Source organism: Homo sapiens, chromosome 13 (assembly GCF_000001405.40).
Source record: "Homo sapiens chromosome 13, GRCh38.p14 Primary Assembly".
Lineage (NCBI taxonomy): Eukaryota > Metazoa > Chordata > Mammalia > Primates > Hominidae > Homo > Homo sapiens.
Window position 1 is genome coordinate 45,392,771 of NC_000013.11, and position 278,259 is coordinate 45,671,029.

Genomic DNA, 278,259 nt, shown 5'->3' on the forward strand with positions numbered 1-278,259 from the left:
TGAACTCAAGTGATCTACCGTACCCGGCCCCCAATGTTAGTTTTTAAATAAACGACTATGTTTAATTCACATGCTAACAGGCACCTAGAGAATACTTTCAAGTAAAAAGATTAATGAACCCACTTCGCATTGAGTTAGCTGGTTGTTTTCTGCCAACCAGGTGTCCCTGCCTGGTCCACAGTTGACCAAGGATCCCTGCATCTGCCTCTAGCAACACCCAACACTGTATGAAGGGCTGAGGGGGTCTGACAGTTCACGTCACTGACATCCTCTCACTGGTATTTCGAATGCCAAGCCAGCCCTCAAATCAAGTTCACTGGCCTCGACTGAGCTGCCAAGTATTTCATACATGGGGAGGGGGGTTGGGGGGGGGGAGGGTAGGGGGATCACACAGGTGCCAGGCAATGAGTAAGATTATCCCAGCAACTTCTCCATGCAGAGAGAAATGTCTGCAGCTGCAACACTATTTCTACTCCAGCCTTCTAGACTCCATGTAGTTTGCCTTTGTTTGAATGTTTCTATTTATCTGAAATAACCAGAAATCATTTTTATTATTATATATTACTCCAGTTTATTAAATAAATGAAACAAGGCTTATGCCACATATTCCAACAATGTTTAAATAAAGAGCTTGAAATATAAAGGCTTATGAAAACTTCATACTCTTTATATAATGCATACTATTTCTAGCACATGAATAAATATAAAGGACAGGAGCCACTTTTTATATTATGAATCCACAACATTAAGCATCAATGATTACACAAATCCATAAGCACACAAACAAAAAAACCCATTGGTTATAAAAACTAGAATTCCTTTTGGCATATTTAAGAAAACCCAAAGGTGGGGAGGTACTTATAGCCAGAACCCTGACAACGAGGGGACCAAGTCTCCCAATTCCTTAAGTTGTTTCTTGGTTAGAAGCTTCAACAATTGCATTAACTCTTTCAAAAAAACAGAAAAAGCAGGTTAAGATCCTGTTCAATAAGGCACTTAATAAGTCTACACTGAAGAAATACTATGCTTTTATCTTAAATCGTGCTTAAGTTTTACCATGAGGTTTGAATTTCTTTCCACCTTGGTAGGAACATGTATGTAATTTGAATAAACTGGTAATAATACTGTCTGACATTCGCTCTTTACATGGTCATTAAAATGAATTTGCTTCTACTGTTTTAAAAATTGTATGCATATTTGAAAAAGTAAAATTTTTCTACATTAAAAAAAGAGCATTTCAAGAAAAGCAATCTTTAAACTCAAAGAACTCAAAAGTGAAAGCCTCTCTATAGAAAGTCTTTATAAAATCAATGGAATGTTTTGGAAAGAAGAAAAAATCCTAAGGTGTAGTTTAGAACAAGCAGCAAGGCCTGAATGAGCTCTGGGGTCCTCTGCTGCCCTCTAGGGTTGCCCAGGGAGAGCTGGACTTTCATCTGAGTCTCAGCAATTAACAGGTAACCCTACCCCACTGCACCCCGCCCCCGCCCCCACCTTCTGTTATCCTCTCTTTTTGATGACTTTGTCTTAGCTCTCACTTTTGGAAATAATATTCAAAGGGACCATTCATGCATAAGGAAGGCAAGGGAAAAATGCCTGCGAGGAAAAATTATCTCATCCTCCAAAAAAACCTGCAGTCCTTCTATTCAGTCTCAACAAAGAGACTGGCCAGACTGGGAATTTGGCCGCACTACTGTGGAAGGAGAATGCCCTGGAGCCCCAGCTAACATGTATTTAATGTTGTTCTCAAAGGGGGAACTGAAGAGACCCAAATAAATATGTTCCCTGTCCTGTGGCTGCCTCCCAGAAGTGGAAGTTCTTGGGGTTCTCACAGTCATCTTTTATTTTGAAAAGACTAAGATGAAGACAAGAAGGAAGAGGGCTCTTTCTCTGAAGCAGGTTAGAGTAAAGAATAAGAAAATAGAAAAAGAAAAAAAGAAGAGGGAGAATGACTTATTGTGTCTACAGAAGGAAAGAAAAAGGGAAAATATTACATACCACCTATCAGAAACTAGCTAAATAGATGCACTAAAGAAATCATTTTTAAAATTTCAAGCAGGTATTTTCCATCCAAACTAAACAGAAAGTCCAAGACAGGCACAACATAAACTAAAGTAAAAACTGGAAACCTGGAAAAATCAACTCTTTGATTCACTACCAACATTTTGCTAAGGAAAATGTACTAAAGCCTGAACTTATACAGTGTTCTTTCTTCAACAAGACCTTAACAAAGGGCTTCATTCACAATTACCATGAGAAGCCCATGAGAACATGCCCCTCTTCTACATAGACTGTTTAGAGCTGTTCCACAGCATGATGTAAACACATTTACCTTTCCAGTCAAGTAGCAGCAGCTACTATTTGTTCTTCATTTGACCCTCTACATCAATAGACGTTATTATCCCCATTTTACTCATTGAGAAATACATATGCTTTGCTAAAAATCATAAAGCTAATTACTAACATGACCTAAGACAGAACCTAAGCTGCTTGAAAACACCCCCCACCAATACAGACCTTGCAACCTTCAAAGCCAACACATAACACCACCACGAATTTAGAGATTATTACTTTGTAACAATTTCTCACAAATGTCAAGTCTTCAAAGCTTAAAATCACTTATTATAAGTGGAAGATCCTGCCAAAATAGGAAATGATAAAGCAGTGTGATATTCCTAGGATCCATTTCCTGCACCGTTTATACCTGGGGTTGAACAGTCCAGGTCTCCATACATGAAATTTCTTCAGTTGACAAGGAGCAAAATCTCCCAGAAATTCAGAAACCATAACACCTTCTCGGAGGCTCCATTCCATGGTTCCAGTGAGCTTTTCTAGAGCAGTCTGATTCTCAGTCATGAGCTGAGATGCATCAGGAGCTACTCTCCCTGAATAAAACAATACATCGCTCCTGATTTTCTTGCAAGTTTTCTTTAGCAAGAAACATGCATTTCACATATTATCTTTGATGTTGAAGGGCACTTCAGTGGTAAAGACTAGTGTTTGGATGTTAGTTTATGCCATTAAACGTTTGATGAAGAGCATCCAATGCCAACACACAGCAATCTCAACTAACCCAGTCTTCATCTGTTGCTCACATCCCAGAATCTGTGATGAGCCAAGCAGTGAGAAGCAGAGTGAAACACAGGAAGCTTTGCTGTTTCAGAAGTTACCATTTTCAGAAAGATGTCTCATGCAGCCTTGGCTTGTCACAAATCCAATTTCTTCAACTGCTCGTATGTCACAAAGAACTGTGGTTATGGGTTAAGGATGACACAGAAAATGCCATCTTCACAACTCCAGTGCATAACAACAGACTTACAAATGGCACACTTAATAACAAATAGGTACAGGCAGACCCACGCTATGGACACGATTAAATAAAAGGGGTTCCACCCTTAACCACATCAAACTATCTTCCAAGGTCAGCTTGGAGCAGAAAGATCACAGCTGAGATATGTAAATCCCCTGGTATCAGCCTCTTCTGAGATGGCATCTACGCTGATAAGCTTTTGTGGCTTTGCTGTGGTGGAAAAACTTTCCAGCACTGTAAGCTTTTGAGAGAGAGAGAGAGAGAGAGAGTTAGCAAGCCCTGGGAAGCTCTCCTCAAAGGCTTCCACTATGCATCCTTCCTTGGGAGGCAGGAGCTGATGAAGAGCAACAAGAGGACAGCAAAAGCCAGCATTCCTGCTTCATCACTCTGCCCTTCAGTGTCTAATTAACTGCCTCACGGGCGCGGTGGCTCACGCCTGTAATCCCAGCACTTTGGGAGGCCAAGGGGCAGGTCACTTGAGGTCAGGAGTTTGAGACCAGCCTGGCTGACATGGTGAAACCCCATCTCTACTAAAAACACAAAAATTAGCCAGGCGTGGTTTTATGTGCCTGTAATCCCAACTACTCAGGAGGCCAAGGCAAGAGAATTGCTAGAACCCAGGAGGCGGAGGTGGCAGTGACCCGAGATCACGCCACTGTACTCCAGCCTGGGCGACAGAGTAAAGACTCAGTCTCAAAAACAAAAAAAAAGTTAACTGCCTTTCCTTTCCTGCCTCCCACTGTGGCACATAGGAAGCGTGCTGGCCTGCCAAACAATTCCGGAGCTAATTCCTGTTTATCTTCAGGCACTTTCTAAGATAAGCATTCTAAGACACTGTTGCCAACCACATCCTTCCCAAGGTGGCTAGGGCTATAAAGCCAATCCTCCTCTCTCTCTCTCTGAAATCGTAAATACCCTCAGCTTCTAGAACAGAGTCTAACTAAACCTTTTTAGTAGTATCACTACTTTTGAATAATACCACCATCAAAGCAAGATTCAGTGTCTAGCACGGAGACTTTACACTTCCTAAAAAAGAAACTAAGTAGTGACTTCTTAGCATCAGAGGAACTCAAAATAATCAGAACCTACTTCTAAATTATAATTAATAACATGAGAGTTTATACAAATAGTATTCTTTAGCTGTATCTTTTTTCAGATCTATTGCAACAGAAAAGGATACAATGATATTCCAAGGACCAAGTCTCAACCAATTTGGCCAAAAGCCTTTATAGAGAGCAAAAAACCCTTCATTCTTCCATGTCTGTTAAAAGAAGAAAAAAAAGTTAACTTCCAACTTTCTAATTATGCCAAATGCATTAATAATTAGTGGCCAGGCCAGGCGCGGTGGCTCACGCCTTTAATCCCAGCACTTTGGGAGGCCGAGGCGGGTGGATCACCAGGTCAGGAGATCAAGACCATCCTGGCTAATGCAGTGAAACCCTGTCTCTACTAAAAATACAAAAAAAAAATTAGCCGGGCATGGTGGCAGGCGCCTGTAGTCCCAGCTACTCGGGAGGCTGAGGCAGGAGAATGGCATGAACCCGGGAGGCGGAGCTTGCAGTGAGCCAAGATCACGCCACTGCACTCCAGCCTGGGCGACAAAGCGAGACTCCATCTCAAAAAATAATAATAATAATTAGTGGCCAGACTGATTTATTTTTCTTAAAAATAAAATCCTGTTTGGAAGGACTGCCTAAGAAATCTTTGCTCTTTAGAGGCTTGTGTGGGTGGAAGACTAAGGCTCCATGCCCAACAACCCCACACGAAGGATTGAATGAACTCCACACAAAGGAGATAAACACTGTTGAGTGAGGAAAAAATTAGATTTAATTCCAATTACGGTCTGTTGCTTCCGTGCCATGTGGGCTCCTGAACAGGTCACAAATAAAGAAGCAATAGTGGTAGAGATATCATTCAGAGTACCACTATTTCCCAAGATGTCAGGTGGATGAATACGATAAGTGTCTTTGCTTCATTAAGGCAACACCTGAAGAATAAAATGTGCTAGTGTCATGTTGGAAAACAGGAACCACAAAAGTGGCCCCTGTAGCCATAAAAAAGAAATCACGTTCTTTGCAGCAACATGGATGGAGCTGGAGGCCATTATCCTGAGCAAACTAACGCAGAAACAGAAGATCAAAAACCACATGTTCTCATTTTTAAGTGGGAGCTAAACAATGGGTACACACGGACATAAAGATAGAAGTAACAGACACTGGGGACTCCTAAAGGGGAGAGGCTAGAGTTGAAAAATTATCTGTCTGGTGTAATGCTCACTATTTGGGTAATGGGTACATTAGAAGCCCAATCTCCACCACTACGCATGTGCCTATGTAACACACCTGCACATGTACCCCCTGAATCTAAAATACATTAAAACTTGAAAATAAATAAATAAATATCACCTTAAAAAAAAAAAAAAAGTGACTCCTAATCCTACTACTGGCAATCTAGTGGCAGAGACAGGTGAAACCTTTCACCCACTCATAAAACAGGAGGCCCAATTATTTAAACTGAGAATTAAAGTAAGATTGATGTGTTCCTTTAACAGAGATGTCTGAATGAGGGATATTCATACTAGTTTGACCCAACAGGAAGAAAGTACATTTTGGAAGGAGACCCAGTTCTTTTATAATCACAGGAAATATTTCCTCACCTTTCACAGCAGATGGAGGTATAAAGAAAACAACATTGTATTTATAAAAGCTAAGCACAGTGTGGCAAAAATGGTCTCACACATGTACATCTCTGGGCTTTAAAGCATCATTCATCTTAGTTTTAGTAGCTTTCATAATTTAGTTACTTCTTAGATCAAAAAAATATATAATTCACAACCCTGCAGAGACAGACATCTGCTCTTACCTGTAACAAGCAATCCAGGGTTCCTGTGTAGCCAGAACATCTGCCATCTCGAAGCACTCTCTGATTCATCATACGTGTCCTCACAACATCAACAGGGTTTGAGGCCAGGGCCCCTGCCAGACCACAGGTGAAGCTTGAGCTATAAAGACACCATTGGAAAAAAAAAAAAAAGTTAACCATCACTGAGCTACAACCACCATCAAAGGCAGAAAACAGCTTCTGCCCAAACTATGGGGTTTTCTTGTTTGTGGTTTTCGTGTTTTGTTTTGTTTTGTTTTGTTTTTGAGACGAAGTCTTGCTCTGTTGCCCAGGCTGGAGTGCAATGGTGTGACCTTGGCTCACTGCAACCTCTGCCTCCCAAGTTCAAGCGATTCTCCTGCCTCAGCCTCCCAAGTAGCTGGGATTTCAGGTGTACTCTACCACATCCAGCTAATTTTTTTTGTATTTTTATTAGAGACGGGGTTTCGCCATGTTGGCCAGGCTGATCTCAGACTCTTGACCTCAAGTGATCTGCCCACCTCGGCCTCCCAAAGTGCTGGGATTACAGGCATGAGCCACCATGCCCAGCCCCAAAACTATGTTGAACTAACATGTATCAACATGAAACATGTCAAGAAGAGCCATATCTAGAGAGCTTGATAAACTGCTTACATATTAGCACCGATTATACTAGCTGATAAATCCCAGCGACAGCTAAGAATACCTGACATTCTAGAATGTCAAAGGATCATAAAACATAAAGGAAATCCTCCAAGGATGATCTTTTCCATCTATTTACCTGTAAGTGGACATCAGAGTAATTCTAGCCATATCATAATTATATCATTTCCTAGATATCAAAGAAAAAGATCTCCTTACTATAATGCCCCGCAAAGGTCTTAGGTTCTGCTATATTTTCAGTCCCACAAGACTACCACAGACCATACTTTATATCAATTAACCCAGAGCAAAGTTTCTCAACCTCAGCACTAGCTATATCCCTGGCCTGGCCCCACTAGATGTCAGTAGTATTCCCCCCTGGTTGTGACAATCAGAACAGTCTCCACACATTGCCCACCAATGGATTATGTATGATTATATATATATATATATATACACACACACACACACACACACACACACACACATATGAATGATAATATATATGTATGATATATCCATACAATGTGATAATCTGCAGCTATTAAAAATAAATGAAGGCCAGGCCGGCAATGGCTGACACCTGTAATCCCAGCACTTTGGGAGGCTGAGGCGGGTGGATCACTTAAGTCTAGGAGTTCAAGACCAGCCTGGGTGACATGGCAAAACCTCAGCTCTACAAAAAATACAAAAATTAACCGGGTGTGGTGGCATGCGCCGGCAGTCCCAGCTACTTGGAAGGCTGAGGCAGGAGGATCACTTGAGCCCAGGAGGTAGAGGTTGCAGTGAGCCGAGATCACACCACTGCACTCCAGCCTGGGTAACAGTGAGACCCCGTCTCACATAAATAAATAAATAAAGTCCGTAAGTACTGACACGAAGTCTGTAAGCACTCAAAGATATTTGGAATATGTTGTTAAATCGCATTTTATTTTAGAGACAGGGTCTTTCTCTGTTGCCCAGGCTAGGGTTCCGTCGCCCAGTCAAGGCTCACTGCAGCCTCACCTTCCTGAGCTCAGGCAATCCTCCTGCCTCAGTCTCCCATGTTGCTGGGACCATAGCCATGCACCACCATGCCCAGCTAATTTTTTAATTTTTTGTAGAAATGGGGCCTCATTTTGTTGCCCAAGCTGGTCTTGAATTCCTAGGCTCAAGTGATCCTCCTGCCTCGGCCTTCCAAAGTCCTAAGATTACAGGCGTGAACTACTGTGCCCAGCCTGTTGTTACATTCTAAAAAGCAAATAAAAGAATGTAAAACATGATCTTATTTGTGTAATAAAGTTCATATAATACACTTTTGTAGACATATTTGCATACACGTAGAAAACGCCTGGAAGATACATATCAAACTGTTAACAACAGCTGCCTATGTAGAGGAATAAGGACTTCTACCTGGTCCTGCTTCACTTCTGCATTGCAACTTTTCAAATATAAGAATATAATACTTTTATAATAAACTTTCTTTAGAATTTCTATAATTTTTTAAAAAAAGCCATGAACATACAGGAAGTGGGTATACACAGTGTCTCCCATCAGGCCTGAGAGAATAAGATGCTTCTTGGTGATGTCATAGACCGGCAGCTCCACACCAACAACAATAGCAGCCCTCTGCGCAGTAAGGGACACACCCTGGGTAAAAATATTAACAATAAAAATGATTCTGATATGCCTCTGTAGAACAAGCCTTGCAAATGTGCAAAGGTTCTAATCCATAAACTATGATCAAGGTTTATCTTTTCCTCTGGGGAGGCAGAAATGTAGAGTGACAGAGCGGAAAAGATCACAGAGCAAGAACTCAAAAACTCTGAAGTCTAATTCTGATGCTGGCATTAACTATATGACCTTGGGCCAGACTTTGGCCAGGACAAGTCACCTCTCAGAGCCTCCAGTTTCCTTCTATGAACTGAGAGATCACACTGGATGATCTTTAGGGGCTATTCTATGAACTGACAAGTCATTAGAATACTAGGAAATAACACTCTACACCACATGCTTGCCTAATAACACAGACTTCAGTTACAAGCCATGAAATTGTATGGATCAAAACACCCAATGGAACTGTAACCTAAAATCCTTCTCCATAAGAATTTAAAAAAAAAAAAAGAGCAAAAGACCAAACAACAACAAAAAAAGTGCTTATCCTTCACACAATATCTTATACATAAATTATTCAAAAGCAACTTTAAAAATCATGACATAGGCCAGGCGCAATGCCTCACAACTGTAATCCCGGCACTTTGGGAGGCCGAGGCAGGCAGATCACCTGAGGTCAGGAGTTCGAGACCAGCCTGACCAACATGGTGAAACCCCATCTCTACTAAAAATACAAAAATTAGCGGGGTGTGGTGGCGCACGCCTGTAATCCCAGTTACTCAGGAGGCTGAGGCAGGAGAATCACTTGAACTCAGGAGGTGGAGGTTGCAGTGAGCCAAGATCGTGCCATTGCACTCCAGCCTGAGCAACAGGGCAAGACTCCATCTCAAAAAAAAAAAAAAAAAAAAAAATCATGACATATTCCTTATATTCCCATTTTATAGATAGGGAAATAAAGAAAGATATTTTCATGGGCAGAAGATGCCACTCCTCTTCCCTTACTCCATTACGACACTTGGATTAAAATTAAGTGATAGAACAAGTAAATTCAAAAAAGGAAAAAAGAACTAAATAAATCAGTTCGATCCATCCTTCTGGCTTACCTTCCACAGTCCTCTTGTCCCCTCTTGCTGGTAAATGTTCATGAAGTTGCCTATCATTCCTCCTTGAATGGTGTTGCTTTGCGCTTGCATCCGAATCTAGAGATTATTTTAAAGACCAACATCAGAAAGAAACTACCACAATCCCACCCACAACCAATGTATACCTCTGACAGTCAGTCCGTCAGTCAGTTGCTTAATAACCATTAGCAAGGAAAAAACTGTCATATAAATACTGCTATGATGCTACCTTAAAATGACTAAAACGTATAAAAATTTATTCTTAGGAACTCTGAGATCTCCAAAAAGCATCTAAGAGAGTCCAGAGTCCTACGTACAGCAGTTCATTAAATGTCAAAAGGAGAAACTGATTTTTGTGAAAAAAGTCTTTCTAGGATAGAAAACAGCATACTTCCCTACTACTATATAGGTGAGAGAAAAGTTAATTTCAAAGGTTTAATCTAATTAATGAGTTATCCAGTGTACCTGGCAGCACGAAGCACAGGCAAGCATAGTTCTTAAATTAGCTGCTCCAAGCCACTACAGTCTCCAGCCAGCTGAACCAAAAGGTATGCAGGCGAGCTAGCCAAGTGACAGCCACATGATACCTGTTACACTCTGTTACACTTTAATTAGTGGAATCCACATGACCAAGATTCCAACATAAAAAGAATGTTTGATGTAGCTCTTTGCATTTTTAAGAATGAAGAAAGATTTTTTACTACAAAATGTGTACCTTATTTTTGTTTAGGGAGCAAATACGTTACCACTAACTTCTAAAAGAACTGTTATTGCCACACGAACGTGGGAAAATAAACCAAGATACAGGAACTGCCTTCCCATAAGGCCTAAGATATAATTAAGAAATTAATGAGAGTACGAATATTTTTCTCTAGCTCTCTTACCCCAACACTGGTAAACTTATGGCAAAGGTACCTTGTATTTCTTCCTTACCCACGAGGTCCCTTTGCTACAATGCATATATAACTGTAGTGTACCCAGAATACTGCAGATGGCTGTAATGCTTGTCAGAATCCCCTATTAGATTGAAGGCTCTCTGAGGGCAGGGTCCTTGTCTTACTCATATTTGGATTCTAACCATGGCGTATACCAACTGGTACAAGATAGAAGCATAGAATACTAGTTAAATAGTGGGGCAGAAAAAGAAAAGAGGGGAAGTAGGAAAGGAATACTCTGTGGGGTTCAAAAAGTAAGTCATTCCTAATTTTTATTTTATTTAATTAGTTGCTTCCAAAAAAGGATTTAAAGATGCTCTATCCCTAGTATTTTCAATAAGGTCTCCTAATGTGTTATGTAATCTAATTGTAGTAATTAAATTTTTTCATCTGTATTTCCTGAAATAAAATTTAACAAAGAAGATGCAGGCCAGGCACGGTGGCTCACACCTGTAATCCCAGCACTTTGGGAGGCCAAGGCGGGTGGATCATGAGGTCAGGAGTTCAAGACCAGCCTGGCCAAGATGGTGAAACCCCATCTCTACTAAAAATACAAAAATTAGCTAGGCACGGTGGCAGGTGCCTGTAATCCCAGCTACTCAGGAGGCTAAGGCAGGAGAATCGCTTGAACCCAGCAGGGTGGAGGTTGCAGTGAGTTGACATCGTGCCACTGCACTCCAGCCTGGGCGACAGAGTGAGACTCCATCTCAAAAAAAAAAAAAAAAAAGATGGATTCAAAAATAGTCATTAATGAGCAGCCTAGATCTGTGCAAAACTTGCAGTCCATCTATATTTAATGAACCAATAAAACAAGGAACATTTTCCGTGAAAAACGAAAATGAAATGCAGTCCAAGCCTAAATAATTTTTTCTCCTCAATCACCGAAATCTTTGTCTCCAAAATGAGCTCTGCTTTTGAGCTCATCTGTATAAGTGGAAAACCCACCTCATGGACCTTTAAAAGTTAGTCTTCATGGCACTTAAATTATAAACAGATTCACATATACACAGATGTTACATTCACAGATTCCATTACCCGAATGTTGTTCTCAATAAGAAAATGTGGAATGTGCCTATAAGATATAGATAGCACAGCTTACTTTCAAAACATCAGTTGGATTAGCAATGGTTGAAGATATGACTCCAGACAGAATTCCACATATCACATTTATCGGTAGAGTTTCATCTGTAAACAATGACACATTATTTGACTCTACATATTTAGAGTTCTTCCCGTGAGAAACTCAACTATAGGTCTAACTTATTTACACATTACTTGTTCACCTTAAGATGTAAAAACATATGCTTCAGGCCGGGCATGGTAGCTCACATCTGTAATCCCAGCACTTTGGGATACCAAGGTGGGGAGATCACTTGAGGTCAGGAGTTTGAGACCAGCCTGGCCAACATGGTGAAACCCCGTCTCTACTAAAAATACAAAAATTAGCTGGACATGGTGGCAGCTGCCTGTAATCCCAGCTACTTGGAGGCTGAGGCAGGAGAATCACTTGAACACAGAAGGTGCAGGTTGCAGTGAACCAAGACCACGCCACTGTACTCCAGCCTGGGCAACAGACCAAGACGCCATCTCAAAAAAATAAAAGTATGTTTCATGAATCAAGTAATTTTAAAAGGATTAGAAATTTCACTAATGAAGGAATTTTGCTTTGCAAAATTTATTGATATCTAAATGTGATTTTATTTTTTTTCTCTTGAGATAGGGTCTCACTCTGTTACCTAGGCTGGAGTGCAGTGGCACAATCACAGCTCACTGCAGCCTCGACCTCCTGGACTCAGGTGATCCTCCCATCTCAGCCTCCCCAGTAGCTGGGACTATAGGCGTGCACCTCCACGCCTGGCTAATATTTTGTATTTTTTGTAGAGATGGTGTTTCACCATGTTGCCGAGGCTGGTCTGGAGCTTCTGGGCTCAAGTGATCTGCCCGCCTCAGCCTCCCCAAAGCACTGGGATTACAGGCACGCGCCACCGCACCCAGCCCCAGTTCACATTTATGTATAAATTCAGACCATCATAATTAAGATGAGCTATATCTGTTAGGACAATAATTCCTATGAGATAACATGACGACTTATTTGGCACAGAAAGTTTTTAAAGCACATCGTATGTATTTAGTTTGAAATATCCTGAAGTATTTCCAAAGCATCTTAGCTCTTGTTCACCACTCTTACATAATAGTGTCTGGTACTCATCCCATTGTGAAAAGAGATGAAGATGGACAGTTCTATGGATCAAAACAAAGCCACAGAACCAAAAAGCCAGAGTATTAGCATTCAGTGTTGTTAATATTAAGAAATGTATTCACTGTTTTCCTGAAAAATAGATGACAATTCATATGATTTTAGCAAATTTTAAGTTGGATGGAATAGTAACAACACATCCCCTGGTCTAGGCATTTTGGAGATGGGGACAACTAATTAAAATGTTTGCAGAGATGGTTCCTTTTCATTATTTCTCCCCTCAATTGAGTTGATAACCAACTTGCTTTCAGCACAATTAACTAAGACTTTACACCCAGAGTTCTTGTAGCAGTAGGAAAGTCACAAATAAGCTGAAGAAAACCTGCTCCAAAACCACTTGAATAAAAAGACAGACAACCAACCTCCTGTCCACAGTGGAAAACAGATTCCCCACTCACCTTCTGGGCGTTCAATGAATAGTCGCTTCAAGCTCTGGTAAGTGCCTATCTTGATGGTGCCATAGGATGCCTGGCGTAACATCGCGGGGGCAATCCTGTTAAACCAATGTACAAAGGGACAAAAGCAATCTAAAAATCACTTAACATCGGCTAGGCAACCCACATGCAGAGTGCCATCCATAATCAAACTACATTCTCTAAAACAATTTTTTTTTTTTGAGACGGAGTTTCGCTCTGTCACCCAGGCTGGAGTGCAATGGCTTGATCTCAGCTCACTGCAACCTCTGCCTCCCGGGTTCAAGCGATTCTTCTGCCTCAGCCTCCCGAGTAGCTGGGAATACGGGCACCCGCCACCACACCTGGCTAATTTTTGTATTTTTAGTAGAGACGGGGTTTCGCCATGTTGGTCAGGCTGGTCTTGAACTCCTGACCTCAGGCCTCGGCCTCCCAAAGTGCTGGGATTACAGGCATGAGCCACTGCACCCGGCCTCTAAAACGATTTCGTAAAATTCAAAATCCAACAAAAACACAGGTGGGTCCAGATGTGCAAATTATTAGCTCACTAAGTGAAAGCCTAGCCCCTCATATTTATTCTCAATGAAAATGTAAGTGAAGAAGTTCAAGACAGAATCAGGAAAAACAAGCCTACTTTCCTCCATCCGATATGCCTGTCCTATTATCCTCTCCAAACCACAACCACGTTGTGGCATGGACACTCCCCGGGTGTCTTTCTGCATTTCCCCACTTCCTTCTTGAATTGCAATCAGGGTTTCTGCTGCCCTCACCCTCAAAACTCCCCTCTTCAAGGTGACCAACTGACATCTTTGTTGCTAAGTTAAATGAGGCTTTTCAAGTAGGATCTTGTATAAGCTCTTTGCAGTGTGTGCCACTGTTTACCCTTTGTCCTACTTGTAGCTGTCTCCTCCCTGTTCTGCTGTAGCATCACCCCCTCTGACTTCTTTTCTTTTCTCTACAGCATCCTACCTGTGTCTGCTGGGGTTCCCCAGAAATCTATCCTATGCTTCTTCTCTCCTTACTGTACATGTTCCCTGTGTGAGCTCACCTACTCCCAAGGCTTCAACTGCCATCTAAAGGCTGGCCAGGCACGGTGGCTCATGCCTGTAATCCCAGCACTTTGGGAAGCCAGGGCAGGCAGATCACTGCACCTCAGGAGTTTGAGACCAGCCTGGACAACATGGCAAAACCCCATCTCTATAAAAAATATAAAAGTAGCGCCAGACACGGTGGCTCACACCTGTAATCCCAGCACTTTGGGAGGCCGAGACGGGTGGATCACTTGAGGTCAGGAGTTTAAGACCAGCCTAGACAACATGGTAAAACCCCGTCTCTACTAAAAATACAAAAAACTGGCCGGTTGTCATAGCTGGTGCCTGTAATCCCAGCTACTCGGGAGGCTGAGGCAGGAGAATTGCTTGAACCTGGGAGGCAGAGGTTGCAGTGAGCCTGGGCAACCGAGTGAAACGCCATCTAAAAAAAAAAATTGTGTGTGTGTGTTTGTGTGTGTGCAGCTAGGTGCAGTGGCTTGTTGTGCCTATAGTTCCAGCTATGTAGGGGGCTGCAATGAGAGGATCACTTGAGCCTGGGAGGTAGAGGCTGCTGTAAGCCATTTTGTGCCACTGCACTCCAGCCTGGGTGACAAAGCAAGACCCTGTCTCAAAATAAATAAATGAAAAATAAAATAAAAGACTGATGACTCCAAATCCATGCTTCCAACATGGATCCAAAGACACATTTCCAATCTTCCAAGATTCTCCATTTAGATGTCCTGTGTATACCTTCAGATAGGGTCCCACACTGAACTACTTCTCTTCCTTCTCCAAACAGTCATCTCTCCTCTTGTGTTTCCTAAACCAGGACATGGAAGCTCCAGCTACACACTGGCAAAAACCACCAATTGAGACATTAGTCTTGGCTCCTCCTTCCCTTCTACCCGCTTCATGTATGGAAACCTCATATTAGGTCACGTAGTGCTATCAGTCCTACACCCTAAATAGTTTTCTAGCCTGTCTTCTTTTTCCTCATCCCCAAAACCAATTCAGATCCTCATCTAGTCTTCCTACATGACAGCCCTGCTTCTAGTGCTCCCTGTCTCTTAATTCTTTCTCTCCATGGCAGGCAGGTGATGTTTACAATGTAAAGCTGATCAGGTCCATCCTCCTACTTAAACACTTTCAGTGGCTTCTGTCTGCCATAGATATAGCAAACTCAAATGCTGACAGGTACCAAGAAAGCAGATGCCATGAGTGAATGATCCAGGCTGGGTCGAACTGCACACACATATACTATGTGAGTGACAGAGGTTTTGTAAACCAGAGACAGTATCCTTCACCCCAGCTACTACTGTCATAACTGAATGAATGTGGGCCTAATGTTGATTTCTCTCAAGAAGATGGAGTCCCAGATTTTTATGTGCAATTTCTCATTTTTAAAATATTGGCTCAATTAAAAAAACAAAAACCTCTGGGGATTGGTGGATCCATGGCAGGGCTGTGGGTCACCAGTTTGTGCTGTGGTGTACTGGAGAAAATCAAGATGCTTAGCGTGACATGAGGCTGTCCACGTTCTGTTCCTGCAGGTATTCTGATATAGGTCTCACTCACTATCCAGTGCCTACAGAATACTGTTCATTAAATACTGAAAGACTGGAAAGTAGTTCACTGCAACTCTTATCAACATCATATAATTTTCATTATGGCAAAAACCTCCTTAATTCAGAATATCTAAGAAAAAGAGCTATTTTCAAAGCATGAAAAACCGAACAGAATGTTTTTAAACAAACATAATTTTTTATTGTTGTCTGTCTGTACTTGAATATAGTAAAACAGTTTCACCAAAACATCTGCTGCATAATATATATACTTAGAAATTAGAGTTGAAATTAAAAGTGAAAAATCTGTCATGCTATTTGTTCTTTTCAAACACACCTCAAACTTTTTACTTGTGATCTGTGCAGTCTTGGTCTGAAGTCTATACCCATGTGAAACAGTGAACAGTGACACAGAAATGCATGAAGGCCTACTCACCCCGAGTAGAGTGCTTTCAGCCCTTCTTCTCTGCCTATCCTCACTAATGCGTGCAACATTCCTCGGTATCTAATTTCCTTAAATTTTGCATCATTCGTCTGGCCTTGAATCTGGAGCCGTGTCTTGGTTAAATCAATTGGAAATGTACCTTAAAATTTAAAAAGAAATTCACTTAATAAAAAGAAATTCCACTAAATAAAGGATACGTAGTGATATATTACTGAGGAAACATTCAGACTACAATATAAACTAAGAAAGTGATTAAGAAATGGCACTTTGCAATCTTGTTTATATTTTTAAAAATTGAGGAATCAAAAGATTAATAAAACCCAAAAAATGCATAGATATATTTTCCTTTCTTTATCTTTTTATTTATACCTCATCTTATTCTACACAGGATTTGGGTAGGCTGCATTGTTGTAGAAAGCAAATACGTGGTATGATTTACCTAAACAGGAAATCCATTGAAAAACATAAGTTACTATTCTGTATATAAATGAAGGTTAAAATGGGGTTGAATGTGAACAAAGAGGTAAAAAAAGTTCATTTTCTAAAGTGGTTTTCCACTTGGGAGAGTGTTTTATAGTCTAAAATTAATCTGGCTAGGCACAGTGGCTCATGCCTGTAATCCCAGCACTTTGGGAGGCTGAGGTGGGCGGATCACCTGAGGTTAGGAGTTCCAAACCAACCTGGCCAACATGGTGAAACCCCGTCTCTACTAAAAATACAAAAATTAGCTGGGCGTGGTGGCAGGCACCTGTAACCCCAGCTACTCAGGAGGCTGAGGCAGGAGAATTGCTTGAACCCAGGAGGCAGAGGTTGCAGTGAGCCGAGATCACGTCACCATACTCCAGACAGGGTGACAGAGTGAGACTCTGTCTCCAAAATAAAATAAAATAAATCTGATAATGCAGATAAATATGTTAAATACTGTACCTAACAAATAGTCCACCCAAATATATAAAACCCATCCTCAGACAGTAACCTTGATTCACTGTGTCAATGGGAAAGCCCACCAGCACAGAGAGCCTAAGCTGGTGAGTGGGTGGTTACCACGGCTCATCCAGCTTACCCACCTTGGCCTCAATTCTCCCCAGTCCCACAGGGGCAGTATTCTATCCTTGGACAGCAGTGACTGAGCCCTGGAAGCAATGATGTGTCCCCAACCCAGCACAGGGCATTCAACAGCTGCTCAATCAGTGTTTGCTGAATGAATGACTCCAGAGAATAAACAAACAGGATCTGATGTGGAACCCAACCGATGAGGAAGTCACAAATGGGAACTGGATAATGTGCATCATCAGAAAGTGACTAGATAACTACAGTCCATCTCATCTGGCTCAGGGAACACCCTTGAGCTTCTCAAACCTCTTTACAGCCAAACAGGTTAACAGTGGCAAAGCTGGGGGAAAGGACAAGGAAAACGGACAGACACAATCCAAAAATGATTCATAAAACTTGTGTTTGAGGCTGAGCATGGTAATAATCCCAGTACTTTGGGAGGCCAAGGGAGGTGGATCTCTTGAGCTTGGGAGTCGAGACCAGCCTGGGCAACATGGCAAAACTCCATCTCTAATAAAAATATAAGAATTAGCCGGGCGTGGTCGTGCACATCTGTAGTCTCACCTATAATCCCAGCACTCTGGGAGGCCGAGGCAAGTGGATCTCTTGAGCTTGGGAGTCGAGACCAGCCTGGGCAACATGGCAAAACTCCATCTCTAATAAAAATACAAGAATTAGCCGGGCATGGTGGTGCACATCTGTAGTCTCACCTACTTGGGAGACCCGGGTGGGAGGACCGCTTGAGCACGGGAGGCGGAGGCTGGAGTGAGCCGAGATCAGACGACTGCACTCCAGCCTCAGCAACAGAACCAGACCCTGTCTCAAAACAAAAAATTTTAAAAAACTTGTGTTTGGTCAATAGGATCAACTTTCTCTCCACTAAACTTCGAACCCTAAACTGCTAATAGCAGCCAAAATGACTATTTTGTCTTAAAAAGCATTACCAAAAGAAAACTTTCTTTTTTTTGAGACTGGGTCTCACTCTGTCACCCAGGCTGGAGAGTGCAGTGGTTCACACATGGCTCACTGCAGCCTCGACCTCCTGGACTCAAGCAATCCTCCCACCTCTGCCTCCCGAGTAGCGGGGACTACAGGCCTGTGCCACCACACCTGGCTAATTTTTTTTTTTTTAATAGAGGTGAGGTTTCACTCTGTTGCCCAGGCTGGTGTCGAACTCCTGGACTCAAGAGATTCCCCTTCCTCAGCCTACTAAAGTGCTGAGATTATAGGCGTGAGCCACCACACCCAGCTAACAGACATTTTGAATTCTGAGACAAACATTTCATCATCTCACATTCTACACTTGAACTACATTCACATCAAACACCATCACATACAGCAGGCTACGTGATCCACCACCCTCAGGTCCTTACCGCACTCAGCAGTGATGGAGGCCAGCCCCCCGTACACAAACGGCTTCCAGTTGAGGGCTGACATTCTCACACTGTCTCTTCTTTGATTTATAGAAACATTGCCTCCAGTGCTGTTTTTCCTGGACACAACAATAAGATATTATCAAGCTGTAACTTCTCACACAGGCAGTTTCTTCTCCAAACTCTTCCCCTAGGTTTTATTTGGAGAGTGCTATCACCAAAACCCCTGCAGCAATTCCCAAGGGGAGCCTCCCCTTAATAAAGCAAAGCACCCCTATTTCCTCAACCTCAAATCAACAATTTCCAATCTTACTTTATCAGTGATCTTAATTTTTACTGTGACCTCAAGAAGTAATCAGCTACTTTGATACCTTGGTATGCGTGTATGTATTCAGTGTAGTGCAGCGGAAGCTGTTCTCTGGGAAGTCTATTTTATCTTAAATCTATTCTTCATGCAATAAGTATTTGCAGCAGCCATGATGGCTCACGCCTGTAATCCCAGCATTTTGAGAGGCCAAGGTAGGAGAATTGTTTCAACCCAGGATTTCAAGACCAGCCTGGGCAACACAGTAACACCCTGTGTCAAAAAAAAAAAAAAAAAAGTATTTGCTATTCGTTCACTGCTATCTTAGTGAGTCCTTACTGGGGGTGGGGGGGTGGGGTGGGGATCACATCCCTCAGGTGCACTGCAGCAGACAAATGTTGCAAACTTGTGTCATAAGGTAAAATGACAATTACTTAAAATTACAAGCTACTTCTTTTTTTGTTTTTTTTTTAAGACAGGGTCTCACCCTGTCACAAAGACTAGAGCGTAGTGGCACAAACATGGCTCACCGTAGCCTCAACCTCCTGGGCTCATGTGATCCTCCCACCTCAGCTTCCCAACTACCTGGGACCACAGGCACACACCACCATGCCAGCCTAATTGTTTTATTTTTTGTAGACTGGTCTCTAACTCCTGGACTCAAGTAATCTTCCAGCCCTAGCCTCCCAAAGTGCTGGGAAAAGAGGTGAGAGCCACTATGCCCAGCCACCACAGGCTACTTGTAGTCTACATTCTATAAATATCGGCTCACTTCTCTTAGCCTTATTACGTTACCAGCTGTGAGGCAGTTTGGCATGAGGAAAGAGGCTGACTCTGGGGTCAGAGCCACCCCACACCCTTCCTAGAGAAGTTCCTGCTAACCTGAGTCTCGGTTTTCTTCTTCGCCAACACCATCATCACCACAGCAGGCAACACAACCAATTAGGGGGACATCCATACTTTTATTCACTAAGTTAAATAAATGTCAAGCTGTAGGCCTATTGTGGGCATTAAGCCATATATATTTTAAAGACACTCACAAATATTGCCCTCCATCTTCCTTTTCCATAATAAGACCTTGCTCACTGTGACATGTACTTATGTGCCACAGCTAAGGCCTTTCACATTCATGACATGTTCTGCAGTTGTATGTAATTAGAGCTGGTAAATGTGGCCTCACACCCCTTAACAGGAGACTCATATGACTAATACTTTTGTATATATACTATCAACTATAGCTACTGTTGGTTTAAAATAAAATTTCTAACTTTTCAGTCATTATTGGCAAGCAATATGCCAACATGTTTACTTTGCCTGTGTTTAGGAATTTCCCAAGTCTCCTTTTCCCAGGAGAGGACTACCACAAGTCACCACTGCCCAGAATATCAGTTTCCAACACTAGGACCCCCCATCGGGCACCTTGAATAAATCTATTAATCATTATTCCTTGTTTATGGATATTAACCAAATTCATAGCAGTTACAAATGAGTAAAATAGAAGGTTCTGTAAGAATGAAACATGAAAACCACTGTATGTTTTTAGGTATTTCAGTACTAAGGAGCAAGCCCTCTCCCAAAAGACTCCTCTCATCTCCCTATTATCTTTGAAAATATTTAATAACTGCACTTAAGTAATTCTTAGCCTTATTAAATTCATAACTCATATAATAGTTAAGATTGTAAGAGACTGTAAGAACCTATTAATAATAAATCCAATAATTCATTTACCACCCAGTACTAACTTCCTTAACCCATTCTTAGACCTAGCTGATTGCAGATTAAAAAGCAAAACAAAGCCAGGTGTAGTGGCACGCATCTGTAGTTCCTGAAAGGATGGCTTGAGCCTAGGAGTTCAAGACCAGCCTAGCCAACAGAGTCAGACTCCATCTCTTTTTTTTTTTTTTTTGAGACAAAGTCCCACTCTTGTCCCCCAGGCTGGAATGCAATGGCTCAATCTCAGCTCACTGCAACCTCCACCTCCCAGGTTCAAGTGATTCCCCTGCCTCAGCCTCCCAAGTAGCTGGGATCACAGGCATGGGCCACCATACCCAGCTAATTTTGTATTTTAATAGAGACAGGATTTCGCCATGTTGGCCAGGCTGGTCTTGAACTCCTGACCTCAGGTAATCCACCTGCCTTGGCCTCCCAAAGTGCTGGGATTATAGGCCTGAGCCACCGTGCCTGGCCAGCTAGTTAAGTTTTAATGAGATTTGGCTACTTTTTCCTCTGTCGGTTTTGATATTAAGTTTTCAGTTGGTTAGGTTAAAATCCAGAGGCTCTGGGTTAATACTAATATGCAAATACTTAACTAGAGCTAAAAATGTGATGGAATTGCTTCTTCATAGTTTTCAATCACATGGGATGAATCACATGCCCATTCATTCAGAAGTACCACCAATAAAACTTTTCTACAAATTAGTGTCCACTCCTGGATCAGCATCCTATAAGCAAGTACTTCTATTCAATTACGATTTTTAAAAGTTAGCTAGTCAGGAGGTAAAAACAACTTTTTGGCCTTTCTCTTCCTTTCCAAAAGGTAGGACTAGATCCCTAAGCAGTTAATATTACTGGAACTTATCAAGTTAATGTTTGCTGAGTAAAAGAATAATTTGGCTTAAATATGAACTAGAGAGCCGCAGTACATGGGCAAACATCCAAATAAGGAAAAGGGGGCGGGCGCAGTGGCTCATGTCAGTAATCCCAGCACTTTGGGAGGCCGAGGTGGGCGGATCACCTGAGGTCAGGAGTTCAAGACCACCTGGCCAACATGGCAAAACCCAGTCTCTGCTAAAAATACAAAACTCAGCCAGGCATGGTGGCGGGTGCCTGTAATTCCAGCTACTCAGGAGGCGGAGGCAGAAGAATCGCTTGAAACCGGGAGGCGGAAGTTGCAGTGAGCCAAGATCTTGACACTGCATTCCAGCCTGGGCAACAAAAGCGAAACTTTGTCTCAAACACACACACACACATACACACACACACACACACACACACACACACACACACGAAAACGGTTCTAGTTAGGACTGGAATAAGTAAGTAGATGTCCACTAAGCTGTACTGGCCACAGCAAGCTGTGACAGGGCTATAAGTATCTTAGGCTGAAATCTCTGTTCAGTAAACTAACCCATTTCTTTGTTTTGGAGCTCTTTCTGAAGGGAAGTCTCGTGAAACACTTCCTTGAATTCCAAACACAGTTGTTTGGAAAAATCCCAACTGGATCTACAGAAGTCCCAAGGCTGACAAGCCAAGACAGTTAGAGAGATTAATGTGTCCTTAGCAGTCAATAGTGTCTGGGCAGCATCTCGGGGAAGGAATTACAACTTTGCAGAAATTCCAGTGTCGGGCAGTGGCTGTAGATCACTTCTGATTTGACAGTCCTCTTACAGCCATGTTCTCTAAGCCATGCTAAAACCCAGTAATTCCTTACTTCTCCTTGCTGCGTTATGAACATAATACTAACACTAGCAGTCATCCCTGAATACCTGCTGTTAGGCATTGCTATACATTTTCTTCACAGTCCTATGAAAGAGGTATCATTATCCACATCTCACAACTAAGCAAACAGCCTCAGAGAAGAAAAGTAACTTTCCCTGGTCAAAGCTACCAAATATTCAAACTAAGGTTTCTCTGAAGGATCACATGACCCTTCCTCTAGATAGTACTTTGCAGACACTATCTTCCAAGGGCTGTTAAAAAAATATTGGTGGGGGGCAGGGCAGGGAATTCTATACATTCAGAATAAATATAGAATTTTCCAGCAGAGGAAATAAAAAATTTTATTTTTAAAAATGTTAGCTGTTGGCCGGGTGTGGTGGCTCAAGCCTGTAATCCCAACACTTTGGAAGGTGGAGGAGGGTGGATCACTTGAGGTCAGGAGTTCGAGACCAGCCAGGCCAACATGGTGAAACCCGGTCTCTACTAAAAATACAAAAATTAGCTGGGCATGGTGGCAGATGCCTGTAATCCCAGTTACTCGGGACGCTGAGGCAGGAGAATAGCTTTGAACCCGGGAGGCAGAGGTTGCAGTGAGCCAAGATGGCGCCACTGCACTGTGGCCTGGGTGACAGAGCGAGACTCCATCACAAAAAAAAAAAAAAGAAAGAAAGCTGTTGGTGCCTGGCTGAATAATTTTTTTTTTTTTTTTTTTTTGAGACTGAGTCTCGCTCTTTCACCCAGGCTGGAGTGCGGTGGTGCTATCTCAGCTCACTGCAACCTCTGCCTCCCAGGTTCAAGCAATTCTCCTGCCTCATCCTCCTGAGTAACTGGGATTACAGGCACGTGCCACCACGTCCAGCTAATTTTTGTATTTTTGGTAGAGATGGGGTTTCACCATGTTGGTTAGGCTGGTCTCGAACTCCTGACCTTGTGATCTGCCTGCCTCCGACTCCCAAAGTGCTGGGATTATAGGCATGAACCACGGCGCCCGGTCCAAATTTTTTAAAGTTAAAAACAAAACAGGCCGGGCACGGTGGCTCATGCCTGTAATCCTAGCACTTTGGGAGGCCGAGGCGGGTGGATCACCTGACGTCAGGAGTTCGAGACCAGCCTGGCCAACACGGTGAAATCCTGTCTCTATTAAAAATACAAAAATTAGCCAGGCATAGTGGTGGGCGCCTGTAATTCTAGCTATTCGGGAGGCTGAGGCAAGAGAACTGCCTGAACCTGGGAAGCGGAGGTTGCAGTAAGCTGAGACCGCACCACTGCACCCCGGCCTGGGCAACAAAAGCAAAACTCCATCTCAAATAAATAAATAAATATATAAATAAATACAAAAAAAAGTGAAAAATACAAAGTAAAAAAACAACAACAAAAATGTTAGCTGGGCTAGTCACACATACCTGTAATCCCAGCTACTTGGGAGGCTGAGGCTGGAGAATAGCTTGAGGCCAGGGGTTCAAGACCAGCCTGGGCAACAGAATGAGACGACCACCTATACTAAAAAAATCCAAAACATTATCTAGGTATGGTGGTACGCGACTCTAGTCCCAGCTACTCCGCAGGCTGAGGTGGAAGGGGCACATAAGCCCAGGACTTCAAGGCTGCAGTGAGCTAAGACCATGACACTGCACTCTAGCAGCCTGGGTGACAGAGCAAGACCCTGTCCCAAATAATAAATAAAGGTTAAAAACAAGTTTTCTGAATGAAATTGTCTATACAAATTAAGAATTTCAAAGGATTCTCCCTACACTTAGGATATATGCTAAGTTACACATCCTGTCTACATTTTCTCTTACATGGTTGCTTAGTATTTATTTTCACCCACCTGACCTCATGTGTACAGCTGTAAAGGGAGGTAATTAAATATAATACTAGCTGTTCGTACTTTTGAACGCTTTCCAAGTTTCTCTTATTTATTTATTTAGAGGCGGAGTTTTGTTCTTATTGCCCAGGCTGGAGTACAATAGCATGATCTCGGCTCACTGCAACCTCCGTCTCCTGGATTCAAGCGATTCTCCTGTCTCAACCTCCCGAGTAGCTAGAATTAGACATCCGTCACCACGCCCGGCTAATTTTGTATTTTTAGTAGAGACGGAGTTTCTCCATGTTGGCCAGGCTGGTCTCGAACTCCTGACCTCAGGTGATCCGCCCGCCTCGGCCTCCCAAAGTGCTGGGATTACAGGCCTGAGCCACCGCTCCCAGCCGTTTCTCTTATTTAATTCTTGGTAAGTTCTTTCAGTTTTACTTCCTGTTCCCTTTTTAGTCTTAAGTCTTAAAACTGTAATTGCACAGCCTTTAATGTGCTCTCATACATTTATTGTTCCTTGCTGGACCGACTGCCCTTTCAATAATGCCCTTTCATGAACTTTTCCTATTTCCTATTCTTTTTAAAGGTGCAGAAGGAAAACTAAGCTCATCACAGACTTACAAAAAGCCGGGTTTAAAAGAAATCTTCGAAATTATCATCTCGTTTCACGTTAATTAACTGAGCCCGCGGTCACAAAGCTTCGCAACGGCAAAGCCAAAAGCAAGATTCATGCCTTTCAACTTTCTCACTACCCAAGTAGCACCGCAAGCCGAATCCGCAGGGCAGTGCCAACATTGTTTGCTACTCTTGCGCAGAACAAAAATGCTAATCACTGCAACTGCTTTACATGAAAGTGCACCTAGAAAGACTTCAAAACCCAGAGGTACATTAACTTTCCAGGCAAGTTCCTCCCAGCCTGTGTGCCACGAGCGATTCCGAATGTGGTGTGCCCTCTCCCACAGTGCGAAGCTCGCGGGCGCTCAGGCTGCCGTTTGAATGAACGCACGAGTGGGAGGGACGCACAAGCAGGGTTGCAAGCCCGGGGCTCGTTAGCAGACGCGGAGATGCCAGGACGGGCTTCGCACTCGGATCTGAATGACCCTGGAACAGGAATCACCCCACGCCAACAGCGATGGGGGCCCCGCGGCACCGGCCCGACCCAAGGAGGCAGCAGCCCGAGAAGCAGAGCCCTGTCCCCAGTCCCCGGAACCTCGCGCCCCGCCGAGCCCGGCCCGGCCTGCGAAGTGGAGAGCACAGGCAGCCCCGAGCACGCCCGGTTGCAAAGGAGGCTCCTCGGAAATCGCAGCCCAACCTTACCCCAGGCCCGGGTTCCAGGAGCCGCAGAGAAAGCGGGGCCGGCAGGAGGAGGCACGGGCCAGGACTTACCTGGCGGCAGCGGCCCCACACCTCCTCCAACCCGGACTCAGTTGTAACAAGAACCTGAGGCCGCTGGAGAAAAGGAAAAAATGCCGTCGCGGGCGGGGCAGACCCACGAGCCTGCACGCAGCCCCGCGCCGCCCCGCCCCGTCCGCGCAAACACGCGACCTCCTCAGCTCCCATTGGTTTCTGCCAGCACTAGCCACACCCCTGACAGCCCCAGATGGGGACACGGAGGGGCGGGGCCCGTCCCAAGTGCCCCTCAGGATCTTCCCCTGCCGCTGCCTGAGGGAGCTGCCCGGGACTCGGTGACACCTGATGTGGCCTCCGATATCGACTGGGAGGTGGAAGAGAAATTTGGGGAACGCATCGAGAACCGTGGAAAAGCAACCTTCGCAGGGGGCAACCTTCTCACGGTGCCCCCGTGAACCTTCACAGTTGGATGGAAGTAAACTTGCCCTTATTTTTTTATACCCCAGCTTTTAGCTTGAAAATATACAGATTAGCCGGGCATAGCGGCGGGCGCTATAATCCCAGCTACTTGGGTGGCTGAGGCAGAAGAATCGCTTGAACCTGGGAGGCGGAGATTGCAGTGAGCAGAGAGCGTACCACTGCACTCCAGCCTGGGCAACAAAGCGAGACTTCGTCTCAAAAAAAAAAAAAAAAAAAAAAAAAAAAAAAAAAAAAAAAAAAAGCCAGACCTGGTGGCGGGTGCCTGTAATCCCAGCCACTCGGGAGGCTGAAACAGGAGAATCGCTTGAACCCGGGAGGCGGAGGTTGCAGTGAGCCAAGATCGCGCCACTGCACTCCAGCCTGGGCGACAAAGTGATACTCCCTCTTAAAAAAAAAAAAAAAAAAAAAGAAAGAAAATGTCCAAACAGAACAAAAAATTAAAAGAACCGTACTATGAGTAGAAATCTTTACATATATATCTAATATACATATATGTAAATATTTATTTATATATTAATATATAACATTTTTAACGGTATGGCAGTGTTTGTGTTCAAGCATACCCAGGTATATTTTTGTTTTGTTTTGTTTTTAGACAGAGCCTCACTCTTGTTGCCCAGGCTGGAGTGCAATGGCACCATCTCAGCTCACTGCAACCTCCGCCTCCCAGGTTCAAGTGATTCTGCTGCCTCAGCCTCCCGAGTAGCTGGGATTACAGGTGCCCATCACCACGTCCGGCTAATTGTTGTATTTTTAGTAGAGATGGGGTTTCTCCATATTGGTGAGGCTGGTCTCGAACTCCCGACCTCAGGTGATCCGCCTGCCTCGGCCTCCCAAAGTGCTGCCATTACAGGTGTGAGCCACGGCACCCGGCTGTGAACTCATGATTTAAACATATAACTGGGGCCGGGCTCAGTGGCTTATGCCTGTAATCCCAGCATTTTGGGAGGCCGAGACGGGCAGATCACCTGAGGTCGGGAGTTCGAGACCAGCCTGACCAATATGGAGAAAACCCATCTCTACTAAAAGTACAAAAATTAGCCGGACGTGGTGATGGACACCTGTAATCCCAGCTACTCGGGAGGCTGAGGCAGGAAAATCAGTTGAAGCTGGGAGGTGGAGGTTGAGGTGAGCCGAGATCACGCCGCTGCACTCTAGCTGCTGCACTCTAGCTGCTGCACTCTAGCCTGGGTGACAGCGCGAGAGAAAGAAAAGGAAAGGAAAGGGAGGGGAGGCGAAGGGAAGGGGAAGGGGAAGAAAGGAAAGGGGAAAGGAGAAAGAGGGAGGAAGGAAGGGAGGAAGGAAAATGCATATGTATAAAACTTGCATCTGTTGATGCAAAGTGCTACTCCAGGAATCTTTACATCCCTTGGTTCATTCAAGACAAAGAAATGTTATTTCCATTTTACAGATGACAGAACAGAGGTTTCATGAGATAACTGCCCTGTTACAGAACCAGGGCCCAGGGCCATCTCTCTCTCATTTCCTTCTCTTGTGTCTCCAGCTCAGGCCCCAGGTTGAGCTTAAACAATCTCTTTTCTGTGCTCCAACTTGGACTCTAGGTGAGTACCTGGATTTTTGGCCACACAATGTTTTGAAATCAATAAAATTTGGACCCCTTTGAAGTATCCCCTGAATTCTGGCCATAAAAACAAATACAATCCCCAGCCTGTGGGGGAAAGTCATTGGAATGCTTGCCTTTCTAGGGCAGGGAAATAAGTACATGACCCTTTCTACCTCTCTCTCACCTCACCAAGTCCTTTCCAGACTCATGACTGTGTGGTACTACATACAAAGCACTGGATTCCTCCCTTTCCTGTAGAGCTTTTGGACACCCAAACTCTACCATTACCCTAAGCCCCACCAGCCCATGCTAATACTCAGATAATACTTAGAAATACACAGGAATGGCCAGCCTTCAAGTATGAAGATCCCTTTGTGGGTTTTTTTGTGCTTTTGTTTTGTTTTGTTTTTCAAGACAGGGTCTCGCTCTGTCACCCAGGCTGGAGTGCAGTGGCCCAGTCACAGCTCACTGCAGCCTCGAACTCCTATACTCAAGCAATCCTCCTGCCTCGGCCTCCCAAAGTGCTGGGAGTACAGGCATGAGCCACCATGCCTGGCCAAAGATCTTTTTGAAAGAAAACTGAATTTTTTAAAAATTTTGAGTCCCTATAAAATAGATGGTAGTATTTTCAGTGTCCATTATGAAAATGCATATGGAATTTGTGGGGCCCCTGCAGTAACCTTGGGTTCCTCCAAGGGTCTTGGCCCAGGGATTGGAAACTATTTCTCTAGGGAATAGTAACTTGGTTGCAGCAGCATAACCAGTTTAGAAACAAGAATAACAAAAAAAGGCCAGGCGTGGTGGCTCACGTCTATAATCCCAATACTTTGGGAGGCCGAAGCAGGTGGATCACCTGAGGTCAGGAGTACAAGACTAGCCTGGCCAACATGGCGAAACTCCATCTCCACTAAAAACACAAAAATTAGCCGGGCATGGTGCTGCCTGCCTATAGTTCCAGCTGCTTGGGAGGCTAAGGCAGGAGAATTGCTGGAACCTGGGAAGCAGAGGTTGCAGTGAGTTGAGATCGTGCTACTGCACTCCAGCCTGGGCAACAGAGCAAGACTCCATCTCCAAAAAAAAAAAAAAAAAAAAAGAATTAAAAAAAAGTGGTAAGTCCAGAAATATATCTACGAACTATTCAGTGCCAGTCCCTGTTGGAAGCAACTTCTTTTTCATCTATTCTTTGCCTTCAACTTTCCCCCTATTTGGCTCTTTGTGCATGTTTTTTATCTGACTACAGTTAACACACCCAGGTAGCAATATGGAAATGAAGACCTAGGTTCTACTCAATCCTGGCCACAGCTTTATTAGCTCTCTGGCCTTGAGTTAATTAAAGTCCTCAGTTGCAAAATGGAAACAATACCCTCCCTACAGAATGTTAAATGAGGCGACGTGTGCAAAAACATACTTTGTAAAATGTAAGTGCTGTAGAAATATCTTTGAATTCATCTGGCCATGGCACTCACCAGCTTAAAATTCTTCATTGGCTCCCCAGTGTCCTCAAGATTAAGGCCCCTGACCACGTGGTCCTTAGAGCCCTCCAGCCATAAGAATCCAGTTCCCTATCCTCCTCACCCATGCACTTGCCCCTCAATCCTACATTCTAAAGTCTGGCCATATAGGCACTTCTCAAGTAGCTGGGCTTTTATTGCCATTTAGGCCTTTTATTAGCAAACTGTTAGAACAGTAACATCCACACAGCCAAAAGCCCTCACTACACTCCCTTAGGTGGATGATGCCAATCTCTATGAGGAGCTGGGCAGCAGGAACCATTTTTTACCCACATCATGGTTTTCATCATCTTGGCAATTGTGTGTGCACTATATAGTGGCAATAAATAACAAATGCTTTGGAATCAACTACAATTTGATAAATGTTTGTTTAATTACATTAAACTACAGGAATGATGCAGATAATATGGACCTGCGTCTTGTCAAGAATGAGTCTCACAGGTTTTTCTGGATGGTTGGTGCTTGCAGAATGAAAGGGCTTAGTCAGACCTTTTAGGGGTAACATTTGGTGGTTGGCGAAAGGAGGAGGTTGTATCTGACTGAGACATCTGGTCACCTCCTCTCCTTGGCAAAATGCAGAAGCAATGAGCCATTGCTACTCCTAAGAAGAACACCTGGATAGGCCAGTGTTCCTAGCTGGTGTACTGGGAATGAGCCCATAAAATTCTTTATCATTATATTTTATTGCAGCGGTTCTCAATCTGAATCAGATTTTGCCCTCCAGGAGAAATTCACAATGTCTGGAGTTTTTCGGTTGCCTCAACTAGATGCTTGCTACTGGCAAGTTGGTAGGGACCTAGGTTGCTGCTAAACGTTCAACAATGCCCAGGAAGGTGGCAATAGTACTGAAGTTTTAGAAATCCTGTTTTATAGGAATGTTGCTTTGGGCATTTGTTTTTCTTGGTTACAGGTGCTTTGTTGAGAATGCATCTTTTGTGTAAGTCACTGAATGGCTGTATAAAATACTCACAGCTCCCCAAACACAGGGATACTCCCTTTTACCTCTGCAACTTGGCACACACTGCATTGCACCTGCTGAGTTATTTCTCTTGCTAAGCCCTTCTCATCCATCAGGCCTCAGTTTGGACACCATGTCCTCCAGGAAGTCTCTCCTAATCACTAAAAACTGGGTGAAATGGGTGCCTGCCCTCTTTGTGCATCCATGCTGCTATGAGAACAGTTACCGCACTTCAAAAGAATGAGCAGTTTTCTCGACAGTCTTCCCATGAAACAGTAAGCTCGTTGGGGTAGGGACCCAGTCTTGCTCACTACTGTATTCTTAGTGCTCAGCATAGCACCTGGCACTGTGGGTCCCCAATAAATATAAGCACATTTGGAGAGTCTCTATAATTTGAGAGTTGGCAGGAAGACAGAGGTCAGGATGGAGGCTTTGTCAAATTGTCTGTCCCTTCCCATTGATATTACCACAGTTGTAAGTCCTGCTAAAAAGTACTTCTGCTTCCTTAGATGTGTTCCACTAGACACAATAGTAAGAACAACAGTGCAGGGAAACTCATGTGAAGTCTGGTGAGCTGTACTTAGAAATCTGGTTTATTTAATTTTACGTTACTCTCTGCATTTACTTATTTTGGTATCTTTTTAATTTTTATGCCCAAGGGTTAGCAAATTATGGTCCATGGACCAATTTATCCAGTAGCCTGTCTCGGTATAGCCCCAGAATTAAGAATAGTTTATATATATATACAAATATATATACAAATATATATAAATACATAAAAAAAATATATAAATATATATAAAAATATATATAAATATATATATATATAAATATATATAAAATATATATATATAAATATATATAAAATACATATTTATATAAATATATATAAAATACATATTTATATAAATATATATAAATATATAAATATATAAACATATATAAATATATATAAATATATATAAATATATAAATATATATAAATATATAAAAATATATAAATATATAAATATATAAATATATATTTATATATATAAAAATATAAATATATATTTATATATATAAATATGTAAATATATATATAAATATATATAAAATATATAAAAATATATATATAAATATATATAAGAATATATAAAAATATATATAAACATATATAAATATATAAAAAAATATATGAATATATATAAACATATAACAATATATATTTATATAAATATATATAAAAATATATATAAATCTGTAAAAATATATATTTATATAAATATATATAAATCTATAAAAATATATATATTTATATAAATATATATAAATCTATAAATATATAAAAATATATATAAATATATATAAATATATAAATATATAAATATAAGTATATATATAGAAATATATCAATATATATAAATATTTATGAATATAAATATACATATATGTGTAAATATATAAATATATGTAAATATATATAAATATATAAATATATGTAAATATATATAAATATATAAATATATATATAAATATATAAATATATAAAAATATATATAAATATATAAAAATATATATAAATATATGAATATATAGATACATGAAAATATATATAAATATATAGATATATAAATATATAAATATATAAAAATATATATAAATATATGAATATATATATAAATATATAAAAATATATAAACATATAAAAATATATAAATATATGTATATAAATATATAAATATATAAAAATATATATAAATATATAAAAATATATATAAATATATAAATATATAAATATATATAAATGTATAAATATATAAATATATATAAATATATATAAATATATATAAATATATATAAATATATATAAATATGTATATAAACATAAATATATATAAATATATAGAAATATATATAGTTATATATAGATATATATAAAGATATATAAATACATATATAAATATATATAAATATGTATAAATATTATATCTATTTATATAAATATATAAATATATATATATAAATATATAAAAGAATATAAATATATAAAAAAATATAAATATATAAAAATATATATATAAAAATATATATAAATATATATATAAAAATATATATAAATATATAAATATATATTTAAATATATATAAATATATATAAATATATATAAATATATAAATATTTAAATAAATATATAAATAAATATATAAATATATATAAGTATATAAAAATATATATAAATATATAAATATATATAAATATACATATATAAATATATAAGTATATATAAATATATAAATATATAAGTATATATACATATATATAAATATATAAATATATTTATAAATATATAAATATATTTATAAATATATAAGTATATAAATATATATAAATATATTGATAAATATATATAAGTATATAAATATATATACATATATAAATATATGTAAGTATATATATACGTATGTATATAAATATTTATACATATATAAATATATATACGTATATATACGTATACATATAAATATATGTACGTATATATACGTATATATAAATATATATGTATATGTAACTATATATAAGTATATATAACTATATGTAAGTATATGTATAAAAATATATAAGTATATATGAAAATATATATGTATATATATAAATATATAAGTATATATAAATATATGTATATATAAATATATAAGTGTATATATAAATATATATAAGCATATATAAATATATATAAGTATATAGAAATATATATAAGCATATATATAAATATGTATAAGTATATATATATAAGTATATATATAAATATATATAAGTATATATATAAATATATATATACATATATATATACATATATAAATATATATATAAGTATATATAAATATATATATAAGTATATATAAATATATATATAAGTATATATAAATATATATACACACATATATATTTTTTGGGACTGAGTCTCGCTGTATCCCCCAGGCTGGAGGGCAGTGGTGGGAACTCGGCTCACTGCCGTCTCCACCTCCTGAATTCAAGCAATTCTTGTGCCTCAGCCTCCAGAGTAGCTGGGATTACAGGTGCCCGCCAGCATGCCCAGGTAATTTTTGTATTTTTAGTGGAGACAGGGTTTCATCATGTTGGCCAGGCTGGTCTTGAACTCCTGACCTCGAGTGATCCACCTGCCTCAGCCTCCCAAAGTGCTGGGATTACAGGCATGAGCCACTTCGCCTGGTCAGTTTATATGTATTATATATATACATATAAAATATATAAAGTATATATTTTTATATATACATTTTAAATATATATATACATTTAAATATATTTTTAAATGTATATATTTTTTTGAGTTGGAGTCTTACTCTGTCACCAGTCTGGAGTGCAGTGGCGCCATCTCGGCTCACTGCAACCTCCGCCTCCCAGGTTCAAGCAATTCTCCTGCCTCAGCCTCCTGAGTGGCTGGGACTACAGGCGTGCGCCACCACGCCCAGCTAATTTTTGTGTTTTTAGTAGAGACGGGGTTTCACCATGTTGGCTAGGATGGTCTCAATCTCTTGACCTCGTGATCCACCCGCCCTGGCCTTCCAAAGTGCTGGGATTACAGGCATGAGCCACCGCCCCCGGCCCAGTTTTTATATTTTTTAAGTGGCTACATTTTAAATCGTTATGTAAGTATCTACATAATCTCAATTTTTCCTCCCGGGCCCTAAAGAGTAAAATCTTCACAATGTAGTTCTTTACAAAAAATGTTTGCTGATCCCTACGTGAACCTTTAGCAAAATTTGCATTTAAATATTGCAGTCTGGTCTCAGCTGTGCCTTATCGTTTCCTGAGCCTGTTGGGGTTCATTTGGTAAAAGGGGAAATGGCACAGCCTATAACAGCCATTTGTAGCAGAAGCAACTGTCATGAGACCTTCAGGAAGACCTCCTGACAGCCTTAGCGGACACTCTTGTAACAAGATTCTCTTAATACAATCAGTACAATGTATACACTTTATCAAATTCTCTTACACCTTCAATTTAAAGTCACAAGTATAAAATCAATTGCACATTTTAAATTGAAATTGCAAGGTAATCTGTGAGGTTCCCTACGAGGATAATTTCTTTCTTTACTATTAAACTTCGCATGAATAGCAGACACACACAGATTGTCTTACACTTAATGGTTAGTACTAAAAATATTAGTACTATGGGTTTGATTTAGCTCGTCGTTTCTATATTTAACTCTAAACCTTCCAGAGTTACATGATCATATAACAACAGATTTACCAGCTCAGATGAGCTTGGTAATTGGATGATGAAAAAAAATCAGGACATTAATGAGATCATTTATCTTGAAGAGATCTGAGACTGGGACCCAGGACTAGGGAGCTATACTAGGCTGGGTCCCAAAACTGATATCCCAAAACACGGTGCTTTGACATGCTGAACTGAAGAAGAGGCCACATCTCTCTGACTTTCCTCCCATCTTCCTGTCTCTCAATCCTCTGTCTCTCCCGAAGCATAGGATAAAGTTGTTCTCTGAAGGTCCTTTGTCTGCCTAAAGTCTGGATCCACCAAAAAAGAAAACAATTACCTCTGGTCCTTTCCTTAAGTTTTCATTAACTGAACTCATTGCAAGAAGAAAGACTGAACTTGGTCCATACACCTGGATAGACTTTTGTCACAAACCACTGTTTGCTCATTGGGCCCAACAGAGTTTGTCCCAGGCCATTGTATATTTCAATTCCATTGACTTCCCCTGAAAATCATTTACTACCTTCCTAAATCATCCACGTTTCCCCATCTCCCTTTCACTCAAGAAGAGGATATATAATCATCTGTACCCTACTGCATGGTGAGGAAATCACTCTGTGATTTTCCCCCATGCACATTAATAAATTTGCCTGGCATTTCTCCTATTAATCTGCCGTTTGTGAATTTATTTTCAGCGTGGCTTCAGACAGCAAAAGGGAAGTTTTCCCTTGGCCCCCTACAATTTTTCTTTTCTTTTCTTTTCTTTTTGAGACAGATCTCATTCTGTCGCCCAGGCGGAGTGCAGTGGTGCCATCTCGGCTCACTGCAACCTCCGCCTCACAGGTTCAAGCGATTCTCCTGCCTCAGCCTCCTGAGGAGCTGCAACTACAGGCATGCGTCACCACTCCGGATAATTTTGTATTTTTAGTAGAAACGGGGGTTTCACCATGTTGGCCAGGCTGGTCTTGAACTCCTGACCTCAAGTGATCCACCCGCCTCGGCCTCCCAAAGTGCTGGGATTACAGGCATGAGCCACCATGCCGGCCCCCTACAATTATTATATGTCCCATTTTTATAGAGAAGTTGTGTCTGATCCATCAGCAGGGACTTTGAGGAGGGTCTGTTGTAATTGAGTTTTGCTACCTTCATCCCTGGGCATTTTTTCTGCCATTTATACCCTTCTCCAATTTGTTCATGTTCTTTCTTTCTTTCTTTTTTTATTTTTATTTTTTTTTGAGACAGAGTCTCACTCTGTCGCCCAGGAGTGCAGTGGTGCAATCTCGGCTCACTGCAACCTCTGCCTCCCAGGTTCAAGTGATTCTCCTGCCTCAGCCTCCTGAGCAGCTGGGACTACAGGCGCATGCCACCACACCCGGCTAATTTTTGTATTTTTAGTAGAGACGGGGTTTCACCATACTGGCCAGGCTGATCTCGATCTCTTGACCTCGTGATCTGCCCACCTCGGCCTCCCAAAGTGCTGGGATTACAGGCATGAGCCACCAAGCCCAGCCTTCTTTTTAACTTTTTTTTTTTTTTTTTTTTTTTGAGACGGAGTCCAGCTCTGTCACCCAGGCTGGAGTGCAGTGGCGTGATCTCTGCTTACTGCAACTTCTGCCTCCCAGGTTCAAGCGATTCTCCTGCCTCAGCCTCCTGAGTAGCTGGGATTACAGGTACGCACCACCATGCCTGACTAATGTTTGTATTTTTAGTAGAGACAGGGTTTCACCATGTTGGTCAGGCTGGTCTTGAACTCCTGACCTCATGATCTGCCCACCTCAGCCTCCCAAAGTGCAGGGATTACAGGTGTGAGCCACTGCACCTGGCCTCTTTTTAACTTTTAAAGCCTAATTTGGGTGGAGAGAGAGAGACAAAAAAAGAGAAACAAATCACAGCTAAAGGATTAAGAATAATGATAACTTAAAACTTCTCAATAGCAATGCTGGAAACTAGAATATGATGGAGCAATGACTTAAATTTGAGGGGAAATTATTACCAAACTATAATATCCACCTAACCAAACCAGCAATGGGAAGAATTGAAAAGTTACATATGTGCAAGCTCTTTTTTTTTTTTTTTTTTTTTTTTTTTTTTGAGATGGAGTCTTGCTCTGTAACCCTGTCTGGAGTGCAATGGCGCAGTCTCAGTTCACTGCAACCTCCACCTCCTGGGTTCCAGCGATTCTCAGGCCTCAGCCTCCCTAGGAGCTGCAACTACAGGCATGTGTCACCACACCTGGCTAATTTTTGTATTTTTAGTAGAGACGGGGTTTCACCATGTTGGCCAGGCTGGTCTCGAACTCCTGACCTCAGGTTATCTGCCTGCTTCAGCCTCCCAAAGTGCTAGGATTACAGGCATGAGCCACCACACCCGACAGGTGCAAGCTCTTAAAGAATTGACCTCTTTCATGTATGTGTCCCCTAGAAAGCTAATGGAGGATATTCTTCCCCAGAACTAAGGAAGAAACTGAAAAATGGGGTTCAGGAAATAAGCGACCAGCAAAGGAGGATGGGGAAAGGAATTCTCAAGATGACACTGAAAAGAATTCTCATGACAGCTGGGCACAGTGGCTCATGGCTGTAATCCCAGCACTTGGGAGGCTGAGGCAGGAGGATTGCATTTAAGCTCATGAGTTCAAAACCAGTCTGGGCAACATGGAGAGACCCTGTCTCTACAAAAAAAAATTTTTTTAATTAGCTGGGCATGGTGGGAAGTGCCTATAGTCCCAGCTACTCAGGAGGCTGAGGCAGGAAGATCACTTGAGCCCAGGAAGTTGAGGCTACAGTGAGCTGTGATTGCCCCACTGCACTCCAGCCTAGGCAACAGAGCAAGACCTTGTCTCAGAAAAAAAAAAACAAAAACAAAAAAACAGAAAGAAATCTCAGGACAACAGCAACCAGGCCAGATTGGAGCAGGAGTACAAAGAGATCCTGGAAATATATTGCCAAGAAAAAAAAATGAAACTGATACATCACCTGATGTTGGTGAAAATATTGATACTTTATACTTCTAATGGAGAATTTTGAAGTGAATTAGAAATAGGTACCTAGAAAATGAAGCTAAATTTTTTTTTAATGAAGGCAACTGTCAATTCCAGGAAAAAACAGAGAGTTATATTTTTAAAAACAAATATAATCATAGTATACTATACGGCTCAGTTATCAATAACATTTACAAAGTCAGAGTAATTAATACCATATATTGATTTAACAAAATATGTGATGTAATTATAATGAAATGATAGTGAGAAACTGTGTTTGCGTGAATATGTGCAAGTGTGTGTGAGGATGAGTGATAGGAGTAAAGAGTAAGTCTTTACTTAAAGAGGATGTCTCTATAGAGACATGATATCTCTATAGAGATGGCAAAAGAAGAAAAGAAATAACAAATGAAAACACAGAAGAAGCAACTGAAAGAGTTTAAAGTAGTTGCCTCTGGGCATCGGGATTGAGTAATGGAGAAGGATGAAGCAGATAACTGTTCTTTTCATTGCAAAAGCCCTGTAGAACAATTTTATTTTTAAGAATATGGGGCCTGGCATGGTGGCTCATGCCTGTAATCCCAGCACTCTAAGAGGCCGAGGCAGGTGGATCACTTGAGCTCAGGAGTTTGAAACCAGCCTGGGCAACATGGTGGAACTCCATCTGTACCAAAAAAAATACAAAAATTAGCCAGACATGGTGGTGTGCCTGTAGTCCCAGCCACTTGGGAGGCTGAGGTGGGAGCATCACTTGAGCCCAGGAGGTAGAGGTTGCAGTGAGCCCAGATCATGCCACTGCACTTCAGTCTGGGTAACACAGTGAGACTATGAATGTGTATAACTTTGATTTTTTAAAATTTAGTTTTATTAATGAAAGAAATATGCCTTAATGTTTCTCCTTGGCCACTGTCACTGGCTAGCCCTTCTCATTCTCTCTATGAATCTCTAAATATTAGGATGCCTCAGGGCTCTATCATGAGTCCTTTCCCTTCTCAAAGCATATACTCTACCCAATGGTCCCACCTAGTTCTAGGGCTGTAAACACCACCCGACAATTGCACGCTTCTTTTGTTTTTGTTTTTGTTTTTGTTTGAGATGGAGTTTCGCTCTTGTTGCCCAGGCTGGAGTGCAATGGCGTGATCTTGGCTCACCGCAACCTCTGCCTCCAGGATTCAAGCGATTCTCCTGCCTCAGCCTCCCGAGTAGCTGGGATTACAAGCATGTACCACCACACCCGGCTAATTTTGTATTTTCAGTAGAGACAGGGTTTCACCATGTTGCCTAGGCTGGTCTCGAACTCCTAGCCTCAAGTGATCTGCCTGCCTTGGCTTCCCAAAGTGCTGGGATTGCACTCAAAACAAAACAAAACAAAAACACAAAGAAAAAAAAACAAAGAGTATGGTTTGATTGAATTTTTTTTTTTTTTTTGAGATGGATTTTCACTCTTGTTGCCCAGGTTGGAGTGCAATGGTGTGATCTTGGCTCACTGCAACCTCTGCTTCACAGGTTCAAGCAATTCTCCTGCCTCAGCCTCCCGAGTATCTGGGATTACAGCCACGTGCCACCATGCCTGGCTAGTTTTTTGTATTTTTATTAGAGATGGGTTTCACCATCTTGGCCAGGCTATTCTCAAACTCCTGACCTCAGGTGATCTGCCCACCTCGGCCTCCCAAAGTGCTGGGATTACAGGCGTGAGCCACCGCACCCAGCCAACGATTGCACACTTCTATCTCTAGCCCTGCTCTGTTTGCTACTCCAGACTCACATATCCAGTGGCCTATTTGACACCTTCTCTTAGATGTAACTAGGCAACTCAAACTTAGTACACCTAATAGAGCCTCCTACTTTTGTCCCCGAAGCCTGTTCCTTTTCTAGTCTTTCTCATAGTAAATGTCACCATCAGCTATTTGAGCTCAAACCAAAAACCAAGGTGTCATCTTTAATTTTTCCTTTGTTCTTATCATCAATATCCACCCCATATGTCCTGCTGTCTCTGCCTTTAAAATACATCTCAGGGCCGGGTGCAGTGGCTCATACCTGTAATCCTGGCACTTTGGAAGGCCAAGGTGGGTGGACTACTTGAGGTCAGGAGTATGACACCAGCATGGCTAACATAGTGAAACCCCGTCTCTACTAAAAATACAAAAACAAACCGGGCATGGTAGTGCGCACCTGTAATCCCAGGTACTCGGGAGGCTGAGGCAGGAGAATCATTTGACTCTGGGAGGTGAAGATTGCAGTGAGCCGAGATCATATCACTGCACTGTGGCCTGGGCAACAGAGCAAGACTCTGTTTCAAAAAAAAAAAAAAAACAGTGTTACTTATCCTCTTTATAATTCTCATATTCTCATTTTCCTTAGAAGTAAAATAAATAGACATACTTGTTTCAGATGGCTTTTTTAGCAAGAATTAAAGGAAATAAATGGAATAATTTACAGAGTGCCCTGTGCATAATAAACATTGCTATCATTATTATTACCATCATCAGGATTATCATTATTCCACACATCTCTTTCATCTTCTAAAGATCCACCACATGTAGGCAAAACCAGTATCACTAAATAGTTGGGTATAAAATTAAAACCTTTAATATTTCTCAGTAGTTTTGTCCTGAGGTTTACACTCAGTACTTTCAATTAATTTGTATTGAACAATACAATTTCAAAAATATGATATTAAAAGCAACCTAAATGGCTACTTACTAATTATTATGGCCAGGTATATCTATAGGACACTAAAAAAAAAAAACAATCAATTCAGCATGTTAAAAAAAAAAATCAAGGCCAGGTGTGGTGGTTTGCACCTGTAATCCCAGCAGGCCAAGGCAGGCAGATCGCTTGAGCTCAGGAGTTCAAGACCAGACTTGGCAAGATGGCAAAACACAGTCTCTACCAAAAAAAAAACAAAAAAAAATTAGCTGGGCATTATGGCACACGCCTGTAGTCCTCAGCTACTCAGGAGGCTGAAGTGGGAGGATCACCTGAACCCGGGAAGGTTGAGGCTGCAGTGAGCCGTATCGTGCCATTGCACCCCTGGGCAACAGAATGAGACTCTTTCTCAAAAAAAAAAAAAAAAAATTCAATCTGAACCTTAACTGGAATTGCCTGTATTATTTTTTTTAGCCCATCATTTGGCTAAATATTTCACTCTCTAACTTTCTGAGTTGCTTTCACACAGGTACTGCCAAAGCAAACTATCAGACTTAAGTTTATCACAGGCAAAGTTTAAAGGGCAAATTGTGACCTCCAAGAGATGAAATAAATGGCTCTTTTCATGAAAAAGAATTTGGGGAACTGTAAGTGATCTGGGGCACTTCATGCTGAGAGGTTCAAGTATAAAGGGTACTAAACAGGTGGCTCCCAGAGGTAATTTTAGCCAGAGTGTTCTAAAGTGTGGCTTTTCGGAGCGTCAGGGAGGACAGTGCCCCAGCCTGTCACTGCAGAAACTCCCTCGAACATTCAAGTACATTCACAGAATAACCAAGGAGAGCAAAGCCAGAACTGACACTGGTTTAGGAATTGGAAAATTGAAAGTTGTATTACCCTGTGAGGGCTGTGTTCTCAGTTCTTGGAACTTGCCCTGAGAACAGACTGTCATGCTCCATTTTTGCCTCTGATAAAGAGCATACATGAGTTTAGCACGAGGACTCTGAACATAACCATGACATTTCCATCTGGTAATAGTGGAAGAGTCAGGGAAGCTGGCCGAGGCCTGAGGCTGGTGAAAAAAGTCTGAGCTGTTCTGACGGGGCCACAGCCATTTATGTCCATGGCTTTCAAACTCGTTAAACTGTAACCCACATTAAGAAATGCATTTTACATAATAATCCAGTACACACATATACACACAAACACACTACTGAGACAAACATTTCCGGAAGGAATACTTACTGTATCTGTAATGCACTGTATTCTTTATTATTCTATTTTTTGTTCACACTGTTCATAACCAACTAAAATGAAAATCCAGTTTGAAAAAAATACTGATTATAAAATTCCAATCAGGCTGGGCGCAATGGTTCATGCCTGTAATCCCAGCACTTTGGGAGGCCGAGGCGGGCAGATCACCTGAGGTCAGGAGTTTGAGACCAGCCTGGCCAAGATGGTGAAACCCATCTCTAATAAAAATACAAAAAACTAGCCAGGCATGGTGGCACGTGGCTGTAATCCCAGATACTCGGGAGGCTGAGGCAGGAGAATTGCTTGAACCTGTGAAGCAGAGGTTGCAGTGAGCCAAGATCACACCATTGCACTCCAACCTGGGCAACAAGAGTGAAAATCCATCTCAAAAAAAAAAAAAAAATTCAATCAAACCATACTCTTTGTTTTTTTTTCTTTGTGTTTTTGTTTTGTTTTGTTTTGAGTGCAATCCCAGCACTTTGGGAAGCCAAGGCAGGCAGATCACTTGAGGCTAGGAGTTCGAGACCAGCCTAGGCAACATGGTGAAACCCTGTCTCTACTAAAATTACAAAAATTAGCTGGGTGTGGTGGTGTGTGCCTGTAATCCCAGCTACTCAGTAGGCTGAGGCAGGAAAATGGCTTGAACCTGGGAGGCGGAGGTTCCAGTGAGCCAAGATCGTGCCATTGCACTTCAGCCTGAGTTACAGAACAAGACTCTGTCTCAAAAAGCAATAAATAAATAAATAGGTGTTCAGGTTGAGCAGCAGCTGACCCTCTGACAACTCATCTTGAGGCCTTATGCTGCTGAAAAATTCCTCTCCCAATGAGTGAATCGAAGGAGAGCTTCTGTTTTTATGTCAGACACAGCCACCTGTGACCTTGACAGTGACTCGGTTTGGTCATCATTTGTTTGTTTTTGTGTAATTTTAACTGCTATCTAAATAGCCATAAAATGGTTAAACAATAAACCCTCAGTGAACACACAGGGTCTCAATGCAAATTCTGCAGCTGAGGGATGGCAGACCATGGAAGAGCAAGGAGTTTCTGAGAATTGGGAGAGTTTCCCTGAGATATTTGGTCAGGAAGATACTTTTTCCTTATGCAAAGTCAAGAAAGGTGTTTAGGTCCATAAACCTATAGCACCTGGGGCCAGTCTGGCAGGCAGCGTTGACAGAGTCTTTTCAATACAGGAGACAAGATCATCCCCAACACTCATGCACACTTGTTCAAAAATGTATCTTTTGAAACCAGGTAAAGGTGATGGTTGCACAACACTGTAAACACACTAAATGTCACCATGTTGTACACTTTAAAACCCATAAATGGGTTGGGCACAGTGGCTCACGCCTATAATTCTAACACTTTGGGCGGCCATGGTGAGCAGATCGCTTGAGCTCAGGAATTGGAGACAAGCCTGGGCAACACAGCAAAACCCCATCTCGACAAAAAATACAAAAATTAGCTGGGCATGGTGGCACGTGCCTGTAGTCCCAGCTACTCTGGACGCTGAGGTAGGAGGATCGCTTGAGCCCAGGAGGTCAATGCTGCAGTGAGCTGTGATGGCACCACTGCACTCCAGCCTGACTGACAGAAGAAGAGCCTGTCTCAACAAAACAAAACAGTTAAATGTTATGCAAATTTCACCTCTCTCTCTCTTCATATATATATATATATATATATATATATATATATATATATATATATAAATAAATACAAATACATATATATATATATTTTTTTTTTGGAGACAGTCTCACTGTGTCATTCAAGCTGGAGTGCAATGGCACGATCTCGGCTCACTGAAATCTCTGCCTCCCAGGTTCAAGTGATTCTCCTACCTCAGCCTCTAGAGTAGCTGGGTTTACAGGCATGCGCCACCACACCAGGCTAATTTTTTGTATTTTTAGTAGAGACGGGTTTTACCATGTTGGACAGTCTGGTCTCGAACTTCTGACCTCAAGCAATCTGCCAGCCTCGGCCTCCAAAAGTGCTGAGATTACAAGCATGAGCCACCACGCCCCGCCTATCAATATTTTTTATTAAAAAAAAATATATATATATACATATATATATATAAACACACCCACCAAAGCAATACAAATGTGACCTTTTTGGTTATTATTTGTTCTGGTTTTCTGGCACCTTGCATAGTCAAGACAGAAAGGTTTTAGGGATTTAATTTCAAGAAAATGAAGATAGAAAGATGAATGATTGTATAAATAGTGAAATAGCTGCAATTTTTTTTTAAATGGGCTTTGCAGATGCTGCTGCCACCAGGAGCCTTGTACTATCAGCCACAGTCAACCCCAAGGGGTTCTGCAACATTGCCATCGACGGCGAGCCCTTGGGCTGAGTCTCCTTCAAGCTGTTTGCAGACAAGTTTCCAAAGAGAGGAGAAAACTTTTGCGCTCTGAGCACCAGGGAGAAAGAATTTGGTTATAAGGGTCCCTGCTTTCACGGCATTATTCCAGGGTTTGTGTGTCAGGGTGGTGACTTCACACGCCATAATCACACAGGTGGAAGTCCATCTACGAGGAGAAATTTGATGATGACAACTTCATTCTAAAGCATACAGGTCCTGGCATCTTGTCCATGGCAAATGCTGGACCCAACACAAACGGTTCCCAGTTTTTCATCTGCGCTGCCAAGACTGAGTGGTTGGATGGCACGCATGTGGTCTTTGGCAAGGAGAAAGAAGGCCTGATTATTGTGAAGGCCGTGGAGCGCTTTGGGTCCAGGAATGGCAAGACCAGCAAGGAGATCACAATTGCCGACTGTGTTTTATCTTAACCACCAGACCATTCCTTCTATAGCTCAGGAGAGTGCCCCTCCGCACCATTTGCTCACAGTATCCTAGAATCTTTGTGCTCTCGCTCAGTTCCCTTTGGGTTCCATGTTTTCCCTGTTCCCTTCCATGCCTAGCTGGATTGCAGAGTTAAGTTTATGATTATGAAATAAAAACTAACAACCAAAAAAAAAAAAAAAGGCTAGTTTGATACAGCTTAGCAGATGGCTTAGAGCCAGGGTCCAGGACTAGCCATTGTTTCATTACCTCCTCCAAAGCCCTGGGGAACCCACCTCACCCACAGTCCCCTCTGAGTGTGATCAACAGTGGTTACACATGATCCATCACCCAGTCACACAGATAGGCCAAGGGAGACATGGATAGAGGTCTGAGGTGGCCTTGAGAACTCTGCCCTGTAGTGGCCCCTCTGCTGGATGGTGAAGGCTGTCCCACAGGAACTCTTGGGACATTTGACATAAGGCACGAGTGAAAATCCGCTGATACAGACAAAAGCAGTAGAGTCAGAGGCAAAATATCTGAGTCCCTGTCATGGTGGAGACCCAGAGCAGGAATCCATAGTTGCCCAGTTCTGAAGAGTCACTTGCCAGGTATTGTGACGGTGCCACCAGAGTTGCTATCAGAGCAATGGGGCTACAAGTACATCCCAGACTACGTCCTATATGGCCTAACCACATGGCCGGAGACAACTTCCTGTGTCCTTTATTTCCCTATGTAGCCTTATAATTGGCCTTCATTCATGGAAATAACCTGAGGATGTGCCTGCTCCTTGAAACCCTGAAAAATCTAATTTACATCTAAATGCCACAAAAGGAAGCCACTGAAAGGATTCTGGTCACATCTTCCTTCCTTAATGAAGGATTGGTGGGGACTCTCCAGAAGCCATTGGTAGAGCAGCTTATTTCTAATCCTCCTCTGTTGTGCCACCCTCCACTATGGAAGCTGAAAATGTTAAATACTTCTTTCCCGGCTGGGCGCGGTGGCTCACACCTGTAATCCCAGCACTTTGGGAGGCCGAGGCGGGAGGATCACGAGGTCAGGAGATGGAGACCATCCTGGACAACATGGTGAAACCCCATCTCTACTAAAAATACAAAAATTAGCTGGGCGTGGTGGCATGTGCCTGTAATCCCAGTTACTCGGGAGGCTGAGGCAGGAGAATCACTTGAACTAGGGAGTCAGAGGTTGCGGTGAGCCAAGATCGCACCACTGCACTCCAGCCTGGCAACAGAGTGAGACTCCATCTCAAAAACAAAACAAAACAAAACAAAACAAAACAAAACAAAAAAACTTCTTTCCCAGCCTTTCTTGCAGCTAAGCATGGCCAAGTGACAAGTTCTGTCCAACGAGACAAACATGAAACTCTTGGGCAGCATAAGGAGGAGTGTTTGAGAAAGGCTTTACTTCTGTACAAAGAGAACAGGCCCAGGAGCAGTGGTCACTGGCACTGCCCCTTCCCCATTCTCGTGCCTTGAATACAAACATGGTACGTGCAGCTGTGGCCACAGTCTCACTCTCACAAAGTGACAAGCATGTTAACAAAAGGCCCACATGCTAAGAAAGGCAGGACCGAAAGAGAGAAAGAGTCAGGGTCTTATTGACATTGTCAGGCAGCTAAACCAACTTTCTACCCCCAGGCTTCTTGTTTCTTGAGAAAAAGACCACTTTAACTTGGTATCACTGCTTATGGTTTTCCTAACTGATAACACTGCATATGTAAAACTAATCACAAAATGTGCATCATAGACTGGGTGCAGTGGCTCACACCTGTAATCCCAGCACTTTGGGAGGCCGAGGCAGGTGGATCACTTCAGGCAAGAAGTTCGAGACCAGCCTGATCATCATGGTGAAACCCCGTCTCTACTAAAAATACAAAAATTAGCCAGGCATGGTGGTGGGTGCCTGTAATCCCAGCTACTCAGCTACTCAAAAAAAAAAAAAAAAAAAAAAAACACACACAAACAAAAAAAAACACGGGAGACACCTCCTGAGATGGAAGCCACTGCACTCCAGCCTGGGCTACATAAAAAAAAAAATGTATCATAGATTTATAACTTATTTAAGTAAACTTTTAAGCAAATCACACGTTAGTGATTCCACAGCAGGATTCAGTCACTCCGACTATTTCTTGTACAACCTCAAGTGGTTTTCTTTGGTGTTTTTTTTTGTTTTTTGAGACGGAGTCTCGCTCTGTCGCCCAGGCTGGAGTGCAGTGGTGCAATCTCAGCTCACTGCAACCTCTGCCTCCCAAGTTCAAGCGATTCTCCTGCCTCAGCCTCCTGAATAGCTGGGATTACAGGCATGCGCCACCACGCCCAGCTAGTTTTTGTATTTTTAGTAGAGACAGGGTTTCGCCGTTTTGGCCAGGATGGTATCAAACTCCTGACCTCAGATTATCCACCCACCTCAGCCTCCCAAAGGGCTGGGATTACAGGCATGAGCCACCACGCCCAACCACAAGTTTTAAAACCACTTTGGGTTTTAAGGTGAGTCCTGTGAGGGCCTCTGCATATGCCAGTGTCCAGGCTCTGCAGACATGCCGGAAAGAGAATGCTTTCTGTTTGACTGTGCCTCCTCTTACACAGACACTACTCATGTGCATTGTTGTGGATGGCTGCATGCAGTAAGAGTATAAAGACCTCACTCAAATACACAATTAAGCACACTTTATATTGCTCATGTGAAAGGGAGCTACTATAGAATCAAGGCAGCCCTGCATGAAATTGTTAGGGGATGATTTGCGACAATACGGACGGACCTAAAGGACATTATGCTAGGTGAAATGAGTCAGTCACAGAAGCTTACATGAGGACTTTAAAATAATCAAACTTAGAGAAGCAGAAAATACAATGGAGGTTGCCAGAGGATGGAGGAAATGGGGAGTTTTTCAATGGGTATGAAGCTACAGTTATATAAGATGATTAAGATCTAGACATCTGCTGTATAACATAGTGCCTATTGTTAACAATATACCATGTTGTACACTTAAAAATGTGTTAAGAGGGTAGATTTCATGTTAAGTGTTCTTCCTCGCATACACACACACAAAAAGGCAGACAAAGGGGCACAACGAAACTTTTGGAGATGATGAACTTATTTGTTACCTTGATTGTGGCAATGATATCATAGGTATATGTGCATTATAACCAAAGTCATCAAATTTTATACATTTAAATATGTGCAATTTTTTGTATATCATTTATACTTCAATAAAGCTATCAAAAAATTAAAGCATTGTAAGTTAAAGAAAAAGAAAAGAAAAGGCTGGGCATGGTGACTCACACTGTAAAACTGTAATCCTAGCACCTTGGGGGTTCAAGGCGGGTGGATTGTTTGAGCCCAGGAGTCGGAGACCAGCCTGGGCAACATGGTGAAACCCTGTCTCTACAAAAAAAAAAAAAAAAACATACAAAAATTAGCTGGGCATGGTGGCACACACCCTGTGGTCTCAGCTACTCAGGAGACTGAGGTAGGAGGATCACTTGAGGCCAGGAGGTTGAGGCTACAGTGAGCTGAGATCACACCACTGTACTCCCCCTGAAAAAAAAAAAAGGAAGAAAGACAGGAAGGAAGGAAGGACGGAAGAAGGAAAGAAGGAAGGAAGGAAGGAAGGATGGAAGGAACCCTGTACAGAATCTAATATGGACAACATACATCATGTAAAAAAAATTAGGGGATGGTTGTTAGAGAAATACATAGCCACACATATATTAAATGTCTTCCCAAAATGCTCAATGTATTTATGACCTAAAGAGCTGATACTTAGCTAACCCACATAACAGGAGCTCTAAATAGAACAGACACTCAGCCAGTGCCGGTTAACTAACAAATTCCTCTGCAGAACGGCAGCTCAAGAAGCAGATGCATTTCACCCTCGTGCTTATGTTGGCACTGATAACAATGTCCTGCTGGGTTTCTCTCCTCATCATGTCCTTCCCCACAGGTCAAGGCCAGTTCTCAGTTAATGGTTTGAGTCACAAGGACATGCAGTCCTCTTAGAGTGGACAAATGCCAAACTTGCTCTATCAACACCACAGAAGGATTTTTCAATGGCTAGAGGTCTCTATATGACCAGGAACTCCTAGCCTTAATATAGACTTTCCAATAGCCTAGGAAAAATTCTACAACCAGAGATGCAAGTACTCACATTACCACCATCACCCTTTCACCTACTTACCTAAAAAGGGATAACTAGACCTTGGCTGGGGCTTATTGATATAGGCCACAGAGTACCCTCTGTACCTTGACAGTCTATTTCCCAGATGTAATGCAATGTCCACATAAATAAACAGAATAACTCTGTCCCCAAATATGTTTCCTTTAATCAAAGTTCACTGAAAAACAAAAACTAAGGATGATTTAACAAAATAGTTTGTATGTGTTCATTGTCCTCTTTCCATTTATACTAAAAAGATAAGAAGGCTGAGTGCAGTGGCTCACGCTTGTAATCCCAGCACTTTGTGGGGGCTAAGGCAGGTGGATCACCAGAGGTCAGAAGTTTGAGACCAGCCTGGTCAACATGGTGAAACCCTGTCTCTACTAAAAATACAAAAATTAGCCGGGTGTGGTGGTGGGCACCTGTAGTCCCAGCTACTCTGGAGGCTGAGGCAGAAGAATCTCTTGAACCCAGGAGGCAGAGGTTGCAGTGAGCCGAGATTGCGCCATCGCACTCCAGCCTGGGCAACAAAAGTGAAACTCTCTCTCAAAAAAAAAAAAAAAGAAAAAGAAAAGAAAAGAAAAGGAAAAAAGAAAAGAAACTTGATAGAATGGTCAGATGGCTTTTTCAGTTGTTACTTTCAACAACTTTCAGTTGTTCAGTTTTTCAGTTGTTACTCTATCATACACATCATAGCATGATATGAGTGCTAAATAAATATTAGGCAAGTTATCATCAGTAAAGCCAATCTGGAAATTTACAAGATTCAGCTGAAAATTGTTTCTTGTCTCGGTTTCTATGAGAATACCAGGGGAACACTACCAGGGCTTGTCCAGGATGAATGTCTCCAACTTTACACCTTATTACTTGCTCTCATGCACTAGTGCTTCACCTTAAAATGAATCATAACAGCAAGTTATCCAGCAAGAACACGACAGGAGGTGATCTGTCTGGCTGTGGTGCTTCCACAGCCAGCCACAGGAGGGGTGTAAAAAGATTCTCTTGCCTAGGACAATGGCATTTCTGATTGCTAATTTTGTCTGACTGTGGTTTACAAATTCAACTTCCTTTGAAGATACGCATTCACTTAATTCTCTGGCCCAGCAAACCAGAACAGAATTTCTAGCTACCAATGTGAATCCTGAATATTTGTTTCCTTTTGGGTTTAGTAAAGTAGAAAATGAAACAATCACAAGAGGAAATGTGCCTAGAAAAAAAACCTGATTAAATCTGTGGAGAGTGGTTGGTAAAAATGGAAACATTTCACATTTCACCAAAAATCTCACATGTTGCTGTGGAAAATAAATGTATTTTTTACTTAAATGCATGCATTTAACAATCACCGATTGATTGCCATGCTGGGTACAAAAGGTGGGGAAATGCCTTTGCATTTAGAGATTTACAGTCTGATGGAAGAGGAAAAAAAAATCCAAAATTATATAATGGCCTGGAAGGGTGCTTAGAAGTCTTCTTGGGAGAGGCCGGGTGCAGTGGCTCACGCCTGTAATCCCAGCACTTTGGGAGGCTGAGGCGAGTGGATCACGAGGTCAGTAGTTCAAGACCAGCCTGGCCAGGATGGTGAAACTCTGTTTCTACTAAAAATACAAAAAAAATTAGCCGGGCCTGGTGGCGGGCACCTGTAATCCCAGCTACTCGGGAGGCTGAGGCAGGAGAATCGCTTGAACCCAGGAGGTGGAGGTTGCAGTGAGCCGATATCACACCATTGCATTCCAGCCTGGGCAACAGAGCAAGAAAAAAGAAGTCTTCCTGGGAGAGATGACACTTAAAAAAAAAAAAATAGGGCAAGGCGTGGTGGCTCATACCTGTAATCCCAGCACTTTGGGAGGCCAAGGCGGGTAGATCACCTGAGGTTAAGAGTTTGAGACCAGCCTGGCCAATGTGGTAAAACCCCATCTCTACTAAAAATAAAAAAATTAGCTGGGCATGGTGGCGTGTACCTGTAGTCCAGCTACTTGGGAGGCTGGGGCAGGAGAATCGCTTGAACCCAGGAGGCAGAGGTTGCAGTGAGCCAAGATTGTGCCACTGCACTCCAGCCTGGCGACAGAGCGAGACTCCATCTCAAAAAAAAAAAAAAAAATAGAGATGGGTCCTCACTATATTTGCCAGGATGGTCTCAAACTCCTGGCCCCAAGCAATCCTCCCACCTCGACTTCCCAAAGTGCTGGCATTACAGGTGTAAGCCACCATGCTTGGTCAAGATGACACTTGAGTTGACCAAGTCTTGAAGCATTAATGTAGGTTTCCCAGTGCAAAAGCTAAATTACAATAGTGGGAATGGGGAGAATAGATTCAAGAGAGCTTAAGGAGGTAAAATCCATGGAATTTGACTGATCTGCTAGGAAGGTGGAGGAGAGGTAATTGAGGCAAACATCTGGGTTCCTGGCTTGTGGCAAAAGGTGTCTGGTTGTATGTCTCACAGAGCACAGACTGAGGGAACAGGGGCTGTTTAGAAGTCAAGGTGATGGTTCTGTTTGAGACATGTTGGTCTAAGGTGTCCAAGAGTATTTATGTGTAAGAGTATAGGAGTCAATGTGCTATGTGCTGGGTCTGAGCTCAAGAAATATGTATGAGCTAGAAACAAATGTAGAGTCATTGAAGCTACACCAGCAGTAGCTAAATCTATGGCTCTGGATGACGGCTCCCAGGGGCAGTGAGATGAGCATTAGGTAGGGAGCCATATTAGGAGGTGCCAACATGGGGGCATGAGCCAGACAGCTGGGAGAGCAGGGCCTCCAAAGCCCAGGAGGGAGTGGTCAACACATCACAAGCCAAAAGGACTGCTACGGACTGAATGTTTGTGTCCCCGGCTCCCCAAATTCATATGTTGAATTCCTGATCCCTAATGTAATAGTATTAGGAGGTGGGACCTTTGGGAGGTGCTTGCTTTGGGAGGTGCTATGGTTTGAATGTATGCATTCTCCTGAAATTCTTAAGTAGGAACCCAATATCCAATGTAGTATTATTATGAGGTGGGGTCTTTGGGGATGTGATTAAGTCATGAGTACTCTGCCCTCATGAATGGGATTCATGCTCTTATAAAAGAAGTTAAAAGGAGTATCCTAATTCTTTTTGCCCTTCCATCTTTTCCACCATGTGAGGACACAGTGTTTGTCCCCTCTGGATATGAGGCAAAAAGGCACCATCTTGGAAGCAGAGAGCAGCCCTCACCAGACACAAAACCTGCCAGTGCCTTGATCTTGGACTCCCCAGTCTCCAGGACTGTGAGAAATAAATTTCTGTCATTTGTACATTACCCAGGTTGTGGTATTCTGTTATAGCAGCAGGGACAGAAAAAGGAGGTAATTAGATCCTGGGGATGAGGCCCTTATGATGAGATTAGTGTCCTCATAAGAAGAGACAGGGCCAGGCACAGTGGCTCACACCTGTAATCTCAGCACTTTGGGAGGCTGAGGCAGGTGGATCACCTGAGGTCAGGAGTTTGAGACCAGCCTGGCCAACATGGTAAAAACCCATCTCTATTAAAAATACAAAAATCAGCCGGGTGTGGTGGCAAGCATCTGTAATCCCAGCTACTTGGGAGGCTGAGGCAGGAGAATCAATTGAACCCAGGAGGCGGAGGTTACAGTGAGCCAAGATCGCGCCACTGTACTCCAGCCTGGGCAACAGAGTGAGACTCCGCCAAAAAAAAAAAAAAAAAAAAAAAGAGAGACAGGAGAGAGCTTGCTTCTTCTCTCTACTCTCTGCCAGATGAGAATACAAGGAGAAAGCAGCTATCTGTGAACCAGGAAAAGGGCCTTCACCAAGAACCAGTCTTGGCATAAGCAGAAATAGTAGACGCTGGTGATAAAAGGGTGGAGGTTGGGAGGGGAGTGAAGTTGAAAAATTACCTGTCAGGAACCATGTTCACTATTGGAGTAATGGGTACGTTAGAAGCCCAATCCCCACCAGTATGCAGTATGTCCATGTAAGAAACATGCACATGTACCCCCTGAATCTAAAACAAAATAAAAGAAAGAAAGAAAGAACCTGGCCATGCTAGCACTCTGATCTCAGACTTCCAGCCTCCAAAACTGTGAGAAACAAATGTTTGTTGTTTAAGCCACCCAGTCTGTGGTAATTTGCTACAGTAACCTGAACTAAGACAGGACAAATAGGATAACCTTTGAAATGAAGGATACCGCCTTTTCTTCTGAGAAAGAAGTGAAGGGGAAAGGGGGATAAAGAGACGATTTGGAGAGGAAGAAAAAGGCAAATGATAGCATCAGAGACACATTGAAGAGGAGATTACTGAGGATCGTTCCTGGCACACAGTTGGTCAGGGACTGAGCAATAACACGTTTCCACAAAAGACAAGAAAGCACGGTAGAGATGAGGGCCAGCTCTGTCACCAACAAGCCAGGTGATCCTGGTAAGCCTGGGTGACGTCTACGCTTCCTTCTTCCTTTAAGATGTGGGACTCCCTTCCCACTCATGCTGAATACCTGATAGGTTCTTCCTGCCTGCTGTACAAACAAAATCAACTCATGGAGACCATAGCACTGTAGTAAAGAAATCATTTAATTGACCTGAGGCCAGCCACACCACGTGGGAAACAGATTATCACTCAAATCAATCTTGTCCAAGGCCTGTAGGTTAGGAGTTTTTCAAAGGTAGTTTGGGGGAAGAAGTGGGTGCTTACTGCTGATTGGTTGGGGGGGTGCCATCGTAGGGGTGTGGGAAATGGTCCTCCTGCGTGCGGATTCGCTTTGGGTGGGGCCACAGGTATGGTTGGTGGGTCCAGGTGGAAACATCATCGGTGTTAGACATGCAAAAAACCTGAAAAGCATCTCAAAAAGCCAGTCTTAGGTTCTACAGTAGTGATGTTATCTGCAGGAGGCATTGGGGAAGTTGCATATCTTGTGACTTCCAGAATGATGGGTAGCAATGGTTTATGTCTACACCTTAGCAGAATTCAGGCTCCTCTCCTCTGGCAGAATTCAGGCTCCTCTCCTCTGCCTAGCCTGGTGGTCTCTCAGTAGCTTTACATAGGCAGTTGAGTTTTGGGGAAGGTCTATTACAAAGTATCTCCCACAGTTAGCTTGGCCCAGTAAAAACTAAGGCAGCTTAAAGGCTATAGGCAAGAGGGGGGTTGGCTAGATGAGATCTACCTCACTGCTATAATTCTCTCACTGTTATAATTTTTGCAAAGGGGATTTCACTGGCCCTCTCTCCACCAGCCTTCTCAAAGCCAAGGTAAGTCCTACTGAGCCCCAGGGAACCGAATCTTAACAGGTGCAGTGGTGGTTGGAGAACCAGTAGGTTCTCCTTACCTGCTGCCTAGATAGAGATGATTTATTGAGACAGGGGAATTACAATGAAGAACGAGTTTAATTCATGCAGAGCCGGCTGTATGGGACACCTGAGTTTTATTATTACTCACATCATGCTCCCCGAAAACTCCGGGGTTGGGTTTTTAAGGATAACTTGGCAGGTAGGGGACGAGGGAGTGGGGAGTCCTGATTGGTCGGGTGGGAGATGAAATCACAGGGAGGGAGTCAAAGCTGTCCTCTTGCACTGAGTCAGTTCCTGGGTGGGGGCCACAAGACCAGATGAGCCCGATTACGGGTATGGGTGATGTCAGCTGATGCATTGGAATGCAAAATATCTCAAGCACTGATCTTAGGTTTTACAACAGTGATGTTATTCCTAGAAGCAATTTGGGGAGGTCCAGAATCTTGGAGCCTCAGGATGCATGACTCCTAAACCATAATTGTTTTTTTGTTTGTTTGTCTTTTGAGACAGAGTCTTGCTTCTCGCCCAGGCTGGAGTGCAGTGGCGCGATCTCGGCTTACTGAAACCTTCACCTCTTGGGTTCAAGCGATTCTCCTGCCTCAGCCTCCCTAGAGGCTGAGATTACTGGTGCCCATCACCACACCTGGCTAATTTTTGTATTTTTAGTAGAGACGGGGTTTCAGCATGTTGGCCAGGCTGGTCTCGAACTCTTGACTCAGGTGATCCACCTGCCTCGGCCTCCCAAAGTGCTGGGATGACAGGTGTGAGCCACCACACCCGGCCCTAAACCATAATTTCTAATCCTGTAGCTAATTTGTTAGTCCTACAAAAGTAGACTGGTCCGTAGGCAAGAAGGGAGTCTCTTTTGGGAAAGGGCTGTTATCATCTTTGCTTCAAAGTTAAAATATAAACTAAGTTCCTCCCAAAGTTAGTTTGACCAGTAATGAACAAGGATAGCTTGGAGGTTAGAAGCAAGATGGAGTCGGTTCGGTCAGATCTCTTTCACTGTCATAATTTCCTCAGTTACAATTTTTGCAAAGGCAGTTCAGTGGGACGAGATCTATTCACTTGAGTCTCCCACCCCTACAGGACCCTGCAGCTCCTGGCGTCCTGGTTGTAACAGGAAAAGCCATCCCACCTCAGCAGAGACACTGACTCCCTCAGTTGGAACCCAGGGTGTCTGGGAGGTGATGTCGCTGGTGCAGGTCCCATGGTTGTTGATCTCAACACTGCAGAGGGACTGGCTTCAAAGCGGCATCATTCCCACTCTGCTCCCAGCTTTTCATTACGTGCCCCAAGCTTGTCCCTGACCTTTATCCTGCACGTCATGCCGGGTTTCAGCATAACAGAGACCTTTTCTGACAAGACAGTGAAAGCAATTGAGCTTATTTTGGAGAGCTCAGAGCTGCTCTGTTAAAAATTAACAACCTCTTAACAATTCCCTTTCATTTCATCTCTTAAAAGGCTCCTGGTCCAGCAGATCCATTGGGAAGAAATAATTCAAATGATTTACACACAGTCCCATAAATTCATCTTGGAGTTTTCACACTGTCATTTCCCACTTTCTTCCTTTAACTTGTTATTGAAGGCCCAGCTGTGAAAGGAAAATAAATCTCCGGACCCTCAAATCACTAAGCCAAAGGGAAAAGTCAAGCTGGGAACTGCTTAGGGCAAACCTGCCTCCCATTCTATTTCGAAAAAAGATAGCTACTAAGATAAATTCCCGTGGATAAAGGACAGACAAAACTCAAAGTCATCCCTCTGCTTACTGACATAAATGCATATCTGATTGCTTCCTTGGAAAGGCTCATCAGAAACTCAAAAGAACGCAACTGTTTGTCTCTTATCTACCTATGACCTGGAAGCCCCCTTCCCAATTCAAGTTGTCTCGCCTTTCAGGACTGAACCAGTGTACATCTTACATATATTGATTGATGTCTCATGTCTCCCGAAAATATATAAAACCAAGCTTTGCCCACCTTGGGCACATGTCAGGACCTCCTGAGGCTGTGACATGGACACGTCCTTTACCTTGGCACTTTCTAAACTGACTGAGAAACCAATAACTCAGATATTTGGAGTTCACACAGTCAAACTTCCCACCCTCTAGAAAGGCTCAACAGGCCAGGCGCAGTGGCTCACACCTGTAATCCCAGCACTTTGGAAGGCTGAGACAGGTAGATCACGAGGTCAGGAGATCGAGACCATTCTGGCTAACACGGTGAAACCCCATCTCTACTAAAAAATACAAAAAATTAGCCAGGCGTGGTGGCGGGCGCCTAGAGTCCCAGCTACTCGGGAGGCTGAGGCAGGAGAATGGCGTGAACCCAGGAGGCGGAGCTTGCAGCCTCAACAAATTGTTCACCAAGAAACCTAGGGCTTAGATGCCTAGAACCAAGTATGTCATCAATGAATGAATCTAACTCCATAAGAGGTTTTATTGATGCTATTATTCAGTAATTAATATCGACAACCAACTTATCTTGGTAAATCCCTTTTATTATTTAATAATTTTATATCTCAATCTCAAATCTAGTGTTGATATCATGTCTTGATGCTTCTCTTTCACATCAGTGAGCACAATATTTTTATTTTATTTTATTTTATTTTATTTTATTTTATTTTATTTTTGAGATAGGGTCTTGCTCTGTTGCCAAGGCTGGAGTGCAGTGACACAATCATGGCTCACTGCAGCCTCAACTGCCAGGCTCAAGCAATTCTCCCACCTCAGCCTCTCAAGTAGCTGGGACCACAGATGGGCACCACCACACCAGGCTAATTTTTCTCTTATTATTTTTGGAGATGAGGTCTTGCTATGTTGCCCAGGCTGGTCTCTTAACTCCTGGGCTAAAGTGGTCTTCCCACCTCAAAATGCTGAGGTTACATGCATGAGCCACACTGCTCACCCTGAGCACAATATTTTGTACACAATTGCTGTCCAATAATACTTGTTGTCTGACAAAGACTCTAGAATTTTGCCAAAGAGCTTCCTTTTCCTCAACTCCCTCCAGATTCATCCTGACCTTGCATCTGTTCATCCTCTGACCTTTAACACTACCCTCCAGTACAAGTTCTCACCTCCGGAAACACCCAGAACAGTCAAGAGAAAACAGCAGGACTCCAGGAGGGCAATGAAATGGCATTAAGATTCCCTGGGAAAACATTCCAGATGACTGAAGAAAATACCTTGAGAATAATTCTTCCAAACTGAAAAAGTCCCAAGGCCAAACAGCTACTTTGTACAGTAAACTGAACCATGAGCCACTATTCATTGGGAGGTGACCCTGACATAAGTATTAGAGCTGATAGAGGCAATAAAATGCAAACACCACTGTGGAATTCAGCTTATGAGGCTATTTTTTTTAACTTTTCCAGGGACTTAATAGAAAACAAAGAGAGATCATACAATTCTAAGGCTTAACACCAAGCATTACACTACACCAAGTAAAATGTGACCTCAAGGAGGATTTTATAGGACAGCTTGGATGGACATATGTGTCTTTTCTTAAGTGTTGCTTTTGTTGATCACTCAAAATTAATCTTGGTAAGGGTCCGATTTTTCTTTTCTTTTTTTTTTTTAAGACGGACACTCGCTCTGTCGCCCAGGCTGGAGTGTAGTGGCGTGATCTCAGCTCACTGCAAGCTCTGCCTCCCGGGTTCACGCCATTCTCCTTCCTCAGCTTCCCAAGTAGCTGGGACTACAGGCGCCCAGCACCACGCCTGGCTACTTTTTTTTTGTGTGTGTGTTTTTTTAGTAGAGACGGGGTTTCACCGTGTTAGCCAGGATGGTCTTGATCTCCTGACCTCGTGATCCACCCGCCTCGACCTCCCAAAGCGCTGCGATTAGAGGCGTGAGCTACCATGCCCAGCCAGAGTCCAACTTTTCTAACTTCTGAACTAGTTAGTCTGGTTGCCAAAAGTTCAGTTCTCTCCTTGAAGTCTGGGTATTTGGTAAAAAAGAAAAAAGAAAACAAAAAGGTTGGTTCACTGATACAGCTACTCATATTGTTATTAATTATAAAATTATACATACTCTATTTAACATGTATTTAAGGCTTGGCATTGTGGCTCACGCCTGAAATCCCAGCACTTTGGGAGGCTGAAGCTAGTGGATCACTTGAGCCCAGGAGTTCAAGACCAGCCTGGGCAACATATTGAGACTCTGTCTCTTTTACGTAGTATAAATTTTTAAAAATAAAAAAAGATATCTCAGCAATTAATTCTTGGGCCCACAGCACATACATTAATGTCTTTGTGCTATGTGTGTTACATACGGTAAACCAAAAAGTATCTGAGACAGGTCTCAATCAATTTGGAAGCTTAGTTTGCCAAGGTTAAGAACATGCCTGGAAGAAATAAACACAGAATCACAGAAACAGTCTCTGGTATGTGTCTTTCTTCAGAGATGATTTTGAGGGCTTCAAATATTTACAGAAGGAGAGTGGGCTGGAGGGAAAAGAGGGAGGTTATAGTCACATTACTGAATCCACATGTTGCAAGAGAAAAGGAGCAGGTAGGGGAATTGTCAATTACATATTTACCTGGCATCAGTAAATCAACATTTTACAGAAGATAAAGGGAACATAGAGTAGCTACCTGTGGAGGTATTTAACCTTTATCTGTAGCTGTCTCCTTAGGAACAAAAGAAAAGGCAGCTTCTTTTTTGTCGTTGTTTTGTTTCGTTTTTTCGAGACAGAGTCTTGCTCTGTCACCCAGGCTGGAGTGCAGTGGCACCATCAGCTCACTGCAACCTCTGCCTCCCGGGTTCAAGCAATTCTCCTGCCTCAGTCTCCTGAGTAGCTGGGATTACAGGCACCCACAACCACACCCAGCTAATTTTTGTATTTTTAGTAGCGATGGGGTTTCACCATGCTGGCCAGGCTGGTCTCAAACTCTTGACCTCGTGATCCGCCTGCCTTAGGCCCCCAATGTGCTGGGATTACAGGTGTGAGCCACCACACCTGCCTCCCCACTCCTTTTTTTTTTTTTTTTTTTTTTTTTTTTGAGACAGGGTCTCACTCTGTTGCCCAGGCTGGAGTACAGTGGCATGATCTCGGCTCACAGGTGAGCACCACCACACCCAGCTAATGTTTGTATTTTTTTGTGGAGATGGATTTTCCCCATGTTGCCCAGGCTGGTCTTGAACTCCTGGGCTCAAGTGATCGGCCCACCTCAGCCTCCCAAAGTGCTGAGATTAAAGCATGAGCCACCACGCCCGGTCTGAAAGGCAGCTTCTTGCATTACTCAGCTTTCAGCTTAATTTTTTTTCTTTTGGCATAGTGAGTTGGGGTCCCAAGTGTTTACTTTCCTTTCACAATTCTTTATTTTGTTTTATCCTTGTAACAAACCATGGAAGATAGGAATTATTATCCCCATTTTCCAGACATGGAAAATGAGGCTCAGGATGTAGATTTAACAAGCACCCTAATGATGACTCAATAACCTGTGTAGCTTTGCTTATTGGGAAAGAATGCTTTGAGCAGCAAATACAAATTTCCCATCTATTCCATATTATTCATTGAATATAATGAAGTAGTATTCTGGGCCAGGCGCAGTGGCTCACGCCTGTAAACCCAGCACTTTGGGAGGTCAAGGTGGGTGGATCACAAGGTCAGGAGTTCAAGACCAGCCTGACCAATATAGTGAAACCCTGTCTCTACTAAAAATACAAAAATTAGCCAGGCATGGTGGTGTGCGGCGGTAGTCCCAGCTACTAGGGAGGCTGAGACAGTAGAATTGCTTGAACCCAGGAAGTGGAGGTTGCAGTGAGCTGAGATTGTACTACTGCACTACAGCCTGGGCTACAGAGCGAGACTCCGTCTCAAAAACAAAAAACAAAAACAAAAAAAAGAAAGTAGTATTCTGAATTTTTATATATCAGATTCTTGTAAGACTGTTTGGTCTGAGAAAGTTTCTGGAACTAGTTTCATCGATCCAGTTTAAAAGGCAGGACATGGTAGCATCAGGGCCCCTACTCCAACTCTGTGCCGACCCTTCCAGTCAAAGGGCAGCAGGCCTGGGAGAAGCACCTGAATACACACTGAACCTGGACTGTGTTTGACAGCATCAAGAGCCCAGGATAGTGGACTTTGAGGGCCGGCGATGGCATTAATTACTCCCATTCCTTCTGTTGAGTGATTCAGGATAACAAAATTCTGATAATAGGCTGGGTATTAAACTGAATAAGAAGGGCATCTTTCAGTCATCCCAGACCAGTGTGGGCTTCTCTCTTCTCTGAGTACCCTACTCTTCACTTCCTTTCCTGACTGCTGACCACAAAACCCCATTCCTCAGCCCATCATCTTCTTTTTGATCCTGCTCCTTATGTCGTCCAAGTCAGAGCTCCAGGGTCATCTTTAACCCATCGTCTCCCTCACCTCCACCCACAAGTACTAGCGTGTCTCCCTCCTGCACCCAAAATGTGTCCCCTCCCATGCATCCCTTGAACAGGTCCTGTGTTAGGCCGTTCTTGCATTGCTATAAAAAAAAATACCCGAGACTGGGTAATTTATTAAGAAAGAGGTTTGTGGCCGGGTGCGGTGGCTCATACCTGTAATCCCAGCACTATGGGAAGCCGAGGTAGGTGGATCACTTGAGGTCAGGAGTTTGAGACCAGCCTGGCCAACGTGGCAAAACCCTGTCTCTACTCAAATACAAAAATTAGCCAGGCATGGTGGTGCACACCTGTAATCCCAGCTACTTGGGAGGCTGAGGCAGGAGAATCTTTGAACCAGGGAGGCAGAGGTTGCAGTGAGCTGAGATCGCACCACTGCACTCCAGCCTGGGCGACAGAGCAAGACTTTGTCTCAAAAAAAAAAAGAAAAAGGTTTGTTTGGCTTATAGTTCTTCAGGCTGTACAAGCAGCGCTCCCACATCTGCTTCGGGTAAAAGCCTCAGGAAGTTTACAATCATGGTGGAAGGCAAAGGGAGAGCAGGCAAGAGTGGGATCGAGAGAGTGAGGTGGGAGGTGCCAGACACCTTTATTTATTTATTTGTTTGTTTGTTTGTTTTTTATTTATTTAATTTTTTTTTTTTTGAGACAGTCTCACTCTATCACCAGGCTGGAGTGCAGTGGCACGATCTCGGCTCACTGCAAGCTCCACCTCCCAGGTTTTTAAGCGCTTCTCCTGCCTCAGCCTCCCAAGTAGCTGGGACTACAGGTGTGCGCCACCACGCCCAGCTAAAACATGCAGATCTCCCATGAACTCACTCATCATCACCAAGGGGATGGTGCTGAGCCATTCATGAGGGATCCGCCCCCGTGAGCCAACACCTGCCATCAGGCCCCACCTCCAACACTGGGGATTATATTTCAACATGAGGTTTGGAGAGGAGAAACATCCAAACTATATCAGGCCCCCACGATCTCCTTACCTGCACTGCTGTAACCCACCAGGACTCACTGGCCTCCTGCCTCTGGACTTGCCTGGATTACCTAAACTAGTCTCCATATGCGGGTCAAAGGTCTTTCAAAAATGAAAATCTGGCTGGGCATGGTGGCTCATGCCTGTAATCCCAAAAGTTTGGGAGGCTGAGGTGGAAGGATTATTTGAGGCCAGGAGTTCAAGACCAGCCTGGGCAACATAGTGAGACTCAGTCTCAACAACAACAAATACACACACACGCACACACACACAAACAATGCAAATCTGCTCATCTCCCCCTTTGTGATTCCCTACTGTCTTCTAATTAAAATCCAAGTGCCCTGGCATGGCACCCAAGGGCCTTCTGGACCAGGGTTCTGCCTTCCTCTTTGGCTTCAGCCTCTCCTTCCTCCACACCATGGCGTGCAGAACTTCAGCTCTGGTAAGGCAGGAGCACTTCGCCGCATAGGCAGTGCTTGCACCTCCCAGTCTTCACACTGGGCTTTCTGCCTGGGCCCCTTCCCATTCCTTTGTTCTGGTTAACTCCTTGCTAGATTGCTTGTAAAAACTATCCCAATCATTCCCCTCTCTGTATCCAGGCTCCTTTGCGAGGTGCCTCTGCAGCTTCAATCATCAAGAGATGGAGTCTATCTTCACATCTGCCAAATCTGGACTGGCCTGGGATTTGCTTTGACCAACAGAATGTGCTGGAAGCATGTTCTGAGCCTGGGCCTCAAGAGGTCTGCAGTGACTACTTGATCTCTTAGATCCTTATCCAGTCACCGTGTGAACTTGAACTGCATTTTTGGATATAAATAAAACGACATAACGTGAGTTTTGGAATATAATCTCCTGGGCAGCCTCGGAGGAGGGGCTGGAGCATTAACCACCCATAGTGAACCTTGACCAGTTGGAAATGGAGAACAGGAGGGAGCCAGACAGACACTTTACCTCTTTTCTGGCTCCGCGGACTGCTCTGCCCGTCTATGCAGCCCTCTCTGTGGGTGGATGCATGAATGCCTGCTGAGCAACCTGCTGTGTCTCCTCACAACTCATGGCAAAGCAGTGGCCAGGCAGTATCCTCATAGCAAATCTAGGCATCTTTCTCTGCTTCACTTCTCCTTTTCTCTCACCTTCACCACCCCTGGCTTGCACCCCCATATCCATTTGTTCAGGTCCTAACCTTTGCCTCAGGTCCTGCTTCCCAGATGACAAGGCCAGGGCAGCAGCCGATGTGCACAGCATCATAGCTTGCATGTAACTCAGATGCTTTGCTTCCCACTCCTCAGAAGCCATGAAATCCCAGAAAGGACATGTATTCATTTTCTGTGGCCACTGTAACAAATTGTCACACAGTCAGTGGCTTAAAACAACACAAGAGGCCATGCATGGTGGCTTACGCCTGTAATCCCATCACTTTGGGAGGCCGAGGCGGGCAGATCACCTGAGGTCAGGAGTTCGAGACCAGCTTGACCAACATGGAGAAACCTCATCTCTACAAAAAATACAAAATTAGCCATGCATGGTGGCACATGCCTGTAATCCCAGCTACTAGGGAGGCTGAGGCAGGAGAATCACTTGAACCCAGGAGGCAGAGGTTGTGGTGAGCCGAGATTGTGCCATTGCACTCCAGTCTGGGCAACAAGAGCAAAACTCTTCTCAAAAATAAATAAATAAATAAATAAAAATACAAAAATTAGCCGGGCATGGTGGTGTGCATCTGTAGTCCTAGCTACTTGGGAGGCTGAGGCAGGAGAATCATTTGAACCCAGGAGGCAGGGGTTGCAGTGAGCCAAGATCTCACCATTGCACTCCAGCCTGGGCAACAGAGCGAGACTCTGTCTCAAAAAACAAACAAACAAAAACAACACAAGCTTACTGTCTTCTAGTTCTGGAGGTCAGAAGTCTGAAACCAGTTTCATTAAGCCAAAATCAAGGTGCTAGCAGGGCTGGTTCCTTCTGGAGGCTCTGAGAGGAGAAGCCATTCTTTGCCTTTTTCAGCTGCTGGTGACTTCCCTATTCCTTGGCTGTGGCTCCTTCCATCTTCAAAGTACGTCGCTCTAATCTTGGCCTCCATTGTCGCACTGTCATCTCCTTTTCTACAGGCAAATCTCCCTCTGCCTGTGTCTTATAAGGACTCTTGTGATGACATTTGTGGCCTACCCATGTAATCCAGGATAACCTCCTCATCTCAAGATCCTTTACTTAATTTCAACTGTGAAGCTTCTTTCACTATATGAGTTAACACTCACAGGTTCCAGGCATTAGCACCTGGGCATCTTTGGGGGCCATTATCCAGCCTCCCACAGCCTATATAGTCTTTCTGCACCCATACATTCACGCCCAAGTGTAACAACCCAGTTACCTCTCAAAGAGTTCTCTGGAGTAGGTTTCTACCACAGTATCAGGCCTTTATGTAAAAATGAAAGGCTAGGTTTACCACGTAATTCATAGTTAATTTGAACAAACATTCTATCTCATCCTCTCATTGTTTAAATAAATGAAGCCTCTGAGAATTCAATTGTCTCTGGTCATCACAACGTAAAACAGAGAATTCGACCAATGTGGACACCATCAGATGCCCCGATTTTATCTGGCTAGGCTGTTTATTTTACGCCATCTCTTCTTCCTTTACTGCTGGCGGGGGCCCAGCCGACTTTGAGACAATAACTTTTCATGGTTTCTAATTAGAAATTAGAGCTTAATGCACTAAATTGATATCATACATTATGATATCCTTTATGACCCAATTTTAAGACTTACAGGAAATTCACTAGGCACCAAAAAGAAATTGAATGCAGATCAGCAGATTACCCAGTTGTCTAGATCTCATTTCCTCAATACTTTATTCTCAAAAAAAAAAAAAAAACAGCACTCTGTCAGCAAATGGAGGTGGTATGGTATATACAGTGTCAAGCTCAAACAGTTCCTGAAGGCATGAGTCAAGGCTCAGATATCTACTGCTGCCTTTCCCTCAGACCACACCTGTAGCATCATAGGCATTTCTCTATGGCCAGTCAACAGAGAAAGAAAAAACTGAGGCGTCATTTATTGATGGTTCTGAACAATATATAGGCACCAGATAGAAATGAACTGCCACACTGTGACAGCCCCAGTCATGAGTGTCACTGAAAAATAGTTGGAAAAGAAAATCTTCCAAGTGTTTAGCACTCCAGCCAGTATGTATGTACTTCCAGGACTGGAAATCTTGAATCCATGATCAAGGACAAGATGGTTAATCTCCATTTGCCCTCAGATCTATAACTTCTGTGCCCTGCTCTATGTTTTTGGATGCTGGCTTCTTGCATGACTCAGAGACTGCATTACTCAGATTCCCTTACTTTCTGGCTTCCAATTGCATTTAGCCAATGAAAAACACTAGCAGGAAATTGGAGGTGGAGAGAGAAGATGGTATTTTTTCATGCTTTCCCTGCTTCACTGCCATGTCCCTGGCGATAACTGTGGTTCCCCCACAGCTACAACTCTCATTGGGCTCTGCTAACACTATTTTCTAACCTTGTCTCTTCAAACCTACAGGTGGTAATGGTTTCCCACTGTTGCTAAGTCTCCAGGTGCCTGATATGGCTTGGTTCCATGTCCCCACCCAAATATTATGTTGAATTGTAATCCCCCAGTGTTGGAGATGGGGCCTGGTGGGAGGTGACTGGATCATGGGGGTAGTTTTTAATGGTTTAGCACCATCCCCCTAGTGCTGTCTCGTGGTAGAGTTCTCACGAGATCTGGTTGTTTAAAAGTGTGTAGCAACTCCCTTTTGCTCTCTCGCTCTCTCCTGCTGGCCATATGAAGATGTGCTTGCTTCCCCTTCACCTTCTACCATGATTGTAAGTTTCCTGAGGCCTCCCCAGCCATGCTTCCTGTACAGCCTGCAGAACTATGGGCCAATTAAACCTCTTTTCTTTATAAATTACCCAGTCTCAGGTAGTTCTTTATAGCATTGTGAGAACAGATTAATACAGTGCCTCAACATCTATTATTGGTCTCCTTAACTCTCCCCACACCTCTGTAATTATTTCCTTTACTAAGTCTCTTTATTTGAACAATCTCAGATAAATTCTGTTTCTTGATGGGACCCTAACCAAATACAATCTGTTAATTCTCTCCTCCATGTTGCTAAACCTCCTATTTTCCATCTTCTTGTCTCATGCTGTATTTGGAGAAATGTCTCTATATCTATTTTCCAACTTACTGTAATTCTCTCTTCAACTATTTACCTATCTATTTTAATTCCAATAATAATATTTTTCAGTTTTAAGGATTGTTTTAAAAATACAATTTTTTAAAAAACTATAAATTTATCATTACAATTATACATTGGTATATGCAAGGAGATTGGTTTCAGGGTCACATGCATATAGTCAAATCCATGCTTACTCAAGTCCTGCAGTTGGCCCTGCAGAAATTGCATATACCAAAAGTTGGCCCTCAGCATACACAGGCTTTGCCTCCTGTGAATATTGTATTTTCAATTCGTTTCTGGTTGAAAAGAAGCCGTGTATTAGTGGAAATGCACAGTTGAAACTTATGTTGTTTGAGGGTCAACTGTGTAGTTTTATATGATTATTTTATAATCTGCCTGGCTATTTTTGATAGTCTTCTTCCCTTGTTTGGTTTGCTTCTTGATTTCTTTCTTTTTTTAAAAAAAATATTTTTAGTGATGGAGTCTTGCTGTGTTGCCGAGGCTGGTCTTGAACTCCTTGGCATCAAGCAATCCTCTTGTCTTAGCGTCCCCAGTACCTGGGATTGCAGGCATGTGTCACCATGCAGGGCTTCCTTCATTTCACATGTATATGAGAGCCATGCTCTGAAAATTATCCTTTGACAAGGGGGAGTACAGGGCCCCAGCAGTGTATGATGGGAGGCTGGACCTCACCCAGACTGCAGAGTAGATGCCCCTGAGAAAGACATTAAAGCTGAGAACTGAGGGATATCTAGCCATTTGTAATGGTACCCAAATTGCTGGACTCCAGGCTTCTCCAGGCCCAACTCTAGCTCCATGGTCTCTTCTACCACCCTTGGAGATACAGTAGCATCTGTCGTTCCCTGCACTATGTTTGAGTCTGTGTGAAGGGTCTTTGTGAAGCTGCCTACAGAATTTCTCACGTGTGCCTACTCCATTGTTCATGCGCTACTCTAGTAGGACTTGGGAGTACTCTAGGCTTTTTTCATTCTCTACCACCATACTTAGGAAGCAAGAGATATATTTTGTCTGATCTCAGAACATTCATGAACCACCCTCATCCCCACCACCCAGATGGTAGAACCCCTTCTCAAAAACACTTGCTGCAAGATACCATCCTGCTCCCCTCTGTAGACTCCCTCTTTTCTCTAAAACACGTAGTTTCTTAAGGTAGGACAAAAATAGAAGGTGTATTTTTCCAATACCTGTTTTACAACTGAGTGGCTGCTTTTAAAGCTCAAAAGCTGTCCATGTGACACGGTTGTTTGTTGGGTCTGCCGTGACAATCCTCCATTCAGGTGGTGGATACTCAAGTCTGGCTCATTAGAATAGACAAGGAGCTGTGTGTATGTGGAAAACATTCTCTCAGCATGCTTCATGTCAAACATTGGACTCGTCACCCTCTGCCAAGCTATCTTCTTCTGTGCTCCCCTCTCAGTGAAGGACACACCCATGTGTCCAAACCAGACATCCTGACTCCTTCGTGTCCATTCAGTTACACCTCAATCCCGGTGGGCTTTATCTTTTTGATATCTCCTCCTTTCACTCTCCTCTCTCCATGTCCACCAACACTCCTAATTCAGGCTGTCCAGATGACTGAAACAGCCTCTATACTCTCTGTTCCCACTTCTGGATTGGCTTCTGGTCAATGCATGTGCCACACTCTCCAGGACTTTTCTAAATGGCCAATGGGCAATGTCCTTACTGCCCGATCTCCTCAGCACAGAGGCCAAACTTCTTATCATGGCACCCAGGCTTTCACAGTCTTGTCCCTATGCACCGCTTTGACATCATTTCTTGTCATCTTTCTACCTCCAACTTCAAATTCTAATCATATTGTCAAATTTTTTACTTCCTACAGGTGTTCTGTGGTCTTGCTTCTAGGCCTTAGCACATACTGTTCCCTCTCACTTGAAAAAGTTTCTCCTTCTCTGTCTTATTGCTATTCAGATCCCAATTCATTCAAAATATATTTATTGAGTATCTACTGTATGCCAAGCACTGTTAAAGGTCTCTCCAGAAAACCTACCCTCATCATCCAAGTATGGATTAGATGCTTTTCTTCCTTGCTTCCTGTAATCATCTTATGCTTATTCACAGATACTACATTTTATATTGTATTGCACTCGCCAGTGTTTGTCTGTCTACTTTACCAGACTGTAAGCTCCTTGAATACAGGAAATGTTCTGATTTAGTATTGAATACTCAGATCAGCACACAATGTAATATGGTTTGGCTGTGTCCCCATCCAAATCTCATCTTGAATTGCAACTTCCACAATTCCCACATGTTATGGAGGAACCTGGTGGGGGGTAATTGAATCATGGGGGTGGGTCTTTCTCATGCTGTTCTTATGATAGTGATTGGGTCTCATGAGATTTGATGGTTTTAAAAAACGGGAGTTTCTCTGCACAAGCTCTCTCTTTGCCTGCTGCCATCCATGTAAGATGTGACTTGCTCCTCCTTGCCTTATGCCATGATTATGAGGCCTCCCCAGCCAGGTGGAACCATAAGTCTAATAAACCTCTTTCTTTTGTAAATTGCCCAGTCTCGGGTATGTCTTTTTTTTTTTTTTTTTTTTTTTTTTTGATTCAAGGTCTCACTCTGTCACCCAGACTGGAGTGCAGTGGCGCCATCTTGGCTCACCACAACCTCCACCTCCCAGGCTCAAGTGATTCTCCCGCCTCAGCCTCCCGAGTAGCTGGGATTACAGGTGTGTGCCACTACCACCTGGCTTATTTTTACATTTTTAGTGGAGATGGGGTTTCACCATCTTGGCCAGGCTGGTCTTGAACTCCTGACCTCAAATGATCCACCTGCCTTGGCCTCCCAAAGTGCTGGGATTACAGGCATAAGCACTGTGCCTGGCTCTCAGGTATGTCTTTATCAGCAATATGAAAATGGACTAATACAGAACCCAACACACAATTAATGTTTGATAAGAGGATGAGTGAATGAATGAATGGGTAATCTATAATGTTACTAGATCTCTAATGCTGTACAATAAGCACACACACACATGCACCCACACAACGAACATATAGGCATAATTATGATATATGCGTATCATTATAAATAACACATACTCATTAAAACATTTGAAAAACAAAATACAAGTAAAATTTAAATGTAATTAAAATGACTGTCTAGTAAGCCATCAAGCAAATTTACCATAATTCTATACTTAAATTGTTTCTAAATGTTTTTTAATATCCTGCTGTGAACATCTTTGTAGATAAAGCTTTTTTAAAAAAAATTAAGAGATTATCAATTTATGAAAAAGCCCTAGAAAAGGAAGTAAAAAAAAAGTGAGCATTTCAAGGCTAGTGATAGATATTTCCAAAAATGTTTTTACCAACATTTACACATGACTTTATTGCATGTGTTTTAATTTTATTATTAGCAAAGAGGCAGTTCATAGCTTTTTGAGGTTGAAATTTTGGAAGGTAATTATGTCTTTCTTCAAAACATGCCTTGATTCTAAATATTGATTCTGAATTCTAAGCTGTGGTACTATTTGTCTAATTCTTCTGTTATTATGAAATAAAGCCTTAGCTACTATTTAAATAAATTGTCAAGGTTTACAGTGATTTATAGTCACTGATGTGTAAATGAGAAATTGATAAAGTGAGTAAGAAAGGAAATAATTTGAAAAGGAAAACAGATCTTCAGACCCTTGATGAAGCTATAGAAACCTATAGCAAGGGAAGTGGTTCTTCTGATAATAGGCTGGAGAGTATACATAAAGAAATCCATCAATTCCACAAGAACGTGCTCTGAAAATTCACGAGGCAATTGTACACATGCAGCTGTGTATAAGAATGATTTGAACTATTCCATTTTGTAACTTTGCTGTTTTATAAGCAGTGAAGTAAAATGGAAAATGATCTGAGAAGTCTGTGTGTTCTAACGTTCTTCCTCTTTTACGCCATGTTTAGTGTTTTGGCACTAGTACAACCTTGAAGTACCATAGAATGCTGGGAAGCAGTTCTGCCAGCCTGTAATGCTCATCCTTGGAACTCATGCTTGCTAAAATGTCCTGTGACAAAAAAGTACGAATGGGTTCAAATGTACGAATGGGTTCATGTTGCTCACTTTCATTTGTGTTAGCACAGAGGGAAAAGAGAAGGTCCTGCCCAGTGTCCTGGTTCCAATGACAGGTCTGCCCTTTACTAACTGTTATCCTGAGCAGCTCACAAACCTCCCTGAAGTTTGTTTTTATCATTCATTAAATAGGGCAAAAAATAATATCCACCAACTACCTACCTGAGTGAAAGTGAGCAGCAGATGAGAGGTGCTTTGGAAATCAACACATGAGCTATTCTTGCAATGCCACATTATTAGCGGGGGTCCTTTGCAGTGTCCAGGTTTGAGTCATTGAGGAGGGCTGACCATGGCGAGGCTATGAAGCCCTCACTATAAGGAGGTCTTTGGATCCTTACCGCCGTCTCCTTCCCTATCTCTCCCCTTCCTCAATCTAGAGCACCTCTGCCCCTTGTCCCTTAGGCATTTTTCCATTTCCAGGGGCCTATTCTAAGATATTACTGGGTGAAAAACCCTAGGAAGCAAAGAAATGTGGAATTGCAGACACTTGTAGTAGGTAATAGGAAAGTTTAACCATGGTCTATGTCTTTATTAGGGCAGTAGACAGTAGGATGTGGTGCAGTCTTTCTCAAACTAGAGCTTGTGATTACATTTTTAAAATATTTGTTTTCATTTCAACTCTTTTTTTTTTTTTTGAGACAGAGTCTCGCTCTGTTGCCCAGCCTGGAGTATAGTGGCACAATCTCAGCTCACTGCAAGATCCGCCTCCCGGGTTCATGCCATTCTCCTTCCTCAGCCTCCCGAGTAGCTGGGACTACAGGTGCCTGCCACCACGCCCGGCTAATTTTTGGTATTTTTAGTAGAGACTGGGTTTTACCATGTTAGCCAGGATGGTCTCGATCTCCTGACCCCATGATCCGCCCGCCTCAGCCTTCCAAAGTGCTGGGATTACAGGCGTGAGCAACCACACCCAGCCTCATTTCAACTCTTAAAACTATATTCATGCATATTCTGGATCACCAACATGACAGTTTTATAGTTTAGGATTACCACATGATTTCAGCTTCCACCCTCCTTGTTTGTGCATATAGAATATTTTTAATAAAGCTACTAAAAACAGCAGGGTTGTTTTAATATGCAAATGATATATACAAGCCAGATAAAGGAAAAATGGTATTAGGGATTTACCCTGAGTCAAGTGTTCCCAGTAGTTCAAATGGTGGGGAACACAGCATGCTGCTGGTATAACAGAAGTGTGATGAACTCCCAAGCAGCTGTATAGCAGTAGTCAGGACTGTCTTCGTGTTGCCAGAAGCAATTTCGTTTTCCAGCAAAATAATATCCCACATCTCACTTGAGTTGTTAATGTGAATGTTATTGGTTATATACCGTTATATGTTAGTTATATTTCTGTTGGCATGTAACTTGCATGTCTATTTTGGTATAAACATCCAAAGCTTATGTCAAGTCTTATTTTTGTTCATACTTAAGCAATATAATACAATTATTTACATCAACATTGGGGATCTGCAGATTTTTTAAGGGCTTTGTACAGCAGGCAACTTGGAGAAGCTGTGGTATATAAAGGGTGTCAGACACAGTCAGGATATCTAAGTTCCAGTGGTGACGCTGATGTTAACCACCTGATTGCAGGATGTTAGGCTGCTTGCTTCACCTCTACGGGTTGTAGTTTGCTCCTCTGTAGACAGAAAGGGCTTGATTATATGATTTTAAAATTCTCTTCCAACTTCAAATTCTATTCTTTTTTTTTTTGAGACAGAGTTTAGCTCTTGTTGCCCAGGCTGGAGTGCAATGGTGCAACGTTGGCTCACAGCAACCTCCGCCTCCTGGGTTCAAGCGATTCTCCTGCCTCAGCCTCCCGAGTAGCTGGGATTACAGGCATGCACCTCCACGCGCAGCTAAGTTTTTTTGTATTTTTAGTAGAGACGGGATTTCTCCATGTTGATCAGGCTGGTCTCGAACTCCCGACCTCAGGTAATCCGCCCACCTCGGCTTCCCAGAGTGCTGGGATTACAGGTGTGAGCCACTGCGCCCGGTCTCAAATTCTGCTCTTAAAAGATCAGAGCCTTCATTTGGGAACATAGCCAGGCACTGATTTGTGCTATAAAGCCTGAATAAAGCCTTCAGACTTTACCCAGACAATGGTCAAAATTGCTACGAAGCTGTTTCCACCTGCCTTGACTCCAGGGAGGAGCAGGAAGAGGCCTCCATAACTTGTAGAAGATTGTCTGTTCTCCACCATTTATTTATTCAATCGTTTATTTATAGCAGTATGGACTCATGGGTATTTATTTTATTCTGTAAATTATGATCCAATACTATCATTATTTATTTTGTTGCTCAAATCTACAATATGATTTAAATGGTAGAGTAGAATTACATGTCTGTACCACAAATTATTATTATTATACATTTTGAGACAGTCTCACTTGATGCCCAGGCCGGAATGCAGTGGCAAGATCTCTGCTCACTGCAACGTCCACCTTCCAGGTTCAGGAGATTCTCCTGCCTCAGCCTCTCAGGCTGATTACTGGCATGTGCCACCACGCCTGGCTAATTTTTGTGCTTTTAGTAGAGACGGGGTTCAACCATGTTGGCCAGTCTGGTCTCAAACTCCTGACCTCAGGTGATACGCCCACCTCGGTCTCCCAAAGTGCTGAGATTACAGGCCTGAGCCCCCGCGCCTGGTCTGTGCCACAAATTCTTGATCCAGTTCTTCAATGTTGGACATTTAGGTTGTCTCCAGTTATTTGATACCATTAATGATGTCTGAGATACACACATCTTTGAATTTTTTATGTGTTTCCGTAAATTAGTTTTCTAGTAGGGGAATTACTGGATGTTGGAAAAGTTTATGCTTTTGGTTTTGATCCAAGAGGCATAAATTGTCAACATGCCAACATGGAAATCATACACTCCACACATTCTACCCAGACTACCCAGCTGTAAGCAGAGAGGTGTAGATCCAAGTCTCCTGCCGGCAGGGTGATTTAGCGCAGTTGTCAATAATCTGTACAACACGTAACAATAAAGTTATTGATGTTGAGGAAAAGACTTCCGGTAGGGGCATTTCTATTTCCATTGGGTCCTGTCTTCTCCACCTTCTACGTTTCAACCGGAAATAGTCGTACCCATTTAAAGCCACGTCGGTACTGGCCTCGGTCCCGCCCCCCACACTGCGGAACCGTTTCCGGGGTCAGGGCATTCCGTCCCGCCCCGCCGCCGGTGCAGTGTTGGAAGCTCCGGTTCTCCCGGAAGTGGCCCAGGTCTCTCTGTCGGGGTCCCCTCCATCTCGCTGCTGCTGAAGGCCGCGAGGGCGGCGGCGATGGCGGAGGCGGCGCTGTTGCTGCTGCCTGAGGCGGCGGCGGAGCGGGACGCTAGGGAAAAGCTGGCTCTCTGGGATCGGAGACCGGACACGACGGCGCCGCTGACCGACAGGCAGACGGACTCGGTATTGGAGCTGAAGGCGGCGGCAGAGAACTTGCCGGTGCCAGCTGAGGTGAGGTGATGGGCAGGAACCGGGCCGGGGCGATGGGGCTGGGATTCTCCTCGGGCGCCCCGGCAGGACCCCGGCCTCACTAGCCTCTGCCCAGGATATCTCTCCACTCCTCCCTGGCCATGGTGGCGGATCCGGTGGGAGGGGCCTCATCTCCCAGGCTGTCAGGCTTCGCTCTGCCTGCGACCCCGACTCTAATTCTGCCTGGGGACGGCTGTGGGGGTGTCCTGCAGCTGGTGCTCGCCGGAACCCAGTCCTCCCCCAGCAGCATGGGACGGTTGGCCCGGAGCCTTGCACCGAACGTTTTGCCCCAGACGAGGCGTCCTGTCAGCCGAGGCGTAATCCTGCTGCCCACTCTCTCCCAGAAGGAGAGGCAGTCAACCCGAGGTGCTGTGCTGCAGGACAGTCTCCAGCGCGTGCTCGTTTACCGCCTTAATGATTCACCTAGGTTGCTTTGTCCATGGGGGTCTTGGGGAGACCAAAACTTGGTCCTGAGTGAGTTTCATTTATCGCACATTGAACTATGAGCTCTCAATCAAGTGCAAGTTATGGGAGATCAGATTTATTTCACCTATTGCAAAGCAATAAAAATGAATTTTATTTGAAAGTTGGCTCAGTACATTATTAAGCAGTGCTGGTTTTCGGTGTTAGAGTCAATGTGTTTAATCCACTTACCATTAGGATATTATGCACTACTGCTTCTTGTGTGATTCAATTCAATTAGTTGTAATAGCAGGAAGTAACATGAATTGTCAGATGTTTGACAAACGTTTTCCAGTTTTGAGGGCCAGGTTTAGGAGGATTATTTTATATAAGCAGTGGTGATGGTTACTTTTGATGTTGGAAGCATTCTTTTCTCTCGCTCTGTCGCCCAGGCTGGAGTGCAGTGGCGTGACCTCGGCTCACTGCAACCTCCACCTCCCGGGTTCAAGCGATTCTCCTGTCTCAGCCTCCCGAGTAGCTGGGATCACAGGTGCCTGCCACTACACCCGGCTAATTTTTTGTATTTTTAGTAGAGATGGGGTTTCGCCCTGTTGTCCAGGCTGTTCTCGAACTCCTGACCTCAAGTGATCTGCCCGCCTCGGCCTCCGAAAATGCTGGGATTACAGTCGTGAGCCACCGTGCCTGGCCTGAAGCATTCTTTTTATACGATTTGGAATTGTGTCCAAATGCAGATTGAGTTTAGAGTCTTCAACTTTTTCTGTCCTCCAACTTTAGAGATTTGATTTAAACGTTCTCTTCACATTCACTGTTGTATGCTCAGCCATCAAATAGGCGTTCTTTCTTGGGTTTCTTTTTCCACCTCTAGGATATGGTACCGGAAGTGGATCTGAAATCAATGAAGGCGCAGGTGGAAATTTCTTTGGCTCAGCTATCAAACTCTTTTATACCCTGGATAATAAAAGTTGTTTGCTCTATAAATTTTCCAGTCTGTTTATAATTGATTTGGCTCCTACTGCAGCAGGATGCTTGGACTTAATAGCACTGAGGGTGTGATGGGGGAGATACATATTCTACAAAAAAATTTGTTTTCATTGTCATGGGTCATAAACTATTATTTCTTATTCTCATTGAGCATGAAGGAGAACGTTTGGAATGAACTAAATGGAATCTTTCATTTTCACCCCATTCTTCCATATTTATCATTAGCCACATGCAGTCTTTAACATATGTTATGTCCCTACTCTGAGTTAGGTATTGAAGATAGAAAGATAAATAGGAAAGATGAGATCCTTAGCCTCATAGAGCTGACATAATTGTGGGGATCATGAACATGGAAAAAAAGAACAAAGAAGGTATGTTCAGATGGTGGTCCATAATATAAGGAAAATCAGATAGGATGGTGTGACAGAAAAGGATGAGGTGTGCCCTTTTAGAGAAAGAGGGAAGACCTTTCCAAGGAAGTGACAGCCTGAGGTGAGAACTGATGATGGACTACCTGAAGCTAGCCTCATAAAGACTAAAGAAATAACATTGCAGCTGGAAGAAAGAACAGCATAAGGTCATGGGTAGAGGATGAGCTTAATGAGTTCAAGAATTCAGTGAGGGTCTTCTGGTACGTGCAGCTTGGTATTGGATTCCTGTGAGAATGCAATAGCTGAGGCCAGGTGCGGTGGCCCACGCCTGTAATTTCAGCACTTTGGGAGGCTAAGGCGGGAGAATCACTTGAGGTCAGGAGTTCAAGACCAGCCTGGCCAACATGGCGAAACACCATCTCTACTAAAAATATAAAAATTAGCTGGGTGTGGTGGTGCATGCCTGTAATCCCAGGTACTTGGGAGGCTGAGGCATGAGAATCACTTGAACCCAGAAGGCAGAGATTGCCCTGAGCCGAGATTGCACCACTGCGCTCCAGCCTGGGTGGGTGACAGGCAAGATTCTGTCTCAAAAAGAATGCAGTAGCCGAGCTGGTTATGCACACATCCTGGAATCTTTGAGAAGGCAGTTCTCATTGCTCTTCAGCTTTACAGCCCTCATTTTCCTTTTCTGAAGTGTTTATATGTCTGTTGGGAAGACTTTGGAATTAATTTTTTTAGCCCTATACTACTCTTTTAACATTGGCAGCAAAAGAGAGTGCCACAATTTTCATTTTGTCCAATCAGTATAACTCAAGGATTTTCTGTAGTGTTTCACAATTTTCACGAGATAAATTACTTCCTGAACAACTGGAACTGAGCAGGCTAGTAGAATAGCAAGAGGCCAACTAACTCTTAAGTACATATCATAAAGATGTTAACTTCTTTAGAAAATAGCTTTCTCTTTTATGAAAGAGAACTAGTCTTATCTTAAAAAGGAATTATGCCTTTTTTGGCATTAGAGAAAATAATTTACAATAGAATATTAGGTAGACTTTTGTAGCCAGGGCAAACTTAGTAGTGAGGGGCCTATTTCTTTCTGTTGAATTTAGTAATTCTTGATAAAGTGCTAAAATAATTTACCCCGACATTTACCTATAATTTACTGTTACAGCTGTTGTTTTCTTGTAGGCTGTGTGACCTTAGATGTGATGTTTATCTTTTCTAAGCCTTAATTTTCTTCTTTATAAAATGGGGACTTAACTCATGATGAGTACTTATCTCATAGGGAATTGTGAGAATTATGTGAAATCACGTATGCAAGGTGCACGTGGCAAGTTACTTGCTATTATTCTTGTGCTTTCTTTCAAATTATTAACATCTTAAAAGAATAGATTAGAATCCTGTGATGCTGAGCTGGTATAGGTGTCATTCAGACCAAAGGTAAGAAAAGGAGAGGTTAAGTGCCTTGAGGAAGGTTCTGAGACTCCACCTATACCTCTTCAGTAATTTGCTCCAAGCAGAGAACAAAACATCAGGTTTCATTTAGGGAATTAATTGATCAGATTGATTATAAAAGTGGTTTTCTCCAACCCAGAACTCTGCAAGAAGTAAAGCTTGGGAGAGAAAGGTATGTTACTTGTTATTTCAGGGACCTGCTCAGCTGGTCAGGCAAAGCTTGAGAATTTATTGTACTTACTATTTAATGTTAGTGTCTCCATTTGCATAAACTATACAGTAGCTCTGCAGCACTGGCCCATTAGCAATCTAGAACTGTGTTCTCTCTCTAGTGGTGTCTGTCTGCTCCATCTGGAAGCCAGGACAGTGCTGGTAAGCAGCAGGCATTCAGTCACCTCCTCCTGAGAAGTGAATGAGAGGTCAGAACAGGAAAGTGTGTGATACCACCACACCCCTTTTTGACTTGTCATTCTATACCAGGTGTTTTGAGAAAGGAAGGCAGCTGCCTAGTCTACTTAATGGGGGCATTTTCTCGTATGTTATTAAAAAGCAACTTGTTTTGCTACTTTAAAAAATGATTTGTTTGAAGTAATTGCATTATGGCTTCTCTCTTGCTTGGTTTGAGAGAAGATGGTTTTGTATTAGAACAAGGAAACAGGGAGCCTCCTTTTGCCTCTAGTTTTTAAAGTTCTTATGATTGAAAAGTAGTATTTGTACTTGAAGTAATCAAATAGAATACTCTTATAAATTTAGAATATATTTACTCACATCTAGGTTACAGAACATATCTGGAATATCTATAGTAGTTTCTCAAGTAGAGTTTTCAAATTATTTTATTTTCTAAAGTTAATTAGAAGATAAACTTTTTTTGGTTCAAGATAACAGACTGAGCACACGTGTATGACATCCCTGGATCCCTTTGAAATGACAGTAATAAATGTGTGGCACACCAAAACCAAAGATGGTATCAATGAACCTGAAAGTTGGGCATATTTATAGAAGGCAGGAAGCATGTAGTATCCTTTTAAAAATCATTCTAAAGACTTAATCACAGAACCAGGTGCAAATATTATAAAATTTGATAATCTAAAAAAGAGATAGTACAGGTGACAGAATTTGACAGTAAACAGGGAACAGATATAGAGTTACTAATTTCTTTATCTTACATGGTGAAGTAAGTAAGAGTGTATATATAGGACCTAAAATTGATGAATTCAAACACAAAGCAGTAAATATTTTTTTTTAAGAGTTGTAGAGTTACCATAAAAGAAAACTGAAAATGGTTAAACTGGTGAAAACTGAGGGTGGGGGAGAATGTTACTTTTCATTTTAACTCTTCTGATGATTTGGATTAAAAACAATTATATTCATATATTTTGAATAATTTTCATAAAAGATTGATCAAAAATTCAAAATTATTTCTTTAGTTCCTTCTACTTTTACAGTTCTTCATTTTACCCTCAAATTCTTTAGAAAAACTCTCAAATTATAAACATTGGTATTGGCTTAAAGAAGAAGAATTGGACGAGCAGGGGAGAGGGAAGAAGGGAGACTTGCTTTTCACTTAAATATTCTGTATTCTTGGGACTTTTAAAATAAGCACCCCTTTATAGTTTAATGACAATGACAATGTAAGAGTAAATTCTGTCTTTTCCTTATACTCTGTTGAAGAGACATTTTAAAATGTTGCATATTAAGTGAAAAAGGGGAGGTGTGTATACTGTTATTTGGGTTTAAGGTATACTTCCTTTGTATATGCATAGACCATCTTAGAAAAGATACTTAAGAAACTAGTAACATTGATAGCCTGCCCCTGAGGAGGAAACTAGATGGCTGGAGAATGAGTTCCAGGGGAAGGAGACTTTTCACTGACTCCCTTGAGTTTTGTGCCTTGAGATTTATTACCTATTCAAATAAATACACTTAAAAGGACAGCTCTATGTATTATAAATGATTCTGGGACAAAAGGAGTTATACTTTTTATCTGGAATTTGTTATATGTTGTGAGGTAGTACTAGAATTATGCAGTGTAAGGCCTCATGAACTCTGATGGGAGAATATGATTATTACATTACTTATTAAAAAGGTGAAATAATGTAGATTCACTTGCAGTAATGAGAAATACTACTGTGATCGGTACACTTTGCCCACTTTCCCTCAATGGTAACATTTTGCACAACTATAGTATCTGGTGTCACAACTGGGATTTTGACATTGATCTACATTCTTTCAGATAGACTTATAATCGTTTTTCTCAAAAGAAGTTGAATTACAGATGGATATGGGTCTAGGTGATGTTGGAAGACTGAAGTTTGCCAGGTCCTCTGTGTATTTTCAGTTTTTTTAGTGGTTGCCTTAGGATTTACAATATACAGATGGTCCCTGACTTATGATGGTTCAGCTTATGACTTTCTGACTTTATGTGAAAGCTACATGTATTCAGTAGAAAGTGTACCTGTGGTGCCGGGCATGGCAGTGAGCCACAGCTCCCAGTGAGCCACATACTTTTGACTTAGGATATTTTCAACTTCCGAAGGGTTTATTGGGACACAACCCCATCATAAGCTGAGGAGCGTCTGTACTACTTTAATTAGTCACAGCCTACCTCTAAATATTATACCACTTCATTATGGTATAACAGCCTTACAGCAGGATTCTTTGGCTGGGCATGGTGGCTCACCCCTGTAATCCCAGCACTTTGGGAGACTGAGACAGGAGGATTGCTTGAGCTCAGGAGTTCAAGAATAGCTTGGGTAACATAGTGAGACCTCGTCTCTACAGAAAAAAAAAAGAAAAAAAAATCAAAAAGTTAGCTGGGTGTGGTGGTGCACGCCTGCAGCTCCAGCTACTTGGGAGGCTTAGGCAGGAGATGGCTTGAGCCCTGGAAATCAAGGCTGCAGTGAGCTGTGATTGCACCATGGCACTTCAGCCTGGGTGGCAGAACAAGAACCTGTCTCAAAAAAACACCCAAAACAGTATTCTTCCATTTCTTCCTTTCCCTGTTTTGTGATATTGTTTCAGGCATTTTACTTTTACATATGTTATAAACCCACAATACATTGTTACTACTTTTGCTTTTGACATTTCTTGCTGAGTGATTTAAAAAAAGAAAAACTGTCATATTTACCTTCATTTTAATCATTTCTGGAGCACTTCAGTTTTTTGGGTAGATATGTGTTTTATCTAGCGTTATATTCTGCCTGAAGAATGTCCTTTAACATTTCTTGTAGTATAGGTCTGCTGGTAATGAATTCTCTCAGCTTTTGTTTTTTTTTTGGTCTTTTTTTTGAGACGGAGTTTTGCTTTTGTAGCCCAGGCTGGAGTGCAATGGCGCGATCTCGGCTCACTGCAACCTCTGCCTCCCAGGTTCAAGCGACTCTCCTGCCTCAGCCTCCTGAGTAGCTGGGATTACAGGCGCCCGCCACTACGCCTGGCTAATTTTTGTATTTTTAGTAGAGACAGGGTTTCGCCATGTTGGCTAGGCTGGTCCTGGACTCCTGACCTCAGGTGATCCACCTGCCTCGGCCTCCGAAAGTGCTGGGATTACAGGTGTGAGCCACCACACCTGGCGCTTTTGTTTGTTTTAAACAGTCCTTATTTCTCCTACATTTTAAACAGATAATTCTCTATAGGTGTAGAACTCTGAGTTGAGTGTTTTTCTTTTGGCACTTTAAAGATGTCGCTCTATTGTCTTCTGGCTTGTGTAATTTCTGATGAGAAGTCTGCTGTAATTTTTACCTTTATTTCTCTGTATAGAATATGTCTTTTTCCCTCTGGCTGCCTTCAAGCTTTTATCTTTGGTTTTTGAAAGTTTGAATATGATGTGCACAGAGGGGTTTGCCTGTGTGTATGTGTGTATTCTGCTTGGGATTCTCTGAATTTCTTAGAGCTGTAGTTTTATATCTTTCATTATTTTTGGAATGTTCTCAACAGTTATTTCTTCAAATATTTCTTCCACCCTGTTCTCACTTGTTCTGCTTCTTTTGGGATCCCATTTCATGTAATTTGATATCATCATATAATTTGATACCATCACACAATTCTTGGATGCTATGTTCAGTTTTTATTTTCCCACTCTGTTTTCTCTGTATGATTCATTTTGGGTGATTTTTATTGACCTAACTTCAAGTTCACTGATTTTTTTTCCTTAACTGTGTTCTGTGTACTGATGAGCCCATTGCAGGTATTCTTCATCTTTGTTACCATTATTTTTATTTCTCACATTTCCATTTGACACAGTTTTCAGTTTTCTGTTGAAATTGTGTATCTGTTTATACTTCTTATCTGTGTGTTACACCAGAGCCTTTAACATGTTAATCACAGTTATTTTAGATTCCTTGTCTGATAGTTCTAGTCTCTTGCTCATCTGAGTCTGGCTCTGTTGATTGCTTTGTCTCTTGACTGAGTTGTTTTCTCTCTTTTTTTTGAGACGGAGTCTCCCTCTGTCGCCTAGGCTGGAGTGCAGTGGTGCAATCATAGCTCACTGCAAGCTCCGCCTCCTGGGTTCATGCCATTCTCCTGCCTCAGCCTCCCGAGTAGCTGGGACTACAGGCGCCCGCCACCACGCCTGGCTAATTTTTTGTATTTTTAGTAGAGATGGGGTTTCACCGTGTTAGTCAGGATGGTCTTGATCTCCTGACCTCGTGATCCTCCCACCTCAGCCTCCCAAAGTGCTGGGATTACAGGTGTGAGCCACTGCACCCGGCCTGTTTCCTCTTGTAATGTTTGCCATCTCTTTTTTCCCATGATTTGCCACAGGTGAGCCAGTGCTTGCAGCCTGTCTCTTCCTGGAGGTGCCTGTCGCTCCCCAGATTTTTATCTACTTGGTTACTCTGCAAGACTGGTGGATTCAAGACTAGTTATAATCTTGTGGATTATTTGGCTTTTTGTTATTGTGAGGGTACAAGCAACATTTCTTTCAGCTTTCTTCATCCTAGCCTAGCTTTCGTGTGTTTTCTGGTATATTTTCCAAATCTGAGCCATATCACCCCGGCCCCCCTTAGATATAATCTAAACAGTGCTGATAGAATTATGTGATTGAATTTGTGATGATCTGTTCATATAGAACTAAATTTTATTGCTAATAAAATATAATTTTGTAAAGACGGCTTTACAAGAAGTTGATTAGATTTATAAACTTACTCTGTTGCTGCTATTAGATGGGAATAATAATAATATAATATCAGTACTCAAATTTATTGCTTACAATATGTCAGGTCTGTGCTAAGTGCTTTACATGCAGCATTGCTTCAGGTGGGTTATCTTGAGTCTTGGGTGGCTCCCCAAGGAGACAGCTCATGTTGCTCATTAGAAGGGTTCTGCAGAGCAGGTGTAGATGCGGCTTATCTCAGCACAGCTTCCTCTGTCCTCCAGAACCCCTAGTGGCAGCATACGGTTGCTGATGACACTTTAGACTCAGGATAAATTCTTACTGGATTTGAGAAACTTAATTCTTGCTGGGCCACAGTCCTTTTATACTCAGGGATTGTGTTACCATTCAGAAAGAGTTTACATGAACAAGTGATGCCCTTAATAAGAACTGTTTACCTACACCTAGGACCCTCCTGACTCTTGAGCCAGGCTCATTTGTGGGGAGAAGGCAGATCAAGGACCTTCCTAAATACTTTGTCTGCAGCTTTCCAGCATTCTAAAAAGCCAGTTTTCCCACATCTTTGTTTTCTTTTTTACTCTTTTTTTTTTTTTTTTTTTTTTTTGAGATGGAGTCTCGCTCTGTCGCCCAGGCTGGAGTGCAGTGGCTCGATCTCGGCTCACTGCAAGCTTCACTTCCCGGGTTCATGCCATTCTCCTGCCTCAGCCTCCCAACTAGCTGGGACTACAGGCGCCTGCCACCATGCCCGGCTAATTTTTTTTTGTGTGTTTTTAGTTGAGACGGGGTTTCACCATGTTAGCCAGGATGGTCTCGATTTCCTGACCTCGTGATCCGCCCACCTCAGCCTCCCAAAGTGCTGGGATTACAGGCGTGAGCCACCGTGCCTGGCCTTCTTTTTTACTCCTTATAGTAACGTTATGATACAGACAGTGTATCCGTATCAGCTAAGAGAAGATAATTGAGGATTAGAAACATCAAGTAATTTGCCCCATGTCACACAGCTTATGAATGAACAGGAGCAGGATTCTAACTAGGCTGCATTGTAATGTACTTTACTGTACCATAAATATAGCCCTATTTGAACCCATACACAAAAAACTCTATTTTTAAAGGACAGTGTTTCTAAATTAGTGGTGCATTTTGCATCTAGCTTATTTTAGTTTTGAAGAGAAAATGCTATCTTCAGATGAAACTTCTATATTTAGAAGGTAGACAGGGTAGCACCTTCCTGAGACCTTGGATCTTGTCTTATATCAATGGACCTTAAATGTCATAAACTAAGAACTGAGAGCTGAAAACTGGAATTTGAACCTAAACAATTAGGCCCTTTTACTTTCCCCAGCATCTACTTTCCCTTTGTTTTGGTCTAAAAACAGTCTGTATGTCTATAAATAAATTAACACCTGGTCTTTCTTTGATAGTGGAGAACTAGAAAGTACTGTAGGTCTAATATTGTCAAAGTGAGACCTTGTCTGTGGGCCGCTTCTGAAACTGATGGAAAACTCTAAAATTCTTCCTATTCAGTTTTAATTTCAAAATTTGTCAGCAGGAAGGTGTGGTGAGATGTGCCAGTGGGTGGGTGGAAATGGTAGGAGGAGGTAATGTTTATTTCTAATCAATTCTTGGGTGTGATTTATTTATTTATTTTTTTAGACAGGGCCTCACTCTGTCACCCTGGGTGGGTGGCACGACCTTGACTCACTGCAACCTCCACCTCCTGGGCTCTGGTGGTCCTCCCATCTCAGCCTCCCAAGTTGCTGGACCACAGATGTGTGCCACCACACCCAGCTAATTTTTTTTTTTGTATTTTCAGTAGAGACGGGGGTGTCACTATGTTGCCCAGGCTGGTCTCAAATTCCTGGGCTCAAGTGATCCACCCAACTCTGCCTCTCAAAGTGCTGGGATTACAGGCGTGAGCCACTGAACCCGGTCATTGGGTGTGATTTGTTAATCCTGTTGGTCAGGCTTTTGTGTTAGATACTGGGGAGGGCAAACTACTTTCAATAGCACATAGGTTTTCTCTTTGCCTGGTGGTAGTTCACAAGAGGCTCAAGTGAGAAAATGTGTGTGGATTAGTACAGATTTACCACCCTTATTAGAAAGCTAACTCAGACCAGACTTGGTGGCTCATGCCTGTAATCTCAGCACTTTGGAAGGCTAAGGTAGGAGGATCACTTGAACCCAGGAGTTTGAGACCAGCCTGGGCAACATGTATAGACCCCCAACTCTACCAAAAATACAAAAATTAGCTGGGCGTGGTGTTGCGTGCCTGTAATCTCAGCTACTTGGAGATTGAGGTGGGAGGATGGCTTGAACTCTGGAGGCAGAGGTTACAGTGAGCTGAGGTGGCACCTTGCATGTCAGCCTGGATGACAGAGCAAGACCCTGTCACCAAAAAAAAAAAAAAAGCTTACTAATGGTGGGACATCAGTGTCATGTTTATATTTTGAGATGAGCATTTAATATAGAGCCTAAAATGTTAGTACTATATAGTATTTATTAACTTAATGTGATTTAATGGAAAATATTTCTTTCTCTTTCAAAACAACTGAGATGGAAACCCAATCTTGAGTTAAGTTCAGAGAATTTTCAAGTCACTTAAATATCTTTGTGACTCTCTTTTTTCAAGCTTCCAATTGAAGACTTGTGCAGTTTAACATCCCAGTCACTGCCCATTGAACTGACTTCAGTAGTGCCTGAATCTACAGAAGACATTCTCTTGAAGGGCTTCACTTCCTTAGGAATGGAAGAAGAAAGAATTGAAACCGCACAGCAGGTGAATTGCAGTATCTTTTCTAAGGATGTTTGATTATTTCAGATGTCTGAAGACAAGGCTAATAAAGTCCTAATTAAAAGTTCTGAACATTTGTCACCATAATTAACATTAAGTCTTTCTAGAACATTCTTGATTTTGCATTAGTTGTGGCTGTTTACGTGTTTTAAATGAATCTATTGCCCAATTATAGTTATGATATAGGTAAAAAAACATGAGATTCCATGTTTGGACGTTGATAGATTATTGAGGTTTTAATGTCTTATGCACTTTTGACTTCCCCCAATGTCTGTCTTCTGTTAACCTGTTCCCTCAGTGTGTGCATGGGTACCCCTCCATCTCACTTGTTGCTAGGTAGTCCTTTTTTAAAAAACCCAAATATTCTTTTTATATTAACATTTGTAGTTATTTTTCAGTAATTTAGCATGTGTAATTTTTTCTTGGTTTTTGTTCATTCCTAATTAGAAACCTAAACTTACAGTAGTTTCTTCTGCCACTTTCCTTGTCTCCTCTTTCTTTTCCTATTAAGAGTCAAAGTTGAGGCATTGACCAAATAAAACATAAAGTACATGTGTTGGAACTGGATTACATATATAGTAAGTTGAGAGAGGCAGTTCTACAAACCGATGAAGAATTACAGTTCCTGAGCTAGGCTGACCTGCACCTGAAAGTCAGCTCCATCATTTAGCATCTTTGTGAGCTTAAGCAAATTACTTAGCTTCTTAGATCTTTAGTTTCCTAATATATAAAACAGGGATAATTATATATTATTTCACAGGATTTTTGTGAGCGTTAAATACGATAATGCATGTAAATTCGTTGTGTAGCAAGTACACAGTAAATGCTCAGCAAATGATAGCCAAGGTACATGGCAAGCCTGTATACCCTTGACATTGAATCTTACTTGAGATTCAGTGTTCTCAGGTTCACTTGAAGGTAGTCTTGCACCACATCTGTGAACTTGTTTGGCCTGCTTAAAAAAAGTCCTCTGGATGAAACTCGTACCTGTTCTCTCTTTAAAATTAAAAAAACTAATATGCTGACTTATAATTTATGTACAATAAAATGTATTCATTTTAAGTGTCAGCTCAATGAGTTTTGAAAAGTGTATATACCTATGTATGTAACTAACAACTATAATTGAGATATAAAACATTTCTATCATCACCCCAAAAGTTTCTTCATACTTGTTTAAGGTCAACTCCCCGCATCCCCCTTTTAAATAATAGATATTTTTCAGGCCAGAATTCAGATCCAGGGCTAGCTGATACCAGAGTCCATATTCTCTTTTTTTTTTTTTTGAGATGGAGTCTCACTCTGTTGCCCAGGCTGCAGTGCAGTGGGCAATCTTGGCTCACTGCAAGCTCCACCTCCTGGGTTCACGCCATTCTCCTGTCTCAGCCTCCTGAGTAGCTGGGACTACAGGCGGCCACCACCACGCCAGGCTAATTTTTTGTATTTTTAGTGGAGGTGGAGTTTCACCTTGTTAGCCAGGATGATCTCAATCTCCTGACCTCGTGATCTGCCTGCCTTGCCCTCCCAAAGTGCTAGGATTACAGGCGTGAGCTACCATTCCCGGCCCCACAGTCCATATTCTTAAACCACTCTGTAATATTATTTTTGAGTTATAGCCTCACAGTTCTTATTAGATAACGTTAATATTGATATTTGCCCAAAGCACTATGTTACCTACTCAAATTTTGTAAACGATTATAGCAAGTAGGCATTAGCCTGTTAGGAAGAAATATTCATTTTTTACCTATTGTATGTTTAATACTCTTCCTTAATTTGACTGTGAAAATGGTCAGTTTTTTGTTTGTTTTTTTCAATCCTTAAGACATCTGAAATGGCCTTTTTTTTTTTTTGAGACGGAGTCTCGCTCTGTCACCCAAACTGGAGTGCAGTGGCGTGATCTCGGCTCACTGCAAGCTCTGCCTCCCGGGTTCATGCCATTCTCCCGCCTCAGCCTCTTGAGTAACTGGGACTACAGGCGCCCGGCTTATTTTTTGTATTTTTAGTAGAGACGGGGTTTCACCGTGTTAGCCAGGATGGTCTCTATCTCCTGACCTTGTGATCCGCTCGCCTCGGCCTCCGAAAGTGCTGAGATTACAGGCGTGAGCCACCGCGCCCAGCCTTTTTTTTTTTTGAGACAGAATTTTGCTCTGTTGCCCAGGCTGGAGTGCAATGGCGCGATCTCGGCTCGCTGTGATCTTGGCTCACTGCAACCTCTGCCTCCCGGGTTCAAGCAATTCTCCTGCCTCAGTCCCCCGATTAGCTGGGATTACAGGCATGTGCCACTACGCCTGGCTAATTTTTGTATTTTTAGTAGAGACGGGGTTTTACCATGTTGGCCAGGCTGGTCTCGAACTCCCGACCTCAGGTGATCCGCCCACCTCGGCCTCCCAAAGTGCTGGGATTACAGGTGTGAGCCACCACACCCGGTGAAATGGCCGATGTTTTAATATCCTTTGCTTTTCCTAGCATATGGGTATTGTGGATATAATTAAACTATTTTCTCCTGGCCTAAAACTGATTATGTCTGAGCCCTAAGCAATAAAACTTGGATAACGTCTGTCCTTTTGACTTGCTGCTTAGCATGTAGCCACTTTTAATTTTGTCAGTTTTAGTTTTGTTCACAATATAATACTCTGTTTTTCCAGTTTTTCTCATGGTTTGCAAAGCTGCAAACTCAGATGGATCAAGATGAAGGAACTAAATATAGGTATGTGTGTCTCTTGCATTTGTTGAATATCTTAATTTTTAGATCACAGTCATCTGAAGCATTTCATAATCAGTGTCTTTAAATAAAACTGAGGTATTAAGAAAACTGTAACAGCCATATATTCTTTAAGAATAGCCAGTGAGAAGATTTGGGTCTTTAAAACTGTTATTTAGAAGTTGTGTGATTAAAAACAAAAAGAATTACATTATAATTAATAGGTTAGGAGGGATAGATGTTAGTTTTTAGATAGCTCCAGAAAGAACTAGGTTCAGGTAGGAGTTGTAGAGGAATTCTAGGAGGTGTTTGTTGCTTTTTAGAAGGAGAAACATCCCTGAAAGACTTTCAGGATGGCCACTTAGGTTGGTTGTAACTATACTTCTGTCAGTGGATGCTGACAGCATGGGGGAAATGTTGACGGCTGATTTGGGGGCTGTGGGTTGAGTGTCCACATTCAGGGTATTGATTTGTTGATGGCTATTATTGCTAGGCAGTGTGGTAGACTCTTTAATGTATGATCCCATTTAATCTTCGTAACAGCTGTGTGAGGAAGGATATTACTATTCTTATTTTACAAATGAGCAACCTGAGGCCTGGAAATAATAAGTTACTTGCTTAATCTCATGCAGACTGGGCAGAGCTGGGGCTTGGACCCAGGTCTTCTAATTCTAAATCTAGAATTCTTGCCATGACATCACACCATCTTTCAAAGAGGGAAGTGATCTGAAGGATTGGCCTTACTTGGTGCCTTGGGATGGCTTTGGTGTCCCAGTCTTTAGAAGTTGAGCCAGTGATTCATTGCCTTATATGTGAAAAGCCAGATTATGGCTTCAAGGCTAATTCCTTTTGTTACTTATAGGATTAGTGATTTGCCTTCTTAAGTATTGAAACGGTTTATGACATAACTTTTGGTACATTTCTTAACATAATCAACTTATGTGCATAGGCAGTTTTCCTCCTGAAATTCGAACATTTTGGGAAAAATGAGCCTTTGTTGTTTTTTTACTGTGCTTATTGGGGGAAAAGATTATTGCCAATCCCCTTTTGGTTCTGTTTTCTAGACAGATGAGGGATTACTTGTCTGGGTTTCAGGAGCAGTGTGATGCTATATTGAATGATGTAAACAGTGCTCTTCAGCATCTGGAGTCTTTGCAGAAACAGTATCTTTTTGTGTCCAATAAGACAGGAACCCTACATGAAGCCTGTGAACAGCTCCTAAAAGAACAGGTAATTTGGAGTAAGAGAGAGGATCAGTCATTATATTTAATATTTTAAAATAGATGAATACAGTTTTATTTTAATTTTCTTAATTTCTCCAAGATGTTCAACTCTGCTGTGTTTGAGGCCCTGTGCTCAGCATGCAGATTGTTACACTGACAGCCTACTTTTTAAGTGCATGTGAATAGCAAAGGCAAGCCTTCTTATGTTTTGAGCTGTTAGGTCTCAGTACAATTTCCAAATGTAGTGGCTATGTTGGTTTGCTCTGATCACTCTTTATTACTGACACTTTTATTTTTTATTTTTATTTTTTTTGCTCTGTTGCCCAGGCTGGAGTGCAATGACGTGATCTCAGCTCATTGCAACCTCGGCCTCCTGGGCTCAAGCGATTCTCCTGCCTCAGCCTCCCAAGTAGCTGGGATTACAGGCGTGTGCCACCACACCTGGCTAATTTTTGTATTTTTAGTAGAGACAGAGTTTCACCATGTTGGCTAGGCTGGTCTCAAACTCCTTACCTCAAGTCATCTGCCCGCCTTGGCCTCCCAAAGTACTGGGATTACAGGTGTGAGCCACTGCACCCAGCTACTGACACTTTTCAAAGAAGCATAGTGATTGTACCAATGGTGAGATTTTGAAAAGATCAACTGATTGATTACTTTTGACTTAGAGCTAGAACACTTAAGTTAGTATGTCTCAGAATTTTCTCTGTATGTACTTTTGTGTATTTTAAAAATGCGATCATTTACTATTTTATGAAGAGATCATATAAAATTTACTGTAATATTATCGCCCCTTTTAGTTCATGATTGTAGAAATACTTGAGCTGAATTCTCATATCTGATATAAACCTCTGTGTCTAATGTAAATCTGTTTAGTGTAACTTTGAGACTGGCATGTTGATTCTTATATTCTTATAATAATTGATTTTTCTCTTTTAAAAAATGCAAGTCGGAACTTGTTGATCTGGCTGAAAACATTCAACAAAAGCTTTCCTATTTTAACGAATTGGAAACTATTAACACAGTAAGCATTGTTCTTTACTTCTTATAAAGTTAGTGATTTTTGTTTTATTTTTGCCTTTCTTCGTGTCATCTTTTAATCTATAAATTGGCTTGAGTGATATTTTAATTTAGCTTGCTTGCTGATAGATATTCCTATTTGTAGACAGTGGAGATACCATTACCAGTTCAGATTTTTAAATATTTGAGTTAAGATGTGTTTCTTAAATTGTATTCTTGGTATTAAAATCTCTTTATTGGCTACCTCTTATAGTTTCTTATTTGTAAGCTTTGAAGAAGATTGTAAGAAGAAATATTCAGTTTTAGATTTTGCTGTGGTTATGCTACCATGATAGTAGTCAAAACATTTTTAAAACTTATTCTCATGTTTAGTTTGAAGAAAAGTATAGTCCTCAAAATGTATAGTTGCATCCCAATAAAGTATAATAGTTCCAATAAAGACAAGTGTGTAAATTATATTTCTGTGTTTCTGACTCATAAATTAATCATAACTATGTATAAGTCATGTTATTAAAATCGTTTAATCATAGGTATTTAGTTTATTAAAGACATAGAACTAAAACTTGTGGCTAGTTAACAATGGAATGCAATGGAAAGTAGTTCATTGCCAAGCTATTTGTATATCAGGATAAGAAATGATTGACTGGTTGCATTTTACTTTCATAGTATGACTGCTAAATATAGTATGACTGCTAGTTAATCCTTTAATCTTCAGAAAAATCACCACTGCAAGTAGAAAAATTATGTATATTGTATACCAGAAAGTGAGAAATCTAGGTATTTCATATATTATTTGAATATGACATTGTATAGTGGGGTAATATATACCATGTCCTAATTCATGAAGAGTCCAATTAAAGCTTATTAGGAATAAACTGAATTAAATCAGTATGCTTTTTCTGTTTGTCCCTTCTTTATTGTACATGTGGGCTACATTCGAGGATATTTTGGTGACTTTTAAAATTTATTATAAAGACATGTTATGTCCTAAAGGCAAATATGCTGACTCTAATCCATAGTTTCCAACTTTTATCTGTATCATTTTTTATGAATTAAGATTGTTTTCTTTTTCTCTTAAAGAAATTGAATTCCCCTACATTGTCGGTGAATAGTGACGGATTTATACCTATGCTGGCCAAGTTAGATGATTGTATAACATATATCTCATCTCATGTAAGTCAGAGTATTTTTGCATGTTTTAAAGAAATCCTTAGATTCCTATTCCTGTTCCTATCTTTTTGTGTTTTTCAACTTTTCTGTGTTTAGCAGATGTTCCTATTATATCACTTCTTGTGCTGTAAAGTGATTATTTCTGTCCAAGGGAAAAATATGTATTTGTAACATATTAAAGAAAAGTTGTAGTGAATTCTTAGTCGTTATTAGCAGTGGTGTAAAAAGTACTTTTAGCTCCTGCAATAGCCCCTGGAATGGAACACATCCTGGCTGACTCAGCTTTATCCCATCTAACAGGATGAGCCGTTTTTAAATTGTTGGTGTCTTGACATGCCCGGTATTTCTTTGGAAACAGAAAGTGTTACTTGGGGGGAAATAAAGGGACAAGCCCTTTGATTTAATCACCCTCTATTTCTGTTTCTTCAGGATTTATTGCTGTGTTTATTTCCCCTAACTCCTATTCTTTTCCTAGTTGGGTCTTACATATTAGCCTTGAAGTCTGTGGGGTGCTGAAAATATCTTTTACTAACAACTGCAAATATGTATGGAGCTCCTACTTTGTGCCAGGCACAGGGGGTTTGACTGTGACTAAGACAGTCACAGTATTTATTCATCTTCATGGAGTTTATGATCTTTATGAAACCTGTTTTTGAACTTTATATATTGCTTTACATAGGGACACCTTGGTTTTCACTAAAAGCTTGCTTTTTATCTGTGTTCATTTCCACTTTGTAAATCTTTCTCTTTTCCTTACAGCCTAATTTTAAAGATTATCCCATATATTTGCTGAAGTTTAAACAGTGTCTTTCTAAAGCTTTGCACCTCATGAAGACATATACTGTGAACACACTACAGACCCTCACAAGTCAGTTACTGAAAAGGGTGAGTTAACTGATCTCAACAACAGGTTTTTGTTATTGTTGTTGTTTTGATTCATTCATCTTCCATAATCTTTGGCTGAGATTAGTACTTTGTAATTCCAAAAAATTTTAACCTTTTGTTAAGAATATGTACTACAGCTTTTTATTTATAGTAGGGAAAAATGACTATGTTATAAATATCCCTTGCAAATGTTATTTTCAAATAATGTTTAATAGTGTGAGAAGTATTCAGTACTATATGATGAATAATCAGATACAAATTATTTGTCTCTTAAAACATTCCTTTTCTATCTTTTTCATGAAAATATTAGAAGGAAATATACCAAAATCATAAAAGTGGCTGTGTCTGAGTGGTGGGTTAATGTGCTTTTGAAGCATATTCATATTCATATGCAAAATTATGCATCTCATAATGCATAATTTAAATTTTCTTCTTTACCCTTTTTTTGTATTTTTCAACTTTTCTATATTTAGCAAACATTTTTATTGAGCACTGCCTAATGCTTGATATTATATTAGGAATTGTATAGAAACAAAGAGGCGCTAATAAGGTCCCTGCCCTCATGGAGCTTATATTCAAAAGAAATAACCAGTACAGAAAGAAGCAAATCAATTAGTTAATTATGGATTGTAGTTGATTCTAGGTGGAAAATTAACAGAGTGTAAGGTTAGAAAATAAGAGTAGAATAAGCTAAGATGGTCATTGAAAATATTCCTTTCCTAAGAAAATAAAATCATAAACGTTATGTTTTGGTTTTTAAGCTTGCTTTCTAAAGAACGTGGAGTGTCTTCTTGAACTTTCCATGCAAAGCTTGTGATGTTTGGCTTGCATTTTTACCGTTCACATTGTTCTTAGCTGACATACCAACTAACCTATATTTTTTTTTATTTTTTGCAAAATTTTCAGTAAGTTTAGGAAACTAATAGCTCATAAAGACTGGTACCTATTATGTGCTAGTGCTTTGCTATTGAGCTGCACCAAACCTTTAGGAGTTTAATGGATGCACTGAGTCTTAGAGGGATGAAGTACTTGGGCCAGTGTCCTACATTCAGTGAGTGGCAGAATGTGAATCTCAATTCAGATCTGTTTACCACCAAAATTTAAATAATGTAAGGTTAATTTTAACTATAAAGGAGAGAGAGATGACAGTTCCATTTAATTATTTCTCATGTGTAGCCATAATAATATTTAATCTTCCTGAGATTTTTCTCCCTAAGCTTGCTTATTTATTTATTTATTTATTTATTTATTTATTTATTTTTTTATTGATAATTCTTGGGTGTTTCTCACAGAGGGGGATTTGGCAGGGTCATGGGACAATAGTGGAGGGAAGGTCAGCAGATAAACAAGTGAACAAAGGTCTCTGGTTTTCCTAGGCAGAGGACCCTGCGGCCTTCCGCAGTGTTTGTGTCCCTGGTTACTTGAGATTAGGGATTGGTGATGACTCTTAACGAGCATGCTGCCTTCAAGCATCTGTTTAACAAAGCACATCTTGCACCGCCCTTAATCCATTTAACCCTGAGTGGACACAGCACATGTTTCAGAGAGCACAGGGTTGGGGGTAAGGTCACAGATCAACAGGATCCCAAGGCAGAGGAATTTTTCTTAGTGCAGAACAAAATGAAAAGTCTCCCATGTCTACTTCCTTCCACACAGACACGGCAACCATCCGATCTCTCAATCTTTTCCCCACCTTTCCCGCCTTTCTATTCCACAAAGCTGCCATTGTCATCCTGGCCCGTTCTCAATGAGCTACTGGGCACACCTCCCAGACGGGGCGGTGGCCGGGCAGAGGGGCTCCTCACTTCCCAGTAGGGGCGGCCGGGCAGAGGCGCCCCTCACCTCCCGGACGGGGCGGCTGGCCGGGCAGGGGGGCTGACCCCCCCCACCTCCCTCCCGGATGGGGCGGCTGGCCGGGCGGGGGGCTGAACCCCCCACCTCCCTCCCGGACAGGGCAGCTGGCTGGGCAGAGGGGCTCCTCACTTCCCAGTAGGGGCGGCCGGGCAGAGGCGCCCCTCACCTCCCGGACGGGGCGGCTGGCCGGGCGGGGGGGCTGACCCCCCCCACCTCCCTCCCGGACGGGGTGGCTGCCGGGCGGAGACGCTCCTCACTTCCCAGATGGGGTGGCTGCTGGGCGGAGAGGCTCCTCACTTCTCAGACGGGGCAGCTGCCGGGCGGAGGGGCTCCTCACTTCTCAGACGGGGTGGTTGCCAGGCAGAGGGTCTCCTCACTTCTCAGACGGGGCGGCCGGGCAGAGACGCTCCTCACCTCCCAGACGGGGTCTCGGCCGGGCAGAGGCGCTCCTCACATCCCAGATGGGGCGGCGGGGCAGAGGCGCTCCCCACATCTCAGACGATGGGCGGCCGGGCAGAGACGCTCCTCACTTCCTAGATGTGATGGCGGCTGGGAAGAGGCGCTCCTCACTTCCTAGATGGGATGGCGGCCGGGCGGAGACGCTCCTCACTTTCCAGACTGGGCAGCCAGGCAGAGGGGCTCCTCACATCCCAGATGATGGGCGGCCAGGCAGAGACACTCCTCACTTCCCAGACGGGGTGGCGGCCGGGCAGAGGCTGCAATCTCGGCACTTTGGGAGGCCAAGGCAGGCGGCTGGGAGGTGTAGGTTGTAGTGAGCCGAGATCACGCCACTGCACTCCAGCCTGGGCACCATTGAGCACTGAGTGAACGAGACTCCGTCTGCAATCCCGGCACCTCGGGAGGCCGAGGTTGGCGGATCACTCGCGGTTAGGGGCTGGAGACCGGCCCGGCCAACACAGCGAAACCCCGTCTCCACCAAAACCAATCAGGCGTGGCGGTGCGTGCCTGCAATCGCAGGCATTCGGCAGACTGAGGCAGGAGAATCAGGCAGGGAGGTTGCAGTGAGCCGAGATGGCAGCAGTACAGTCCAGCTTCGGCTCGGCATGAGAGGGAGACCATCGGGAGACGGGAGACGGGAGACGGGAGACGGGAGACGGGAGACGGGAGACGGGAGAGGGAGAGGGAGAGGGAGAGGGAGACTCTCCCTAAGCTTTGATTGGTATGCAGGCCAAGCAGTAGCCATAGGAAATGGTTGCTGTTGGGTTTTCTGAATTATTTGTTTGCTAATTATCTTCCTTCCTTATCCTCCCCCATGTTTCTTTAGGATCCTTCATCTGTACCTAATGCAGACAATGCCTTCACATTATTTTATGTGAAATTTCGAGCTGCTGCCCCCAAAGTCAGAGTAAGTCTATTGACATAACTAGGACATTGCTATGAAATTTGTTCATCTGCCCTTTTGAAGTACTGTTGTATGTTAGGCTCTTTGTTTATACCGAGGAAGTGAACTTGAATGAAAGGTTGACATTGTCCTTCCACATTATAGCAGTGTATCTTAGTGTTGTGTCTAGGTTCTTTAAGTCCACAGAGCAGGAAGCATCTAGCTTTTCCTGTGATGCTCAGGGATGGTTTCTAGATGAAGGTGATAGACGGGTTTTAAAAGCTTGGCTGGTGGTCTTGAAGGGACCAATAAGGTGTTTTGATAAAGAGAGAACAGCACATATAGGGAAGTTTGTAGGAGACATAAAAGACATACATTTTGGGAGAGATCTTTATACTACAAAGACTCTCTCACGAGGGATGTTACATGTCGTGCTAATTTAGGAAAAGTAGAGAACCAATGAAGTGGTATCTTAAACAGAGGAGTTATTTGGTCAGATTTGCCAAACAGACATGTAAACCAATGGAACAGAATAGAGAGCTCAGAAATAAATGCATGCATTTTCAGCCAACTGATTTTTGATAAAAGCACCAAGAACATTTTGTGGGGAAAGGATGATTGCTGGGAAAACTAGATATTCATATGCAGAAAAATGAAACTAGACCTCTGTCTCTCACTGTATACAAAAATCAAAACAAAATGGATTACAGACTGAAGATCTGAAACTATAAAACTACTAGAAGAAAACATAGGGGAAATGTTTTAGGACATTGGTCTAGGCCAAGATTTTATGGCTAAAACTTCAAAAGCATAGGCAACAAAAACAAAAATAGACAAATGGGACTATAATAATCTTAAAATCTTCTGCCCAACAAAGGAAAACAATTACCAGAGTGAAGAGACAACCTGTAGAATGATAGAAAACATTTACAACTATTCATCTGACAAGGGACTAATATTCAGAATATACAAGGAACTTAACAGAAGAAGGCCCCAAATAATCCCATTAAAAAGTAGGCAAAGAGACTGAGTAGACATTTCTCAAAAGGAGACTATACAGATGGCCAGCAGGTATATGAAAAAATGTTCAACATCACTAATCAGCAGGGAAATGTAAATCAAAACCACAGTGAGATGTCATCTCACCCCAGTTAGAATGGCTGTTATCAAGAAGACATAAAACAAATGCTGGTGAGGATGCAGACAAAAGGAAATTCTTATACACTGTTGATGGGAATGTAAATTAGTACAGCTGTTATGGAAAACAGTATGGAGATTTCTCAAAAAACTAAAAATAGAGCTGTCATACCATCCAGCAATACCTCTACTGGGTATTTATCCAAAGGCAAGGAAATCAGTATATCAAAGGGATACCTGTGTTGATTGCAGCACTATTCGCAATAGTAAAGATATGGAATCAACCTAAGTGTCAATCAGTGGATGAATGGATAAAGAAAATGTGGTATATATAAACAATAAGATACTATTCAGCTGTAACAAAAAATGAAATCCTGTCATTTGCAGCAACGTGAATGGAACTAGAGGTCATTAAGTTAGTAAAATAAGCCAGATACAGAAAGACAAATATTGTATGTTTTCACTCGTATGTGGGAACTAAAAAAGTTGGTCTTGTGGAGGTAGAGAGTAGAATGATAGATACCAGAGGCTGGGGTGGGTTGGGTGGAGGGGAGGTGGAGAGGTTGGTTAATGGGTATAAATGTACAGTTTAATAGTAGAAATAAGTTCTAGTGTTCAGTAGTGTAGTAGGATGACTGTAGTTAACAATTTATTGTATATTTCAAAATAGCTAAGAGGGAAGATTTGAAATTTTCCCAGCACAAAGAAATAATACATGTTTGAGGTGGTGGATACTCTAAACACTCTGATTTGATCATAACACATTGTATCCATGTATCAAAATATCACATGTACCCCATAAATATGTACAATTATGTATTAATAAAAAAGATTAAGGATGCAATATAAAAAATGGATTATGGTGAAGAGAGATTTGAGACAGGGAGGCCTCATTACTAAGGAAGATTATGCAGTAATCCAGGTGAGATTAGGGGGTGAATTAATGCATTGGTAGGATATTTCATGAGGTTGGGTATGTGCCTTATTCATTCTACGTAGCAGGAGTCCATGATGTATTTATTTGGATTAACTGATAGCATGGAGGGGGCAAAGATCAATATATGTTATATTTTATAACATATCTGAGATACATTTAATTGAAGCTGGTGCATATATATTCTTTCTACTCATTGTGAAGTTTCTAGAAATAATAATCTACTTTTGCTTACTGACTTCACTTCCTTGCTTGTTTCTGTCTTGAAAGTCAGCCAATTGATGGCTGGGTGCAGTGGCTCACACCTGCAATCCTAGTACATTGGGAGGTCAAGGAGGGCGGATCCCTTGAGTTTAGGAGTTTGAGACCAGCCTGGGCAACATGGCGAAACCCTGTCTGTACCAAAATTACAAAAATTAGCTGGACACGGTGGTGTGCACCTGTGGTCCGGCTACTTGGGAGGCTGAGGTGGGAGGACTGCTTGAACCCAGGAAGTCAAGGATGCAGTGAGCCAAGATAGCACCACTGCACTCCAGCCTGGGTGACAAAGTGAGACTCTGTTTCAAAAAAAAAAAAAAAAAAAAAAAAAAGAGCCAGCCAGTTGAAAGGAATTTTTTTTGACAAAGTGAGACCCAGCCTCAAAAAAAAAAAAAAAAAAGCCAACCAGTTTAAAGGAATTTTTTTTTTGAAATGGGAGAAACTTAGTTTTGTTTATAGAATATATATGTGGAATATGTATACAACCTAGATGTCTAACAGATGTCTAACTGGATGTCAGTTTATGGCATGAAGATTTAGATTGTGCCTGATTGATTGCTTTTGCTTATTAGCCAAATACTAATGATAAAAATTTGATTAGAAAAGAAAAGGTATAGATAAGAGGGCTCAGTGTGGTGGGTAATTATAAAATGATTATATAGTTATCAGTGGCTTTCCTACATACCATTAGTAACAAATTAATATATGTGATGGGGTCCCATTTATATCAGTGACAAAAAGCATAAAATACTTACCTAGCAGTAACCTTAACAAACATAAGGATGAAGAAAATGACAAAACTAGACAGAAAATTATAAAAGACTGAGTAAATGGTAAGCCCATCTTCTTCCTGGTTGGGGTGATTTAATTTTTAAAATGTCACTTTCTCCCAGAGTAATTTGTTGGTTAGAATGTACTCCTAGCAAAAATTCCAATGGATTTTTTTTTTTTTTTTGCATGATTCTAAACTTGATCTGGTAAATAGGCAAGACTAAAGAAGAAAATTTTGAAAAATACAGTGTCATTGATTCAAGCATTCACTGACAGATTGGAATGGAAAGTTGTGGTACTTAATATATTAAGAAACATCCCAAATAGGAAGGACTGGAGTTTTCTACACGGTATTGGGAAGATTTGCTAAATATTTGAAAAAATAGTAAGCTTTTTACTCTATAACATTACCAAAATAATATATTCTAAGTGAATATATTCACTTAGTGGAAACTATATGCAAGTTAAGGCTGGGTGACTTTTGTCTGTCATAAATTGGCAGATTAAGGTCAGTGCTTCTGAGGATTTATGAGACAGGCAGTACTGCTGATAGGAATGTAATTGGATTATTTTCTAAAAAACATTTTAGAAGAATAGACCAAAAACCCATAAAAATACATACCTCTTTTGACCTGGTGTTTTGGGGTCCCCACCTGGGAGGTAGGTGTTATTACACCAGTTTTATACAGTAGGGAGTGGAATCTCAGAAGTGAACCAGCTTGCCTGGGCTCAAACAGCTACTAAGGAGCGGGTGCTGGAACCCTCTAGTTTCACTCAAGGCTCTTCACAAATGGGCTCTGATTCTTCAGAAACAACCTAGATATCAGTAGAAATGGGATATTATGTAGCCTTTTAGCATAATGCTTTAAATCATGCTTACAATGATTCATTGAGTGTTGACTAGGTACCAGGTACTATGCTAAGGCCTTCTATACATTTTTATCTAGTATTGAAAAGTATTTAATCATAGGAAAATGTTTATGAAATAATGTTAATTTTTAAAAAACAGATTATAAAGCAGAATATGTAGTATAATTACAGTTTTACTTAAAAAGAAAAATATAGGAACTGTGGATATAAAAAAACTGAAAGAAAATATACTGAAATGCTGTGGTGAATTTTTGGTATAAGTGATTTTTATGATTTTTAACTTTCTTATATTTACAGTTTTTCTGAATATGTGATACAATTAATATTATAATCAGAAAGTAATGGATAATATAACAGAGATGGTTTTTTGATGCATTTTTTCTTACTTTGCAGACTCTTATTGAACAAATAGAACTGCGGTCTGAAAAAATACCTGAGTGAGTACCTAGAAGTTAATCTGATTTCCACATGAACCTTTGTCTTGTAGTACTGTTTTTCCAAATCTGGATCTCTGATATTTTATGAGCAATTGCCTTCCAGCTTGTTCTTGTAACATACCACTTATTTTGGGGAGCAAGGTCACAGACTTAGCCAGTTTACATGACAGCAGTTTTTCCCATACTAGGATTTGCTTCTTATTTGGGCAGATGTGGGGTCACTATACTTGGAAAAGAAAGCTTTCTTTAAAAGATAAAGCTTATGGCATCACAGTTCATTATGGTTTGCTTTTGTTTTGTGTCTGTATTTCTAGTATTAAATAGTTAATGTGGGCAAATGAGAGGTGACCGTTATAGCTTTAAAAGAGGTTTGGCAACCTACACTGGGATTTAAGATGAAATTTAGTTTACATATCTGAAATGAAAAGTTTAATCTCATTTGCTTTCTGTCAGATACCAACAACTGCTAAATGATATCCACCAGTGTTACCTTGATCAGCGGGAGCTCCTTTTGGGCCCTAGTATTGCTTGCACTGTTGCAGAGTTAACCAGCCAAAATAATAGAGATCACTGTGCCTTGGTAAGTTTCTACTTGTTTTGGTTTAATGTTAAATCTTCCTCTTGAGTTATGTTGATATCCTAGAAACTATACCTGGTTAAATAAGATTTGGGGCCCATAGTTAACTGAAAAAGCATGTTTTTCATTATGACAAATCTAGTTTGGTAATTAGCCTTATTCACCTTTGCAAAATATTCTCATTTTTTACTTATTTTTTGAGATAAGAAGATTCACAAATAAATATTGTTCTTGAAAAATGAGATTTCAAAGTTTGTAGATTTATATTAACAATTTAGCTTTTGCTGCAGAAGTGCTTTTTTGTTTAGTGTAATTTTATTCATACTATAAATTTTTTTACTATAAAAAATGCATAAGCGCTCTTTTTTGAAATGCTTTTGAACTAGAAAAGTAATTTGTGTTTATTATGAGAAGTTTAGAAACTAAAGCATTAAGAAACTAAAAGTCACCTATAATCTCATTATGCAGTCATCTATCGAAAACCAACCATTTTCCGTTCTTCAGTAAGTTGTTTTAAGAGTGTGTATGTGTTATCTCTGCACATAAAGTGTAGGCTTTATTTCATAAACATCAGAAATGTTGTGTGTCTTTAACTGTAGGTGGTGTGTGTTTGTTTACTGCAGGTTCGTAGTGGCTGTGCCTTCATGGTTCATGTCTGCCAGGATGAACACCAACTTTACAATGAATTTTTCACAAAACCAACATCAAAATTAGAGTAGGTGGACATGGAATCTAACTCTTGTTCATAAAATTTAACTTGCTAATGACCATAATGAATCAGTATATTATAGGAGTATTCTATCATTAACTGGAGAATGTTTTAACTTGTTTGTGTCTGTGAACAGAATATTGTTGGGTGGGACAGATATTTTCTTAAAAGTTATTTTCTTAAATGTGCAACTTAACATGCTTTTGTATTGTTTGTAATGTAATTATTTAGATATTATGGTGTGATAGGAAGAAATCTATACAGAATTCTGTAGCCTCGGGATCTAGATCCCTTTATCTCCACTAAGTACAATAATTCCTTCTAGTTAAAAAATTCTATGATTCTAACTAATGAAAGATTTAAAAATACAGATACTATTTAATAACCTTTTCTTTATTTTTCTCAAAATGTCTTTCAGATCCACTGTTAGTCACTTTTGGTTTCTTAATGTTCACTCTTTTGACTCTTACAAACATTCCAAGCTCATGACTCTTGTAATGAGGAAGAGAAAAGTATTTTATGGTTTTAGTTGAAGTGATCACTTTTGATGAAATTCTGTGTAGAAGAGTACCATTGACAGTATGAAGCATATAGACAACTTAAGTTTTTCTTTTTAAATGTTTAAAATTTCTCAAAATACTTGGCGTATGACCAAAGTACTTTGAATTTTGTTTATCTAAATCTATAAGTATTCAATAATTTTAAACTTGTCTTTCCTCGGGGAAAAAGTTACCATTTGATTGATAGTGAAGTAGAATATAAAAGGTAATTAAGTCCTCTGAAATACTTTTTATTGTTTTTGAAAGGACATATAGAAAATTATTGCTGAAATAGATAAAAGTTGTAATAGGTTGACTTTTGTTTGGGGGCAGCTACTTTGAATTGACTGCTGTGGATTGCTTGATTCTGAGCTTTTAAAGCAAAAACTGTTTATAGAATTACTTTCAGCTTTTCCCTTATCATTCTATAATGTCCTCAGATACTATTTTCCAGTAGATACTTATTGTTCTTATTGACTGGAAGAAATCAATGAGGATTTCTAAATTATTACAAAATCCTGAAAAAACTACTACTAATAGACATTTTTATTCTTTCATTTTAGTGAGCTTTTGGAGAAACTGTGTGTGTCATTGTATGATGTCTTCAGGCCATTGATCATTCATGTTATTCACTTAGAGACTCTGTCGGAACTTTGTGGGATTCTTAAAAATGAGGTGCTTGAAGATCATGTGCAGAACAATGGTAAATGAGTAGAAATGATCATTTTAAGTTATATCACTGGCTCAATGAATTTGAAAAAAAAATAAGTGCTTCTTCCCTCACCCCACTAAATAGATAAATTTAATATTTTTGAAGCTTGGCTTGATGCCTTACCCCTTCTTGAATGAAGTTGCACCTTATTCTGTCACTAAAGACACAATCAGATAGGGAAAGAATCTTAAAATCTGGGTAAAATTAGTAATAAAATAATTATAGTCAGTTTTCTTTCTGGCATCTGGAATCCAGATAGAACACATCGTTACTTTTGGGTTAGGCATTTCTAGCACACTGTTACCAGAATACAAAATACATAAATAAATAATTGAATATATTGTATACTTTTGATTAAAAAACAGGAATTGTTTTGTGTATATTCATAATAATAGTTGATCTGTTTTGAAATTACAAATAAAGAAAAGCGGTTCTCTGGAATAGCTCTACTTTGTCCATCTGATACATTCTTCAGTATTTGATTTGATTGTCATAGAGAACATGATTTTCCTAATAGTACCTAGGTACCTTTAAAAAATACCCTTTAGGCCGGGCATGGTGGCTCATGCCTGTAATCCCAGCACTTTGGGAAGCCGAGGTGGGTGGATCACCTGAGGTCAGGAGTTCAAGAACAGCCTGGCCAACATGGTGAAACCCCGTCTCTACTAAAAATACAAAAATTAGCCAGGCCTGGTGGCAGGCGCCTATAATCTCAACTACTCGGGAGGCTTAGGCAGGAGAATTGCTGGAACCTGGGAGGGGGAGGTTGCAGTGAGCCGAGATTGCGCCATTACACCCCAGCCCAGGCAACAACAGCAAGACTCTGTCTTAAAAAAAAAAAAAAAAAAACAACCTTTCAAGTAATTATTCTACTCACAGAATTTATTGTCCTCAGTTTGGCTTTCATTGAGACACTAATTTGTTACTCTTCCAAAGTTACTCAATTGCATTTAACTCATTCATTTTCTCACATTTTACTGCTTCTAAATTTTTTATTGCTTCTGATTTTAAAATTCATATGGTTTTTTTGTTTTGTTTTGGTTTTTGAGTTGGGGGTCTCACTCTTGTCATCCAGGCTGGAGTGCAGTGGCACCATCTCGGCTCACTACAACCTCTGCCTCCCGGGGTCAAGTGATCTCCCACCTCAGTCTCTTGAGGAGCTGAGACTACAGGTGCATGCCACCATGCCCAGCTATTTTTATATTTCTTTTGTAGAGAGGGGGTTTTGCCATGTTGCCCAGGCCGGTCTTGAGCTCCTGGACTCAAGCAGTCTGCCCTCCTTGGCCTCCCAAAGTGCTGGGATTACAGGTGTGGGCCACTGTACCTGGCCAAAATTAATGTGATTTTTTTTTTCTTTTTTTCTCTTTTCTTTTTTTTTTTTTTGAGACGGAGTCTCGCTCTGTGCAGTGGCGCGATCTCGGCTCACTGCAGCCTCTGCTTGCCGGGTTCAAGTGATTCTCCTGCCTCAGCCTCCCGAGTAGCTGGGACTACAGGTATGCACCACCATGCCCAACTAATTTTTGTATTTTTAGTAGAGATGGGGTTTCACCGTGTTGGCCAGGATGGTCTCGATCTCTTGACCTCATGATCTGCCCGCCTCGGCCTCCCAAAGTGCTGGGATTACAGCCATGAGCCACCACGCCTGGCCTCTTTTTTTTTTTTTTTTTTTTTAAATAGAGATAGGGTCTCACTGTGTTGCCTAGGCTGGGCTTGAACTCCTGGACTCAAGTGATCATCCTATCTGCGCCTCCCAAAGTGCTGGGATTACAGGCATGAGCCACCATGCCTCGCCTAATGTGATTATGTGTTATCTTTAACCCCCTGTCTTTTGGAAAGCTGTTACAGGATTACTAGTGTGTCTTAACATTGATGGCATCTTTTTTATTTATTTATTATTTTTGAGACAGGGTCTTACTCTATTGCCCAGGCTGGAGTGCAGTGGCATGATCACAGCTCACTGCAGCCTCAACTTCCCGGGCTCAGGTGATTCCCAGCTCAGCCTCCCAAGTAGGTGAGATTACAGATGCACACCACCACGCCTGGCTAATTTTTTGTATTTTTATGGAGATGGAGTTTTGCCATGTTGCTCAGGTTGGCTGATCTTGAACTCCTGGGCTCCAGTGATCTGCCTGCCTCAGCCTCCCAAAATGCTGGGATTATAGGTGTGAGCCACTGCGCCTTGCTGATGGCATCTTAGAAATAAAGAAATACTAAGTAAACTCATACTTTATTTTACTTTTTACTTTTCTCTGTGAAAATGTTAACAAGTCATTCAATATCTGTGGTACTCAATTTATTTGTAAAATGGGGATGATGATAGCCCAGTTAATAAGCTACCTTAGCAATTTCTTAGGCTTGGTCTGAAGCTATATGAAATAACTTTTAAAGAGCAAAGCACTCTTAAAATTCAGATTTTATTATTCATATTAATAATATAATTAAACAGAGTACTGCCCAGTTTTAAAGTTGAGGAAATTGAAAGACATTTATTAAACTTTTCCAAGCTCATTGAGTCATGCTGAAATAGAATACAATCACAGCCTCTGAAGCAAAAGTGGTTCATACTGTTTCTGAACAATTTAGTAACATCTTTGCTTGTTTAAAAGAAAGTGTTTTTCTAAATCTAAAAGAATGGATGATTGCACTTTTTTATCAGCTGAGCAACTGGGGGCATTTGCAGCTGGAGTCAAGCAGATGTTAGAAGATGTACAGGAGCGGCTCGTCTACCGAACCCACATCTATATTCAGACGGACATCACGGGCTATAAACCAGCTCCTGGAGATCTGGCATATCCCGATAAGTTAGTCATGATGGAGGTAGGATCTCCTTACTTGATCTCCCGTCTGCCCCCACACAGCTTTTAGATGTTTTATTTATTATTTTTTTAAAAATTTATATATTAAAATAGAGACAGGGTTTCCCCTTGTTGCCCAGGCTGGTCTCGAACTCCTGAGCTCAAGTGATCCACCTGCCTCGGCCTCCCAAGTGCTGGGATTACAGGCGTGAGCCACTGTGCCTAGCCTAGATGTTTTTTACTAGTTAAAATGGGATTTTTCTTTTTAATTCTTCCTCAAAATGTAAAATCAAGATAAGTTTGCTATAAAAATTAAAGGAGATAAAATTTAAAAGAATTAAAAATAGTTTGTTAGGTTGTCTTTCCTTCAAGTTATGTTTTTTTGTTTTTTTTGTTTTTTTGAGATGGAGTCTTGCTCTGTCGCCCAGGCTGGAGTACAGTGGTGTGATCTCGGCTCACTGCAACTTCTGCCTCACGGGTTCGCGCCATTCTCCTGCCTCAGCCTCCCGAGAAGCTGGGACTACAGGCGCCCGCCACCACACCCGGCTAATTTTTTATATTTTTAGTAGAGATGGGGTTTCACCGTGTTAGCCAGGATGGTCTCAATCCCCTGACCTCGTGATCCGCCCGCCTCGGCCTCCCAAGGTGCTGGGATTACTGGCGTGAGCCACCGCACCCGGCCCCTTCAAGTTATGTTTTATAAACATTCTATTCCATTCTCTTCCCATTGGCAGGAAATACACGTTCTCAATTTTAAAATTGAGTTAGTGATCCCTGTGATTTCTCTTTAGAAATAGAAGAAGGTTGATAATGTAGAAGCCACCAGGTTGATGGTGATGATGTAACCGTGTGTCATGCTCTCTCATAAAAACCCTGGAGGCCGTCTCCTCAAAATTATACCGTACAAGTGTCCAGTTTATGGTTTGAAGACTTGGGTTTATCTTCCTGATCTTTCAGTTCCATATATGTCTTCATTTTCTTTGAGTTCTGGACAGACTTTAAATAATGCCTAAGATATTAGTGCTGAAACAGAATTAGAACTTCTTAAATGGAAATTTTCAAATATAAGCAAAAGTAGAAACTGTAATATGATGAACTCTTAGGTACCATTACCTCAGCTTCAACATGGCTAGACTTTTTGTACTCCCTTTCACCCCCATTAATTATTTTAAAGCAAATTCCAAACATGATTTCAATTAGTAAATACTTCAGGCTGGGAATGGTGGCTCATGCCTGTAATCACAGCACTTTGAGAGGCCGAGGCGGGAGGATCACTTAATCTCAGGAGTTCAAGACCAGCCTGGGCAACATGGCAAGAAACCCCATCTCTACTAAAAATACAAAAATTCACCAGGTGTGATGGTGTGCTCCTGTGATCCCAGCTACTCAGGAGGTTGAGATGGGAAGATTACTTGAGCCCGGGAGGTGGAGGTTTCAGGGAGCCGAGATCACGCCATTGCACTCCAGCCTGGGTGACAGAGCCAGACCCTGTCTCAACAACAACAACAACAACAACAACAACAACAACAAAGTATGACCACTCAAGGCTAAGCAGGACGGAATATAACTTTACACTCCTGAAGTTTAATAGATTCTGGGTTACTCCTTCTAAGTAGCAGAAACCAATGAGTAAAGATATCAAGTCAAGAGGTTAAATAAGCAAAACAACAATAACAGAATTAAAAAGAAACTTTCAGTAGGTAACTCTAAAAAGTTAAGGGCATTTTTATTTTTAACACAACCATAATATAATTATCACACCTAAAAACAGTGTAGTTCCTTAATATCATCAAGTATCTAGAACTTATTTTTCAGATTCACCAGTTGTTAATATTTCATCCCATTTACTTTATCTCTTTGTGTGTGTGTGTGGCTGAGCCATTTGAAAGTTGCAGACATCATGACTCCTCATTCCTAAGTACTTCAGTTCTTATTCTCGTAAGAATAAAGACAATTGTTCATATAACCACAGTATCATTTTTGTATTTAAGGAAATTAACATTAATTCAATAATATTATTTATATATAGTCCATATTGAAATTTCCCCATTTGTCCTTCAGATGTCTTTTTTTTTTTTTTTTTTTTGAGACATAGTTTCACTCTTTTCACCCAGGCTGGAGTGCAGTGGCGCCATCTTGGCTTACTGCAACTTCTGCCTCCCGGGTTCAAGCGATTTCAAGAAATTGTATGTGAAACAATTTCTTGATGTGAAGTAGGGGTCCAGTTTCATTCTTCTGCATGTGGCTATCCAGTTGTTCCAGCATCATTTATTGAAAAGGCTATTATTTGTCTATTGGATGGTCTTGGCACCCTTGTTGAAAATCAGTTGACCATAGATTAATGGTTTTTTTGTTTTGTTTTGTTTTGTTTTTGGACTCTCAAGTTTATTCCATTCATCTTTATGTCTTATCCTGTGCTAGCACCAGACTGTCTGGATTACAGTTGTTTTGTAATAAATTTTGTACTTGGGAAGCAGTTTTGCTATTTTGTTCTTTTTTTTTTTTTTTCAAATTGTTTTGGCTATTTTGGGCTCCTTGCAATGCCATATGATTCTAATAATTTGAATCTTCTTTCTTTTTTTCTTGGTCAATCTAGAGTCCTTTGTTTTCTTGCACAAGATGATACAGGCGTTCACCTTTTCCTTGCTCCAGGAATGTTTCACATTCCTTGCTCCAGACCTACGGTCAGCTCTTTCTCCAGGAACCCTTGGTTCCTTAAGGGGAAAGAGGGTGGTATTTAGAAACCAAGATCTGAGTATTAGGTGTGCTCATTTCTAGTGGTGGATTACTTCTAGCCCTCTTTAAAGAGCTAGAAAATATACATTTTAAAATATCATGAGTTCATACTGAAATCTCCAGTTCAGATCCAGTTCCACAGGGTTCTTCCTTTTCCCATATCTCGTATTCATGTTTCCAGTCTCACAGAAGAAACCCTGGCTCCTAGCACCTCTAATGTATTTACTCATTTGCTTCAAGTTACAACATACACAAATAGTTTCAGAATTATAACACTAATGCCATGATTAATAGCAAACTTAATTCAAGATTTTTATACTACTTTTGTTCTTAGAATATATCCTACTAAGATATACAATGAGATTGCTGTCAGACGTTTGATTCTAAATATAGATCTGCAGATTTCAAATCTCTTTAGAGATTTTTGCCCATGTAAGTTTGCCATTTGCATGGCATAGGGGGAAATGTAAGAGTGAGATAGACCTGGGTTCAAATCCCAGCCCAGTTAGTAGCTCTTTCTTATTTTTTATTAGTATGTTTAATTATTTGTAAAACAGGCATAATACTGACCTTGGAGTATTGTTGTAAGAGTAAAGATAATGACCCAGAAAGCACTTAATGCTGGTAGTCATATGAGAGACAGTGGCTGTTGTAATTTATTTAACCCTTGAAATATTGAAAAACAGAATATTTGACTTTTTAAAAATAGTCTTGGCCAGGCACGGTGGCTTGCGCCTGTAATACTAGCACTGTGGGAGGCCAAGGTGGGCGAATCACTTGAGCCCAGTAGTTCAAGACCAGCCTGCACAACACAGTGAAACCCCATCTCTACAAAAAATACAAAAATGAGGCAGGCATGGTGGCGGCTGTAGTCCTAGCTACTCGGGAGGCAGAGGTGGGAGGATCACCTGAGCCCGGGAGATGGAGGCTGGGGTGAGCTGTCATTGTGCCACTGTACTCCAGCCTGGGTCACAGAGTGAGACACTGCCTTAAAAAAAAATATATATATATGTATGTGTGTGTGTGTGTGTGTGTGTGTGAGTGTGTGTGTGTGTGTGTGTGTGTGTGTATATATATATATATATATATAAAAAAGAGGCCTGATTATTTTATTTGAAAAATTCCAAAGGCAGTTTTGGTGCTGGTGAATTTAAAAAATGTCCCTTGAAATAATTTTGCTAAGTCATCATGTTTCTAACGTGTTTTAAAAAAATATAATCTTGAGAAATCTGTAAGCTATTAAATTTTTTAAAAATGTAATCTAATTTTTGCCAGGTCTAAACACTAATCTTGCTTAATTAGTTTATATAAGGAGTGCTGTAGACCTAAATATCTGTGGAAAATAGATTAAAGATAATTTCTTTCTAAGTGTATCCTGTATTCATCAGCATATCTTTTGTCACAAAGTGCCAATCTGTGTTGTTAAAGTTGTCAGATGTGGCTCAGATACTATCCTGTTTCTATTTAGACTGCTTTTCTTGGATGTCAAATGTCCTAATTTCTTTTATTTTTATTTTTAAAGTAGACTTTGTATTGTAAGATAGTTTGAGATTTACAGAAAAATTGAGAAGGTGGTACAGAGTTTTTATATACCCTGCACCCAGTTGCTCCTATTACCAAGATCTTCTGTTGGTATGATACATTTGCCACAATTAATGAACCAGTAGTGAGTCACTGGTATTTATTTACTAAGGTCCATAGTTTATTCAGATTTTCTTAGTGTTTTTCATGTCTTTTTCTATTCCAGGATCCCATTTACAACACCACGTTGCACTTAGTTTTTATGTCTTTTTAGGCTCCTTTTGTCTGTGACAGTTTTTCAGACTTTTCTTGTTTTCGATGACTTAGCAGTGTTGAGGACTGGTTTATAGTGTTGTCATGAGTATTTCAAGCTTTTTATACAATGCCCCTTTGTTGGAATTCGTCTGATGTTATCCTTATGATTAGACTAGTGTTTTGGGTTTTGGGGAGGAAAACCACAGTGGTGTAAAATGCCATTGTTATTACATCATATTAAGGGTACAGCCTTTCAACATGAATGTTCACTGTTGATATTGAACTTGACCATCTGGCTGAAGTAGTGTTGTCAGGTTTCACCACCGTGCAGTTACTCCTCTTCCCCACTTTCCACACTGTACTCTTTGGAAGGAAGTCCCATGTGTAACCCATGCTCAAGGAGTGGGTTGTGCTCTACCTTTTTTGAGGGCAAAGTATCTATGTAAATACTTGGAACTTCTCTGTAAGGGAGATTGGTCTCTTTTTCCAGTTTGTTGATTCAATCACTTACTGATGTCAGTGTGGACTTGGTCTCTTTTTCCAATTTGTTGATTCAATCACTTACTGATGTCAGTGTGGACTTAACGGATATTTATTCATACTTTGGGTTATAGTTCACTGGTACTTTATTTTGCTGCTCCAGCTTTCACCACTGGGAGCTCTTTCAGTTGGCTCCTATGTCCTTTTGACATACTCATTTATGTAGATTTTTTATTTTGAGAACTTTCTTATTTCCTGGCACTATAAGAACTTCAGGTGCATCAGTATATTTCCTGCTTCTCTCCTAGAATCGACCATTTCTTCAAGGAGTGCTGGTTCCTTTATTGAAGGATTGTATTAGAAAGAGATCTGGGCATTAGGTGTGCTCGTTGCTACAGGGGTATTGTTGCTTTTAAGCTCTCTCAGGTGCTGGCATAGAAATATGTGTGTGTACTAGATCATTCCTGTTGCTCCAAATCCTCACCAGCATTTTGACTTAACCTAATTCATTTCAATGCCTAGGTGGATAAATATGTAATAATAGGTATGTTCGTTTTAAAGTTAACAGGCTGGAAATATGTTCTTACCTGTTTTGAGGATGTTCTCCTAAACTTACATCTCTTCCTCTGACTTCTATTTAAACTTACTGCATTTTGGCTAGTTATATTAATTATTTATATGTTGTTACTTTTTAAATAATATACAGAATCAACCTTGCAGGGATCAGATCCCCTTGTAGGGCAGGCAGTGGGGGCTGTTTCTTTTCTGTGGTCCATAGCTGGAATTATCTTTATGTGTCTTGGTATTGCGGATAACAACAGGGAGCAGATGGGTGGTCCATTTGCAGGAGCTGCCTTGACTTTGAGGGCCACAAAGCAGGTATGATGAAGACTAGATCTGTTTCCCAGCCTGATCTAGTGAATGGTGCTCCCTCCTTTTCCTCCCGTCCTGGCCTTCATTAGGAGTATCAGTTTTTGTATTATAGATAAGAATGCCTGTTTTAATTGCTGTGTCTGATAGGATGTTAGGTGATAAAGTTTTCTATATGCTCCCTTCCCAGTGTAATTTAGTGGTATATTTGGTATGTTTATTCAGTCATTACATGGCCTGTATCCTGGATGCTCCCTTGTGTAGTAGACCTTTTGGCTTAAGGGTAACCACTTGCAGTAAATATGCTTACTGTGATTTTCTTTTGGTGAGGGACTGGGGTATAAGAGTGGTCTGGCTGTGACATCTGCATGCCGTTTAGGAATTAGCTGTACTTTCCAATTTCTGCACGTGGAATGAGTGGACTGGCCTATGTGGTAGGGAGTCTGTTTCCTAATCAATTCTCTGGCTATTAATTTTTTTTTTTAATTTCAATAGTTTTTTGGGTACAGGTGATTTTTGGTTACATGGATAAGTTGTTTAGTGGTGATTTCTGAGACTTTAGTGCACCTGTCACCCAAACAGTGTACACTGTACCCAATATGGAGTCTTTTATGCCTTACCTGCCTCCCAGTCTTTGCCCCGGAATTCCCAAAGTCCATTGTCTCATTTTTATGACTGGCCATTCTTTTTGACAGTAACTAAATGACTGTTAGGTCTTCATTTCTGTGTATTTCCACCTTTATAATTAATGCAAATTAGTGGGATTTTCATTACTAATTTAGTAGTTGGTGTCTCCTTTGTATACTGCATGATATTCTTTAGGCAGTGAGTCCATGCTAATTTTTAAAAAATATCTGTTTCAAAAATAGCATACTGTAGCTATTATCACATAAAGCAAAAACCTGTTATTTGGATTGGCCAGTTACTTGAACAAAAACATTTCTAATATTCAGAATGTATCCAGTCTTAAATCTGAATAGTTTCCAAATGTCAAGTTGAAAATATATATATATGTACTTTGTATAAAGAACATGTTCATGTTGCCAAACACTGCTGAAAACGGTAACATTCCTTCTGATTTCTTTATACAGCAGATTGCACAGAGTTTGAAAGATGAACAGAAGAAGGTACCTTCAGAAGCTTCATTTTCAGATGTTCACTTAGAAGAAGGAGAGTCTAACAGTCTGACAAAATCTGGTATGTTATGATGTCTTAACTGCCAGCATTTATTCATTTGGGTTAACAAACCTTTACTGAGGACTTGTCCTGTCCCAGACATGAAAAACAACTTGTGCCTTTGAGGAGCCCACACTTTATGGGGGGAGATTGCCAAGCCACAGACAGAATTCAGTGGTGAGTGAGATGCTAATGGTTTGCACAGGGTACCCTTGGACCATGGATGAGGGGCATGGAAATTGCGAAGGGAGATGAGCTCTGAGTGTGGGAAGGTGGGCTCAGTGTGGGGTGTGGTGTCTGAGAGCTATAATGTGTTTATGAAGAGTATGAGAGAGCCAGGTGAAGTAAGTTTGTTTAAGATAGATAGAATAGAATGTAGAAAGGCATGCAGGAATGGAAAACCATGGCTATTTTGCATAATTCAAGTGGTTTGGTATGTTTGGGCCCAGGTTGTATGTGGGGAAGGAGCAGGTAAAATAGGCCAGATAGGGATAGATGTCATGTGATAGTCTCATGGCCTTTGGACTTCTAGCTGGCATAGTGTATCATGGTGACTGGACCATCAGATTTGCATTTTGTAAGCATACTGAGTGTCTGGGACTGGAGTAAAATACTATTGACACAGTTGTATGGGATGGCTTGGACTAGGGTACATGTTATACAAGGAGCAAAATTGTCCCAAGAATCACCCTGGATACTCATTAGGGACCTAGACAGCAAGCTAGATGGGAAGTAAGCCATCTCTTCCCCACCCAGCTATAAGAGTGGCCCTAAAGCGTAGCTCCCCATGGGACAACTGGGAAGGTGGGTACTGTAACTCCATGGGCTTTAAAGAGCCCCAGCTACCTCAAGATCCCCAGGTGAAGGGCATCATCAGGTATTCTGAGTCTACTCTATAAACAGTTGCTACACTAAATCCAGACTGTCAAGCAGCTGGATATTGCCCATCTGACAAAGTCATTTTATCATGCTCGCCCTATAGGAGGGAGGACCCACAGAGGGCTGAAATTTCCTCCTCTGCAATAGAACCCATACCATGTCCTAGTATACCTCTTGGTCCTAGTATACCTCTTTATGAGCACGGGAGAGACGAGAGTACATTTCTGTCTTGCCAACCCCGGACTTGTGCGTTTTCTCTTTCCCCACTAAAGCCTACTTTTTAACCCATTACTGGCATTACAATGAGGCAGTGATGGGTTATTGGCAGAACTGTAGAGACTGATCAGGAAGTTGTTATATTTTTCCATTTGAAAGATAAAGGTGGTTTGAACCAGGGTGGTGTTGGGGGGATGGAGAGAAATACAGAGATGAGGGATATGGTTAGAAGTTTGAATCAGTAGAATTTGATGGCACCTCAGATGTGAGGGTTGAATAAGGTCCATGTGGAACAACTGAGAGGGTCTGTATTATATGGTTCTAGAAGCTGTACTGTCCAATATGGTAGCCACTGCCATTGAGCGTGTGAAATGTGGCTAGTCTGAATGTGCTGTAATTGTGGCTAGTCTGAATGTGCCATAATTGTGTAAGATTCACACCAGATTTCCAAGACTTAGTATGATATAAGGAATGGAAAACAGGCTGGGTGCAGTGGGTCACGCCTGTAATCCTAGCACTTTGGGAGGCTGAGGTGGGCGGATCACCTGAGGTCAGGAGTTCGAGACCAGCCTGGCCAACATGGTGAAACCCCGTCTCTACTAAAAATACAGAAGTTAGCCAGGCGTGGCTGCATGCGCCTGTAATCCCAGCTATTCGGGAAGCTGAGGCAGGAGAATCTCTTGAACCCAGGAGGTGGAGGTTGCCATGAGCCGAGATTGTGCCACTGTACTCCAGCCTGGGCGACAGAGTGAGACTCCATCTCAGAAAAATAAAAAAAAAAAGGAAAATATCTTATTAGTAATTTTTATATTGATTACATGTTAAAATGATATTTTGGACATATTGGATTGAATAAAATATACTAAAATTAATCCTGCTTCCTTTTTTTTTTTTGAGAGACAGAGTCTCACTCTGTTGCCCAGGCTGGAGTGCAGTGGTGCAGTCTCAGCTCACTGCAACCTCCGCCTCCCGGGTTCAAGCAATTCTCCTGCCTCAGCCTCCTGAGTAGCTGGGACTACAGGTGCACACCAGCACGCCCAGATAATTTTTGTATTTTTTAGTAGAGATGGGGTTTCACTATATGTTGGCCAGGCTGGTCTCGAACTCCTGACCTCAAGTGATCTGCCTGCCTTGGCCTCCTAAAGTGCTGGGATTACAGGCGTGAGCCACTGCGCCTGACCAATCCTGCTTTCTTTTTACTTTTTTTTTTTCTTTCAAAGAGATGAGGTCTCGCTGTGTTGCCCAGGCTGGTTTCGAACTTCTGTGCTCAAGCAATCCTCCTGTTTTGGCCTCCCAAAGTGCTGGGATTACAGGCATGGGCCACCATGCCCAGCCATTTTTTTCTTTTTTAATAGACATGGAGTCTCGCTATGTTGCCCAGGATGGGTCTTGAACTCCTGGGCTCAAGCAGTCCTCCCACCTTGGCCTCCCAAAGTGCTAGAATTACAGATGTGAGCCACTGTGCCTGGCCTCTTTTTACTCTTTTTTTGGAGACAGGGTCTGGTTCTGTCGGGCAGGATGGAGTGCAGTGGCATGATATTGGCTTACTGCAACCTCTGCCTCCTGGGCTTAAAGCCAACCTCCCACCTCAGCCTCCCAAGTAGCTGGGAGTGTAGGCTCATGCCATCACGCCTAGCTAACTTTTCTACTTTTTTAAAATGTGACGTTTTACTGTGTCACATTTATGATTTACATTATATTTCCATTGAACAGCACTGCCGTAGAGCTGTAGAGAGAAAGACTGATTTAGAAATAAAGGATGAGGTGTAGTTGGTGCTTTGGGCTTGTGTAAGATCATCCTAGGACAGATTGTAGAGTGACTGTAGCAGACGTCTTGGGAGAGAAACTGAGCCAGTGCTGACGTTAAGGAGCAAATGGAGATAGAGGAGTAAACTAAGCCCACCAAGAAAGAACAGCCAGCGTGGTCAGAAGTGGGCAAGTGAGAGGGTGTGATTGATGTCAGAGGAGGAGGGGTTGGCAGTGTAGTTTGCGTAAACAGGTGAGAAGATCGAAATCTCAAGAACATTGTAGTTATAAAGTGGCATGCTAAGTTTTAAAACTTTAGAGGTGGAACAGTTGAGAGGAAGAAGGAAGTCTGTGGAAAGTAATAAGAATGCGATTCTGCGAGTATTAAGAAAATCTGCCCCTGGGGTAGGGGTGTGAGGATGGAAGAGAAAGTCTTTGGAGTTGAGAAGGTAAGGATGAACAGCTCGTCATCTGTGCAGTTATCAGTGTTATCACAATGGCGATAGAACTTGGGGTGGAAAGCAAGGCTCTGAGTCAGGTAGGAAGTGGAGCAAAACCAAAAAGAATAGTCATAATCACTTTTCCTGGTTTCCCGGTTCCCTGGTTCCCACCTCTAAAGCTGGAAGTGAGAGAATGAGAAGCCTCTGAAAGGAGGGCTTTAAATGATGTGAAGTTCATGGCATACAAGGAGGTGTCAGGGCAGATTGGTGGAGGGACCCATCTTGTGAAGAGACCAGTTATCAGTACCTTCAAAAAGTACAGCTTTGTTCTGTATGTAGAGCAAGTAAGGGGGAGGTGAGGCCCGTGGAGGACGACGGAGGCAGACGTGCAGGAGGGCTGTGGGAGAAGCCCTGGTCCCGGGGCCTGCTCTGCTCCTCAGGAGTGGCAGCCAGAGGGCACTTGGCTTTTGAGGGTTTGCCCCGGTGAACTAGTATTAGTTACATAGGAAAGGGAAAAAATGAACACAAGCTGACTTCTGGCTTTAAAGTACTTAAACACATTTGTTTGACTAAACTTTTATTTGGGAGAATTCTTTTGGCACTTTATTTTGAAGAAGGGATCCTGCACATACCATATTCCTAAGGAAAACTATAAATATTTCATCTCCTAAATATTCTTTGATGTAATTTGTTTATTCTTTTTCTTTAAGAAACTTAATACAAATTAAATGTTAGTTTAAAGTGAGCTCTTATGGAAGAAATTTAAAAATTATACAAGTTAAATAGGAGTGGTGAGAGAGAGAGAAAAAAAAATTTTACAAGTAGTACTTGTTTTTGGAAAAAAAGCTTACAGAATTGTAAAGTGAAAGTACTGGCCAGGCACGGTGGCTCACACCTGTAATTCCAGCACTTTGGGAGGCCGAGGTGGGCAGATCACCCACGGTCAGGAGTTTGAGACCAGCCTGACTAACATGGCAAAACCCCATCTCTACTAAAAATACAAAAATTAGCTGGGTGTGGTGGCACATGCCTGTAATCCCAGCTACTCGGGAGGCTGAGGCACAAGAATTGCTTGACCCCAATAGGCGGAGGTTGCAGTGAGCTGAGATTGTGCCACTGTACTCCAGCCTGGGCAACAGAGCCAGACTCTGTCTCAGAAAAAAAGAAAAAAAAAAAAAGCCTGGGTGTGGTGGCTCATGCCTGTAATCCCAGCACTTTGGGAGGCTGAGGTGGGTGGATCACTAGGTCAGGAGATCAAGACCATCCTGACCAACATGGTGAAACCCTGTCTCTACTAAAAGTACAGAAAATTAGCCGGGTGTGGTGGCATGAGCCTGTGATCCCAGCTACTCAGGAGGCTGAGGCAGAAGAATCACTTGAACCCAGGAGGTGGAGGTTGCAGTGGGCTGAGATTGCGCCGCTGCACTCCAGCCTAGGTGACAGAGCCTAGGTCCAACCTAAAAAAAAAAAAAAAAAAAAAAAAAAAAAAAGGAAAGAAAGCACTAAGCTTCAACCTTTCTCCCTCATCCCTTTCCCCTCAAATCTGTGCTATACAACCTACAGGCCTTCTTGTAAGAATATGCTGCTATAACCATTTATAAAAAGGAATTAATGTTTGCTCTGTAACTTAATACCAGTGTATCATAGATCTACTTCTATTTTCTTATTATTGAAAACATTCCAAATATACAGAAAAGTTGAAAGAAAGATGAATGATGAACACCCATACCCACAACTTGGATTCAAGACTTAACATTTTATTTTTTATATATATTTTTATATATATATATATATACACACACACACACACACACACATACACATATATATACATATATGTGTATGTGTGTATTTGTATGTGTTGGGGTGTGTGTGTAAATATATATTTTATGAACCATTTTAAATTATTGACGTCATTGACACTTCACCCTTGAGTATTTCAGCATCTCCAAAAAATAACGACATCTTTTACTTAACAATAAACCATTATTGCACTAAAAATTTAATGAGTTTGCTAATGTCCTCTAATGCCTAGTCCATCTTTCAATATCACCTGTTGTCTCAAAGTATTATACCAGCTCCACTTTTCATGGTTCATTTGAAATTTGGTCCCTCGACCCAGAAGTGATTGTACTTCCCTTACAGAGGTGTCTTTGCTCAACCATACTCCCCACCTGCTCTTCCTCACAGTCGCCAGAGTCTGCCTTTTCTGACCTTCCCAGTGGTGGGGGGAAGCCCGCTCTGGTCACCTGGGAATTGGATGTACTAACTAGGCCTGTATGTGATTTGACTCAGAGTGTGGAAGACAGTCTGACAGGTGAACCTAATTTGATTAATCCCCCTGTTTAGAAGTGCTTTGTTTTCTTGTTACTCCCCCACCTCCACAGGCTCCCACCTGCTTCCTTCCTCATGACTACATAGAGATCTGCTTCCTTTTTTTTTTTTTTTGAGACGGAGTCTCACTTTGTTGCCCAGGCTGGAGTGCAGTGGCGAGATCTTGGCTCACTGTAACCTCCGGCTCCCAGGTTCAAGCGATTTTCCTGCCTCAGCCTCTCGAGTAGCTGGGACTACAGGCACACGCCACCACGCCTGACTAATTTTTGTATTTTTAGTAGAGACGAGGTTTCACCACATTGGTCAGGATGGTCTTGAACTCCTGACCTCATGATCCGCCTGCCTCGGCATCCCAAAGTGCTGGGGTTACAGGCGTGAGCCACTGTGCCCAGACGATCTGCCTCCTTTTTAATGGCTGCATTCTATAATGTGATTATGCTTTTCCTATGTTCCATAAAGATTATTGATCACAATTTGGGAAAAGCAACTTGGGTTGAGCATATATATATGAAGCTGGAATGTATGTATGTCCATATTCATGTGTATTCTCAGTTACTGTGTTAAATCTCACCTGTCACTGATTTAGATTTCTTAGGGTATTCTTGATGAAAACTGAGGTGGGAAAAAATTGGTGCCCTCTAGCTACTTATAGCTAATGAGAATAAGCAGTTTATAGTTGCCATGTAAATTATTGTAAGACAAATATCCACATGTGTGAAATGTGTCTTCTTTTCCACTTGGGTTTTAGGTTCAACAGAATCCCTCAATCCTAGACCACAGACCACAATTTCTCCAGCAGATCTTCATGGAATGTGGTATCCTACGGTTCGAAGAACTCTTGTCTGTCTCTCCAAATTATACAGATGCATAGATGTACGTGTATCTTTACTGTGAATTGCTCGTTCTTTCACTTGAAATATTTTTAAATTTACATTTTAAGATCTTGATAAAGTATTTTGTTGGATATTCTTAAAATCATGATTTTTAGATATGGAAGTAACTTGAGGTCAAGCTAATTTAGGAATTTCTAACCTGAACTTTCTATAGAAACTTATAATTCAGTAATGGGCTTTGGGGAGTCTATGGACACCTCAAAATTGTGGGCAAATTTTGCATGACTGTTTTATGTGTGCATTCCTGAAGAGAAGACCCTGACTGCATTTAGAGCAATGATTAAATACAGCAGTCATGTAATGAATTGTCTAGATGCCACTATTTCTTAAGGATATGGTTCAAAAGGAGTATGCATTTACCCTTACACCGCAGAGATATTTTATATTGTAGGACTGCACAGTTGTTTCATTGGGTCAGTAGAATGTACACTACTCTATATTTAATTTAAAATGCATAATTGCTGGGCTTTGTGCTTATAGATTTTGAAATGCTACCAAAAGTGCCTTTTGCCCAGTTCTGGGACTCTTAAGGACAGGCCCAGATCACCTCTACAGACTTAGATGTCTCAGCCTTTTTGCCCAGCTGATGAGATCTCTTCCAGAGAGAGGTTTGGATATTTGGCATCTCTTCCTCCCCAGGGTGTCCATTAGGTTTATTGAATAATGATATTAGGCTGAGATTCAGCAACTTCCTGCAGTGGAGTCAGGATCCCAAGGAAAATACGCAGGAGGCATATTCCACATAGAACCCATTGTCATCACAGACTCTAGGAAATAAAACCTCTTAGGGTGCTTAACAGGGATTTTAGCTTAATAGTAGGTAGGCCTGAGGAGGTCACTATGCCAGTTTTGTCTTATGCCTTAGGCTGGCTTATTCTTTTTTCACCTAGCTTATATTCAAATCTTAACACTTTTAGTCTTACCGATCAAAGGTGGGGAAAGACAATCCAGTGTAAAATACGTTAAGGCTGAGCAAGGGAAGGCGAGGGTCTTGGTCTAAGCTGCTCATCTTAAGCTTTCTTAGGCAGGGTTAGTGACCCAGCAGGTGGCAGCTCTAATCTCTCCTTCCTATAGTAATAGCCTTGTGGGAAACCACAGAACAGGGAGAAGCAATGTAAAAAGAGAATAACATCAAGTTGGAGACCAGGGCCCAGGACAGTGGCCTAATAATGAATAGGCTCATATTTATGTAGAATGGAGGCTGGGAGTGAAGCAAGGGGACTGACAGGAGTCCTGGTCCAACCACCATGCCACACCTCTGGGAAGATAGTAATGGCAGAATTAAATTAAGAATCATACTGCCTATACCATTTGGTAACCTGTTTTTTTTTTTTTTAAACTCCATTATGAATTTCACCGCCTCCTTCAGCATTCTTTGATTTCATAAACAGTATTCTATAATTTAGATTTAGTCCTATTTTATTTGTCAGTCCCCTGTCTTTGAACATTTATGTTATTTCCAGTTTATGGCTGTTCTAAATAATACTGTAATGAAGAGCCATGTACATGATTTCCTAAAATACAATTCTGTTGTATTTTTAGAAGTGGATTTACTGAGGGTTTGTTTTAAAGTTGGTTTTAGAGATTTAAAAAAGAGCCCCACATGAGATCTTGTTGGAGCGAAGGCTCCGTGAGGTCAGAACCATGCCTGCCTATATTTCTAGCATCTAGCACAGTGCCTAGTATGCTAATCAATATTTATTGAATGGTCACATGAATGTTTCCAGGGATGACTGCATATTACATATCTATGTGTTGGTTTAGAAAGGTTGCATGGGAATAGGAAACCAGGAAGAATAATACAAGTAGTAAATTAATCCAACCATGAGGGCAAGCAGGCATTGTTATTTGCACTTACAGCCTAGGATATTCCTTTTTTTTTGTTTTGTCAAATGCCACAGGCTGATTATTCTCTTTTATTCCACCAGAGGGCAGTGTTCCAAGGATTATCACAGGAAGCATTGTCTGCCTGCATTCAGTCCTTACTTGGAGCGTCAGAGTCTATCAGCAAAAACAAGGTTTGATGAAGTGTTAGGTGAAATCCTGTTTCCTGGTAAAATATTGTGGAATATAGCATTTACTTATAGGCACAGAAGTTTAAAGCTGTTTTGGCAGTAGGATTTGTTTAACATGATTGAATTTTGAGGCTCTTTGAGAGAAACTGTTATTTCATTATAGTGCTAAATAAAGACTGTACTATATAAGAGAGTCCAACTTTGCTAAAGTACCAAAAGTGGTACTTAGGTTACACATTCTATAGAGTAAAGGTTTCTTGTTGTAGTCCTAGCCACTGGGGAAATGATACTATTTCCCTGGAATACCAAGAAAGCATTTTCAAGGAAACATCACAATTTATAATCATCTCTCTCTACGATAATGTTTTAAATAGTTGAATGTTCTTACATGGAGGAAATGAGTCAGTCAATTTTGAGGACAGGTAATTGTGGCTCTGGGTTGTGTGACTAGAAGGAGTCACCATGACTGTATGGCTTACAATTTTGTTTGTTTGTTTTGAGACAGGGTCTTGCTTTGTCTCCCTGGCTGAAGTGCAGTGGTGTGATCATAGCTCACTGCAGCCTCTATCTCCTGAGCTCAATCCATCCTCCTACCTCAGCCTCCCAAGAATCTGGGACTACAGGCATGTACCTTCATGCCCCTGCCAAGTTTTGTATTTTTTGTGGAGACAGGATTTTGTCATGTTGCTCAGGCTGGTCTCAAACTCCTGGGCTCAAGTGATTTGCCCACCTTGGCCTCCCAGAGTGCTGGAATTACAGGTGTGAGCCACTGTGCCTGGCCTTTTTTTTTTTCTGAGAGAGGGTCTTACTCTGTCACCTAAGCTGGAGTGCAGTGGTATGATCTCTGTTCACTGCAGCCTCAACCTCCTGAGGTGAAGCAATTCTCCTGCTTCAGCTTCCTGAGCAACAGGACTACAGGTACCTGGCTAAATTTTTTATTTTTTGTAGAGACAGGATCTCACCATGTTGCACAGGCTGGTCTCAAATTCCTGGGCTCAAATGATCCTCTTGACTCAGCCTTCCAAAGTGCTGGGATTACAGGTGTTAGCCACCGCACTTAGCGGTTTACAGTTTTTAATCCAGAAGGGATCTGGGGCTGAAGGCTGCTGGCATGTGCTTCTCCCACAGACCCTGAGATTTTTTTTTTTTCCCAGGAAGTAGAGCATGTTCAAAAGTGTTGCTTTGCTTAACTCTCCTCTTAAAATACCTGTCACCTATAGGGAAGGAGCTGTGGGAGCTGTTTCTAGCCAAAATTTTCTTCCCACTTGGAGTGTTCAGATCCTGTGAACTTTTTTTGATATATGGATTTATAAACGTGACTTTTAAGGCTTTTATATATATATATATAATATATACATATAAATTATATATATATAATATATACATATAAATTATACATATAATATATACATATAAATTATATATAATATATACATATAAATTATACATATAATATATACATATAAATTATACATATAATATATACATATAAATTATATATAATATATACATATAAATTATACATATAATATATACATATAAATTATACATATAATATATACATATAAATTATATATATAATATATACATATAAATTATATATATAATATATACATATAAATTATATATATAATATATACATATAAATTATATATATAATATATACATATAAATTATATATATAATATATACATATAAATTATATATATAAAAGTGATATATACATTTTATATATATGTATCTCTCCACAGAATAATTTGGGATCTTGTTGCTAGGAAAGCTTTATCTTTGTGACCACTATATTTTTCTCATTCATGAAATGGAGAGGTGAAATGAAATTTTCACATGGGGACTAGAAATAAAGTTATAGACAGGCAGATTTAAGTTTTAACAAGTATTTCCAAGTCTGTGCCCGCACATTTTTGATAATAGGTGAAATTAGAAAACACATGTCTAATGTTAAGGAAATGGTTACATAAATTGTGGCATGTTTTATATAACAATATTACACAGTCATTAAATTTTTAAAAATGAAACAATAAAATTTAACTTAAACATATTAAGACAACAGGTATTTAAGATGCAAATCAGATAATATGGTATGACTATGTAATAAAATGCATTGAAGAAAATATGTAACAGTGAAAGCTTTTAGGTGACTATGGATGATTTTTTCTCTCATTCCCTATACATCTCTTTATTTTCTACAGTGATCCTGTGTTTCTCAGATCTCAGGAGGGAAAAATATGACCTAATTTTAAAAAAAGTTCATAGGCTTATGTCCTCTTGTACCACTGTCCTCTCTCTTTTTTTTTTTTTTTTTTTTTGAGACAGAGTCTCACTCTGTCACCCACGCTGGAGTGCAGTGGCGCTATCTCAGCTCACTGCAACCTCCACCTCCTGGGTTGAAGCCATTCTTGTGCCTTAGCCACCCAAGTAGCTGGGATTACAGGTGTGTGCCACCACGCCCAGCTAATTTTTGCATTTGTAGTAGAGACAGGGTTTCACCGTGTTGGCCAGGCTGGTCTTGAATGCCTGACCTCAAGTGATCCACCCGCCTTGGCCTCCCAAAATGTTGGGATTACAGGAGTGAGCCACTGCACCTGGCCATGTCCTTTCTCTTAAGGGAGGCATGAAAAGCGTTTTGATAGTTCGGTCTTTTGCCCTCCTTATCTGTAGGCCATCCTCTTTTATCTAATTCTGTTTCCTACATATTATAAGAGGTTTAAATATGTATGGAGAAGCTCTCAATTTGATAGACACTAGCTTATTATTTTCATGGTTGAGCTTGTGTACTTTTTTTTTTGTTTGTTTGAGATGGAGTCTCCCTCTGTCGCCCAGGCTGGAGTGCAGTGGCGTGATCTTGGCTCACTGCAAGCTCCGCCTCCCAGGTTCACGCCATTCTCCTGCCTCAGCCTCCCTAATAGCTGGGACTACAGGCGCCCACCACCATGCCCGGCTAATTTTTGTATTTTTAGTAGAGACGGGGTTTCACCATGTTAGCCAGGATGGTTTCTCTGTCTCCTTACCTCGTGATCCGACTGTCTCGGCCTCCCAAAGTGCTGGGATCACAGGCGTGAGCCACCGCGCCTGGCCAAGCTTGTGTACTTTTATCTTAAAAAGTGATCAGTGAAAATGGATTAATGTCTTAAACAGTTTTTTAAGGCAAGAAATTGTTCTTACATACTTAAACTGAGCACCTGTCAACAAATTAACATGATACTATTTGCTGGATTACAATAGCTTTAGTGAAGTAATAAAATCTATATGATACAATTTTTGGCATCAGAGTTGTTAGGTCTTTTAAAAATAGAGCAAGTATTTAAAATGTGTAGCATTTCCCACTTACCTGGTGCTCTGTGTTCCCGTATGCAGAGTGAGTTTCCATGACATAAGTCACTGATTATGTTTATTAAAATCAGTGGAGAGAGTAAGCGAGACTGGGAAGGAATCTTCATTTAATAACTCCTTTAAAATTTATATTGCTTACTGAAAGATAACTTTATCTTTTCCTAAGGTAATATAAAAGTTTCATTAGCAATATTTTCAAAATAAGATTCTGCCTTGAGTAACAGCAAGAAGGAGCAAATACAGCCTTGCTCTTATTAATATACAAACTCTTTTCTGAAATGAGAGCTATGATTATTCAGTATTTGAGGATTGGGTCAGAGGTTTGAGAACGGAGTTTGAATCACAAGACTCTTGTGGATGGGTCCTGAGAGGGCAGAAGGACATGCTGGACCTTCAGGGATGTGGGTAGTCAGAGCTCTGTTGGTGGCAGGAGGATCCAAAATGGCAACCTCAAATCATTTTACATTTGTATAAATATAAGTATGTCTGATGTTCTAGATATTGAAACCACTTTGACCAAATAGTGAAAGCCATGTTCCTGAGGAGAAACTAGAATGCCAGGCCAGGTCAGGATCCTGCTTGTTATTTGAGCCTTTCTTTACCTCCTCTGCTCTGGGCCACAGTTAGGCTGCATCATCTCTTCTACCTCTGCACCAGGTGAAAGTAGATTGGACTTCTCTTTGTAAATGTGTTGCTTTACAGCCTTGTGTCTGACTTTCTTGGATTTTTAAAGTAGAGCAAGTGACAGTGCAAATAAGAGTTTGAAGCAAGATTTTTTAACTTAATTCTAGCATGGGGAGAGTTCATTGCACAACTAAAGAGAATTGACACCATAGGCTGTAAACCTAGGTAGATTAATGTTGATTAATAATGTATGCTGTATATGCTTTTATTTTGATTTAATATGTGATCATATCCATTTTTCTGTCTTATAATTTAGACTCAGATTGATGGACAACTTTTCTTAATTAAGCACCTTTTGATACTTCGTGAACAAATTGCTCCATTTCACACTGAATTCACCATTAAGGAAATTTCCCTGGACCTCAAGAAAACTAGAGGTACTTTGCTGTCCTGGCTGGCACACTTGGGTGTGTTTGATCTGTCCAGATGTGTCAGCACAGGTTTTAGGTTTATTTTATGTTCATCTGCAATTTTTTGCATGCTTTGCTTGCTAAATATGTTATTTGTTCGTACTAAGCTGAGCTGTCACCATGCTAATGACTTCTAACTTGCTGTATTTTCTTTATGAAGGGAACTGTATCTGGACATTTCAGTTTGTAATATTAGACTCATTTAGACTCTGCCACATATTCCTACAACCAGTTAAAAAGTGAAAAATCTGTATAATAACTGCTTCCTAAGTAAGTAATGTCAGCTAGTTGGGATGATTTTAAGCACTGAGTTGAGTTTGTCAGTTTATGAAAATTCAGGAAGCCAGCTGGGTAAAATGAGAAGAGTACTTATCTAAGAATTTGAAAGCACTGGGTTTTCTTCCTGTCCCATCATTTCCCGGCCTTTGTGTGATCTTGGGTGGGTGTTTTAGCTTCTCCATGCCACCTTCCTTTTATGTAAAATGAGCATAATGAACTTGTCATGATACCTTCACGAGGTTATCAAGATCATTAAGACCGAAAAGGAATGAAAATATATGTTAACATCTTCATAAATTTCAGGTGCTTAAATAAACTTCAGTGGTATTAAATCAGTAATCATGTAAGATAGGGTCTTTGAGTTGGTAATAGACATTGAATCATCTTGAGAAAGATGATTCATCCATCCTAATGATTTGTCTCTGAATTAGTAAGAGATGATTTCTAAAAGATCAGAGTAGTTAATTTTTAAGATAATTGATCTTAAGCAGTTAAGGATATACCATACACATCCCTCATGTCCCTTAATTACTTACAAATTTATGTAAACTTTATCTTAAACATTTCTAAGAGATTTATGCTCTGATGCCTTAAGCCATTCATTTATGTGATCAGTTAACTTCTCTCTAATGTTTTGGGGCAATTAAAAAAATGGTCACTCAAATTATTTTCTATGTGTTACAGTTTAGAGGAACCCCAAATATAGGATGTTCAAGGATAGCAGGTTTTTAGTTCCCCAATTCCTGTGCCTATCTGATAGTGGATTTGATTTAACTCACCCGAGAGCCAGTGTAACCTCATGATGATTCTTCTTAAAACAGTTTGCTCTATTTCGTTCCCTAGTGCTCTCTCTTGTCCACCACGGAGAATATGTTTTGGTTCTGTAAAGCATGTGTGTTATGTACTTTGTGATTTTAAAATTTTTAAATTATTTTTGTTTTTTTCTCTAATCTTGGAAGTGGCACACCATGTGTTTTTGTTTTGGTTTGGTTTTTAAATAGGAGCCAGATACCCTGGCTTTTGCCTTTACAGAACACATAGTTTTTTTAAAGCTTATTCTCATCAGAGGCTTCCATCTCCCACCCATTCTGGTTGATTTCATTCATTCCTTTCAGTGTGAGGTGTGGGAATCATGCTCTTACACCTTGAAGAATTCCCAGCTTCTGACAGTTCTTACTTTAAGTGATGGGATAGAGCAGGGTTGATTTACTTTCTTTCATTTTTTTCTAAAGTTGTAATTTGTTGCTGCTTGGTTCTAGTGTAGATCAACTGAGGTGAGAGAAAGTGAAATATCTTGAGATTGTGGCAAAATTTGGTTGAAAGTGTGTTTTCCTCCAAATATTACAAAGCCTGTGTAACTCTACCATATGATGATTTGATTCTGTGCAGACAGAATCTTTGAGGGATCTTATAGAAAAGACAGCAGACACAACTATTTACTAAAGCTTTACTCTGAATACTGAACTGATAGAGAGAGGGTCTTCTTCATTACTACCAGGGTCAAGGCAGTAAGTATTATGGTAGTGTGTGCTTGCCAAACCAGGGTTACAAGCATTTCATGCTTTGCTTTATCTGGTCTGGCAAAGCAAAGAGATGTTTTTTTCTTACTCACTTAATAATACTTGCTATCTTTACTTTTACGCCTCTAACCTCTCAAGACTAACATTATATTGTATTGCATTTGAACATCAATGAGACCTCAGCTAATACTTCACATAGATTCTAGTTAGTCTGGAGGTTAAGGGGTAAATACGTCCTTTTGGTGTTTTCTTCTTGGCTGACACATTAGTTTATTATTCTGCTTCAAATGAATAAATTTCTGTGCCAGCCAAGATTTTAATAAAGAAGCTGGGTAAGTATATGAGTATTTTTTAAAAACCTATTTAATATCCTAAAAGTAAAGCAGTGAAATTTTAAGGTGCCGATTACCATTTATCATTTTTCTTTTTTTTGGTAAGTGAATAATTGAGATTAATAGTCATTTTGCAATTTGAACTTCTAGAAAATAACTCTGTGAGTACTGTAGCCATCACTGGTGCTCATCTCACTCTCAGCCTTTCATGGAGGTGAGTTGCTGAAGGTGAATTGGCTTTTTGCCTTGTGGTGGTAGAGAACTGGTGTATGTTACTCATGGCTTTGCTGTTGAAACTTTACATGTTCACTGGATGAGTAATTTTGTTTCACAGATGCAGCATTTAAAATCCTGAACCCTATGACTGTCCCAAGATTTTTTAGGCTGAATAGCAACAATGCCTTGATAGAGTTCTTGTTGGAGGTGAGAAGGAGTCTGTTTCATTGGTGGTGGGAGATAAACGACATTCTTTACATGTCTGGTGATTTCTAGGCACATAAAAACAGGAGGAAATTGTTATCTTCTTTTTAAGGGTACTCCTGAGATAAGAGAACATTATCTTGACTCTAAAAAAGACGTAGACCGTCATCTGAAATCGGCCTGTGAGCAGTTTATTCAGCAGCAGACCAAGCTGTTTGTAGAACAGCTGGAGGAGTTCATGACAAAGGTATAGACCTTGGTGCCTATGTGGTAAAGTCATTTTGCATTCTTCCTTAGATTTCCTTTTGAATTACTCTCTTGTGTAAACTCTGGCAGAAGGAGATATTAAGCCCAAGTCTTAATGATTCTGTCTAGGAAATCACTGTGTTTCCTATTATGGAAGCTTTCTGGTTTATGGACTTTTAGATATGCTTGCACAGTTTTTGTTTTTAAGAGGAAGAGTCGAAATATTGCAAAGCTAGTTATAGCTGACCCCTGGTTAGCTGTGTTCTGTTTATCCGCCTTGTAGGTTATCTGCATGTGGGCTGGGACTCTCACTTTCTCCTGGACCTGCATGGCAGCAACCACAGTCCTGGGAATCAGGGTTTCCTATTCTTAAAATGGGTGATTTGTTTTCCTCTTTGTTTTACATGCCGTTTTTCTCTTCCATTTTGCATGGATAATTGAGAACTGAAGACTTTTATAACATAGCATTGTTAACTGTCAGATATATGGATTTAATGTACAGTCAGTCCTCCTTCACATTGGTGGTCTCTTCCTGGAAACTGTGACTTTAAGTGAAACAACATAAAATGAAACCAATTTTTTTTTCCTCATCAACAGTATAATGAAACAATGTTGAACGTTGAAGGAACGACTTTATTTGAGGACATGCTGTGCGTCATTTCACTTAAAGTCACAGTTTTCAGGAACCTATTGCTGATATTAAGTGAGGACTGACTATATGTGTGGATAGTATATTCTCTCTGTCTCTCTGTCTTCTAATCTAAAATCCATTAACTGGCAAATGCCAGCAAAGAGAAAAGCAGATCATGGCTATTTTGACATTCTTGTTTCAACCTAATCATTTAAAAAAAATCTAAGTGTCATTACTAAGGACTTAAAGATATTTAAGAAGTCTTGAAATTAGGCTGGGTGTGTTGGCTCACACCTATAATCCTAGCACTTTGGGAGGCTGAAACAGGAGGATCGCTCGAGCCCCCAGAGTTTGACACTGGTTAACAGTCCTGGGTAACATAGTGAGACCTAGTCGCTACAAAAAACGAACAAAATTAGCCATGTGTAGTGGCGTGTGCCTATAGTCCCAGGTACTTGGGAGGCTGAGGTGGGAAGATTGCTTGAGCTGGGAAGTCGAGGGTGCAGTGAGTCAAGATCATCCTACTGCAGTCCAGCCTGGGTGACAGAGTGAGACTGTCTCAAAAAAAAAATAAAAATAAAAATAAAAATAAAAAAAGAGAAAGAAAGAAAACGTCTTGAAATTTTTATTTATTAAGCCGCTACTGTTTACCCCAGACTTGTATCAGAGGACATCATAAAAAGAATAAAAATATGATGGCTCTTATTTTCAAATTTGACTAGTCTTAACTGGACAGACAGGATATATGTATGAAATAACAAGGAGACAGCTATGCAATTGTTCATTAGAAACTTCTTGTTGGATCCATCAACGCTAATATGCCTGAAGCCTGTGGTAAAGACAGAAAATACGAGTTTTAAAAAATAATTAAAAAGGCCAAAAATGCATAGAAATGTTAAAGTACTCTTTTGTTTATCACTGGCATATATTGCTTGTTAAGTGGATTTTATTCCGAGTATTTGCAATGTGTGCATATGCATTTTTTTCCCACCACAAAAGCCATAAAAAAGGAGGGGGATAGAAATGCTTTCTCCTAGGTTTTGATTTTTTAAAAAAGGTTTGAGTATTGGTACTTTGTAATTTACAGATAACTTACAGTTTTTACTGAAACTACCCTTGTGAAAAACAAGCTGGTAGATTGTAGTGTATATTTCTGGGAGAACATCCACAGTAGTACTGGTGGGAAGTATTATAGATGAATATTGTACAATAACAGAACAGCAGAATGAATCTTCTGAAATAAGCAAGTTGATTATAATGAAATCCAGGATTAAAGGTTGTTCTAGAACAGCACAGTTTTTCTAGAAATCAAGAGAATAAAAATTTACACGTGCCCATAGTCTTAGCTACTCTGGATGTCTGAGGTGGGAGGATGGCTGAGCCCAGTAGTTAGAGACCAGCTTGGGCAGCATAGCAAGACTCTGTCTCAAAACATTTTTTTTTTGAAAAAGGAAATAGAGGTTTATGTAGAAAATATTCCAAGTCTGAATTATGTAATGGTTCTCCATGGACATGCTACATGCGTATAGCAGGGATCCCTGAACAAATGTTCATGGACCTGTTTTTATATTCCCTTCGTAATGGGATTGGGAAGGGAAAGGCCTTGCCTCTCATCCCCATTAGAAGCCAGTCTCATCCTACGTGATCAGTCTCTGCTGCCCTTGCTCAGACCACTTGTAGTTGCCTCCCTTTTCCTCTGTCAACCCTGGGCCCTCACTGCTGCTCACTGAGTTTCTACTGAGTGGACACTGCAGCCTGGAGGACTGAGCTTCCCTTTTATGGTGTCATATTCCAGATTCAGTTCCCTTTCATCCTGTGGCATAGAGTGAGTCAGAGACAAAGATACATACGTGCACACACACACACACACACACACACGCAACCATTTCAGACACTGCATCTTAAAATTTGTGGACCAAAGATTTTTCACTTTTTACCTAGTGACTGTTACTAGCATTCTGAATAGCAGAGAAACAGGAAGATTTTATAGAAAACTTTAAAATGATTTTCTTTAAAGGTAAACCTCAGCATTAATTACCTGCAAGTGCAGAATCTCATGCCTCTTTTATTTAGTTAGCTTTTTTTTTTTTTTTTTTTTGAGACAGTCTTGCTCTGTTACCTGGGCTGGAGTGCAGTGGCACGATCTCGGCTCACTGCAACCTCTGCCTCCCGGGTCCAAGCAATTCTTTTGCCTCTGCCTCCTGAGTAGCTGAGATTACAGGTGTGTGCCACCGTGCCTGGCTAATATTTATGTATTTTTTGTAGAGACGGGGTTTCACCATGTTGACCAGGCTGGTCTCAAACTCTTGGCCTCAAGGGATCTGCTCTCCTCGGCCACCCAAAGTGCTGAGATAACAGGCAGGAGCCACTGTGCCTGGCCTTAGTTAGCATTTTATAATGCTTGTCCCTTGATAAACGGTTGCAGGAAAATCAACACCCATAGGTACAGATGGGAAAGTCTTTCATCTCATTTGGATGTGTGTTTGTAGGTCTCGGTATTTATCATTTGGGTGTAAGGCTCATCAACAAAATGTCCTCAGCTTGTTTCTAAGTTTGGACTGATTTTTAACAATATAGATGTATTACCGTGTAGAGAATATTTTTAGATTGTCAGAGACTTGTTTTTGAGCTTAAAGAGTTGGGGTCTGATTTGGATCCCTTTCATCTACTGTAAATTGGCCTTGTTGTTTATGTAGCTTCTTCCTCTGTGCTCCTTGTTGAGACACTTTGTATGCATTAATTCTTACTACATCCCTGGAACCTGGAGTAAGAGAAGCATCTTTATTTGACAGGTTGAGAAATGGGTTGAGTATTCATGAGATAAGCATTTCTACAACATCTTCACCTGTCTGGTTTCTGTTTAATACCTGATTTTTGGTATAATTATTGATCTTTCCTGAGAAAAAATAAAATAAGTACTAGAAGAGTGTATATGCTCTGTTGCCTCATTTCCTGCCCCTGGAAAAATAACCTCTAAGTATTTGGCCTGAGGGAATGTAATGCTATTCTAAGGCTTAGGAGTAGAGGCTCATATGAAAACATTTGGCTTAGATTATTTTCTACCAAACTTCAAAAAGTGTTGATACTTTTTTATCGTTCTAGAATTCCATTGTACTAAATGTTGCTTGAAACAAACTCTTAAGTAGGACTTGGGATGGTAGTGGTTATAGTAGAAAGCAAGAACTTTGTGTCAAGGCAGCTGAGCCCTAGATCCTGCAACTGCGTCTGCCACCTTCTGACTGAAGTTAAGGTTATCAGGAGAGAAAACAAGATCATATGTGTATCTGTAAAGTGCTTGCTGCAGAAATGTTATTTTGTAGTACAGTTTGACAAATTTGAGGTGAAGATTTTGCTTTAGCACAAAGTCTAAATTAAGGCATTTTAAAGGAAGTATAATTCCAGGTTTGTAGCTAAGCTTAAAAGTGTTTTTTTTTTTTTTCTGATGGGACCAATTTATGCTAAAAACTCAGACTTATATATAGAAAATATTCATTTTCTTTCAAGTAATTTGATTATTACGAGTTTATTCTTAATATTCCCTCTGAAGTGTTGTTAATTTCTTCAGTAACACTATAAACTTAAATTTTTTTTCTTGATCTAGTGCATGTAATGGAGTTTGATCTGTAAGTTTAATTCCTGCTCTCAAGGAGGTATAACCTAAAGGGAAATTAAGATAGAAAAATAGGTAAACATGAAACTGTATACAGCAATGTTATTGTGAGACGATGGGTCTTTGTTCATTGTGTAGGAATTTTTAAAAAGATGGGGCTTCACTTGACTAGCCTTAAAAAAATGAGGCTGATTGGGGAAAACTTTTGAAGCAAATGCTCTTTGAGGTTTGACTTAAAGATAAGTAAACTATCTGGATAGTAAATAGAGATTAATATACTAGTTTATATTTGTTTTTAACATAAAAATACTTGTGCGAAACCTAAATCTATGTTATGAAATTGGTTAAATTCTGGAGCAATCAGTGCAACAGTAGGCAGCCATTACTATTAAAACAAAACTGTTGGATATGGGAAAATGACCAGAATGTAGATTTAGTGGGGAAAAAAGTTCACAGAACACTGTTCCCAGATTTGTAAATGTATACACATTAGTATATTTATATTTTTACAACGGAAAATATTTTGGATAACATACACTAAAATGTGAATGTATTTTTCTTTTAGCAGTGTCTAGTATCTATAATATATATGATTCATTTTTTAAAGTGCACCTCAAAAAATAAAGATATGAAGAGGGATGGAGTGAGAGGAGGAAAGAGGTGATTTTATACAGGTAGGCAGTATGAGCAAAGGCCTAGAGTGGTCCAGGAGGAGAAATAGAAACTAGAAATAAAGGGGAGGCTGAAGAGATCCAAGTCAACATTATACCCTGTGTCTGCCCATTATACCCTGTGTCTGCCTAAATGTTTGTATGGCCTTTTGTCTGAGAAATCTAGAGCTGTTGCTCGGGCTTTTCTAATGAGACTTTCCCGTGAGGCCAAAGCCATGGACTGCACCTTTGGCACATGACTGTCTATTTTAAAACACGTTTTATGCAGTTTCTCTCTCTTACCCTCCCCAGCTACCCCATAGCTCCACCACAGCTTACTGTCTTAGAAACAGTCTTGTTCAAGCAGCTAAGTGCCCTTTTTTGGATCCACTTCTCTATACTGCTGCTAAGGAATGAAAAGAGATGACTAGAAGATGGTCATTCAGGTCTATCTTTAGCACTGATTGGTCAGTCATATGTGACTTTTTGATGGTATTTGAAAATCTTATTTGTTTGTTTTAATGACATTCTCTCTGCCTGTGATATAAGAAAAATGATCCTCCATATGTAAAGGAGATTTTATCCAGCTAGGGTGACATTTTTCTAATTACATACAAAAATAATTTAATATTGACGTAACAGTCCCCTTAAGAGACACCTGTTTTGTGTTGACATTTCTCTAGGGCTTCATTTTTGTCTTCCTAGTGGGAAGTATTTCAGATAGAATGCCTCAGGACTTAGGTATGATTTTTAGCAAGATAACCATATGCCTTGAAATCACAAAAGAAGTTTTACTAAAAACGTTGATTACTTGTAAAGGATTATGAGATAATGCATTTTTTTTAGGGCTGCACATTTGATTATCATTGTGTTTTAATAGGTTTAAATGGTGTTGTGTATCCCTTGAGAGCAGTACCACCCTTGAGAGCAGTACCAGTTTAATTTGTCATTGATGAAATGAAACTTTTTTTCTTTTTGTCTCCTCTATTAGGTTTCAGCGTTAAAAACAATGGCCAGTCAGGGAGGCCCCAAGTATACTCTCTCACAGCAGCCTTGGGCACAACCAGGTATTCTGATTTGACCATTTTGGATTTCTTTTTTAGGATGTTATTAGTTTGCATTTATATAGTCCTTACTGTGACAGCTTGGAGTTGGTTTCCTATTCACTCTGGGGTGCTGCAATCTGAGTTAATGCAGGATTCAATTTGGAGCTGACAGGTCTTAATTGGTTAGCACTACTTGCATTTCAGCAAGCATTCCAAGGAAGGAAGAATTTTTTTTTTTTTAAATCACCCAGTTAAAAATAAAATATGGCTAAGATGGAAACCCTTTGAGTCTGTTGATTTCTGTACACCCACTATTCATTGTGTTCAAGCTTTGATGAAAATACTGTGGTTGATAGGAAGAAATTATGGCGAGTGTACCCACTTTCAAGTGTATGAAGAAATGTTGGGCCACTATTTTGTTCCACATTTTGTCCAAGTTATCCTCTGTTGACATTTTAGAGTATTGGGAAAAAAAATTGTAAAAATTGAGGCGTCAGTTGGGAGTTGGCAGGCAATACTATTGTCTGATTGGCAGATGTATTTGAGATGTTCCCAGTCTTACTCTTTCTTAAATGTAAATTTTTTTGTGCTGGAGGGCTTTGGGTTTTTTTTTTTTTTTTTTGGTCTTTAGCGTTAGACATTTAAAATCATGACTAACTTTGTGAGTTATTTTTGGTACCTCTTGCGGCATTTTAAATTGCCATTAAACCAGAATAAATCATTTTGTTAAATTGATATTTCTGGCCATTCTCTAGCCAATATTGTGATAGCCTTTGAAACTAAAATGGGCAAAATGATGAAAGAATGAGTGTTTTAATTATGGGTAAGCTGTGTCCAAGTTGGAGGGCAGCTTTCCACTCAGTGAGAGAGATCCAAAAAATGATTCTGGCTTTGCATCCATGAAAAATTGGCATGCACAGTCACCTAATCTGGAATCAACTTTTTAATATGATTGGTTTTCCATATTGAAAGAGCATTATATCTGTTAGGTATTCATTTTCTTTGGGAAAAAGGATTGAAGCTATTCAAAGCCTCCAAAATTTTAATTTTTTTTTTTTTTTTTTTTTTTTTTTTTTGAGATGGAGTCTTGCTCTGTTGCCCAGGCTGGAGTGCAGTGGCGTGATCTCGGCTCACTGCAACCACCTCCTGGATTTAACCAATTCTCCTGCCTCAGCCTCCCAAGTAGCTGGGATTACAGGCACCTGCCACCATGCCCAGCTAATTGTTGTATTTTTAGTAGAGACGGGGTTTTACCATGTTGGCCAGGCTGGTCTCAAACTCCTGACCTCAGGCGATCCGCCCACCTCGACCTCCCAAAATGCTGGGATTACAGGCCTGAGCCACCATGCCTGGCCTCAAAATTTTTAATTATGAATGCCTTAGGTTAACTTGAAGTTGAACTGAGAAATTAGAAGAATAGCTATGTATCACTTAGGAAGATTTGTAAATGTAGAGAATGTCAGTTGTCTTTGAAAGGAAGATAGGATTTTATTTCAAAGGTTCCTCAGGTGAACTTTGATGATGTCAATATAGGTTTGAGTTCATTTGTTTGACTGCAAATAAACTTTGTGACATACTTTAGGTGTTTCGTTTACCATGATGCAGACAAGGAACGTTCTATTGTCTTTATTATTTTAAACGTTCGTTGTGAAATACGTTGTGAAAAACGTTGTGTGTGAAATAGAAATCTTTGACATCTTACTACAAAAGCACACTTAATACAGTAGTACATTCTGTCAGAAGACAGAAAATCAGGATCTTTTACCGACAATACTGGAAATTCTAATCATAGTCTGACATAGTATTAACCACCTCTTCTGATTCCTCACAGTCAAGAGGCAGACTTATCAGTTCACAACTCAGCATACTTCTTGAAGGAATTCTGATGATTTGGGGATTAATTGGAGCCTTTGACTCAAGGTTCCAATTGCTTTTATAGGGCTTAGTTAGAAATAGGAGCTGATTTTTATTTTGAACATTTATGTAAATGAAACTCTTGGGTATGATAAATCTTTCTTAAGATTTAAAGGTAGAAACCAGTACAGCTAAGCCCAGTGTCTTGATGCATAATTAACGTATTGCTCTTTCCCCTTTGGAAAGATCCTCTCTCTCAAAATAGGGACTGTCATTTTCTCAAGTGGAACCCTAATAGGATTCAAAGTGTTAGATGTATTGTGCTCTTAAGCATTACTAGAATTTAGAATTGTCATAGTAAAGCAGGAGTAGATAAAAGGAAACTGGCAGGAGTAGACAAAAGGACAGATTGAAGTAGGACTTGCTGCTTTGTCATTTAACCCAGTTCCTTCTTTCTTAGTGAGGAGATCTTAGTGAATATAGCAATGACAGTTCAGTTTATCTTGTAGTTGTATCTTCTATCCCATTTAGGCATAGCAGAGGTGTGGAGTTGGTTTTTGTGAATCTGTAGTACTTGAAGCCCACACTTGAATGCCAAAGAGAGATTTATGGCCCCTTGGGGTGGGAGCATTGAGGACAATCTAGGAACTGTCTTGGGCCTCTCTGCTCTAAAAACTGAGGGTTACTGGTTCATTCAGACTTGGTCAAGTTCTCAGGGATCATTTCATGATCAAACAAACTCACAGGAGAGTGAGTTATAAATTAGGATGCCCATTTGTTAATTTACTCTGACGAAGAAACCTTTTTTAGGAATTAGAGGACACTTTAGTCACCAGCCTGTGCACCCACTCTCTGCTTATCAAGGGCTCTGAAGACCGATTTAGTGATCCCTGAGGTGTGTTAGTAATGATAGAACCAGGGCCCATGGAAGTAAGGGTCTTGAAGGAGCTTTCATGTATTAATGAAAAATAAGCAGTTCCTGAATTATTTATTCTTTCTTCCTGAGAATGTCAGCGGCATTTGAACCAGAGCAACTCCATCTCGAGAGAGAGCTAGGAAAAATGGGGATGGGATTTGCTGGGCTGCATTCCCAGGAGGTTAGGTATTCCTAGCCTCTAGATGTTTACATTTAATGAAACAGATTAGTAATGTTTACTAAACACACCCAGGCCCAGGAATGTCCTGATATCCTGATATCTTGAGAACAAAAGCATTCCTAATTTTGCTTTAAAGATAATAATATTGATTCTTGCAAAATATAGTAATTAAAAAAAATTAACCCTTTATCACAAGCCTTTGTAGCAGAGTACATATCCCCATGATGTTTTTTGTTATCCTATATATAAACAAGCATTGATCTAGGGTGGGCACGTTACTCCTCTTACTTTTGGGAACACCCTACTGTCTACGGAGTACCTACTCTTTCACCACTTTACTTTTTTAACAAACTTGCTTTTGCTTTATACTGTGGACTCGCCTGTATTCTTTCTTGGATGAGATCCAAGAACCCTCTCTTGGGGTCTGGATCAGGACCCCTTTCCAGTAGCAAGAGCATTGGTACTTTCTTACCCTGCTTTACTACAACCCTCCTCAATTAAAACATTGTTTTTTACATGGTATATTATTTGAACTATGAAAAGCTATAAAATGAAAAGTAATTATATTTTCTACCTCCAAACTAGTCCTTCTTTCAGAGGCAACTACTATTAAAGTTTCCTTCCCAAAATTGTTTATGTGTTTACTAGCACATGTGGACTTTAAAAATGTTACCCAAATGAGATTGTACTATACCCCTTGCTATTTCACTTCTTATATATCTTAGAGGCCTTTCTGTATAGCATATCCAACTTGATCCATTCTATTTATTGGATGCATCGAATACATCACTATAGCATGATTTCTTTTGTAATTCTTGTAATGGAAACCTAAATTATTTGCAGTTTTTGTTTTTCCTTATACTCTTAACATGTCTGTATACTCATATCTTGGTATTTTTTTAGTATATCTGCAAGTAAATTTCTAGCAGTGGAAATGCTAAAGGAAAAAGTATCTGCATTTTCAGTTTTGCTAGATAGCGCCTAATATTTTTCCAAAGAGATGAACCATCTTGTACTTCCATCAGCAGTACACAAAGATGCCTGTTTCTCCATACCCTCGTCAAACATGGATATCACAATCTTAGTAATTTTTGCCAATCATCTGTAAATATCTCACTGCTTTCATTTACATTTATTTATGAGTGAGGTTGAGCATCTTTGAAATTGTTAATAGTCTTTTTTCTTTGTAGTTTTCTAGATAACTTCTTTTAAATACTTCCTACAGATTACTACTCTCCTTTTCTATGTAACTCCTTCAGACATGACACTTGGGTTTCATAGTTATTTTTGTTATAACTTTTTGGGATTCTGTTCCCCTTCTGATAATACAGTATAAGAATATAACAAATAGATATTTAATTCCCCTTAAATATGTGTGGATATTTTCTGAATGGTCTAAGCATCTCTTACTGTGAGTCATTTCTGCAAATGAACAAACTCATTCATTATGAAGTAATTCTTACTAGTGTCTCTCTGAAAATGACTTTTTTTTTTTTAACTTTAATCTCTTACCTCCAAATTCCAAAGGTACATATTACAGCTCTTATGAATGTCCTGAAGCATGCTAGGGGAGTTATTTTGCTGCCTTAGCCCTTGGGATTAGAATTTTGTATAGTAGATATTTAATGAATGTTTATAGGGCTTATGATTAAACTTGGTAAATAAGCTATAAAAATGAAAGAAATTCTTTGGGGAAATAAAGAGTCTTTTCTTCTGCTATTTTTTTCTCCCTTTATTCCCCTTTGAATTAAAATGGAAATATTTCTTTTCTTTTTCTTTATGACACTAATGAGGTTACTTTATTTCCAGCAAAGGTCAATGACCTTGCGGCAACTGCATATAAGACAATAAAAACAAAGCTGCCTGTGACATTGAGAAGTATGTCCTTGTACCTATCCAATAAAGATACCGAGTTCATCTTGTTTAAACCTGTGAGGGTGAGTATCAGATAACTCATTTGAATGTTGGCGGGTGACTTCAAGTATTCTTTGCCTCATTTACCATTTTCCTTTTGCTGTAGACATTTAGAAATGTTGGTATACTGTTCTAGTGAAGTTGAATAATCACTATGATTCATGAAAGGCTTACAAAGTCTGCCTCTGTCTTGATTATCTTTTTTTCCCACTGTCACTTTGTCTTAAGTTTTTAATGTTACTACTGAAAGTAGAAATTAGTAAATAAACCAAAAAAAATCAGACCCTTACATTGCATGTGGCCCAGCTCTCAAGAGAGCAGCACTTCAGGAATTATGCCCCATTTTACTGGTGAGTAGTAGAAATAAATGGCTTGCAGTGGCAACCAAGGGATTAAATGTCAGAGCAAATTTAGGGCTCATAATTTCCAGCTCTGTGTTGAGCTCTTGTTCTTACCCAAGGCATGGGTTGATTTTTAAAGTATATTTTATGTGTCTAGGAACTTTGTTATCTTTTGTGTAAGAAATTGCTGCAGAAGACCCTTAAAATTATTCTCTGGGGGGACAAGGCTCGCTAGAGTTTAGTCTTCCTGGGAAGCATTATCTGATAAGTCTTCATCAGGTCATGCCAGCACTGAAATATTAAGAGCAAATTATGCGTCTTTGGTAATATCATGAAAGATACATCGCTTCCACTCGCTTTGGCAAATATCATTACAATTTAACATTCATGGTGCTTCGTGTTTAAGACAACTCATTTGATAAGATCTCCTCTCCTCCTTTCTAAGAATAATATTCAGCAAGTCTTCCAGAAGTTCCACGCTCTGTTAAAGGAAGAGTTCAGCCCTGAAGACATCCAGATCATTGCCTGTCCATCTATGGAACAGGTAATGGGTAGACTGAAGATCCTTATTACTTTTATGCCCTCTTGGTTATTTCACCTGAGTAGATAATGTCTTTGAGCAAACATATTTTTAGTATTAATTTAAAAAATATTACCTTCTTTTATTCTGATGAGTAAGAATTCAGCCTTTGAATTGTTCTCTCAAACTTTTGGGGGATAGTTTTAGAATTTTCAGTTAATCTCAGGATTAAAATTCTGTTTAATCCTTTCTGATATGAATATTGCTGTGTTTAAGAGAATGACCTGTTTGTAAAAGACTCAAATAGTGGCATTTAGCTTGCTGAATAATTTTGTTTGAAATATGCATAATAAGAGAAATACATTTTTTAAAAAAATTTTTGATTTTTCTGTAGGTTACTGGGGTACAGGTGGTATTTGGCTACACGAGTAAGTTCTTCAGTGGTGATTTGCAAGATTTTGGTGCACCCATCACCCGAGCAGTATACACTGCACCCTATTTGTAGTTTTTTAATAACTTCAAGATTGAAAACATGGAAGTTACTGAGTACCCAGTATGTATTAGGAGTAGCCTGGCGCTGTGGAGGATATTTTATATCTGGTCTTAAGTTTAGGATAGTTTAGAAATTTAGTATATGGTAAGGACTAGGAAATCTGGGGAGACTGATCAGGCTGGCAAGAGCCTGACTGGGCTGGGTAGAAACTGGGTGAATAGGACTAGGCAATGGTGAGTGTAGATAAATCTTGTGTTTTTGTTTTGTTTTGTTTTGTTTTGAAATGGAGTCTTTGTTGCCCAGGCTGGAGTTCAGTGGTGTGATCTCGGCTCACTGCAACCTCTGCCTCCCAGGTTCATGCAATTCTTGTGCCTCAGCCTCCTAAATAGCTAGGACTACAGGTGCCTGCCACCATGCCGAGCTAATTTTTGTATTTGGTAGACAGAGGGTTTCACCATGTTGGCCAGGCTGGTCTTGAACTCCTGGCCTCAAGTGATCTGCCGGCCTCAGCTTCCTAAAGTGCTGGGATTACAGTCGAGCCACCATACCCAGCCAGAATCTTTTGAGGAGTGTTACTGTAGTGGAGAGGAGAAAGATGGGGTGGTAGCCGGAGGGAGAAATGGGGTCATTTTAAAATTGAGATGTTCATATACTATAGAATTCATCTTTTTAAAGTGCAGAGTTCAATGGTTTTTAGTATATTCAGAAAGTTGTGCAGTCCTCACCACTATCTAATTAGAACATTTTCATTACTCCCCAGAAAAACCCCTTAGCCATTAGCAGATCCTGCATTTCCCCGTCTTCTTTTTGTCTCTGTGGATTTGCCTATTCTGGATATTTCATTAAATGGAATCATACAATATGTGGCCTCATATCGCTGCTTGTTTCATTCACCTAGCATGTTTTCAAGGCTCATCCGTGTTGTATGTATCAGAGCTTCCTTTTTATGGCTGTATATATTCCTTTATGTGGATAGATGGGTCACATTTTAAAAAGATATTTGTATCATTCTAGGATATTTGTACAGTCAAAATACTTCCAAATAATTTATTTGAAGTAATTACTTTCTATATGATTGTACCACTAACTCGATATATAATTGGGTTTCTTTTCAATATTTAGAGATTTTTTTTCTATTTTGATTTAATTTTGTTTCTTAATGATATAAAATACTTGCATGGTTTCCAAGTCAGAATTACAGAACAAGGTGCATTTGGAGAAGTCTTGTTCCTTTTCCGATCCCCTCCAGCCTTTCCCTTCCCTCCCCTATAGTTAACTCTTTTTATTAGTTATTGGGTTATCCTTCCATTGTTTTTTTTTTTTTTTTTTTTTTTTTTTGAGTTGGAGTCTCGCTCTGTCACCCAGGCTGGAGTGCAGTGGCGTGATCTCGGCTCACTGCAAGCTCCGCCTCCCGGGTTCATGCCATTCTCCTGCCTCAGCCTCCCAAGTAGCTGGGACTACAGGCCCCGCCAATTTTTTTTATATTTTTAGTAGAGACGGGGTTTCACCGTGTTAGCCAGGATGGTCTCGATCTGCTGACCGCGTGATCCACCCGCCTCAGCCTCCCAAAGTGCTGGGATTACAGGCGTGAGCCACCGTGCCTGGCCACATTTTTCCGTAGGGTAACTTGTTTTTTTTTAAAGATAGGAGAAAAACGCGTGTTTTTGTGTTCATGGGGGAAGATCTACAAGGAGGGGAAAATATCTTGACAATGTGGGTGGAATTTCAGGAACAGGCAGGGTGGGGCCTTTGTGAGACACACGGGGGTTCAGTCATGGTAACAGGAGGAGGCCGAGTGTATGGGCATGGATGGGGGCTGTGAATGTGGCGGGAGCTCATGGATGTGCTCTTCTGAGTGCTTCACGTTTCTGAGTGAAATAAGAAGCAAGGTCATCACCGAGAGGGAGGAGACAGGCTCGGGTGAGTTTAGTGGATATGAATCCAAGAGAGACCATTCAACTTAGTTGTCTATTTTTTTTTTCTCCAGTTATAGTCACTTGCATGAATGTAGATGTGGAGTACTTGATCATAAGATCCATTTTATGGCAGAAGACATTATTTTTGTAAGTTTAGTTTGTTATAAATTCAAACTTACAGAAAAGGTGCAAGAATAGTGTAAGGAGTGCCCATATATCCTTTACCCCATTTTCATTTTGCCCCATTTGCTTCATTTTTCTCATTTTTTCCCTTCCCTGTCCCTGAAGCCCCGCTTTTAAATAATTGGAGAGAAAGTTGGGAGACATTGTGCTCCTGTACTGCTAAATACTTCAGAGTGTATTCCTGAGAACAAGGAAATTCTCTCACTACTCCTGTATAGTTACCAAAACAGGAAACTTAACATTGATACTAGTGTCTAATTCACAGTTCATACACACATTTCATCAGAGTCCCGGTACCGTTCCTGCTGATCTTCTTGCTGACATTTCCCCAGTCCAGGTCCAGTCCCAGGTCATGCATTGCTGTCAGGTGTCATGTCTCTTTAGCTTCTTTTAACCTGGAGCAGTTAGACAGCCTTTCTTGACCTTGACAGGCCAGTTATTCCGCAGACTGTCTCTCCATTTGGTGTTGTCTCTTTCATCATGATTACATTTAGGCTTTGTACTTTGGCAGGGAAAGCACAGAGGTGATTCTGTATCCCTCTTCTGACAGCACTCATTTATAAATGACATCGGGGTGATGATCTGCATCAGCAAAACAGCTGTACTGATAGAATGGTTCACAGCCAGGTCCATTTACCCACAAGGTTCCAGGGCCTGGGTGTCAGACACCTGGAGTGCAGGCAGCCATTTCCCTCCTATCACTACTGTGACCCGGCTCTGGTGTCCCAGTCCTCCGTTACAGAGCGGGCAGGTTGCTCCTGCAGTTGGTCAGAATTGGCATGTGAGTTGAAATTCACTTGTCATGTCTGTTCTTGTGCGTTTTAAAAAGTCACTTAAAGGACAGCTTACAACTCTTCCAACAACACACTGCATAGAACAAGGCACAGTGGATTATGGAGGTATGTTTCTGTCCTTGTCAGTGTTTGTATATAGTTTTTGCCATTATTCTCATTGGATTTTAAGTGATTTGATGGCCTAGGTTTGGTGATGAAGTGTGACCCCTGACAGGGCCTCCCAATGCCAGTGCCCAGTGGCTGCCTCAGAAATAGACCAACATTGTGGGCCAGTTTCTACTTTATAGCCATGTTTACTGGTCTCATAAAAATCTTGGTCTTTTTCTCTCATTCTGTTTTTGGGGCTCTAAACAACTTTTTTTTTTTCCATTCTAATTGCTTTATTTTATTTTTCAACTTTTATTTTAGATTCAAGGGGTACATACATGCAGGTTTGTTACCTGGCTGTATTGCATGATGCTGAGGTTTTTCAACCCTTGTGGTTCCCCTCCCTCCTTGACTTTTCTTGAGGACGGTATTCCATAGGAGAACTAACATAGCTCTTAATTTTGCTTTTCAGCTGAGCCTTCTGCTGTTGGTTTCTAAATAAGCAGGCCAGCCGGGCTGTGCACCTAAATGTCTGTCTGGGAGGAGCAGGCTGAGAAGTCTTGCAGTCTGCAGGACACCGAGGAATCGTATGTGGGAACGTCCCCGAGAACCACACGAGCGTGCTGCTCAGTGCTGACTGCAGAATGAAATAGAAGCAAAGTGTTACAGGATCAGTGTTTTCTTTTCTAAAACATCAAAATGCCAAAGATTAATCTGTGATTGGTGATAACTGCCTCGTTTAAATGGTCACAAGAAATGTGAAGAGAGAGCTAGGGCAGACATGCAGTGAAATGGTTCTTTGTTAAAAATGTGCAATAAAAATAGATTACAATAAGTAGTGCAAAGAACTTTACAGAAATCAAGCGAATTAGAAGGCCTGTAAGAGTAAGGTTTGCTAAAACGTGAAACACTGTAACACTTTTAACCACTGAGCATTCCACAGTGAAATGTTATTTCTATGCTCTTATTTAATGTAATGTTTCTCCTGTCATTTTTGAAGTTGAGTTTGGAGTAGATTGGTTGCTTCTGAGAACACATTCTGCCTTCCTGGGAAGTCGGGGTGTCATCCTTTCCTCTGTTTGATGTGAGGTAGTTTAAAGATACAAGGACTTTGTGTGAAGCTCCAGCATCTGTGCCCCTTGAATTGCTTAGGTGCAGACAGTTCTAAAGCAAGGAGCTGCAGCATTCTCATCATAGATACGTGCAGTATCTTTAATGAGTATCTTCATGGTATGATAGTGTGTGTTTGTGAGTGCGAAGTACCAATTAAGGTGTCTTAAATTTGGCGCATAGAGGAGAGAAGGAAACCTGAGGAGTAGTGTTCCTCCTGAATGAAGGTTCAGGTCACCAGCCTTCTGTACACTGCCTTTGGTTTTAGCAGTTCTTTGAAAAGCAAACACTTTCATGTCCTGTCTATTCATTCAGCTGGCTGTGCTGTGCTGTGGACCAGCTGTGTGGATCTCTAGCCCAGCTACAGCAGAATACATTTTACCAGCAAACCTAAGGATGACAAACACTATCCACATCTGAAAACTACCACACCATATCAGGGATCATAAATTATGCATATCTATGAATTTTCCAACAAATTCCTACTTCCTGATTGGATTGGTTTTGCCGCTGATGTTAAGGCAGCCAGCTTCTTAGTTCAAAAAGAATTCTGAGTTTTTCAAACACTAGTCTAGAGGTGGACATTGTCAGGGGTTCTGGAATGGGACCAGGGGACCTTTTGGTGCAGTGGGTGCCTGTAACTCATTAGACGTACTGAGGCAGCACTTCTGCAGGGTGCATACCCTGATTGTTGTCATTTGTAACAGGTCACTTCCTTTTCACTCAGTTTAAATTGGTGATGGACGTTGCTTGATTGAGCTTATTACTCTCTATTTTGAGAAGGTAGAAGGTAAGAGGGCCCATATTCATTCTTTGCCATGAAATGAATGAATTAGGAAGATTGTATTTACTTAACTGTTTTTTAAATACATGTTTAATGAAATAAACTGTAAAATATCCAGTTTTGTGTATTATATGTACATTTGATTTTTAATAGCCTTTCCAAAGAAATGAGGGCATGATTATTGTACAGTAAGTACGTGACTGATTTAATTTGATTTACAGAGCGGAGTGTGTTCTTATAAAAATATTTAATGACATTGGTTCTTGTCTTTTGATCTTTTATTTCTGAAACACTCAAACACCTTACAAAGTGCTGAGTAGGTAATAGTGACCCAACTTGTTTGCTAAATGATTATTTGTTTAAATCTGTACAGTTTTAAGTGTTCACTTATACAAAGAGTGTATATACTTTCAAATAATTTAAAATGCTTTATATTATTTGGCTAGAAATTGCTGTTTTTAATAAATGTGAATTTTTTAAAAATAAAGATTTTTGCTTCCTACCTTGTCCTCACGTGTCTGATACGTGTGTGCATTCCTTGAGGAAAATTTCTTTAATTAAAATTTTAATTGAGATAACTTGTGTCAGACTCACATGCAGTTTTAAGAAATAATACAGATAGATCCCATGTACCCTTTGCCCAGCTTCCCCCCAATGGTAGCATCTTGCAAAACTATAGCACAGTATCACAGCCAGGATATTGACATTAATATACTCTATCAATCTTACTCAGATTTTGCCAGTTTTACTTGTACTGTATAAATTCCTTTGGCAAGAAAATTATTATGGAAAGACATTTTTGAAGCATCTTAATGCTTCCTTAGTTAAAAGACATTTTAACTTTTTCTTTGTGAAACTGACAATTTCATGAGTACTGTCAGCATAGTACTGACATACATAGTTGTATTGAAATTTAGTAGTATTGTATTCTTCCCTCTATTTTCCAAAAATATTTGTATTTTCTCCCCTGGCTTAACAACACCATATCTTTAAATTTTCTTCTGCTGTTACAAGTAAGACAACTTATAACTGCCAACCACGGTTGAATGTTTGGCATATACCTTCCAGATTTTTTTCTATGTATATTCTAAAATAACTTGTCTTACAAGATTGGGCCCTTTTACACATGTTAAAGGAAATCAAGTGGGTTTTCATTATTAGTGTATACAAACACACCCATACATATTCTTTTGCTGAACTATTTGAAAGGAAGTTGCAGTCATCGTGACACTTTACTGTTAAATTATACCCCTAAATAATTCAGCATCCGTTTCCAAAGAATAGGGACATTCTCCTACATAACCCAACACCATTATCACACCTAAAAAAGAAATTCAGTAGTATCTAATATGAAGTCCATATTTCAGCTTCCCTAATTGTTCCCCCAAAATGTTTCATAGCTTTTCTTTATCCTGGGTTCAACATTTTACTTGGTTGTCATGTCTCTTTACTTCCTTTTAGCTTAGACAACTACTCTTAAGAGTTTTCATATGCTTATTTTCTTGACATTGACTTTTTTTTTTTTTAAAGGAAGAGTCTAAGGCCAGCTGTCTTATAGAATGAATCACAGTCCAGATGGTCCTGTTTCCCATTAGTAAATTCAGAAACCCTAACATTGCAGGATATACCTTCTCATATACATGGAGCAGTTGCCAAGATAGATGTGCTGGGCCATAAGAAAACAAAACCAAAAAACCCAAGTATGACCTGCAGCAGTGGCAATCCCTGCCCCTGCCCCCAGCCCTGGATGTACGGCAGTATCTGAAGACATTTTGGTTGTGACTGGTGTGTGTGTGTGTTAGGGGTGGGGTATTACTGGCTTCTAGTGCGTGGAGACCAGGGATGCTGCTGAACATCCTACAGCACTGGATAGTCCCGACCACAAAGAATCATCCAGCTCTAAATGTCAGTGGAGCAGAGGTGGTGAAACCCTGCTATATAGAATAGCGAGTCCCAGTCCCCAGCACTTGCTGTTCCCCTCACCTGCATTAGTTGTCTTTGTACCTGACACATGATGTATTTTGCTTGTTTGTTTTTTGTCTTCCCCACCAACCCAGATCACAAACTCCTTGGGAAAGGAACTTTGTTTTGTTCATACGCAGCACCTAGAACAGTGTCTGCAGAAGATGCTCTATAAGTGTTGTGTGACTTTGTTGTCCAAGTCATGCAGCCTTCCCCACATCATCCCATTACTACTAAGTCCTGTGCATTTTCTATCCCAGACAGCTGTTTAGTTTTTTCCCTCTGTTTTTCCAATACCATCGCCCTGGCTAGGGATGACTTGTGTGTTGCTGAGATCCACTTGGGAGCTTCTGTCTTTGATGTGTGGTAAGGACAGGGGTTTCTGTGTACCCTGAGCATAGGTGTGGAACTAACCAGGCACTCAAACTTTGTGGCTATATAAAGGGATGCTACCACAGTAGTCATTTATGGCTCATTACCTTGCAACAAAGGAACTGTTGTTGTGTGTTAGCCGATGACAGCATTCACCAGCAAGGTGTGACTGTCAGGCCAAGGAAGTGACATGTAGCACCCTGCCTGTGACAGCCTGATTGTCCTAGTCCCAGCTCAGCTGCACAGGTGATGGTTTGGGGGTGAGGACAAAGCATTAAGTGGAGGTTGGTGGCAGACAGTGGGAGAGCCTCAGGGAGAAGGGCCATGAAGGCAGCACTTGGGTGTCACTGTTCACAGTAGAGAATGGCTAATTGCTAGAGGAAGGGTCCTCTCCCCTCTCCTTCCCTCCCCTCCCATTCCCTTTCCTTCCCTCTCCTCCCTCTCCTCTCCTCTCTTCTCTGACAGGGTCTCACTCTGTAGCGCAGGCCAGAGTGCAGTGGCATGAACACAGCTCACTGTAGCCTTGACCTCCTGGGCTCAGGTGATCCTCCCACCTCAGCCTACCAGGTAGCTGGGATTACAGGTGCACACCACCGCGCTAATTTTTTGTATTTTTTGTAGAGATGGGATTTCACTATGTGGGCCAGTCTGATCTCAAACTCTTGACCTCAAGTGATCCACCTGCCTCAGCCTCCCAAAGTGCTGGGATTCTGGGTGTGAGCCACTGCACCTGGCCTGGGGTTTTCTTTTTTCTTTCTTTCTGAGACGGGGTCTCACTCTGTCACCCAGGCTGGAGTGCAGTGGTGTGATCTTGGCTCACTGCAACCTCCCTGCCTCCTGGGCTCAGGCAATTCTTGTGCCTCAGCTTCTCGAGTAGCTGGGCTTACAGGCATGCACCACTACACCCAGCTAATTTTTGTATTTTTAGTAGAGGTGGGGTTTTGTCATATTGCCCAGACTGGTCTCTAACTCCTTGGCCTCAAGTGATCTGCCCACCTTGGCCCCCCAAATTGCTGGAATTGCAGGAGTGAGCCACTGTGCCCAGCCAGGCCTGGGGTTTTCTATACTGTCTTGGTTGACGCTGGAGCTCAGGTCATTCTGGGAAGTTTGCAGGTGTCCTGAGAGTGTATAAAATCATCCCCTGGGGGCTGCCCAGCCCAAATCTCCTATTTTTAGAAACAGCTGCCCCTACTCATGCTCTGGGATCAGCTGGGAGCCATTTACAAGACGTAATCCCACCTGCTCTTACTGCACTGGATTGGACCAAGGGTGGTCTCCTGATTTAATCAAGGCCAACTGCAGAGACCACTGGGGTGTTTTTGAGAGTGATTGGGAGACAAAGCCATGTGACCTGAGATGCGTAGAAAACGTCTCTTGGACAAGATGAGTGTCGAAGACTGAGAGGCAGAAAGATGGGGTCTGCAGCTTCTCCGCTCCAATCATTTCCGAGACCCATTGCATCTTCAGTTCGGGTCAGTGTTCTTCTCTCCAGATGACACATTTCCCCCTTTTGTTTTAGCAATTCAAGTTGGTAACTGTTACCAGTGACCCCAAGTGTCCCACCCAGTTCCTGGGAGGAGCTGGCATGTGGGTCCTTTCAGGCTCTCAGTCACCTACGGGTTTCGGGGACTGGATTTGGGCCGATGTGGGTTTGCCATCTGGGTTTCCCTCTGGCTTGGCAGGGGTGGACGAGGTGTAATGAGGTCAGGGTTGGAGAGAGCCTCTGGGGCTGTGCAGGAAGCGTGTGGGATCCAGGCAGGGTTGGAGAGAGCCTCTGGGGCCGTGCAGGAAGCGTGGGGGATCCAGGCACTGGGCCACACGTAGCCTCCCCTCTCTCAGCCTCAGGAGGAGGCGCTGTGTTCTGGGGTGGTGCCCAGAGGCTCCAACACCAGGAGGAGTGGCTGGACCCCCACAAGGCTGATGCATGATTTGTGCCAAGTCAGCAGAAGCTGACTGGCCGGGACTGGCCTCCAGAGCTCCCTGGAGTGGGGTGGAGGTGGGTAGGGGCCATGCAACAAGGTAGGATAAGGGCAGTAGCACCTGGAGTGGCCTTGAGTCTTTGAGATACCCTGGAGTGGTGGTGGTGGCAGGGTCATAAACATACTCATATTATCACCACAGTGATATCACTTTGTAGTCGAGTAGGCTGGAATACCAGTCTTTACCATCACATACTGGTGTGTGATCCTGGGCGAGTCCTTTAACCTCTCTGCATCCCAGTGTCCTTGAGAAAATACTGCCCACATCCTGGAGCCACACGAGCTACAGCTTGCACAGTGCTCACAACAGGGCCCGCCTGGTTCGTGCGCAGTCTCAGTAACAATAGGGAGCATCATGAAGAGAAAGGCCTGAGGAAGCTGAAGGGGCTGTGCCTTCGCAGCCCAAGGAAGTGCAGACACTCAGCCTACCCGATTGTCTCACAGACCCTTCCCAGGAGCTGCCCAGACGTGAAGGAAGGGCCAAGCTGACAGTAATTGGAGTGACGCTGAGTGGCTCCTATGGGCCAGACCCTGTTCTAGGGACTGTACGTGCATTATCTAATTTAATACTCCCAACTCTGTGGTGATCGTTGCTATTTTTAGGCCCATTTTACAGATGAGGAAACTGAGGTATAAAAGTACTTGCCCAAGATCACACAGCCAACAAAAGACAGAGCTTGGCTGTGAGCACAGTCGTTGTCCTGAGTCAAGGCCCGTACTGAAAGCCACAAAAGAACTGAGTGAGTGACCGTAGAAGCAGGCAGGACAGGCATTGACATGTCACTGAAACGACAACTTGCTTCCGTGCTGTTGGGTCAGGGCTGTCAAGCCTTTTCTGTGCTCAGCCACAGACTCTGTTAGCCCTTCTGCCAAAAATGTTTACTTCAAATCAAGGAGCCACGACAGGTCCCAAATTACAAACCAACTCTCATAAAAGGTCAACAGGTCTTTGGGTTTTTTTTCCCTGGAGCTCCCAAGGTCTCCAACTTCCTAAGGCATTTGGTGGATGCCAGATAAGCCCCGCCTTAAAACCAGAGTTTAGAGAGCATCTTCTTCAGGTACTTGTTGTCCATCAGTGATATACTGACGGCCTCTATGAAGTTTTCCAGATCAGGGGTGGTCGCGTAATTCAGGAGCCTATTCATTTTCCCCAGAAGGACCCGGATCTTCTGGGCTGTTGGGCCGGGTTCTGCCTCCAGGATGGTTTTCTTCTTCATTTCGCTCAGCACCTCTGGGATCACAAACTGTGGGGATTCACAGAGGACTGGGTGAGAATGCATGCTGCCTGAGCACGGTGCCCCAGACCCAGGCCAGATCTCCTGTGGCCAGGACCAAGCGTTCCCTGAGCCTTCACTCGAGAAAGCACATCTGTGTTCTCAGCCCTGCCACCTGCCACCTTCCTGCTGCTTCCAAATACGCTCACTTGGCTGGTGTTGCAGTCAGGTGGACCATGGTGATGTGGGCTGAGGCCACACCCATGCCTGGCCCTAAACCGGAGGGAAAGCAGTTCTGGTGCCCTGGCGCGGCCTGCCCTCCAAAGGCGGTGCTTTCCTGCGGCTGCCGGGCTTCTCCCCATGGGGTCCCGACCATGGGGCCCTGCAAGAGCTGGGATGCCTCACAGTGGCTACCCGTGAGCCCCGCCTCCACCTTGGGCTCCTTGGGAGTGTATCTGGGTTTTGTTGAGATGAAGGCCTGGCCCAGGGAGGCCGCCTCTATGCCAAGTTCTGCCTGGGTCTGCAGCCTGCAGAAGACTGAGGACAGAGTCTCCTGGAGGGGATAAGATAGGACGATACCCGTGTGCTCCATTCGTATGCGTATGAAATGTCTTCACACAATATTGTTATTATTTTAGCCATGTAATAACCTATGTCCATATTATAGAAGACTATGGGCTCAGACCACAGGCTAGTGTCACCCAGGAAGTGGAGAGGCTGGGCATGGAGGCGCCTGTTCTTCCCTGGGCACACTACTGCCCACGTGGGCTGACCCTGTGCCAGGCTCTGTCTCATTTCTTTGGCTCTGATTAGTTACACTGGTGCTGATTTGCTTCATTTGGGACATGCCCTGCACAGGCACAGCTGCCCCTCCCCGGGACTCTAGCTCTCCAAGGCGTCAGGCCCCCTGGTCTCTCTGCCCACAGCAGCCCTTCCTGCAGCCTCGCTGGGCACCTCCTTCCTGTCCCTGCCCTCCTCCCTCCGCCATTCAAAGGCCGGTGCCCCAGGCCCTCATGCTGTCCAGCCCCAGCTGGTCCCGCCACTCGGGCTTGGTAGTGCTGGCCTCCTCTTCACTGGATTGGCTGCTCTGAGAAATCCAGGATAGGCAAGGATGCTGGGATGTCATTATTCACCTGCAAAATAGGAGGCCTTCCCAGGCAAGGGAACCTAGGGGGGTCAGCAGGCCAGGCCTGTGTGGAAATTTCCCAGTTTTAGCAGTGAAAGTCCCATGTCCCAGGAAACTCCTCAGTCCTGAGCAAACCGACGTGTCTGGCCACCCTAAACCTAGCACACTCCCTCCTCTCTTCTCAGATACTCTGCACACAGCTGCATCTATTCTGCTGGAGTCTGCTATTATCAGCCCACTTCTCCATCTGCCTCATTCCCAGGGGACATGTCCATCTGTCTGTCTGCCAAGGCAGTCCTGCTCCCAGGGGCCCCGGGACACCTCTCTGGTGGTGTGGGGGTCTGTAAGTGGAGCCTTCCCTGTGGAATGGGCCGGGGGAGCTGAGCAGGAAGAGAACCTTGCTTAGGCCTCACGGGGGGAGCCAAGGACACCCTCATTCCTCTCCTTAACTCTGGTCCTCAGGAAGGGTCTCAGGAGCCCACCTTCTTCCCCCACTACAGTTGGAGCTCTGGGGGTCCAGCCTCAACATTTTGAGTAGGTGGAACTGTGTCCCCCAAAAGTGATGTCCAAGTCCTAACCCCAGTGCTGGTGAATGTGACCTTATTTGGAAACGGGGTCTCTGTGGATATGATTAAGTTAAGGCTCTCAGGATGAGCTCCTTCTGGATTTAGGGTAGGCCCTAGATCCAACTACTGGTGTCCTTTTAAGAAAAAAGACGAGGTTTGACACAGACACACAGAGAAGAAGGCTGTGTGAAGGTGGAGGCAGACACTGGAGTGATGCCACCACAAGCCAAGAATGCCAGAAGCCATCAGAAGTTGGGAGAGCAAGGAAGTGTCCCCCATTGGAGCCTCTGGAGGATGGTGGCCCCATGGACACCTTGATCTCAGACTTGGCCCAGAACTGTGAGAGAGTAAAATTCTGTTGTTTCAGGACTCCTAGTTTGTGCTGATTTGTTCCAGCAGCCCTAAGAAACAAATACAGCATTGGTCGTCTCCTGCCTGCCTGGGGAGTGTGCCTTGAACTTCCAGGGGATCATCTGTCTAGAGAAGAGTTTGTTTGAGGAGGAGGGAAGAGGACACAACAGCAGGCCTGGGGACACAGACTCCCCCTTGTTTCTGGCCCTGACTTCTGACACGGCCACTGTGAGTGTCAAGTGAGATAATGCAGGGTGACATCTGTGTTTTATTGTCAGGATCATATCCTGAGCTCAAGTGAGCCTCCTGCCTCAGCATCCCAAGTAGCTGGGGCTACAGGTGCGAGAGCCACCATGCCCAGTTAATTTTATTCATTTATTTACTTATTTATTTTTTGAGATAGGGTCTGGCTCTGTCGCCCAGGCTGAGAGTGCAGTGGTGTGATCTCAGCTCACTGCAACCTCCGTCTCCCTGGTTCAAACAATTCTCCTACCTCAGTTTCCCGAGTAGCTGGGATTAAAGGCGTGAGCCACTGGGATCAGCTAAATTTTTTGTATTTTTAGAAGAGACGGGGTTTGACTGTGTTGGCCAGGCTGGTCTCGAACTCCTGGCGCTAAGTGATCCACCTGCTTCGGCCCCTCAAAGTGCTGGGATTACAGGCATAAGCCACCGCAACTGGCCTACACCCAGTTAATTTTAAATTTTTTTTGTGGAGAAGGGGTCTTGCTATGTTGCCCAAGCTGCTCTCAAGTTCCTAGGCTCAAGGGATCCACCTGTCTTGGCCTCCCAAAGCCCTGGGGTTACAGATGCAAGTCATTCTTCCCAGCTAACCTGAGCATTTCAATGTGAATTTCCTCAGATCCTAAGCTCACAGTGCTGGGGAGACACATGAATGTATTTGTGTGTACTTAAACATCAGGTAAACCAAAGTGGCCTTGTTTTTATACGGGTTGGCATATATAGAACAAGCCTGGAGGCCTGTGGCATGGGCCAGTCCAAGCCAGCAGTGGCCTTTGTACAGGTGGGCACCCCACCTGGTGGAGGGTATGGGGAGTTGTGACCTTACCTTGTACCTGGTGCCCAGGTTTAAACAAATCTGCTTCTGTTCATAGGTGAAGCAGAAGATGATCTTATCCTGGCTCCTTATTTGTACCTGGATGTACTCATTGATTTTCAAGGAGATGGGCTGGACAGGGGGTGCGTGGACATGGATGTTCAGATTCCACCAGTTCCAGGCCTTCTGGCGTTTGTCTTTGGGGAAGTAGTAGCCCAGGTTGGAGCTCAGGTTCAACCTGGACCAGGAGAAAGCATGTCAGGCAGCCAGGGCGCTCAGCCCTGGGCCTCTGCTCCTCCTCTTCTCCTTCCCTTTCTTTTCCCCTACTTGGCACAGAAAGACTGACAGGGACTTGATGGGTAGGAGAAGCTCCAACATGGACAACCAACCCAACACCAGGCACTGTCCCCTGCGCTGGCCTCACCATATGGCCCTGTCCTGCCCTCCTTCCCTCTCCTTAGTTCCTGGCACACACAGGCTCTTCCTGCTCACAGCTTTGCCATGCTCTGCCCTCTGCCTGCAAAGTTCCCCTGCCCCAGGTGGCATGGCTGGTGTCTACTTATCCTCTAGGTCTCAGCTTAGACGTCACCTCCTCAGCCTGAGCAGCCTACCTGGTTCCCTACGGGACTCTGTTGCCATGCCTTGTTGGTTTCCTTCATATAATTTACGAATAGATATGGTAAATTCTCATTGTTCACTGTATTATGTTCTAGAAAGCCAGTGATTTAGTGAATACCAAAACAACCCATAGCTCCTAGGGGAAATATGCACACAGACACATCTCACATAGGTTATCATCTTAAATCCTAAAAGCAGCCCATCCTGCTAGATACCATTTTTTGTTTTTGTTTTTGTTTAATTTTTATTTTACAAAAGAGAATAGGAGGCTCAGAAGTGTCATGTGACTTGCCTGAGGCTATCCCAGTAACACTTGCTGGAGCTGGGATTCAAACCCTGTCCCACCAGCCCCAGAGCTGCAGCTTCTTGCACAACACTGCCCTGTGTAGGGACACCTGTGTCCTCTGGTTGCCTCTGCAGGAGAGCTGAGCAGAAGGGCAGAGCGTGGCCTTGTTCAATCTCAGCCAGCAATGTGCACACTGGGCATGTGCAAATTTCCCACTGCTCTGGGCATGTCCCTGGCTCCACGTGAGTTACATATTATATATGTATGTATTTCCCCTAGGAGCAAGGGGTTCAGTATTGGCCAATTCAGTGTTCTCAATGACTTTATAGACTATAACTACCATGAATCATGAGAATTGACTGTATTTGTCCATCATCTGTTCTCTCTCAGCACAAACTTGTGAGGGCAGGGACCTTGTCTGTCTGCTGCGCTGCTGAATTCCTGTTGCCCAGCCTTGTGCAGGGCACCCATATTGATAGGTACAAGGGAATGAAGGGTGGATGGATTTCTCTCTCATCCATTCCTGACCCTATTCTGTGGGGCTTGCCTGCCCTCTGAGTCATCCTCTCTTGACATTTCAAACCCATCGTGTTCCTCTGGCCCTGGCTTCTGCTTTTCAAATCCCAAAGGGCAGTTCCTAGAATCAGTGCCCTTGGGGCAGCAACATCTCTAGGGAATCACATGAAGAAAGGAAGCGATGCTGAGGCCTGGGTTCGTCTGGAGAAGGAGGGCTTGGGGAGCTTGGGTTACTGTCTGCCAGGTCTCGTCTGAGCTGTCCAGGGTGTGGCGATGTACTACATTTTATCTAGAAATATCTATTCACTGTAAACTTTGCCTTTCTTTGAAAACAACCCTTGATATTGTTGCATACGTGACAGGCTTTGACGCCCGTAGCTCCCTACACATTCCTTCCAGGGCACGTGTACTTTTTCCCCAAGACGTAGGCCCCAGGTCTGGGAGGTTTTGGTGCAGAGATATACCTGTCTTGCATCTACCCTAGACTGCACTTCTGTCTGTAAGTTCCCCTAGTAATCACCTTGTACAGACAAACCGGGTTTGTCTGCCTTGTTTGGTTTCCAGCTCCCTCTGCATTTGGGGGTCACTTTGTATATATGAACCTTTCACGGAACACAGGGGCCTCATCGGAGTGAGAAGGTGGCTCAGAGGCCTGCTATGGGAAGCCTTGCTCACCTCCAGTGGGGAGGACTTCCAGTCACTCAATCCCAAATCCTCCTCTTGCTTCCCACTTTCCATTGAACAAAGAGCAAACTTCTAAGGTCCTTTGTCTTGGGACCCCAGCCTGTCCAACCTCATTCCTCCTTCTCTAAGTAAGAGGCTATATACATACTGAAATTATAAAAATAACAAATGAACAAACAAAAACCTGGGCTCTGGAGCCAGACTCTCGGTTCAAAGTCTGGCTGTGCCACTTGCAAACTGTGTGACCTTGGGCCAGTCACTTAACCTCTCTATGCCTCCATTTCCTCAACTGTAAAAAGCAGACAATAATAGTACTTTGTTCAGAGGGCTGAGTAAGAATTAAATGTCTATACACAGCAATAACTGAGAAAACGTTAAAATTTCCTTGTTATCATTGATGGGAGGAGAGCAAAGAGAAGAATCTTCTTACTTCACTCTGTGGGGAGCAGATCCTGCTAGCTTTTAACCTTTTAAATGGCTCCCATCAGAGTTCTCACACTGAGATGGGCAGGCTGGTGGGTTCTCAATTTTAAGGTGGTCTGGAGGAAAAGAATAAAAGCCCCTCACTCAAGCTCTGGCTTAGCTAGCTCTTAACCAATCAGTAACAAAAGACCCAAGAAGCTCCTATTTCAGGTGGCTACGGACTTCCTGGAGCCCTGGATGTGCAGTTAGACTTAAACTAATGCTAAAAGCCACACGCAGGGGTGGAGATTTAAAGTGAGAATGTTACATAAGATGTATGAAGAAGCACGTTGAGCCACCGTGCAAGCACTAGAATAACTGCTCCTGTACATGCCCTGTCATAAACATAACCCTTTCCTATAGGAAGACCCTATAAAACCAACCCACACATTGCACTCAGGGAGTAGCCCATTCTTTTCTTTTCTCAGTGCTGGTTCCCTTGTGTACAAGCTGATATAAACTTTACTTTGCTGCTATGTTTGGTGATCTCTCTTGATTTCTATCCTGGGAGATCCAAAGAACCTAGGATTCCAGTAGCAACACTAGGCCACCCCCCACTCCCTAGTGTTAGAGATCTGCTCCTGCCTGAGGGTGCCCAGCTCTGGGCTAAGTCCCCCTTTGGAAGATGGGATCTGGAACATCTAGAAATGGTCAGAATTGGGAAGTTCCTGCTCAGGGGGTGAAAAGATCCTGAACTGTTGAATGAGTAGAACCCACCCACCAGGGACCCTGAGTTTGGGCAGGTCTCAACACTGTGTGGGACCCTGAACCCAGATAGGAAGCCTGGCCTGAGACCCCTTGGGCTGGGAGTCAAGATGGGTGCTGGATTTTAGTTTCCACACACCTGGCAAAGGACAGCCATGCCTTCCATCTTCCCTGAGGAAATGGAAATCGAAAAGTGACCTAAGAAGTATTCAGCTCTTGAAATGGCTTGGCTATAAGTCCCTCCCAGTGCACAAGGCACCATGGAGAAGTCCTGTTGGTGTGGAGGGAATTCTAGCAGTTAGGGTCGTGCCCTGACCAAATGGCTTTGTATTCACAAGTGACTCTGGGAGGCTTTTCCATAAAATCTTCTCCTAGGTCAATGAGACTGCAGTTTTGCTGATGAATTCCCTCGGGGACTAAGCCCTTCCTCTGTGGGTAACATTTTTCCTCTGGAGCAGCTGCCCCTGGGGGAAGGAATCAGTTTGCGGGTAGGGCAGCCCATTCACAGAGAGAGGGAGAGAGGCTGGCCCTGTGGTTTGACTTTTGCAGGGGTGAGGGGTGCCGTGAAAGGATACACAGGGACCGTCTGTTTCTCATCCAGATGCTCAGGTGCAGAGGGGCCGGGACATGCTGATAGGACTGAGAGGGGGAGCTCTTCCCTCCCTGGCTTGCTTGATGGTCTGTCACCAGATCCTCTCTGAGGTAATTAACTGAATTTCTTGCCCCACTCCTTTGTGCTTTCTGTACCCAAGACCTTGGTCCACTCTTGGACAGCATTTTCTATACACAAGGCATTCAGGGGAGGGCAGATACCTCCAGAACAAAGAAGACAATCAGGAAATGGTGTCTAAAAAGACTCACAGCAGAGAAAATATTGTTAAAAACCAAAGTCTGCAGAATGAAAATCCTTTTTTGGAACTATGTTTGGCTTTGACCAACAAGAAGAAAGTATAAAGTTGATCCAAGATAATATAAGTCCCTTTGGCTGGGCGCGGTGGCTCACACCTGTAATCCCAGCACTTTGGGTGGCTGAGGCGGATGGATCACCTGAGGTCAGGAGTTCGAGATCAACCTGGCCAACATGGTGAAACACCATCTCTACTAAAAATACATAAACTAGCTGGGCTTGGCGGTGCATGCCTGTAATCTCAGCTACTCGAGAGGTTAAGGCAGGAGAATTGCTTGAACCGGGGAGGCAGAGGTTGCAATGAGCCGAGATGACACCATTGCACTCCAGCTTGGGCCGCAGAGCAGACTCCGTCACAAAAAAAAAAAAAAGTATATATAAGTCCCCACACCATGACCACTTAGAAGAGGGAGGGAAGGAAAAAATCCTGAAAAGAGAGTCCTTTACCTCAAAGAGATGGAGAAACATTTTGAAGTGACTGAGTGGTCTTGAATTGGTAAGATGGTTTTCCACCATTACCAGAAATGGGAACTTAAGAACTAACTTCAGTTATAGTGAAATATTTAGAAGTCACGTTTTGGACCATGGACTCTGTATGCATGTGTCTCCAAACCGTCACCAAACCCTCCTCTCTGAGGCACCCAGAACAGGGAGGCACTGGGTCTTCCTAAGCAAATTATCACAAAGGTGACTCTTAAGAAGTATTTAGGAGATGAAACCAATAGAATGTGGTGGTTGTGGAGCCTTGACGGCTATTTCACACATGGAGGAGCAACGGTGCAGGAAGAACATCGTGCCTCCTCTGTGGTCAGGGACCTCATGGACTGGTCCATCATGGTGCTCATTCTCCCATTTCCAACATGTGTAACTCTGAGACAGGGAGGAAGTTCATACAGTCTGGGAGTCACGCTTTTTCCAGCTGCTTCTCCATGGGCAGGAGTGTTAGGGACTCATGACCCAAGCTTACCAGATATCACTATTTTCATCATAGAAGGTAGCATTGCCTGAGTTGTTGATAAGGGCCCGGATCCTCCCTTCTAGACTGTCTTCCAGAATGATGTATGTGAACTTTTTCATTTTCGCATATAAGATGAGCATAGCCAGGTTTCCTGATGGATAACTGGGAGAAGGTTAAGGCACAAGTAGTCAGTCCTTGGGGTCCCCTGGAAAAGGTAGGGCCCTGCAGATGATGCAGGCCTCAGTCAAACCCCACACCTCAGTCAAACCCCTTACCCCATAAAAAATCGTAGACATTTTAGGTGCCAATATATGTCAATACGAGCATCCCTGTGCTTCTGTGGATACTGTATCTGGCCTGTCCCATCAGGAAAGAGAATTTGATAGACATTCTTGTTGGGGTAGAGAATTAATTTTCCATCACCTTGATGCACCTGGGAAGAAAAGACAAGCCTATGAAAAGTGTGAAAAGTACATGGGTACCAACTGTCCTACTGCAGAGCACGGTGTGGACCCCATCTGCTTGCTCTCCGATGCCACGTGCTACCTCATCAACTTGCTGGGGAGCTGCGGGGCTTCAGTTTACTTGTCTATATGATGAGGAGGCTGGACTGGATCTGTGTGTGTGTGTAGATTTTAAACTGTCATTTCAATCACCCCAATGATTATTGATTGCATTAGATTCCCAGGGATGCTTGAACAAAGTCTCACAAACTGGGCATCTTAAAACTACAGAAATTTAATCTCACTATTGTGGAGGCTGGAAGTCTGAAATCAAAGGGTCCCCAGGGTTGGTTCCTTCTAGAGGTTTTGAGGAAGGATCTCTTCCATGCTTTTCTCTTGGCTTTTGATGATAGACGGAGATCCTTGACATTCCTTGGCTTGTGATGCATCACCCCAGTCTCTACCTCTATCTTCATGTGGTGCTCTCTGTATCTTCACGTGGCCATCCTCTTAGGAGGACCCCATATTGGATTGGGGCACACCCTACTTCAAGATGACCTCATCTTAACTCATTACATCTGCAAAGACTATTTCCAGATAAGGTCACATTCTGAAGCACTGGGGGTTAGAACTCCGACATGTCTCTTGAGGGAACACAATTCAACCCATAACATTGGTATACTCAAATTTTTTATTTCTTCTTCAATCAGTTTTTGCAAACTGTTTTTCTAGAAAATTGTTCATTTTAGGTAAACATTCAAATTTATTGTCATAAAAATTTTAAGTTTATAGTGTTTTAAAGAGATCTCTGCTGTCTCTGTAGTTACATCGCTGTTTTCATTCTCTTTATTATTTATACCTTCTGAATCAACCTTGTCAGAAAGTTTGCCTATTTTATTAATCTTTTCAAAGGACCAAGTTTTGGTTTGTTTATTCCATTATTTCTTTGTTTTATAGTTTATCAATTTCTGCTTATATCATTATCGTTTATATCCTCTACTTTCTGTGGGTTTTCTATGTTATTCTATTTTATTTTTCTAATTCCTGGAATTGAATACTAAACTCTTCTGTTTTTGTCTTTCTTCTTCTTCAAGATCTTCCTCCTACTCCTCCTTCACATCCTCCTCCTCCTTTATCAGAGAAAGCATTTAAAAGAAAGCCCCCTGGCACCCAGTATTCCCAGGCAGTCTTCCATCCAAGTAGTAACCAGGCTCAGCTCTGCTTAACTTCTGAGATTAGACAAGATTGAAAGCATTCAGGGTGATATGGCTGTAGATTTTTAAAATATGTGTTTAAAGCTGTTACGGTTTGAATGTGTCCCCCCAAAAACATGTGTTGGAAATTGAATCCCCAATGCAATAGTGTTGGGAGATGGAGCCTAATGGGAGGTATTTAGGTCATGGGGACTCTAACCTCATCAGTAGATTAATAATAATTATGAAAGGGCTTGAGGCTACTAGTTTGATCTCTTGCTCTCGTTCTCTCTCTTGCCCTCATTTTGCTTTTCCACCATGGGATGATGAAACAAGAACCCCCTTGCCACATGTGACCCCTCCAGCTTGGACTTTCCAGCCTTTGGAACCAATAAATTTCTGTTCATTGTAAACTACCCAGTCTGTGATTCCCTGTTACAGCAGCACAAAACAGACTCAGAAAAAAGCTGTAACATTCCCCTCAATTTACTGTTTAGCTGTTTCCCATGAGTGTAGTTATTTGCCTTTCATTTTACTCCATTCTAAATATTTTCAGATTTGACACACAAGTTATTTACAAGGGTGTTCTTAAATTTGCCAATGTATAAAGGACTTTTGGTTATGTTATTACTATTCTTGATTAAAATGCACTGGGGCAAGAGAACATAGCCTATATAATATCCCTTCTTTGGTGTTTGCTGAGATTTGTTTTCTGACCTAGCATGTGATCAATTATAATAGATGTTTTGCATGTGCTTGGAAAGGGTGTGTGTCCTCTAATTGTCCCCTGTCCCCATGTTGGTGGATTGTCAAGACCCGTTGTTCCCCTGCTTCCTCAGCACACACACCTGGCTCAGAAGCTCACTCTTCTGGTTTTGTAGTTTTCTCTTTATTTCTGGTGTTGGCTATTTCCCTTACTTTCTTACATTCTCTGTTCTGCATGGAAAAGGATGCTTCTTATGTTTTATTTCAATTCCCAGGTGTTTGCAGCAGGAAGGCTTTGCAGACCATCTAGTATCCCACATTAACTTAACTAGAAGAAGTCAGATTAGTGATTTTCAAGCCATTTTTATTTTGATTTTTTTTGAAGAAACAATAGTTTTTCTAACCAAGTGACCCAGCTACTGAATCTTAAGGCCTCAAAAAATATTGCCTCTTATTGTCATTGAACAATAAGGCCTTCTATTTTGATATTCCAGGGAAATAGAGATTTTGTGTCTCCAGTAGTTTCCATTTGTCAAACAGTCATGAGTGATGGTTTAGCATGGTGGCTACTGCTTTCAGGAGATTCTGTTGGATGAGTCCTCGTTTCTAGTGCAATAGCTATTGGACATTTTTTATTAAAAGTTCATCCATCAGGACTTCTCTATCATGGTTGGCCATGGAGTCCTGTCTGGCTGCTGAATGATATTCCTGAAATCTCATGGATATTCTTTGCATGATTTAAAAATATTTCCGTAAGCAATGTTCTGAGCGGATGGTCTCTTCAGGTTTTAGTTCTCTTGTTGTGAAGTCTTTAACTCAGTAGAAAAAAGCAGTTTTCTGGAAATTTCTTGTAGTTGCAAGACATTCCTTAAACTGTTTTATCTGATCAGATTCTGGTATTTGTGCAGCCATATTCTTTTAGTATGTTTATTAGTCACCGTTTTTGACACATGAGTTTCCTTTCTGTTCTGGAAAAGCAGTTGTCCAATCTTTGCTTGAATGTCTCCAGTGAGGCCTGATTTGTTAGTTAAGTGCTGATTCTCCCTTCTGACACCGGTATGAAGCTGGGGACCGCATTGCCAGTTAAATCTAGGGGTGGAGGGTTGGGGCCACGGTGGGCGCTGTGGTCACTGGATGGGCTCAAATTATTATTGTAAACTGAAGAATTCTTTGCCCAAAGAAAGCTTATAGCAGAATGCAACATTTAAGGTGATAAGAGACAGAGATGCAGTTTTGTTTGAGAGAAAGCTGTCTGTTGGTTTCCACCTAGACATCAGGTAGAAAGCACTCCTCAAGGTGACAATGATCATATAACCAACATACAGTGGCTGTTTCCTTATGCCGAGCACTGCACTAAATACTTTAATTCCACAGCATACTGACCTTACAAAATATGCACTATCATTAATTCCTGTTTAAGAGAGGCTAAATGACTTACACAAAGTTATCTAGTTAGAAGAGAGCCAGGCTCCAGCAATCTGACCCCCAAGCTTCAGATTTATCCCTGATGCTGCCTCTAACCATTAAGCTCCCAGCCACCTGCGACATTTAGTATACAAAGCACTGCTTTTTTCTTTAAACCTAAAAAAAGCCCTTTAAAATTTTTTCTTTCTTTAATTGACAATTAAAAATTGTATATATTTATGTTGTACAACATGATGTTTTGATGTATGTATACATTGTGATTGGCTAAGTCAAGCTATTTAACATATGCATTACCTCACATATGTTTTGTTATGGTGAGAAAACTTAAAATCTACTCTCTTAGCAATTTTCAGGTATGCAATGTATTGATATATATAATATCAATATATAATATTAGCTTTAGTCCCCATGATGTACAATAGACCTCTTAAACTTATTCCTCCTGTCTAGCGGAAATTTTGTATCCTTTGACCAACACCTCCCCGTTTCCCTACTCCTCAGCTCCTGGCCACTCTGTTCTATGAGTTTGGTGTTTTTACGTTCCACACATAAGTGATGTCATAAAGTATTTGACTTTCTGTGCCTGGCTTCTTTCACTTAGCATAATCCTCTCCAGGTTCATCCATGTTCTCACAAATGATAGGATTTCCCTCTTTTTTAAGGCTGAGTAGTATTCCATTGTGTATATAGACCACGTTTTCCTTTTTCATCCATCTGTTGATAGAGACTTGGTTTAAAAAGTGCTTTGTATTTTACCCACAGTTGGTTTGCCTGGTGACCTGTTGGAAATGTCCAGATGTTTTTCATGGGTAGCGGGTATTTGTCACTTAGGTCTTATTTTCAAAAGCCACCCAAAAGCCAGAATTTCTTGAGATGCTTTCTGTTCGTCGAATTCACTTGTCATGTAATGAAATTTTCCTGATGACAAGAACCCCATGGACAAAGCAAAATCTCTTACACAGAGCTGGAGTTGGCACATGTTCTCTCACTGGGAAATATATAACAAACAGCATGTCTAAGAGCCTGAAGCTCGTCAGCATTTGCTTGGGGACAGAATAGGAGGCAAGAGCTTAAAGTGCAGAGTAAAGAGACTGTGTCTCTGGCCTGTCCTGCAGGCGGGACCCCGAGCTGTGCCAGAGCTGTTCTGGGAGCTCACCATGGCTGCTGTGAGGCCCTGGGTCCTGGCCTGGAGGGGTTGGATTTGGCCTGAACACCAGCACACACAGAAGGTGTGCACTCAGCAAACAGCTTGGGATTTATTGCCTGTTTGTAAAACAAACAAACAAAACTAAATGTGCCACTCCTTGCCACACCTCATGGGTGCTTGGTGCAGCCCAACATGAATGGTAGGTGAGAGAGGATCCTCTGCTTAGAGATCTTGGTGAGAATCTTCCTCTTGGCTGCAGGGAGGACATTTTAGATGTTAGTGGGGAGGGGGCGCCATGGTGGGTAGATGGTGCCAGAGCTGGCAAAGATCTGAGGCAGGATAGGGCCTGGAGTGTGGAAGAACATGGAGTTATATAGCCTAATCGGAGCAATAAGCCAAGTAAGGTTTCTTTTATCTATTAGAAGAAGTGAGGCCAGGGATAGGAGAAAGCTGAAGACTTTATATGAGGGCTTCCAACGCCCTTACCATTGTCTGCTACAACCTGGAGAGCCCCCTTCTCCTGTCTATAGGAGTTCTGACTGGTCCCACAGACTTCCCTTCTCAATGCAGGCCCAAGTGTTGAAGGAATACTGAACTTCTCATTCCTTGTCTGGAGGTCAGAAAAGTCCATACCTTGGTTAACCGTGTTGATTTCCTATGCTCCTTCACTTTTGCCACAATTGAGGCCACACTCATGATGTAAAGCTGTCCTATTGCTTTTCCTCTTAGTGCAAGCTGTTCCATTTCCCAGCTCTCTTGCCGCTAGCTGGGGTCATGGGGTCCATTCTGGTCAATGGAATTTAAGCCTGGACCCTGGCTTCACTTCTTGTCCATACAACTGGACATAGACAACTGCAAGATGGTAGAGACCTATGATGAAAAGACCCAGATCCCCGAGATGCACTTTGAAAGGGAGCCACTCAAAAGAAATACAAGGCTCAAAATAGACATGACATGAGAAAGAAATAGACATCTGTTCATTAAGCCACTTGGCTTTGGGAAGCATTTGCTTCAGAAGCTGATGAGCATTGTCCAGATGAATACAGCTTTGTGTCCTTGAGGCAGTGGCTCTATTTGACTTGGGCACCCAAGCTAATTTCCTATTTCTTTCCCACTTGCCTATGGGTGTCCGTGAGGCAAAGGCCTCAGGGCCTTTGCACTTGTTGGCTCTATCTAGAATGCCCTTTCCCCAGGAGTCTCCATGGCTCACGCCCTCATTTCATACATGCCTAGGCTCAAATGGTACTTGTCCCAAATGGCCTTCCCTGATTACTCTATAGGCATGAGAGCATCTTCTCTCTCAGCCCAGCTGGAGGGCCCCCTCTGCTGCTGTTTCCTCGTGGCTCCTAAAAATAGCCAACATAGCACCAAATAGTACTTCTGTGTATTGACTCTCTCCTCAACTGGAACATATAAGCTCCATGGGAGAGAAGGCTGTGTCTCATTTGCCTCTGTATCTCCAGCACTTAGCAGAGTGCCTAGGGCACCGTAGGTTCTCCACATGTATTTACTGAAGACATGAAGACTATCACATCTTTTAAATTCCCACCTTAATGCCTCTTTTTTGAGCTTTAGACCTGATTATTAGCTCACTCTCAATTACTCTAATTTTTTTTCCCATAGGTTTTTGGGGAACAGGTGGTATTTGGTTACACAAGTAAGCTCTTCAGTGGTTATTTGTGAGATTTGGGTGTACCCATCACCGAAGCAGTAATCACTGAACCCAATTTGTAGTCTTTTATCCATCACCCCCTTCCTACCCTTTCCCCTTGAATCCCCAAAGTCTATTGTGTCATTCTTATTCCTTTGCATCCTCATAGTTTAGCTCCCACTTATGAGTGAGAACGTATGATGCTTGGTTTTCCATTCCTGAGTTACTTCACTTAGAATAATAGTCTCCAATCCCAACCAGGTTGCTGCAAATACCATTAATTCGTTCCTTTTTATGGCTGAGTAGTATTCCATCATATATATATGTGTGTGTATATATATATACACACACATACACACACACCACAGTTTCTTTATCCGCTCATTTGTTGAAGGGCATTTGGGTTGGTTCTACATTTTTGCGATTGTGAATTGTGCTGCTATGAACATGTGGGTGCAAGTATATCCATTTTGTATAATGACTTCTTTTCCTCTGGGTAAATACTCAGTAGTGGGATTGCTGGATCAAATGGTAGTTCTACTTTTAGTTCTTTAAGGAATCTCCACACTGTTTTCCATAGTGGTTGTACTAGTTTACATTCCCCCCAGCAGTGTAGAAGTGTTCTCTGTTCACCGCATCCACACCAACATCTATTATTTTTTGATTTTTTGATTATGGCCCATTCTTGCAGGAGTAAGGTGGTATGGCATTGTGGTTTTGATTTGCATTTCCCTGATCACTAGTGATGTTGAGCATTTTTTCACGTTTGTTGGTCATTTGCATTTCTTTTGAGAATTGTCTATTCATGTCCTTGGCCCATTTTTTGATGGGATTTTTTTTTCTTGCTAATTTGTTTGAGTTTGTTGTAGATTCTGGATATTAGTCCTTTGTCAGATGTATAGATTGTGAAGATTTTCTCCTACTCTGTGGGTTGTCCTTTTACTCTGCTGACTGTTCCTTTTGCTGCACAAAAGCTCTTTAGTTTAATTAAGTCCCAGCTATTTATCTTGGTTTTTATTGCCTTTGCTTTTGGGTTTTTGGTCATGAAATCCTTGCCTAAGCCAATGTCTAGAAAAGTTTTTCCAATGTTGTCTTTTAGAATTTTTATAGTTTCAGGTCTTAGATTTAAGTCCTTGATCTATCTTGAGTTTATTTCTGTATAAGGTGAGAGATGAGGATCCAGTTTCATTCTCCTACATGTTGCTTGCCAATTATCCCAGCACCATTTGTTGAATAAGATGTCCTTTCTCCACTTTATGTTTTTGTTTGCTTTGTCAAAGATCAGTTGGCTATAGGTATTTGGGTTTATTGCTGGGTTCTCTATTCTGTTCCATTGGTCTATGTGCCTATTTTTATACCAGTACCATGCTGTTTTGGTGACTATGGCCTCATAGTATAGTTTGAAATCAGGTAATGTGATGCCTCCAGATTTGTTCTTTTTGCTTAGTCTTGCTTTGGCTATGTGGGCTCTTTTTTCATTCCATGTGAATTTTAGGATTTTTTTTTTTCTAGTTCTGTGAAGAATGATGGTGGTATTTTGATGGGAATTGCATTGAATTTCTAGATTGCTTTTGGCACTATGGTCATTTTCACAATATTGATTCTACCCATCCATGAGCATGGGATGTGTTTCCATTTGTTTGTGTTGTCTATCATTTCTTTCAGCAGTGTTTTGTGGTTTTCCTTGTAGAGATCTTTTACCTCCTTGGTCAGATATATTCCTATGTATTTTATTTTATTTTTTGCAGCTATTGTAAAAAGAGTTGAGATCTTGATTTGATTCTCAGCTTGGTCACTGTTGGTGTAGAGGAGAGCTACTGATTTGTGTACACTAATTTTGTATCTGGAAACTTTGCTGGATTAATTTATCAGTTCTAGGAGCTTTCTGGAGGAGTCTTTAGGGTTTTCTAGGCATACAATCGTATCATCAGCAAACAGTGACAGTTTGGCTTCCTCTTCACCAATTTGGATGCCCTTTCTTTCTCTTGTCTGATTGCTTTGGCTAGGCCTTCCAGTACTATGTTGAGGAGAAGTGGTGAGAGTGGGCATCCTTGTCTTGTTCCAGTTCTCAGAGGGAATGCTTTCAACCTTTCCCCATTCAGTATTATGTTGGCTGTGGATTTGTCATAGATGGCTTTTACTACATTGAGGTATGTCCCTGGTATGCCAATTTTGCTGAGAGTTTTAATTATAAAGGGATTCTGGATTTTGTTGAGTGCTTTTTCTGTGTCTATTGAGATGATCATGTGATTTTTGTTTTTAATTCGTTTATGTTGTGAATCACATTTATTGACTTGGATATGGTAAACCATTCCTGCATCCCTGGTATGAAACCCACTTGATTGTGGTGGATTGTCTTTTTGATATGTTATTGGATTCGGTTAGTTAGTATTTTGTTAAGGATTTTTACATCTATGTTCACCAGGGATATTGGTGTGTAGTTTTCTCTTTTCAGTATGTCCTTTCCTGGTTTTGGTATTAGGGTGACACTGGCTTCACAGAATGATTAAGGGAGGATTCCCTCTTTGTTTCCCTGTGGAATAGTGTCAATAGGATTGGTACCAATTCTTCTTTGAATGTCTGGTAGAATTTTTTTTGTTAGTAATTTTTAAAATTACCATTTCAATCTCACTGCTTGTTATTGGTCTGTTCAGGGTATCTAATTCTTCCTGATTTAAGCTAGGAGGATTGTATATTGCCAGGAATTTGTCTGTCTCCTCTAGGTCTTCTAGTTTATGCATGTAAAAGTGTTCATAGTAGCCTTGAATGATCTTCTGTATTTCTGTGGTGTCAGTTGTAATATCTCCCGTTTTGTTTCTAATTGAATTTATTTGGATTTTCTCTCTTCTTTTCTTGGTTAATCTTGCTGAGGGTCTATCAATTTTATTTATCTTTTCAAAGAACCAACTTTTTGTTTCATTTTTCTTTCTTTTTGTTTCAATTTCATTTAGTTCTGCTCTGATCTTGGTTATTTCTTTTCTTCTGCTTGGTTTGAATTTGATTAGTTCTTGTTTCTCTAGTTCCTTGAGGTGTGACCTTAGATTGTCTATTTGTGCTCTTTCAGACTTTTTGATGTAGGCATTTAGGGCCACTAACTTTCCTCTTAGCTACCTTTGCTGTATCCCAGAGGTTTCGTTAGGTTGTGTCACTATTGTCATTCAGTTCTAAAAATTTTTAAATTTCCATCATGATTTCATTGTTGACCCAATAATCATTCAGGAGCAGGTTATTTAATTTCCATATATTTGCATGGTTTTGAGTATTCCTTTTGGAGTTGATTTCCAGTTTTATTCCACTGTGGTCTGAGAGAGTGCTTATATAATTTCAATTTTCTTAAATTTATTGGGACTTGTTTTGTGGCTTATCATATGGTCTGTCTTGGAGAAAGTTCCATGCACTGATGAATAGAAAGTATATTCTGCAGTGTTGGGTAGAATGTTCTGTAAATATCTGTTAAGTCCATTTGTTCCAAGGTATAGTTTAAATCCATTGTTTCTTTGTTGACTTCTTGTCTTGATGACCTGTCTAGTGCTGTCAGTGGAGTATTGTGTTGGTGTCTATCTCATTTCTTAGGTCCAGTAGTAATTGTTTGATAAATTTGGGAGCTCCAATGTTAGGTGCATATATATTTAGGATTGTGATATTTTCCTGTTGGACAAGGCCTTTTATCATTATATAATCTTCCTCTTTGTCTTTCTAAACTGCTATTGCTTTAAAGTTTGTTTTGTCTGACATAAGAATAGCTACTCCTTCTCGCTTTTGGTGTTCATTTGCATGGAATGAATGACTCTAATATTTTGAGGCTAGTTTTCACTCAGATCTTTGTATAATAGTATCAGTCTTTATGAATACTACCATGAGATAGATTTTTTATAGGCTTCATTTTTTAGAGCAGGTCATGGAAAAATTGAGTGGAAAGTACAGTTTCCCATATATGCACAGCCTCCCCAACCATCAACACCCCCCCACCTGAGAGTGGTACATTTGTTATAATTGGTGAACCTACACTGACAAACCATTATCACCCACAGCCCAGAGTTTACATTAGGGTTCTCTCTTGATGTTGCACATTCTGTGGATTTGGACGAATGTACAATGACATGTATCCAACATTGTGGAATCATATGGAAGAGTTTAACTGCCCTAAAACTCCTGTGTTTCACCTTTTTATCCTTTCTTGCCCCCACGCCCTAGCAACTGCTGATCTTTTTACTGTCTCCATAGCTTTGTCTTTTCCAGAATGTCATATAGTAGGTATCATAATATGTAACCTTTTCAGATTGGTTTCTTTCACTTGGTAATATGTGTTTAAGTTTCCTCCATGACTTTTCATGGCTTAATTGCTTATTTCTTTTTAATGCAGAATAATATTTAATTGTATGAATGTACCATAGCTTATTTATCCATTCACTGTGTGATTGATTTTTGATATGGATTCTAATTTGTTAGGGGGATGGATCTATATATATCTTTTTCTTTTTAGAGGCGGGGTCTTGCTATGTTGCCTAGGCTACTAGAGTACAGTGGCTATTTACAGGCGTGATCATAGCACACTGCAGCCTCGAACTCCTGGGCTCAAGTGATCCTCCCTCCTCACCCTCCTAAGCAGCTGGGACTACAGATGCATGCCGCAGTGTCTGGCTGGGGCCTATATAATATACATTTCCTTTATTCCACTCTCAAACCCATCCAATTGCCTAATAGAGACCCTGCAGGCAGAAGACTCAATAAATCCTAGTAAAAATCCTAGTCAGTCTGCCAGCAACCCACACACTCAGGTGTACCTCTGATATCTTGGATGCATTTTTGTGTTTACATTGTGTGTTGTTCCTTACAGCTCTCTGGTGGTGTATGCACACCTCACCAGAGCCAAAAAAAATCCTGTGCAAAGTAAAAAACAGCAATGTACTGTCCCTCTTACCACTGTCTTCTTCTGTATCCATTCCTTATCTCGTTCTAATTTCTTCCTATGATGAACAACACGTTGAGGCTTTTGGATTTCTTCTGTCTCAGGCTTCTCAGGTGTTGGTTTGCTCATTAAATGAAATGTGAAACTGGTCATCTCTGTTAACTTTTGAGCTGCCATTCAATTCAACGATTGCATTGAATAAGATTTTGGTGGGAAAGAGAAAGGAAACTTAGATCTGTCTCTCTCAAGGTGCCAAAGGGAGTTTGAGGGTTTGGGAGATCTGCCATTTTTCCCCAGTGAGGAAGGCTGTCGGGTAGTGGGAAGATTAAGGCCTTTGAAGAGAGAAGTGTTGGGGCTGACATTCCAGCTCACTCTGTTTGGTCACACATTCACTCAACATGTACTTATCAAGTGCCTAGTGCGTGTCAGCCCAGTGCTGGATGCCTGATATGACAGTGATGGTCAACCTGTACAGATGTGTGGGTATGAGTGGGTGATGCAATGAAAATGCCAACTACAACGTAATGAGAGGAATGCTCACACAGTGAATGGTGTGGCTGCTAATTGAAAAAACAGGCGAAAGTCAGGGAGTCATCAAAAAAAGGTAAAATGGAAGTGTATATTAACATGTCATTTAAAAGGTAAGACAATGTACAGGTCTGATGATTGGGCTCTGTGATCATTTTTGCTCAAATCACACCAATGACTGATTGACTGATTGACTGAGACAGAATCTTGCTCTGTCGCCCAGGCTAGAATGCAGTGGCATGACCCTGGCTCACTGCAACCTCTGCCTCCTGGGTTCAAGCAATTCTTGTGCCTCAGCTGGGATTACAGGCGTGTGCCACCACACCTGGCTAATGTAGAGATGAGGTTTTGCCATGTTGGCCAGGCTTGTCTCAAACTCCTGGCCTGAAAGGATTATCCCGTCTCAGCTGCCCAAAGTGTTGGGATTATGGGCATGAGGCACCACACCTGGCTGAGTTTTGTTTTTTAAAGCATTCAACTTGGTTTTCATTTCATAGCAACAAGTTTCTTTTTATATTCATTTTGTCCATTTTTATGACAATTGAATTTTGGAACTAAACTGGTAAGGACAACTGAAAAACAAGCCTAGTGGCTTTTGATAAGTGCTTAACAGTGGGAGCTGAGTGGCTGGAGCCATGGTGAGGGGCTTCTAGCTGTGGTATCAGCCAACATGCTCTTGGTGGGGGTGAGGAGCCCCAGCTCACTACTTAAGGGGATGTCAGTTAGGAGAGCGCCGTGCATCCCATGATTGAGGTCAATACAGGCTTCCATGAGAGCTCATGGGAGGGAACTTAACCGGGCTTTGAAGCTGAGAAGATTTCCACCTCCAATGGAAGGTAAATCTGTAGCATGCAAAGGAGGAGTCCCAGCATAAGCACTGTGTGGTTGGAGGCTGGAGTGGGGATGGGTTAGAGGTGACACAGGATTCAGGAGAGGCAGGCAGGGCCTGCAGCAGCTATTCTTTAAGAGTTAGGTCAGGGGCATGAATTGGTACTGGGGGTAAGTGTACTCTATTGAGAGGGAATCAGGCAGAGACAAGGCTCAGCGAGAAAAAGTACCATGATTGATTAGTGCTATGTCTCCCATGAATATGGCTATCATTTTCACGTTAATTGGGTCCAGTCACCTGGAAGATACTTCGTGTTGTAGTATGAGTTTTTGAATGAAGATAGCTTAGTCCCTTCACTGAAGCCTTCCATGATTAGATCCATGAAGCTGGTAACTTCCATGATTTGCAAATCTTAATAGCTGGACACCAAATGCCTTTGGTCTCTTGGTAAAGGAGCTATTTGTTTTCCAATTTTTGCATTAATATTCCTTTCCTGGAGTACCCCACTCCCCCAAATCTGTGTTAGATCCCTTACTGTGTGGTCCCACAGTGTCCCCTTCCCATCACAGGGCCTAACCATTCTATATGGTAATTCCCTACTTTCTTATCTATCCTTCCAAGAATAGACCAATGAAACCTGAGAAGCTCACTCTTTCTGGAGCATTCTCTTTCAAAGGAGCTCTGATCTGAGAACCAGAAAACACGGCTGCCCTGGGGAGCATCCTTATTGGGAAGTAAGACAGTCCACACCACTGAAATGCCAAGGTGACTCGCTCTGTGTTCAGATCCCCCACCTGCCCCTGCCACCAAGAAAGAAACTCACTGGGGCCCTAGACTGTGCCTGCCATGCTCGGTATTTCATCCCTGGCAGCCAGGACCACATCAGCCCTGTAGGCACTGAAGTGAGTGAATGAGCCCTTCCACCTTCTTTACAGTACATGCAGAAGGGGAGAGGCGGTGGGATGCAGACAGGAGAGCCAGCACGTGGTGGAAAATGGTGGAGTGGTGCCTACCTTCACGTCTCCTCTTAATCCGTAAGATTGTTTCCTTGAACTTTTCATAATTTTTCTTCAGCCTAAAAGGAAAGTGGATCATCTTTAGAAGCCAAGACTAAGTTCACGCATACATGCCATCACACACAGTGCAGACAGTACTGGAGCCTGCAGAGTCTCTTTCGCAGGTGGAAATGGGGCCAATGGCTTTGCTTTCTAGGCCAGCTTTCTTCGAGTCAATGCCCAGGAGTAAAGGGATGGTGCATGATATCCATTTAGTGCTTCCCTCATATGGTCTGACCCACAACCAGGGCATACAGCTGAACCCTAAACCCTTCGAAACGAATTCAACTAGGGTAATCTTGGGGGCAGCTGACAGAGCAGGGAGGTCCAAATGCAAGTATGGCCCTATTATTAACTCACACAGATGGATTTGATTTTCTGCAGCTTGTCTATATCCCAGTGAAACCCAGAACCACCTGAAACCCCTTTGCATTTAGTAGGACAATTTCAAATAGCCTTACTCAAAAGGACTTATCATGAAAGCCACACGAGTCACAGCTCTTCAACATGATCAAGCCCTTTTCTCCCTCTCATGTTAACACACAGAGTGAGTCATCCTGGCGTTTCAGTGGTGTGGACTGTTTTCCTTCCAAATAAGTGTGCTCTCCAGGGCAGCTGTGTTTTCTAGTTCTCAGATCAGAGCCCCTTTGAAAGGGAATGTGCCAGAAAGAGTAAGCTTCCCAGGCTTAATTGGATCTGAAAAGGAGGCCTTTGCCATTGCAGATTTTAAATCCTTAGATCAGATTCCTTGAAGAGGGCATATTAATTTAGCCCAGAGTAACTCCAGGAAGCAAACATCCTTTGCTGGAAAGGGCTGCACTGTTACCTAGCACAGAGCAATGGTTCCCTTATTCGTACCCTAGAAGCAATAGGGAAATTTGAGAATGAGTCCATGGCCCATTTGTACCAAATGTTATTCACTTATAATGCAAGGACTTTTAATGGAATTGAAGCAGTTACCTAGCCTATTGGCACCTGTGAAAAAATAAGGACCAAGGAATGGGTGGAGTGGGGGCCTATCCTTTATGCTCAGAGCAGGATACCAAACACAGATAACAGTTAAACTCCAGTGAGGGGATCTAGCCAGAGGCACCCAAGGCCCTTTTGGGAAGACTGGCTGTTCGTCTCTTGTTTTTTGCCCACCTTTGCAAGCGAGTGGAATCCCCATCAGGCGGCTCTTCAATACCAGAGACTGGGGTGCACTCTACTGTATCCCTAGAGCCTAAATTAGCACATAGTAGGTGCACATGAAATATCTGTTGAATGCAATTAGGTTAGAATCAGCCTTTGATACTGTCTAAATGGGAAGAGAGGGAGAAAATGGCACAGAGGCAGTGGGATAACGTATAGAGATATTATTTGGTGTTTTTTTTTTGCTGATCCAAAAGCTTGGGAGTTCTTTGTGTTTTGCCTTCCCATTTCCCAGAGAAGCCCTGGGGGTCTCTTGCCCCATGCCTCTACTGAGTCCACAGTGGAAGTCAATCTCTTCCTGACTTTTGTGAACACCTGAACTTGCCCACGTGATTAGGTAGGGCACCTTGTTTCACACAGCCTCTCCCTGGTGCCACTGCTGGAGAGTCTGCAACAGACCCATGGGGGCACAAACTCATACCTGGCTCTCCAGGTTTCTGAGAGTGGATAAAGGAAAGAGCAGGCTTCCATTCTGAGAGCATGCCTGCACCACAGGCTGGGTGTATGTATGATATAGTTTGACTGTCTTGCCACCCAAATCTTATCTTGAATTCCCATGTGTGGTGAGAGGAACCTGGTGGGAGGTAACTGAACCATGGGGGCATCTTTTCCATGCTGTTCTTGTGATAGTGAAAAAGTCTCATGAGATCTGAATGTTATTGAATTTCTCTGTACAAGCTCTCTTCTCTTGTCTGCCACCATGTGAGATGTGCTTTTCACCTTCCACCATGATTCTGAGGCCTCCCCAGCCATGTGGAACTGTAAGTCCACTAAATCTCTTTCTTTTGTAAATTGCCCAGTCTTGGGCATGTCTTTATCAGCAGTGTGAAAACAGACTAATACAGTAAATTTGTACCAGTAGAGTGGGGTGCTGCTCAAAGATACCTGAAAATGCGGAAGTGACTTTGGAACTAGGTAACAGGCAGGAGTTGGAACAGTTTGGAGGCCTCAGAAGAAGACAGGAAAATACGGGAAAGTTTGGAACTTCCTAGAGACTTGTTGAATGGCTTTGCCCAAAATGCTGACAAAAAAGTCCAGGCTGAGGTGGTCTCAGATGGAAATGAGGAACTTGTTGGGAACTGGAGCAAAGGTGAGCCTTTTATGTTCTAGCAAAGAGACTGGCAGCATTTTTGCCCCTGCCCTAGAGATTTGTGAAACTTTGAACTTGAGGGAGATGATTTAGTGTAGCTGGTGGAAGAAATTTCTAAGCAGCAAAGCATTCAAGAGGTGACTTGGGTGCTGTTAAAGGCATTCAGTTTACTAAGGGAAGCAGAGCATAAAATATCAGAAAACTTGCAGCCTGACAATGCAATAGAAAAGAAAATCCTATTTTCTGAGAAGAAAATCAAGCCAGCTGCAGAAATTTGCATAAGTAACGAGGAGCTGAATGTTAATCCCCAAGACAATGGGGAGAATGTCTCCAGGGTGTCAGAGGTCTTCACAGCAGCCCCTCCCATCACAGGCCTGAAGGCCTAGGAGGAAGAAATGGTTTCATGGGCCAGGCCCAGGGTCCCTGTGTTGTGTGCGGCCTAGGGGACTTGGTGCCTTGCATACCAGCTGCTCCAGCCATAGCTGAAAGGGGCCAACATAGAGCTTGGGCCTTGGCTTCAGAGGGTGTAAACCCCAAGCCTTGGCAGCTACCACATGATGTTGAGCCTGTGAGTGCACAGAAGTCAAGAATTGGGGTTTGGGAACCTCTGCCTAGATTTCAGAGGATGTATGGAAACATCTGGATGCCTAGGCAGAAGTTTGCTGTAGGGGCGGGGTCCTCATGGAGAATCTCTGCTAGTGCAGTGTGGATGGGAAATGTGGGGTCAGATCCCTCACACAGAGTCCCTACTGGGGCACCACCTAATGGAGCTATGAGAAGAGGGCCACCGTCCTCCAGACCCCAGAATGGTGGATCCACTGACAGCTTGCACTGTACATTTGGAAAAGCCTTAGACACTCAATGCCAGCTCATGAAAGCATCTGGGAGGGAGGCTATACCCTGCAAAGCCACAGGGGCAGAGCTGCCCAAGACCATGGGAACGCACCTCTTGCATTAGCATGACCTGGATGTGAGACATGGAGTTAAAGAAGATTATTTTGGAACTTTAGGGTTTAATGACTGTCCTATTGGATTTTGGACTTTCATGGGGCCTGTAGCCCCTTCGTTTTGGCCAATTTCTCTCAGTTAGAACAGCTGTATTCATCCAATGCCTGTACGCCCACTGTATCTAGGAAGTAACTAACTTGCTTTTGATTTTACAGGCTCATAGGCAGAAGGGACTTGCCTTGTCTCAGATGAGACTTCGGACTGTAAACTTTTGAATTAATGCTGAAATGAGTTAAGACTTTGGGGGACTGTTGGGAAGGCATGATTGGTTTTGAAATGTGAGGATATGAGACTGAGAGGGGCTGGTGGTGGGATGATGTGGTTTGGCTGTGTTCCCACCCAAATCTCATCTTGAATTCCCACGTGTTGTGAGAGGGACCCAGTGGGAGGTAATTGAATCATGGGGGCAGGTCTTTCCAGTTCTGTTCTCGTAATAGTGAGTAAGTCTCATGAGATCTGATGGTTATTATAAGGAGGAGTTTCCCTGAAAAAGCTGTCTTCACTTGTCTACCACCAAGTAAGATGTGCCTTTCACCTTCTGCCATGATTGTGAGGCCTCCTCAGTCACATGGAACTGTAAGTCCATTAAATATCTTTCTTTTGTAAATTGCCCAGTCTTGGGTTTTTATCAGCAGCATGAAAATGAACTAATACAGTGTACAAATGGCTGGAACAGTTTGTGACCTGGGGCCTTGCCAGCTAGAAAGACCTGATGCCAGTGACACAGGTCTACAATAACCTTACAGGGGCCCTGGCCATGACCCCAGGTCAGTGAAGCTCAAGGCTCTCCCTCCTTCAGGATGCATGGAAAAGCATTAGCTCACCTAGCGTGAAGCCAGGGAATTTGGTGGGCAGATGCCCCAGGTCTTGATTCCCCAGTGTCTTCTCCTTAAGTGCCAGGGGTCTGAACTTTGCTCCCTAGACTTTTGTACAAGTTCATGGTCCCTGCAAGCCTTTTCTTACCCTGAATTTCCAGCCTCTGTCACCATCTGCCTTGATCTTATCCTGTACCTCCCATGCTTGCAATATCCTTGCTCTTGAGTTTGATTTTGGTCTGGCAGCTGGATCATTCTGCCCATCTGACCCCTGGATCTCACCCTTTCCCTGTGCTTGGCCTGTTCCTGCTCCTTGACTCAGGGAACCTGTCTGGTCCTGACTTGCTCTTTTTTGTTGATGGCTCAGTTTACACTTTCCCTGCTGCCACCTCTGGCATACCCAAATCCACTGACCAATCACTTGGCCTCACCAGTTACTTACATAATTACCAGTTTCCATCTGTTTTCACTTTCCAGTAGCTTAGTTAGGGGAATGTCAAAATCCTCTTCCAGTTCATTGTGAGCAGCCATTTCTTTGATTATTGTTTTAAATACTGTCTGATAGGAGCTGTTCAAAAACTACAAAAGGATCAAAGAATGAAATATTCAGAAAATGGAAATTAATGATTTGTTAGTTAATCACTTTTCTGACTCTCAAAGGTACTGTGTGACACTTCAACATATTATTCTAAAAATACAAAAATGGGAACCAGGGGCAGGGGGAGGGAGAGCAACAGAAAGGATAGCTAATGGATGCTGGGCTTAATACCTAGGTGATGGGCTGATCTGTGCAGCAAACCACCATGGCACACGTTTACCTGTGTAACAAACTTGCACATCCTGTACCCTGAATTTAAAAGTTGAAGATAAAAAAACAAAAGGAAAAAGAAAACGGGACCCATAAGATGGTTAGCAAGAATTCTTTTAAAGAGTATTTCCATTATCATCATATCCTCTTCTTGTTCCTCAATTTCCTTAAAATTTTTTTTTAAACATCAACATGCCAAAAAATCTTTGGAGAACATACAATTATCTTCTTTTTTCAAATGTGGAGATGGCTATGGAATGTAAAAATGCTTCCATGCTTTAAGAGCGTAACAAGTTTTCTGCATTCTACAAATGGCCAAGCTCCCAATGGTGATTTATTTATTCAATGTGAAGAATGAGTCTTCAGAAAAGTAGCATAGCACCTTGTGCATCACTGTATTGGGCAGTTCTGCTTTTAAAGATTCTTCCAAAGTAATGATGTTACAAGGTGCCTTTTTTTTTTTAAGATGGAGTTTCACTCTGTTGCCCAGGCTGGAGTGCAGTGGCACAATCAGGGCTCACTGCAACCTCCGCCTCCCGGGTTCAAGTGATTCTCATGCCTCAGCCTCCTGAGTAGCTGGGATCACAGGCACGTGCCACCATGCCCAGCTAATTTTTGTATCTTTAGTAGAGATGGGATTTCACCATGTTGGCCAGGCTGGTCTTGAACTCCTGGCCTCAAGTGATCTGCCTGCATCAGGCTCCCAAAGTGCTGGAACTACAGGTGTGTGCCACAGCACTCGTCCACAAGCTGCCTTTTTATTTGGCCAGTTTGATCATTCTTTTCCATGTCTGTGCTGCTGACCAGGATTGACCCATAGGTGGGTCCTCACAAGAGTTTGTGTTTTGGATCCCTTTTGATGGAAAGTGAAGCTGGCTTCTTAGGACAGCCAGGGATCGGTCATGTTCCCTGTTCTTTGCTTACCAACAGGTTGAGATTGCTGTTGTTCAATGTATGATCATGGAAAATATACCATTAACTCACTATCTTCCTACAGCAAGTGAAAGACCAACATATCCGAAGTTTCACATGATCTGGGACAGATACAAGTTTATGGCTTATGGCTGGCCAGTGTTTCTAGGTTGGGAGAAAGCTGGGGTGCTTTAGGTCCGACTTGCCTGATTCCTAGCCTCTGAGCCCTGTCTGTCTCTATTTCTTGAGTCAGTGCTTCAGGACAGGTTGAGGTGAAGGCCTTTGCTGCCCATATTCCTGCCTCTAAATTCCTCATTGTTGACAATCCCTCCTTTGGGATGAAGTGACTTTCTGTTTGCCTAGGCCAATGATCTATCCCCATTCTGTTTGCATTTTATGTTCTGTTCTCCAGAAAACAGAATGTCTGTTGTGGTCTGCTGGATGGCCGACCACCTGGGTGGGTCTAACTGAGGTTCTCTAAACTGTGCCACCCCACTCTATGCAGCCAGCATATGTGACGTCTTATGGGGTTTATTCCATTTGTTTGCCTAGCCTACAGAGTGGAACTATCCCTATCATCATGGTAGGTGTATTGGGGACCTCACTGATGAGGTCTCCCATGCCCAGAGACCTCTCCTGGGTTAATATCTGGTTCTTGGAACCAAAAGAATTTTCACAGCAAGGTTTGTGATGCATAAGTGTATCACTGAAATAAAAAATGAAGGCTGGGCATGGTGGCTCACACCTGTAATCCCAGCAATTTGGGAGGCTGAGGCGGGTGGATCACTTGAGCCCAGGAGTTTGAGACCAGCCTGGGCAACATAGTGAGACCCTTCCTTTACAAGAAAAAAATGAAACAAACGTGATAGTAAATTAAAAATAGCAATGAGTCAAGTTGTCAGAATAACTGAACTATAGGTTGATAGACCCCCTCCAAATAGGAGGGCTTTAGCTTCCTCTCCTTGGCTTGTACCCCTCTGGTTTCTGGTAGTCTCTCAAAATGTGCCTCAGAAGTTTACTTAAACAAGTCTTGCAGCCGCAGGTTCTGTGTGGCATTCACCCCATTGCAGCCGCAGGTTCCATGTGGCTTTTTGCCCCATTGCAGCTGCAGGTTCCATATGGTATTTGCCCCATTGCAGCTGCAGGTTCCGTGTGACATTCACTCCATTGCAGCTGCAGGTTCCATATGGCATTCGCTCCATTGCAGCTGCAGGTTCCATATGGCACTCACTCCATTGCAGCTGCAGGTGCCGTGTGGCATTCGCTCCATTGCAGCTGCAGGTTCCATATGGCATTCACTCCATTGCAGCTGCAGGTGCCGTGTGGCATTCACTCCACTGCAGCTGCAGGTTCCATGTGGCATTCGCTCCACTGCAGCTGCAGGTTCCGTGTGGCATTCACTCCATTCTTCTCCTCCTGCTCTGTCCCTACTTGTCCATATCTGCTGCCTACCATGTTGCTTGGAGACGTGCTGCTTTGCCAAGCTGCATCACTGCCTATCCTGGGAATGCAGTGTCTGTGCCATATGTGCTGCCACAGCACCCTGAGCATTCAATGCTTGGGGAACAGAGTGGCATAGATGTCAGGAGGAAAGGACTCCTCAGCCCTGTGACATACTTTGTCACCTGGACCCTGGAGTAGCACTGCTGTGTCTAGAGTTTCACAATGTGTATCATGACTAGTTTTCGTAAGTGACTAGTCTTTACACCCTAATCATAGGGGTCCTATTTCTGTCTATGGCATTTAGATAAGAAGATATGGCATCATTCCCTCCAACCATTTTTTTTTTTGGATTCCTCCTTGCTTACCAAAAACTATTCTGCACACTAACTGCAAACCAAGAAAGCTCCTAGGCTCATGTGTAAACACCAGCTAATGCTGGAATGTTTTTATGAGTTGGGGGACAGGGGGTATTGTCTACCTGCAGTAGTCAGACAAAAAAATGTCTTGTGATCCTCTCTCCGTCTAAGGCTTCAACTGTTTGCTAAGGATTCTATTATGGTTGAATTGTATTTCCCTGCTTCCCTGCCACCCAAATTCATATGTTGAAGTTCAATACCTTAGACTGCAATGAAGTCTGTGAAGTCTCCCTTAGACTGTGATCGTTTGGAGATAGGTTCTTCACAGAGGTACTCAAGTTGAAATGAGGTCCTCAGGGTGGGCTCTAATCCAGTATGACTGGTGTCTTTACAGCCAGGGGAAATGTGGACATAGAGACATGCATGGAGGGAGAATGGGGTGAACAGATGTAGGAGAAGATGGTCCTCTGCAAGTCATGGAGAGATACCTGGGCCATATCCTTCCCTCACAGCCCTCACAAGGAACCAACTGTGCCAACACCTTGATTTCAGATTTTGAGTCTCCAGAACTATGATATAGTAAATTTTGTTGTTCAAGCCACTCAAAGGTGGCACTTTGTTAACAACAGGGCTTAGCAAACTAATACAGATTCCAAATAAAAATCTTTAGCCAAGAGCTTTCTCCCAGGAGACCTAGATTGTATATTTCTGGTTTTCAATTGAACTTTATCTGGATATCTCATAGAAACTTAACACTCAGTGTGTACCAAATAGAACTTTCTACCTCACCCTACAAATGTACCCTTCTTGTCCTCTTCAGCTTTCCAGCCTCTAGAGTAGAAATCTGTACCATGTCATGGCAGCTGTGCTGGGCACTGCCCTGAGCTGCCAGGCTTTCCCATGTGTTCATCTGTACCACTACATATTACTAATCTTCCTGCCCTCAGCCTCTCCCCTCCAATTCATCATCCACAAAGCCACCAGAGTGACCTTTAAAAATGCAAATTTGATCCTTTCCTTGGAGAAAGGACTCAGTATTGTTGGGGGCTTTGGCTAGATCTCCTACGCCATATTGTTTCCCCCAAATAAAGTCCACATAGTTTTAAAGAGATCCCTTAGAGAGCTAGAAGAACACGTAAATGAATTATAAAAACTCTTTTGAGGAGTGAAAAGACCTCTCTACACATGAAACAATACTTAGTAATCAGAAAAGAAAATACTAATACATGAGACTACCTGCACATAAAAAATGACCCTGTCATGGAAAATACCAAGAAGAAGGTTGGAAAACAAAATACAAACTGGAAACAAATTTACATGTATGTCAGAAAAAGAATTAAGGTCTTTCATATATTAAAAACCCTCACAAATCAGAAAGAAAGAGAAATAAGCAACATGGTAGAAGAGAAGACAACACCAACTGGCCAGTCACAGAGAGACACAAATGTCCAATAATTGTGAAAATGCCCGGCACCTTTCATAATGGAGGAGATGCAAAAACCAACAATAAGATGCTATTTCCACCCTATCAGATGGGCCAGAATTATGACCTTGGTGGTCGAGGATATGATGGAGGAGGCATTCTCATGCCCTCTCGGTGGGAATAGGAAAATGGTACAACTTACTGGTAGGGAAATTTGTCAGTGCTTTTTGAGTTAAGGATGCAGATAGCTCTGGTTCCAGCATCAACTGCTAGAAATTTATTCTTTACATACACTTGCATTTGTATGTAATAATAATATATGTACCATTCATTGCATTGAATACATATATATTTATATGTACACACACACACGCAATACAAGACTGGAAACAACTTAAACATCCATTGACAGGGTGCTAGTTAAATTATGGTACAAGATGTAATGGAATACCAAAGCTTTCCAAAATATGTTATTAAGGGAAAAGTAAGTTATTGAACAGAATGTACATCATGATTCCATTTGTGGATATGCATGTGTTTTAAAATATATGTATATGTGTATATGCGTTAAAATTTCCAGGATACATAAATAGCAGTATACAGCAGTTATTTCATTAAGGAACTGGAGGCTTGAGACATTTATTTCATAGCCTTCTTTCCTACTTCAATATTTTAAAATGGTGTGCAGCTGGTAGCTTCACAGTGTAAAAGCTAGACAATTTAGGTAGTTTGAATCGAAGTACTTAAAGAAATTAAAAACAAGTCTAATGGTGTCACATTCTTGCCTAAAATCCTTTAGTAGCAAAGTCCTGGAATGGCACGGTGCTTGTGATGAGAGCTCCCCTGCTCAGCCCACCTGTCCCAAGGAAAACTCTGGAATGCTCCCAAATCTGCCATGTCCTTCCAGAACACACACATGGAAGATGTGTCTGTCACCTGAGAATTCAGTGCCACCTGATATAGCAAAACATCAATGGACAGGAGCCTTGAAGATTTCTGAATAATTTGTGTCTAACTAAAACAATTCCTTCAGGTTTCAACTCTAGTAGAATAATCTTTCCAAAATGCCTGAGTTTACTTTCCTGCCTTTGTAAATCCAAAGCAGTAAATCTAAATTTATGTCATTTTTTTTCCTCCCTTCATTGCAGTATTTCAGTAAATCTTAGTAATACGGTGCTGTAGAGAGGCAAGTATAGAATTTAGGACTAAATATGAACTGAGACCAGAAAATTTCTCAATTAAAAACATTTACAAAATGAAATATTTAGTTTTTTGCATTTTCTTTTATAAATTTAGGAACATATATCTGCTTAACTTTGGGTTCCAGAGACACAAGATTTCATTTTTAGGATTGTAGTCAGTACCTACAATCTGAGAAGTCTTCTTAGCAATCGAGAACACAATGAATAATGATGTTTCCCTCAGAATCAGCATGAAGTGTCAGCCCTAGAGGAAGTTGATGCAGGAAATTCGAGCCACTAGTCTACCCCCATAGGCAAAACATTCATGTGGCATATTTACAAAATCATAACACAAATTTTGTCTTAAAGACAAGAAAACATCCAGTGGATGTAAGGCTTATTGAAACCATGATGACTCCCCATCTCATCTCCCCTCTGGTGATTGGGAACAGCTGGGGAGAGCACCCTTTTGAATTTCCAGGGCTGGTTCTGTGTCTCTCTGCAGGGTGGTGGTGGTCACAGGCCTGCAGAGATGGGAGAGAAACACCACTGCTATTTGCTGTGGTGGCTGCCTGGAGTGGAGAGGTTAGCATCTGGAGTTTTCTGTCTTGCCAGGTTGCCCCATCTACATAGAGGGAGTAGGCTTTCCTTGGGGCTTTTCTGTCTGTGCTTGTTGGAGTTTCTGGGTTGCTGTCTTCTCTAACACCCAGTCTGGGATATATGAAGCAAAAAGAAAACCCAGGTCCTCAGAACCCAAGACCTCAGCCAGCTTGCCTGGGCTAGGCTTGGGCCACCCTACATTTGGAGGAAGCTGGGGGGGGGGTCTCAAGTTTTTATCCAACTTACGTTTTCATCTAAATCTTCCACTTCCAGCTTGTCAATGGACTCATCTGTTATACCATCCCAAAAGTTCTCTTTAGAAGCAAACTCCAGGACTTTCGATTTTGGAAGGAGCGTCGAAAGGAAGGGCATGTGGAAAGAAAACCAAAAACATAAAAAATTTAAAAAGAATAGAAATAGATTGATGGTATTTACCTTTGCCCTTCCAAAAAATGCATACATCATCAATGAGATGTTAAATAGGTTAATCACATGACCTAAAACTCAACTTGGGGATACTAACAAAATAGGAATAAGAGGGTCAGTCTCAGTAGCTGACTTAAGAAAGCAAGTGCATGTTCCTGGTGGCTGGTGAGGGTCAGTCTGACAAAGTGGTCTTTGAATGAGTCCTGAGTGAAGTAAGGAATGCGCAGGCAGAAGGCCACGCAGGCAGAATGAACATTTGCCGCACATTCCGGCAGAGGACTAGGTGCAAAGGCCCTGAGGTGAGTGTGGGAGGGGCATGTTTGACACATGGCAGGGGGAACCCTATGGTATGCTCACAGTAGAGCAGACATGAAGTTGCACATCCCGAGGGGAGGTCAGAGAGGAGTCGGGCGAGTGAGGGAGGGAAGGAGGAGTAGGTGGGCACGTGGTGGGCGGGGGCCAGCTTTCAAAGGACCTTGTAGGCTGTGGGAAGGACTTTAGATTTTGTTCCGAGGGAGACTCATTCCGAGTGTGATTTTCACTTGGAAATTTCAAGAAATATATCTGTCTTCCACCAGGCTTGTCAAAATTTGCCAATTTCTAGAATTGCGTATGATTCATAATTACTAATCAGAGCATAAGAGATGAATCCCCGAGCCAGTGAGTTGGATGGAGAATGTCTCCCAGAGACAGTGAATGCCCTTGTTCCTAAAACGGTCAGCTGCAGGCTGGTGACTCTCGGGGCCAGGAGAGTGGCTTAGAGCCTCCGGGGAGCCTGGGTGCAAGCTGAATTGTGGAATTGATCAGTACAGCTTGAGCCCTCTTCCATACTCCTGGGAAGGTGATTCTGAGAGAAGAACTAGGAGGAAGTGGCTCTGGCATGATAATTGGGCCCCCAGGAAAATGATGGTGGCTGATTGTCTCAGCTTCTGATGACACCAGCCCTTTCCAGCTAGCCCCTCTGGAGAGCCTGGGAACCCTGCCAGGTTGGCCCTAGACTGATATCCTGTTTGATTTTGTGTCCTTCTTATGCCTTTGGGGACAGAGATGGGATGTTCTTTGTGATCTCTACACATTACTTTTGTTCTTCTTCCCAATTTTGGCTCCGTAGCAAAAACTCTGACTCCTTTGGGCTCCTCCTGGGATGGAGAATTTTACTGGGCTGGGGCTGCGTTTACCCACACTGTCCTGGGGCCTCTCTACTTGCAAACCTTCTTCTGCAGCCTTGGCTTGTGCCTGACAGACTTGCCGCGTATGAGGTGGGCCCCATGCTTCCAGAATTCCCTGGCAATTCTTCCATCACTTCCCACAGGTGCACACAATGCCACCCCCACTGGGGTACCCACAACAGGGTAAAGGCAAGAGCATGCTCAGCTTGATTCTAAAAACACTATGTGTTCCCGAACTGTCTGCCATGGAAATGACCAGGGACATTTTAAAAAAAACATTGAAGAAAACCCAGCAAGAATCCTTGGGAATTCAAGCAAGCACTGGGGAAGCTCCTTGTGGGTGGCATTAGAGAGGAGAAATGAATGAACTGGTAGAAAAGGGGCCTGAGAGACCAAGGAGCAGGCTGTGGTGGAAGGTGCTCTGAGCCTGCCTCAGATGTGCCTGCCAGAGATGGAGATGAGTATGGCTGTGGCCCTGGTAACTCAGCAACTTCCCATCATTTGCGATTGCCATATTTTAGTAGTTTTTTTTTTGAATAATGCATAATGTGAGCTGGTACAAAAGGAAGTGTTTATTACGGGAATAAGGTGAACTGGGCAGCACTGAATACTCAACAGTGGTGCTCAGAAACATTCGAGTCAATGTAATAATTAAGCTTATTAACGTGGCTGGGCACTGTCAACATGTCAAGTGTAATAAGCAGTATCATAGCTGTGACTGGGGCTGAATGAGAAGAAAAAGCCTTATTTCTAATTAACTTTCCCTTTGGGGACATCTGTCAACCTCTGCCTCTCTTCTAGTGATATCATTATCTCCTCCTGAAGTCACTCCATGAGAGGATGGGAAGGGCCTGGGGGGAGTATCAGGCCAAATTCGAGTGGTAGCTCTGTCATCTGGAACCTGGGCCACTTCCGGCATGTCACTGTTGCATGTCCCCCTTGCACCCCAGCTCCTTATCTGTGCAATGGGACAATAAGACTCATCCTGAGGGTGGCTCAGAGGACCAGTGCTAATGTAGGTCAATGCTAGCACACACTGTTCCCCAGGTGGAGCATGTCTTCTCCTGGACTGATTAAAAACAAATCTTTTTTTTTTTTTTTTTTTTTTTTTTGAGACGGAGTATCGCTCTGTCAGCAGGCTGGAGTGCAGTGGCGCGATCTCAGCTCACTGCAATCTCCGCCTCCCGGGTTCAACCCATTCTCCTGCCTCAGCTTCCCAAGTAGCTAGGATTACAGGCGTGTGCCACCATGCCAAGCTAATTTTTGTAGTTTTAGTAGAGACGGGGTTCTACCATGTTGGCCAGGATGCTCTCTACCTCTTGACCTCGTGATCTGCCGGCCTCAGCCTCCCAAAATGCTGGGATTAAGAACAAATCTTAACTCTTCCTTATTCCAGTGCCTCTCCTCTATCATTTTTCTTTTTTATTAAAACATTTTTTTAGGGACAGGGTCTCTCTCTGTAGCCCAGGCTGAATTGCAGTGTTGTGATCATGGCTCACTGTTACAATCCTCCCACCTCAGTCTCCTGAGTAGCTGGGATTACAGGCACACACCACCATGCCTGATTAATTTTTAAATTTTTTGTAGAGATGAGGTCTTGCTGTGTTGCCCAGGCTAGTCTCAAACTCTTGGCCTCAAGTGATCCTCCCTTCTCGGCCTCCCAAAGTGCTCGGATTATAGGCATGAGCCACTGCACCCAGCCTCTTAACATTTTTCTTGACAGAACTACCATTCTTGAATTTGGGATAAATGAGCTGTGTGTAATTGCCCTGAGGGGCAAATATTATAATTCCCACATTACGTGACAAAGATTCTTTGCTTGACCAAACTTTAGTCAGGCTCCCGAATCTTTTCCTAGGTCCATCTGTGCACTTCCTTATAAAATCCAGTTTTAGCAAGAACCCTGCTAAGTTGGTTTAACAAGAACCGCTACCCTCAATATCTGATCTCCCTCGATATCTAATGAGGTTCTTCATCCTCCACCACCACCTGGTTAATATCTGATCACCTGACCCATCTTTAGCAAGAATCCCATTAGGTTGGTTTACTCAGAATTCCCCATGCCCCTGATGTTTCCTCTTAGTGATTTTCCATCCACTGACCTCTACCCTGCTCCTTGGGTATAAATTCTCACTTGCCTATGATGTATTTGGACTTGAGCCCAAGCTCTTTCTCCTCCTGCAAAATCTGATTGCTGTGGTCTCTAAACTTACCACAGTGGTTCTGAATAAAGTCTACTTACTCTTACTGTGCTTTAACAAATGTTAATGATAATTTTTTCTTTAACAATAGATGAGGAAATGGAGGGGGAGAACAGTAAGTGATTAGTAAGCAACTAGCCCAGGACTAGCTCCAAAGCGAGCAACCCAGTGCCACTGATTGACAAGCACACAGATGAAACTCAATCCTGTTTTTACCTCCTCCATGTTTCACAGTGAATTCCCTACTATCCTAGGCAGATGGCTAAAGGGTTGGGTTGGGCTGGTGGCTGCTATGGACACAAATCTATAAATTGTTCTAAAATCTAGCTACTCAAAGTGTGGTCCATGGATAAGGGAGCTTGTTAAAAAGACCAAATCTGGCCAGGCACGGTGGCTCACGCCTATAATCCCAGCAATTTGGGAAGCTGAGGAGGGAGGATTGCTTGAGCCCAGAAGTTGAGACAATCCTGGTCAACAGAGTGAGACCTGATCTCTTTAATAATCATAAATTAGCCAGGAGTGGTGGCATGCACCCGTGGTCCCAGCTACTTAGGAGGCTGAGGTGGAAGAATCACTTGAACCTGGGAGGTGGAGGCTGCTGTGAGCTGTTCTCACGCCACTGGGCAAGAGAGTGAGACCCTGTCTAAAGAAAAAAGAAAGGTCAGATCTCAAATCTCAGATCTGCTGAATGAGAATCTGCTTTTAAACAAGATTACCAGGTAGTTGTCCTGCACATTAAAGTTTGAACATCGTAGCTCTAAAATGCCCATGGAAATGGAATAAGATGGAGAAAACTGTTGATCAGTAGTACCTTTCTGGCGGTGCGATGGGTTGGGTGGGATGCCTACTCTAGAGTTTACAAGAGTTTATTTGATAAGCCATGGGGTGGGGATGGAGGTATAAGCAGCTGCTGTGTGTGTGTAAGAACTGATCCTTCTCCCACTACCCCTATGTTCAAGTAAAACAGATCTTAGTCCCTAAATTGTGTTCTAATGAGGATGGGTCTGGTTAATTGCAGGCTTTTGTTTTGTGGAGTGGTGCTCACAAGTTGGGATTCTGCTGCTGTAAGGATTCTCCCCTGTTCTTCCCCCTCGTAGGATTCAACCAGCCCCCTCTTAATAAACATTTAATAAACACTTACTGCACCATTTGTAGGGGCTCCACTTTATCCATTACCAAGATGGCATAGGACCCTGAGTCTATCTGGGGAGGTGCAGGTATCCCAGTCAAACCCTGCTTCCAGGGCCTCAGGGAATCCAGCAACTCTCTGGATGCTCTTAAATGTGGGAGTCCCTATCCCAAGCTTTTGAGTAGGAAGATGGACTTACAGTCCTGTTCCTTCAGAGACCCTCTCTCTGTTTCTCGTTTTAGCCTCCTTCTTGAGGAGGTTTGGGGTCCGTGTGCCCAGGATGCCCCTCAGTCCCCTCTGGGCCCTGGGTCATGCTGGATCAGAGAGGGAGCCACCTGCTAGGGGCACCTTCCCCACCCAGGGCACTCTGAAGAAAGCAGGGATCTTTGGATGCATTATGTCAGATGCTCACCATTTTCTTCCTTTTTTTGCTGTACTTTAGTGTTAACATGCTCTAAAAAAGAATAAGAAAAATTATTAACAGGATACGGTATAGTGAACTAGTCCAGACCTTTTAATCCCTTATGGAATCAATTTAAAAATCATCTCCTAGATATCTGGGAAGCCTCAGGGTGGAGTGCCTGTGTTTTGGGATAAAAGCCTTCCTTGATCTTCAGCAGTTGGAGGCCCGCAGAACATGCTCACCGAATATTGATTCCCCTCCCTTTATTCTTATTGTATCTTGCCCACTAGAGTTCAGGTTCTGAGAGGGTGAGATGGGTTTTGTCTACTTTATATCCTGCCTCATATACAGTAGGGATGTAGTAAATGTCATTGCATGAACTAAGTATGGGTAACAACATTATCTACCCTCCTAATTGCAGTGATAAATATTATTTCCTCTCCTTTCAAAATGCCAGCGCACTTAACTTTCTGGTTCAATGTGTTACTTGAGCCTGGAGCCTCAACATTAAATTCCAGAAATAATGCCTTGGCCATTGGCCTCCATTAAGCCTGCTCTGTTCTAAAATGGCCAACAGCATGCTCTCCTTGGCTGGGGGCAGGCTAATTCTGTGCTTCTTACCTTCTCTGGGATGGATGACTAACTTCTACAGATCATTTAAAATCATCATAAACTTTACCTTCCGGAGCCAGCTTCGTGGTGGTTTCTTGCTCTGTTTCTGATTTCGATTTTAAAGATTTTACTGTTAAAAGGCAGAAGAGGGTGGCTATTAATGATTTAAACCTTACATTTTCCAGTGGGTTCATACTGGGTATGTGGGGTCCCAGGTTCTTTCTTGGCACCCAAGGCTGGTCAACAGTTGGGGGGAACTGAGGCTGGCGGCACAGCTGGCATATATAGATGCCCCACTGCACCCCACCCTCTTTGGCTTTGGTAAATCACTCTAGGATTGCAATAAATTAGTCGTCAGAAAATGTAACCCTGTTGTGGCCTTCTCCTCTGGTTACCATGAGGCTAGTTTTGGTCCTCAGAATAGCTGGAAGGGCTGAGGCAGGGTAAGAGGAAGACTTTAGAGGTATCCCTCCTGCTGTAGGAACCATAGAACCAAGTGGCTCCAAGGCCATGTAGACACACAATGCGGTGTGCCTGTCACTGTACAAAGTAGTGTGTCTGCTCTGTGGCCATGGGGTGTGTGATGGGGACTGGATGGGAAACATGGGGATTGCCTAGGATAGATCTGCTAAGATTTGCAATGGGAAGCTACTGTATATATATATTTAGGACTTTTGTAAGTTCTTGATTACCCTTGTTTTCTGTCTTCTGGAACTTTATGATCCCTGTTCCTTTTTGCCTCTTTCCCTAGTGTTTGTCTTCCTACTCCTGAATGCTAAATACATGTGTGTACATGTGTGTGTACACACACTCAAAGACAGACACACACATACACATCCTACATTCCATTCTTGTTTTTGAGACAGAGTCTCACTCTGTTGCCCAGGTTGGAGTGTAGTGGTGAGATCTCCGCTTACTGCAACCTCCGCCTCCCAGGTTCAAGTCATTCTCCTGCCTCAGCCTCCTGAGTAGCTGGGACTACAGGCGTGTGCCACCACACCTGGCTACTTTTTGTATTTTTAGTAGAGGCAGAGTTTTGCCGTGTTGGCCAGTCTGGTCTCGAACTCCTGACCTCAGGTGATCTGCCTGCCTCAGCCTCCCAAAGTGCTGGGATTACAGGCATGAGCCACTGCGCCTGGCCCATTCCATTCTTAATAGCAGGGACTAATAGGCCCATGATGAAAAAGCCAAGTAAACTGCTCCATTAGCTTATGGGAGTGTCCTAAATTCAAGACGGACAGGGTACAAAAACAAAAACTTGTGTTGTGGCCTGTGGCGTTAAGAGGACTTTGAACACTTGCCATATCAGTGCCTATTAGTTCTTCAGCAAGAGGCCGGCACTTCTACAGACAAGGAGCTCTCCAATTTCAAGAAAACTCACTGTGCCATGGCACAGTTCTGACTGTTAGGAATAATTTCTTTTCTTAAAATATTTCTCTAGGATTGCATTAGTGTCCTATTCTAGCCCTTCAGTCTGGAGTGTAAGACTCAGGTCTTGGTTTTGTGTGGCAGATTGTCAAATATTTAAAGTCAGTTTTTACATCTCAGTCGTGTGTCTTTCAGACTTAACATCCTCCTTTGCTTCAGCAGTTCTTTGTGTGACGTAGTCTCCAGGTTACTGTCCAGGACACCAGCCCTTCTGTTGAGCCCCCACCAAGCTCCTTCTAGTTCTTAGAGAGTGTGGTGTCCCCCAAACTGAACGCGCCATTCCAGGGATGGCACTCCAATGCAGGGCACAGCAGGATGAAATCCTCTCTACATAACCTTTCAGTTGTATCTGGTTGTGTTAACTTTTCTGGCAGTGACATCAATTATACTGTTGAATTATTGAGCTTGTGGTTGAAGAAAGCATCTAACAACAAACAGGGCTTCCTTACTCTGCACTTCTCCAGCCTGCTGTTTTTGGGGGCCTGATAGCAGGATCTGATATCAATGACCAATATCTTTCATCTAGCTAATTCTGGTCTGATGTTTCTGCCTGCCAAAATCTTTTAGAATCTGACTATGTTATCCTCAGCATTCAACAGCTTCAGGGCATCTACAAATATAAATATTCCTTCTAAATCTGCATCCAAGCCTATTATAAAAAATGTTGTACTGGACAGAGCTCCACGGCTCTCTGCTGGAAACTGGGTTGACTCTGATCTATGAAACAGCATCTTGAGGTGCTGTTCAGTCAGTTATTAGTGATGACATCATCTTACAGTAGCACCCACCTAATATATCTCTATCTTGTCCAGGAACATCAGGAAACCTTTGGAAATGAAATGCCTTGTGGAATTTCGCCCTATGGGGTTTCCACAGTTCCCTAATCTGATAACCTTGTCAAAAAGTGACCTAAAAGCCAGTATTATGTAATTGGCTTCTATTGATCTTAGGCTGGTTTCTTGTGGTCATTTTGCTCTCAGTATTTATCCCAGATTGGTCACAGACTCATTTCACCAACTTCCCACAATTCCTCAAAAACCAGAAGCATGATTAAGCTATTCTCTCAGTACGTACAAATTCTGGAGTATATTTTATCCAGATGAGGAGACAGCAGTTACCATTCTCTTTTGATTTCTTTTCACCAATCTTTAGTTCCTGCTATTTCTCAACTAATTTTGTTGCACTCTTTTCAGTTTGAGGATAATTTTCTTTTACAGTAAGTCAAAATTAAATAGCAATTAAACAACTTGATTTTTCCCTGAATCATTAATCAGCACTACACTAAACAGTACTAGCCTGTCTGTCTTGACTTTTTTTGGCTCAATTCTATTTTAAATGGGCCTCTGTCTTTTGTTGCTGCCTGTATGATCACTATTATTATTATTATGTTTTGGTAAGAATGTTTATCCTGGGATTGATTCAGTTTTCCTGACACTATTCTTAAAGTTCACAGCCATTTTCCTACATTTATTGTTGAGAGCATCCTCATCTTTTTAACCTCTGCATGTGATATTTCAAAATCTGAGTCCACTGAAGGAAGCACACCAGTTTGCACTTTTGAGAGCTTTCAATCCTCTTCCCCATCTGATATGGTTTGGCTGTGTCCCTACCCAAATCTCATCTTGAATTGTAGCTCTTGTAATTCCCATATGTTGTGGGAGGGACCTGCTGGGAGATAACTGAATCATGGGGGCGGTTTCCCCCATACTGTTCTTGTAGTGATGAATAAGTCTCATGGACCTGATGGTTTTATAAGGGGAAACTTCTTTCGTTTGGTTCTCAGTTCTCTCTCTTGCCTGCTGCCATGTAAGATGTGCCTTTCCCTTCTGCCATGATTGTGAGGCCTCCCCAGCCACGTGGAACTGTGAGTCCATTAAACATCTTTTTCTTTATAAATTACCCAGTCTCAGGTATGTCTTTATCAGCAGCATGAAAACAGACTAATACACCATCTGACCTCTCCTTACACCTCTGCGTATTCTCACCCACATTTCTATACACACAATGTCTCTATGTGTACGTAGTTCTATCTACAGAGCTCCTTTCCTACGAAGACTGGTTTTTTGTAGTAGGATATACCCTTTTATCACCATGATCTGACCTTGAATCAGATGAGCATTCAACAACAATTTCACAAGTATTTAATAAATATTCATTTGTGGTTACTATGTGCCAGGCACTAAGTATGGAGAATTTCTGTGAGCATGGATGTAATGCTCTGCATTAGAATTTCTGGCTGACTTGGTTTATGATCCTGCTCTGTGCCTGGATAGACACATGAGGCCATAACTAGTGTTTCCAGTGCTCCAGAGCGTCTTCTCATATGGATCACAAGGCATTTCCTGTGCCTGTTGCAGCCTTTCCACGTCAGACCTGCCACCCTCTGGAGTCATAGGTCCCAAGTATTTACCTGGGTATTTTTTCCTCCATATTTGGCCAAAGTCCTATTTGTCGAGAAAGGCTGAGCCATGTGGAACACGATTTTTGACTCATTGTGGTTGAACAATTCCATAATAAAATCATGCTTTGGAAGCGGGTGCCTTGAAACCAATTCATCTTAAACTAGAAGTTCTCCATTTCCTCATTGTTCGTGTCCCCAAGCATCCTCTGGGGATCTGGTTAAGAATGCAGATTCCAGGATGTTTCAGGCAGGGGTTCTGATAAGCGTTGAAAAGCTACATTTTCACGACTGCTTGGTGACAGGGACACCCAGTTCTGGGCCTCCTGGAGCAGCAGTGCCCATGCCTGGCTTCGTCTTTGCTGACTCCTGCGGGCCTCAGCTCCACGTGCCCAGTTCTTTGGGTTGTGTTTGCTGTGGTCACCTGTGTTTCTCCAAGTGACCAGGCGGCTTCTTCCCTGGGCTGAAAGCTCTGCTTGTCTGCATCTGCCATGCTTGGGAATCCTTAGTAATGTGTACCCCACCTGCAGGAAGACCGCTTTCCCCTCCTGCACGGATGGTTTTCCTGCGTCCCTTTCCTCCACCTCCTCCTGACTGGGTTTTGCACTTCCCTACCTTCCTGGAGTTTTGTGCTTCCTGGTTCATCTTTGTCGCCATCTTCAGGCATGTGGCCAGCCTGTGTTTTACACCAAGCAAGGGAACATGGACACTGCTCAGTGCTCCTTGGTTCATTTGGGACTTTCATCAGAGTATGCTTGTTTGGAGTGAAAACTGGAGCATTTCAAAGTCAGTTCGCAGTATGGCTTGGTAGAGAGCGTGGCTAGGTAGCTGGTTGCCTTTTCCCTCTCTCAGCAGGGCTCACAGGACCTAGGCTTCCCTGACCCTAGAAGGCTGCCATTGGGGATGGAATATTCCTTTCCATGGCTTTCTTGATAGCTGACTGGCTGTCTAGCCCATAAACATACTTATGGCATTTAATGGTGACCCAGGACCCAGGAGCTGCTAAATCTATTCATTCTTTGTCCCTCTTTGTCACACTTGCGCCGTTCTGTTGGCCAGACACAATCATATACCTGTTGCCACCAATGCTCTCCAGAAAGATAGATTGGAAACTACAGACAGAAGGGGAGAGAAAAACCTCCATGAATTTTTAGGGAATTGCTTGCCTTTCCTTGTGTTTCAATCTTTGTTCTAATGACCATCCCCCCACCCCAAGTAACTGCAGGAAACTGGGGTGTCATTGAGCCTGGCTTAGAGGCTCCAACACAGTCCATATCTTTGACTCAAGCCACCAATGTCACAATATTTGATCAGTGGACATTTCCTGTGGGTGGTCAGACTTTTACTAAACACTCAGTATATGTTGGCTTTAAGGAACTCCAAGACATAGCTGCAAAATGTGCCCATACAGACCGAATATACATGGTGATTACAACCTCAATGAAATGCAGACATAATTAGCTCTATTAATAATGCTAATGAAGGGCCAATGAAACAATGATTTCAATGGGGCCCCTCTCGGGGCTGGGTCCACAGTGGTGTGAACAGGCTCGAGTCCCCTCTGTTGCATACCCCAGCCTTTTCCCATTACCTTTCTCCTCTCCCACATCCTCTCAAGCTTAGCATTGGCACTTGACTGGCAATTACTCAGGAAATGACTTTCAGAATCCTTCTTATGAATATTTAGATAAATGCTCAGATTTTCTCGGTGGTCATGCTTACTGACTTTGAGATGGCTCCAGTTCTTGGGGCTCCGTGGGAGCACACACGCTGAAAAAGGTCCCCAGTGAACCGATGTAGCCTGTGAAACACTCCTCAGCACATGCTGGCGGTGTGTGCCTGTCCTCTGCCTCTCCATTCTCCCTTATAGGGTTTCTGGCTCCTAATTTCATTTAACCACATTGGAGCTACAAAATTTAGCAGCCACGGATAGGGGCAGGGAAGGGAGGTGACGGGGGAATCTAATTTACTGCTGCCATGACTACAGATGTGAAATAAATCTGTGAATCAGTGATGGATCGATCCCACTAAAGCTGGATTTAAATAATTAATAACGGCAAGAAATGCTATTCGGTCTTCCACCCCCAGGGTCCCAGAGTGAGGATTTGGGGGTTTAATTGGGTAGAGAATGAAGACCCTTAATGCAATTTTGCCGGACTCTCTCCTGTGTGTCTTAGCTGTAGCCACGAAAGTTCACTACATGGATAGTTTTGGTGGGTTCTGAATCAGGGCTGGCTTTGACCCCCACTGAGACTGTCTGAGGTGGGCCCATGTCCCATTTTCCATTTTCCACATGATTATCTGGATATGGCCTGTCACCCCAGGGAGCCAGTGTGTAATCTGGGAAGAAAATGGCCTGTGTCCCTGAGGGAAATTGTGCCTGTGTTCATGTAGAACAAGAATAGGAAGACGAATGAAAAACAGGGGAAGAGACGGAAAGATGGAAGAAGCTATTTGTTTCAGTACTTTGCTGATGCTCTTTCTCTGAGGGGGGTCTGGGATGGGATGAAACAGGAAGCAAGGCTAGGAGAGGAGTTAACATCTTACCCAAAATGAGACCTCAGAGGGCAACAGAAACAGTAGGATATCATTAGCATGAAAGGCAATACTCGAGCCACAATATTTCACATGCACAAAACCATTCCTCCCCTGGCCCACAGAGCCCGGCTGCGCCTCACCGACAGAGCGCAGCTTCCCTCACCGGCAGTTCTGTCGTAGCACCAGTCTGTCTGACTGGCCTGGCTCCTCCTGTACAATGTCAGAAGCAACTCAGAAGACTCTGTGGCAGATTCAGAGACAGGAGAAGGGGTAGCGAAAGTCAACGGGACAGTCAAGAAGGTGGTCACCTGAGAGGGGCCAGCGTCTGGACTCCTGTCAGAGGGGAGAACAGGAAGGTCAACTTCCAGACAGGGGCCAGGTCAGGAACCCCTTCTAAGGCATGTTAGGGGTTGAGGGGGTGCTCTTGATGTCCAGACCCAGATGATGGACATCTCAAGGTTTGAAGAGACTAGCTGTGAATCATGAAAAATAGGCCAGTGTGTCACTCTGGGCAGCAGAGCCACACATTGCCGCTGCTGCTTCACTAAACTGTGAGAGGATCTGTGGCTACCTTCAAAGGCCACTGGGCCAGATGGTCATAACTGACAGACGTTCCAGAACATTCTCCTTCCTCCCTGGCTCAAAACCCTGCTTATTCTAGTGCCTTTCCCTACCTCACAGTTGTTTTGGGCAGAGTGGAAAAGATACTGAATTAGATGCTGCAGCAGTTTAAAATCAAGCAGTGAGGTCTGTCCCTGCAATCGGCTCACCACAAACACCACCACCATCAAAAAGGCTTTCCAAAGGGCCTGAGGGCGGGGCACTGGGTGTGAGGTGCAGGCTCCACTACCTGGTAGCTTAGGATCAAGAGGGATGACCCTGACACATCAACCCACACTATGTTCTTTCTCAGGAGTCTCTGGCTTTTAACTAGGGGCAAGAAACTAATTCAAATGAATGAGAGGGGTCCTTGGGGTGTCTTGGCCCTGGAGTTATTTCATGTCAACTGGCCCAATTGGCAGAGATGGGACAAGGAAAGATGCCTAACATATAAACAGGTGGTGACTATGGTTGGTAGAAAAGGCATAGACTTTGGTGTCAGCTCTTGACACCTGAGCTTAAATGTTGGCTCTTGCAACATAGTAGAGGCACTTGGGGTAAGTTACTTGTTTGCTATTGCTCTTGCAGAGGAAGTAAGTTAGGCCTGTCCCCATCTGCACCAGGGAACTCAGTGTAGGGGCAGCGCATGGGGTAAGGGCTGGAGTCTGGGTAAGGGCTCAGGCAAAGAGGTGAAGGGAGAGAGCAGAAGCCTGTTTTTTCTCACAGGTGGGTGCCCTGGGAAGTCTCCCTTCAGGGTCTGTAGGAGTTTCAGGCAGATCTTGCAGGTGCCTCTGAGGGATCAGTAGGGGAGCTTGGGTCTGTGCCGGCCCAGCAGCCTGGGGCTTAGCAGCTAAGTTCTTAGGATACACCATCAAGAAGGGGTCCCTGAGCAAGTGGCCAGATGTTTGGATCCTAGGGCAGGTGACCGCAGGGATTAAGAACAGGCGGATGCAGGTGAGTTCCTTAGGCCCATGTCAACTCTTGCCCTGCTCCAGGCCCCAAGGCCAGGTGAGGAGACTCTCTAGGGCCTGTTTCTTTATCCTTCTAGCGAGATGATGACTGTCGTACCTCACTCACCTGGTGCCCACTGGGACCCACAGAGATGATGCCAGTCCTCATGAAAGGACTTAGAAAAGTCAAATCTGCCAAACAAACTTAGAGAGTTGTCTCACAATATTGGCCTCTCTGGTCATTTCCACTATCATGTACTTTTCCCCCCAGACACTGTCTGTCGTGCCTGTTCCAGGCTGGATCATCTCAGGGCCTTCTGGGGTTCCTGCCAGGTCTCACCTGCCGGGAAGCAGAGCCGGGTTCTAGCCACCTGGGCTGAACACTAGCCCTGTGTTATGTTGCAATGGAGAGGACACAGGGAGGAGCCATTGGATCCTGGATGCTGGGGAGTTGGACCACTCGAGGCCTGCTTCTGTAGTGCTTTAGCGAGGGGAGGGCCGGGCATGTGCCTGGAGGACCTTCGGTAAGTGGGGAAGTGAGAGAGGGAGCCGCTCCAGGCCTGGGGTGGCTGATAGCCTTTCTGTTTATAAGGGACACATGACATGCTTGATCTGTACCTGCTATCCTTCCCCAACCCTTGCCTGTCACACACGTGCATGTGTGAATGTAACACTTACTGCCTAAAGGAGTCTGTGGAAGGTTTGGGTTCTCAGCTTTCTCATGTAAAGAATATCCTGGGCCTCTCAGAACTTGGAGGCCCAGATCTGGCCCCTGGGGACCCAAGCCTGGTGTGGACACCAGGAAGGCCCCCCCAGGGCCTCTCTGATCCTCACAGCTCTCCATGGGCCCTGGGAACCCATTGGAAACCCCCTCAGCTGAGATATGAACAAAGGATTGGCTGGGTGTGTATGTTTGGAATAAAGCTGACCAGGAATCCTGACTCTTGCTAAGTTTTCTACCTGGCGGTTCGTGGGGTGCAGAACGGAGGATGACACAGATCTGCGGCACTTACTGAGAGTGTGCTGTATGCTGGCCACTGTTCCGCCTCCCGCTGGGTAAATATACATTTCATCCTCACCAAAACCCCGTGAGGCTGGAACTCTTCCTCTCCCCATTTTACAGATGAGGAAACTGAGGTACCAAGAGATTAAGTGGCTGCCCTGTAGCACACAGCTGCCTGGGTGGAGGAGCTGAGTTTCAAACCTAGGCAGTCTGGCTCCAAAGCCCCAGTTCTCAATATCTTTAAGGTGGTCACGTCACTGTCAGGCCCCTTCACTGTGTCTGGGCACATTGCTTCACTTGCTTTGAGTGTCAGCGATTGGGGTGAACGGGGGCCTTTGGAATGCCACTCCCTCATTTGTGCATCACCTGCAGTGGAGTTACCTGTCAGAGGCCTTGCAGTGCCCCTGGAGGTGTGCAGTGGGGAACAGAGCGGCCAGTGCAGGGCTGGAGGGGGGCTGCCTCGCCGGGTCAAGGGACAGCCCCATGTGGGAGCCCTGTGCCCTCAAGTTGTAACTTATGGGTCCCCTACTTGGCAAAACTGGGATTTCATTCCTGCTTCTTGCCATAACCAAACTGGTCCCGTGCTTTTTTTAGATCTAGTGGAGATAAATTATCCTTTGGGGAGAAAGTGTAGGGGACAAGACAAAAAGTCAAGGACAAAGCTTGTGACCCCTGCAGCTGGGCACGTAGCAGGCCCAGCATATTCCACAGAGGCTCTCTTATTCCACAGATATTTCATTGACCATCTAGTGTGTGCCAAGTCCTGTCACAAGATTTTAATGAGTATTCACTGAATGAGAATTCAGGCCTTGGAAATATGCCTGAGCCTATTCTCTTCCGGGACAGACTACACCTTCCCTTGGGGGCATTCATTCATCTGCTCCCCTGAGAGCACTGCTTGCGAGCCCTTTGCAGTCTCTCCTGGTTGAGACCTTCTCTCCAAACTCAGACGACCTCTGCCCCTTTCATCTCTAGTGGTTCTGAGTACCCAGGACTCTGATCTTGGGACCTGCCTCTCCCCTGTGAGTGACTGAGTGGCAGAGGCGAGCAGGGTTGTAACTTCCAGGAACCCCCACTAAACTCCTTCTTCCTCCCCTACTCCATGCCACTCCCTGTCCTGTGTTCTCCAAGGGCTGCTGAAACATTGTCCCCAAGCAGGAGTTTCCACCTGATTTATCCCAAAAGAAAACTGTTACCTTGCATCACGAAGAAGCATGGTTTGTGATGAATAACTTGCCTTGGGTTCTATTGGAAAAAAGAATAAAAAAGCAATATTGGCAAAAAAGCATCTTTCTTTCTATTTAAAAATACGTTGTTAAGTACGTGGAGAGGGCCCTAGTTATAGAAATTTTCTATTTTTACTTTTCTTTAGTATTGTCTCTTAATGGTTTCCTTTAAAAATTACTGGGTTGAAATTTTATAAAATTAGTGAGAACTCAAGAAGATACTTTTCAGGCAATCATGGATTTTGGAAATTCGAGTTTGCTTTGCTTATCTCTATGGTTATCCCAGAAGCCTACTTCTGTATTGGGATGAAGGACATCGGTCCAGCAGAGGTGACTGAGGTGCAGGGGATATATGTATTTTAAGGATTATTTTTAATTTTAAAGGACCTGCTTGTGTCACGTAATCACCTGATTGTTTGCCTTGAATGATATGGCATAAAGAATTTCTTGTAGACTTGGGATAAATTATGCCAACAATTCTGATAATACAAAATGGCAACAGGGGAAGCAGTAGAGAAACGAGAACCAGAACATTTGAATTGGAAAGGGAAATGTGAACACTTCCACTTATCCGTAGCTTACCCATGCAAGAAAATATTATTGAGGAACATCCCTTGGCTATTAAAATGATGTCTCGGCTGGGTGAGGTGGCTCATGCCTGTAATCCCAGCACTGTGGGAGGCTGAGGCGGGCGGATCACAAGGTCAGGAGATCGAGACCATCCTGGCTAATGTGGTGAAACGCTGTCTCTACTAAAAATACAAAAAATTAGCTGGATGTAGTGGCAGGCGCCTGTAGTCCCAGCTACTCGGGAGGCTGAGTCAGGAGAATGGCGTGAACCCAGGAGGCGGAGCTTGCACTGAGCCAAGATGGCACCACTGCACTCCAGCCTGGGCGACAGAGCAAGACTCCATCTCAAAAACATAAAATAAATAAAAATAAAATGATGTCTCTAAAAATTAAGCAACATGGGCAAATGGTGAAGTTATAATACTAAGTTACAAAAGTAAAGTACTAACTTGTATAGACAGCATGTTTAAAACAGTAAAAACCAAACCACACAACAAGGACCATCACTACCAAAAATGCAAACAATGGCGGCAGAGAGACAGAATACAAATCACTTATGTGTGAATTAGCTTTATTTATATTTGAATGTTCGTGGGTTGGGGGATGTCTTTCTACTTTTTACTGTTCAAATTTTTCATTTTTTAAAAAAAGGAACAAGAAGATATTCGTTTTTTGATGTCACTTTTCTAAAATTAAAATAGGTGCACAACTTATTAAAAAGCAGAAACAAAGCATGAAAGGAGGAAGGAAGGGAGGAAAGGAGGAGAAGCGACTAGAAGAGGAGAGAAAGTTTGGGAGCCTGTCCTGGCCCTTCTAATGATTTTCTGTGACTTTGGAGTAGTCACATGCCCTCTTTCTAGCTCCAAGTTGCTCATCTGTGAAATGGGCAGGAAGAGATAATGGTTGGGACAATTAAAGGAGATACAGATTGTGAAATAGACAATATGTACCCTATGCCATCAGACTATGTTCCCTAACTTTCGCTGGGACAAGACACGTGCAGAAAATGATTCTGTTCTTTTGGGAGCACATTGGAGGCAGAAGAAACCAGCTCTGGGGCTCAGCGTTCCCCCACCCACCAGTGGCTGACTCAAGGTCACAGAGGTGAACTTCCTTTCATGAAAAGTTGGCTGGCTTTCTCATCTCTGCCTTGTTAGTATCTCTTGCACCTTTCTTCTGAAATTTCCAGAATTGCTAGGTTCCCTGTTGGAAATGGTAGTTGGGACACCAACTCTCAACTGGAAATGGCAACTGAATTACAGCATTTAGGCCAGACGGCATTTGGAGCTGCCGAGGAGGATCTAGCAGGGTAAAGAAAATAAAATTCGATGCACTATGTATATCAAAAGATTAGGCAAAAACATGATGAATCAAAATCAATGTATTGTGACATCTCTATAGCATTATTTGCCACAGGGCAGAATTTATCATTAGGAATGTCTTGGGTACTAAAAAAACTAAAAGGGGGTCTCATTATGGGGTGGTTTCACTCTACAGCATGTTCTGTGGCAGCAGGAGAGCAATGTAGCCTGGAGGCTCCTCTACTGCCTTTCTTCTTGTAAGATTAGAAGAGTATTTTATACCTTACAATTGTGTGGTACAGGGGAGTTTCAAAGCAGTTTCAGGTATGTTACTTCATTTACTTATTACAACCCACTGTGAGAAAGGTGTTTTTGCACATGGGGAAACTGAAACCTAGAGATGGTAAGTGACATGCCCAAGGTCTAGACTCCACCGTGTGCTGGGTTTTCTGACTTGGACACCACAGCACTCACACCCATGTTGTGCATCCAAAATCTGAACTCCCCCAGCAGGCCAGTCAGATGCGACCAACCAATTATTCACTGGCAATTGATGCTGCATTTATATTCAAGTTGCTCACCCAATTTTACTGGATTTCCCCATAAACTTTGGGGGGAATCAACCCTTTAAGGAAGAGAGGTGGGTGGGGGTTGTTAGTCTGATGTAACCTGATTTGTCCAGGGCTATGGGAATCTCTGAAGTTGACCGCTATAGGGTAGATGAGTGGAGGGTGCAGATCCCTCCCACAGCCTGTTTCATTGTGTCTCATCTTTTGGTTATGTCCATTTCACAAAGCAGGTAATGTGGCTAGGGGTGTGTGGCCAGGCACAAGTCAATGGCAAGGGAATAATAATACATCATGTAATATAATAATACTTATAATGGCTAACACTTGCTTAGGCCTAAAATGCTATGTGTCTGGCATATTTCTTAATGATTTACCCAATTAAATCCCTTTAATCCTCCCACACATCCTATGAGGTAGGTCTAATGCTGTTCCTATTTACAATGAAGACAACCAAGACATGGAGAGGTTAAGTCACTTGCCCAAGCTCATGCAACTAGTGAAAGGGAGAGAGCTGGCATTCAAACCTAGGCAGTCAAGCTCCTGAGAGAAAGGAAAATGTGCTCTTCATGACAGACTCCTACCTGCTATTAAGTAGATAAATAAATGACACTCAGGCACCCCCTTCACTCTCTGCTCCTGTGGCAGACATCACTAGTTGCTCACAGCACTCTTTGCTGCTGAGCCCAGACAATCCCTCAAAATTCTTCTCAACATAGTTTTCCACTACTAACCTCAAGTAGTTAATGCATCAGCATGAGAGATAAGCCCATTTGTCATATCTAGGGCTCATTTTATAGATGCCAATTAATGGATAAGGTTAAAAAAATTTGTGTGCACCCATGTATATGTGAGTGTGACTGGCTCTAGTTAGTGAATATGATCACTTGATTCAATTTACATGTACTGAGCATCTGCTATAGGTGAGGAAGGCACTCTTGTTAGTCACTGAGGTTCAACACGAGGGTAAACAAAGTTATATCTTAAGGGTATTAGGAGACTATTCTACATAAAAACATTGATATATTTTTTTGAAAAGTTAAGAAATTTCTTATACATTTTTTCTTAACCTGTTTTGTACAATCTATCTTGAAACCCTAGAATTTCATAGACCAAGACATTCTTTCATGAGCCTTGAAAGGCATTTCAGCATCTCCCTAGTGTTTTTTCAGTGCCTCTCCAATTTTTGTTAGCAGGACATTTATTTTCAAAGTGTTTGCTTTATACACAGTTCCATTCGCTTGACAGCATTGTATTTGTCCTACTCTAGTGGGTAATATATTTTCAAAGATCCAGCACATAGAGGGGACATGTTAAGAATGCTTGATTCATACCGTGCAAGAGAAAAAGCCCTGAATGCTATTTTTCAGTATTAGAATTACATTTGATACTTGAACAGCAGGGATATTAGGATTCCAAGAGAGAGCTTAATGGTAGGCATACAGAAAAGAGAGTTTCCCAGCAGTAGTGGAATTACCTCTCCAATGCAACAACTAAATTTCCAGGAAGGGAGTAGGAATCAAGGATGGTACATCTGATTTGATGGAGAGGGACATAAAGGTAAAATGTCTGTGTGGCTGCTGAGAATGCCCAGCTTTTAGGATGTAGGTTGTGTGTAATCAGATTTTTAGGAATGCAAAAATTCAGGCTGCCTAGGATGCTTGTAGTTGGTAGCAGAACCGGATCCAGAAAAATAGTTTAGTTCTACTTATAGGCCAGCATGAAGATGATGTAGGTGACCTGAACCTTTACATTTCTGTACCTAGTTGAATATGGCCATGCAGTCACGACATCAAGAGAAGACACTGCAGGGGCATATGAGCAAAAGCACATTAGTCACTGCTAGCAAACAGCACAAGGAGGCTGCTGCCAAATAATAAAACCCAACATGAGGAAGTACTGCCAGTTGCTGAAACAGTGTTGGAAAAATTTAGCCCTTGGATGAGAAAAATCACTCCAAAGTCAAATACTTACCCACAGACTAAAATGATTCCTTTAAGGGGGCCGAATGGGTATCCTGAGAAGCATACCAGTGTCTGTTGACCTAGCAACAGAGTGTAGGAATGTATTCCAGGAAATAGAGATCTCTGATAAAGCAGTTCACCAAAATGCCATTTTTAAAAAGTAACAAAAAATTGGAAGCAATAAATGGTCAGTAATAGGAGATTGATTAAAAATATTATAGCTTATCAACACAACACAATGTGATGCAGTCATTAAAATGATTTGTAGAAAGCTTAATAGCATATTGAATGTATATAATATTAAATGATATTCATATAAGTATACAGTGTTTATATAAATATATAAATAAGTGTATCTTTAAAAGCAGGTTACAAACACAATATAAAGCATGATCCTTTTATAAAAGAGGTGTGTGTGTATGTGTATATATATGTGTATATAAATATATGTGTGTGTGTATATATATAAAATAAGTCTGGGGAAGATATAATCAAAAGTGTGGAAAGTGATTATCAAATCTGATAGTCAAGTGGTGGTGATTTTTGCTGTCTTCTTTTTGCTTATATATAGTTTCTTTCTTTCTTTCCTTCTTCTCTCTCTTTTTTTTTTTTTTTTTAGAGATAAGCATTCTGTTACCCAGGCTGCTCAAAATCCTGGGCTCAAGTGATCCTCCTATCTCAGCCTCTTGAGTAGCTGGGACCACAGGTGTGTGCCACCACACCCGACTAAATTTTACAATTTTTTTGTAGAGATGAGGTGTGGCTATGTTGCCCAGGCTGGTCTCAAACTTCTGGCTTCACACAATCCTCTTGCCTTGGCCTCCCAAACTGCTGGGATTGCAGGTGTGAGCCACTGCTCCTGGCCTGCTTATATATAGTTTCTAAAACATTTGCAATGAACATGTATTACTCGTGTAATATGAAAAAGGAAAGATACAAATAACAATTATTATTATAAGCAGGTGCTTTATGTTTATGAAGTCTTCCTGCCTGCTTTGTGGGTGCAGTGCTTTGGGGCAAGGCTATTGTATTATAGTTGTGAGCAGAACTTGGTCAGTAAATGAGTCTTCCTCCCTGTCAGCACCATGGATAGAGTTGACAATTTGCGCTCTGGCTCTATGTCAGGTTTGTGCTTTTTTCCTGGGCATCCTGGTAAACTAGAGTTACCATCCTTTGGGATGCCCTCCTCCAGATACTCATCCCTTTCCAGATACTCTTCTTCATCCAACCTTCTTTCCCTTTCAGATACTTTTCCTCCCATAGATGCTCTCCCTCCTCCAGATACTCACCTTTCAGATACTTTTTATACAGATTTTCTTTTCCATCCAGATTCTCTTCCTTCTCCAGAGCTTCTTCCTCCTCCAGATTCTCTTCCTTCTCCAGAGCCTTTTCCTCTTCTAGATATGATTTCTTCCCCAGATACTCCTCCTCCTCCAGATACGCTTTCTTCCCCAGATAATCTACCTCCTCAATATAATCTTCCTTCTCCAGATACCCTTCCTTCCCCAGATACTCTTCCTCCTCCAGATGCTCTTCCTTCCCCAGGTACTCTTCCTCCTCCAGATACCCTTCCTTCCCCAGATACTCTTCCTCTTCAATATACTCTTCCTCCTCCAGATACCCTGCCTTCTCCAGATACTCTTCCTCCTCCAGATGCTCTTCCTTCCCCAGATACTCTTCCTCCTTCAAGTATTCTTCTTTCCCCAGATACTCTTCCTCTTCCAGATCCTCTTCCTCCTCCAGATACTCTTTGTCCTCCAGAGACTCTCCCTCTGGAGAAAATGGAGATTCATCCTGTAGACTTTCCTCATCTAGTTCTACTTCAGTATCCTCTTTCTCTGAAGGCAAGTTCTGTGTGGAATATTGGGGAGTTGTGGGAGGGTGAGGAGGTGATGCTCCTGATAACTGATTATTTTCAGCAGACATGCTGGGGAAGTCGTAGGTGGTGAACTCCTTCTGCAGCAGCCAACGTCACTTTATTATCCTGTATCCAAGAAAGGAATAAAATCCTATTAGCCAGTAATAGCAAATGCATATTGATTTAATTCCATTTTTGTTCACTTATTTCATTCAGTAGTCTTTGGAGGGCTCTTTAAGTATGCAGATCAGTACATAGAGGCCAGTGAAAAAGGCACAAGAAGAGGGAATGGAAGCTTACCCTCAGAGAGCTGGGTGGGGAGACCACACCTAAAGACCAGGCCTTTGAAATTATTGCACAATATGAAGTCAATGGGGAGGGCTGGAAAGCAATCATTGTTTAGTGGTGCTACTGCTAGAGAAGATTTTTATTTTTCCTTAAGTATTTATTACCACAATAAATAAGACAGAGACTGTCTTCCAGGAGCTTGAAATCTGGGGAGAAAGGAGTCACAAAAAACAGATTACTAAACACAAGTGACCAACACAATGGAAGGGGCTCCCACAGCATAGGACGGACACAGTGGCTGGGGCTTCTGGTCAGTTAAGGCCCCTGTGGTCAGAAGTCTGTGGGTCATGTCCTCATGGCTACCACATGCACTGTCAGCCCTGCCCGCAGCACCATCTGCCCTCAGCTCACCAGGCAAATGCTACATATGTTTTAACACTGAGCATCTTGACTCCTCCAGGAAGGCTTCCAGGCTCCCTCTTCTGCTCCATCCATGTCCTCTATATTTTTTTTATTAAAGTAACTATTTTGCTATATTAAATTGTTTGCACGTTTGTTCTTCCAACAGTATAAGCTCCTTAAAGATGGGTGGGGTCAGTGTTATTCTTTTTTGAAAATAGATTTTGAATTCTTCCACTCCTCCTCCTCTCCACTGTGGCCCACTGTGATTCCCCATGGTGAACATGCCATCTCTAGACTGAATTACTGGGTTTCCTGAGACCCCTGCCACTGCTCTGCTAGTCATTTGCTGCAAAGAGTGTTCTTATAAAAATATAAATCAAATCAGGATTTCCTTTGCTTAAAATCTCCCAGTGGCTTTCTGTTGTGCTTAGAATATGATGTCACCTCCGTTCCATGCCTGCCTGTCTTTCTGGCCTTATCTATCCCCATCCTTCCTTCCCTGCCCCCACCCTGTTACTCTCTCCTACAGCACTTATCATTGTGTCTACTTATGTGTCCATTTCTGTGTGTTCTTGTTCAATTTTTTTCTTCCATTAGGTGTAAATGTCTCAATGATAGTGACCTTCTATAATCTGTTCCCCACCGTATCTCTGATGGTTAGCTCGGAGCCTGGTGCATAATAGATGTTCAATAAACATATGGCCAGTGACTGAATGAAGGGCCAAGAAGAGGTGGCTCTACAGCAGTGCACCCTGAAGGTTTAAAAATGACATTTATTCTGCAGGACAGGACAGACTGAAGAGGCAACCGGACCAGAATCCTTCTGCTTGCTTTGGGGACTTAAGAGATACATATCTTGGCCTGCCTCTTTCTGGCTGTCTGAGTGGGAAACTCTGTTCTGGGGAACCAGCCAGATGAGACCACCAGGATGAATTTTAGCAAATGCAGCATGAGTCCAAGATGAGAGGTGTGATGGACAAGGCCATTCATCATGGGCAAATGGCACATTTACCCACCCACATCACTGTTGGAGCCCTTGGATTGCTGGATTCCAATAGGGTTAGCCTGGGGCAGTGAACACAGAAGTACACTGCCCAGATCCCCTTTTCAAAGAAGGACTTGCCGCCCAGCGGTGAGGAGTGTGGTCAACAGGTGGCCCCCAGCTGCCAGCTCCTTCAGGATGTGTCTCAGCTGCAGAGTCCCTTTCTGATAGTGATGTCATTCTTGGGACAGCCGGTATCTGAGGACCAGGCAAGGTGGAGATAGAAAAGCACAGTCAACTCCAGGCAGCGCACCTCTGAGAGGCTACATTCACCCCAGAGCTCTCTAGCAGGCTGACCAAGGCTCACCAAGCCTACTCCACAAGTGCCATCTCCATCTGGCCCAAGCCTGCTTCCTCTCCCTTTTTCCTCCAGGGGCTGACCCCAAGAAACGTTTTGTATCTCAACAGTTGCATCTCAGCAGTTTGCATTTTAGAGTCTATTTCCAGAGAACCTACCTTGTGATAGCTTCACCAAATGTAAATCTGGGAAATAATTGACTGAAAGAGTTGGTGGAGAGAAAAACAAGGCCTCACTGGTAGCCTGATCACTTAAGAGGTCAGTGGCTGAGGGTAGGGAGTAACCGGATCTGCCTGGGGCAGGGAAAGTTGGCCGTGTGGAGAGATGACAAAGATGGTAGCAGTAAAGGGGGAGCCTGTGCGTGGAGAGTTTTAAAACCCATCATGAAGCATTTTGTGTTGGGTGGCATCAAAAGAGAAAACTGCAACAAATTTAGTTATTAATTGAATTGGTTTTTATTCATGATTCATGAATAGAACCATTCTACAAACAGAATGAGAGCTCCCATCAGGCAGTAGCAAAACAGCGGGCTCTGTGAGATGGGAACACAGAAACAGAGCAAACAAAAAAAAGTGTATTGGCTAACCTTAGGTTACTTCAGGTTACTTTTTTTGGTAAGGGTTAAAGCAGAGAGAGGACTTACTTATTATTCTCACTCAGGTAGACTGGAATCTCCTGTTTTCAGGAAAAAGTGTGCTGTTTTGGGATCTGTTTCCTTACAGTTTCAGTTTGATTATATGGCACTTAGCATGAGTGACTCCATTCTGATTTGGTCTTGTCTACTGGGACCTAGTGCAGGAGCCAAGTCCAAAATGATGGCTTTCCATAAGTTTTGCTTCACAGTGGTGACGGTGAAAGTGTTAGGATTAAAGCAACTCTGGAGCAAGAGGATTCCCGTGGCCATTTGCCAGACAGTTAAGAAGCAGCGGAGAATGGAAGCTGTGCCTGCAGTTGGCTTGCCCTTTTATCCTTCATTTTATGGTTCTGTGGTATATGAATGTCTTTTCATGTAGGCTGCCTCCAGTGCTTTTTGGAGGAGGAGAGGTATAAATAATACATGAGTTGATGGTGGAGGACACTGTCTTTGGGGCAAAGGGTGAGCTACGGAAAGCTTTGGGACCCAACCACAGCTATGTCTGCAGACGCCTCTTCCATTGTAAAGGAGGCCCCTTCAGCTTTATTTATCTAAAACCTCAACATACCACCTATTATTGCCGTCTACTTCTAACTCCCACTGGCTGCTGCTGCCTCACCCTAAGACAGAGCTGGGATGGCTAGAGCAATTGAAGAGTGGTGACAAGAATTCTTTGCTTGACCAAACTCCAGTCAGGCTCCTGAACCTTCTCCCAGATTCATCTGTGCACTTCCTTGTAAAATCCAGTTTCATTTTATTTTTTTTTTATTTTGTAAAAATTTATGGGGTACCAGTGTAATTTTGTTACATTCATAGATTGTGTAGTAAAGTCACGGTTTTTAGGGTCTCCAGCACCCAAATAGCATACATTGTACTCATTAAGTAATTTCTTGTAATAATAATTTCTCACCATCCACTCCTCTTCTGCTCCCTTACTCTTTTGAGTCTCCATCGTCTATTATTCCACACTGTATGCCTACTCAGAAGTGAGAGTACGTGGTATTTGTCTTTCTGTGACTGACCTATTTCAGTTCAGACAATGGTCTCCAGTTCCATTCATGTTGTTGCGGAAGACACGATTTCATTCTTTTATGACTGCACAGTATTCTATTTTGTATATATGCCACATTTTCTTTGATCATCCGTTGGTGGACACTTAGGTTGATTCCATATCTTTGCTATTGTGAATACTGCTATGATAAACATACAGTTGCAGGTATCTTTTTGATGTAATGATTTCTTTTCCTCTGGGTTGATACCCAGGAGTGGAATTGCTGGATTAAATGGTAGTTCTATAAGTCCAGTTTTAGCAAGAAGCCTGCTAAGTCAATTTAGCAAAAATCCTGCCCCATCCTCCATATATGACCATCCTTGTTACCTGATCAGATTTCTCATCCTCCCCATGCCCCAGGCCTGCCTTCATCAAGAATTCTGTCAGGCTGGTTTAGCCTGAATCTCCCTTACCCCTGATGTTTCTTGTTAATTTCCCATCTACCCTGACGATGCCTTGATGTTTCCTCTGAGTTAATTTCCTATCCGTTGATTCCCCACTCTGTCCTTGGCTGTAAATTTCCATTTGCCCATGCTGTATTCAGAATTGAGTCCAGTTCTATACTGGGATCTCTTTTCTCCTGTTGCAATAGTTCATGAGTAAAATATATTTTTACTGTGGGGCATGGTGGTGCGCACTGATAGTACCAGCTACTTGGGAGGCTGAAGCGGGAAGGATCACTTGAACTTAGGAGTTCAAGACGAGCCTTGGGAACACAGTGGCAGCCTATTTTTAAGCAATTTTAAAATGTATATATTTTACTGCTTTGATTGCTGTCCAGCTTTGCTTTTCTTTGACAGCCAGTCTGTCCAGCCCTCCCCTGGGAGAGGTGAGGAGCACACACAGGCACTGGCCACTCCATCAAAGGCTTACACTTCAGGGCTCCCTACCTCTCATATTTTTGTAGCTGCTTAAGAGATCAAAATCAGCCGGTCCCCTGGATAGCCCAGAGGAGCATTTGTCAATGGCATGCCATCATTCCGGGTGACGGGTCTTTTCTTCCTATTTTCTCATCAGGCCTTGTAAAAAGGGTCCAGTCAGCTGCATTCTCATTTCAAAGATCAGAAAAAGAAACTGCATTCCAGACACTCTCCCTTTAATTCTCTTAGAAATTTGTAAGACAAGCCTACAGGTGGAATAAATAGTAATGGCAACTTGATACCCAGTGTCTGGGGCAAACATCCTGGCTCCAACTTGTGATTCAGACCATGACCCATTTGAGAACAACAGGACCTATCTCCTGGAAGGATGCAATGAGGCAGTGTGTACAGGCATAAGGAGTGTCAGGCACTGTTATTATTGCACACTTATTCCTAACCAGCTCTGAAGGTGCGTGTGTGTAAACGTCTATGTGTGTGAATGTGTGTTGTGGGTCCTTCTGAGGCCTTAATCAGTTCATGCCATGGGGAGAGAAAAAAGAGATTTGCTTTCCAACTACCCTGCTCCAAGGACTGTCTGCAGCCCAGCTGAGAAGTTTAGAGATTGGGGTCCGTCTGTCCTTCATTCTGGGTCCTAGTGGCTGGGTCCCAGGAGAAATGATGGTTCTGGGGCAGTGCTGGAGTTGAGCTCCCTTTTCCTCAGGAGGCTGGTACCTCTGCCTGGGAAAGCGGCCTGACTTGAGGGATTTTCTTGGTGATGCTTTGTTTGCCCAGAGAGAACTGCCCTCACAATGTGTCAGCACATTTTCTGACTCTCAGCCATGCTTTCAGGAAGTTGTTATCTATAAATGTAAGATAGCCTGTGCTTTATAAAGCTCATCATTCAATTTCCAGACAGCTGCAGTCCAGAAGTCCTCGGATTGAATCAGTCTTCTTGGTTTGACTTCCACTCATCACTGGCCTTTTTCAGTCCTGGGGGAGCCAGGATGAAGAGTTCTACATGACAGCCTTTTAAGGGTTTGAAGGTAGCAATTAGACTTTCCTCCAGGACTCCAGGCTCAACTCCAACAGCCTTCTTGGCATCTCTGCTGGGATGTCTAACAGACGTCTCAAACTCACTGTGCCTAAACTGGGATCCTAGTCTTCCTCCCCAGACCTCTCAGCCCTTGGACTAAGACTCTTCTCTTTCATTCTCACCCAACCTCATATCCACCAGGAGAGCAGTCTGGCTCCTTCTTCAAAGGATCTCATCTCTTCTCATCCCTCCATTTTCCCACCCTGCTCTGAGCCACACACACATCTTGCCTGCATTATTGCAATTACCTTCTATACCATTCAGGGTTCTCCAGAGAAACAGAACCAGTGGGATATATATAGAAATGTAAGTGGATATTTATTATGGGAATTGGCTCACACAATTTTGGAGGCCGAGAAGCCCCACCATCTGCCATCTGCAAGCTGGAGAATCAGGAAAGCTGGTGGTGTAATTCAGTCCAAGGCTGGAGGCTTAAGACATGGAGGAGGGGGGCCCCTAGTGTAAGTCCTGGAGTCTGAAGGCCTGTGAACCAGGACTTCCAAGGTCCTAGGGCAGGAGAAGATGGATGTCCCAGACCAAGAAGAATGAGAAAAAAATTGTCCCTTCCTCCATGTTTTTCTTGTAGCTGGGCCCTCAGTGGCTTGGACAATGCCCACCCACATTGGTGAAGATGATCTTCTTTACCTACTCCACCAGTTCCAGTGCTAATCTCTTCCAGAAACACCCTCACAGCCACACCCAGAAATAATGAGCCTCCCTTAGTTCAGTCAAATTAACACATAAAATTAACAATCACACACCTTAACAGGTCTATTCTTCACAGAGTCGCTGGCTTTGAAGATGTGGGGCGGACCCCTCACTTCCCTGTGATAGCTCCCCTCTCCCAGATGAAGCCAAAGCCCTTTCAGTGCCTGCAATGTCCTCCCGACTCTTCTCCCCCTGCCTCCCTTGGCTCCTGCCCTGCTGGTCCTAGACCTGCTGGTCTTTCCTAACATGCCAGGTGCTGGTCAGGGCATTATTTCTGGTTAAGGCCTTTACTCTCCCTGTGCCTGGGTCCTGTCCCCAGATCTCTGCCACAGTCCTGCTCCCTCTGTCACCCCCTTTCCCAGTGCCTCAGTGAGGCATGCCCCACTGCCCTGGGTCCTCCCCTGCCCGTTCCTAGCACTTTCCATGTCCCTTAACCTGCCATCCTTTCCCCTTTGTCCCCAGAGCACCTCTCACCATCTAATGTACCAAGTACCTTATTCATTTGTGGTGTGTGCTGTCTTGCTCATCTCATTACAAAGTAAGTTCCCTGGGAGCAGGGATCTTGGTTTGATTTACTGGTGTAGCCCAAGGGCCTAGGGCCCTGGCCAGCACACAGCGGGTACGATGTGTGTTGAGTGAATGTGTGAATACAGACCCCTCCCTTTCCCATTCCTTCCACCCTTCTGTGGATGGTGAGGTTTCTGGGGTCTTCTCCCCAGATGCACTGTTGTGGGCCAAGAGCTCTCTACACAGGTGGCCCAGAAGAGAAGTCGAGCCCAGGCCCAGACACATGGAGACAGGGGCACACTTGTGATCATCTCTCACAGTGCAGTGCGGTGTATCTGAGAAGAGGGAACTCTGCTGACTCTGTGAGGATGTTTGGAGCACCCACTCCAAAAGGGGAAGGGGGCTCCTGCCCCTCTAACCAGGACGTTACATTTTCTTTGGCTCATCCAAATAATTTTTCATTGACTGCTAGCCGTTTCCAGTTCCTCCCAGCTTAGTCTTATCTGTATCCTCATCCAAACCACTGATACAAATGTCCAACCAGAAAGCCCCGGGGATGCTGCGGCAGAAGCCCCTCATGCTGCCCATCTCCATCCATCCGTCAGGGGAGGCTGTGGGGAGGGGAGCTAAGGTTCTGTGTGGCCAGAACTCTGGCCCCTCCACCCTCACAGCAAGCCCTGATGTGGGCATCATCACCCTCACTTCATAGGTAAGGAAAATCAACTTTCAGGGGAAACAGAAGAGTTTACAGTCTTCATTTACAGGTGTGAAAAAAAAGTTGTTTGAAAGAAAAAATTGTTTTCTACCTGAGCATCAAAAATAGTCCAAAGGTGGGAGGAAGAAAATCTTACTACAAACATTTTTGGCTGGAAAAAACAAACAAACAAACAAACAAAACACCAAGAAGAAGCCTAGCTACCACAGTAAGACCCTATCTCTAAAAAAAACCTAAAAAATTAGCCGGGCATGGTGGTGTGCACCTGTGATCCTAGCTCACGTGGGAGGCTGAGATGGGAGGATCACTTGAACCCAGGAGGTCAAACTACAGTGAGTTGAGATCAGCCACTGTGCTGGTTTCGAGACCCTGTCTCAAAAGAACAAAACAAAACAAACCAAATCCAAGAAGGTTTGGATGAAAGCAGCTCTTTCTACAGGCTGCTGGCTGGGCCAAGCTTTTGAGGCCCTTTAGTCTCCACTCTCTAAAGCTCTTCCCAGCGTGCTCCCTGAGACCCGGCCCCTGGAATCCCTGAGGCCACTCCCACTTTTCTCCCGAGGCCCCTCCCCCTCAACTTCCTGAAGCCCCTCCTCTTTGGTTCCCTGACTCCCAACCCACTCAAGGTGTCCTCCCATCTCTAAGGGTGGTCAGAGAGGTGCAGTGCCCCCACCTCACTCTCCAGGGAGCCCTGCTGCCTGTACCCTGTCCCAAGTGAAATGTTCTAGAATTCTGCCCAGCATCAATATCACATGGACTGGGCTGTAATTTGCGACGTCTGCTTTTTCTTCTCCTTTTATCTAAATTAGGAAAAGGTTCTTCTGTTTCCAGACTGGAGTATGGTCCCGCTTCTTCTCTATGCTTTAGCTGTTTGTATAATGCTTTGTGCTGCAAAGTGCTTTCGTGGGCCCTGTTTAATGGATTCATCATTGCAGCCTTATGCGGTAAACACTATCATCTCCATCTTATAGATGACAGCACTAAGGTTCAGAGAAATCAAATAACTCCACCAAGGTCAGGCAAGTCCTAAGTGGCCAGACTAAGATCTGGACCTAGGTCTGCTCTTGCTGAGGGCAATGTTCTTTCCCCAGTGCCAAATGTCATGTGTGTTTTGGAGGAGAGCCCTCCTCAGGGAACCTTCTTAGGGGTCTCCCCCTGCACACTGGCTTTAGCTCTCTCACAGCCTCTTTCACAAGCTCTGGTTAAACAATAATTCTCCGTGATAAAGAAAGTAAAGAGGGGGAGAAGAGGAGGAGGGAGAAGTTGGGTTTCTGTCATTTGCTGAGCACTTACTATGTGCCTAGAACAGAAAAAGGTATTTTCCTTTTCTTTTCCTTTTTCCTTTAAAGATTGAACACAATCTGGCAAAGTATAATTATCCTATTAACCAACTAAGAACCAGGGCAGTGAGCTGGTCTGAGGCCATAGCTATGTAGTGCCATATTTGATATTCAATGTCTGTCTCATTCCAAAGTCTAAATACCACGAAAGAGGAGATAAGCGACATATGTCTTCTTTCCAATCTTTATAACTCAAGTTCTTAGGGATTCCTTCAAATATTTAAAAGCTTTCATGAAAATTATTTAAAAGAACGAAGAAATAATATTTAGAGTTCCTACTTGCTAAAATGAAATTCACTGAGATGAAAAGACATCCGCAGTTACAAGTTGACTGCACTAATTTTCAAGTCAGATAAAGAACCTTTCAATTAACCTCTCTTAAATAGTCACAATTATCAGCAACAAAGCAGAATTATTGATAATTGTTATAACAGATGTCATATTTAATTTCAGATCTCAGAAGAATGGTATTTTTGGGGTGTGTGAAAAATACCTTTCTACCCACTAACTGTGCTGAGATGCCAGGGTTTCAGCAATTATGAGCCATGTTTAGGCTGCCTCGCGGGGTGGTGGGCAGCTGGTGGCAAGAGAAATTGCACTGTCTTCTTGGCTGAGATCCCAAAAGTGTATGTGTATATATATATATATATATATATATATATATATATATATATATTTTTTTTTTTTTTTTTTTTTTTGGAGACAGAGTCTCACTTTGTCACCCAGGCCAGAGTGCAGTGGTGTAATCTCGGCTCACTGCAACCTCTGACTCCCAGGTTCAAGCGATTCTCCTGCTTCAGCCTCCCAAGTAGCTGGGACTACAGGTGCCCATCACCATGCGTGTCTAATTTTTGTATTTTTAGTAGAGACGGGGTTTCACCATATTGGCCAGCCTGGTCTCGAGCTCCTGACCTCAGGTGATCCGTCCACCTCAGCCTCCAAAAGTGCTGGTATTACAGGCGTGAGCCACTGCACCTCGCCTAAAAAGTATATGATTCTGAACATGTTTGCTGCTTCTGCCACATATCTCCAGGCAATTAATAGATTGACCTAGAAGATCCGTAGGTTCCTTTCTACCCTGTGTTTCTGAGACTAACTATCCCTTGTTCAAAATCCTTGCGGCCAGTTGTGCTGTGGAATTTAGATATATCAATTACATTGTAGATAAAAAAACAACCCCAGAGGGCTCTGGGGAAGCACGCTGTGGTGAGTCTTAGTATTTCTGCAGCAAACATGTAAACTTTTACAATAAGTGGGATAAAGAAAAGCTTTTAGTCCCACTTCCATTTAGGTTGGATTTTACTCCCAATGGAGTTCTGGAAGGTCAGGTTTTGTGGAAAAATGAGTGTCACAAACTTATCAGGAGGACTCAGTTCTCAGAACTTTTTGTATTTCAGAGCTTGCAGATAAGAGACTTTAACCCTGCAAGAACATTTCTTTGGAAGCCCTACTGGTGGTATCATCTAGAATTTATTGAATGCCCTGTTCATAATGAGAAATGCAATGCATTGAAAATGCTGTTTCTGTAGGAAAATAAAATCCACTTCATGGAGGTCTATTTTGACATGGCTGTTTCTAGGATCACGGAGTGGCTAACAGGGAGGACAATAAGAATTACTTGAAATCATGACTGTGTAATCTTCAAGACATGGGACAATGGAGCCCAGTCAGGCTCCTGGCTGAGTACTTACAATGTCAGGGGGTAAACTGAGTCCAAGCCAAGAGAGTTTTCAACAATAACAGCTGAAGGAAAAATGTTTTCTGGTTAGTTATCCAGGAAGTTGGGCAGAGAAAAACATATTTCTTAGTAATGCTGGAAAATAGATTTTTTTCTTTACTAACATTGGATGAATTTAGTTTTGTGGTATGTTTCTTCCTTAAAGTTCCTTGGTCAGTAGCTTTCATTGAATGTCCAACAGCAAATCAAACCAAAGCAGCCCTTGCTTACGGTGTGCCTCTTCTGCCAACCCCACCGCCACCCCTGAATGGCATCACCAATCTGTGCGCCAAGGCTCCCTGGGCACTGCAGAGAACTCACAGGGACGCCACAGTATAGTTTAAATTTTTGAGGGAAACAGTGATACTTGACATCTGTTGGACATCAACTAACTTTAGATTATGCTACATTCCTTTCAATTATGGCATATTTTGCAAAGCTGGGCATGTGGCAGTTGTTGAGATAAAAATCAAGCACCACCCCAAAATTAGTATGGAACAGGAAATGAGGGTGGCCACGTCCCATTGATTCCAAGATTTGGGAAGTTGTGCAATGCCCAATGGGTACACACGATTCATTAGTAAGTCATTGTGGGGAGGAAATAAAAATATTTTCCTCCAAAATACTGAGAATTGTTAAGTTAAAGGCACTGAAAATGCAGGGGAACACTCGGCCTCAGCCTCTGTTTGCTTGATGGCAGCACAAAAATCCTGCCTTATTGGAGATGGCATTTGCTTATTGGCCCAGAGAAGGCAGCAGCAGACACCAGAGGAATCTGGGAACAGATTTTACTCTGTTCCCACACACTTTCCTGCTTTTTAATAGACTGGAACTGCTCTTTTCTTTGTCTTGTCACTACATGGTATTTATGGCTCTTTGTTAAAATACTATTTAATCAAGATCCCTAAGCCACTGCCTTGAGAGAGAAATACTTTTGAACTGAGTCCTCTCCTGTATGATGGGTACAGCAAGCATTCATACATTTTTGCATGTTTTTTGTTAATCTGACTTTTGTTTTCAGGAGAGTGTCTCCACTAAGAACCTAAAAAGGGAAAGAAAATAAATTACGCTTTCTCCCCTGCAGTGGCTATTTAAGAAGGAAATAAAAGCATTATTTTTTCCTTCAATTTCTGTGTATTAAATTGTGACATAAATATGTGACACAAGGATGAGATATTCATTAAGTTATTCGGATGTAACGATTCAATACATGAAACCTTTAGGGATTTCTTTTGGCCTGTGGGCACCGTGAAAAATTCACTGAGACGTTGAGGGTGCCCTGAACGGAGAAAGTTTGGGAACCTCTGGTATAATTCCCTGAGTGCTCAGATGAAGAAGCTTGGAGTCACCCATGATTCCTCTTTTTCATCCTCCCAAACCCACGAATCAATCCGTAAGTCCTCTTGCACCACCTCCCACAAAATGTCCTGAATCCGTTCTTCCTGCTACCACCACTGCCATCACCATCGTCAAATCCAGCATTTTCTATGGCAGTCTTTCTGCTTTGGCTCTTGCTTTCCAATAATCCATTCTTCAGAGGTGGCTTTTAAAAACATAAAATAGACCACATTGCTCCACTGCTTCTATGTTGCTCCCAGCCATCCTCCAGTGGCTTCCACTTCCCTTTGAAAGCCCTCCTGGGCCGACCCAAGTTGGCCCCACATCCTCTCCTGCCCTTCTGGAAATCCTCCTTCCCTTGCTGCAGCCTGTTCTCACCTCAGGATGCTTCCACTTGCCCTTCCCACTGTCTGAAAAGTTCTTCATCCATTTGAAGATCTTCCAACACCTGGCTCATTCTCAAGTTTCTCCTCCAATGTCATCTCTCCAGCAAGGCTTTCTAAAACTGCCACCCCTGACCCTCACCTCCAATCACTACATGTATTATCATGTTGTTTTAGTTTCCTCATAATATTTGTTACTCCTGAACATACCATGTTCTTTGGTCTGTAGATTTGAGAGTAGGAACTTTGCTTTCTTGTTCACCATTGTATTCCCACCAGCTAGAATAGTGCCTGGCATTTGATAGGAGCTCGACAAATAATTGACAAAATTAGTAACTGAGTGATTATCTCATATGGTTGTGTGTTTGGATTGTTCACTGATAGCTCCTGAGAAGATCCAGAAGTGAATTGGGAGAAAGGGAGCCAGTGAGTTCATTTTGACTGACATTTTTATGTAATCATACATCACTTAATGATGGGGATACGCTCTGAGAAACTGCATCATTAGGCAATTTTGCCATTGTGTTGAAACCACCTTTGCAAAAATTATAACAGTGAGAAAATCATGGGAGTGAAGGAGATCTGATCTGGCCAACCTTCGTCTTGCCTTTGGCCTTCAAGATGCTCATAAAAATTCCTGGGCTTAGGCCAACTAACTTTAGGAGACATTTAATTTATAGTTGAAATGATAATAGCCCTTCCCCAAACTCAACCACCTTTGTAAAGCTAATGAGAGACCACCAGGCCAGGAGGAGAGAGGAGGCTGAATTCTGCTAAGGCGTAGACATAAATGATTGCCAGCCATTATTCTGGAGGTCACAAGATATGCAACTTCAATCACTCCTGCAGACAACATCACTATTGTAGAACCTAAGATTGGCCTTTTGAGATGTCTTTTTCAGGTTTTTTTCATGTCTGACACCTATGGCTCCACCTGGACCCGCCAACTACTCCTGTGGCCCACTCAAAAGAATTAAGTAACTCAACAAGCAGGAGAACCATTTCTTATACCCCTATGATTGCACCCCTAACCAATCAGCAGCAATAACCCCTTGCCTAGCCACCCCCAACCCTTTTCCCCAAACTATCTTTGAAAATCCCTAACTTCCAAATGCTCAGGGAGATTGATTTGAGTAATAACTCCATCTCCTGCATGGTGTGGCCAGCCTCACGTCAATTAGACTCTTTCTTACTGCAGTGCCATGGTCTCTGTGAATTGATTTTGTTTGTGCAGCAGTCAGGAAGAACCTGTCAGGTGGTTACAATGTGAACATCACAGCGTGTGCTCACACAAACCTACATGGTGCAGTCTATTGCTATATGGTGTAGCCTATTGCTTCTATGCTACAAGCTGGACAGCATGTTACTGTACTGAATGCTGTAGGCAATTGTAACAATGGTAAGAATTTGTGCATCTAAACATATCTAAACATAGAAAAGGAAGAGTGAAAATATGGTATTATAATCTTATGGGACTACTGTTGTATACACGGTCTGTCAAGTGAAATGTTATGTGGCAGGACTGTGTGTGTGTGTGTGTGTGTGTGTATATATATATTTATATATAATATACATTTATATGCAAAAGATATTTTACAGACTAGGTCTAATCAAGGACAGGGGTTTCCTATATGCTTGGGAAGAGACAACAAATAGTTACTTTATATGAACCCCATTTTTCTTGGCAATACTGATGTTTTACCATAAGTAATCATGTTGAGTTGGATAGTTAATGAAGCAATTTCATCATATCATTTGTTACTCTTCACAACAGGCAAGTGTCCCCTACCCCTAACTTTTCTTTCCTTTTCTTTAACTAATTAAGAAACTGAGGTAATACTTATAAAGCAACTTTACTATAGCTATAGCATCCAACCGAATGCTAGAATCCCATTGTCCAGCCCGATCAAGCCAATGCATTTTCCTTAACAATAAATCCAGGAAGAGTGCACAGTAAAGCGGCAGTAGGAACAGGTGTCGAATTATTTGACATCTCTGGCAAACAGCAGTGGGGATTAAACAGAGCTTTCTTTAATAAGATTAATTCTCAAATACCGAGTGATTTGGCATATCCCCAAAGATACAAGGCATTTGTATCTATATAAGATTAAAGAAGCTTTCACACAAAGCAATTTTGTTTTTCAACATCAAAGAGATGCTTCAGTGGCATTGCAAGAGGGAAGCACAGTGCAACTAATGCAAAGAGTGCAAAACCTTTATAGAAAAGACAGTTTCCTCAGTCAGGAATTGCATCTAGAGCTTTCACTACCCATGACAAACAGGGCATTGTTCTTAGAGTCATAGGATTAGGGGAAAGGGGAGGCCAGGGGTTAGGAATCAGCTTGACAAACACCCCACACAGGTGGGGTGACCCCAGACACAGGTGGCTCCCCAGTGATGACCTTGGCTTTCCAAGGATGGGAGCTCAGTGCCTCGTGAGACTGACTATTGGGCAGATCTAATAAATAATAAATAATGACCATGACACTGTAATAATAAGGATAACAAAAATCACAGCCACCATTTCCATGTGCCAGGCACTATACTTAGCATGAATCGAATGGCACACACTTCTGCTGCTAAATCTTCTCTTGGGTTTCCAGCAAGCCTTCTGAGGTCTGTTCCCTGAAGCTACATAGTCCAACTTGCTTCACAGTGAGCTGCAAATATTTGAAGGTAGCTTTTATGTTCTTTATCTGTTTTTTCTTCTGTGCTAAACTTCTACTTATTTTTTGAACCAGATACAGGTATTTACATGGATTGATGTTACATTTCATCTTGCAGGTTTTGCCTTACCCCTCTAGGCTGCCCAAATATTGGTGAGTCCTGATATTATCATTTAGTGTATTCACCAGACCTTATCCAATGTGCTTCTGAAAATGATAAGCTTCCAAGTCTCCCTCCTCTCCTTTTTCTCTTTCTTCTTTCCCTCTTTCCTTCCATAAACATTTATTGAGGACTTCTTTAATGTCCCAGACACTGTGTCAGGCACTGGGGCCACAAGGTTGCATAAGGCATACCTATAGATAGTCTTCAAGAAAGCTTCTTGCTTAAGCAGAAAGACAGGAAAATAAACTAAAATACAACATAGTATGATTATGTAATGAATGAGAAAAGAGGAGAGTTTTAACAGGAGTTGGAAAAGAAATCATCTGTAAGGGGAGATGATGGGGAGCTAGCAGATGCCAGCACTACCTCTGGCCCCTGGGGTATGGGGCCCATGAGAGAATTGGGCAGTCCCCACTTAATTAAAAGCTAGCCAGAGGATGTTCCAGGGGAGCTTATTTATGGAAGGAGCCTATGCTGTTAATGCCCCATGTGACAGCCTTTTCTCCTCCCTCCTACCTGCCTAGCCAGCAGGGCTCTTCCTCCCGCTGCTGACCTCCCTAAAGAATCAAGGGCAGCTGCCTTGGCTAGAGGGTCTGTGTTTTCACATGACAGACTACAGAAGCAGCAAGCATTCTAGATTTCAATGGGGGATCAGGGAGGCATAGAATCAGAGAGGAAGGGCATCTTTTATGACCTGAAATTGCCCCACTTAGTCATTGGGAAGGCTTGTAAGACCAGGAGCAAAGGGACTTTCGGGTTTTGACTGCTCAGGGATTTCTTCCAAGCATAATTTCCCAGGTCACGTAGAGGCCATCCTCAATGTGAAGACTGGACTCTTCAGACACCCAGGCAAAAGAGCTCATTTGCACATACCACAGAGTCCAGGATGGTGTCAGGAGTTTGCAAGTTTCCAGGAGTTAGGAATTTTGCAGGATAGAGAATGGTTGACCTTGGTAGACATGTTATCCTATGTTGGACATATGTACCTATGTCCTTGTTCAAAGAGCGGGGTACCCTTGTGGCAGTGAGCCCCTCCTAATGAAAAAAATATCCACAGCCAAAAGGCTACAGAGTTCTGGGAACTGGTGGGTTGTGGACCAGCTTCCTAATAGTACCTGGGAACTGTACCTGAATCTCTCCTTGGTGCCTCCATAAACCTCGGAGACCCTGTAGAAAAGCTGGTTGTACAGACTGGTTTGATTAGGGCTGCAAGCTCCAGCTTTTGTCAGGGGTTCAGAAAATTAGGCCTGGGTGAGGAATATTGACAGTGTTTATTTTGTTGATTGTGTCCATGAACATGATCAGGTGTAGCTCCCAGGGCACTCAGCCGATGGTCACGGCTAAGTGCAGAATATAGTCATGCTCACACACATATAGTCATGCTCCAAAAGCATTACTTGAAGCGGTGAACTAACATAAAGCTGAAGTTTATCACAACCACCAGTCAAAACTGGACTGGGGATCTTCTATGGATATAGAGCTGAGAGGCAGGCTTGGGACTTGGGGTGTGCTGCCTAACCAACCCCTTTCTTCTAGAAAGCATCAGTCTGAGAGGGCACAGATGCCTGGTTCCACATTTGGAGTTTGGAGGGATTAAATATGAAACACAGAATAAGCTGTGTTATTAAACTCACACTTGCTTTTTTTAGTGGGATAGCAAGAACATAGGCAAATGTTTCTATACAAAGACTTTTTTAGTTATACAACACAAGTGAAGAGGCCGGTAAACCACTAAGGTCTAGGAGGAGACCAATCGGTGTTGGGCTGGGGGACTCATGGATACAGATTCTTGGCTGAGGTCTGGAAGGGCTGAGGAATTTGCTGCCAGGGTCTGTCTTAGCAGGATACATCAGCCCCATCTCCAACAGGAGAAATGGGAGGACAGGGCTTCACCCTGTCTGCTGGTGCAAGAGAAGCCTTGAGCTTCGGTAGACAGTTGTATGTGTCCCTTCCAACCAGAGACCTCAATATATTAACGGGCCCTCTTTTTTCTCTGCAGGATCCAGTACATATTTCTGACGGCTCCTCCAGAGTGGGATTTTATCTGGAGTCCCACCCTTTCTTTTGAATTTCCTTATCACTTTATAGCAAGTTTATTCACTCATTAAAACCCAACCCAAAGTCACCTCGTCTGGGAAGACACACAAGCTCTTCCAGAAAGAGTCTCTCTTTTCCTGACTGCTCTCTCACTGCCTTTCTCCTATTGCACTTCTCCCTGGTTTGTGTGTCTGCCTCACCCATGAGACTGTAGCCCGGCACCATGTCAGGCACGTAGCAGGATTTCAACAGAAGGATGTGGATCGAATGGATGATCCAACGGAAGGAGAGGCACACAGGAGGCTGACCACAAATGAAATTTCTGGTTTGGACTTTTCAGCCCCCATCACTTCACTTTCCCTCCTGCTATGGGGGAAACTCAAGAGATGAGTTATGGGTGGGCTAAGACAGCAAGCTGGGAGCTGGTGAAGAAGATGGAGTGGGTGACCCTTGGCTTTCACTGGGCTTCTCCCAGCCGATGCTTGGAAACCCTAGATGGATCAAGGTGAGAAGCCTCATTTCTGTAAAGGACTCCAAGGATTCCATGGTGCTCTGCAAACGTAATGTGTTCTTGTTGCTGTTATCATCTACCATAGCTGTTTATAACCTTGTTCATTAACTTGTGTGATTCTTGGCTGAAGTCTGCTGCTCTCCCCCATGAGGGGAACAACTGATGACCTACTTCTGTGAATTCCATGGTGCCAGGCCTGGGCTGATCTGGATCTACATTAAAACATGCCAGGGGGCAAACATGAAATCAAAATGTTCTGGCAACCCCCTTAGACCAATCAGTGCAGTGTTTAGCACTATAGACACCCAGTGCACTCATTACAACATCATTTCCTAGGACCTTTTTTATAAATAGAATTTCGAATATATTCAGGTTTGAACTTTCAAGGAGGGTGACTTTGAGCCATCACTTGGAACAGAACACTTGTAAAAACACTGACCTTGGTCACTGCTCACATCTCCCTGGAAGGCCAGTTAGGACTGCTGTTTACCCCCCACATTAGAGAGGTAGGGGAAGGAAACAGGGGAAGCTGAGTGACTTGCCTTTGGGCCACAGGAGTCGCTTCGTGGGCAAGGCTGGAGTTTTCGATCTGGGGAATTTGTTCCTGGTTGGGGGACTGGTCTATATTCAGGCTGTCAAGGAAGAAGTCATAGTATCCACACTCGCACTTCCCCCCAGAGCTAGGGGCTCTCTGGAGAGAAAGTGACCCCTTATCCTTTATTTGTAGAAATATCATGACCCAACAACGGCCTTCACAATGGGAAGAAGCTGGGTCGAAGCAGATGTCAGAAAGGCCAAGGGAATAGAGAGGCCGAGAAAGGGCGAGAGAAACAAAGAAGTCTATGTACTTGGCGCTTCTTTGTTGCCCAGATCCTCCACTCTGCTCCCTGCTTTCTCCCTCAGAGAAGGAGGGGGAAGAGGAGGAGGAGAGTGGGTGGAGAGGGAGGCGGAGGAGAAAGAGGAGGAGGAGCGCATTGCTAACGTGCGCAGCCCTTACCCAAGCCAGGCTCCCGCGCGTGCATCCACCGCGATCTCAGGCCCCGGCGTTTGTGGCAGCTCTCGGTTACCATGGGAACCGCACTCCGCAGCCTCCCTGGGCCCCATCTAATCTGCGTGTGTGCGTGGCGGAGAATTCTAAGCCTCTGCACCTGCCCTTGCCTTCCCTTTCCCAGCCTCTCTCCTGGCGGGGAACTGTTTGGACCAGTCGTCAGCGGCGGCCAGAAAGTTTTCCTGCTGTCTGCCTGAAGGTCGCCTGTGTCAGGGGGAAGTTGCAGCCGTGGGGATTGTGTTTCCCTGAATGGAGACAGTACACGTCAGACCTCCAGGCTGGGACTTTCTAGAATCCTGGGGTCCAGTGCTAAGCTTGTGGTGGCTGCGTAGATGAAGAGATGGGACATGTGGCTCTCAAGGCCCTGAATGGGCTCACTGGAGCTGGTCCCCAGGAAAGGAACTGCCCTGAAAGGGATAGAGAGACCCACAAGGGGTTGATCTGGGGCCAAGGGTTGGAGAAAGCTGAGTTCCCATGCCCTGGCCACTGTGAGTGGACTTGCAGGAGTGGCAGAATGGTCAGGTGGGGTGGGAGGCTGGGTTGCAAACCACTTCTATGTAGGCATTCCTGGTCAGTTGTCACAGAGGTTTCAGAAGGACCTCAGTCTTTGAAGTGCTTGCAATTTGCCCTTCCTTTTCTTTCCTTTTCTTTTTCTTCTCATTATACTTTAAGTTCTGGGATACATGTGCAGAACGTGCAGGTTTGTTACATAGGTATACACGTGCCATGGTGTTTTGCTGTACCCATCAGCTCGTCATCTACATTACGTATTTCTCCTAATGTAATCTCTCCCCTTGCCCCCCCGCCCCCGATAGGCCCCAGTGTGTGATGTTCCCCTCCCTGTGCCCATATGATCTCATTGTTCAACTCCCACTTATGAGTGAGAACATGTGGTGTTTGGTTCTCTGTTCCTGTGTTAGTTTGCTGAGAATGATGGTTTCCAGCTTCATCCATGTCCCTGCAAAGGACATGAACTCATTCTTTTTTATGGCTGCATAGTATTCCGTGGTGTATATGTGCCACATTTTCTTTATCCAGTCTATCATTGATGGGCATTTGGGTTGGTTCAAGTGTTTGCTGTTGTGGATAGTGCTGCAATAAACATACGTGTGCATGCGTCTTTACAGCAGCATGATTTATAATCCTTTGAGTATATGCGCAGTAATGGGATTGCTGGGTCAAATGGTATTTCTGGTTCTAGATCCTTTAGGAATTGCCACACCGTCTTCCACAATGGTTGAACTAACTTACACTCTCACCAACAGTGTAAAAGCATTCCTATTGCTCCACATCCTCTCCAACATCCATTGATTCCTGACTTTTTAATGATTGCCATTCTAACTGGCATGAGATGGTATCTCATTGTGGTTTTGATTTGCATTTCTCTAAAGAGCAGTGATGATGAGTTTTTTTTTATACGTTTCTTGGCCGCATAAATGTCTTCTTTTGAAAAGTATCTGTTCATATCCTTCACCCACTTTTTGATGGGGTTGTTTGTTTCTTGTAAATTTGTTTAAGTTCCTTGTAGATTCTGGATATTAGCCCTTGTCGGATGGATAGATTGCAAAAATTTTCTGCCATTCTGTATGTTGCCTATTCACTCTGATGACAGTTTCTTTTGCTGTGCAGAAGCTCTTTAGTTTAATTAGATCCCATTTGTCAATTTTCGCTTTTGTTGCCATTGCTTTTGGTGGTGTAGCCATGGAGTCTTTGCCTATGCCTATGTCCTGAATGGTATTGCCTAGGTTTTCTTCTAGGGTTTTTATGGTTTAGGTCTTACTTTAAATCTTTAATCCATCTTGAGTCAATTTTGTATAAGGTGTAAGGAAGGAGTCCAGTTTCAGTTTTCTGCATATGGCTAGCTAGTTTTCCCAAAACCATTTATTAAATAGGGAATCCTTTCCTCATTGCTTGTTTTTGTCAGGTTTGTCAGAGATCAGATGGTTGTAGATACGTGGTGTTATTTCTGAGGCCTCTGTTCTGTTGCATTGGTCTATATCTCTGCTTTGGTACCAGTGCCATGCTTTTTGGTTAGTGTAGCCTTGTAGTATAATTTGAAGTCAGGTAGCATGATGCCTCCAGCTTTGTTCTTTTTGCTTAGGATTGTCTTGGCTATACGGGCTCTTTTTTGGTTATATGAAATTTAAAGTAGCTTTTTTCTAATTCTGTGAAGAAAATCAATGGTAGCTTGATGGGAATAGCATTGACTCTATAAATTACTTTGGGCAATATGGCCATTTTCATGATATTTGTTCTGCCTATCCATGAGCATGGAATGTTTCTCCATTTGTTTGTGTCCTCTCTTATTTCTTTGAGTAGTGGTTTGTAGTTCTCCATGAAGGGGTCCTTCACATCCCTTGTAAGTTGTATTCCTAGGTATTTTATTCTCTCCATAGCAATTGTGAGTGAGAGTTCTCTCATGATTTGGCTCTCTGTTTGTCTGTTATTGGTGTATAGGAATGTTTGTGATTTTTGCACGTTGATTTTGTATCCTAAGACTTTGGTGAAGTTGCCTATGAGATTAAGGAGTTTGGGGCTGAGGCAATGGGGTTTTCTAGATCTACAATCGTGTTATCTGCAAACAGAGACAATTTGACTTCCTCTCTTCCTATTTGAATACCCTTTATTTCTTTCTCTTGCCTGATTTCCCTGGCCAGAACTTCCAATACTATGTTGAATAGAAGTGGTGAGAGAGGGCATACTTGTCTTGTGCTGGTTTTGAAAGGGAATGCTTCCAGCTTTTGCCCATTCAGTATGATATTGGCTGTGGATTTGTCACAAATAGCTCTTATTATTTTGAGATACGTTCCATCAATACCTAGTTTATTGTTTTTAGCATCAAGGGTGTTGAATTTTATCGAAGGCCTTTTCTGCATCTATTGAGATAATCATTTGTTTTTTTTCATTGGTTCTGTTTATGTGATGGATTACGTTTATTGACTTGCATAGGTTGAACCAGCCTTGCATCCGAGGGATGAAGCTGACTTGATTGTAGTAGATAAGCTTTTTAATGTGCTGCTGGATTCGGTTTGCCAGTATTTTATTGAGGATTTTCACATTGATGTTCATCAGGGATATTGGGCTGAAATTGTCTTTTTTTGTTGTATCTCTGGCAGGTTTTGGTATCAGGATGATGCTGGCCTCATAAAATGTGTTAGGGAGGAGGCTTTTCTTTTCTATTGTTTGGAATAGTTTCAGAAGGAATGGTACCAGCTCATCTTTGTACCTTTGGTAGAATTCGGCTGTGAATCCATGTGGTCCTGGGCTTTTTCTGGTTGGTAGGCTATTAATTACTGCCTCAATTTCAGAACCTGTTGTTGGTCTATTCCAGCGTTCGACTTCTTCCTGATTTAGTCTTGGGAGGGTGTATGTGTCCAGGAATTTATCCATTTCTTCTAGATTTTCTAGTTTATTTGTGTAGAGGTGTTTATAGTATTCTCTGATGGTAGTTTGTATTTCTGTGGGATCAGTGGTGATCTCCCATTTATTGTGTCCGTTTGATTCTTCTTTCTTTTCTTCTTTACTGGTCTGGATAGTGGTCTATCTATTTTGTTAATCTTTTCAAAAAATCAGCTCCTGGATTCACTGATTTTTTTTGAAGGGTTTTTCGTATCTCTATCTCCTTCAGTTCTGCTCTGATCTTAGTTATTTCTTGTCTTCTGCTAGCTTTTGTATTTGTTTGCTCTTGCTTCTCTAATTCTTTTAATTTTGATGTTAGGGTGTCGATGTTAGATCTTTCCTGCTTTCTCCTGTGGGCATTTAGTGCTCTAAATTTTATCTCAAAACACTGCTTTAGCTATGTCCCAGAGATTTTGGTATGTTGTGTCTTTGTTCTCATTGGTTTCAAAGAACTTATTTATTTTTGCCCTTATTTTGTCATTTATCCAGTAGTTATTCAGGAGCAGGTTGTTCACTTTCCATGCAGTTGTGCGGTTTTGAGTGAGTTTCTTCATCCTCAGTTCTAGTTTGATTGCACTGTGGTCTGAGAGACTGTTTGTTATGATTTCCGTTCTTTTGCATTTGCTGCAGAGTGTTTTGCTTCCAATTATGTGGTTGATTTTAGAGTAAATGCTATGTAGTGCTGAGAGGAATGCATATTCTGTTGATTTGGAGTGGAGAGTTCTGTAGATGTCTATTAGGTCTGCTTGGTCCAGACCTGAGTTTAAGTCCTAAATGTCTCTGTTAATTTTCTGTCTGGTTGATCTAATATTGACAGTTGTGTGTTAATGTCTCCCACTATTATTGTGTGGGAGTCTAAGTCTCTTTGTAGGTCTCTAAGAACTTGCTTTGTGAATCTGGGTGCTCCTGTATTTGGTGCATATATATTTAAGATAGTTAGCTCTTCTTGTTGCATTGATCCCTTTACCATTATGTAATGAATGCCCTTCTTTGTCTTTTTTGATCTTTGTTGGTTTAAAATCTGTTTTATCACAGACTAGGACTGCAACCCTTGTTTTTTTTTTTTTTTTTTTTTGCTGTCCATTTGCTTGGTAAATCTTCCTCCATCGCTTTATTTTGAGCCTATGTGTGTTCTTTGAATGTGAGATGGGTCTCCTGAATACAGCACACCAATGGGTCTTGACTCTTCATCCGATTTGCCAGTCTGGGCCTTTAAATTGGAGGATTTAGCCCATTTACATTTAAGGTTAATATTGTTATGTGTGAATCTGATCCTGTCATTGTGATGCTAGCTGGTTATTTTGCCCATTTTTTGATGCATTTTCTTCATAGTGTTGATAGTCTTTACATTTTGGTATGTTTGTGCAGTGGCTGGTACCAGTTTTTGTTTTCCATATTTAGTGCTTCCTTCAGGGGCTCTTGTGAGGGAGGCTTGGTGGTGACAAAATCCCTCAGCATTTGCTTGTCTGTGAAGGATCTTATTTTTCCTTCACTTATGAAGCTTAGTTTGGCTGGATATGAAATTCTGGGTTGAAAATTATTTTCTTTAAGAATGTTGAATATTGGCCCCCACTCTCTTCTGGCTTGTAGGGTTTCTGCAGAGAGATCAGCTGTTAGTCTGATGGGCTTCCCTTTGTAGGTAACCTGACCTTTCTCTCTGGCTGTCCTTAACATTTTTTCCTTCATTTCAACTTTGGTGAATCTGATGATTAGGTGTCTTGGGGTTGCTCTTCTCGAGGAGTATCTTTGTGGTTTCCTGAATTTGAATGTTGGCTTGTCTTTCTAGGTTGGGGAAGTTCTCCTAGATAATATCCTAAGGTGTGTTTTCCAACTTGGTTCCAATCTCCCCATCGTTTTCAGGGACACCAATCAAACGTAGGTTTGGACTTTTCACATAATCCCATATTTCTTGGAAGCTTTGTTTGTTCCTTTTCATTCTTTTTTCTCTAAACTTGTCTTCATGCTTTATTTCATTAAGTTGATCTTCAATCTCTGATATAATTTCTTCTGCTTGATTGATTTGCCTGTTGATACTTGTGTATGCTTCACGAAGTTCTCATGGTATGTTTTTCAGCTCCATCAGATCATTTATGTTCTTCTTTAAACTGGTTATTCTAGTTAGCAATTCCTCTAACTTTTATCAAGGTTCTTAGCTTCCTTGCATTGGGTTAGAACATGCTTCTTTAGCTCGGAGGAGTTTGTTATTACCTACCTTCTGAAGCCTACCTCTGTCAATTTGTCAAACTCATTCTCTGTCCAGTTTTGTTCCCTGGCTGGCAAGGAGTTGTGATTCTTGGATCACAACTTGGATGAGAAGAAGCATTCTAATTTCTGGAATTTTCAGCATTTTTGCCCTGGTTTTTCCTCATCTTTGTGGATTTATCTACCTTTGGTCTTCTCTGTTGGTGACTTTCGGATTGAGTTTTTGTGTGGATGTCCTTTTTGTTGATGTTGATGCTATTGCTTTCTGTTTGTTAGTTTTGCTTCTAACAGTCAGGCCCCTCCTCTGCAGGTCTGCTGGAGTTTGCTGGAGGTCCAGTCTGGGCTCTGTTTGTCTGGGTATTATCAGTGGAGGCTGCAGAACAGCAAAGGTTGCTGCTTGCTCCTATCTCTGGAAGCTTCGTCCCAGAGAGGCACCTGCCAGATGGCAGCTGGAGCTCTCCTGTGTGAGGTGTCTGTCAACCTCTGCTGGGAGGTGTCTCCCTGTCAGGAGGCATGGGGGTCAGGGACCCACTTGAGGAGGGAGTCTGTCCCTTTGCAGAGCTCGAGTGCTGTGCTGCAAGATCCGCTGCTCTTTTCAGAGCCGGCAGGCAGGAACGTTTAAGTTTGCTGCAGCTGCGCCCACAGCCGCCCCTTCCTCCAGGTGCTCTCTCCCAGGAAGACAAGAGTTTTGTCTATAAGCCCCTGACTGGGGCTGCCGCCTTTCTTTCAGAGATGCCCTGCCCAGAGAGGAGGAATCTAGAGAGGAAGTTTGGCTACAGCAGCTTTGTGGTGCTGTGGTGGGCTCCTCCCAGTCTGAACTTCAAGGTGGCTTTGTTTACATTCTGAGGGGAAAACCTGCCTACTCAAGCCTCAGTAATAGTGGATGCCCCTCCCCCGACCAAGCTCCAGCATCCCAGGTTGACTTCAGACTGCTGTGCTGGCAGCGAGGATTTCAAGCCAATGGATCTTAGCTTGCTGAGCTCCATGGGGGTGGGATCCTCTGAGCTAGACCACTTGGCTCCCTGGCTTCAGCCCCCTTTCCAGGGCAGTGAATGGTTCTCTCTTGCTGGCATTCCAGGTGCCACTGGGTTATGAAAAAAACCTCCTGCAGCTAGCTTGGTGTCTTTCCAAACGGCAGCCCAGTTTTGTGCTTGAAACCCAGGGTCCTGGTGGTGTAGGCACCTGAGGGAATTTTCTGATCTGTGGATTGTGAAGACCGTGGGAAAAGCATAGTATCTGGGCCAGAATGCACTGTTCCTCACGGCACAGTCCCTCAGGGCTTCCCTTGGCTAGGGGAGGGAGTTCCCTGACCCCTTGTGCTTCCCAGTTGAGGTGATGCCACACCCTGCTTCGGCTTGCCCTCCGTGGGCTGCATCCACTGTATAACCAATGAGATGAACCAGGTATCTCAGTTGGAAATGCAGAAATCACCCACCTTCTGCGTTGGTCTTGATGGGAGCTGCAGACCAGAGCTGTTCCTATTTGGCCTACTTGCTTGGGAATCCCTGCAGTTTCTTTTCCCATTCTAAATAAATATTCACTTTTGCAACTAAATTCATACTTATGATTTTATATTATTTTTCTTGAAGAGGGTCCATCAAATTGTATAAGCTCCAGGTGTTCACAAAACCTGAAGAATCATGAGTACCCTGCACCTACCAGGTATATGTTAGTGGGTTTTTAAACATTGTTTCTTGGTGACCTGTGCCAGGATCTTGGGAGGGGGGTGGGAATGCTTCCAAAAAAGGGAAGTTCAGTGGAAGAGATGTGGGACACAGAGAACCCAAGGCTGCTCTGCTTGGTGATCCCATAGGAGCTAAGCAAGTGGAAGGTGACCAGATGATGATCTCTGACTTTCCCCCTCCTCCTCCTGATGTGGAGAAAGTTGGAGAAAACAGAAGAGAGGCCAAGTCCATACCAGTATCAGAGGGTATGGGGAGGAATGTAGGAGGAACAGGAAGACAGAGGTCCTATGAAGTGTCCAAAGAACTCTTTAGACCACACCCCAAGGATCTCTTGAGCACAAAGGAAGAATTTGAGGCTGGGTTATGACAACAAGCTTTGCTGGTGATGGGGATGAGAAACTTGTCAAAGACTACTTTTGAAAGCTACACCTCTCAATTATACTCGGGGCAATGCCAAGGGCTGGCTTGGGGAAACTTCTATAGCCCCCTATAATCTTTATCGACCTCACCTGAATCTAAAAAGTGTATTTGTTGTGCAAACACAGCTTCAGGACAACTTTCCTAGCCCATCACTTCCAACAGTCCATTGGACCTAAATCCCTGTCACACAGACACTTCCATGTCCACTCGCTGGTGACTGGAGTCTTGGTTGTTGTCATGATAAGGTCTTCCACAAGATGGTGCTCTTAAGTTTTGTTTTTAAATTTTTTTTTTGTTGATAGATTGATTACTATGTCGATATTTTATTGAACACCTACTTTGTGGTAGCATTGTTCTAGGAGGTGTTATAGATACAAGCTAAGCAAAACAGACTAAATTTCTGTTTTCAAAAAATTTTAAAAAGTTGTGATTTTTATGCTCTCAAGGTGAAACTGAACAGTGATGTAAGTGTCCCCATTTATGTTGCTGATATTATGCTACATTTCCGACAGTTGCACATTTTTCTTTCTCTAGACTGATGTGGCCTGGAGGAACTATAGATTCTTTTATTATTTGGCTGGGGAAAGAATTACCTTTTATCTGTCTGTGTAAGCTACCTTTTGAGATCCATCCTTTCGCCAGGGAAACACCAAATCTTAATTTGAATAATTCCAAATTGTTGCTAAACACCAGCTGATCATTCTAGGGTCTCAGCTTTGGGTTTGCCTGACATCTGAGTAAATTCATGGCTCCTTTTAAAGAAAAATTCTGATAGGTCTTTCAGGTATCCCAGTGACCTGCCTTCAAGTAAGGGTGAGATGGACTTTGATCTGGGTGAGAATTTATCAGACTCTTTTGCTTTCATAAAAAAAAAGTTGGTCCTGCTATTTGACCATCTACCCCAGAGAACGCATACAAAGAGTTCATCCTTGCCAAAGGCAAATTTGAAATCACAATTGCAAGAGACAGGCCTGAGGTCCATGTGAACTGCCCATTCCTTCAGGTTCAGTAAGCTCTACGCTTGTTCCAAGTTAGATTCCCGAAGGCAACATCTTTCAGGACATTTACTATACTAGCTTGGCTGCTTCCAGAAATGCCTTTACTTAGCTATGATTGAAGAGTATGCCCTTGATTTTTATTGCAGGCTAATATAAAAATGGTCTTAAAACAAATGTTTCTATACTTTCGGCAAAAAGATCTGTTAAAGCCATCCACCTTACAATTCCATGTTTTTAGTGTAAGGATTCACAAGAACCCCAGATTTATATCTAACCACCTGCTCGACTTGACATTTCTACTTGGATGTCCTGTAGGCATATCACATCTAATGGGGCCCAAACTGAACTCCTGATCTTCCCCCAATGATCTGCTTCTCCTTCAGTCTTTGTTATTCAGTAAACAGCAGCTCCACTGCTCAGACCAAGCAACCCACAACCATCTCGAGTCCTCTTTCTCTCTCTCCGCACGTGCAACCTATTATCAAGCCCTGTTGCCTCGAGCACAGTCCAGAATCGAATGGTTTCTCATTACCTTCTCTGGACTGGGACCTGTCACAAGTTTCCTAACTGACCCCTCTGCTTCTGCCCTTTGTTCCCCTACATCCATGCTCAACATAGCAGCCAGAACCATCCTTTAAAATGCGTCTGGTGCTAACACTTCTCCACTCAAAATCTTCCCGTGACTTTCCATCTTCTTGGGAGGAAAATCCCCAAGGTCTCCACTTCCCGTCCTTCCCTGCCCCACCCCTGACTTGATGTCCTCATCATCTGTTCCTGATTCATGTTGCCAAGCCACACTGGTCTCCTGTGCCCCCATCTCTGGGCCTGGGCACTTGCTTTTCCTTCTGTCTGGAAGACTCTTCCCTAGATATCCACACAACTGCTGCCTCTTCCCCTCTGCGACTCTCCTCAAATGTCACCTTCTCAATGGGGGGTTTCCTAAACCCCATGTATTGAAACTGTATATAGGAGGCTGTATGAAAACTGCAGCCCCTCTCTGAGCTCTCTCTTTTCTCCCATCCAGCTTTACTTTTTTTCTACAGCACTTACACTCTCTGACCCATGATGTATTCTATTTATTGTCTGTCTTGTCCGACTGGAACGTGAGCTCCCTGGAGGTAGGGATTTTTATCTGTTCTGTTTTGTTCACTTCTGTATTCCAAAACCTACTTAGAACAGTGCCTGAGACATAGTAGGTTCTCAATACATATTTATCGAATGTATAATTAAATTCTCATGGAATTTAGTGTCAGGAGAAAAAAGATATTTCATGTTAAAGCTGCATGTCCTCAGGAAATATAATTGATGTGATACATTTTGTAATTTATTTTTGGTTTTACTACTAGGAAGCTCAAAGTCAAATATAGGAGGAATTAGAATTATGGTTTTGTCCATGGTCTCTAGCTTAGTCATCTTCTTCCTTTATATGGTGGATGGGTTTTTCTTTGGCGATGGAGTTTCACTGTGTCATCCACGCTGGAGTGTGGTGGCTATTCACAGGTGTGATCATAGTGCACCACAGCCCTGAACTGCTGGGCTCAAGTGATCCTCCAGCCTCAACCTCCCAAGTAGCTGGGACTACAAGTACATGCCACTGCACCCAGCTCTCTGTGGTTTTTATTACCCTCCCTTTCCTTTTAACTTTCATTTGAACAGCTTCGTGCATAGGTATATCCTCAGGTAGTATTCATGGACCTTTTAGGTTTCCTATAAATATTTGTCAAGTGAATGCATTGCAAGCCATTTTAATTTCTTCTGGATATAAGTGGGAGATATATATATATTTATATATATAAATAATACGTTATTAATGATCTATGATATAACTAAAAAAAAGCAATGGGCTAGAAAGGAGTAGAAGGTTATTAGGGGAGGGGAGGTCGATGGGAAAGAAGCTTTCCTTGTGATTTACGGCTGGGGTGAGTATAAGATTTGTCATCCAGCCTGGGACCCTTATGGCAGTGAAGATATGAATAATTTTGCTCAGACAATAGGCATGAACTGGGACCATTCCCAGTGGGAATGTGATAACTAGGCAAACATCTGTCAAACTAGGACAAATGGCAAAAGTTTCCAATAGGAGTTTAATAACGTTTTAGCAGTTCCAAAGGTTTCCAATAGGAGTTTAATAACCTTTAACAAAGGTTATGGTTTACCAATAACAGTACAAATGTATTCTCACTTTTTAATCTTAGTCAAGAGTTTATTTAACCTTTCTTATTACCAAACCTTACTCAAGACTCATTTACAACTCAGAATAGAATTTTTAAAACATTCATTAGTTAGGCTGAAGTTCAGAAAAGTAAGACTAAGTAAAACGGTTTTCATTGCCAGGACGAAACAAAAGCCACCGTGAGGTGCCACCAGCACTGAATAGAGATATGTTCCTCTACATTAGAAAAGAGTTTCAAAAGCAGATTAACTTTTGTTGTTGTTTCTTTTCTCAGCATTGACTTTGGCAGAGCATTTTTAAAACCTGGTAAAGAGGAAGCAGTGAAAAGCAATAGAATCAAAGGGGACAAACAGAAGGATACCAAATAGAGTTACTCCCTGGAGCTCAGAGAAATTCTGCTGATTTCCACAGGCAGCACTCCCACCCTGAGTTCCTGGGTGCACTTTGAGCTAGGTCTGGTGTTTGCCTACCCCTGAATCAAGGGGGAAGTGAGCTGACCTCACTTCTCTTCCTGCCTTCTGTTGCTCCTTCATTTCCAAAGCCAGGCTTTCTCTCCTCTTCAGCCACTGGCCTCGAAATGACTCATTCAAAGGCCAATTCCTTAGGTTGCTGGTAGTAATAAGAGACCCCAGAGCCTAACTGAAGTTTCCAGAGATAACATCTATTGCTTTCTAGCATCTGCCTGTTACACTGTGGAGCCAAATGAGGTTAGGCTGATAGCAATTTATTTTTCACAAAACCAAGCTGATGGCTTCTCTTTACCTCATATTGTTCCAATGACTGCAAACAGACTTGGGGAAAATCCATTTTAACATTGGTCCAGATATTACAGTTTGGTAGAATACTCTAAAGTTGCCAGGGGCACCTTTTTTCTTTACAAAGCAGGGTACTACCTTTATCTTCTTTTAGAGCCCAGGCACGGGGATGGGACAGGGGGCTTGCTTTAACCCTTATCAGGGTCTTACTCGTACTAGGTTCTGTGCATCATGTCCTGCTTAGTGGTAAGGCTTCTCAATTCTTAGTCTCATTTGGATTTCCATCTTCTCATTTTAAGAATGAATGGCTCTGACAATAGAAACTCAGATAACTTTTTTCTAAAGAACAACAGGGGCAAACTAGTTTTTGAAAATCCTGTCTTTTCATATATTGATAGTCAGTGTTTCCTCCCCCAGGGCAGTGCTTCCTTTGGTCCTTCTGTAATTGAAGAATGAAAGAACACCCTCCAGGATGAATAGTTCCCTTATGTGTCTTCAAGCTCTTTGCCTCATCCAGCCATAAGAAGTTGTACCCCAGGGTAACCGAGGCTAGGGATTATCTACAGGCCCAGAAATATAAGAAGAACAAACAGATCAGCACATTGCTATCTTGGCTTTACTGTACAGAGCCCTTAACCACATTTGAGAGTGTCATAAGAAAAAAATAATCCCTGAATAGTTAAAAAGAAAAACAAAGAGAAAGAAATCAAACACCATGTGGATCTCTCTCTTTGGTTGTACAGCAGATCTAATTCTGCTGTACGTGGTGGCTCATATAGAAGTTTTTTTTTCCTTCTTGTGTTATATCCTGCCTAGAAAATTTAAATCTCTTAATAAGCTAAAGGGTAAAGAGGTGTGCTTCAAGTTCCTTTACCTTATTTTTAGCAGGGTGATCAGCTTGCATTTGTGACACTCACAAGCTGTATGTGCCTTTGTAGGGAGCCAAGCACAATATGTTCCTTGTGGATTGGAGGGACTGAGCTTCAGTCAAGCACCCTACTGTGGGGGTCACTGACTGAGTCCCTTGAACAAGGCAGATAAATGCCAACCACAAGAACACTGCTTCTCTGGAAGCAAACTCGGGGGATGTCTGGTCTGAAGCAAGCTCAGCGGTTGTCCCAGCCCAAGAGCCCTCTGCTACCACCCTGGATGGACCAAGCCCCTTCTTAGACATAGATGACCCCATAGCTTCCAAGGAAAATCCTGAGCTGCCCCAATGCTGGTGGCAATTGGTAGCAAGCCTTCTTTACAGTTCTTCCTGGATCCCGTTGGAGAATCTCCCTGGAAACTGATGGAAGGAACCTCTTATGGTGCACTTATTTGCCGCAGGGTTTCTTGTTCTCTGCTCGTATAGTGATTTGGGGTAGAGGTAAACTTTGTATCATCAGCATTTAAGGATGATCAGATTTAACTGTATCCAGGGATTGAAAGAATTTTTCAAAGCTTTTCTCCCCTGGCCACACTGAGCAAAGAGAACATTGTCTTTTAGGAATCAAGAAACATTTTGCATCTCAAGGCAAAGCTTTGCTGTAATAAAAAGATGATATGAGCTGCCAGTTAGCTCAGGCTGCTTTTGGATGTAAGGTCTGTGAGGCATAAGCAGAGTGCTTCTAAATTGAGGGCAGGTTCATTGCAGGGTGTGAGCATGGATCTGAGGGCAGTGTTCTCAAGGCAGGGATAAACGGAAGGCTCCGTGGAATCTGGCCGCTCCATTTGTCTACACTCTCACTTGGTTCAGCCAGGCGGATGATGAGCCACAGTGTAAAATAAAGAGACTTTGAATTATTATCGCAAAATGTGAACAGTTTTTATAACCTGTTCTAGGGGATGATGAACTCATCAAGGGAAGAAAGTTGCCTGGCTCCAAGAGAGCAGAACTGTGATTGGATGCCTGCGTTCCAGTGATTATAGTTCCTTTTGATGCAGTTAGGATTGGGAGCGAAGGTCAGAGTGGGTATTTCAGTAGATATATGAGAGTGGATTTTGGATATAAATTATGCAACACTGGAAGTTCAACACAGATACAAACTGAGCAGCTCCTTCTTGGTGTTTGGGGATTTATGACTGATTTGTGGTCTGCTTATGAATGGGAATAGGTCGCCCTTCAGTTATGAAAGTATTTTTCACGTTAGGATGCTCATAATTAATTAGGGGTTCATGTGGTGGGGTCAGGATGGGAATGCTTCGTGTTTTGACCCCCTAAAGCTGTGTTCCTGCCAACAAAGCCTCAGTGATAGATTTCTTTCATAGTTCACAAAGGAATTATTAGCTCTTGTCTCTGAGTACCGCAGGAAGCACTTTTAATGGCTCCATTTAAGTCAGAGCTTGTTCAGGTTATGGTTGGGAAGCTGATTTTTCCTAAGACAAATCATACAGTATATTTTGTTTCAATCCGAGATTTAACATTGAGACTCCTGGGTAATGCTTTTATTTTCTAAACATTTGGGATATAATTGATTTAACTTTTCCAATAGGAGTTTAATAAGAATTCTAAACAACTCAGCCTTTACCTGGCTGAGCTAATTAAATGAAGGGAAACTAGAAGCTATGTACCAGCCAGGAATTATTACCACTTGGTTTACTAATCTGTGTCCCTTTCAGATGACAGCCTGGTGGCTAAAGCTGTGACTTGAGTTCTTTCTGAAGCAGCAGAAGCCCCAGGAGCCAAGGTCATTATTTTTGCATGAGGTATTTATTGCTAAACATAAATAGTGAGAGGGCTGGGTTCTTGGACAAGTCAAGACTTTATTTTGAGCCCCAGAGGGTGGCTCCCCATATCTCATTGGAAAGATGACAACTTAAGTCAATGAAAGACTGGTTGAAACCAGTACAGAGGACTATCTATGAAGACCTGTTTTCTGTTCCAAGCCTGTTAAGATCCGAGGCAATCTCATCTTAGAGAACTTTTATTTCTGGAACTCTGAGTGGCAATGCCCACTGGTTATGTTCATTTGTTCCTGAAACAGTGTGAGAATTTTGTACTTAAGTGTCCCAGAGTGCACACCAAGACACAACTACCCAGCAATACGGTAGGCTTTTGGAGTCTGCTATTATGGTTTGCAGGTTCAGTATGCAAAATTCTATCTTCCATGTCATTATCCACATTGTTTGCCGTGCTGCAGGATTTTTTTTTCTCCTCTGCACCAGAGGGGTACATTTCTCTATTTCTTCTTTGTAGCACACCCCTCACTTTGCTCGTTTCATTTCTTTTCCCTTTGCTCTCATTCACTAGCTTCATGATTCTTTGAACAGTTTATCTTCCCTCTTTTACACAGTAGAAACAGACAAGGTGGCGGAGGGGTGGAACGAGGATGCAGAGAGAATAATAGATCCTATTGACTAGGTACTTTTAGGTGTATGGCCCTGTTCTTAGTACTTTACATGTGTTTTGTCACTCAAATTTGAAGAGCAGAAGCAGCCACCAGCCTTGGATTCAACAAGGAACTTTGAAGCATTTGAGGGCAACACATTGGAGAGTGAATTGGTTCAAGCACGACCAAGAACTGTGTTGGCATCCTCTGGTGTGTCAGCCTGGGGAACCCAGCCAGACCATGCCACAGTAGCCCCTAGGGCAGGCGAGAATATTATGAGAATTAGGAAAGGAATGCAGATTTACTGAGGGCCTCCTCTGCGCCTGGCCCTGAGTGGTTTCTCTTATGTGATCTCATTTAATCTTCACAGCACATTCAAGTAGGGAATATCTTTTTAGTGTGACCGATGAGAAATCGGAAGCAAAGGTTAAGTAAATTGCCCATGGCTAAGCTGTGACCACGTTCGAATGGAGGGCTCTGAGGCCATCATCTAAGCCATGCTGGCCAGTCCTCATTCTGGATGAATTCCCTGAGAAGTTGAAATGCTCTTTTTGCTGGTCTTATGTGAATTTCTACTCAGCGGTGGAGGGGAGGGGAATGCAGTGTGTTTGTACCAAAACCATTCCGAAGTTTCAGCTTCTAATCCTCTTGTGTCATATCTTCTGTTCCTATCCCACATCAGTTCCCATAGGCAGACACATGTTCTTATGATGTGAACTGCTGAGCTGCTTCTCATGGTGTGAGATAATGGTTCCAATGGTGGGAAGAAATGGAATGGTATGCGTACCCTGACCATTTCTTTATATTCTACTTAGATATCTTTCATCTTTTATAATCAACATACAAGAAAAAAGCTGAGGCCTTTCTGGGAAGGTGGTGACTGGAATGCATCCCACCTTCCTTCCATTTCCAACTCCAGCTCCTCTACTCCTTCTGATGAGGCAGATCTGACTCTACGTGTGAGTGAGGCCTCAGCTGGGGATTGCGGAGCTTCCTAGCCCACTTCTGGCTGGGGCAGTGGCTTGATGCATACCATTAAATGACCAGAAATGAATATGAGTCCTAGGACTGACTGTTGTATGAATCTGTTGAAATATTCTGAACAGATTTTTTTTAAAAATGATGGCATCAACATCTGAAGAATGGATGTTAGTAGCTTGGATGAAAATCCTGGAAAGAATAATGGAGCATTCTTTCAGGAACTCTCTCGATGGTAGAGAAGATGATATTTTGTGGGAAAACAAATTGTCACAACTGAGTTAATGACCAGTTTAGGATTCTATGGGAAGACGCTTTAGGAGTGCCTTACCCAATTTATTGGGTCAAATTCTCGTTTTTATTAATGCACAAGAGTAAAACATAATAAAAATATGTATCTGTCTAAGCCTGAAAGAGCTCCTTCAATAACTATAAAATAAATCTCCAAGTTATAAGAAAGCATTATGTTCTAATTGAATCAAAAGTGTTTTTTCTTTCTTAGTGGTACATAAAATAATGGTTCATTTTACAATAGATGAAATCTTGGATCCAAAGAAATATGCTACATACTTTAGGTGGAAGAAAATATATTTGTAAGTATGTAAGTATGCAATGATTTAAGGAATGTATAATCCACATCTGAAGAGAATATATGAAAGAAAAAGAAACATAAATAAAAAATTAGAATAGCAAGATGGAATATAATGAAGAAAGAAAAAAATGGTTAGCAGTGAACCTTCCAGTATGTAGTTAAGGAACGTTACCCATGGAGACAGATCAGCACTGGATGCTCAGAGGCTTATCACAATGGAGGCTCACTTCTCACTCATGTGAGAACATTGTGGAGGTTGTGGGGGAGGCCCTCCACTCCTATCAGGGCCACAGCTGTGAAGGCTCTGCTGTGTTCAATTCATCCCTCCCAAGCTTGCCCATGGTGTCTAGCCAGGAGAGAGAGAGAGAGAGAGAGAGAGAATATGAGAATCCAGAAATCGGAGACTGTGCAAAGTTGCAAAGGTCATCTGCTTCTAGACTTTTTGATAAATCGAGAAATATTGTGAACGACTAGTCCCCATTAAGATTAAATTTTAGGCTGGGCGTGGTGGCTCACGCCTGTAATCCCAGCACTTTGGGAGGGCGAGGTGGGCTGATCACCTGAGGTCAGGAGTTCGAGACCAGCCTGGCCAACATGGTAAAACCCCGTCTCTACTAAAAATTCAAAAATTAGCTGGGCGTGGTGACAGGTGCCTGTAATCCCAGCTACTCAGGAGGCTGAGGTAGGAGAATCGCTTGAACCTGGGAGGAGGAGATTGCAGTGAGCCAAGATCATGCCATTGCACTCCAGCCTGGGCAACAAGAGCGAAATTCTGTCTCAAAATAAAAATAAAAATAAAAATAAAAATTAAATTTAGTACCATGGAAAATATCATATTAATGGGATGGCATTTTCACCAACTATTTCAAGGAATTTGAGAGAGGCATGGAGGCCAAGGGCCATGGATAATAAGAACAAGTTATTCATCCAGAGAATAAAATCACGGCCTCAGCGAGCAACATCCCCAACCTCAGGCTGGGCCTTCATTGTTCCTGCCAAGCAAGCCTTCACAATCTTTGTGGACTCATAACTACTGTGACTCTTCCAATTCTTTCTGCTTCCAAAAGGGAGTTTTTACCGGGGTTATTCTATCTCTGCTTGGGACATTCCAGATTGGGTCTGTGTGGCGTACATGTGTGGTGGGGTGGTAAACTTGTCTTTTTATTTCTTAGGTCACTGCTGCTCAGGGCTATAGCTTCTCCTGATGGAGAAGACTTTACATCACTGGAAAGTTTCTGGATTTTGAGCTGGATGTGGTGACGAGGTGATTTTGGGTTGCATTTCTTTTCTTTTCCTTTTTGAGTTGAGGAGGTCTTGCTTTGTTGCCCAGGCTGGAGTGCAGTGGTGCAGTCATAGCTCACTGCAGCCTTGACTTCTGGGCTCAAGGGATTCTCTCACCTCAGCCTCCCGAGTAGCTGGGACTGTAGGCATGCACAATCACACCCAGCTAAATTAATTTTTTTGGAGAGATGGGGTCTTACTATGTTGTCCAGGCTGGTCTCAAGCTCCTGGCCTCAAGTGTTCCTCCCACCTCACCCTCCCAAAGTGCTGGAATTACAGGCATAAGCCATTGTGCCTGGACTGGGTTGCATTTCTTGAGTGAGGTTGAGTAGTTCTTCATCAACTGGATATTTAATGACTAGAATTTATGGGCCAAATATATTTCCACTTCGTCCTGGGGACATAGCAAAGCTATACTTCTCCAACTTCTTTGCAGTTTGGTGTAGCCACGGGACTGAGATCTGGCTGGTGGAATGCAGGTGGAAGGGCTGTAAGCTTCCCTCAGGCTGGCCTGTGCTGTCCCTTTCTCTCCCTGCCAGTCAGATGCTGACACTTAGGGTGAAGCCAGGAGTTGGAAAGACAAAGTCTTTCAACCTAGATTTCTGAGTGACTGCACAGAGCAGGGTTTCCTCCCTCAGATTTGACTTTACAGAAATGTGAAAGAATCTGACATTGTCTCAGGCCTCTTTGATTTCAAGATTTACCTGTTACAGCAGTTGGTGTTACATTAGCTATTGCTATGGTGAAACATTACTGGAGAGCTGGGTACAGTGGCTCACACCTGTAATTTCAGTGCTTTGGGAGGCAGAGGTGGAAGGATCCCTTGAGCCCAGGAGTTCGAGGCTGCTATGATTGCGCCACTGCACTCCAGCCTAGGTGGCAGAGTGAGACTTTGTCTCTAAAAAATAAATAAATAAATAAATAAATAATAAAATGATTGGAAAATGTCAGATTGGAAGTGTGTAATATGAATATTAAATGAGTAGTCTTGAAATACAAGGGACAAAGAAAGTTTTAATAATATTCTGGAAAACAAAGTGCTAAACTATCTTACATAAACATAGAAATTGAGATGGGGAGAAAGAAGGGATAGTAAAGGCATTCCAAAATATCTGCATAGAACGCTCAGTCCTATGACATTTATAATAAACATGTGTTAGTTGATAAAAGTCAAACAAAATTATAGGCAAAGAGACAGAAGGCAAAGGCAAAGAAAGAAAGAAATGGCAACACTAGGCAAAGTAGAATTTAAGGTTAAAACATTCAACAAGATAAACAGAAACATGTTGCAGTGATTGAAGTTTCAATTTATGAAGAATATATGCTAAACATAACCTTATGCATAAATATAGTAGCAACATAGTGCAATCTACTAGAAATTCAGGAAAAGCAATTAGAGCAGGAAATTTTTTTACATTCCTTTTAAATTTGACCAGACATAAATAGTAGATAAACAAGAGGAAGGACATAGAGGAATTAAATAATACAATCAACATTAATTGTTTTAATAGATTTGTCTAGAATAGTATATCCTTTAAGAAGCAAACGTACTTTTTGTTTGTTCAAAAAACAAAATAATTCATAATGTATTTTGTTATAAGGAATCCCCCACAAATCGAAGAAAATAGAAATTTATTTTTTATTTCTATTTCTTATTATACTTTAAGTTCTGGGGTACATGTGCAGAATGTGCAGGTTTGTTACATAGGTATACATGTGCCATGGTGGTTTGCTGCACCCATCAACCTATCATCTACATTAGGTATTTCTCCTAATGTTATCCCTCCCCTTTTACCTCACTCCCTGACAGGCCCCTTTGTGTAATGCTCCCCACCGTGCCCATATGTTCTCATTGTTCAACTCCCACTTATGAGTGAGAAAATGCAGTGTTTGGTTTTCTGTTCCTGTGTTAGTTTGCTGAGAATGATGGTTTCTAGCTTCATCCATGTCCTTGCAAAGGACATGAACTCATTCTTTTTTATGGCTGCATAGTATTCCATGGTATATATGTGCCACATTTTCTTAATCCAGTCTATCATTGATGGGCATTTGGGTTGGTTCCAAGTCTTTGCTATTATGAACAGTGCTGCAATAAACATATGTATGCATGTGTCTTTGTAGCAGAATGATTTATAATCCTTTGGTATATACCCAGTAATGGGATTGCTGGGTCAAATGGTATTTCTGGTTCTAGATCCTTGAGGAATCGCCACAGTGTCTTCCACAATGGTTGAACTAATTTACACTCCCACCAACAGTGTAAAAGCATTCCTATTTCTCCACATCCTCTCCAGAATCTGTTGTTTCCCAACTTTTTAGTAATTGCCATTCTAACTGGTGTGAGATGGTATCTCATTGTGGTTTTGATTTGCATTTCTCTAATGACCAGTGATGATGAGCTTTTTTTCATATGTTTCTTGGCCGCATAAATGTCTTCTTTTGAAAAGTGTCTGTTCATATCCTTTGCTGACTTTTTGATGGGATTGTTTTTTTCTTGTAAATTTAAGTTCCTTGTAGATTCTGGATATTAGGCCTTTGTCAGATGGATAGATTGCAAAAATTTTCTCCCATTCTGTGGGTTGCCTCTTCACTCTGATGATAGTTTCTTTGGCTGTGCAGAAGCTCTTTAGTTTAATTAGATCCCATTTGTCAATTTTCGCTTTTGTTGCCATTGCTTTTGGTGTTGTAATCATGAAGGTATTGCCCATGCCTATGTCCTGAATGGTATTGCCTAGGTTTTCTTCTAGGGTTTTTATGGTTTTAGGTCTTACGTTTAAGTCTTTAACCCATCTTGGTTAATTTTTGTATAAGGTGTAAGGAAGGGGTCCAGTTTCAGTTTTCTGCCTATGGCTAGCCAGTTTTCCCAGCACCATTTATTAAATAGAGAATCCCTTCCCCATTGCTTGTTTTTGTCAGGTTTGTCAAAGATCAGATGGTTGTAGATGTGTGGTGGTATTTCTGAGGCCTCTGTTCTGTTCCATTGATCCAATAATAGACAATATATCTGTTTTGGTACCAGTACCATGCTGTTTTGGTTAGTGTGTCCTTGTAGTATAGTTTGAAGTCAGGTAGCATGATGCCTCAAGCTTTGTTCTTTTTGCTTAGGATTGTCTTGGCTACACGGGTTCTTTTTTGGTTTCATATGAAATTTAAAGTAGCTTTTTCTAATTCTGTGAAGAAAGTCAATGGTAGCTTGATGGGAATAGCATTTAATGTATAAATTACTTTGGGCAGTATGGCCATTTTCATGATACCAATTCTTCCCATCCATGAGCATGGAATGTTTTTTCATTTGTTTGTGTTCTTTCTTATTTTCTTGAGCAGTGGTTTGTAGTTCTCCTTGAAGAGGTCCTTCACATCCCTTGTAAGTTGTATTCCTAGGTATTTTATTCTCTCTGCAGCAATTGTGAGTGAGAGTTCTCTCATGATTTGGCTCTCTCTTTGTCTATTATTGGTGTATAGGAATGCCTTTGATTTTTGCACATTAATTTTGTATCCTGAGACTTTGCTGAAATTGCTTATCAGCTTAAGGAGCTTTTGGGCTGAGGCAGTGGGGTTTTCTAAATATACAATCGTGTCATCTGCAAACAGAGACAATTTGACTTCCTCTCTTCCTATTTGAATACGCTTTATTTCTTTCTCTTGCCTGCTTGCCCTGGCCAGAACTTCCAATACTATGTTGAATGGAGTGGTAAGAGAGGGCATCGTTGTCTTGTGCCAGTTTTCAAAGGGAATGCTTCCAGCTTTTGCCCATTCAATATGATATTGGCTGTGGGTTTATCATAAATAGCTCTTATTATTTTGAGATATGTTCCATCAATACCTAGTTTATTGCGTGTTTTTAGCATGAAAGGCTGTTGAATTTTATTGAAGGCCTTTTCTGCATCTATTGAGATAATCATGTGGTTTTTGTCATTGGTTCTGTTTATGTGATGGATTATGTTTATTGACTTGTGTATGTTGATCCAGCCTTGCATCCCAGGGATGAAGCCAACTTGATTATGGTGGATAAGCTTTTTAATGTGCTGCTTGATTCAGTTTGCTAGTATTTTATTGAGGGTTTTCACATTGATGTTCCTCAGGGATGTTGGCCTGACATTTCCTTTTTTTGTCGTGTCTCTGCTGGATTTTGGTATCAGGATGATGCTGGCCTCATAAAATGAGTTAGGGAGGAGTTCCTCTTTTTCTATTGTTTGGAATAGTTTCAGAAGGAATGGTACCAGCTCCTCTTTATACCTCTGGTAGAATTTGGCTGTGAATCCGTCTGATCCTGGGCTTTTTTTGGTTGGTAGGCTATTAATTATTGCCTCAATTTCAGAACTTGTTATTGGTCTATTCAGGGATTCGACTTCTTCCTGGTTTAGTCTTGGGAGGGTGTTTGTGTCCAGGAATTTACCCATTTCTTCTAGATTTTCTAGTTTATTTGTGTAGAGGTGTTTATAGTATTCTCTGATGGTAGTTTGTATTTCTGTGGGATCAGTGGTGATCTCCCCTTTATCAGTTTTTATTGTGTCTGTTTGATTCTTCTCTCTTTTCTTCTTTATTAGTCTGGCTAGCTGTCTATCTATTTATTTAATTTTTATAAAAAACCAGCTCCTGGATTCATTGATTTTTTTGAAGGGTTTTTCGTGTCTCTATCTCATTCAGTTCTGCTCTGATCTTAGCTATTTCTTGTCTTCTGCTAGCTTTTGAATTCGTTTGCTCTTGTTTCTCTAATTCTTTTAATTGTGATGTGAGGGTATCGATGTTAGATCTTTCCTGCTTTCTCCTGTGGACATTTAGTGCTGTAAATTTCCTTCTAAACACTGCTTTAGCTGTGTCCAAGAGATTCTGGTACATTGTGTCTTTGTTCTCATTGGTTTCAAATAACTTATTTATTTCTGCCTTAATTTTGTTATTTACCCAGTAGTCATTCAGGGGCAGGTTGTTGAATTTCCATTTAGTTGTGCGGTTTTGAGTGAGTTTCTTAATCCTGAATTCTAATTTGATTGCACTGTGTCTGGGAGACTGTTATGATTTCAGTGCTTTTGCATTTGCTGAGGAGTGTTTTACTTCCAATTATGTGGTCGATTTTAGAATAAGTGCTATATGGTGCTGAGGAGAATGTATATTCTGTTGATTTGGGGTGGAGAGTTCTGTAGATGTCTATTAGGTCTGCTTGGTCTAGAGCTGAGTTTAAGTCCTGAATATCCTTGTTAATTTTCTGTCTCGTTGATCTGTCTAACATTGACAGTTGTATGTTAATGTCTCCCACTATTATTGTGTGGGAGTCTAAGTCTCTTTGTGAGTCTCTAAGAACTTGCTTTATAAATCTGGGTGCTCCTGTATTGGGTGCATATATATTTAGAATAGTTAGCTCTTCTTGTTGCATTGATCCCTTTACCATTATGTAATGCCCTTATCTGTTTTTCTTTTATCTTTGTTGGTTTAAAGTCTGTTTTATTAGAGACTAGGATTGCAACCCGTGTGTGTTTTTTTTTTTTTTTTGCTTTCCATTTGGTTGATAAATCTTCCTCCATCCCTTTATTTTGAGCCTATGTGCATCTTTGAACATGAGATGGGTCTCCTGAATACAGCACACTGATGGGTCTTGACTCTATCCAATTTGCCAGCCTGTGTCCTTTAATTAGGGCATTTAGCCCATTTACACTTAAAGTTAATAGAGTTATGTGTGAATCTGATCCTGTCATTATGATCCTAGCTGGTTATTTTGCCCATTAGTTGATGCAGTTTCTTCATAGTGTCAATAGTCTTTACATTTTGGTGTGTTTTTGCAGTAGCTGGTACCGGTTTTTCTTTTCCATATTTAGTGCTTCCTTCAGGAGCTCTTGTAAGGGAGGCCTGGTGGTGACAAAATCCCTGAGCATTTGCTTGTCTGTAAAGGATTTTATTTCTCCTTCAGTTATGAAGCTTAGTTTGGTTGCATATGAAATTATGGGTTGAAAATTCTTTTCTTTAAGAACGTTGAACATCGGCCCCCGCTCTCTTCTGGCCTGTACAGTTTCTGCAGAGAGGTCTGCTGTTAATCTGATGGGCTTGCCTTTGTGGGTAACTCAACCTTTATCTCTGGCTGTCCTTAACATTTTTTCCTTCATTTCAACTTTGGTGAATCTGATGATTATGTGTCTTGGGGTTGCTCTTCTCCAGGAGTATCTTTGTAGTGTTCTCGTATTTCCTGAATTTGAATGTTGGCCTGTCTTGCTAGGTTGGAGTTTTCCTGGATAATATCCTGAAGTGTGTTTTTCCACTTGATTCCATTCTCCCCGTCACTTTCAGGTACACCAATCAAACGTAGATTTGGTGTTTTCACATAGTCCCATATTTCTTGGAGGCTTTGTTCATTCCTTTTCTTTCTTTTTTCTCTAATCTTGTCTTCATGCTTTATTTCATTAAGTTGATCTTCAATCTCTGATATCCTTTCTTCTTCTTGTTTGATTCAGCTATTGATATTGTGTATGCTTCATGAAGTTTTCATGCTGTGTTTTTCTGCTCCCTCAGGTCATTTATATTCTTCTCTAAAGTGGATATTCTAGTTAGCAGTTCCTGTAACCTTTTATCAAGGTTCTTAGCTTCCTTGCATTGGGTTAGAACATGCTCCTTTAGCTCGGAGGAGTTTGTTATTGCCCACCTTCTGAAGCCTACTTCTGTCAATTCATCAAATTTATTCTCCGTCCAGTTTTGTTCCCTTGCTGGTGAGGAGTTGTGATCCTTTGGAGAAGAGGCTTTCTAATTTTTGGAATTTTCAGCCTTTGTGCACTGGTTTTTCCTCATCTTCGTGGATTTATCTACCTTTGATCTTTGCTGTTGCTGACCTAAGGATGGAGTTTTTGCATGGGTGTACTTTTTGTTGATGTTGATGCTATTGCTTTCTGTTTGTTAGTTTTCCTTCTAACAGTCAAGCCCCTCTTCTGCAGGTCTGCTGGAGTTTGTTGGAGTTCCACTCCAGACCCTGTTTGTCTGGGTATCACCAGTGGAGGCTGCAGAACAGCAAATATTGCGGCCTGCTCCTTCCTCTGGAAGCTTTGTCCCAGAAGGGCACCTGCCAGATGGCAGCTGGAGCTCTCCTGTATGAGGTGTCTGTCGACCCCTGCTTGGAGGTGTCTCCCTGTCAGGAGGCATGGGGGTCAGGGACCCACTTGAGGAGGCAGTCTGTCCCTTAGCAGAGCTCGAGCACAGTTCTGGGAGATCTGCTACACTCTTTAGAACCGGCATGTGGGAATGTTTAAGTCTGTGGAAGCTGTACCCACAGCCATCCCTTCCCCTAGGTGCTTTATCCCAGGGAGATGGAGTTTTTATGTATAAGCCCCTGACTGGGGCTGCTGCCTTTCTTTCAGAGATGCCCTGCCCAGAGAAGAGGAATCTTCAGAGGTAGTCTGGCTACAGCAGCTTTGCCATGCTGCGGTGGGTTTGGCACCCAGTTCGAACTTCCCGGTGGCTTTGTGTACACTATGAGGGGAAAACCGCCTACTCAAGCCTCAGTAATGGCAGACGCCCCTCTCCCCATGAAGCTTGAGCATCCCAGGTCAACTTTAGACTGTTGTGCTGGCAGTGAGAATTTCAAGCCCGTTGGTCTTAGCTTGTTGGGCTCCATGGGGGTGGGATTTGTTGAGCAAGACCATTTGGCTCCCTGGCTTCAGCCCCCTTTTTAGGGGAGTGAACAGTTGTGTTGCGGTGTTCCAGGCACACTGTGGTATGAAAAAAACCTCCTGCAGCTAGCTCGGTGTCTGCCCAAATGGCCACCCAGTTTTGTGCTTAAAATCCAGGGTCCTGGTTGTATAGGCACCCAAGGGAATCTCCTGGTCTGTGGGTTGTGAAGATAGTGGAAAAACGTAGTATGTGGGCTGGAGAGCACCATCCCTAATGCCACAGTCCCTCATGACTTCCTTTGTTTAGGAGGGGTAATGCCCTGACCCCTTGCGCTTCCCGGGTGAGGTGATGCCTCATCCTGCTTCTGCTTGTCCTCCATGGGCTGCACCCACTGTCTAACCATTCCCAGTGAGATGAACTGGGTACCTCAGTTGAAAATGCAGAAATCACCCATCATCTGTTTAGGTCTTGCTGGGAGCTGCACATTGGAGCTGTTCCTATTTGGCCATCTTGGCCTGGAATTGAAAATAGAGATTTCAAAGTCACCTTCTCTGGTAACAATCAAATAACAGTAAAATAATAAGAAAACGATTCTTCTTACTGCTGCTCTCACCTCTCTCAAAATTTGACTATTTGAAAATCAAGACTTGGCTACTCTGTCTATTGAGTAGCCATTCTTTTATTCCTTTACTTTCCTAATAAATTTGCTTTCACTTTGTGGACTCACCCTGAATTCTTTCTTGTGTGAGATCTGAGAACCCTCTCTTGGGGTTCTCAGGGCCCAGAACAGAAAGGGATCAGGACCCCTTTCCTGTAACATCTTTCTGGTGACCACTGAAGAGACTATAGTATGGAAACCCCTAGCTTTTGGTAAGTGGTGAGGTCCAGTAACATGTTTCTTCTGGTGAAACATGGAAGGGACGATACTGAGGAGACTCCAATCCAAAGGAAATAGACTGCAGAACTGATCGGGGCTGACTTTTTCTAGGTAAGACCTGGCACACGTGAAGTTAGATGCTGGAAAGAATCAGACCTTATCTGCACTTCTGTCTGCTGTCCTAGGCTCTACACCTAGCACATAATTAAAATCCCAAACTTATTAAGGTTTTCACCAAAAGTAAAAGTCACTAAGAGTCAACACTGTAATATGAAATTGAGACTACTTAAGAAACAGTTTTATATGTGAGTCAAGAAAACTTTTCTTTTGAGCTATTTACAGCTTTTAACAATTGAGTAACGTATACTCCTGTGAACAAAATTTGGACCATATTTGTTTCTCTCTACCTGATTTCTCCAAAATTTGAAAACTATTTGTGAGTATTCTTAACATATGGCAACATAGTTATTTGCATAAGTGCAATAAGAATCTGTTTTCTTTTGTAACAGGACACAATTGGAAAAACTGGTTATTTTACCAAGACTTTGACTGGAATGCTATGCTGTGCTTTAAGGAATCAAACTTGACTTTTAAAGCCAATAAAAGCCCCTTGGGGAACTGGCCTCATACTTTACCTATGCAGTCCCTGTAGAGGGTTTATGACCTGTGATAAGTAAAGAATGTCACTTTCTCACAGACCCAGGAGCCCCAAGTTATCTTGGGACCCCAAGAGGAGAGGAATTCACTCAACTCATAGGTATTTGAGGGTACAAACCCATGGTAGGCTTGGCTTAAAAAAAAGTCTTATCTGAGATTTCTTCTATGGAACAGAGTTCCATCAAAGCCAATTTAAAAAGAATCTATGTGAAAAATAATTATTCTTCCTGCACTTTATACAAATAATCAGGCCAAGCATAATAATGCAAATCAGTCTTACCATGATTTGTCTTTAGTAAAAATGGGAAACAAGAGAGAAATATGTTACAAGAACTATGGTACACTTGTTACTAAATTTTAGTCTCATAAGTTATTTTTAAGTTTGTTTCTGCAATTTAGGCTAACCCTACTTATTCCTGTGAACCAACCACTGATCTCTTGACTGCTGCTCAGAAGAAACAAGAGGGATTGGGTAATGTAAAAATCTGGATCAATATTCTAATTTTGGGTACATTGGAATCAGCTAGCGACCCCATATCAGCTTGGTTCCACAGTTGCCCAGTTCATAGAACTGGAATTAGTTCTATGTAAATTAGTTTACTTGGAATAATTTTACTTATTGTGTTTTACTGTTGTTGTGGAATAAGTTGCTGCTGTGCTCTTTGTGTAGGAAGGCAGGACAAGCTTACTGAATATTTTCTTAAATTCAACATGTATTAATCTTCCAGGTATCACCTTTTGTTGGAACTCAAGAGTTATGAATGGCCCTTACCATACTGATGCTTTCTGACTGAGCTCCTCTCTACCCCAAATACAAGAGACACTCACAGTTAGGCAGGAATATCATTATCCCTATTTAGCCTGAAGAAGTTACAGAAGATGGATCTTTATCCCTCTGCAACCCTTAGGATTAAGGGTTCTCTTATGAAAGGGAGGGGGGAAATGTCAGAGACGTTTGAACCAGAGCAACTTCATCTTGAATAGGAGCTGGGTAAAATGAGGCTAACACCTACTGGGCTATATTCCCAGATGGTTAAGGCATTCTAAGTCACAGGATGAGATAGGAGGTCAGTACAAGATACAGGTCACAAAGACCTTGCTGATAAAACAGATTGCAGTAAAGAAGATGGCCAAAACCCACAAAAACCAAGATGGCGACAAGCGTGAACTCTGGTCGTCCTCACTGCTACACTCCCACCAGCACCGTGACAGTTTACAAATGCCATGACAATGTCCAGAAGTTAACCTATATGGTCTAAAAAAGGGATGCATGAATAATCCACCCCTTGTTTAGCATATCATCAAGAAATAAACATAAAAATGGGGAACCAGCAACCCTTGGGGTTGCTCTGTCTTTGGAGTAGCCATTCTTTTATTCCTTCACTTTCCTAATAAACTTGCTTTCACTTGAAAAAAAAAAAAAAGAGAAAATCAAGACTTTTCTAGATAACTTTTGAATTGAAGAGGAAATTGAAATTACAAATGATCCAGAAGACAGAAAATGAAAACACATTGTACCTTTATTATTAAAGAAGACAGATAAAACAAGGATTTTAGCTTCATCTTAAGAAATTAGAAAAAAAAGTAACAAAGCAACTTACAGAGAGCTGAAATTAATAAAATGGAACTCTCTCCAAATGTGGAAGTTAAATGAGATGATTTCTTTAAAAAATCAATAAAAGAGAGAATAAATTCCTTGCAAGAAAGCCTGATTAATGTTGGTGGTGAGAGAAAAGAGGGTGAGAGAATGAGAATGAGAGAGAGAGAGACTGAGAATATATATTAGATTATGATACAAATGTGAGGGCACAACTACTGGCCCATGAGAAATCATAATTTAAGTCACTAAAATTGACTAAAGAAGTTGAAAACTCGACTAGACCAATTAATTACCATGAAATAAGTTCAAAAAGGTATGAGGACCAGATGAATTTACTGTTGAATTCTGTCTAATTCTTACAGACCAGATAATTCCAATATTATATAAATGATCCTAGATCAAAGGAAATGAGGGAGGTATTCTCACTTCATTTTGTGAACTCAGTATGATTTTAACATTAAAAATTGATAATGATATAGAGAAAACTATAGACTAATTTTATTTATTATGTATGCAAAAATTCCTAAAAAATTATTAATACATGTAATCCAGTAATTAAAAAACAACTAATAACTATGAGCAACTAGGGTTTAGTCAAAGTGTGCAAGCATAATAAAATATAAGGAATTATATTTTATTCCTGGGCATGGTGGCTCATACTTGTAATCCCAGCACTTTGGGAGGTTGAAGCAGGAGGATCACTTGAGGCCAGGAGTTTGAGACCAGCCTGGGCAATATAGAAAGACCCCACATCTAAAAAAAATTAAAAATTACAAAAGAGGGGGAGGAGCCAAGATGGCCGAATAGGAACAGCTCTGGTCTACAGCTCCCAGCGTGACCGACGCAGAAGACCGGTGATGTCTGCATTTCCATCTGAGGTACCGGGTTCATCTCACTAGGGAGTGTCAGACAGTGGGCGCAGGCCAGTGGGTGCGCGCACGGTGCACGAGCCAAAGCAGGGCGAGGCATTGCCTCACCTGGGAAGCACAAGGGGTCAGGGAGTTCCCTTTCCGAGTCAAAGAAAGGGGTGACGGACGCACCTGGAAAATCGGGTCACTCCCACCCGAATATTGCACTTTTCAGACCGGCTTAAAAAACGGCGCACCACGAGACTATATCCCACACCTGGCTCTGAGGGTCCTACGCCCACGGAATCTCGCCGATTGCTAGCACAGCAGTCTGTGATCAAACTGCAAGGCGGCAGCGAGGCTGGGGGAGGGGCGCCCGCCATTGCCCAGGCTTGCTTAGGTAAACAAAGCAGCCAGGAAGCTTGAACTGGGTGGAGCCCACCACAGCTCAAGGAGGCCTGCCTGCCTGCCTCCGTAGGCTCCACCTCTGGGGGCAGGGCACAGACAAACAAAAAGACAGCAGTAACCTCTGCAGACTTAAATGTCCCTGTCTGACAGCTTTGAAGGGAGCAGTGGTTCTCCCAGCACGCAGCTGGAGATCTGAGAACCGGCAGACTGCCTCTTCAAGTGGGTCCCTGACCCCTGACCCCCGAGCAGCCTAACTGGGAGGCACCCCCCAGCAGGGGCACACTGACACCTCACACGGCAGGGTATTCCAACAGACCTGCAGCTGAGGGTCCTGTCTGTTAGAAGGAAAACTAACAAACAGAAAGGACATCCACACCAAAAACCCATCTGTACATCACCATCATCAAAGACCAAAAGTAGATAAAACCACAAAGATGGGGAAAAAACAGAACAGAAAAACTGGAAGCTCTAAAAATCAGAGCGCCTCTCCTCCTCCAAAGGAACGCAGCTCCTCACCAGCAACAGAACAAAGCTGGATGGAGAATGACTTTGACGAGCTGAGAGAAGGAGGCTTCAGACGATCAAATTACTCTGAGCTACGGGAGGACCTTCAAACCAAAGGCAAAGAAGTTGAAAACTTTGAAAAAAATTTAGAAGAATGTATAACTAGAATAACCAATACAGAGAAGTGCTTAAAGGAGCTGATGGAGCTGAAAACCAAGGCTCAAGAACTACGTGAAGAATGCAGAAGCCTCAGGAGCCGATGCGATCAACTGGAAGAAAGGGTGTCAGCAATGGAAGATGAAATGAATGAAATGAAGCGAGAAGGGAAGTTTAGAGAAAAAAGAATAAAAAGAAATGAGCAAAGCCTCCAAGAAATATAGGACTATGTGAAAGGACCAAATCTACGTCTGATTGGTGTACCTGAAAGTGATGGGGAGAATGGAACCAAGTTGGAAAACACTCTGCAGGATATTATCCAGGAGAACTTCCCCAATCTAGCAAGGCAGGCCAACATTCAGATTCAGGAAATACAGAGAACGCCACAAAGATACGCCTCGAGAAGAGCAACTCCAAGACACATAATTGTCAGATTCACCAAAGTTGAAATGAAGGAAAAAATGTTAAGGGCAGCCAGAGAGAAAGGTCGGGTTACCCTCAAAGGGAAGCCCATCAGACTAACAGCAGATCTCTCGGCAGAAACCCTACAAGCCAGAAGAGAGTGGGGGCCAATATTCAACATTCTTAAAGAAAAGAATTTTCAACCCAGAATTTCATATCCAGCCAAGCTAAGCTTCATAAGTGAAGGAGAAATAAAATACTTTACAGACAAGCAAATGCTGAGAGATTTTGTCACCACCAGACCTGCCCTAAAAGAGCTCCTGAAGGAAGCACTAAACATGGAAAGGAACAACCGGTACCAGCCGCTGCAAAATCATGCCAAAATGTAAAGACCATGGAGACTAGGAAGAAACTGCATCAACTAACGAGCAAAATCACCAGCTAACATCATAATGACAGGATCAAATTCACACATAACAATATTAACTTTAAATGTAAATGGACTAAATGCTCCAATTAAAAGACACAGACTGGCAAATTGGATAAAGAGTCAAGACCCATCTGTGTGCTGTATTCAGGAAACCCATCTCACGTGCAGAGACACACATAGGCTCAAAATAAAAGGATGGAGGAAGATCTACCAAGCCAATGGAAAACAAAAAAAGGCAGGGGTTGCAATCCTAGTCTCTGATAAAACAGACTTTAAACCAACAAAGATCAAAAGAGACAAAGAAGGCCATTACATAATGGTAAAGGGATCAATTCAACAAGAAGAGCTAACTATCCTAAATATATATGCACCCAATACAGGAGCACCCAGATTCATAAAGCAAGTCCTGAGTGACCTACAAAGAGACTTAGACTCCCACACATTAATAATGGGAGACTTTAACACCCCACTGTCAACATTAGACAGATCAACGAGACAGAAAGTCAACAAGGATACCCAGGAATTGAACTCAGCTCTGCACCAAGCGGACCTAATAGACATCTACAGAACTCTCCACCCCAAATCAACAGAATATACATTTTTTTCAGCACCACACCACACCTATTCCAAAATTGACCACATACTTGGAAGTAAAGCTCTCCTCAGCAAATGTAAAAGAACAGAAATTATAACAAACTATCTCTCAGACCACAGTGCAATCAAACTAGAACTCAGGATTAAGAATCTCACTCAAAGTCGCTCAACTACATGGAAACTGAACAACCTGCTCCTGAATGACTACTGGCTACATAACGAAATAAAGGCAGAAATAAAGATGTTCTTTGAAACCAACGAGAACAAAGACACAACATACCAGAATCTCTGGGACACATTCAAAGCAGTGTGTAGAGGGAAATTTATAGCACTAAATGCCCACAAGAGAAAGCAGGAAAGATCCAAAATTGACACCCTAACATCACAATTAAAAGAACTAGAAAAGCAAGAGCAAACACATTCAAAAGCTAGCAGAAGGCAAGAAATAACTAAAATCAGAGCAGAACTGAAGGAAATAGAGACACAAAAAACCCTTCAAAAAATTATTGAATCCAGGAGCTGGTTTTTTGAAAGGATCAACAAAATTGATAGACCGCTAGCAAGACTAATAAAGAAAAAAAGAGAGAAGAATCAAATAGACACAATAAAAAATGATAAAGGGGATATCACCACCGATCCCACAGAAATACAAACTACCATCAGAGAATACTACAAACACCTCTACGCAAATAAACTAGAAAATCTAGAAGAAATGGATAAATTCCTCGACACATACACTCTCCGAAGACTAAACCAGGAAGAAGTTGAATCTCTTAATAGACCAATAACAGGAGCTGAAATTGTGGCAATAATCAATAGCTTACCAACCAAAAAGAGTCCAGGACCAGATGGATTCACAGACAAATTCTACCAGAGGTACAAGGAGGAACTGGTACCATTCCTTCTGAAACTATTCCAATCAATAGAAAAAGAGGGAATCCTCCCTAACTCATTTTATGAGGCCAGCTTCATTCTGATACCAAAGCCGGGCAGAGACACAACAAAAAAAGAGAATTTTAGACCAATATCCTTGATGAACATTGATGCAAAAATCCTCAATTAAAATACTGGCAAACCGAATCCAGCAGCACATCAAAAAGCTTATCCACCATGATCAAGTGGGCTTCATCCCTGGGATGCAAGGCTGGTTCAATATACGCAAATCAATAAATGTAATCCAGCATATAAACAGAACCAAAGACAAAAACCACATGATTATCTCAATAGCTGCAGAAAAAGCCTTTGACAAAATTCAACAACCCTTCATGCTAAAAACTCTCAATAAATTAGGTATTGATGGGACGTATCTCAAAATAATAAGAGCTATATATGACAAACCCACAGCCAATATCATACTGAATGGGCAAAAACTGGAAGCATTCCCTTTGAAAACTGGCACAAGACAGGGATGCCCTCTGTCACCACTCCTATTCAACACAGTGTTGGAAGTTCTGGCCAGGGCAATTAGGCAAGAGAAGGAAATAAAGGGTATTCAATTAGGAAAAGAGGAAGTCAAATTGTCCCTGTTTGCAGATGACATGATTGTATATCTAGAAAACCCCATGGTCTCAGCCCAAAATCTCCTTAAGCTGATAAGCAACTTCAGCAAAGTCTCAGGATACAAAATCAATGTACAAAAATCACAAGCATTCTTATACACCAACAACAGACAAACAGAGAGCCAAATCATGAGTGAACTCCCATTCACAATTGCTTCAAAGAGAATAAAATACCTAGGAATCCAACTTACAAGGGATGTGAAGGACCTCTTCAAGGAGAACTACAAACCACTGCTCAAGGAAATAAAAGAGGATACAAACAAATGGAAGAACATTCCATGCTCATGGGTAGGAAGAATCAATATTGTGAAAATGGCCATACTGCCCAAGGTAATTTACAGATTCAATGCCATCCCCATCAAGCTACCAATGACTTTCTTCACAGAATTGGAAAAAACTACTTTAAAGTTCATATGGAACCAAAAAAGAGCCCGCATCGCCAAGTCAATCCTAAGCCAAAAGAACAAAGCTGGAGGCATCACACTACCTGACTTCAAACTTTACTACAAGGCTACAGTAACCAAAAGAGCATGGTACTGGTACCAAAACAGAGATATAGATCAATGGGACAGAACAGAGCCCTCAGAAATAATGCCGCATACCTACAACTGTGTGATCTTTGACAAACCTGAGAAAAACAAGAAATGGGGAAAGGATTCCCTATTTAATAAATGGTGCTGGGAAAACTGGCTAGCCATATGTAGAAAGCTGAAACTGGATCCCTTCCTTACACCTTATACAAAAATCAATTCAAGATGGATTAAAGATTTAAACGTTAGACCTAAAACCATAAAAACCCTAGAAGAAAACCTAGGCATTACCATGCAGGACATAGGCATGAGCAAGGACTTCATGTCCAAAACACCAAAAGCAATGGCAACAAAAGCCAAAATTGACAAATGGGATCTAATTAAACTCAAGAGCTTCTGCACAGCAAAAGAAACTACCATCAGAGTGAACAGGCAACCTACAAAATGGGAGAAAATTTTCGCAACCTACTCATCTGACAAAGGGCTAATATCCAGAATCTACAATGAACTCAAACAAATTTACAAGAAAAAAACAAACAACCCCATCAAAAAGTGGGCGAAGGACATGAACAGACACTTCTCAAAAGAAGACATTTATGCAGCCAAAAAACACATGAAAAAATGCTCACCATCACTGGCCATCAGAGAAATGCAAATCAAAACCACAATGAGATACCATCTCACACCAGTTAGAATGGCAGTCATTAAAAAGTCAGGAAACAACAGGTGCTGGAGAGGATGTGGAGAAATAGGAACACTTTTACATTGTTGTTGGGACTGTAAACTAGTTCAACCATTGTGGAAGTCAGTGTGGCGATTCCTCAGGGATCTAGAACTAGAAATACCATTTGACCCAGCCATCCCGTTACTGGGTATATACCCAAATGACTATAAATCATGCTGCTATAAAGACACATGCACACGTATGTTTATTGCGGCATTATTCACAATAGCAAAGACTTGGAACCAACCCAAATGTCCAACAATGATAGACTGGATTAAGAAAATGTGGCACATATACACCATGGAATACTATGCAGCCATAAAAAATGATGAGTTCATGTCCTTTGTAGGGACATGGATGAAATTGGAAATCATCATTCTCAGTAAACTATCGCAAGAACAAAAAACCAAACACCGCATATTCTCACTCATAGGTGGGAATTGAACAATGACATCACATGGATACAGGAAGGGGAATATCACACTCTGGGGACTGTGGTGGGGTGGGGGGAGGGGGGAGGGATAGCATTAGGAGATATACCTAATGCTAGATGACGAGTTAGTGGGTGCAGCGCACCAGCATGGCACATGTATACATATGTAACTAACCTGCACAATGTGCACATGTACCCTAAAACTTAAAGTATAATAAAAAAAAAAAGAAAAAAAAAATTACAAAAGAAAAAAAAGAAAATCTATCAACATAATTCATCACACCAATGAAGGAGAAATTATCATATCAATGTTGAAACATCTTTTGATAGAATTAGCAGCCCATTCTAGATTTTAGTGAAGTATAATTGGTTTAGAGTGTCTGGCACATACTATGATTGGTTAACCGTAACCCATTTCCAACCTCCTTTTCCCTTGACTGCTTTAATTATTGAGGTTAAATATGTTCAGTAACTGCTTTCTTGAAGTGAGAGTTTGCCATGTGACTCATGCTCTCTGAAATCTGCTGAGGTTTTCCAATAAAACTTTTGCTAATCTGATAAAAAGAGATCAGTAGTTGGTGGCATCCCTCTCTCCCTTCTTTTTGCCTTGAATGTGACTGTGATGCCTGGAGCTGGTACAGCCATTCTGCAGCCATGAGGCAACAAACATGAGGGATAGGCCAACCTAGTCACAAATGTATTTCTGACTTTCCTGAGCTGCTACATCAACACCAGTAGTTGTCAATCTCTAAATTTCTTGTTTAAATTACAATCAGGTTTTCTATTACATTCACCCAAACACACTCCTGACTTAATCAGAAAGAAGCAACTTAAAACCAAATACTAAAATCCCTAACAGTTACCAAAAACCAATAGCAAATATTATTCTAAGTAATAAAATACAGACACTAATTCAATTCAAATCAAGCAAGAGATACACCAAGATGCCTTCTTCTGCCATTCTTATTCAACAATTTTCTTGAAGGTTCTAGGGAATAAAATAAGATCACTTCAAAACACACATGCACACACACACACACACCCCAGACACACCAAAGCAAAAGAAGACAAAACTAGTAAAACCCTACCATAATGCCATAAATGAATCTTCTAAAATTCAACTGTAAAGAATGTGGAGTTGTATTTTTGTGAGTTAATAAAATGATATCAGTTGTGTAGCTAGCTGGGAATTCTGGAGTTGGGGTGTATTGTCTAAATCAATTCTGGGACTACTGATAGAACATGCGTGCTCCAGTTTAAATATCAGTTGATTGGACTCTTCAGGACATTGGCAGTAAATCTGGGAATTTCCCACTTCTTTGGTTCCTGTTTGTTGGGGAGATTGGTCTAAGAAAATAATGGGGCTACAGGAATTCATCATCTACCTCCTCTATACATGTTTCCCACCCCTGCTCCCAGATAAAAAGTTATCTTGTTCTCATTTGAACTCAATTGCTGATTGTTTTAGAGTGGAATTTGCATTGTCGTAGAGGGCATTTTTTTCATCAATATAAGCAATGAGAAAAAGATAAAACCCTTTTTTGCTTACCATGTGATGGTTTTCTCAGAAAATCAAAGAGTCTTTAGTAAAAATCTACTAGAATTAATGCAGAATTTGCTGAAGTGTTCGGATACCAGCTAAATACAGAAAAACAATGTCTTTCACTATTTTATCAATACCCAAGTAAAGGTTAAAAATTTCATTAACTGTAATTGTAAAAACTATAACATACCTATGAAAAAACTTAACAGAATGTACAGCACCTATAAGAAAATAAACCATTACTTGAACAAATGAACAATCATACTATATTCATGGATGGGAAGACATGCTATCATAAAAATATCTCCCCCCAATTAATATAAATTTAAAGCAATTTCAGTTAGAGCTCTGCATTAGTCAGAGGGTAGGAAAAAAATATATACATATGAGTTTATTGGAAAGAATTGGCTCGAACGATTACAAGGCAAAGTCCCATAATAGGCCATCTGTAAGCTGGGAAGACAGAAGCCGGTAGTAGCTCAGTCCAAGTCTGAAAGCCTCAAACCAGGGAAGCCAACAGTGCAGTCTTCAGTCTGTGGCCCAAGGCCCAAGAGCCCCTGCCATGCCACTCGTGCAAGTCCCAAAGTGCAAAGGCCAAAGAACCTGAAGTCTAATGTCCAAGGGCAGGAGGAGTTGGAGGAAGCATGCAGCATGGGAGAAAGAAGGCAGCCCGAAGACTCAGCAAGCCAGCTTCTTTCCACCTTCTTCCGCCTGCTTTTGTTCTAGCTGAGGTGACAGCCAACGGGATGGTGCCCACCCACCTTGAAGGTGGGTCTTCCTTTCCCAATTCACTGACTTAAATATCAATCTCCTGTGGCAACACCCCCCTAGACACACCCAGAAACAATACTTTACCAGACATCTAGACATCCTTCAATCAAATTGACATCTAATATTAACCATCAAAACGCCAACAGTGTTGCATTTGTTTGTTTGCTGGTTGGAATTGGGTAATGTGATGTTCAAGATTATTCAAAAGGATAACTGTATCTGAGATTGCTAAAAAATATTAAAAACAATAGTGAGAGAGTCTTTCCATTACCATATTTCAGGACATATTCTAAAGTCACTGTAATAAAACCAACCTGATATAAGCAGGATAAAAAAGAATATGGAGCAAAGTAGAGAATTAGAAATGGATTCCTCTCAGTAGGAAGAGCTTGATTTATTTAATCAAAGACGTTGGCTCAACTGGTTCTCCATCTTGAGGAAAATCAAATTAGTTCCTAATTTATATCATAGTCTAGAATGAAAAAAGTTAATACAAAAAGAGAACAATAAAAATTATAAAAGAAATTTGGAAAGCTGAAAGTACTACCCAGGATTTGAGGAAAATTTTATTAAGATGGAAATCCCAGAATTTATAAAAAGAAAGCTTAACTTATTATATTAACTTAACTTATTATATTATATATAATATAGAAGAAATACAGATTACAAATGCATTTGACAGATGTATTAGGCTGTTTTTGCATTGCTATACAGAAATACCCAAGGCTGAGTAATTTATAAAGCCAAAAGGTTTAATTGGTTCATCATTCTTCAAGTTGTAGAATCATGGCATCAACATTTGGTTGGTTTCTGGTGAGCACCTTGGGAAGCTTACAGTCATGGTGGAAAGCAAAGTGGGAGCAGGCACATCACATGGCAAGAGCAGGAGCAAGCGAGCGAGGTTGGAGAGATTCGAGACTTTTAAACAACAAGATCTCACATGAACAAGCTGAGTGAGAACTCACTTATCACCAGGGAGATGGTGCTAAACCATTTATGAGGGATCTGCCCCCATGATCCATTCACTTCCCACCCGGCCCCACCTCCAAGATTGGGAGTTGTGTTTCAACACGAGATTGGAAGGGGACAAATATTCAAACCATATCATTCTGCTCCTGGTTCCCCAAATCTCATGTTCCTCTCACATCTCAAAATACAATCATGCCTTCACAATAGTTCTCTAAAGTCTTAACTTGTTGCAGTAATAACTCAAAAGTTATTGAGTTGAGACTCAATCACTTTAGTTACTGACTAAAGTCCCAAGTTCCAAGTCCCAATTCTCATCTTGAGATGAGTTCCTTCCTCCTATGAGCCTGTGACATCAAAAACAAATTATTTACTCCCAAGATACAATGATGGTACAGGCATTGGGTATATATTTCCATTCCAAAAGGGAGAAGTTGGTCAAAAGAAAGAGGCTACAGACCTCGCACAAGTCTGAAACCCAGTAGGGCAGACATTAAATCTTGAAGCTCCAAAATAATCTCCTTTGACTTCATGTCCTGCATCCAGGGCACGATGGTTCAAGGGGTGGGCTCCCAAGGACTTGGGCAGCCCTGCTCCTGTGACTTTGCAGGGTTCAGCCCCCATGACTTCTCTCAGGGGTTGTAGTTGTGTGCCTGCAGCTTTTCCACGTTAAGGATGTGAGCTGTCAGTGGATCTACCAGTCTGGGATCTGGAGGGCAGCAGCCTCCTTCCCACAGCTGCACTAGGCAGTCCTCTGGTGGGGACTCTGTGTGGGGCCTCCAATCTCACATTTTCCCTCTGCACTGCCCTAGTAGAGGTTCTCTGTGAAGGCTCTGTTCCTGTGACAGGCTTCTGCCTGGGCCCCAGGCTTTCTCATACATGCTCTGAAATCTAGGTGGAGGATGCCAAGCCTTCTTCACTCTTACATTCAATGCACCTGCAGGCTTAATACCATGTGGAAGCTACCAAGGCTTATGGTGGCTTGTGCTCTCCCAAGGGGAGGCCTGAGCCGTATCTGGGGCCCTTTGGGCCAAGGCTGAAGCCGCAGCAGCTGGGATATGGGGAGCAGTGTCCTGAGGCTGCACAGGGCAGTGGGGCCCTCGCTGTGGCCCACAACTAGGGCCTCCTAGGCCTCTGGACCTGTGATGGGAGGATCTGCCTCAGAGATTTCTGAAATGTATTTGAAGCCTTTTTCCCTTTGTCTTTGATAGTAGCACTTGGCTCCCTTTTAGTCATACTAATCTCTCTAGCAAGTGACTGCTCCACAGCCAGCTTGTATTTCTCTCCTGAAAATGCCTTTTCCTTTTCTACCAAATGGCCAAGTTGTGAATTTTCCAATTTTTTTTAATGCTCTGCTTCCCTTTTAAATATAAGTTCCAACTTTAAGTAATTTATTTGCTGCCATATCTAATTGTAGGCTGTTTGAAGCAGACGGCCACTTCTTGAATGCTTTGCTGTTTAGAAGTTTCTTCCACCAGATACCCTGTCTTCACTCTTAAGTTCTAACTTCCACAGATCCCTAGGGCATGAACACAATGCAGCCAAGTTCTTTGCTAAGGCATAACACAAATGACCTTCACTCCATTTCCCAATAACTTCCTTATTTCCATCAGAGACGTCCTTAGCCTGACCTTCACTGTTCATATTTCTGTGAGCATTTTGGTTACAACCATTTAACCAGTCTCTAAGAAGTTCCAAACTTTTCCTCATCTTCCTGTCTTCTTCTGAGGCCTTCAAACTCATCCAACCTCTACCCATTACCCAGTTCCAAAGCTGCTTCCACATTTTCAAGTATCCTTATAACAATGTCCCACTCCTTGGTATCAATTTTCTGTATTAGGCTGTTTCTGTGTTGCTATAAGGAAATACTTGAGACTGTGTAACTTATAAAGAAAAGAGATTTAACTGGCGTACCATTCTACAGGCTGCACAGGAAGCATGAAAGCAACATCTGCTCGGCTTCTGCTGAGGGCCTCAGGAAGCTTACAATCATGGTGGAAGGCAAAGTGGAAGCAGGCATGTCACATGGTTAGAGTGAAAGCAAGAGGGCAGAGGGTGAGGTGAGATGTCTCAGACTTTTAAACAACCAGATCTCATGTGAACTAATGGAGTGAGAACTCACTTATCACCAAATAAATGATTCTAAACCATTCATGAGGGATCCATCCCCGTGATCCTATCACCTCACACCAGGCCCCGCCTCCAATAATGGGAATTACATTTCAACATGAGATTTGAAGGGGACAAACATCCAAACTACATCAATAGACAATGTGTTAAAATCTATATATATAATGATCTCTTACAAGTTTGACAAAAACATAAAGAAAAGGATACAAAAAAACCCCAAAATAGGCAAAAAGATATGAGTAAGTACTATGGAAGAGCAGATACTAGGGGCCAGAAACATAGAAAAAGGTGGTCAGATTTAGTAATAGGGAAATGATTTACTACTACTTTAGATCCTGCATTAATATGACTTTAGACTGACAAAAAGGAAAAACAATGGTAACACCTATTACTGACAGGTATGCAAGAAAATCTAAATTGCTACTAAAAATATGAATTGTTATTGCCATTTTAAAAAGTGTTCTGAATTTTTATCTGTCGCAATTCATTATGATAAAGATGCACTTACCTTTCAAACCAGCCCTCTTCAAAATGCAGTCTCGTAGGAATGTACTTTGTAGAAATAAAAGGTTTAAGTCAAGGATGCTTATTGATGCATTGTTTGTAGTGCAAAAATTGAGAAGCAAAATGAATGCACATCAGTAAAGGAATGGTTGAATTGTATCAGTGTATCAGTCAGGATTTAATGCAGGAAATAGAAAGCACTCCATGTGTTTTCTGTAGAAAGAGATGTACTACAAGGAATTATAGGGTTACTCAATCATTGGAAGGGCTGTGACTCCTAAAACATCACAGAACTGACCCATTGAGGAGGTCACCACTAAGCATGTATGATATGATCATATATAGGTAAAATGGTGTGTGTGAGATTTTATGAACATGGAGGAAAGTATGGAGTGCTTTACACTAGGTAGTAGACACACGTTATCTCTCTCTCTCTCTCTCTCTCTCTCTCTGTGTGTGTGTTGAGGCTGATATGAGGGAGGAGAGCAAGGAGGAGGAGGCAAGCAGAGAGGCAAAAAATGCTGTCCTAAACTCAAGCATATATATGATCCCATTCATGCAAAATTATATTATTGTGCACATATATGACTATGATTGGAGAAATTAGAATAAAAACTAGGATTAAATCTATATCCAGTGATGATACCTATGTTTGCTGACCTTGAGGGTGGAATAGTCTGTTGTAGTAATAGCCTCCAATGAAGCCATATGCTTGTGCAGTCTCCTCTTCCTCTGGCCCTGGACCTGGCCATGTGACTTGCTCTGGCCAATGGGACAAACATGTTGCAAGCAGAAGCTTCTATCTGTGCACTTGGCTTGCCCCCTTGGAATGCTACCACCATGTGAAGACATCTGCTGGACACATATTGCCAAGCTGATAGCACCAACTACCAACATGTGAGTGAAGCCATTTGGACTATTCAGCTGCTAAATGACTGTTTTCACATGAATTACCCCAGGGGAGAACAGCAGAAGAACTGTCCAGCTGAGCCTTGCTCCAATTGCTAACCTTCAGAATCATAAGGAAATAAATGACTGCTATTTTAAGCTGGAGGTTAGCAAACTTTTTCTTCAAAGACCAGAGAGTACATATTTTAGGCTTGTGGGCCGCATGGGCTTTATCACAACTGCTTACCTCTGTGTTGTAGGGCAAAGCCAGCCATAGACAATAAAAAAATGAATGGTGTATCTGTGCTCCAATAAAAGTTTTATTTACAAAGACAGATGGCTGGTTCACAGCCTGTAGTTCGGCAACCCCATATTAAATTAGTCAGTTATGCTGCAATCACTAACTGATAAAGAGAAATGTCCATCATATTGTCAAGTGGAGAAAGTCAGGTTGTAGAATGCTGTATAGAGTGTGATTTTATATTGTCAAAAAAAAACCCTTAAAAAACCCAGAAAACCTCTTGTATATGTGCACGTCTGCATGAATACATATAAATAAGTGAGGATAAAGTTCCAGAAGAATATATACCAGCCTTTTGACTCTGGATGCAAAGTAGTGGAGAATTGGGTGTAAGCATGGTGGAGGTATACTGAAATGAATAGTTTTATGTTGTTTCATGTTTTACAATGAGCATATTAATTCTGAACTTTGAAAAAAGATAAATATAGAAAAATATACGTAAGTGCCTTGAAATTTTCATTCAGCGTGGTTGAAGATCGCATAAAGCTAATGATGCTGTCCATGGAAGGCATAAAAAATGTTCTCTAGCTCCATCTTCCATCATCACTAGAGGATGCAAGGACTTTGCCATGGGGCAGGAGTGGGTGGCTGGTGGTAACAGGAAGGATGTACCTGCTGAGGATGAGCAGTAATTTTCTGTTTGAGTCTGTTTTCCTAGGCTTGGATTTTCCGAAGGTAGAACAGAGGTCTGAAAGTCACGGTCATTGCTTAATGGCCTGGCCACCTAATAATTCATGAAGGTCATCCATCTTGCTTTCTCTGACTAGATCTTTTTGGATTGAGTCTCTGCTTTTGGCCAACTGCTGCCTTGCCACAAGAATACCTCACCAAAACAGCAGGGCCTTCTGGCAAGCTCTTGCCATCATTAGCGTGGGCTGTGGGAGTCTGTGTTATAATTTGTGAAAACGTGTCCTCACTGGAATGTAAAATTTCTTCTTTTCTCTGCAGAAAACCTCTCTTGATTGATCATTTCAGTTGTTGTGAGAAGGAAATCATTTATAAGAAGAATCATTGAATAGCATAGCAAGTTTTAAAAAAGCGTTTAATAGCCTCTGGCAGAAATTCCCTATTGAGTCAGTGAGTGTGGGCAGAGAATGTGAGATGAGCCCTCATACAGTGGAATTTTACAGTGAATCCTTTGGCCCTCTGACACTTAGCCATCCCCTCACAGAAAGGCCAGTTGAGTCAATCAGGAAGAATTGCTCTCAGGCCCAGATGACTGACAATTTAAACATATTTGGAAACTATGACTAATACACATGGGTGGAGAAATTTTTTGAAGGGGGCTGTTTAAGAAAAACTATTTGAACTAATAGTACTTCATTTAAACACACATATTAGGCATATGTATGCATATGTATCTCATATACACACATATATGCATGTATGTATCATATACATCTCTCTCTCACACACACACCCCTTATCCTGCACAATGTTTTAGCAGTTTGATATCTATTATCGCATTTAAATAAGCATATAGACTTTTTTGGAGACAGGGTCTCACTCTACTGCCCAGGCTGTAGAACACTGGCACAATCATGGCTCACTGCAGTCTTGACCTCCTGGGCTCAAGCAATCCTCCCACCTCAGCCTCTCAAATAGCTAAGACCACGGGCAGGCACCATAATGCCTGGCTAATTTATTTATTTTAAATGTTTTTGTAGAGATGAGGTCTCCCTATGTTGTCCAGGCTAGAATAGACTTACTGATAATGATTTAAGTCAATGTTTGGTTTAGTCTTAATTTACCTGTACAAGAAAAGAATTTCATCAACTGATGATATTATGCTGATGTGACAATAAATTTTGAAGTTATTTTAGCTTCACAGTGAACCTGATTCCTATAGATTTCTCGGTGGCAGGGCAAGAAGGAACAGAGCAGGCACATGCAATGAAGGTGCTAGTTTTTCAAATGCTAGCATGGCCCACAGTGGTGGGGGAGGAGGGCATAAACCACCCTTTTTTTGTCCTCTGTGAACCGAAGGTAAGAATCAGGAATAAAATACACAAAGGGAGTTAGAACTACCAAACCCAGCCATACTTTAAGGACATGGAACAGAATCCCTTTGAGAATATATTGATTTTTTGTGTTTATTTTTAAAGAAAAAAAAGATAATACCACCATAACCAAATAGGATTTGACACAGTGAAATGAAATTGCAGGAATTGATTTGGGAAAAGGTCTCCCACCATGTGAAAAAGGTTTGGAATAAATGGCCTTGAGGACCCTCCCAGGCCAATTTCCTTGATTGTATATTTACATGACTACTAGGACACAGGATATCTGGTGTCAATCAAGCACCACAATCCCTTGGGCAGGATGGCTTCAGTATTGCATCTCAGCTGAGCTGCATCTAGGCTTTAAGACTGGTTTATAGGTTAAAAAAAATTAACAGTTGGATACAATGTTCACTATTGGGGTGATAGGTACACTAGAAGACCTAATCTCATAATTATGCAATTATCCATGTAACAAATCTGCATATGTACTCCCTGTGTTAATCTGTTCTCACACTGCTATAAAGAAATACCTGAGACTGGGTAATTTATAAAGAAAAGAGATTTAATTGACTCACAGTTCCACAGGCTGTACAGAAATCTTGGCTGAGGAGGCCTCAGGAAACTTACAGTCATGGCAGAAGCAAGCACATATTCACATGGTGACAGGAAAGAGAGAGAGAGAGCAAAGGGGGAAGTGCTACATGCTTTTAACCATCAGATACTGTGAAAACTCACTCACTATCACGAGGACAGCAAGGGGGAAATCCACCCCCATGATCCAATCACCTTCCACCAGGTCCCTCCCCCAACACTGGGAGTTACAATTCAACATGAGATTTTGGTGGGGACATAGAGCCAAACCATACTACCTTCTGAGTTTAAAATTTAAAAAAAGATACAGAAAAGAGATACTGGTTTATGCACTCTCTTGATAATTCAAGAACTTTAGTTCTGGAAATTTGGAGACAGAGGGACTCTAGAATTTAACCTGTCCCAGCTGCAGAGGAGTGCAACCCCTTTCTCAATGCTTTGCTAGGATGAATGACAAAACAGTGGCTAAAGTTGGGAGAAACACAGTGCATTAGTTCATTTTCACACTGCTATAAAAATGTTACCTGAGACTGGGTAATTTATAAACAAAAGAGATTTAGTTGACTCATAGTTCTGCATGGCTGGAGAGACCTCAGGAAACTTACAATCATGGCGGAAGGCGAAGGGGAAGCAAGGCACCTCTTACATGGAGGCAGGACAGAGAGAGAGCTCAGGAGAAACTGCCACTTTTAAACCATCAGATCTCATGAGAACTCGCTCAATATCATGAGAACAGCATGGGGGAAACCACCCCCGTGATCCAGTCACCTCTCACTAGGTCGCCCCCTCGACATGTAGGGATTACAATTCCAGATGAGATTCTATCTGGGACAAGAAGATGGGTTTTTGAGGGCATTGGCTTGTCCTTTGTCTTTCATGCCCCTTTGCCAGCATTTGATGGGGAAGGGCCTGACAGAGAACAGAAAGGAGATTTTAATGGGCGCACGAAGCTTCTGATTGCCTGTCTCTCCAACCTAGATGTGGCTGGCTGCCTTGATGTTGGCTTCAGGGAGGCAGTTCTGTGAGGGGAGGCCTTTGCTCACATGCAGGAGCAACACAGTGTAGAAGTTAAGCACATGGAGTCTGGAATCAGACTCTTACCAGCTGCATGACTTTGGGCAAATAACATACCATGTTTCAGTTTCTTCACCTATTCAGATGAACATAATGATATCCTTATAGGTTACTTGTGCTGATTAAATTATGTTTCCATATGAAAATACACTATTATAGGCATGTAATAATCCAAGTACTGGGCACAAAAAAACCATAATTTAAGTACTTAATAAATCATTCCATACATTTATTGTTTCTCACAAAGCATTTATTGATATTCTTGTGGGCAGATAGAGTCAGATCAACACTAACTCCTATGCCAAAGCGTTCATAGACCCTGATCTCGGTATTTTTCTTGGAATATGTGGGAGGGCATTCATTGGAGGTGTGCTCCAAATTTAAGTGATTGGCTGAATTGAAATAAGCCTGATTATGTGGAAGAAGGAGGTGGCAGTCCATGAGGACAGGCTAGGGAACAGAAACAACTAAAAGCAGCATTTTGTTAGCTGAATGCTGTGCTTGAGGGGCCTTCAACCAAGTTCTGTCAGTGAGACTTGTATTCCCTGCACAAAGGTGCTGCTCATCAATAACATTTATTCCATTATTATCCAATCATAGAGCCTGATGACAGTCCTTCATTATCCACTTGAGAGGACTTTTCTTTGACTCTAACTGCATAGCAGAGAACAGGAACCAGCTGCTGACTGGGGAGGGCAGACACATAATCACTCAGCTTGTATTAATGCAGCGCAGGGAAAGTGACAAGTCTGCAGTTCATGTTCTTACAAAGATGATGAGCTGTCTCAAACCAGCAATTTGGCTAAAAAAGAGTCTGCAAGACTCCAAGTAAATTTGTCATTTTATGTTCTCCTCCTCTTTCCTAAGTGTTAATGCAAGTTTGCAGTTGAATTTCAGATATTCTGAAATCTCATTTCCTGGCATTCATTGATGCTACACTGGAAGCAGGATGCTAAGTTGCTAAGGACAGTATATTTTTCTTTTGCACCCAGTGAATCTCAGAACAACATATACGTATACGTATACTTTTTCTATTATTCTTTTTGCTGTGACTTTATAATCTTCTGACCTAGAAGCTATCTCATTTCATTTAGTTCTTGAAATTTTTGGTGAGCCATTGTTTACAATACCAACATTACTCCATGAGTGCCCAGATTTTTTTAATTTATACTTTAAGTTCTGGGGTACATGTGCAGAATGTGCAGGCTTATTACATAGGTATACATGTGCCATGGTGATTTGCTGCACCCATCAACCCATCATCTACATTAGGTATTTCTCATAATGCTACCTCTCCCCTAGCCCCCCATCCCCTGACAGGCCCTGGTGTGTGATGTTCCCCTCCCTGTGTCCATGTGTTCTCATTGTTCACTTCCCACTTATGAGTGAGAACATGCAGTGTTTGGTTTTCTGTTCTTGTATTAGTTTGTTGAGAATGATGGTTTCCAGCTTCATCCATGTCTCTGCAAAGGACATGAACTCATCCTTTTTTATGGCTGCATAGTATTCCATGGTGTATATGTGCCACATTTTCTTTACCCAGTCTGTCACCGATGGGCATCTGGGTTGGTTCCAAGTCTTTGCTATTGTGAACAGTGCTGCAATAAACATACATGTGCATGTGTCTTTATAGTAGAATGATTTATAATCCTTTGAGTATATACCCAGTAATGAGATTGCTGGGTCAAATGGTATTTCTAGTTCTAGATCCTTGAGGAATTGTCACAGTGTCTTCCACAATGGTTGAACTAATTTATACTCCCACCAACAGTGTAAAAGCGTTCCTATTTCTCCACATCCTCTTCAGCATCTGTTGTTTCCTGACTTTTTAATGAGTGCCCAGATTTTTAACATAGCAGACAGAATGTCCCTCCTTTCTTTTCCTTTTCCTTTTTCTTTCTCTTTTCTTTCTTTCTTTCTTTCTTCTTTCTTTCTCTTTCTCTTTCTTTCTTTCTTTCTTTCTTTCTTTCTTTCTTTCTTTCTTTCTTTCTTTCTTTCTTTCTTTCTTTCTCTCTCTCTCTCCCTCTCTCTCTCTCTCTCTCTCTCTCTTTCTTTCTTTCTTTTTTGACAAAGTCTTGCTCTGTCACCCAGGCTGGAGTGCAGTGACATGATCTTGGCTCACTGCAACTTCCACCTCCCAGCTTCAAGTGATTCTCCTGCCTCAGCCTCTCAAATAGCTGGGACTACAGGTGCATACCACCACACTTAGATAATTTTTGTATTTTTAGTAGATACGGGGTTTTTCCATGTTGGCCAGGCTGGTTGAAACTCCTGGCCTCAAGTGATCTGCCCACCTCGGCCTCCCAAAGTGCTGGGATTACAGGCATGAGCTACTGTGCCTGGCCAAAATGTACTTTCTCTGGAGTCAAGTGAATGATGTTTGATTTTACAATTGGTCCTGGCATTTTTTTTTTTTTTTTTTTTTTACAGTTTTATTTTTATTTATTTTTAAAAAATTATTATTATACTTTAAGTTTTAGGGTACATGTGCACAATGTGCAGGTTAGTTACATATGTATACATGTGCCATGCTGGTGTGCTGCACCCATTAACTCGTCATTTAGCATTAGGTATATCTCCTAATGCTATCCCTCCCCCCTCCCCCCACCCCACAACAGTCCCCAGAGTGTGATGTTCCCCTTCCTGTGTCCATGTGTTCTCATTGTTCAATTCCCACCTATGAGTGAGAATATGCGGTGTTTGGTTTTTTGTTCTTGCGATAGTTTACTGAGAATGATGATTTCCAATTTCATCCATGTCCCTACAAAGGACATGAACTCATCATTTTTTATGGCTGCATAGTATTCCATGGTGTATATGTGCCACATTTTCTTAATCCAGTCTATCATTGTTGGACATTTGGGTTGGTTCCAAGTCTTTGCTATTGTGAATAGTGCCACAATAAACATACGTGTGCATGTGTCTTTATAGCAGCATGATTTATAGTCCTTTGGGTATATACCCAGTAATGGGATGGCTGGGTCAAATGGTATTTCTAGTTCTAGATCCTTGAGGAATCGCCACACTGACTTCCACAATGGTTGAACTAGTTTACAGTCCCAACAACAATGTAAAAGTGTTCCTATTTCTCCACATCCTCTCCAGCACCTGTTATTTCCTGACTTTTTAATGATTGCCATTCTAACTGGTGTGAGATGGTATCTCATTGTGGTTTTGATTTGCATTTCTCTGATGGCCAGTGATGGTGAGCATTTTTTCATGTGTTTTTTGGCTGCATAAATGTCTTCTTTTGAGAAGTGTCTGTTCATGTCCTACACCCACTTTTTGATGGGGTTATTTGTTTTTTTCCTTGTAAATTTGTTTGAGTTCATTGTAGATTCTGGATATTAGCCCTTTGTCAGATGAGTAGGTTGCAAAAATTTTCTCCCATTTTGTAGGTTGCCTGTTCACTCTGATGGTAGTTTCTTTTGCTGTGCAGAAGCTCTTTAGTTTAATTAGATCCCATTTGTCAATTTTGGCTTTTGTTGCCATTGCTTTTGGTGTTTTAGACATGAAGTCCTTGCCCATGCCTGTGTCCTGAATGGTAATGCCTAGGTTTTCTTCTAGGGTTTTTATGGTTTTAGGTCTAACGTTTAAGTCTTTAATACATTTTGAATTAATTTTTGTATAAGGTGTAAGGAAGGGATCCAGTTTCAGCTTTCTACATATGGCTGGCCAGTTTTCCCAGCACCATTTATTAAATAGGGAATCCTTTCCCCATTGCTTGTTTTTCTCAGATTTGTCCAAGATCAGATAGTTGTAGATATACAGCGTTATTTCTGAGGGCTCTGTTCTGTTCCATTGGTCTATATCTCTGTTTTGGTACCAGTACCATGCTGTTTTGGTTACTGTAGCCTTGTAGTATAGTCTGAAGTCAGGTAGCGTGATGCCTCCAGCTTTGTTCTTTTGGCTTAGGATTGACTTGGTGATGCGGCTTCTTTTTTGGTTCCATATGAACTTTAAAGTAGTTTTTTCCAATTCTGTGAAGAAAGTCATTGGTAGCTTGATGGGGATGGCATTGAATCTATAAATTACCTTGGGCAGTATGGCCATTTTCATGATATTGATTCTTCCTACCCATGAGCATGGAATGTTCTTCCATTTCTTTGTATCCTCTTTTATTTCATTGAGCGGTGGTTTGTAGTTCTCCTTGAAGAGGTCCTTCATATCCCCTGTAAGTTGGATTCCTAGGTATTTTATTCTCTTTGAAGCAATTGTGAATGGGAGTTCACTCATGATTTGGCTCTCTGTTTGTCTGTTGTTGGTGTATAAGAATGCTTGTGATTTTTGTGCATTGATTTTGTATCCTGAGACTTTGCTGAAGTTGCTTATCAGCTTAAGGAGATTTTGGGCTGAGACCATGGGGTTTTCTAGATATACAATCATGTCATCTGCAAACAGGGACAATTTGACTTCCTCTTTTCCTAATTGAATACCCTTTATTTCCTTCTCTTGCCTAATTGCCCTGGCCAGAACTTCCAACACTATGTTGAATAGGAGTGGTGAGAGAGGGCAACCCTGTCTTGTGCCAGTTTTCAAAGGGAATGCTTCCAGTTTTTGCCCATTCAGTATGATATTGGCTGTGGGTTTCTCATAGATAGCTCTTATTATTTTGAGATACGTCCCATCAATACCTAATTTATTGAGAGTTTTTAGCATGAAGGTTGTTGAATTTTGTCAAAGGCCTTTTCTGCATCTATTGAGATAATGATGTGGTTTTTGTCTTTGGTTCTGTTTATATGCTGGATTACATTTATTGATTTGCGTATATTGAACCAGCCTTGCATCCCAGGGATGAAGCCCACTTGATCATGGTGGATAAGCTTTTTGATGTGCTGCTGGATTTGGTTTGCCAGTATTTTATTGAGGATTTTTGCATCAATGTTCATCAAGGATATTGGTCTAAAATTCTCTTTTTTTGTTGTGTCTCTGCCTGGCTTTGGTATCAGGATGATGCTGGCCTCGTAAAATGAGTTAGGGAGGATTCCCTCTTTTTCTATTGATTGGAATAGTTTCAGAAGGAATGGTACCAGTTCCTCCTTGTACCTCTGGTAGAATTTGTCTGTGAATCCATCTGGTCCTGGACTCTTTTTGATTGGTAAGCTATTGATTATTGCCACAATTTCAGAGCCTGTTATTGGTCTATTCAGAGATTCACCTTCTTCCTGGTTTAGTCTTGGGAGGGCGTATGTGTCGAGGAATTTATCCATTTCTTCTAGATTTTCCAGTTTATTTGCATAGAGGTGTTTGTAGTTATCTCTGATGGTAGTTTGTACTTCTGTGGGATCAGTGGTGATATCCCCTTTATCATTTTTTATTGTGTCTATTTGATTCTTCTCTCTTTTCTTCTTTATTAGTCTTGCTAGTGGTCTATCAATTTTGTTGATCCTTTCAAAAAACCAGCTCCTGGATTCAATAATTTTTTGAAGGGTTTTTTGTTTCTCTATTTCCTTCAGTTCTGCTCTGATTTTAGTTATTTCTTGCCTTCTGCTAGCTTTTGAATGTGTTTGCTCTTGCTTTTCTAGTTCTTTTAATTGTGATGTTAGGGTGTCAAATTTGGATCTTTCCTGCTTTCTCTTGTGGGCATTTAGTGCTATAAATTTCCCTCTACACACTGCTTTGAATGTGTCCCAGAGATTCTGGTATGTTGTGTCTTTGTTCTCATTGGTTTCAAAGAACATCTTTATTTCTGCCTTCATTTCGTTATGTACCCAGTAGTCGTTCAGGAGCAGTTTGTTCAGTTTCCATGTAGTTGAGCAGTTTTGAGTGAGTTTCTTAATCCTAAGTTCTAGTTTGATTGCAATGTGGTCTGAGAGACAGTTTGTTATAATTTCTGTTCTTTTACATTTGCTGAGGAAAGCTTTACTTCCAAGTATGTGGTCAATTTTGGAATAGGTGTGGTGTGGTGCTGAAAAAAATGTATATTCTGTTGATTTGGGGTGGAGAGTTCTGTAGATGTCTATTAGGTCCGCTTGGTGCAGAGCTGAGTTCAATTCCTGGGCATCCTTGTTAACTTTCTGTCTCGTTGATCTGTCTAATGTTGACAGTGGGGTGTTAAAGTCTCCCATTATTATTGTGTGGGAGTCGAAGTCTCTTTGTAGGTCACTCAGGACTTGCTTTATGAATCTGGGTGCTCCTGTATTGGGTGCATATATATTTAGGATAGTTAGCTCTTCTTGTTGAATTGATCCCTTTACCATTATGTAATGGCCTTCTTTGTCTCTTTTGATCTTTGTTGGTTTAAAGTCTGTTTTATCAGAGACTAGGATTGCAACCCCTGCCTTTTTTTGTTTTCCATTTGCTTGGTAGATCTTCCTCTATCCTTTTATTTTGAGCCTATGTGTGTCTCTGCACATGAGATGGGTTTCCTGAATACAGCACACAGATGGGTCTTGACTCTTTATCCAATTTGCCAGTCTGTGTCTTTTAATTGGAGCATTTAGTCCATTTACATTTAAAGTTAATATTGTTATGTGTGAATTTGAGCCTGTCATTATGATGTTAGCTGGGTATTTTGCTCGTTAGTTGATGCAGTTTCTTCCTAGCCTCGATGGTCTTTACAATTTGGCATGATTTTGCAGTGGCTGGTACCGGTTGTTCCTTTCCATGTTTAGCGCTTCCTTCAGGAACTCTTTTAGGGCAGGCCTGGTGGTGTGACAAAATCTCTCAGCATTTGCTTGTCTGTAAAGTATTTTATTTCTCCTTCACTTAGGAAGCTTATTTTGGCTGGATACGAAATTCTGGGTTGAAAATTCTTTTCTTTAAGAATGTTGAATATTGGCCCCCATTGTCTTCTGGCTTGTAGAATTTCTGCTGAGAGATCCGCTGATAGTCTGATGGGCTTCCCTTTATGGGTAACCCGACCTTTCTCTCTCGCTGCCCTTAACATTTTTCCCTTCATTTCAGCTTTGGTGAATCTGACAATTATGTGTCTTGGAGTTGCTCTTCTTGAGGAGTATCTTTGTGGTGTTCTCTGTATTTCCTGAATCTGAATGTTGGCCTGCCTTGCTAGATTGGGGAAGTTCTCCTGGATAATATCCTGCAGAGTGTTTTCCAACTTGGGTTCATTCTCCCCGTCACTTTCAGGTACACCAATCAGACGTAGATTTGGTCTTTTCACATAGTCCCATATTTCTTGGAGGCTTTGTTCGTTTCTTTTTATTCTTTTTTCTCTAAACTTCCCTTGTTGCTTCATTTCATTCATTTCATCTTCCATCACTGATACCCTTTCTTCCAGTTGATTGCATCGGCTCCTGAGGCTTCTGCATTCTTCACATAGTTCTCGAGCCTTGGCTTTCAGCTCCATCAGCTCCTTTAAGCACGTCTCTGTATTGGTTATTCTAGTTATACATTCGTCTAAATTTTTTTCAAAGTTTTTAACTTCTTTGCCTTTGGTTTGAATTTCCTCCTGTAGCTCGGAGTAGTTTGATCGTCTGAAGCCTTCTTCTCTCAACTCATCAAAATCATTCTCCGTCCAGCTTTGTTCCGTTGCTGGTGAGGAACTGCGTTCCTTTGGAGGAGGAGAGGTGCTCTGCTTTCTAGAGTTTCCAGTTTTTCTGCTCTGTTTTTTCCCCATCTTTGTGGTTTTATCTACTTTTGGTCTTTGATGATGGTGATGTACAGATGGGTTTTTGGTGTGGATGTCCTTTCTGTTTGTTAGTTTTCCTTCTAAGAGACAGGACCCTCAGCTGCAGGTCTGTTGGAGTTTGCTAGAGGTCCACTCCAGACCCTGTTTGCCTGGGTACCAGCAGCAGTGGCTGCAGAACAGCGGATTTTCATGAACTGCGAATGCTGCTGTCTGATCGTTCCTCTGGAAGTTTTGTCTCAGAGGAGTACCTGGCCCTGTGTGGTGTCAGTCTGCCCCTACTGGGGGGTGCCTCCCAGTTAGGCTGCTCGGGGGTCAGGGGTCAGGGACCCACTTGAGGAGGCAGTCTGCCCATTCTCAGATCTCCAGCTGCGTGCTGGGAGAACCACTGCTCTCTTCAAAGCTATTAGACAGGGACATTTAAGTCTGCAGAGGTTACTGCTGTCTTTTTGTTTGTCTGTGCCCTGCCCCCAGAGGTGGAGCCTACAGAGGCAGGCAGGCCTCCTTGAGCTGTGGTGGGCTCCACCCAGTTCGAGCTTCCTGGCTGCTTTGTTTACCTAAGCAAGCCTGGGCAATGGCGGGCGCCCCTCCCCCAGCCTCACTGCCGCCTTGCAGTTTGATCTCAGACTGCTGTGCTAGCAATCAGTGAGACTTCGTGGGCGTAGGACCCTCCGAGGCAGGTGCGTGATATAATCTCCTGGTGCGCCGTTTTTTAAGCCTGTCGGAAAAGCGCAGTATTAGGGTGGGAGTGACCCGATTTTCCAGGTGCCATCTGTCACCCCTTTCTTTGACTAGGAAAAGGAACTCCCTGACCCCTTGTGCTTCCCGAGTGAGGCAATGCCTCGCCCTGCTTCGGCTCACGCACGGTGCGCTGCACCCACTGTCCTGCACCCACTGTCTGGCACTCCCTAGTGAGATGAACCCGGTACCTCACATGGAAATGCAGAAATCACCCGTCTTCTGCGTCGCTCACGCTGGGAGCTGTAGACCGGAGCTGTTCCTATTCGGCCATCTTGGCTGGCAGTTCCCTGGCATTCTGTAGGTTTAGAAAAGACTTGGAAGAAAATATTCAAAACAGAGGGACTAGAGAAGGAATTAGAAGATATGATGCTTTTGAAATACAAAATTCTGTCAGTTGCAAAGAGAAATATTTCAGACTGGGGACAAATCAGAGCTGTCCAAAGGAGGAATTTGCCAGCTGAAAATGATGTTGCAGCAGCTCAGATAAGAGAAAGGAGAGGAGTCACAGTCAGGAGGCAGAGTGGCAAAGTTATGGACATGAGCCTGGGCATTTCCTTGAGATAATTCAGGCTTCCAGAGGTGGTCCAAAAGGGTTATAAAAAGACAGCTTGATGAATGTGGGCATCATTTTTTTTTTTTTTTTTACAATGCAAAGAATGGAATCCTATACAAGAATATTCTAACTAGGAAAAGGATTATCTTTGTGTAGACTAGCTGTACTGATCCGGGCCCTATGCCACCTGCTGCCAGCTGTCCCTACAATATGCCAGTTTACACTGATGTACTGGTGGGTGCGTCAAATATTCCTTTAATGGCAATAGTGACAGTGTGTTGTTTTCAGCATTTTTTGAACTTTTCTGCATTTTGAGCACTCTTTTTGTGTTGGAGCTTTGGACGTTTATTGAACTAGTGGCAAGTATGTTCCCTAGCTAAAGGAAGGCTCCCGCATGCAAGCCCACTGGCTGCTCCAGTCACCTCTGCAGAGCTGTGGTAGGCACAGAGAACAAGAAACTATTTCTTGAAAAGCCTACAGCAGTTCCTTGCTGCTGTCAATAATAGTAGTTATAGTTATAGAGCACTGTCCCCTGAGGAGC

The 278,259-nt window shown here is 42.1% G+C and overlaps 3 protein-coding genes, 1 long non-coding RNA gene and 3 pseudogenes across 18 annotated transcripts, besides 13 other annotated features; 3 read left to right on the plus strand and 4 right to left on the minus strand.

The window, feature by feature from the left end:
- Nucleotides 1-545: 545 nt before the first annotated feature.
- On the minus strand, nt 546-41,246 carry SLC25A30 (solute carrier family 25 member 30). 10 transcript variants are annotated; one of them, NM_001010875.4, is made up of 10 exons: nt 25,530-25,603; nt 18,592-18,710; nt 16,157-16,304; nt 13,113-13,207; nt 11,557-11,642; nt 9,505-9,600; nt 8,313-8,437; nt 6,170-6,308; nt 4,488-4,568; nt 546-3,245 (listed from the first exon to the last, which is right to left on the minus strand). In NM_001010875.4, the coding sequence occupies exons 2-10, from the start codon at nt 18,653-18,655 to the stop codon at nt 3,204-3,206; spliced, it is 876 nt and encodes a 291-aa protein (NP_001010875.1). In that variant the 5' UTR covers nt 18,656-18,710; nt 25,530-25,603; the 3' UTR covers nt 546-3,203. The 10 variants fall into 10 exon arrangements, with proteins under 10 accessions (NP_001010875.1, NP_001273736.1, XP_047286197.1 ...); NM_001286807.2 differs by lacking the exon at nt 16,157-16,304 and adding an exon at nt 18,963-19,168; XM_047430241.1 differs by having other exon boundaries at nt 25,461-25,603.
- Nucleotides 19,924-20,218: a silencer, noted in NCBI's record as "tiled region #15232; HepG2 Repressive non-DNase unmatched - State 19:H4K20". NCBI's record gives its function as "represses a minimal TATA promoter and a strong SV40 promoter by Sharpr-MPRA in HepG2 cells {active_cell/tissue: HepG2}" and the evidence as "EXISTENCE:reporter gene assay evidence [ECO:0000049][PMID:27701403]".
- Nucleotides 24,958-25,007: an enhancer, noted in NCBI's record as "active region_7679". NCBI's record gives its function as "activates an Ori minimal core promoter by ATAC-STARR-seq in GM12878 lymphoblastoid cells {active_cell/tissue: GM12878}" and the evidence as "EXISTENCE:reporter gene assay evidence [ECO:0000049][PMID:35858748]".
- Nucleotides 25,238-25,567: a silencer, noted in NCBI's record as "silent region_5316". NCBI's record gives its function as "represses an Ori minimal core promoter by ATAC-STARR-seq in GM12878 lymphoblastoid cells {active_cell/tissue: GM12878}" and the evidence as "EXISTENCE:reporter gene assay evidence [ECO:0000049][PMID:35858748]".
- On the plus strand, nt 25,392-27,601 carry SLC25A30-AS1 (SLC25A30 antisense RNA 1). The gene is made up of 2 exons (NR_047031.1): nt 25,392-25,968; nt 27,478-27,601. It is a non-coding gene; the product is annotated as an SLC25A30 antisense RNA 1 (long non-coding RNA).
- Nucleotides 25,608-25,707: a silencer, noted in NCBI's record as "silent region_5317". NCBI's record gives its function as "represses an Ori minimal core promoter by ATAC-STARR-seq in GM12878 lymphoblastoid cells {active_cell/tissue: GM12878}" and the evidence as "EXISTENCE:reporter gene assay evidence [ECO:0000049][PMID:35858748]".
- Nucleotides 25,818-26,007: an enhancer, noted in NCBI's record as "active region_7680". NCBI's record gives its function as "activates an Ori minimal core promoter by ATAC-STARR-seq in GM12878 lymphoblastoid cells {active_cell/tissue: GM12878}" and the evidence as "EXISTENCE:reporter gene assay evidence [ECO:0000049][PMID:35858748]".
- Nucleotides 29,885-30,386: an enhancer, noted in NCBI's record as "OCT4-NANOG hESC enhancer chr13:45996790-45997291 (GRCh37/hg19 assembly coordinates)". NCBI's record gives its function as "activates a minimal SCP1, AML or CMV promoter by ChIP-STARR-seq in naive H9 embryonic stem cells {active_cell/tissue: H9 hESC(naive)}" and the evidence as "EXISTENCE:reporter gene assay evidence [ECO:0000049][PMID:30033119]".
- On the plus strand, nt 43,357-44,074 carry PPIAP25 (peptidylprolyl isomerase A pseudogene 25; annotated as a pseudogene).
- Nucleotides 72,169-143,931, plus strand: COG3 (component of oligomeric golgi complex 3). Of its 4 annotated transcripts, XR_429222.5 has the most exons (24): nt 72,169-72,440; nt 83,431-83,577; nt 86,235-86,296; nt 87,355-87,520; nt 88,460-88,534; nt 89,611-89,703; nt 90,460-90,585; nt 93,725-93,805; nt 98,145-98,188; nt 98,642-98,768; nt 99,389-99,480; nt 100,577-100,716; nt 103,382-103,542; nt 110,474-110,579; nt 116,922-117,046; nt 118,995-119,084; nt 123,373-123,493; nt 125,992-126,080; nt 126,190-126,324; nt 132,206-132,281; nt 137,021-137,148; nt 137,912-138,010; nt 140,467-140,542; nt 141,932-143,931. XR_429222.5 is itself a non-coding variant. In NM_031431.4 (23 exons), the coding sequence occupies exons 1-23, from the start codon at nt 72,267-72,269 to the stop codon at nt 141,959-141,961; spliced, it is 2,487 nt and encodes an 828-aa protein (NP_113619.3). In that variant the 5' UTR covers nt 72,169-72,266; the 3' UTR covers nt 141,962-143,931. The 4 variants fall into 4 exon arrangements, 2 of the variants coding, with proteins under 2 accessions (NP_113619.3, XP_047286658.1); NM_031431.4 differs by lacking the exon at nt 140,467-140,542; XM_047430702.1 differs by lacking the exons at nt 125,992-126,080; nt 126,190-126,324; nt 137,912-138,010; nt 140,467-140,542; nt 141,932-143,931 and having other exon boundaries at nt 137,021-137,059.
- Nucleotides 91,771-92,273: an enhancer, noted in NCBI's record as "NANOG-H3K27ac hESC enhancer chr13:46058676-46059178 (GRCh37/hg19 assembly coordinates)". NCBI's record gives its function as "activates a minimal SCP1, AML or CMV promoter by ChIP-STARR-seq in primed H9 embryonic stem cells {active_cell/tissue: H9 hESC(primed)}" and the evidence as "EXISTENCE:reporter gene assay evidence [ECO:0000049][PMID:30033119]".
- Nucleotides 147,418-147,917: an enhancer, noted in NCBI's record as "H3K4me1 hESC enhancer chr13:46114323-46114822 (GRCh37/hg19 assembly coordinates)". NCBI's record gives its function as "activates a minimal SCP1, AML or CMV promoter by ChIP-STARR-seq in primed H9 embryonic stem cells {active_cell/tissue: H9 hESC(primed)}" and the evidence as "EXISTENCE:reporter gene assay evidence [ECO:0000049][PMID:30033119]".
- Nucleotides 148,524-222,969, minus strand: ERICH6B (glutamate rich 6B). Of its 3 annotated transcripts, NM_182542.3 has the most exons (15): nt 222,915-222,969; nt 214,794-214,845; nt 203,599-204,293; nt 197,879-197,927; nt 194,293-194,462; nt 187,833-187,895; nt 187,163-187,204; nt 182,072-182,160; nt 175,545-175,681; nt 170,957-171,018; nt 168,599-168,756; nt 157,461-157,546; nt 157,123-157,275; nt 151,990-152,215; nt 148,524-148,910 (listed from the first exon to the last, which is right to left on the minus strand). In NM_182542.3, the coding sequence occupies exons 3-15, from the start codon at nt 204,233-204,235 to the stop codon at nt 148,692-148,694; spliced, it is 2,091 nt and encodes a 696-aa protein (NP_872348.2). In that variant the 5' UTR covers nt 204,236-204,293; nt 214,794-214,845; nt 222,915-222,969; the 3' UTR covers nt 148,524-148,691. The 3 variants fall into 3 exon arrangements, with proteins under 3 accessions (NP_872348.2, XP_016875907.1, XP_011533267.1); XM_017020418.2 differs by lacking the exon at nt 214,794-214,845 and having other exon boundaries at nt 222,915-222,968; XM_011534965.3 differs by lacking the exon at nt 214,794-214,845 and having other exon boundaries at nt 157,389-157,546; nt 222,915-222,968.
- Nucleotides 148,632-149,483: an enhancer, noted in NCBI's record as "H3K4me1 hESC enhancer chr13:46115537-46116388 (GRCh37/hg19 assembly coordinates)". NCBI's record gives its function as "activates a minimal SCP1, AML or CMV promoter by ChIP-STARR-seq in naive H9 embryonic stem cells {active_cell/tissue: H9 hESC(naive)}" and the evidence as "EXISTENCE:reporter gene assay evidence [ECO:0000049][PMID:30033119]".
- Nucleotides 158,715-158,833, minus strand: RNA5SP27 (RNA, 5S ribosomal pseudogene 27; annotated as a pseudogene).
- Nucleotides 159,834-160,593, minus strand: TIMM9P3 (TIMM9 pseudogene 3; annotated as a pseudogene).
- Nucleotides 200,168-200,227: a silencer, noted in NCBI's record as "silent region_5318". NCBI's record gives its function as "represses an Ori minimal core promoter by ATAC-STARR-seq in GM12878 lymphoblastoid cells {active_cell/tissue: GM12878}" and the evidence as "EXISTENCE:reporter gene assay evidence [ECO:0000049][PMID:35858748]".
- Nucleotides 222,592-223,093: an enhancer, noted in NCBI's record as "H3K4me1 hESC enhancer chr13:46189497-46189998 (GRCh37/hg19 assembly coordinates)". NCBI's record gives its function as "activates a minimal SCP1, AML or CMV promoter by ChIP-STARR-seq in primed H9 embryonic stem cells {active_cell/tissue: H9 hESC(primed)}" and the evidence as "EXISTENCE:reporter gene assay evidence [ECO:0000049][PMID:30033119]".
- Nucleotides 265,522-266,721: an enhancer, noted in NCBI's record as "P300/CBP strongly-dependent group 1 enhancer chr13:46232427-46233626 (GRCh37/hg19 assembly coordinates)". NCBI's record gives its function as "activates an origin of replication core promoter dependent on BRD2, BRD4, P300/CBP, MED14 and CDK7 cofactors, with strong dependence on P300/CBP, by STARR-seq in HCT116 cells {active_cell/tissue: HCT116}" and the evidence as "EXISTENCE:reporter gene assay evidence [ECO:0000049][PMID:35650434]".
- Nucleotides 276,539-277,161: an enhancer, noted in NCBI's record as "H3K27ac-H3K4me1 hESC enhancer chr13:46243444-46244066 (GRCh37/hg19 assembly coordinates)". NCBI's record gives its function as "activates a minimal SCP1, AML or CMV promoter by ChIP-STARR-seq in naive H9 embryonic stem cells {active_cell/tissue: H9 hESC(naive)}" and the evidence as "EXISTENCE:reporter gene assay evidence [ECO:0000049][PMID:30033119]".

What these genes read in the sequence shown, in the direction of transcription:
- SLC25A30 (XM_017020523.2), bottom strand. Translation starts at nt 18,655, where the DNA reads ATGTCAGCCCTCAACTGGAAGCCGTTTGTGTACGGGGGGCTGGCCTCC. An exon ending in ATCCAACTGATGTTTTGAAA is followed by an intron (nt 9,601 to 11,556) that starts GTAAGCTGTGCT and finishes AATAATCTCTAG; the next exon opens with ATTCGGATGCAAGCGCAAAG. An exon ending in GGACAAGAGGACTGTGGAAG is followed by an intron (nt 8,438 to 9,504) that starts GTAAGCCAGAAG and finishes ATTTTTACCCAG; the next exon opens with GGTGTGTCCCTTACTGCGCA.
- ERICH6B (XM_011534965.3), bottom strand. Translation starts at nt 204,235, where the DNA reads ATGTCTGCTGAAAATAATCAGTTATCAGGAGCATCACCTCCTCACCCT. An exon ending in ATGCTTCTTCGTGATGCAAG is followed by an intron (nt 194,463 to 197,878) that starts GTAACAGTTTTC and finishes CCCCTCTGACAG; the next exon opens with GAGTCCAGACGCTGGCCCCT. An exon ending in GGATACAGAAGAAGACAGTG is followed by an intron (nt 157,547 to 168,598) that starts GTAAGAGGGACA and finishes TTTTCTTCCCAG; the next exon opens with GTGCATCAAGGTGATGGAAA.
- COG3 (NM_031431.4), top strand. Translation starts at nt 72,267, where the DNA reads ATGGCGGAGGCGGCGCTGTTGCTGCTGCCTGAGGCGGCGGCGGAGCGG. An exon ending in AACAGCTCCTAAAAGAACAG is followed by an intron (nt 87,521 to 88,459) that starts GTAATTTGGAGT and finishes AAAAAATGCAAG; the next exon opens with TCGGAACTTGTTGATCTGGC. An exon ending in CAAGTCAGTTACTGAAAAGG is followed by an intron (nt 90,586 to 93,724) that starts GTGAGTTAACTG and finishes ATGTTTCTTTAG; the next exon opens with GATCCTTCATCTGTACCTAA.